At 44.6% G+C, this 288,358-nt stretch overlaps 1 protein-coding gene across 1 annotated transcript; it reads right to left on the bottom strand.

Moving 5' to 3' along the window:
* Positions 1 to 55,746: 55,746 nt before the first annotated feature.
* Positions 55,747 to 284,113, bottom strand: LOC8037246 (glutamate-gated chloride channel). The gene is made up of 8 exons (XM_040504603.1): positions 284,082 to 284,113; positions 283,893 to 283,993; positions 262,662 to 262,729; positions 177,812 to 178,035; positions 133,118 to 133,200; positions 84,111 to 84,245; positions 80,013 to 80,392; positions 55,747 to 55,914 (listed from the first exon to the last, which is right to left on the bottom strand). The coding sequence occupies exons 1-8, from the start codon at positions 284,111 to 284,113 to the stop codon at positions 55,747 to 55,749; spliced, it is 1,191 nt and encodes a 396-aa protein (XP_040360537.1).
* Positions 284,114 to 288,358: the final 4,245 nt, after the last annotated feature.

Raw genomic sequence — 288,358 nt, 5'->3', positions numbered from 1 at the left:
GAATTCACCATCTCAACTTATGCAGGCTAACGGAATACAGACTCTTCAGGCCAGAAGGAAACTAGCGCGGTTGAAATTCTTGTTTCATCTTCAGCAAGGACAGACTCGCATAGACCCATTGCAATATATTTCCCCTTTAGCGTCAAGAGCTACGCGGCACAGACATCAGTTTTCACTAACACCCATTTTTGCGCGTACTAATATGTTTAAGTTTAGCTTTTTCCCTCGCACTATTAGCGACTGGAACGGTTTATCTCTCGAACTATTTATCGACACCAACTTTGTAGAAGGTCTCGAGCGTCTTGATAACTAACATGTTTTGCTTTGTACATTGCTGCACCTTCATCTTTTTCGCATGGACATTAGGATTGTATAAACCTTCATACTACATATGGATAGGTCATTTTGTATTAGTGCATGATGGAATTACATACTGCTTGATGCTTGCTTTCCCCCCCTCCCCTTTTTTAAAATAATATATCCTGTATATTTGCTAGTTAGTTGTAAACCTTTTAATGTCGTGTTATTTGCTTTCGTTGTATGTGTGAATGTATAGGCTGTATCCCACACCTACTTGGGCCTTCAATGGCTTGTAGTATCCTCTAAATAAAAAAAATAAAAAAATATCTGGAAGAAAAAAATATGTACTGTCAAAAACAGGCACCGAGAGTTTATCTTTAGGTTTTGTTGGAATTGCAGCAATGTGCATGGTCAGCGAGATATCCACTGAAGTTCCTCGAAGACGAGAGAAACAATCAGACACTGTTTTTCCAGGTGACAAGTTAATGCAGTTTTGATCTGCCAGTTTAGCAAATTGTTCGCTGGGAATTGGACCCTACGTTCGCACAAAGCTAGGTTGCAGGATGAGACGGATGTCTTAAGGTCGTAAACACAGAGTGAATACTCTACAGATGGAGGAATGACCCGGGCTATTCAGTCCATTTTAACTATAAAAGGGGCGACACTCAAAACGCCTCTTCGAGAAACTGCATTTTTCTGGGAGAACTCTCGGAGTAAGTTGTACCCCGTTTAAAAGAGAAGGTGCTCGTCCTAAGAGAGCTATTAACGAATGCTAGGATTCTACCATTAAGGCCAAAACTATGCAGGTTCGGCAGTAGGCCGCGACTCCATGCAGTCTGGTAGGTTTTTTCAAAGTAAAATGAAGCAGAGAGGCAGTACTGCTTATTTACAAACACCTACCGAATAGTTGTCACCAAACGAACTAAATGACATATTGCCACGCGAGTCGCTGTGGGAGCGCGTACGTGGCCGAGTGGTTACCATGCTTGGCTGTCGCGCGGAAGTTCTGGGTTCGATAGCAGACACCGGAATGTTCCTTTATTTAAACTTTCTACTTGGCGTTCTTGCGAATTAGAGAACTCTCTTCTGTGATGAAGTAACGAGTGTTCTACGCGCCGAACATTCTAGGTCGAATGTTCCACAGGCCCACGCGGCTACAAAAGGTGCTCCCCGCGGCAAGCCGCACTCGGTCTCGCCCCAGCGTTCGATCCTGCTGTTACGCCGCCAACGACGCCCGCGACGCCTTAACGTAATCTTCAGTTTTCTTTTTTGTTTTGGGCGCAAGCTCGCCCCATCAAATGTTTAGTTTGTTTCAGTTTTCGTCGCTTCAATATTTGTCATTCGTGACAATATTGCAGATCGTGAAAATAGAATCCTTCACTGGTATTTGTCGATTATATTTTCTCAAAAAACATAAAGGAGTCATTTGTTAAACTCACTCTCCAGTGCTTTACTAAGATACACGTTTAAGGATATAAGCCAATAACTGGAAGAACGCGATGCATTTTCGGCAGTGTTGTACACGTTCCTCCAAAAATGGAAAAAAAAGATTGATCCTCGTACCGTCTGATATTTAGAACGCGTTCCCGTTACAAGCTCCATATCTAAAAAAGGAACTTGTTCCCGTTGCAGTTAAACAAATGGAATGTACCGGTACATATGCGTTACATCTCTAGATTGCTGATTACCATATTTAGTTAGATCAAGGAAAGCATTTTCTTAATCTATCCCATCAAATAGCACTATACGAATGTGAATTTCGTGAGGGAGGGTACCCCAGCAGAAGAAAACAAGTGGAAGCAGGGTTTCATTTGTTGATCTATTAACCATTGAAAATTTCGGCTTTTAATCATGTCCATTTATTCATTTCATTCTTTCATTTTTTTGTGCTGATGAACAGCTTGACGCCTTGATAATGATGCACAACAAAGTGTTCACAGGTTAGTTACAAAAGTCTTAAAAGCTACAAAATTTCGGTTAAAAACATCAGTATCTGCTCCCCTGAGGATATTGTAGAAGTGTTGAATATGGGTCATGGGACTGGTTGGGATAAGGTAAATAACATTAAAGTAGGAGAAACCCGCAAAAATCGTCTCGGAACGTGATTATTAATAGCAGGTGTGAGATTTGGGCAATCAATTAATCCATGAATATATTTATACAGGGAAACGAAATCGCGCTCACGCCGTCTGGACCTCAAAGTTCGGCACTTGCATCGTTCCAACAGCCTCGCATAAGAATAGTAAACAGTACGACCAATGTTGCGATCGTAAACAATTAAAAAAAAAACGCTTTTGAACATTTTCAATTATCTCTTGGCTCGTAGAACTAATACAATTCCAGACTATCGAGAAAAACTCCAACTTGGTCCGGATTAATGATAAATATAACCGTAGAATAGAGGTTGATGTGGAGAACTGACGCGTGGTTCTAGAAATTACTGCCAGCTTACGCAAAGTGTCATTCATAAGGTTGTTAACATGTACAGTAAAGTATAACGAAGAGTCTATGTATAAACCAAGGTCGCGCATGCACTCGACTCTTCGCACAGGATCACTGCCAATCTGGTAACAGAAGTTTGTTTTTTCTACCTTTCTAGAGAACGACATAATCACGGTTATAGAAGGATTCAGCGTTAGCATGTTCTGACGACGCCAATTGCAGACACGCCTAACATCATAAGTTTTCAGTCTTCAAAATATGTGATCTGCCTAAACAACTTGACATCATCTGCATATTGCAAGATGACTGAATTTCAAACATTTGAGCTAAAAACAATTATAAAAACATTGCAAAAGATCGGCCCAACTATGGATCCTTGTGGCACACCCAAAAAAGAAACATAAGGCTGTGAGTGATGTTCAAGAACACGAACAAAATTGCGTCTATTAGACAAATAATCTGGAAACAGGAAACAAAGTGACGTACTCACGCAGTAGGCTTCTAGTTTGTGTGTAAGGAGCAAATGGTCTACCAGATCAAAATCCTTAGAAATGTCAAATTATACAGCGTCTGCGTGTCCACGTTGACACGCATTAGGAGAAACGAAATTAAAAAAAAGTCACCAGATTTGTCTCAACAGTCCTTCCACGCATAAAGCCGCGTTGTGAGGGACTTTTGTTATGCTTAAAAAAGTTTGAAATGCGCTCAAATAAAACAATTTCATAGATTTTAGCAAAGGGAGATAGCAACGACACCGGTTTGTAATTTTTTAGGCCATCCGTTCTGCCATTCGTATGTACTGGCACAGTAATAGAGTTCTTCCACAGGGAAGGAAATGAAAGGCTCCGCAACGACAAGGTAAAAGTATGCGTTAAAGGGCAACTCCCGCCAAAACTCAAAATGAAGTAAATTACTGGTATCGCGGTAGTGACACAAAATACGACCCCAGCAAAAATATCACGGTCGTGGGACGCCGCATTCTAAACTAATACCGATAATAAAAATGCGACCCGCCGCCAGCCCCTGCTCCTTAGCGGGCGGCCAGCGGGTTGCCGATCGGTAAAGCAACATTGGGCCGTGACGTCAGTATCGTACTTTTTTTTCCTCCGGTTCGGGTGTTGCGCGGAGTGCGCTTTTTTGAGCCGCTACCACCGCTTCTTCAACTTCTGATTGGCGTGTTTAGCTAATGCGTTTATCTGTAGCCCGTGTTGCTTCGGTATAGCCTTTTGGTTTTTTGCTTGCGAGGACTCCAAGACTCCTTTTAGGGAGCAACTCGGTGTGCCCAAGACTGCCCAGCTGTCCCTCAAAAGATGCCAAGAGCAACTTGTAGCGCTGTGGGCTGCTCAAACAAGCCGCTGCGCAACACGGAGGAGCTTTTTCACAAGTTTCCAACGGATCGGAAATTGGAGAAGTTTGGGTGAACGCTGTTCGACGAGTAGACTTTAGACTTCAGCTTTTCGCGCCCGAGGAAAAAAGAACGAAAAAACAAACATGTACAGCCCAGCACACAAAAGTTCGGCCGCCGCGCCCTCGCCGGAGAGCCTCAAAGCTTCGTGTCTGGGACTGACCCGCAACGCGAAAGCGAGAAGGCCCCATTACTGACGTCACTGGCAGCGCGGCATAGAGCAACGCTGCTCCATCCACGGAGCCCCGATGACAATTTAGGCCTAGCGACGAGTACGGAAGATCGCACACACGGCGACAGACGCCGAGTACGGCACCGTACGAGTTCGCGGGTTTTCCAGTCGCTAGCTTTTGGGTACACGCACTAACTCTTGCTACATATACTAGATACTACCACGTATACAGAATTAAAACAAATTTAGCTTACCTCCTATCTTTAGAAGGCTAGCGCAAAAAATGTAGGTGCTGCTCGGCCTGCGTACTCTTTGAACGAGAACGATCCTGACGTCACGTTCACATAGCGGCTGATTTACAGTGTTGCGGGGGCCTCCAGCGGCTAGTTACGGTTTTGTTGGCCGCGCCCCAAACAAAACTTTCAGGCGTCGATATCTTTAAAACTACGCACAATAAATCGAAGAAAAATTACAACTTGCAATTGAGGGGCGCTGACTGCACTAGAAACAGTCTTAATCCCAAAATCGAAAGTATGAACCGGAGTTGCCCTGTAAACAGGCGCAAAGAATAGAGGAGCATCCTTGAACAATGAAGCCTGGAATGCAGTCAAATGCAACTGATAACTTTGGCTTCAGTTTCCTGATAGCAAGTTTAGAGTAAGAAATTTCAAAAGGTAAAATTTACATGTGATCACTAGCATTGTCAATTACGCCATGCACAGGCAGTCCAGTGTGGCTGCAAGAATAAACCGAAGAAAAATAACTCGCGAATTCATTTGTTACATCTTCGGGCTCAGAGAGCATGTTACCAAACGAGTCAGCTATGTTTATTAATGGCGAAGTTGCAGTTGTGCGATCCTTTACATATCGCCAGAAAAGCATTGGGTCGCGATTTAAGCTCAACTGACTCACGGTGTAATATTGTATCACGCTTCAACAATGTACTCGCTAGCACACGCGACTCAGAAAATTTTAGATACCAAATAGAGGAGTTTGCGACCTTGCAATTCCTGTGACAATGCGATTTCTCCTTAGAACTAACCCTAGCTCCTTGGAGTACCAGTGTGGATAACAACATTATATAAATGTTCATAAAGACTAAAGTAATTGGCTCTTGAGAAAGAAAGCGACCCACGGATTTTTTGCTTTACTTTCCCCACAGAAATCATAAACGTTACAGAACAAGGAACCTGCCAAACATCCGGTAAAACAAGGGGGTTGGCCAACTTTCCGACAGGAAAGTTGGCCAAGGCCAGATCCAGCACATGTCCTGCAGAGTTATGAAGACCGTTCATTTATATAAATTCGAGAAGATTAACAGGTGAAAGAAGGGCATTTGCTTTAAATGATTCAGTATGAGCAGACAGTGCAGGATGTACCAAATTTCAGTTTATTTCAGGAATATTTAAATCACCAGGCATGAGCATACGATGTTGATCCACATTAAATTTTTCTTCTAGCACATCTAATTGGTCAGAAAACTTGGATCCGTCGACATTAGGAGGAAAATAAAAAGAGCCTATAAATAAGTTATTGTTATCAAGAAGAGATCCTTCGATCCAAACAGACTCGCACTCGAATTTGAGATCAAACCGGCGAATGGCCCGTAAATGTTTCTTAACTGCAATTAGTACTCCACCACCGAATTAATGGAAAGTTTTTCATAATATCGATCCCGATGAAGCACTGCGTACTCGGGAAGGAAATAATCCAGGGATGCAAATGAGCTATTTAACCACGTTTCACTTAGAGAAATGATATTGTAATCACCTAGAACAACGTTATTAAAAAAAAATAGCAGTCTTCGTACGCAGCCCGTGGACGTTTTGATAAAACACTGAACAATTCAATTGACAAGTTAGTTGGGCGTAGCGTAGCTGTGTCACGAACATCGTTGCGCTTTGCAACATCGAAAAATTGGCCTAAAAAGGGAGCCCATTTGCCAATCGTCTGCATTGCTCACTTTTTCAAACTCATCCTCGTTCACAGCAATGCGAAATGACGAGTAGTTTTTGTGTCTAGTTTTTAACTTGGCGCATGTAAAAGATTTTCCGTCCAAAACTGCATTTAGCACCTCCCCAACGTCCCTACACGTAGTGTCAGGATTGAGACACGAAACAAAAAGCGCCTTGAGCCTTGGCGCTCTAGGGGCGGACGATAGCTTACTGCTTGCGCAGGAACCTGAGGATGGCTTGACTCTTTTTTTTCCCGTTGGCATATGTAGACGCCTTCGGCACGTTCACCGCGGGCGGCAGTATGGAGGACCCAGAAGCCACAGCAGGTGTAGACGTATTACGCAGATGGGCGGAAGTAAAACTGCTTCCTGGGGCCTCCAGAGTGGTGATGCAACGGACTGGCCTGACGAATAGTTCCCAATAGAGCCACTAAATTAGCTGCGCTTAGAGTATCGGCACTCCGTTCCCCGTCATTGCTGTGGGCGCCGCCATTTTGGCTTGTAAGAAGAGCAGACGCAACTGCCGATCGCCATGATTCAAAAGTGCGACTTCCTCAGAATAACATTCGGCGTTAGGAAGGTCATGTAATATTGCTTTGCTCTGTCGCGAACTTTTTAAACATTTTTGGAGGGCGGAAAAGCGTTTCTTCTGATTTCGGATAAAGCTTCAGATAACTGGCAACCATGATTTTAAGCCACAATATGGCTAAGTGTCGTTACTCTGAAGCGTAGCTTATTTAGTGGCACTAGTTCCCAAGAACCTCCGCGACGCTTGCAAACACAGGGCCGGTTTGCGCAGATGGCATTGTAGTTGCGCAGTAAAACGAGGTAGCACTTCCGTGTTCTTTGACAGATGCAGAAGCACAGACGAGTTTCCCACCTTGAGCCAGACAACTTTTTTGACGAGGAAATCGACCTTGTCTTGGAGTGCCACAAACAAGTCTTTCTGACGGCCACGCGTGCTGTAGTTTCCCACAACGGTGGTCACCGATGCCACGTCACAATCATCAGGAGGGCGTTGTTTCGTGATAGCACTTACTTCATCGGAGCCATTGCGCCTCGTGCAGGATTTACACTTGTAAGCGGTGATGCCACTCTGCATGAAGTAATCATAGTCATCTCCCACAACGCCAATGCGCTTACAGTGAAAGCGGGTACCGCAAGGCCCCGAACATCGCAGGAATTGCATCCGGCCGATGAACGATTCGGAGCACACCGAGCACACGTCCTTTGATTAGGGCATGTTGCCAGCAAGGGAGCGCATGAGTATGCGACTCCCCTCATTCAGTGCACAGCGCTGAATGAGGGTGGGTGATTCAGACCAGCCAAATGTAATGTTACCCTACATGGCACGAGCGTTTTACAACAACCTCAAGCGTTTTTGTCTCAACGTGATGAGATAAAACAACGAAAAATGTAGAAAATGAAGAAACAGACCGGATAGGGACAGAGCGCTATGTATTTTACTATTTATTTTTACGGAAAGAGAATAATAATGACAACGCGCATTGTTCCACACGTTCACAAGCACATCTTCTACCGATGATATCTGCGCTTTACTGCATGCGCTGGACCTCCATTGTAAGTTTCAGGAATTTTAGCTGCTTACTTGGCCAAGCCACTGACGCTGAGCTAATACAGTTTTTTTTTTCCGCCGCTGTGAATGTATAATGCGTCAAGCACCTCCCGTGTTACTTTTTCTTTGTGCCTTCCCAAAATCGTGTTGGTAATAAAAGACAGTTGTTCGCTTGTTCTTATAAAGATTGGTTCACAGCTACCAACTGGCACACCTCTCAACTGTATTACAGATTGTTTCAATCTAACAAAGTCCCTTGTTCGAACTTAACAACAGTTGCTTCTCGATGTTGCTATCCCCAAGACGAGCAAGTGAAGAAAATGTTAGCGGTTTTGTGAACATCAGTCTTGAAAACCATAAGTCTTTCTTCGTGAAGGTTGGATTCGTTGGCTAGCTTGAAGGTGGGGAACAAGGGGAGAATGAATAAACGTTAATTTTTGTGTATTTTTTAAGTGACCAATGTTTGGGAAACAAGGGTGTGTTCGATGTCTGCTAACCTGTTCTTTTGTTGTAACTGCAGGTCTCTCTGTGGAAGTTCAGTGATAACTGTAGTCGGCTTTAGATTTCTGGGTGTGTGAGGATTTGTGGAAGCAAAGAAAGTAGCTGAGTTTGCAACTTCCCTCTTTCTGTGCCTTTTCCTTTGACTAAAAGTTTTGCTTTTTATACCGCAGTCTTGGGCACTGAAAACAGAATCGATGTCCACTAACTCTACTGCACCCGATTGTTAGCAAGCGAGGACCACAGAAAACAAACCAGAAGATAAGTAACCAAAACGTTAACGAGATCCTGCCCTTCGTAAAGATATTGTTTTTGTACTTTTAAAATTTCCGTCTTAGCAATAAAATAAAAATTACCCCACTGGACGAAAGGGAACGCCGTTCCTTTTTTCATGTAACGAGTTCCCGTTCCAGTTCCAGCGATGCAAAATGGAATGGCGGCGTTCCTCAGCTCCTCCTAAAAGGAACGTGTTCTAGGAACGCCGTTTCTTGGAACGCCATTCCGTACAACACTGATTTTTGCTCGCTTTAGCAAAGGAATAACGATGACCACGCTGCACAGGAGCTTCAACGTCTAGAAAGGGAGGGCATTATTGTACCAGTGAAGAACTCAGCCTGGAGTGCACCCATTGTTCCTGTTGCCAAGAAGGATGGACGAGTCAGGATTTGTGGCGATTTCAAAGTAACCGTGAATTCAGTGGCCACCCTGGAAAAATACCCGATTCCGAGAATCGAAGACAAGTGGGCCATGCTGTCTGGGGGTAAGAGGTTCACCAAGTTGGATCTGAGAGATGCTTACCAGCAAGTGATTCTTGAGCAGGACTAGAGGAAGTACGTCACCATTTCAACACATGTGGGGTTGTTCCAGTACATCCGCCTTCCTTTCGGAGTGTCGTCCGCTCCAGCTATCTTCCCAACGGGAGATGAAAAACTTGTTCCGAGGGATGCCACACGTCGCAGTGTATTTCGATGACATCCTGGTCATCGGCACAACTGACTCGGATCATCTGCACAACCTTCGTTCCGTTCTCACGCGCCTTTGTGATGTAGGACTGAAGTTGAAGTTCGACAAGTCTCATTTTTTTTGTACCGCAGGTTGAATACCTTGGGCACATTATCAACCGGGAAGGGTTGTCTCCAGACCTGGACAAAGTAGCGGCCATACTTCAAGCTCCTGCTCCTCGCGACGTCAAGCAGCTTCAGAGCTTCCTAGGATTGATTAATTTCTACAGATGTCTCCTTCCTAACCTGTCTGAACACCTGCGGCAACTGCACTTGGTTCTTACTGGCGGGAAGAATTGGGAGTGGGGAAAAGACCAAGAAGAGGCTTTTACCACAACCACGCACTTGATGACGTCCGCTCTGGTTCTAGTTCATTTCAATCCAGAAAAGCCGGTGTGTCTAACTTGTGATGCATCACCGTAGGGGGTCGGTGCAGTTCTGGCGCATTGTGAAACCGATGGCCAAGAGCGACCCATTGCTTTTGCATCAAGGAGTTTGTCCCGAGCAGAACAAAACTACAATCAGCTTAACAAAGAGGCATTATGGTTGGTATACGGGGTGGAACGGAACCACCAGTGCTTGTGGTGGACCCCTTTTCAAACTTTCACAGACCACAAGCCGCTGCTGGGATTGCTGAGTGCTGAAAAGCCAGTTCCTGTCCACGCGTCGCCTCTGCTTGTCAGGTGGGCTCTCAAGCTTCCAGCTTACAAGTACCAGCTGACCTACAAAAAGGAAGGTATATAGGTCATGCTGACGCACTCAGTAGCCTTCCATTACCTGGAAGCAACGTTGAAGAGAACGTCCCGGCTGACGTCTTCATGCTACAGCCCGCATATGCGAATCTTCTGTCACCCACCGCTGTGGCTCAAGCCACAAAGAATGACACCGTTCTGGGACATGTCGCTCTCGCTGTTCTCAGAGGAGAGAACCTTGCACTAGCATCAGAAACAAGCCCTTTTTGTACAAGGAGTTTAGAGCTTAGCCTGCACGAGGGTTGTTTGCTCTGGGGAGCACGCGTGGTGATCCCAAAAGTGCTGCAGGCTCGAGTCCTGGATCTCCTTCATTCCAGCCATCCAGGCATCGAGAAGAGCAAAATGACCGGCAGAAGTCACGTTTGGTGGCCGGGAATCGATAACGACATAACCCACCATGTGACGAGCTGCTCGATTCGCCAAGCTCATCAGCCGGCTCCACAACCAGTTCAACATATAGATGCCCTGGCCGTTCCCCCAGAGGCCTTGGTTCAGGCTTCACATTGATTTTGGAGGGCTATTTATGGGGCATATTTTTTTGGTTTCTCAAAATGGGTCGAAGTGTTTCCTGTCTCGTCCGCCTCTGCAAAGACTACCATAACATCCCTGCGAATGGCCTTCGCTCAGCACGTTCTACCTGATCTGACTGTGTCAGACAATGGGCCTGCATTTGCAAGTGAGCAGTACTTGGACTTTCTAACATGCAACGGGATACACCGCATGCTCGGTCCTCAATATCATCCAGCGTCAAACGGGGCAGTGGAGCGTGTTCTACAAACCGTTAAGAACGAACTAAAAAAAAACGGCTCTGTGGATTTTCAGATTCGGATTTCCAGATTCCCCTTTCATTACAGGACTACTCGGCACGAGGTCACGGGCAGAACACCATGCGAGTTGTTCACAAGAAGGATCTTCAAGACGCCGTTGGATGTCCTGCATCCCAACCTCCAATCATCAGTGCTGCTCAACCAGCTAAAACAGAAACTGTATACTGATAAAGGCTGCCGACAGGGACCGCAGCTCAAACCTAAGAACGTGTTCGCCAGGAACTTCCGCCAGGGTATGCCCTGGATGCCCGCTTGAGTCGTCGGCGCCATATGTCAATCTTCAGCGCAAGTCTGCATTGAAGATGGCACACTGTGGCATCGGCACGGTGATCACCTGCGTTCCAGACCGATTGACGCCTCTACAGCAGCTACGACCGAGGCAGAGACGTGTCAACCTGTTGGTGCTGCAGTTCAGCTGGAACCGCCAGTATTAATAAGAGTCAATCTGCTGGTGCTCCCGGCGCTCTGCTCGAGCCAGGCGAAAGAATCGTGGGTGCAAGCGACAGTGTCGCAAGCACTGGGGTAACTCCTCATCCTACAAGCATCAGTCCACCCCTGCTGCGCCGTAGCACAAGGACTAGGAAGGCCGTGCAGCGGTACTCCCCTTAGCTATTGCTTGTCTTTGTACCTAAGATTGGAGGACTGTTACACTCGTGCCCAGCATGTAGCGCCACAAGGTCCCCTGGTGGGCTAGTGTGAAGATGTCTGGAAGTGCGGCGCTCTATATTAAACAGGGGGCCACACGGCTCCCTCAATTAGCGGTGTGTTGGAACCGTACTACGTGTGTCATGCTTCCGCTTCTTGCCGCTGACGAACGTTGGCTAGTGGCAACGTTACTAAAACACTCAGTTGGGAAACTCCCATAGAGACAGGTTTGAAAAAGTGGCCCCAATCTGTCTCCAAGCACCGAGCTAATGACGAACACAACGCCACCATTTCTCCCGCAGCGGCCTCTTGAAGAACTGCACGTAACTTCTATTTTGGCTGAAGAACAGATACAGCGGCAGAGGTTACAGGGGTGCCACCCCCGTCTCCCCGGCGGACGCGCCGCGTTCAACTACTGACGTTAAAATGCACCTAGGTCAGGACGTGCTACCTGAAAGGCCCGCTGAGGCATGGTTGTATGAAAACAATATTAATTGTTCCGCAACACCTTGCGAACTAAAGATGATAAAAACATCAAGCGCCCATCATTTGGTACTAAACTCCAATAAATTTCATACGAAAAGGGTCTTTTCCGTTTGTTTTTACGCAAAAACAGGCTTTCAAAAAGCTCAAGGTGACCACAGTTCAGACGAACGATAAAGAGTGGCGCTGTTGTCGCATTTAGCTCGGTCTCGGTGGACGCCAGCGGCCCAGGTTTCGACGGTGAGTTTCCCAACTGAGTGTTTTAGTAACGTTGGCTAGTGGGAAGCGATTTCGGTTTACACTTGCAACACTTTGTCGCGTTTTTTTTTTCTATTTGGTTCTAATTTGACGCATCCACTTCCACTACAATGCGGCAGTCTCTGAATCCGCACCGGAGGTACTGAAGGCTTCTCTTCCCATTAGTACCAGTAAGCTTGTTTAAAGTGAAAAAAATTGCAAGCGAACATTGTGCACTATTCGTTCAACTAATTGATTTTGTTTACAACTGCAGTTTGGGCGGATTTTGAGAATGGAATCATTTACAATGCGTTTTCTCACGGATTCCAGACAGGGTTGTCGCAACCTGCGTCCTATTTACCGGTTGGAATTAATATGTAAACATTTTTGGGGTTAAGCTTTTAAACTTGACTTCCTGAAATTTGTGACAGTCTTCTGAGGAACACTCAAAATTTCTGGCAGTCTGTGATAAATTTTAAAATAAAATAAATAAAAACGCCCGTCAAATTTGTGATTCATATAATTGCCCCAATGTTAGTATATATATTTAACTTGGCCTTGTCAACTGGCAAGTTCCCAGATAACATGAAACTCGTGAACGTTTCCGTTTTGCATAAGGGAGGTGATAACAATGTGATTACAAATTATAGGCCAATATCTGTTTTACCCATATTTTCCAAAGGGCTACAAAAATTTATTTTGCGTCGTTTAGATAACTTCTTTGGATTAGAAAGATTGCACTTAGTGCTGTATTAATTTCTACATAACCACCTTTCGTTCTTTGCTTTTACGCATTTGGAGACCAGGAAAAACAAAGATTTTTATAATATTGTGATTTTTGATATTTAAAATACAGTAGATACCATATCACATTTTTTGCGTCGTTAAATTTATAACCCAGCGTGGGATAAAAGAAAAGAACACATGTATGGTTATTAAAAAATATATCTTCAATACTGAGGTATCATTTTTAAAAAAGTTCAGTTCTCCTCCGGCCAGTAAACATTTTTGGGGTTAAGCTTTTAAACTTGACTTCCTGAAATTTGTGACAGTCTTCTGAGGAACACTCAAAATTTCTGGCAGTCTGTGATAAATTTTATATGAAGTATAAAACTATATCCAGTTTCAGCCAGTGGCTGGCCAAAAGTCAGAGGTCAGTGGCGGGCAAAATGTGAATGGCCAGGTGCTGGTCAAAAGTGAATGGCCACTGGCTGGCCAAAAGTCACTAGCCAGTGGCTGGCCAAATTAGAATGGCCAGTGGCTTGTCAACCGTGAATGGGCAGTGACTAACCAAAAGTGAATGGCCAGCGACTGGCTAAAGTAATTTGTCAGTCACCGGACGAAGACCAAAACGCTGCTATTGCGAAGCACTTTGTCCAAACTTGGACCATCGAACATCTGGTTAGCTATAGTACAGTTGCCAGCCATGGCCGATTCACAACATGCTGCTTGGGGCGTTGCTCCCCAAACACCAACTGACGATGGTGGCCCTGCGGGGCACTTCGAATGAAGGCAAGAGTTTCTTAATAACATCCAACGTGACAAAAGAAAGGCAATCGAGTTGTTGAAATATACTACCAGGTGGAGCTTCACTGCTTTTTCAAATAAACTCTTGGGTTTTAAATTTTGAAAGCAAATTCAGTTTTATTCATTTTAAGGACTGAACTATCACATAGTTTTTTTTTGCAAAATATAAAGGCAATATCGTCCCCCATTCTCTGAAACGTTTCTTTTAATCGGGTTGTTTGTTTGAAGGAACTATTTCTTGAACTTCTGTGAAAGTCTCCAGAGTAATGTGCCTCTTAACGTTAATGAAATATATTTTGTTATATATTTTGTTGTGTTCGCCGTTTCTGTATATAATTACTCGCTGGTTTTATTCCCACTTTAATGACAACATTAGGATATCGCTATATTGCTTAGTGAGGTGCCCTTTATTGCCAAATAAAATGTAAAGTTGTCTCAATATATATTTGTGATTATATAGCGCACTTTTATACTTATCGTATACTCGTATCCTCCTAGAGTCCAGTAAGATGCATATGTGAAGCATCTATAGCTTAAAAATGGTTCAGAAAAGGACGTTTTTCGCATTGCTAGATAATTGTTTTCCTGTAATTCATCTGTTTTCCTGGCCCTTACTGACGAGTCAGAAGTGTTTAATGTAATTATGAGACTTAATAATAGCAGAAGTCACGACATTGATGACATACAAAAAACGCCCTTCAAATTTGTGATTCATATAATTGCCCCAATGTTAGTATATATATTTAACTTGGCCTTGTCAACTGGCAAGTTCCCAGATAACATGAAACTCGTGAACGTTTCCGTTTTGCATAAGGGAGGTGATAACAATGTGATTACAAATTATAGGCCAATATCTGTTTTACCCATATTTTCCAAAGGGCTACAAAAATTTATTTTGCGTCGTTTAGATAACTTTTTTCATAAACATTCAGTGCTGACTGACTTCCAGTTTGGCTTCCGTAAGGGGAAGTCTGCGGAATGCGCCTCGTTAACGGAGAAGGAACTAATATTAAAAAATATAGAGTAACGACAGATGACCCTGGGGCTTTTTATTGACTTTAGCAAAGCTTTCGACTCTCTTAACCATGCAACGCTTCTTGATAAACTTTCCTGTTATGGTGCACGGGGCACGCCTTTGGCACTCATTCAGTCATATCTACAAGATCGCAAACAGTGTGTCTCAATAAATCGTTATACCTCATGTTCGCCAGTATTGAAGTCTGGTGTTCCGCAGGGCAGCATACGTTGCCCACTTCTGTTCAATGTGTACATAAATGACATCGTCAACATTTTTGCACACTCACGTTTTATAATGCATGCAGATGATTCTAGTATTTTTATTTCTGCGACGAATATCGATGAACTGAATATTAAAGGTAATGTTATCTTAGAAATGTTTCTCTTATGGTCAGAAAAAAATGGCCTCGAAATAAATACTACCAAAACAAAAGCGATTGTTTTTGGACCTGTAAATAAACATATTGATGCTAGTTATGGGCTCTTAAAATTGGAAACAAGGAAATTGAAACAGTAAGTCATCATAAAACGCTAGGCATACTTTTTTCAGATTTTATGGAATGGGATCATCATATAGAATTTCTAACTCACAAACTGGCAAAGGTAGCTGGCATCATCGGTCACAGTCGCTCTTGTTTGCCTACAAAAGTTAAGATTCAAATTTATCATGCTCTGTTCGGCTTACAAATCAACTACTGCCATTTAGTTTGGGTAACAACGACCAAAAGTAACGTCAACAAACTAATAACTCTTCAGAAAAAAATTATTCGTTTCATTGCTAATGTTCCGTACGACACACATGCTGAACAATTATATTTGCGCTACAATATCATGCATTTTTTGTGTATTTATGACTATCGTTTGACATTTTCTTACGCCTTTTCAACTTTGGAGTTTATTCCTTTTTTGTCACAGCTAGCAAACCTGACTGAGCGTGAATCAGTCTTCGATGTTCGTCATAGAGAATTCTGGAAAGTTCCCCATTTCCGTACAAATTATGCACGGCAGTCTCTTGCTCATAGTCTACTTACATTGCTTAACAACATTGTAATGAACCGCATCGATATTCATTGTACAACTAAGAAAACATTGCGTACTTTTTTTGCTGTTAAATTAAGAAAAAAATATTGCTCTCTAGTGTCGGTGATTTTAAAAATTTATACGAACGTTTTAAATTGTTTGATTTGAATATTGTGAGAAATATTTAGGATTATTTAAATATGATTGTGTTTCCCTGTACATGCAAGGGCACCGGACCCAGTCAAGCTAGCTTTTGTTAGCTTTTTGTCCGGTGTCCTCGGCATAATATTGCTGAAATAAAGTTTAAAGTTTAATTGCAAATACACATTACATCATACTTTTAAAAAAGTTCCTTGATTTCATTACTAGCTGGATTAGAAAGATTGCACTTAGTGCTGTATTAATTTCCACATAACCACCTTTTGTTCTTTGCTTTTACGCATTTGGAGACCAGGAAAAACATAAAGATTTTATAATATTGTGATTTTTGATATTTAAAATACAGTAGATACCATATCACATTTTTTGCGTCGTTAAATTTATAACCCAGCGTGGGATAAAAGAAAAGAACACATGTATGGTTATTAAAAAAATATATCTTCAATACTGAGGTATCATTTTTAAAAAAGCTCAGTTCTCCTCCGGCCAGTATTATGTGCAGGAACTTATTAATATACGGATGAATTGTCCCTTCACACAGTGTGAATCGTAAAACGCTGTGATTCAAATATAGTTGAACGAGCTTTAAAGAGTTCTGTTCTTAATGGCTTCTTTTAGCAACACACAATTAAGAACTTTCTCATAAAATACTAGTCTGTCGTTACTTGATGCTGGCATAAAAAAATACAAGAGTTCAGTTAATGCATTTTTATTCCCACCATGTTTAAGTTTCATTTTTTTTTTGCTTTTGCCTTAGCCTTCGCAACATCGATGCGGCGTATATGCAGGATTTCTCTGCAGTTACCTCTATATTATCCAGTTTCGCTTCATTGCTTAAATAATTATCTTCACCCACCACTGCTTTCTACGTTATTTCTTTGACTCTGCGCCTTCAAAAGACAGTCGAACCTCTATAGTTAGAATGAAACAAAGAGAAACACGTAACCTGCCGTCAATTCTTGTCAGCTTTGACAAAAATTGTGTTTACAATGTTCAGCATTACGATGCGCATGTAAATTGAAATGTTAAGAGCAGTTTAAAGATATGATTTTTGTGTATTGGCTAATACTGTGTTCGTTATTGTCGTTATATCCTTAACGACAAATTTCACCTGGGCGTAGGCTGGCTCGAAATTCATATATTTTCTTTCAAATTTTGTCTAACCTATACAGTGTAAAGAGTTTCTTTTCTAAAGAAGCAACAATGCTGTCACACACATCATTGTGTTCGTCGTCAGTTTTCAATTGCGACACAACTCAACGAAATCAATTATGACACTGCTCAGCTTTAACAAAAGGGGTGAACCTGTCGTTGTTTAAGTTTCTGCGAGTTCCGTTTAAGCTGTATGGAACCACCGTAACTCTTACCATCCTCACTCTAACCTACCACAGATATGTATTAAGGCCTATTTTTAAAGCCGTATCTTTTTGTGCTCCTTTATGGAGAGATTTGGCACTGTTCGAACGCAAAAACCCACGAGATCGCGCGGAAAGCACTGATGACAGCTAGCGACGTTTAAAGAAAAGAGAAAGTGCTCCGCCGTGCTGTGGCACCCTTCCTCTCATCGTCGCCCCTCGCACAATCACGTCATCTTGGACGACACGCTCTCTCGCCTATGTCTGTACAGTCGATTCACGCAGGATTCCTCATATTTGTTTTGTACAGATCCGCTGTTTCGCACGCTTATTTAAAAGCAGGACGTTAACATACCTTACTATATACAAGTTAAGGCAGTTCTAGTTATTTCTAACAGGTACGGCATAACGTTTTCTTCGATTGCTACGAAATCTGTGGGACTCGAGTCTTTTTTATTCAGGCGCACCTTAAACCGGATACAAATGTTAGATATAAATGTTAATTACGGTTATGGTATCGAGTATGTTATACTTCATTTCAGATTAAGGCAGGCTGCAGCCAATCCAACGATCTGATGGGACAAATCGAAAGCGTGAAAAGCGCGTGTGACTGCGCCTTACATGTGCATGAGAGGTTCAGCGATGAGAACACGTGGAGAGAGAAGCCAAATACAATGTGGTTGCTCCCTTAGCAATATGTACTTTATCCTATCAGCTCGTAGCGTCAACTACGGCCGGGCATCAGGTGAAAGAAAATATTAATGCTTTTTATTCAATATTTAACGTACTAGAGTAACAGACAGCTAAAGTTCCGAGTACATTTATATTGCTCAGCAGCCCATGGGATTTCGGCATTTACCTATAAGAACTGCCAAAAAGGTTTCTCATAACAGGATCCGGGACCATACTAAGAGACGCCCAGCTGCTTTGCTCCAGCTTTCTGCAGATATTGATTGTTTATGCAATTGAATGTTGTGCTATTTTAATTAAATTTAGTCCATTTATTTACTCTGTCAAACATGTAGGTGACGGAAACAGGGAAAAACAATTGTAAGTGGTGCTGCTTGTCGCTGCTCCTTAACAGCAGATGGGAAGGCAGCAAAAGCCAACCCAACATTTCAAAGACGGAAAGAAACGGGCAGTGCCATAAAGAGGAATCGTTTAAAAATTATAGATGAACATTCATTTAAGTTTTAGTTGTTTTAAGCGTTCGTTCTTCCCGAGATCCGTTGAGTTGCAGAACAATCTAGAGGGGCGCATCCTTTCTGTATTGCTTACACTAGCTTCATTTCTGGAATTAAGCATGTCGCCTTGCATCGTGTCGTTTCAGTTGCTGTTTTTTGGTATACTTAGATTTTTATTTTGTTCAGTATTGATGTACGTTGTATTTTCACTACTAAAATGTGAAATTCGGCTGCAGTATGTGTCGATATATAAAGGAGTTATACATCCGAGACGCAAGCTACGTCTATCTCACTAGTTCTGCTCAGTGCTACTATGGCGCCTGGAACGAGTCTTCGACTGGTGTGTTCACTGAACCAAACAAAGTATTCCCGCTATTTTTCCCGGACGAAATCATAAAGGTGTCATACTCTCACCGGCTGCTACACTCGGGCTGTCACAGCAGCAATGGTTGATGTGGGGATGTGGGAAGATTCGGCAGCCTAGAGTTCGGACGCCGCGACGAGAGCGAAAATCGCGTTTTGCTCGTGCTTTTAGCAGAAACTTTTATGTCCAGCCACCAGGATCGCGACATCCAACGGCATGACACTCCGGCTTACGTGACGTCATCTGTCGCCACACTGGGACCACTAGCGATACGTGGGCATTATAGAACGCTATACACACCAGTCAGAGGTACTTCGCAGGAACTGTAGCACCACCAAAGTTACAGGGACGAGAGGCTAACCCAGAGAGGTGAAGATGAGTGGGAGAAGAAACTCTCCTCTTTCACAGACTTTATTTTGTGTGCGCAAACGTTGCTTTTCACTCTTTCAAAATATTTTGCGTGCCTCCAACCCTGTGCAAATCGGTTTTCCTGTCTCTCTCTCTTGCCTGCCTTTAAAGTTGGCATCACCATAGCGCAAAACTAGAGATAGAGCAGGTGTGATGAGTGAAATGTAGACAAAATTTTTTAAGCGACAGATTTTGTTTTAATTATTACAAGACAAATTAAGCATGAAAGTTGTCTAGGAAACACCATAAACTCAAGCCCGAGACACGCAGATATAAAATAAGTAACAACACCTTTCTTTTTATTTCGCCGTGTCACAAGGTTTAGAATATGATTTTTACGTCGCCAGTGTTGTAAGTTTCATAATATGAAGTGCAAATCATTTGGAACGATTACTTAGACTTACGAGGACTTATATGATTTTGCTGCAGTCTCTGCTCATTATCAGAGTCACTAGTTGCTGTGGGTCGCAACATTTATCGGTCGACAGGATTTGTACGGGCTGGGCGTAAAAAAAAAGCAAATCTAATAAATAAAAATCTCGGCATCGGTATCTTTGATGAATGGCTCGACCATTACTAGGCATGGCGCAGCGTCACCGGAGACGACAGGGCCGTATGGCGGACTATGAAATGAATCTCACCTCCATAAGTCCACGTCAACGCGGCAAAACGAGCGATGAAACCGTCGCTTCGTCGAGCTCAGGTTGCTGCCACTCTGAACAGCTTTTGCAAGCATCAAAAGGAAGCCATAATATTGGGTTCGAAAGATTGCAGCCTCACATAATAGCCATCCACGCGGTGGTGCTTCTCGCAACCGAGGGGATAAAAAGGACATTAAACTCTCCTCAATAATCATTCGAAGTGTCTAGACATAATACCACAAGTAAAACAAATTCCTTTTCTCTACTCCTCAAAAAAAAACAAAAAAAAAAAACAAGAAAAACATGGAGTAACAGTTACGACGCTCGAGATATTTTAATTCCGATGCGATGGCGAAATGTGCTTCAATTTTGAGATGTCGGACTTGAAAAGGTAGCTGATTCAGAATTGATAAGTTCAACAAACATCTCGCAATGTAAAAGAATGAAACAATTGCGCCAATTTTGTTAGGGCAAAGGTTACTTTTCAGCCATGGGTGTTACCACGACACTTAGAAAATGTTGAATGGATTTAATAGTCCCATTGAGCGTCAGCGCACTTTAATGACACGCCTGCATCCTATTTAACATTCGCTAATCTTTTTACTCTGCAGAGTAAAACAGAGTGCCACAAAAAACCAACCACCTGCTCGGCTTCATCTGGACCCTTTTAGTCTAAATCCCCGATGCGACTGGTCTTAATCTCTTGCGAAACGACTGTCAACCGAACTAAGTTGTTAGTAGCCTTATACCTCTTCGTATATTTTGTTTATTTACTGTGACAAACACCGACCTGGTCTCCAATGAGCGAGCCTGGCAGCGGTTAGTGTGACACGGCGCCCCTGGGATGGTTATTTTGGGCGGTAGTCGTCAAGATTGTTTTACGGGCCCCAGGCTCTTCCAACCGCGAGCTTTCCTGCCCAAAACTCCGCCAGTCTGGCATACAGCTACCAGGGCGAGGTCTTCGGAATTAGGGAATGGTTTTCAGTTAGTGGGTGGGGCGTGTTTTCTTCCTCGTTTTTAATTTGTGGTTTCGAGCGATGTGCTGCTTCCCGGAACTCCTGTGAGGTATTTTTTTCCGGTGGAATGAGTGGGATTTATCTTTGAACTGTATTGTTTTCTGACGGTTTCTGCGCGCCGCTTTGTGTTGAAATAGGGGTTAGTCGATGTGGATAACTGGCAACAAACGGTCGCCAGACCTATGGCCTCTGGGTTTTGCTGGTATGGAATTGAGGCCCCAGACAACACACAATATCCCCGGGATGTCCCAAAAAGCTCCTGGCAGGGCAATGTAGAAACCTGCTGTCCTTCGGATATCCCCGGGACATCCCTCTCTGGATGATCCTAAAAGGCGCCTACTGGGATGTACCGTCGGCATCCCTAATGGGAGGAAAAGCGTAGGATCCCAAAATCTATCCACTAAAACATCCCGGGGATAGCCTGTTCTGGACAATCCTTAAAAACTTTGAAAGAGAAAAAAGGCTCCTCAGAAAATATTATATGGGAAAGAATTCCTACATCTTGACTTTTAAATCTCGCTGCAGCTGTTTCAGAAAAGCGGACGACCAGCGGCTTAAGCTGTGGACGGACCAGAAAAGAAAATACGGCTATATTTGTTTTTTGATGCCCCCTTCCCCCCCCCCCCCCCCCTTTTTGTTTTTGGGTAATTGAAGTTTTTTTTTAGCTTTGAGCAGATCTTTTACAAATAAGTGAAGGAAAAATAAACTGAAGAACCTTCGATTGCCAGAACAATCCGATACATATATTATAGTAATGCAGAATCCAAATCGATCCAGAACCACCAACCTTTTTCTCGCGCGCGCTTGTCAGTTGTCGTTAGTTGTCACGGTCGCTATGCTTTGTTGACACATCATGCAAGGAAATTTTTACGTGTTTAGTAATTTGTTTCGTACTTATAGTTTTTGCTAAGTTTAGCTCTAGTTTTCGGTTTATCCTACTCAGTTTGAGACGTCTCCGACGCCTGTTAGTCCTCACATAAGCGGCGCCATGTAAATCCAGGGTAATGATTCGTTTTAGATGGTTCTTTTGTATTTTGCAGTTTTCATTTGAATCCATGTAGTGTATTGCAGCCTTAGCAGTGCTTTTCTCACAATCATTGTACGCGGAATTTGAATAGGGCGGTAATCATACAGGTCGTTGTCTAATTTCTTATTTCTATCTCCGGTACTCGTGAGGTTTTGGTATTAAGATGCACAAGCGTCCAAAATTCACGTTCTACAAACGCGTTACCAAAGCAGCTTGCCTAGACTTAGATGGCATCTTTTTGGACGATGCGGGCGGGGACGAAAGGCAAAGCGAAGCGACAGGAGGTGATTGGCAAGCGTATCAGCCACCGAGCGATTCCTCCCCGGAGTGGCGCTGCTCGTTGGATGAATGCGCCAGTTTGACGACACCGATACCATATATTGCACCCGGTATTCAAGAACCTCAGACTGTGAACCACGACGGCTCGGACAGTTCCGACTGTGATGCCTCTAGGGGCGAAGGTGCCAGCGCGCCGATCGAGCAAAAATCAAGACATGGTTTATCGAAAAAGCTGCTTCTCATCGCGCTCTACCTGGCCTGCTCAAAATCTTGCTCACACATTCTTGTTTTGCTTCCATTACCGGAAGGGCGAGGTCGTTACTTCACACAACAAGGAAGGCGCATGTAGAGGTCATAGGGGCAGGGAAGTACTGCCACTTTGGCTTGAAGGAAGGCCTGGAAGATAACTTAAAGCTTCTGCAGGTCGTACCAAACAGCATCGGAATCAATATTAACATTGATGGCCTGCCCCTCACAAAAAGTAAGCGTGACCAGTTCTGGTCCATCCTGTGCCAGGTCACAAACTGCGGGGAATGTGATGTCGTTCCAATTGGCGTCTATTATGGCAAGTCAAAAGTAGTGTGTTCAGCGGCTTTTCTTCGGCCTGCTGTGTTGGACATCACCGACGTGCTAAGAGTAGGTGTTGTCCTGAAAGGAAGACACATCAGGGTGAAGCTCGCGGCAGTGGTTCGTGACGCTCCTGCGAAGTCTTATGTCTTTGCGATCAAAGGCCAAAGTGACTATTTCAGCTGCACACGGTGTGAAACAGAAGGCGAGTTTATTAACGGTATCATCTGTTTTCCACAGCTTGATGCGAAGCTCGGAACATATCAGAGTTTTCGGGATTGTACTCAAGAGGAGCACCATGTAAAGGAAACAGAGCTGAAAGAGCTGCCCATTGATTTGGTCATGCAAGTCCCCCTGTACTTTATACATCTTGCGTGCCTTGGTGTCGTTCACGAGCTGCTGAGATTCTGGCTGGAGGGGAACAGCAGGTCACGCCTGGGCACTGCGGTGCGAGACGCCATATTTTTGACTAACCTTGATCATCAGCGCCATATCTGATCAGACTTCGCTCAAAAGCCCAGGAGTCTTGTAGATTTGGATCGCTGGAAGGCGGTTGAATTTCGACTACTTGTGCTGTATACAGGCCCAGTTGTGCTTCATGGAAAGGCTCCTGAACGATTCTTTTTCAACTTCATATTTCTCCACACATCTGTCACAGTTCTCTGCACTCCTAGGAACTGCCATGATTTTGTGGACTATGTTGAGCAGTTGCTAGTCCATTTTGTACAAACATACATACAACTGTACGGAAAAGATGGAGTTTCCCACAACGTTCATAACCTCCTTCACTTGGCGAATGATGTGCGAACTCACGCGCCACTACATTCATTTCGCGCATTTCCATTTGAAAACTTCATGGGATCGCTGAATGCTCTACTGAGGAAGCCAGAGAGGCCGTTGCAGCAGCTGCACAACCATGTCATGAAGCGCCGAAGTGTGTCAACACTGAAGGATTTGAACAATGAAAGGCACTTCTTCCTCAAACATGGTGATGGGCCACTGCCTCTTGACTGCACTGATCCTCAGCATAAAGCTGTAAATCTTCCCCACAAGTTCTGCATGAGGACACGGATGAATGACAACACTTGTATCTTGGCTAACGGTAGCATAATTAGTGTTCAGAACTTCGCTTTCTGTTCTGCGTCTCGTGAGGCACGAGTGATTGGCAAGCAGTTCCTAGAAACATCAGACTTGTACACGTACCGTTGTCCTTCCTCGATGCTCGTCATAGCTCTTGCCACTAACCTCTCCAGCACTAGCTCGTGGTCACTCTCCAGCATTGTCTAAAAATGTCTGCGGATACCTTTCAAAGGAAAACAAGCAGTTTTTCCTTTAGTTCATCTGCATTAATGTTGTCCTCTTTCTCGCTTTTCTTGTACCTAGACAAAGTTGTCTATCAGCTGACTATTATTTTTCTGTTTTCAACTAGATGACGAACAATTTGGTGTAGCTCATTTTCTTGTGAATGACTCAGTGGTGGTTGTCCACGCAAGCTGGGTGGAGGGTATTTTTTGTTTTTGGCCGGACGAGACAAACGGCAAAAAGCTTCAAGCAGTGACTGTGGTAGGCAGACTGCCGGAGCCAGGCTGGAAACGACTGCAGTTTGTTTCTTTCGGATGGTTTGGTAAGTTAAGTGGTCTGGCCAATCTAAATTGCTCGATTCTTTTTTTATTTATTGAACATTATAGGCACCTACGAAAAGCAAGACAGAAGCTTGGCATCGCTGAAAGGTCATCTTACTTGTGTAGTGACCGGGAATTAGGACGTGGAAAGACGAAACAAATTAGGAGGCTATCGCCTAGCGATTCTGAAACCGAGAAAAAGCGATCACTACGTTCCTCCTAAACCGCCAACTTCGCCCTACATCGTACAGGACCAGGGCAAGGAAATAAAAGTAAGTGATTTGAAAACAAAAATTGTGAATAGCCTTACCGCATATTCAAGTTCGCACAATGAATTCCTTGAGGAGCTTTTTATTAATAGTTACGCTAATAAACCAGTAGTTCTTCGAACCAATGCTTTTATTTTACATCTGATTTTGTTGCCATTTTAGTCATAATTTACGTTATTTCATTTTTAACACTCTCTGTTCACATTTTTATCTAGGCGGGCGACCAGCCTTTAAAAAAGACCAATCAACTCGGAGGTATTCAAGATAACGCAAGTGCCTCAGACATTTGACGCAGGGTAACTAACTGCACACTTGTTCTGCTCACTTGCCTTGTGTGATACGTTTCGACAGCATTTAAAATTGCTTATGTGCTTGTAGTAGCATGTGAGTCTTTTATTTTTTATGCAGGCAGCCGTCCTGTTTAACGGAGAGGGGAGTCCTCACAGAAAGGGCAATCCGAATGACCTGACTGGTCAAGTCAAAGGGTGCATGGTAATTCAAATGCCGCTTTTCCTGCTATTCTACCCAACACGATAGTTTGGGGCTGTGTCTGACACTTTTATTGCGTGGTTGCATTGAGCACTCGAGCTAAAATGCAATGCTCGTGAAATGAAAATACCACTTGATTGGTAGGTGGTCTGTCAAATATATATATATTTTTTTTTATAATTTATCAAGTGTCATTTTCTTGTAAGCAGTGAGAGAGTGCAGGCGAGCTGGTAATCAATCGACATCTTGTAAACCCTGAGATGGGGAACTCTGTTTACGTTCGCTGCATGTTATCTGGGGCGCTCCATAAAATGGGCCTATTTTTTTTGCAGGCAGCCGTCCTGCCTCAGAAGCTGTTGAGTGCTCGCTTAGCAGGCAGTTCAGATCGTCCAAGTGGTCCAGCCAACGGGAACATGGTAACTTAGGCATTTTAATGTTAGGCAATGTGTATCGTAGAGTTGTTCCGCGGCACCTATCTAGTATTACGGCTGCAGAAAGAAGCATTGTATGATGTTTCCTAAGTGCAAACGTCCTCTGCAGTTTTATGGTTATACGAAAAAAGTTGCAATACACGTACAGACTTGAGAAGGGCACATCCTATGCACTGTTTGAACGTCTTTCCACACCGTTGTAGCGCATTGGAAGAACCCTTTTTCAGGCATCCATTCGATTCCCTGTGAAAGTGAGCCACTTCCATGGAGGTGTATACGCTCCCCTGAACACTCAAGCCAGCAAGCACATGGTAGTTAGCTGTATCTTATCTTTGTGCTAATATACTTAGAGCTGTGAGGTCGAAGGGCTTTTTTTATTTTTTCAGAGAGGGTACCAAAGAGCGGTAAAACTTTTTCAACCGGGGTCACATTGCTTATGCATCATGCTCAACACAGTCCGCAAGCAAGGTCGGAGTTGCAGTCATCTCTTGTATCCCTCTCCTGTCATACCGCACATGCAAATTGTCTTCAAACATGCTCGACGCGCACATAATTTCTCTGCAGTGAGAAAGGACCGTCGTACAGGTGAATCAGCCTCATACCTCTTTGTCTGCAGACTACTTCCTTAAAAATTCACTTGCTTTCTGTAACGGGCTGCTGCTCTACCCATTTAGGGGGAGAGCCCTCACGCCGGATGTCCACACCTCGGAGCCTCTCACCACGGAGCCTCTCGCCAGGAAGCTTCTCGCCACAGAGCTTCTCTCCACGGAGGACCTCGCCACGGAGGACCTCGCCATGGCCACGGAGGCCTTCAGCAAGTTCGCGCGAGGATATCAGCCAGTCTGTACTTGGTAATTTAATGTACAATGTCATTTCGCTAGTGTAATATTTGTAATACAGTGGTGATGTATTGAAGTTTGAAGTGCACTTGCAGTCCACTTGGACAGAGTATATGGTCACATTTTCTTTCTGTGGCCAAAACACCAAATGCCACGTTGCACGAATCTGGTCTGTGCTCCTAATTGACATTAAAATGGTGAAACAGGTTAAGTGGATGGAAAAGGTTGATTGCCGACTAGAATGTGTTTTTGTTTTGTTCAGGGCTTCACTATTTTGGTGACTGGCAAGATGAAGTGCATGCTACTAATATTACATTGGCATTTGGTTCAGGTTATAGTTCAAAAGTAGTCAGATTTGTTAAAACTCGAGTAATTATCTTAGAAACTCAAGAGAAAGTATTTTGCTTTGCAGATTTCTCAAGATATCTTTGAAGTAAATCTGCAACTGAAGGTGCACTGCACTCACTCATACAATATGTTTCTTTTTTCTTTATTTGGAGGGGGGGGGTGGCGAGGGGCAAAGCAGAGGCGGTGCTCTGACCCATCTAATTGCATTACAGCATAGATGATTTAGCTCGTGGGCACCCTGGCGGCTCCCAAGCCAAGTTGCCCGACTGCGAGGCTCAAGCCGAACTTTTCCCGCGTGGCGGCGACGTCACGCCAGCCACGCGCACATCGGATGCGCCGCCTTGATAAGGCAGATCAGATGAATAACTCGACCCACCTCACGAAGTGGGTCGAGTTATTCCCTTTGCGGTAGCTAGATTCGCAAAAAATCTGGGAGTGTCTACTCGAAACATTCGCTAGGTTTGGCTTTCCTGCACAGCTTGTAAGCGATAATGCCTCCTATCTAACGAGTAAGGTCTTTGTGGACGCCTGCGCGGTACTGGGAATCAAGCACAAAAGAACTTCCCCGTACCACCCGCAAGCAAACATCACGGAAAGGGTAAATCGGAACCTTAAGATGATGCTAGTGGCCTACACCGAGCGCCACAAGGACTGGGACGCGAAACTGCCCGAGCCGGCATTCGCAACCCGTACAACCACCAATCGGTCAACGGGTCTCACTCCTGCTCAATTGAATTTCGGCAAGGAGCTTGCGTTCCCGCTTTTTAACAGTCTCCTTTCTACAGAGTCGGGGGGAAGGCTTCGCCCCTACGTGAAGTTCGCAGAGGACCTGCGAAAGCACTTCTCCGATAACCTTCGAGGGGCCCGAGAAAATCTCGACGTCGCCCGAGTACAGCAGGCAGAACAGTACAACCAGGGGCGACGTGACTTGCAGTTCGAGGTGGGAGATTTTGTACTCCGGCGTGCTCACCCACTGAGTGACGCCGCTCGAGGCTTCGCAACCTCCCTCGCCAACAGGTGGGAAGGTCCGTTTCGCGTGCGTGAAAAGTCCTCACCACTCACTTACAAACTAGTTAACTATGAGTCTAGTGAGGAAACCGGACCTGTTCATGTCACCGACCTTAAACGATTTTTTCAAGCAGAAGACGAAGATTTCTCGCAGGACCGGAACGACACTGACGGCAGTCCCGTTCCGGAAACCCCCTTGTCTCCACCGAGGCGGCTGTATAACCTGCGACGTCGGTGACACCAAAGAGAGAGGAACCTTTTTTTTGTCTCCTTGGCCTCTCTCGCATTTTGGGGTAGTTGTCTACTTCCACGGATCTGCCCCCTTTTCAAGAGAGGGGGGAGAAGATTGTGTGCCCACCTCAGATCCGTTATTTCAAACTTTCTGGAATTGGTGCGAAGATAACGTCAGGCTCAACCCTCAACTGAGCTCCATGTCGTCTGCTTCCTTGTTTTTTTGTGGAGCTGGCTCATGGACACCACCGTCACCACAGCCGCCATCGGAATGACACGGCGGCCGGTCTCATGGTGGACCGGGCCACCAAGGACGTCGGCGCGCCAGGGGCAGCCCAGAGAACCATGGACCACGTGCAGAGCAGCCACCTGCTGGAGGCCTGGTCCAGAACAAGCTCAAGTGACAAGCTGGAGCTGACCGAGCCGCCGCGCTCGTCAGCAGCCGCCGCGCTCGTCAGCAGCCGCCGCGCTCGTCAGCAGCCGCCGCGCTCGTCAGCAGCCGCCGCGCTCGTCCAGCAGGCGCCGGCCGGACTTACAACGTCAGTCCGCCCAACAGCGCCATCCACCCCCTGACGCCCACAACGTCTCCGTCATTGACATGCCGGACGAAGCTTGAGGGGGGGGGGGGGGGGGGAAGTGTGGGCACCCTGGCGGCTCCCAAGCCAAGTTGCCCGACTGCGAGGCTCAAGCCGAACTTTTCCCGCGTGGCGGCGACGTCACGCCAGCCACGCGCACATCGGATGCGCCGCCTTGATAAGGTAGATCAGAGGCGGCGCACGGAGAGTCGCTGCCTGGACTCCGGCAACGCCGGTAGCAATGGTAATCGTCTTGTCCATGTCCAATTAAATGTAGTTCCTTGTTGTTGAAACCGTTGGCTCCGTGTTGTTCCTCCGGGTCGGGTATGCAGCAAGGCAAACCGACCACAAGCTTTGTCACATACATTAGTATTGATTCAAAATTTGCTCATGCTCTTATGCCGGAATCACCCTCTTTACAAATGGCAACATGAGGATCAACCCTTTCCGATGGCATCAACTTGTAGCCAGAAAAACAAAGGTAATAATACGCTTTTCTTTATATAAGACTCCAAAATGTTATTGTTCTAGTGTGCGCCTATTTATTATCAAGGCCAGCCTATATAAAGCATTTGTCTGCACTCATTCTAGGCTTCGTGATGCAAGTGCTGAAGCTCCTGCACGGGGTAAAGTGAAGCCAACAACTGTCTGAACACCTAGCGTGGATCATCAAAGGGCAGCGCCGTGCGGAGGGGTTTGCGACTGAACCTGTTGGCCTTCCTCGCATCAAATACATCAAAGAATTCATGCCCTTCGAGAAGGAGCTGGAAAACTCCACGAAAAAGCTAATTCAGATGGTAAGAACATCTCTCAAAATTATTTTCCTCGCCTACTATTGTAGGGCAAGAGACAACTTTCCTGCGGGTGTGCACGGATTTCAGAGTAAAATTCATATACATGGCTTCTTAGACTAACATTTAAAATTTTCAATCCCGTGGTACATTAAGGCACTCTATGGCTATTAAAAAAATGGCTGAGCAGAAAGTGGGCCATATTCCTCAACCTGACGACTCACTTTGGCATTAGAGAAACATAACTATTCAAGTGGTTTCCACAAAGGAAGAAAGCTCAAGATCACATTAAGAGTATGGTCGACCTTCGTTAATGCGACTTCAAAGGGACTTCTAAATTAGCTTGGATACTCTGAAGGCTAAAACAAATGCAGTAACGGACATGTATCTGTGCCCCAAAACTTTTCAACACAATCAAATTGGCTGAGAAGTTGCATTAACTTTGCTCGAACTACTGAAAGTTTATTGTACAATAATACACAAAAAAACTATGCGATAACTATTACCCAGAATAGAGCACTTAATTGTGCATAATAATAAATGTTCCGCAGTGAGATTTGGTGCTGGAAAAACGTGTTTTTGGTATTTTTCTGTAATTCAATAACGAGCTATTATAGCTATTATTTTTTTTATTCATTTTGTCTTGCTATTCGTGGCTCATAAGGAATGTATTGCACTTGGAAAAATTGTCCAGTCCTGGCTATCACCTGTGAGCAAATGAAAGCGCACTTGTTCATAGTATAAGGCGTCTGTATATGCGGAAACCAGTTTGAGACAAAGTAAGCGCTCATGCTCTTGGTGTGAAGCCTATTTGTTGGTGTTTCTATGCTCGTACCTTGCCTTCCATGAGCATACAAGAGTGCTTTTGAAATTAATGTGTATTTATATCTTCAATTAAACTGTTCATATTGTCCTAACAAGTTCTTTCAGTGCTTCATGGGTTCTCAAAATTGACAAGCCAAGTTTAAGCTGACGTCTGGCATCTCGGATGGCGCTTTATTTCAGAAGTACCTGCAAACAATGAGCGGTGATACCCCCAGGGAGAACACTAGCCGGATTCTCCGCAAGATGCTGTGTCACGTGGTTGGGGCGGCTTTTACGTGGTATGGCACCAAGAACAATAGGGCTTTCTGCACACTACAGTTTTGTCAGGTGATCTACGGTATGTATCGGAGCGACAAATTTTTGATGACACTCCACAACATACGTTTGTCTTAAACCGGCCTTAAGCCAGAAATATTTATAAAACATTACGTTACTTGTGACAGGAAACCTCCATAGGTTGCTTGCATGCACTAAGACACAGTTTTTACGGTTCTAGCTATACATAAAAGTTTGATTAAAGTTCTCACATTTGGGAAGTTCTTGTTCAAAGCAGGAAATTGCCAGTGATCTAATTGGCATGGTTTCTGTGCGCTTTATTTTTATATTTGTGATTAAACATTTGTGCTCGTCCATCCTAGACATTAGTTTTCAGTGAGAAACGAAGTAGAGAGGGTAAGAAAGCGAGAGACAAATAGCTTCAGAGAATATATAGCTTCAAAGAATCCTAATGACTAGCTCAAATTTTATATTTTGTAGCATGGCTTCCTAATGTGCTGAGTAATCAAAAGAATTGTATAGAAATCAGTTATACGTTTGCCTCGCGTATCACAAGCATCAATCGGACTTTGTGAAACCACATGCATACAGATTTGGGAAAGAGCTTTTTGTGGCGGCCTTTCCAATCCTTGTCTGCTTTGCAGCTTGCCTTACAGACACCAAACTAAGCGAAGCGAAGACAGTTACCCTAAAGGACGTCGAAAATACTACACGGTGGTTGTTGCGCCACGCCAAGGAGAGGAGTGATAAAGGGTGCATTGTGTAAGCCTATTTGTTACTGCTCAATTCAGTGGGGCTTAAAACTTATCAAATTATTTCTGTCTGGCTGGAAATGTTACAATGCTTTTGTACCTCCTTATAACTTCTGTTTTTCTTTCATGTTCTTTTCACCACTGCTCTGCCAATGTCAAAAACATAATTGTTCTGTATGCGATTTGAATAATTCAACAAACTGTCCCACCTCACAAAAATAGCATTTCATATTTTAAGCGACAAGTCAAAATAGAACAGTATCTCGGTGCTAAATAAATAGTTCTTTTTTTTTTGCGGCTGCTGTACAACATATACACGTTGGCTGGAGAAAAACTGGAAATGCACAACCGGACTTAAGTAACAGCATCGGGACACTCCACCAGAGTTGCCGGGAGTCACTCTTCCTGGTCGTGAAGGGGAGGGGGGGTGATTCTGCGTAGTCTTCAAATTTTCTATGGAGGAACTCGTTTGTTCTTCATTAGTGGTCACAAAAACCACCTTTCGAACATTCCGCTTTTCTTCATTATAAATATGTGCCTTAGACGGCACACAACAATGTAAATCTTTGGTATGTTGTCTAAGAAAAGTAAGGGCATACCTGACGACCCAATTCTTGTTTGGTGGTTTTTGTGCAGAAATGAGTCCGATTTCCAGACCCGCAAACATTTTTTTCCTTTTAGTTAAACCCTTGTAATTCTGTTTCTGTAGAAATCTTCCGTTGGTAACCCTTTAGGGCAAAATAAATTGAGGTAATTCAGCTAATTCGTTTCCTTGTTTTTAGGGAAACCACAGATCCACACGATGTTTCAAAACCAAAAAAAGGTTTGAAAACAAGCAAGATGTTTGTTTGCACAAGTGCACTGCTTCATGTAAAAGCTAAATTGACCCAATTAAACCGTACAGCCATTTCACAAGGTGCCGCATGCTGAGATTCTTGCCTAATTTTATGAAAGGGCTGTCACGCAAGTAGGGAGCCCTTTGTGGTCTGGCGTGATGCAGGTGTCATTTTTACCTTATTTAGCGGTACTTATTTGTATATTTATTATATGTTCTGAAAACACCTAAAGAAATATTGCCGCCATGTAGCGCTAAGTTTCAGCGATTGCAAATTTTCTTGTTTCCTGTCGGACCTGCAGTTGCAGTCCTAAATAAGCAAGAGACAGCCCCAGTTGCAAAACATGTCCCATGTGGTCATGGACAACTGGGCTTGTAATGAAAACTAGAAATAATTTTAGTCTGTAATGTTTGTACAAATAAAAGCTCATGTGTCTGCTCGAAAATGACGCATCACTTGCCTCACAGTGGAACACAAAATGTACACTACCGATGCAGATGGCTTGTAACACACTTCAGCGCTTTTAAGCAAAGTACCACGTTTCACCTTATGTTGATCTGCAGTATAAAGCTAGGGGCCTTCATATGCAATCAAAAAATGCCTGTTCAGAGGTTGCATTGCACACATGCCCAAAGAGTGTGGTGACATCATTTCTGAACTTGTGCTTGCCTGTGGAGGACGAGCCTTCAACTGTGGTTTAACATACACTCTAAGAAATGTTCGTGGGTCATTTTTCCCCGCCGAACATTGTGAGAGCCAATCACTTCGCACAAAAAAAGCGAGCTCACCAAATGGCAATGCTGATAATATGCTTAGACGCAAAAAAGAAGCCTTAGGTAGGACACTGAGTACAACGTTCCATCGTGCTCAGTGTCCCGCCTCTGGCTTAACTTTTGTGTTTAAGCAAGCTCATTGTTGCCATCTGCTGAGCTCGCTTTTTGTGTGCAGTGATCGGCTCTCACAGTGCTCTGTAGGGAAGCTGACGCACGGACATTTTTAAGCAGATTCATGTGTCCGACACAGATCCCACAGCTGTCCCTTGTGGGACACGGCATCCCAAAAATGTTCCCGCGGGACTGCCCTGGGACCGTCCCTGGGAACCCTTTTGAACTACGCAGGGAGCTTGCAGAGTCTCTTTTGGGACAAAAACAAGGCAAAATGTGGGATGTCCCAGGGATGCCTCGTTTATCCCAAGGGGGATTTTCGTAGGACATCCTGGGGATGTTTTGTGTTGTCTGGGGGCGGGCTCAGTAAGGGTACCAAATTTCTTTGACCTCCCTGCTCCAGCCTTAGGCGGCAGCAGAATTCTGCCCGTTAAATAAAACCTCTAATGGATTACGATTACAAATTACCGAGCCTCACATTTTAGGGATTACTGTTACAAATTCCTTTCACTAAAATGTAACGAATTAGTCTACTCGTTACGTTAATAATTACTTTAAAGTTACTTTTCTTCTACACTTATCAAGATAACAATAGAAACAATGTTGATGCCTTCAAAAACATCTGCAACACTACTTTCCCTTTTTATACGACCGCACATGGTAGTTTATGTAAAATAAAATATCGTGTTTGGGAGAAAGATTGTAGATGCACTCTGTTCACCTGTAAGACGCCAACACAGCGAAAACTACAACCCAACCCGCAATACCGCCAGCTTACGACGACTGGATATGATCCCAGAAATTCTGCAGGCAAAGCTAGCGGTACCTATAATCAGTAGCAGTGTCTACCTCCCTTAGGAGATGATGACAAAGTCTACACGGCGTTGTCTTTTTGGTCTTTGGTTCTCGCAGATTTTTATATTCCTCGCACATTTTTCTACTGCTTCTTGTGATCAATTATACATAAAATCATGCTTTGTCTTCGGTTATGTTCCTCCTTAGGATGCTTTCTATTTTGTCGATTTTGCTATGTTAAGCTCCTGAATGGCCTGCTCATATTGCTCCAGTTTAGCAATCTATTACAATATTTGTAAAACTAATTACAATTACAATTACTTTCTGCAAAAAATACCATGGCAATTAGAAAATTACTTGAAAAAGTAACGAATTTGAAGTAATCAATTACGTCTAACACATGACTTTTGAAGTCTTCGAGACAGTCCTCTCCAAATCGCCGCCGTGGATCGTTCCGTTCGAAGTTCGTCCATCGCAATTGCAAAAGCACCGCATCACGTCGAGGCAAGCTGCCTTGTATTAGGATCAATGGCGGCCCCGACTCCCAGTTTTGCACTGCGGGGGCTTTTCATGCGCGACTAACCCCCTGCGCAGTATTGTGATTATATTTGTTATATCTATATTTGTGTTATTGAAAAATTGCGGCCGACTGAGTTCTTGACTTTGTGGAGCTCTTTGGTGCGAGAAACCAAAAGTGGGCGAAAATGGGCCTCTTTTTCCTATTGAAATTATAGAAAAACAAATCACCTAAAACCTTTGAATAAAGTAATGGTTGGTGCTGACACTTCGGCATCTTTCTCGAATGGCTGGGGCTACGTTTCGAAGGAGTTTGAGCTCTCTGCGACGCCAAGTTTTCTTCTTTTTTTTTTTTTTTTTTTGCGTGCAAGAAAGCAGGTTTTCGTTTTCTAACGGACGGCTGGTATTTGTTTATTAATTTGTCAATTGATTCATAAATAAATAAATTATGAATATATATATATATAGATTGATAGATAGATAGATATATATATAGATAGATCGATACATAGATAGATTGATTGATGAATTGAGATACATTGATTGATTCATGGATTGATAGATAGATTGATGCATAGATTAATTGATTGACGGATTGATGGATAGATTGATGTATAGATTGATTGATTGATTGATGAATTGATGGATAGATTGATGGATAGATGGATGATTAGATGGATAGATAGATGGATGGATAGATGGATGGATAGATGAATAGATGGATAGATGGATAGATGGATAGATGGATAGAGAAAATATAGCGTAGGATGCCAAAGACTATAAAGTAATGAAGTCGCACTTCGAAACGTTGGTGGAGTTTTTAAGCATTTAGTGAGTCAGCGTTTTGGCCTGTCTCAGGCCGAAACGTCCACTTCCTAAATGCTTCAAAACTCCAACAACGTTTGGAAGTGCGACTTCAATACTTGATATATATATATATATATATATATATATATATATATATATATATATATATATATGGGTGATTTCACCTCAACTCAGGCACGGATTTAGAGTCGAATTTTTAATTTTGACGAAAAAAATATATGTTTTGGGGCAATTCCTATAATAAAAGAAGACGCAAACGGTTATTTCGTCGGATTTTTTGTTCTCAAGTTTTGTACCGTTGAAGCGGTCAAGGTGTTTTGATGTTTTTCCAGCCTATCGGAGGTGCCATATTTCACTCCATCCCTTTTCCCTACATTTTACGCTACATCAATATAACTTTTTGGGAACACTCTAGACATAGGCCCCGCAGGGGGCACCTGTGAAAGCAGGTGTTTGGAGAGTGGCGTCTCCACGGACCCCAAGCTCCGCAGGGGGCGCCTGCGCCTTAGGTGCTTGGTGCTTGGTGAGTAGCGTCACCACGAACCCCAGCCACATTGGCTACATAACGCACCCTGAGTAACAAGTGGGTAAGACCCACCCACGCCTGGCTGTGCGTGGCGAGCCCGTGTCCAGGGAAAAAAAGGGCATCCTGGTGGTTGAGCTGAGCCCGGGGTAGGTTTGGACCCTTCGGGGCCCCCCGGGCGAGGCAACACACCACTTTGGCCCCTGCTTCCCGTAGACGGGAGTCCTGGTAAGGCCCGGCCAGGATGATTCGGTCTAGTCGCCTTTTCTTCTACTATCCCCTCTAATCTTTTACCTTTACCTTTCCTGCTTCCTTTATTTCTCTCTCATATCTCTTACTCCTTTTTCACCCCTCTTTGGCGGCAAGGGCTAACCTTGGGTGGCAATAGACCTCTGTCTTGACCCACACTTGGGTATAGTTTCCCGGCAGCACTGTTAGCGTAACGTCTCCAGCCAAGCGCTTCTTGTTATGGTCCGTTACCTAACCCCTTGTTCGGCTCGGTGGTGGGCGGTGCACCGCGGATTCTGAACATTCTTTGTCCCTCTTATGGCACCCCTCCGTTCTAAACCCTCTGATCGGCCCCTGAAAAGGGGTCGGACCGAAGTAAAACTGAATGATAAGTCTTCACCGGTACAGAACACTTTTAGCCGATTCCTTGTTATGCACTCTGAAGAAGAAGAAAAACCTCTTGCGAAGTTGTCATCTTTTCTGATCGCAAAAACCCTAGAAACCCTTGTAGGCGAAAACTTCAAAGCAAAGAAGCTAGTATCTGGTGACTTGCTTGTTGAAGTGGAAAATGGCACACAGAGTGCTGCCCTCTTGGACCTAAACAAGATTTCTGAGTATAGAGTCTCCGTCACTCCACATTGAACACTAAATAATTGCAAAGGAGTAATTTCCGAGGATGATTTGCTAGAGTCAAGTAACGAGGAGATTTTGGAAGGTCTTTCCAGTCAAGGAGTAACGGCAGTACGACGAATCCTGCTTCGTAAAGACGGAAGCGAGCGACCAACAAAACATATAGTACTTACATTCTCTTCCACTGTGCTGCCTCAAAGTATCAAGGCGGGCTACCTCCACTGTATGGTGCGCCCATACGTCCCGAACCCGAGACGCTGCTTCAAGTGTCAACGGTTTGGTCATGGCTTTGCCACCTACCGCGGAAAAACAACCTGCGCGAAGTATGCATGCACAGACCACCCAACAAATACGTGTGGCAGCTCAACCCCTAAGTGCATCAACTGCACTGGTGCCCATCCTGCTTACTCGCGATCGTGTCCAAAGTTTAAAGAGGAGAAAGAAATTTTAACCTTAAAAACAAAAGAAAACTTGAGCTACCATGAAGCACGAAAACGCTTTTCGTTCCTTCAAGGAGGAACGCACGCCGAGGCGGCCTTCAGGGGGACTAGGTCGCTGTCAAAGGCATCAGTGGGTACCCAGTATAGTCTTCGAGACACTGAGTGCCCACCCAGTCCCCTCGCCCCTACAGAGACTTCGGTGGGATCTCAGACGCCTGAGGCCCCACAGAATCTCGCGATGTCCAAGGCGTTTCCGCAACGCCTCGCCCCGAAGGTTCGGGTGGTGCTTGACCCCACCCGTTCCCAAGTCCGAAAGGGATCCCCTCCTTCCTCTACACAGGGGGTGGAGGAGGCCATGGAGGTCAATGTCCCATCCAACGAGGGTAGCATGGAAACTGCCATCCCTGTGCCTTCATGCTCGAAGGCAGGCAATGTTTCCTCTGCGCCCCTAAAAAAATGAGCGCAGGCATCCCAGGTGCGTGCCGGCTCGTCAGGCAGAGGCCGGGCACAGCCCACTCGCCTGACCGACAATCCAAGAAAGCCGGGTCACTCTGACGAGGCAGTCTCGTTGAAGGGCCCAGAGGTATCAACGGAAGAGAAAATGGAAGAGGCCAGTCTAGCTTCAGATGACGACTTGCTTCCTTCGGGAACGGAGTCCTTGTCGTCTTCCGCGGGTGATCCCGCAGAACGACAGAAAGACAACGCTAGAAAGAAAAAAAATATTCCTCGGATTTTAGCTCCGAAAGAAAATTAGCTGAAATATATATAGGTATCTTTTAAACTTTTTTATACGTTTTTAGGGGATTTCACTAAAAGGCAGCCACACCGATATTTTTATGCACTTTTGCCCACGACTTTTTATCGATTTTAAATAATTTTTATGGGTCATCTTTCTTTTATGCAATGGAACTGTCGAGGTCTCCTACGCAACATTGATGACATTAGTTTTTTTCTTAGTGAGCTACGACCGATAGCTCTAGCTTTGCAGGAGACTCACTTGAATTCCAGTCATTCAAATGCTTTACGGTCTCATCACACTTTTCGTAAAGACCGCCCATCATCTCATTCAGCCGATGGTGTGGCAGTTGTGCAGAGAGGGGTGGCATGTGCCAAGGTGCCCCTGGACACTCCGCTCGAGGCAGTGGCTGTGAGGGTTCTGACCGACCGTTTAATCACCATTGTTTCATTGTACCTTCCGCCATAGATCACAGTGCACATGCGTGAACTTCAAAAGCTCATTGCCCAACTATCACAACCCTTTTAATATTAGGGGATTTTAATGCTCATCACACCATGTGGGGCAGTGCACGAGTTGATTCACGTGGAGAACTCATAGAACGACTTTTATTGTCATCGAATCTTTGTCTTTTAAACACGAAATCTCCAACCTTTTTTAGTGATGCTCATAACTCCTTCACCTGCATCGATTTATCTTCATTATCGCCCTCTCTGCTTCCTTGTTTTTCTTGGAAGGTTTTAGAAATCCCATTTGGGAGCGACCACTTCCCGATTGTCATAGAGAGCCTTGCTGCTGTTAGTACGCTTTTAGAATGTACGCCGAGATGGCGCCTTTACAAAGCGGATTGGGAACTCTTTTTCTCATCTGCAACATTTGACATTTCTTTATTATCAGTCTTGTCTCCATATGATGCTACAGCCTATGTTACTAAGAAGATAATGGAGGCTGCAGAACAATCAATTCCTCGTACCTCTGGGAAATTACCAAAAAAGTGCAGGCCCTGGTGGACTGAAGAATGTTCGACGACAATGAAGAAACAAGACAAAGCTTGGAGCATATTTCGACGGTACCCCACCGTAAATAACAAGATTGAATTTAAAAGGCGAAAAGCTCAAGCCCGCTGGACTAGAAGGGAAGCAAAAAAGAAATCGTGGACGAAATATGTCTCCTCACTGAAGAGCTTTGTTCCCGCAAAGGAGGTGTGGGACCGTTATCGCAAAATCAAAGGGGATTACCGCTGTTTTATCCTCCCTCCATTGTTCAAGAATGTTCCCACATCACTGAAAGACTTAGGCAATACTCTTGGCGTTCACTTCCAGAGCGTTTCGGGCTCTGAAAACTACAGTGCCACTTTTAAACAGTTTAAAATGAAAGCAGAATGCGAGCGAATAGTTATGTCGGGGGCAACCTCTACACCATACAACCAGCCCTTTACGCTCCGTGAACTGGAGTTGGCTCTTGACATCAGGAAACAGTCTGCCCCAGGCCCCGATTTCATCCACTATGAGATGCTTCGTAAGCTGCCCCTACAACATCTGCATAGTTTTTTCAACCTTCTCTGGCAAAAGCTTACTTCCCTGAATCCTGGAAAAGAGCACATATTATACCCCTCTTGAAAGCTGGCAAAGACCCCTCTCTTTGCTCGAGCTACCGCCCAATTGCCCTTACGAGCTGTCTTGGTAAGACGTACGAAAGACTTATCAACAAACGGATGGTGTTTTTTCTTGAAGAACAAAACCTATTTGATAACAATCAGTGTGGTTTCCGCCAAGGCCGGTCTACTCTAGATCACCTCGTGCGCCTCGAGACGAGGATCCGGGAGGCTTTTGTAAAGAGGCAGCACTGTGTGTCTGTATTTTTTGACCTGGAGAAGGCGTACGACACGACCCGGAGATATGGAATCATGCGAGACCTTTATGCCTGCGGAGCACGGGGCCGCATGTTGCGTTGTATAAAAGCTTTTCTGACTGGGCGGAACTTTCAGGTTCGACTAGGCACCACATTATCAGACACATTTGTTCAAGAAAATGGGGTTCCTCAGGGGGGCATCCTGAGTGTCACATTATTTGTTTTAAAGATTAACACCCTAGCTCAAATACTGCCCCCTTCTATTGAACACTCATTGTATGTCGACGACTTACAGATATCATTTTCCTCTTGTAATCTGTCCAGCTGTGAACGCCAGCTGCAGCTAGCAATTAATAAGATCAGTAAGTGGGCCGACGAAAAGGGCTTCAGGTTTTCATCCTGAAAAACTGTGTGCGTTCCATTTTCTTTTCGACGAGGGCTGTTCCTTGAGCCAGTGTTGGAATTGAACAGAGCACCTATACCAGTTAAAGCCGAGCATAAGTTTCTGGGAGTCATATTTGATAAGAAATTGAATTTTATCTCTCACTTAAAGGAATTGAAACAAAAGTGCCTGAAATCCCTAAACATCTTGAAAATTTTGTCACATAAAACTTGGGGCTCTGACAGACTATGCCTGCTACGCTTGTATAACACTTTGGTACGATCCCGTCTTGATTATGGTGCCGTCGTGTACAACTCAGCGCGACCATCCTCCCTGGAGATGTTGGACCCAGTACACCACCTTGGCTTACGCCTTGCTACGGGTGCATTTCGGACATCGCCTGTTTTAGGCTTGTACGCGGACTCTCACCAGATGCCCCTTTCCAAGCGACGGCAGTACCTGGGCTTGAGCTATACTTCCAGGATTGTGTCTAATCCTCACCATCCAACCTTTTTTGTTCTCCAGCAATCTCAATTTGCTCACCTTTTTGAAAATAAACCAAGCATTGTGCGGCCATTGAGCTTTCGTGTTCACAGTGATCATTCATCTCTAGGTCTCGACCTTCATGGCATTAACCTTCTCCAAAAGGCCGAGAGTATTCCCCCTTAAAAAATGCTTCCAGTATCATGCGACTGGTCATTCACTCGGTATAGCAAGCATAATGTCTCCCCTCTGCTTATTGAACAAGAATTTCTTGGCTTACAGAATAAATATAACGACTCTACTCAATTTTATACAGATGGCTCCAAGACTTTTCAGCGGTGGGATCGGCTGTTTATTCTGAGGTTTTCACACAGGCCAAGCGGCTCAGCTGCATGGCTAGTAATTTTACTGTGGAGCTATACGGTGTTCTCCTTGCAATCGAGTATATCGCCACCAGCAAAACTATGAAGGCAATTCTTTTTGTAGACTCCCAAAGTGTCATCGTTGCCCTCTGCCCTGTAAGAGATACAAAAAACCTGCTCGCTAAGCTAATACGCTATAAAATCGATCGCTGCTTAGAGCGTGGGTTCGTTATCAAATTCTGCTGGATCCCAAGCCATGTCGGGATCAAAGGCAATGAAAAAGCAGACCAGCTGGCTACCTCCGCAAGCAATCTCCTAGAAATCCCACGGGGCATACCCTTTCAAGATATCAAGCCCCTCCTTAGGAAAGCTCTCCTCGATGCTTGGCAATCTGAGTGGAACCTAGAGAGTGCAAATTAGCTGCATGCTATTAAGCCACTTTTGGGGTTGTGGGAGAATTCATCTCGTAAAAACCGTTTTCATGAGGTTCTCTTGTGCCGTCTTAGAATTGGCCACACCTTTCTGACTCACGGACATCTTCTTTTGTGGAGAAGACGCTCCAAGCTCCGAGCATTGCGGTGAACCTTTGACAATTTTGCATATTTTGTGTGCCTGTCCAGGCTTTGAGCAGAACCGGCTTGCCTGTTTTCCAGAGCTTTTTACATATCAGATCCCTTTCCATCCAACACTTTTGTTAGGCGAGCATCCCATCATTCCATTCAATCGGGTCCTCAAATTTTTGCAATCAAGTGGCCTTCTACACAAAATTTAAGTACTGCATTTTCTGTTCACCATAAATATATAAAACATCAGCTTCATATGTGCTCTCAATTATTATTACTGAGTCGCATCATCCTTGTATCTGGCGCAGATGGCCTTCGTCGCTTTTGAGCCATTAAACCGTTAATCATCATCATCATCATCTAGACATAGGCTTTTTCATGCTAATTAAGCGTGTAGGTCATAACATTCTTAATGATTTTTTTTTATTTGTCAAACCGCCTCTCTGCCACGATATTTGACGAAGTTCAGCAAGCTGTGCTGTGTGACCTAATCAACATCTTTTTATGATCTTTATATCACCGTAAAGCACCAATCATGTTCTTTCTTTTGAGTATAATTTCAATATTTTGCCACAAGTATATAATGCGCTACATGTGCCTGAAAAACGAATATTTCGAAAAACTAGCAAGTTTGGAGTCGATTTTCTAAAAAAAACCACTTTTTTTTTTATTTTTTATTCACAGTTAGTTAATATAGTAGTCTATCAGGAACTACCAACAGAAATTGTAATATATTGTTTCTATGGCCGCTATTAAGACTCGAATCTCGTGCTATGAGCGTTTTGAACGGGACTTCGGACAAACGCTTTGCTGAGCAGAATTTTGGCCAATGTAAAGTTTTCTATTTAATGTTAGTACTTACCACAATATCTGAGCGTAAAAGCAAGTGAAGTAACAATATTTATCCTTACAATATTTATTTACTTGGCACTGGGGTGATTTGAAAGGTGTGAGCTTCGCCTTATGTATTGACGGAGAAGTACGTAACATCTAAACTCACGGACAAACTTAAGTCACGAGGGAAAAGTCTAAGTAACCTGGCATGAATCACTGCAAATAGAAATGAAACCTAAACACATGACTAACGCATTTGAAGCCTTACACGCTACGAAATGCTCGTCCTTACACGCCACGAAATGCTCGTTATTATACGAAAGAGCCCGTATGTGCACAAAATAGAACGTACTTCCTAAGCGTCAGATACTAAATCCCATATATGTATATGCACTGCATCTCTGTTTGACATAAGAAAATATGACAATTACATATAATGTTCGGAATTTTAAACTCAAGATGCGACACGTAACCAGAGAAGGGAAGTAATATTTCATGTTGTAGCCTAAACATGTTCATTTCATAAAATATATCAAAATGTGTTGACCAAATGTCTCATACACTCCTAATTAACATAAAATACACTCAAAGTTAATACAAATATAAACTTTAAAACGAATTGAACACCTCCAAATTCCGTCTGGTTTACGGATAGACGACGCAGTACCTTCTCAATACTACACGGCGCTGCTCACACAAAAACAGTGATAAACACCTGGGATAGGGATAGTCATCTTTCGGCGTAGCACATTTTGAGACAATAGGTTGATGCGATTCTTTTGTCCAAATTGCAGTCAGTTCAGTGTTAAAGTCTATGGCGTGTCGTCTGATCACACAGCGCGCACTCACAGGGGGACAAGGATGAACGCACTGTTGAAACGGTGCGGCCTTTCCACGGTCCCACCATTTATCTCCGTCTATTCTGGGGTTGGGTAAACTCTTTCTAGGACCACATCACCTCCCCCTTCCCCCATTGCTTTGCTCCACACATGAGAAGATTGGATGCCTTTCGATGGGGTTACCTTTTCCCACCCCTTCCTTTTAAGCTCCCGATAACGGGACAGCTCCTCTTGGTCGATGAAGAGAAGCGTTATCCCCTTGATTTTCTGGCCGAGAGCTTCACCGAACGTACCCGCGTTAGTTATGGAGCTCAGCTCAGTTGTTTTCAAGTTATGCAGTGACGCATGATGCTTCAGCACACCACCCACTCCATCGCACGCGCTTTTGCCGTGCCCTGACGCCGAGTATATCCACCTGCTGACAACAAGCTTCTTCTGAAATTCGTGTAATTGGTGCCGATTTTCGAAATGCCTTGGAGCGCCGTCCGAAACATAGATTAGCTCCAAAAAAAAGGGGCAAGAGTTCCTCGAGCCTGTCTTCAATCATTGTGAGGGCAAAGAGCGCGTGTGCAGAATCATGACAGGTATCGTCACTTACGACGCCGAAACTTAGTGCTCCCTTCATGGTCGTCGCAACGCAGGTGAAGATCGTCACCATCTTGGTTTTCCAGTGGTATCCCTGCACTGCACGTTGGAGCACAATACTCCAGTTTTCGGCGAAATCAAAGTGGAGGACTACAACAGGTGGCTTCACATTTGCTTTTTCAAGCCATATTGCTTTCTGTTGTGCGCGCCGAATATAATAGTGGGGTATGTATTTCTTCGTCCACTTGTTGAGTTCGTTAAGAAAAGCAGTGGCCTCCAAATGTTTTTTCACCAACTCGCCACCAGATTCCCACAGTGCCAACTCCAGTTCATCTTCAGCGCTCATCCCTAGCAACTCGAGGGATATGTCCTTCCGGTTCGAACAGGCTTCACACCTCAGCAAGAAGCAGTTTTGGGAAGGATTTTCACAAAGAAAAATTTTCTGGACGCCTTCAAAGGTCATGGTCTTCCCCGGCGCATTTGACAGAGATGTCAGACAGAGTATGAAGTTGGCGCAGCATACACACACACACTGTTCATGTACAGGGTGTTTTTTAACCCACTTGGGCAGAAGAGAATAAAATTTTGTTAGGCCCATTTTTGACTCGGGGTTGGCCGCCTTGAATTCTTTGTAGGTTTCCCTAATAGATCTCGTCATAAATCACTTCGTGACGAAGACTTCCTGACCATCAATAAAAAGCCTTACGACATCCGTCTTGTTCGGGCTTTGTCTTGAGCAGTCTTTCGCATCTGATGTGTAGTAAGTCAACGCAAGAGCGACATCGTTTTCGTTGAGAGCATGTCCATGGTATGGGTCAGGTGACGCCCAGACCCCCTTTTTTTTCAGCTTTCTTTATTGGTCCAAAGCATGCTTCGTCACTTCAGGAATTGCTTTCAGGATATCTTTCTTTTTTAGGTTAGATGGAAAGAGAGTTAAGAGGCGGTAGCGTTCTAGCTGCGACGCGCTCTTGACGTAGGCTGCTCGTAAATTGCTGACCAGTCGGAGCACGAGAAGCATGGATATTCTTTGTCTGTGCCTGTAGGTTCTCCGTACACGTCACTTAGTTTACGACCAATTTTATTTTTGAAGTCCGCGGTTATCTCGGATTTTTTTCGCTTAACATGGCCGGTACGACTTCGTGGGGTCACGCTAGAAGGGAGTTTAAGTGGTGTCACACTTACTTCGGCAGCATCAATTGCTTCAGACACTCCTTGGACCAGGGCTTCCTCGTCAAGGAATGATCTGTCCGCTGGTTTCAGGGATGATGACGATGAGCTTGATGACAACATTTCCTGTCCTTGCTTATGTTCTTCAGTCTGACCCAAGAACATTGTGTAGCAGTTATTGCACAGAACATCTCCAGGGCTTACGCTCTGGGCGTCCTCAGCCGGTAGAACTTGCTTAAGAAAACTTAGGTTTAGCTCCGAGACTTGACGAAAATGGCGTCCGTAAAACACTCTTCTCTTGTGTCTCCTTGAATAGTCGGCGCACACTTTCCGGTCTGAACTGAATAATGTATTAGCCATGGCAGTAACGAACACTTCTGGCTTTCTGAAAGCAGAAGCAGTTTTAAGTTCATCCAGCTCAGACAGCACGGAGGTAGAATGAGTACCAGCTTTCCGCAGTGGCTTAGGAATTGAAGTAAGGTGCCAGAAAGGGACCGAGAAGGCTATTATCAGTTAGACGACGTGCGAAGATTCGGCTTCCTTTGGGTCCCCAATCTTCCCGTCGATCCATACTTAAACATTCGCTCTCCGCCTCGCGCGTAATCTGAGTGTCACGCAGCAGCGGCGTCTCTTTTAGTGCCCGCGGATTAGTGGCACGGTTGTGCTAGAAGGACGAGGAGGGAAGCTTGGAGAGACAGAGGGGGGCTTGCGACGTAAACTCTAACCTCCAAACGCCTGTTCTCCCGACAATCAGGGTTTCCGTGTCGGTCGCATCCAAAGGCATAATCCTTAGAGGCTCCGGGAGCCCGACGAAGATAGAGGCGGTAGCCCCGTGATGTTCAAAATAAAGTATTCTATACACGCCGCCTGACTGGGTTGGCATCTGTATAGTTTCTGAGCCGAAAGCAAAAGGCTTCAGAGGAATTCTCTAACGATCTGCATTCCCCCGTATTGGGTGAAAAAGATGCGCTCGCACTTGTGAATACGGACTTCTAAATAACTTTTTTTTAAGAGCACTACTCAAAAGTTTTTGTAATGTTTATGGTTGGATGTTAGGTAACTGCTAACGATAAATAGAAAACCTTATATAGGCCAAAATTCTGCTCAGCAGAGCGCCTGTGCGAAGTCCCGTTCAAAACGCTCATAGCACGAGATTCGAGTCTTAATAGCGGCCATACAAACAATATATTACAATTTCTGTTTGTAGTTCCTGATAGACTACTATATTAACTAACCGTGAATAAAAAATAAAAAAATAAAAAGTGGGCTTTTTTAGAAAATCGACTCCAAACATGCTAGTTTTTCGAAATATTCGTTTTTCAGGCACATGTAGCGCATTATATACTTGTGGCAAAATATTGAAATTATACTCAAGAGAAAGAGCATAATTGGTGCTTTACGGTGATATAAAGATCATAAAAATATGTTGATTAGGTCACACAGCACAGCTTGCTGAACTTCGTCAAATATTGTCACAGAGAGGCGGTTTGATAAATAAAAAAAAATCATTAAGAATGTTATGACCTAGACGCTTAATTAGCATAAAAAAGCCTATGTCTAGAGTGTTCCCAAAAAGTTATATTGATGTAGCGTAAAAAGTAGGGAAAAGGGATGGAGTGAAATATGGCACCTCTGATAGGCTGGAAAAACATCAATTTCCACCTTGACCTCTTCAACGGTCCATAACTTGAGAACAAACAATCCGACGAAATAACCGTTTGCGTCTTCTTTTATTATAGGAATTGCCCCAAAACATATATTTTTTTCGTCAAAATTAATAATTCGACCCTAAATCCGTGCCTGAGTTGAGATGAAAACACCCATATATATATATCAGGGTGTCGAACCGGAACCGAGCCGAACCGAAAACCGGAACCGAACCGGTATTTTTTCCGGAACTGAACCCGAACCTGAACCGTTATATTGTTATCACGATGAACCCGAACCGGAACTGAACCGGAAAAAAATAACGGTTACCGGCTCATGTCAAAACGGTTGGGCCACGCGCTGTTGACAATGAATGTGCTATCAATGCCATTTGTTCTTTAAGTGCCGTCAACTGACACACACCTCGCTTACATATTTTTCTTCTCCACTCAGTCTTAGGAATATAAACGCTGCATCCATGAATCTTGACAAACGCTGCATCCATGAATCTTGACATAGGAACCAGTATTGCGCTGGTCGCGGCTTGCACGGAAAAAAGAAATGTGGAAGGCTGTGCAAAAAAAAAAAAAAATCGCGTCACGGGATTTCATTTTCCTACAATCTCGTAAATCCTAAATGCTGCTGTGTGCTCATTTCATAACACGTTTCTAGAACGCGCGAGTTCTTGAAGCTTGCTTCCATCCGAATGAGAAAAAAAAAGGCTGTGGAGTTTCATAATGTTTGAGGGAGAAAAAGAAATTTTATTTACAGTTCAAATGAGCATTCATGAATTATATCTGCTCTTCGCTGCCCCAACCACCGGTCAGAGTATATCGAGCTATGGAGTGTCAAGATTTACATGCCGTATTTTTTCGTACCGGAAACTCGATAAATGCGGGGAAAAAGAACAGGGTTGCAAACCCTAGTCGATCGCGGAGAAGCGAAGCTGCGCGCACTTTCGAATTTGACAAAGGATCTGCCGAGCTTCTGTTGCTTCCGTCGCCTGCCCAGCGTAGTCATGGGACTCAAGCGGGCGCGTGCACTCAAACCAACGCTCAGCAGACGCTGGAGTTAGCGCCCGTGACAGACAGCCCTGTCATCAGACAGTCGTTGTTTGCCGCTTGCTTTGGCTACAGGCTTTTATAAACGTTATGCACTACTAATTTCGACTACTTTTCATTTGTTTTCATCGGTTTCCGGCTGATTTCAGATGTTTTATTTGTAAATTATTTTGATGTTGCAATTTGTCATCTTTAATTTCCGAACCGGTTCGTGAACCGGTTCAGCGCCCCGAACCGGTTCGCGGATCGAATTAATCGAACCGGAACTGAACCGGAACAAAATAAATTTACCTGAACCTGAACCGTAGCCGAACCCGTATTTTTTCGGTTCGACACACTGATATATATATATATATATATATATATATATAAAACGAAAGTGGAAAGATCCAGGAATGGCCTTTCTTTACTGCACCGACGTTTCAAGCGGGGACCGCTTTTCTTCAGGGTGAATGGTTGTGAAATGTCCTCTTCTTCTTGTTGATGTCCGTGTGGAAGAGGAAGAGTTACTATGAAGGGTATTAAAATATTCAGAACAGGAGCAAAAAAAATTATCGTAAATTTTATCGTAATTCAAAGTTTATTTACAAGAGTAATGATACACAGAGAGTAAATTCAAATCCGTGCGGGATTTACTAGAAATATAATACAAATACTAATTTTTTTATGATGGATGATTGTGGCCGGCTGTACACATAGGCTTTTGGTCCAAGATATATTCTGGTTAAAGACTGGATAATAAAAATATACCATTTTCACAGAGCAGTATTACCACCACGTCCTGACCTTGAACAGACAGCGTGAATTAAGGAATAACATTACTGCCTTTGCTTTACCAACCTTTAACTCAGAGAAGGATCAGGTAGGCAATGTAAAATTTGTTGCTTTTGTCTCACAAACAACAAATGTACACCGGATTCGACTTACAGGCTTTCAGATAGAAGGTGCTTTATCAGACAACTTCTATTACAGTAACGCAATGAAGAAGAGTCACAAAAAACTCGCGAAAGACTTTGACATCACATTATATAATGACTCAACACCATATGACTAACAGTTTGAAATCGCGTGCAATTATGATGACACGTGACATTCTGATGTCGCCTTCCACACTGATGGCAATTGACACCGTCGAGTCCCATTACGTGCCTCTATGAAAAGGCGTGACAATATGACGTCATGTAACGTCTTTAAGTCACTTCACCCTATCAAATAATGTGACTTCATGACACCGTTTCGTCATGTGACGTTACGATCTTGTGGCCTCGCAACATCTCGTGAGGTCACACGCATATTGGAAGTGGCCAGATCATTCATAACGCCTTCTGTGCTCACCGGTCCCTGTCAGCATGATTAAGCTAGTAGTTTAATGTTGCAATCACTCAAATCCAGCCATACTGCGCTTTTTTTGTTGCCGTCAGTCTTTCGAACATTTTCAAGTTCCGGGAGTAGCACAGAATTAAACTTAAGGTTCAAATATCTTGAGTATCGTGTAAAGCTAATACATTTTTATACATTTTTACACATTAAATATGACTGTATCATATCAGAGATTTAAATTTATAAGAATACTTCTCATGCCGAAGACGTAACAACATATATACCAATATATCACAGTAAAAGCGGGTGCAATGAACCTGTCAGTTTTTCGTCGACAGTTGTCAAGGAGATGATACCAACAAGTGCTATAGAGATTGACTTCCGTAGGAATCCTGACCGCATGAACATAAAATATATTTCTTAGGTTGCCTCGCAGTCGGATATTCACCACCTGTCATTTTATTAGCCACATTCAGTAGATATCGGAAGTTTAACTTAGCTACACATCACCCACATTGAACAATCACCGGAGCGTGCTTAAACCCTACAATTTACAAGTAATATTACAAAGATTTCCAAGATGACGTTGAACATGTTGCGTCAATCATACAACACATGTTTTGTACTATCTACGAAAAAGCAATGGCTGTAGTGGGACTGATTTTTTTCCAACAGGGAAACAAATACCACACCAGAGTGAAATCCACCACAAAAAGCGAGGACATCGCTTGTATTTAGATACAAAATACTGCCGAGTTGTCATGCACTCATAACCTCCAAAATATGAATATGTGATTTCAGCAGTTTGAATTACCTCCAAGCGAGTTCGAGCCAACATTACAAAAATAAAGTTCAGACAGACAATTTGCTTCCACAATTTACAAAGCCCCTTAATATATAAAAGAATGGCACATTCATAAATTTTCGGATCCGCGGTTCAGCCTTTAATGTTACAGTTACCGCAGACAGCAACACCCTGGCAAAATGTGACCATGTCCTTTTCAGTCCTGAGTAAAGCGCGAGACAGATGCCCCACTAAGCTACCCGATCCGGTGCAGGAACCATCGAAAAATTGGGTGCTCCGACTTGCCGGACACGACAGTTCGAGACACATCCTTCCGACGCGTCGTTGGCGGCATTGCGCTCAGCTCCGTCCAGTTCGAGTTGTCCCCCAACCAGATGAATGAATGTGTAAATGGCTAGTTTATAAGGGACAGAAGCTTGCACTACCTAGCATAGAAACCGAACAAATTATTCCTCCCCTCGTTGGTCTAATGTTGCCTTATTGCGCTAATCGTGTTTTTCTGGCGTTAAAACGAAACAAACTATATTACTATATTTCAATATCTTGCACCTGTCTTTGGAATATTTTACGTAAGTATAATATTTGGTTCGATATTCCCCAATCACTATGAACCAAAGCGGACCTTAGGAGCCATCCAAGATACGCGAGCAGCGCGCGGAAATCACGTGACTACGCACCCCGCGCACTGCGGCGTCCCTTCAGAAGGTGAGATGACACTCACACGGCGTAGTAATGGCTCGTTGCGTCCGGCGCTGTCCTTCGTGAGGTGAAACGGAGTATATTTGAGTCTCGACAATCTGGATCGGTCCCAGAAGGCCAGCTTGCTGTGGATGCGAGAAAGCAGCAGCTCTTTTTGTTCGCGTGGGAAAAGGCCATGGCGTCCATTGCCTTCACGACGACGACTCGTGTGACGCACAGCTTACATCCCCTTCCTCTGACAAGCACCTGCTCTCCCGATTGGACAGATCGTCACGTAACAACAGGACGTCCAGGCTATCTGCGCTGCCATAAGCTGTGGCCCTCGGAGTGTCGGACTGCCGTATGTTGAATATCTGGCAAGTTGGTGGTATAAAGGAGCCGTATGCAGTCCGACGCTTTAGTGCGACCGAACCTCTAGTGTACGACCGCCGTTCTGACATTTCTCATATCCAATCGGACTGTGTTTACGCACATCTGTCTCCCGCCTCAAGCGTAAGCATACTTTTTCCTTGCTCCCAGTCTTCGGCGTAGGTTCAGCTAAGATTGTAGGAAGAACTGAGCAGAGACTGAACGTATATATATTACCAAAAAGTGAAAATTTTAAAACTACGAATTAAGAGCAAACCTTAGTACACACGACAAAACACGAAATGTGTTTGATGAAACTTAGGTCCCTGAAGCAGCGCGACATTCTTAATGGTTGCTATGAACGCGCCCTTTGTTCAGCCACGCACAAGAGACGTCCAAAATGACTAGGTCTTGTCCCCTACCACATCCTGGAATTCTCAAAAATACTTTCCGCTTCTTACTTTACTGGAAGCAATAAAAACAAATAGTTTCTACACTACTTTCGAGCTGTAGAAATAATGGTGCACCGTTAGACGATAAGCATAAAAACGACGGCTCCTTGGTTTTGCCACTGAAGATGTCGACCCATAGTAACCTTGGCTTTAGCTTAAGTTACCTCTATATATCTTTTTTTTTTCTTGTGGTGGGCGCCATGTTGAACACTGGAAACCTCCTTTGAGCCAATATAGCAAAACACTTTATTTGCCGATCGGAGGGTGCTAAAGCTCATGTGGTGCATGCCAATACTTTTTCTTGGGAATACTTTCTTATTGTTATGCTTAAGCTATTTAGCTTTAGTGGCCCAACCCAAATACGTCACATTTCAACATGGCAACCGACACGCGAAAACTTTCTCTAAGCTGCGTCAAGTTTGGACGCAATTTCATTGAACATTTCAGAAATTCGTTCATTATTGGAAGAATATATTTCGGGCAATGAATAAACTGGAATCCGCATGGAATCTGGAAGTTGAAGTTAGGCAAATGAAGTATCCTCTCTACATTATTTTGAGATAATTACCTTTTTCCGCTATACTAGATAAAGGTTATTTATAAACAGTGAAATTACCGCTTACGAGAGTGTCATGACTTCAAACTTGTAAAATATGTGGTGGAGTTATTTTGTAATAATTCTAATCAATACTGTAATTTTTTCACAGTAACAAAGCTGGGCCTTGAAATTATTCGGTGACATATCCACTAGCAAATTTTTACTTCTTTAAACATTAAACTCGATATGCATATAGAGACCCCAAATTTGTTTACTTAGCCCACAACGATGCACACATTAAAATTTTTATTGAGAAAAGAAGTACTCCATGACACTCATACAAGTTTACAGGATAAATTAGTGTCAATATTGGGAAGAATGAGCTGTGAGGCTCCTCTTATTTTATTTTCATAAAGGTCAACGCCTATGAGAGTTTGAGCGTCGTTGAGATTTTCCCGAAATGTATAAGTCAGTCCTAGTAATATTCTAGATATACAACGAATACGTTATTGAAAATAAGCTTACTTTGTTTTATAGCTTAAAAATGCCAGGAACGTTTTTATTGTAGTACAATGAAGCCAGCTAGAATTTAGTTCTTGCATGTTGATGGTGCAAAAAATATCAAAGCCAATTGCAAGATATATCGTGGAAATGACCGCACGAGCCCAGTATAAAAACTAGACTCTTTTACGTTAGATAGAGGCCTCTTGCTGAATTGTTATCGTTGTAAATATTGGATAACTTACACAGTCGAATTTTACGTTTGGAGCTTGTTTGACGGTGTTACGAACGCATTTCTATGCAGGAAATTTATTATGACTATAGTAGAGATTTAGAAAAAAAAGGTGAAAAAATTCAAACTGGTGGAAGGGTACTCTAATTGGGGAAAGGCATAGCAAAATTATAAAAATAATGAATTGAAAAAGCTGAAAAAGTGTTCACTTGATGCTAACTGTGGAAACACTGCAGCCTCAAAATGTTCTCGGCGAACGATTATGAGAGTGCCTTAGAATATATCGAAAAACAAGTGAAGTAAAAAGTCAAAGTTATATGAAATTTTAAAAAATACAGCATAGCCAAACGTAGATAAACCGTGACAACCCGCTCATTTGAAAAAAAAAATCTTCGAAAGTACACTTGTGCAACTTTAGAAAAGTTATGAGACATTTTCTTAACGTTGTGACCTAGAAGAGCATCCTGAATACCTAATGCAAATGGTTGCAACAAAATTAGATAAAATATGTAACAAACATCTCGAAAATGCATGTGCTCTATAAAATTATCGAAACATTCAGGAACATCTTTTATTAGTTGCGTGCGTTATCCTTCACGGTTAGTGCGAGAATATGCTGACGAAAGTGGGCCCCTTCCATTGATGACCAAAAATAATCTGCACATCCTACTCACTTTCAGGACCGGCAAGGCCACTATCCAATGTGCGAAGTGGAGCAATGTCATTATGTGCGGTCGTTATCATGCATGTTCTAAGAGGCTGGTCGCAAAAAGACTGTGAAAAACAACTAAACGTGTTGTTGCGTAAGATAAAAGTATCTAACCCTTACCGTGCTTCCCGCTGAATATGGTAACTAAAGTGAATCCCGTTTGATATTCAAATAACGCGAACTAAAACATTGATAGTTTTTTGGCAAGACAGATATCAGAACACTTGAGGCACCGACAAGCATTCAGTTCCCTGCCTTAAACCGTATTCAGTTACATTCACGAGAAATAATAGGACTGCGTCTTATAAAGACTCAATGCGATTTAAATTCAGAACGGAAGAAGATTTATTCGCATTTCCAAACGTCTTACTTTTCTGTTCGCTGCAACTGTAGGGCGCAGTAATAAATGAATACCAGGCATCGACTGGTTTAAGCACATAGACTGAGAGTGGGCTACGCAGTTGTTTGCTTTTACCGAACACAAGTGCCTGTACGAAGAAAGCTTTATATTTGCATCTAAATAGAACTCCTCTGCTCACTCTATAAGTCTAATCTCGGTGTTGGCCCAGTTCGATGCAAGATGGAGCTTGGAGAGAACACGACGGGACAAAATGTCATTACGCGTTGTTCTAGATGAGCTCTTTACGAGATTACTTATCGACCGGGTGTTCCGCACTGAGCACGAGGTAGGAGCTCAATCGACGTCCGTGGACGAGTATGTGCTTTCGAAACGACATGAGAAGTTTCATAACCTATATTTTTTACTTCATTTTTCTTCAGGGGAAGTGGATGCGGTGAGACATTTTACTGAATCGACAACGCAATACCTTGCATTAGAGAAGAATATGGTTGCTGGTCAGATGCACAGGTAATAAACGTGATTCTTACACATGTTTTGGTAGATATTTACTGCTGTAACGTAGAGTAACGTACCAATGAAGATAACTTACTGTGTATTAAGCCTCAACATTGTAAGTGAACCTCTAGTTAATTGCCAAGTATATATAACACAATGTCCACTAAAAGAGGATTCGTTAAGTTGTTATGAGAAACCTGAACACATATTCTCAATTAAAAACCCAAGAAGGAAAATTATTAGTACAGCTGATTAGAAAACTTACTAAATTACCCTGATCGCTCAAAAAAAAGTCACGTTCTAGCACATTTAAATCATCTTTAATCCATATACAATATGTTCAGAGAGATTCCGAGTGGTTGGTTCCGCATAGTTTATTTGCGGAGAAAAAAGTTATTCCCTTCCCACAGTAGGTGCCATCATATTACTTCCTTAAATAATTCATAACATAACGTGATGGAAAAGTAGACAGTTCAATATTTGTCTGACTACACACGCGTCCACCAACAATAACCAGTAAAAATTAAAAACAAAATGTGGAAGTGTGGAACATGCCTTGAAGGTGGTTTTTATGACAATGACTATGCTCACGCTATTTTGGCAAGACGTTATTTGTGTGCCTGGTTCATTAGAAAGGACTCTACAATAAAATTAAAGTCCTGATATTTATTTACATTAATTTCAATTACTGGACAATGTTGAAAAACATAGTTATTAAACAGCACAAACAAAATAAAAGTGTCTTCACAGCACACGCATTTGCAGTCTTAATAGTACTTCGCATCCCTATTGTGCTAGGATTAAGGGTGCACAAAGCAAGGCGCCCATGAACTAAATTAAATAATGTTCTGTTGGTATAGAACATATTTTATAGTTACTCATGATTATTATTAAATCATCACCTTCATTCCTAGCAGTATTGTCGGAAGTTGGAAAACCCAACTTGGCGTTATTACAATGGCCCTTGCACGGATGTTCAAATGTAATTTCCCTTTCATTCGCATGTTTTATGAGGACAGTACAGATATCCGAAGACTTAATGACGTACTCAATACTCTCTAATTTCCTCACTCATTGAATATTTCTAATAGTTTAAGGACACTAGTGTGAGTGATCAAAACATCTTAAATTCTTTACAGGAGGCTGCACATGCGCTGGTGTTAATTTCTTACCAACACTTTGGGATAAGTTGTGTTTGTCAAGTTTCTCATATTGTTTCAATGTAGGTTGTAATCAGCTGTTAGCAACAAAAGTGCCAGTAACTTATAAGTAGAGAAGCCCGAATAAAAATATATTATACATATATCACGGCAATGTTGACTAAAAGTATTAAACTTAAAAGAAATAATGTTTCTTACGAATTTACCAAAAAATTTATCTCCGACCTGAATGCGCAGTTAATGGAGGCACCAACTGCTCTAAGCCCTATAGCTAGAGTTCCACCATTTTATATGCCAAGCATATAACTTCGTGGGGATGAAAATTTAATTAACTGACCATAAAAAAATCATTCTAAACAAAAGACGGAAAACAACAGAAAGAAAAGCAGGGAGGTCATGCGTGCTTTCGGTCGGCATACAGTACAAATGAATTGAAATTCAGATTTCCTACAAACGAACGAGGGGAGAAAGAAATAAAAACGCATAAAAGCCCTGAGTCGGAAACAAATCTTCCCGCAATACGACGTCCCCTAGCGGAACCATCTACGCTGTCTTCTGTGTCGCGGAGAGCGGTCCGCGGCGCGTCCCTTGGGAGCTGCCCCGTGCAAAAGTCCGTACGCGGGACTAGAACATGTAGTAGGGCCAGTAGAGTGCGTTGAAAAGAAAGAAGCCGATTGGGAAGGCGACCCGGCTGATCTGGTCGATCTGCTTGGCGCGGTGCCTGTAGGCGAGCACGACGTGAGTCGATGTCGGCAGGGACGGAGGGCTGGCCCGGGACTTCTCGTTGTTTGCCTTCAAAGACAGAGGGAAAGTAGGGTTTGGAGTTATAATTAGAATGCGGCGCATGCGTGTAATGGGAAAGTGTGTAGACATGATACAATGTAGGAATACGGTAGTGCAGTTACTACCGGTATGATGGACTCATTCTCAAAGGTAAGCAGTGCTAAGCAGTTTTCGACGTGGATAAATTTTAGCATGGTATGTATTTACGAACTGGATGTTATGGAAGTAGGTAACGCTGGAGTGTAAGAAAAAATCGTTTCACTCAGTTGACGACAACATAATGTATTTATAACCCGTTGCACGCCATGCATAACTCTACGAAGCATAGAGATTATTAAATTACTATTAAAAGTTCTTATAACTAAGAGGCAACATTCGAAATCAAGACAGAATCACTAGGGAGCTCAGTGGGAATCGAACTCCGGACCACACAACCCGCACCCTGACACGTTATCTGGGCACCACAAGTATGATGAGAAAGGACAGTACGCACAGTTGTGTTTGAGAACGTTTGAGTGCGTTTCAGTTCGCTGCGTCAAGAAACAAAAGCAACTCACCAGCATATCTGTGCTTCCTATGCATCGTGGAATTCAACTCAAGGAATAGCTTGGCACGTAACATTACAACCAGGAATGTCCTGGTTTTTCGCAGCCACAGCACAGTTAAAAGCACTCCAGTGCTCTTTAACACAACTGTGCGTAGGGGCCTTAAAGAGGTACTGAAACAAAAAGACGGGTGCACGAGCTCTCTTCCTTTCGCTTTAAAGTCGGCCAGCTAGAAGCGTAATGCGTACCGCGCGGGTGCCGTCAATAGTGCCTGCACTGCCAAGGGCACCGTAGTTGCGAGCGTTGCCGCTTGATGGCGTCAACGCGTGACGATCTCGCTTAGTAGTAGTATCCGAGGACTGTACGTTCTAGCTTGCCCATAACGTCGTCCGTGACCACACCAGTATTTTATGTTCCGCGAGCGTTCCGTTCACCGTGTTAGTTTCACACCGCAAAAGTAGTAGCTCGAGGGAACCGGTAAGTAGAGATAACCGTTAGTACCCAGCAATGGCGAGGGGGAGAGTGATCTAACCTCATGAATTATACTGTTTACTGCAATTCTTCTTCTTCATCTACCCTCGTGAATTATACCATTGAGTTCTCAGGGGTAACTTCCTCTTCGTTATGATATTTGGCGGCTAGCGTTCACATGTTCCTGACTAGGTCTCTCACTAGGGGCGCCACCAGAAGATACAGTTTATCTTTCGGAAATAGCGTAATGGAGGCGGCACTCAATAGCACCTCAATAGCCAGAAAATGCAGGATTTTCCTTGCAAGCTGGTTTTTGTGTTTCCGCTGTTTCCGAAAAAAAAAACTGTATCCTCTGGGACGCCCCAAGTGAGAAACCTAGTCAGGAACATGTGAACGCAAGAAATCAAATATTATACCGAAGAAGTTACCCTTGGGAACTCAATGGCATAATTCGTGAGGGTAGATGAAAAAGAAGAATTCCAGTAACTGGTTGATAATCCAGCAGTGTGTGTCTCTTTTTCCCCACTTGGTTTTTTCCCTCTACGTTCAGCTGGAAACCTCCAGAACCAGAAGCGTACGCGCGCCGTGTCGTGGAAAGAGCCGGAACGAGAACGAGCTCACTGTGGACAACTACGCTTTGGCTTTCTTTGCCGAGGCTTTGCAAACGCGTTCAGGCCTAGGCTTTTTCTGCGGGCACGCCGTATTTCCGCTCCTATGCCACAAGTGATGTCACGAGAACTTTCACACAATCCACCGGAAGTGTATTTAAAATCGTTTTATTAGGTTTAAGATTAGTTCTCCTGTGCTATACAGCGCGATATTGATATTTCCGAGGTGCTCCCTGTCCCTAGCCCATATTTATGCAAAAAGATCGGCGCTAAAGTTTTGTTTCCGTAACATTTAAAGGCTGGTTCACACATTTGCAACAGTTGCGTTCGCATGCAACCGAAACGACAGTGGCGACCAAAAGACCGCAAAGATCGCGACTCATAGATTGCTTTGTGAAGGTACCCCTTGCATAGCTTGCCATGCTGTGAACGGTGAACAATTGTCCCGTTGACTTTGTCCTTGCGGTCGTTTTGGTTGCATCCGAAAGCAACCAACGCAGATGTGCAAACCAGCCTTAGGTATGACTGGCCACCGACGGTCGCCTACGGCAGCACGCGACTGTAAGCGGCGAGTGATAGGCTTGGTTCAGAACGATGTGAAATTGTTTGCCTCCGAAGGCTGCGCACGGGCATCACCATGATGCTCAAACGCACGGCCGTTTTCGCGCGTCATATCACGTTAAAATGCCAGGAAGACCCACAAGCCAGGACGAGGGAGGAAGACGACAAATACACTCAGAAGACGAGTTTATGTGGAAGACACGAGGGTATGCAGGCACCGCAAGGTCGCCGCTTCGGAAGATTAGGCCGTCTGAAATTGGGGTAACATATCCGGTGAAGCAGCAACAGATCCTGCAGAAGATTCCCGTAAAGGATTGACCGAAGAGCTTGGCGGAATGGACGTGACTATTTAGATCATCCAATCATCATACAAGAAGGATTTAACTCTAGCTTTTGCTTTATAAATGAAGTGAATCTTCCTGATTTCCCATAATTTTCTTCCTACACTCTGGGTGGTGTATAGAGCCAACTAAAAATGGACTGAGCCCTTACGATAATTAATATATTTCACCAACAACACGTTTGGTTTAGCGTGCTTAGCACGCAGGGAGCTGTCACCTGGAAGTCACACTTATTTCAGCATATTTAGTTCCATAAGTTACAGTTGGCAGCATACTTGGTCTTTTGTATTTGGTCCGCAGACGATCGTCGGCAGCGGGTCGTCCTTATGCGAAGAGCTAGTCGTACTTATGTGGAGAGGTAGTCACCTGCTTCTAGCGCAAGAGCTGCTGTGACGTCAAAAAGACGCCGACCTCTGATGGGCTCTAATTGAAAAATAGTGGGTAGACCTCAAAGCAAGCTGACTTGAGGTCTACCCATTATCCGTCGATCAGAGCCAATCACAGCTCGGCGTTCTGACGTTGCCACAGCCCCTGGAAAAGCAGCAAACGAACTTGGGCTCCGCACAGTATATCGAAGCCGATGATGCCATCTGTGGGTGCGAATCGAGCTGTGTAAAAGAAGGCATCATTACGGCTCTCGTCTCTGGGAGTTTGGTATCCCCGTCTCCAACAGTCACGCAAAGGAAAAAAAAAAAAAAAGCACAAAACAACGGCGTCTGTACTGTCGGCGATGGGTTAAGGCGCCCATTTCAAACGTACAAAGACAACGAGCTCCTTGACGATACACTTTTAGCAATGCCCGATTGGCTTCATTCAATGGTAGCGTTAGCCGCGGTCGGACTTAGAATCACTGATATGAACAAATTGGGATTGGTACTGTATTTATTTAATATTAATATAACAAAAAAAAATACAGTCCGTCAGCGACCGTCGAAGTGGGCAGCTGCTTCCCTGAGACGCGCAGCGCCCTACATAAACTCACGACATCAAGGGATGAATGAAAAAGTAGTACCAGTGGATAACGCAACGGGCGCGTATCGTTCGAGTTTCAAATAAAAATTCGACTGGTGGAATATAGGGCCCGATAAACCTCACTGCTCTCGATTGCTTCAGGTGCCACGAGGGACTCTAAAAAACCGAGAGTACTAAGACCTCAAGACACCACACGCATCGACCAAACACTCTCTACTCCTGAAGAAACTCAAACGTGTCTCCATCATTCTGATGAACCCGGAGATTATAAGTGTGTGTCGCGCGAGCAGCGCATCCGAAACCAACCAGGCATAGTATGTTACGAGCAGGTATATTAAACGCACGGCACATTTTGTGCTCCCCGGTTTATCAGAATGTTTGAGAAAAGTTTATTTTTTTTTGGAAGGAGCAATATACAGAACAAGATATAATATATTTGTTTATACAAAAAAATTTGGGCTCGGCCAAAGGGAACTTAACTCTGACGCGTAAAACTGCCTAGACAAAAATGGATCATCCGAACTTCTTAAAAATTAAAGCACCCATCAATAGGGAGCTTATCGTGCAATCGTTAACGGCCCTGTACTAGCGAAGCGGAGGGAGAGGGGGCGAGTGCGCCTTGCAAACAAAGCGTGATTAGCAGGGAGATTAGGCCCTGAAGCCTAATCTCCCTGCTGGTTGCGTGATAAAGCTTAGGCTTCATCACGCAACCAGGGATTTTAATTTCGCGTGTACGTTTGGGAATTCACGGGTGGATTCACGCCGGTGGCGAGAGGGATTTGGAGCCGGGAAATGAAATCGACTCGACGCTTGCTTTAAATCTGCATCCGCACCGATCCATATTTTCCGCCCACGAAGAGTCGATTTCGCCACCCGGCCTCAAATTCCGCTCACCGCCGGCGCAAATCCTCCGGCAAATTCGAACGTGTAAACACATCATAGGATGCACACTCGGCGAGAAATCCGACGAGATTGCCGACCGCCACGACAGGCCAGAGCCACTCTGCAATCGGCCAGCGCAAAAAGGACGCACCGCGCGGGGGAATCGCGGTGGTCGGTGACTGTCTAGACGAGTATCCAACTTAGTGTCTCAGGATGGAGCCATGGAAGATCGCGTTTTCACCTTGATATTCATCGGGAGTGTACATTGTGGTGAGACACAAAATTGATTAAACAAAAATGTGGTGGTAATTCACAATCGAACATTGCGTCTTCTAGTTTCGTTACATGCAGTGGAATTGTGGTTTGTGGCGGCAATCGATATACAATCTTGAGGCATTCTTTACCTAGCTCTTTCCTAGCTACGGGAAAGGTTGCAAGTCTCAAGCAATTCATGCAACCGCTTTTATTTTCCGAAATAATTTTCGTGTGAAGAAATATGACTTGTCAAAATGTAGCCAATTAGTTGATCCTTAAACAAAAACAAGGGTTCGTATAATGTGGTGAAAACAAACTAAAATTTACCTTCTTGAAAATTAAATGTACGTGCGTTAGATGTATAGACGCCGAAACTTTTACAACTATGTCAAATTAAAATACAAATAAAAAATTTAAATATACAAAGTGTGCACCATACCAACGGTTTCTACTTCTGAAAGTTAGTGTAGTCTAACTAAAGTGTTCTGTTTTTGGTTCGTCGGAGAGTTAGTCTTTGTAGCGCGTGTGGTTTTCAACGAAGGAATGCTTATATCGATGAAGCACAAATTTTACCCCTCACACCCTCAGCAGAATGCTTTCTTTGCCTTCTATCTTGGTTTCGTCATAGACATGATGGCAGTTCCTACATCTTTAGCATATTTGTCTTCCTTGTTGGGTACATGAAAGGTGCACGCGGGCTCAGGAGAGCACTGTAAATTATAGTGATGGTTACCGACAACCGCCTCTTAAGCGACACCTATAACATAATGAGAGAGTGTCGCCAGAACTTTTGAGACCTATAAATATTCCAGAATACAGTTGAATTACATAAATAGTGACTTCTTTTATAAGAAGACTGGTGCAAGCTTTTAGAGGTATTATACAGGTTCAACCCCCGTTCCCAGGACTATTTGTGACAGCCTACCAGCTTGTGATAAAGCTGAAGTCTACGTTGAAATCCAAACTAGAGTTCTTCGGCTATCCACAAGATGGTGGAACACAATTCTCCACACTAAATATAATTTATTGAATTCGCTTGGAAACCATCGGTGGCCCATAGGACCCTTATGATCGATGGCCAATGGGCACGGTCGGGAAGGAGTTTTTGCAAATGCCATGAAATCTCGCTCATCCGTCTGTATATGTTTCTAAATAAAAGAGGTAGATTATTGGTTTAATGTTTTATAACAAATACCATTGCGCATGAACATAAGGCTTTTGCGCAAGGTTCAAAAAGAAGAGTGGGAGAGCTTTCGTCATTGACTGAGTCACAGTTTAGTTTTAGGAAGAATTAATCTAGAGAAACGGTTCTAGTTCGACAAAAAGATTATTATTTATTAGAATCTCTTGACCGTAAATTCTTAATCTAGGAATATCGATAGATTTTCGCAACACATTTGATATAATTTAACATATAATTATCCGGGATAAATAAAAGTGTTTTGAAATTCCATGTAGTGCACAATCGCTCTTGATATTATATATATATATATATATATATATATATATATATATATATATATATATATATATACACTACCAATCCCAACTTGTTTAAATATAAAACCTCTACAAAATGGCTTACACTTGGGTTCCTCAGGGCAGTATCGTTGGACCGCTATTGTTTTTTATATATGTCAATGATATTGAAAGAATTGGACCTTTCGGTGAATTTAATATTAATGCATACCAGTCAAGCATACATTTATTTCTGGTTCTAGAGAAGGGTTGCTTTCTTGTAGAACAAACAAGTTTTGAAATCAATTAAAAGCGAGGATAGATATTAACTCCTTGTAATCAACCCTGGGAAAAACAAGGCAGCTTTGTTTAGATTCCAAGAATCCCGAATTAGATTGTCATGCGAATTCATTTTCGGATCATCCAGGAGATGTTGCATTGATAGTATCAAGACAATGGCTGTCATATTTTTTTTTAAACAGAGCTTTTGGAATTTTTACGTAACATATCTTCGTTAAAAATATCTGCAAAGTTGTGGGAATAATAAATAAATTGAGACATATTTTTCGAGCTAACATTAAAAAAAACTGATATAAAATACAGTTGTTTATTTACTTACATGTATCGCCCATCTAGTTTAGGGAAGGACCACAACTGGTGACTTAGGGAAGTTACGACTACTGCAAAGAAAAACTCATTGAAGAATTGAGAATTCTCTCGTGATCATCAAACTTCGTATTTTGTAAAAACAACACAACAACAACAAAATAAATAATTTCAAAGTGAATAATCCACGGAAGTCTCTCTGGTGTGACAGCAACAATAATAATAAATAAAAATACATACACCAACCAAATCTTTGTTTAAAGGCGGAAACCTACATTTCAACACACTGCTCGGTTTCTTCTTCAGGGCTGACTGCGGCTATGGCCGTTGAGGAGCAGTATTCAGATTTCTTCTTCTTCCACGGTGGTGCCTTGTTTTGGATCAGTGAGGTGGCAAGGTCCGTTCACGTAGGCGGTCGGCAGAGTGCCGAGAAATCTATCTATGTTTTCTGGCGTCGTTTGGACGTTCCAGGGTTCAATGAAAAATCTGTGTCTGGGACTGGTCTCAGCGGCAAGGGTGCTGGTGTTGGTAAAGTCAATCCTGTTGTTCTTGACGTCGCAGTGCTCAGCTACGGCGCTGCGTTCATGGTAGAACCTGCGAACGTCGTTCTTTTGCTGGCGGGTTTTCTCCTGAAAGTTATTTGTTTGCCAATGTATGCGACCGGGCAGTTGGCGCAGGGAATATTTATAAATAAAGCCTTGTGATTTGTTCCTAGGCGGGTGGTCCTGTGGACCGGGCATGAGTCTTCCGAGCGTGGCCATCGGATTTGGGCCACTTGGATACCTTCTTTGGCCAGTAGACGTGCCAGCGCCTTGCTTGTACTTTTTATGTAGGCAAGGTTGATGCGTGTGGTAGGAAGGATACTACGTACTTGCTTGGAGGGTCTTAGGTGTCGGCGATCTCGGGCTTGATGACGGGCAATGCGGTGGATGAGGCTGCTTTTGTAAGCATTACGTCGTGGTTCGGCGAAGATAGGGTGCTCCTCTTTTCGGCGGTCAGCTTCGTATGAGCAGATATTTTTCGACCTGGATAACAGCGTTCTAACAACTGATGCCTTGTGACAGGCTGGGTGATTGGAATCGAAATGGAAATCATCCACCGCATTGACCCTCATCAAGCCCGAGGTCGCCGACACCTGCAACTTTAAGTAAGTACTTCAGAAGGGTTTGGATTTGGGCTAGTTAGTTGAACATGTTTAGGGGTTAAAAGTGCTAAAAACGACGGACGAGTAGGAAAGACACACACGTAAGTACACAGTCCCGTCCTACCCCACGCAGCAGCGTTCTCTACATAATGCGTATAACCTTGGCGCTGGAAGGTGTACTGGCAAAAGAAGGAACCGAAGTTGCACACAAGCCGATTTCCACACTTGGAAGACTCATGCCCCGTCCAAAGGACCACCGGCCTTGGGAGAAAGCACAACGCGTTATTTATAAAATTATATATATATATATGGCATTTTTCGTCATCGTACGGCAGCCTCCGAAGTGGACGTCATCGCAAATATGATGATGTTTGAACCGTACTTGATCGAATGATTCAATGTCTTACGAAACCCCCGAAAGCCCGAAAGGCCAAAATATACGGCGGAGCCAGGATTTGAACCCTGGGCCTCCCAATGTCTGGTTGGGTGTGCTAATCACTACACCACTCCACCCTGGTCTCATGGCGCTTCCTACCTGTCTTGTTAATTTGCAATAAGCAAAATGTATCCAATTAGAGGCCTTTGGGAAGCACACGCTGCCTCGTGGAACGCAGTACCCGCTTTCTCACATGTGGTGCAGGCTCGTTTTGCTCCAAAAAGTCTTACATTGTTTGTCGCGTCCCGTGTACATGTTCCTCTTGCCAGTGCCACTGCAACCTCATAGTTTGGGTGCTGGAACTCGCCAAGCTGCGATTCGGCAGCTTTTTTTTTCCAGCTCCTTTGTCACAAATGTATTGTGTTACAAAATAAATTGATTTCATTTGATTCGATGATTAATTACGCTAGGCTTTGTTAATTGAACTAGCTTTAGAGGTCCTTGTATAACTGCACAAGAGAAACGCTCCTGTATTTATACCGCATATCTTACATCCTTAAATGCATTGAAGGTTCCAACCAAAATCGTTTCGCACAACCGCAGCAAATGATCGGGCATATATTTGCACAAATATTCTTGCCACGTTGTAAGATTCGTGTTGTTCCTTCGTATTTCGCTCTGCTCTGTGAACAGATATTGATAATTAATATCCAGACTTTTCGTAAAATAAAAAAAAATGTTCTTATAAATAAATCTCCATGAGATTGCTAAAAACACGTAGCCTCAACTCAAACTTAGTGCGTTGTGTCTATAAAACTTGTAAACATCAATACGTCCTAATGTTGTCCCTTACCGCCACTAGTGCTGAAAGACATGTCAATGATATGTTCACAGAAGAAAATGTGAACACATACCGTAGTATCTTCCCCCAAACGTCTGTATCAGCAGTGTCATTGCTTAAATATAATATTTGAATAATTGACTCGAATGCTTATTCGATTGCCAATGAACGGTCGCAGCTCTCCATTGTTAAACCAAAAAAGAAGATGCCAAATTTAGGCAGTCACCTAAAATTAAAGAGATGTCGTAAAAAGCTCTCTTGTAATTGCAAGCGCACATTTGAGTCACAAAACCAAGTGAGAAACCTTGGTCGATGCCCAATCGCTTTCAAACAAAAATAAAAAAACAAAACAAACGATAGTGTAGATTACACGAAAGTAGCAGGCATCATACGTTCTGCAGCAACGATAACTTATGCTTGCAACATGCTTTGTTGACACGCGGAATTGCAAAAAAATACATATAGATGTATTTTTTTTACAATTTATAATGCAATTATATATATATATATATATATATATATCACAAGGCGGTTTCAACTCACTCTCAGTCTCGTCGCCAAAAACACGAGACAGTAAAATACAGTACAATTGGGTATAAATGTTCGAAAGTAAAATTCACGGACGAGCGAAGCGTCTGACATTTTATCGATCTCCATAGCTTGATATTTGTTCAGAAACCTAAACGCATAGATTGTAAAGAATAACTAGAAAGGTCTGGTGTCTGATCGGCACCTTTTTCGAAGCTCTTAATTCAACTAATGTGGCGATGCAGGCGAGTTGGTTATGCATGTTGAAAGTAGTGAAAGCGCACAATAAAGACGAATACGAAGACGGAGAGGCAAACAGGACGAGCGCTGACTATCAACTGAATTTTTTATTGGAAAAAAATAGAAACAGCAAAATAAAACCAGGAAAAGCCACAAAATACTACAAGTGTGACTAGTCATCAATGACTCGGCCACCACACGTGTCAATAAAGTCCACTTCCTTTTTGTGAAGGAAAAGTGAGGGTTGACTGATACACTTATCAGGACATTCCTTCTTTATCATATAAGCCTCCAGTACCTCCCTCGCCACCCTTTCTTTACCTCTCCCAACGGCAAACAGGACGAGCAGCGCTCGTCCTGTTTGCCACTCCGTCTTCGTATTCGTCTTTATTGTGCGCTTTCACTACTTTCAACTCTTAATTCAAACATTTGCCAAAACGAATGTGGGGAAGCTTCCGAAGGAATCAATTTGCAGCTTGATAAGAAACGTCTCACGAAACCGTGACATCAGACTGCCTCGGTGAAAGCTCGAGTGAGTGATTATCTGTACTACTAAGATGGATGTGATACAAATCATTGCCTTCCGGAAGGCTTCAGAAGGAGAAATGGTGGGTCAAGCACGAGGCACGCCGCTAGCGTGTCAGTTGCGGCAATGATGAAATATGTTAGACTTGCGCCAACCAGAGCTCTCATGAGGATAACCTCAACACGGTCTATGCCCACTCATATATCTATGGTATGCCGCCTCATAAGGTCAAACACCAAGCCAAAACTAGGAATAATGGTGTATGCGAAAGGGGCGGAAACTAATGAGTATTAACCGAATAAATCAACATGACTCTGGATGTTTCTTTATAGTTAAGGAAATAGGCTCCGATATTTATTTGCTGTATTCAACTATCTGCCGTGCACATATATATATATTTTTTTTTTGTATTTGCGGACTTTGCTGACAAACTATAAGGAACATAAAAATATCAATGATTTACCCGCGAAAATGGTTAGCCTCTTCGTTATTTTTTTTTTATCACATAAACTATTTTACTCAACTTACTAATAAAGTAGGTGATGTAAAATAGTGTATGTGATTGCAAAACATAAAGAAGAGGATAACTATTGTTGCAAGTAAACAATGGTGTTTTTGTGTTCTATATCATTTGTCGTTTTCTCAAAGGTTTATTACATCTAAGAAAACGAAACATGTAGTAAAACATCCAGGCAAAATATTTTCCGACAGGTTTATCCTTTTAACGTCAGTGCTTCTAGTATGTATTATTTACGCGTTTTTAACAATTTTAAATTTACGCGTGATTATTACTGATATGTTGCGTTTGTTGCGCGTCTTCTAGTTGATATACAATTTCGATATAAGCTGTACACACTGAATACCACAACAGACTTCTGAGGTCCGATGGGGCCTGACCGCCCGTGTTAGAAAATGTAAACATAGATTGTCACGGTTAGGTGAGTGCCAGAAAAGCTGAAAATATCGTTTTTGTCAAATGGGCGCCATACTGCGAAAGGTACTCTGTATTGCACTCTTTTTAGATTGAGATTGACAATACTTTAAATAAGGCTTTGTAATTTCAAACGAGTATCACATTTAAGACACGACCGATCGAAAACGAAACGTAATACACTTTAGAGTGTGGCTCGTTTTTGGCAGCTCTCCTTTTCATCCAATAGCGCATCGGTAATCGTTGACGGCGTGTCCCTGCACACTCGTGGCTCCCGTTCTGGTGGCCTCATGTCGTCTCCGGAAGCTCCCTATATACCTCGGTGTACTTGTGACACACACATCACCGCGCTCGTCTTTCGCGTGTTATAATCCTAGTCATGCAGTCTCACCGCTCATCCAACATACAATAGACAATGTATGCGCTGCAGGAACGATTACGAAAACGTTCGGGGCACGCCTCAAGCCCATTGGGAAGCATGCTAGCTTTACGCATGTGCATGTTCTGAGCATGACTGTACACCGTTTCGGTAGAACCCATGGGGTAAGTCAGTCATTGTGCAAGAAAGAAACACACCTCACGCACTCTCTGGAGGCTATATTTTGTAAGATGTATTAGAAGTGTAACCGCAACAGATATTACCAATAAAATACTCGCTGAAGACAGCTAAGACTGCTTACGTGTAGGAATTCGAAAGAATTCCTACACGCAGCGCACTCGTACAAAGCAGTGCGCAACGTCTTGCTTTTGCACACGGCGCTCTGGCGGTGACATGACGCTCCCCCAATACTCAGGGGAGGCGAACCCCGCAGGCATCACGACGGGTTCCGTGACAAAGCATCTGCGTTGCTGTGCTTTTCTTTGCGTGTTATTTCTGAGGCGCGTCAGCTTTGACATTGAAGCGCCTTGCCGGCTACCGCGACAGCGCATCTGTGTGGCTGCGCATTGCTTTGTGCTTTATTTGTGAGGCGAGTGCCTGATGGCGTAGTTTCAAAGCCATCTTTCGGGGACAACGTCGACGGCCTTCCGCGTAATGGGCCAAATAAAGCTTTCGGAAAAAATAGTCAGAGTGCCGGCGAGCTGGTGTAAGTTGAACATGATTGTAAACCTGAGACTGGGGCAGAAAAGAGAACACAACAGAAGGTAGTAAAAGAGGAGGCAACGCAGACGTTGCCTCCTCTTTTACTACCTTCTGTTGTGTTCTCTTTACTGCAACCAGTCTCAGGTTTACAATAATGTTCAAAGCTTCCGGCCTTGAAAAAAAAAAAAAAAAAAAGCTTGTTAGCAATACATCCCCGAAATCCCAAAATAAATAAGGTGCCCCCCCCCCAACCTGATGTCCACGGTGGCACGGTGTAACCAATCAGGCAGCATCGAAAGCGAGCCCTCTGGGTGTTTTTTATGATACTGTAGGTGTTATATCATCGCTTGACCAGTCATAAACAGAAATGGCCTTGTGGTGATACTGACCCTGCGGCGACTATCGCAGCTTAAACGTGGCCACAGTGCCGGACCACTACCCTATCCCCAACATTCAGGACTTCACTACCAACCGGAACGGATTAATTATAGTCCCGAAACTCGACCTACAGAAAATGTACCATCAGATCCCTGTCGCTTCCGAAGATATATAAAAAAACGGAATCGTCACAACGTGTGAACTTGTCGAGTTTACACGGATACATTACGGTTTGCGAGATGCCGCGCAAAGCTTCCAACTCTTCATCGACGTCATTCTGCGCGGACTGCCTTTCGTGTTCGCCTACGTCGATGATGTTCTTTTCGCGAGGAACAGCTACGCCACGTGCACCTGGTTTTAGAGCGTTTCGCTGAACATGGCCTGATCGTCAACCCAGAAAAATATGCGTTTCGCGTTCCTGCCACGGCTTATAGGGAGTTTTCGTAGATTGTATTTGCGGTCGCGCAACGCCCTCCGCAACCCGCTGTGATACCCGGAACTTTACAGCCAAGGCAATCCGCGCGCAAACGCAGTAGCGATTTCTTCGTTTCGTAGGGCTTAGCGTTTGGGGAACGCGGCCTACGAAAACTCGCTATTGACTTCAGCATTTGACATTACCTGATCGGTTCCATTACCTCGCAGCGTCGGCTGTATCTGGACTTGCCCTGAGACAATGAACGAAGCCGATAAAAAAGTAAATAAAATTAAATCTAATTAAAAAAAAACGATTGACCGTACTTTATGATTGTTTTTTTTTATTACACACGATTTGTATCGAGCTTAGAAGGAGACAGGAAAGCTCCAGCTATTCCATGCGCTTTTGTCAACTACGCCTGGTCTTATTACCAAGTAACGTATGTCATATGGGCGATCGTAACTTCTGCCTCGGCTGTCTGACCGTATCTTTAGACTGAACCTTGTCTTTCCACGCTATACTTTTCTGACTTCACGTTCTTGAGAACGCGGTCTTCACGGTAATCCCAGAGTGCAATGGGAACTGAGCTACATAAAACAATTTTCCCCGCCATTGGGTTCAAATCGGAATTGCGGTTCTAATCCAAGAAAAAAATGCCATTACATTTATTTAATAATTTGGGACTCCAAAAGTTGCTTTTATCTCCGCAAGAAGAAAAGCACCGAAGTCGACCTTCTCTTTTAAGAAACCTTGATGTTAGCCACAGCTAGAACTTTATAATCTTTGTCCAGTTGAAGACGAGATTAACGCATATTTGTAAACAACGTAGATTACGTATGTTATTGTTTATGACTTTGATGCGGGGGAATTACTTCCATTACACTTTCACTTGTACATAAAACATTTTCTTCCAAAATCCGTTCCTAGCCTAAATATTGTTTGCTACGCCTAGGCAAACAAAAAACATTTGGCAGGAAAAAAATATCAGGGTATTCAATATATTATTAAGGGTGTTCCTCAAAAGGCTGGTAAAATGATTCACTCGAAAAGTATAAATCACAGCAAAAGGGGGTAATGAAAGATTGATCTTCGTCGAAGCTCCTCTTTCGGAATTTTTTAACTTTTGGTATTGCTGTTTGCTTCATTACTCTTCAGTTCGTACGCTTTTATGTAGTCTTTTAAAGGCAATGCTTCAGTTAGAATATTTTCGAACGTATTTCTTAACCACTTAATCAGCACACTTTACAAAAATATAACACACGGCTAGTATTTTACAGCGTCGCAGAAAAACGATCAAGTTGAACGACATTTTAGGTTTTTGTTCCTTACACGAAGGCGCTTCTGAGACAGCGGCCCTGCTCTTCATGGCCGCAGCATTCAACCACCGCCTTGGACTCCCTCGCGGGTGAATAAAGAAATGAAACTATGCGCACTTCGGAGTCAAATGTTAAAATAAGCTTTAGTTTTTGCGCCCACCCACATCATGCAAAGAATACGTCAAACAAACGGGTTAACTCCGCGCTTTGGACACTGGGAGTGTGACCACTGGAGCAAAGGTGGGCTTCGATAGAAAAACGAATCTTGGACACGCGTCCAAATTGAGTATTTTGTGGAAATGATCTTAGACGATGCACGCGCTTGGTATATTGCTACTGTGATTTTATCTAATAGTTTTTTTGGCGATGCCCTGTAAATGTATTACTGAAACTATATGCCTGGATTTACTAAGTGTTTATTGCACGAACATTTTTATAAAGCTAGTCATACCAAAAGACTGTAATTGCGCAGGCGAGCTCGTCGTAGCGAATCATGTCGTCTAACACCTGAGAGTCTTGAGTGCAAGCTGATGGTAGTTAATCAAGTTTAAATCATTCCATCAACTAAAATATTTTTTTTCTGCTCTGTCCACTTAAACGACATGCTTAGTTATACCAAACGTTATTAGTTATTTTAGCAGGTCTTTATGCCTAATGAAAGCCATATAAGCCATTTTTTTGCGATGCGCTCTTTTCAAAGGACCAATCTTTTAACATTCTTATAAACACGGTGTATGAAATGTGCACATCAATTTCAACTCAATTAAATACTAAGAAATTAGTCAGACGTTTCATTGTCTAATTAAGGCAAAATATCATAAAGACAAGTACAAACGGGGTGCTGAAACGTAATTTTGTTTGTTGAAAAAGGGAACAATATATTTTTATAAAGAAACGTTTAGTTTCGACCTCCTTACTTAAAAAAAAATCTTAGGCATCTACGAAACCCGCCAGTGACGTCGATCCCCTCATTCTCCGGAGGCGTGCGGCAGCGCTGTCTGTTGTCCGTTTACTTTAGGTTTGACATCATGTATTGAGGTGGGATTGTGTCCCACCTAAGTACATTTCGGACTACACGTTTTTTTCAATATTGTCACGGGTGGCAATTGTTAAGCCCACAAATGACAAAAGGAAACCAAACGTTTAAAGAGGGGAACTTCTGTATAAAGGAAAATAGAAATAGGCTAGCGCCACAGGCGTCAATGGCGGCGTAACAGCAGGATCGAGCGTTGGGGCGAGACTCCCTCGGTCTCGCAACGTGGATACCCTTATGAACACGCGCGGGCCTATTACCTATAGGCGTAGAATATCCGGCACTTGGAACATTCGCACCCTGAACAAAATACAGTGTCCTTAAATTTACAAAAACGCAACATGTACAGAAACAAAATGATGCATCCGCGGCTAGGCATCGAACCTCGGCCCTATGAATGGGAGCCAAGCACGATAAACCTTCAACCACTGAGAGTTCTTTTTTTTTTTAAAATAACGGCGCAACTATGGAGTTACACGAAAACACAAGTCACCACTAGTGACAAAAACTTTCACACATTGACACAATCATAACAGAAAAAACATTCACACCGCGTTGCCTGAGTGGCTTGCCTGATGTGATTCTGTTACTATCTGTGATCGTTTTTGTGGCAAGTGTGCATTCTGGCAAGTGTCCTGCAGTATTCGAGGTTACCCGCCGTCACACCGCCATGGCATCCTTGGACGATTATTTCTCGAAGGCTGGAAGGGATAAACAACAGCCACGCACTGTTGCTGTCGTCAACGTTCTCCTTGTACAGCACCTCTTTTCGAATGGCAAAGGTAGGCTGGATTTGTCAGCATGCACGTGGAAACGTAATCCCTTGTCCCTGTAGGAGTTCGAAGAGTGTTCGCAGTTCAGGGTCGTCTTGTTTTAGTGGTGTTATGCTGCTGACATCCAGAGCGCCGAGGAAACAAAGCAGCCGCACCAATTTGCACTTCCTCTCGTGCATTCCCAAAACCTACACAGGCTGGAACCACCTCCCCGCCTCCATCGCTTCAATCACCGACAGCGACCGTTTCAAAAGCGCCATTTGCAACCATTTTTTGTAATCTCCCTGCTGTGTTTATGTTCATGTTGTATTTTTTTTTTTTTTGCTTCACCACTCCTCTCTGTAATGCTTCGGCCTTGAGAGTAAATAAATGAAATGAAATTAAATGAAATCGTCGTCGTCTTCGGTGCAGGCTGCATCGGCCCCGACAGGGGCCATTGACAGGATATCGGCGTCAATGTGTTCCTGGTCGGACTTGTACCCACGGTCATGTCGAACTCCTTCAGTCTTAGGCTACACCGGGCGAGGCGTCCGGAGGGGACCTTTCAATTTCCGAACAAGCATAGCGAGTGGTGGTATGTAGCCAGGGGCAAAGGACTTCCATAAAAATGCAGGAGGAAATTCGTTATGTCGAGACGAGAACCAAGACCTCCTTTGCAGTCGGTGAGTAGTTTTTCTCCGCGTTAGACAGCGTACGACTTAGGTAGAGAATGCCTCCCTTAGTGCCCTCCTGCCTTTGGACTAGTACCGCGCCAAGTCCGGAGTTACTGGTGTGCGTGTGGATCTCTGCTTCTGCGAACTGGTCGAAATGGCCAAGAATCGGGAGCGTCTGGAGTCTTCATTTGAGCTCATCAAATAACCGCTGGTGTTCTCCAGTCCAAGCAACATTTACGGCGTCCTTCGTGTGGTACGCCAGCTGTGCAGACAGCTTCTCGAATACCCGAACAATTCACCTGTAGTAGTCACAGAGTCCGAGAAATCTTCTCACGCTTTTATTCAGATGTCGGCGTAAATGTAGCTTCAGTGCGGGTCTTCTCGGCGTCAGGGAGAATACCCTGCTGATCTCGACGTGGTCAAGGAGGTTTAGTTCACCATAGGTGAACCGACTCTTTGTTAGCTTGAGTGACAGGCCGGCGGTCTTAATAGATTGAAGCACGCTCGAATTCCTCTCAGGTGGTCGTCGAAGTCCAGTGAAAATACTACGACATCGTCCAGGTAGACGAGGCAGCTCTGCCATTTTAGACCTGCCGGCACGGTGTCCGTAACACCCTTGAAGGTGTCTGGTTCGGTACGAAGTCCTATGGCATCACTATAAATTTGTACAGTCCGACTGGAGTAACGAACACAGTTTTCTTGTGGTCGCGTTCCTGGACTTCAGTTTGCCAGTAGCCACTCGTCAGGTCTATCGACGAGAAATATCGCAACTGGCGCAGCCGGTCTAACATATCGTCGATGCGGGTATTGGATAGACCAGGGATGGGCAGTATTTCAAATACAAGTGTTTGAAATGCGTATTTCAAAGACTTTGTGCATTTTGGCATTTGTATTTAATTACAAATTGGGTAATGTACTTGACGTGTGTATTTAGATACTAAAACGAGGGTATTTCAAATACAATTGTAATTAAATACAATTTTGTGGCCGAAAACACATCACTCAAATTATTGTCACGACTCAATTTGCTCATCGTAAGGCGTGTCCAGAAAAGGAAGAAAACTACGTTTTACACCGAATGCAGTGTCTCTCAATCAAGCACAAGCCTTTAGCGACTTTGTGATTACGGTGCTAGTCCAGGACAAGAATAGCGACGAAATCGACGTTCACAGGCAGACTGGCTAAGTAAGTGCCTGTGACAACTTGTGATGCTTTCCAGCCTGATATCCATCCATACTTTTGCCTGGAACATACTAAAGGCGCGGGTTGTACAGAACTTCGTAACTGGTGCGAGTTGCAAGAATACAAAATTCTCTAGTTAGTGCTGCGCGTCTTGGTCGTCTCGGTTCTTTGTTGGTCTATACCAAAATATAATCGACAAAAAAGCTGCTTGCAGCTCTGTACTTTTTTCACCTATTACGACCAAGCTGATTACATTTTTTTGTGATTATATTTCTATTACGTTACGAGAGCCTCGCACACTAACTGCCGAGTGTGCGATGCAAAATTAAAATGTGATGCCCAGAAACCCGTTGCAGGCGCGCTGAATGTATTTGGAAAAGTATTTGGACGGAGACCAAATACATTTGGTTGTATTTGTATCTTGTACTTAAATGCTTTTTTGAAAATGTAATTAGATTTGTAATTAAATACATTTTTGACGAAGTATTTTGTATTTGTATTTCAATACATATTTGCATGTATTTTGCCCATCCCTGGGATAGACGTTCTTCTTAGTCACAACTTTCAGAAGACGCTAGTTCAGGCATACCCTCAGGGCTCCGCTTGTTTCATTTCAAAGGACGACTGAGGACGCCTACGGATTTCTTGAAAGTCGCATGATGCTGTCGTCCAGCATTTACTAGACTTGATATTGAATCACCACCATTTTCTTCAAGGAGACTCGGTACGGTTAGGGGCGCACAGAGAGCGCGTCGTCCTCATTAACGATGGGGTGCATCGATACCGTTGTTAGTCGCACCCTTGATTTTGTGTTAAAACACTTGCCCAATTCGATCAGTTTGTCAAGCTGCCGTCCTCGTCCAGTAGCTAGAAGCTTCAGTTCAATGTCAGGCTCCAAGTGCGGTGTTTTCTCGTGCTGCGATGGAGTCGGCTCTTCCCAGAGTTCAACGCTTCCGGCGGAGATTCGAAGTTCGTCGATATGAAACAAGGTGATACCTTTCGTCAAGTGTTGCCACTCTTGCCGCATATTTGTAATCAGGACCATGGCCCACGCTTCTTGAAGTTTTGATACTCCTCGAATGACACCGATTCGTCTTTCTAGAAGCAACTCGAACCTTCGCTCATGCAGAACTTCGCTACACTAAGCTTCATCGGTCCCGACTGGTATGAAAACACTCGACAGTTTGCTGTACGTTTACGTGGTTAAATGGACTCAGACCGCCAATGACGTCGCTTTAGGATCATCCGGTGGTGGGACAGGGTTTCCTAGCCTCTGACGGTTGGGTCTAAGATCGATTAGTTCGCTGTACTCGCATAGAAAGCCCATTCTGAGGATAATGTTCCTCGCATCGTCTTCCAGATTACCGAACTCAGTGGGGCAGGTCTCACAATGGGTCTCAGTTCGCTTTCAGCCCATACCAGTCGGAATCATTGGGGGCCTCCGTCAATTCGTATTTGCGGGCCATCACACAGCGTCCGTCGTCACTTTTCGAAGACGGCGTGAAAGCCTCCCACTCAAGACGGAGTAGTCTGCTCCGGTGTCCACGAGTACCGACGCGTCGTGGCCGTTGATGATCACGTTGCGTTTGTTGGACGCCATTGCAGAAGCGTCGCTTCGATGCATGGCGTCGGTCGAGCAAGATGTCTCCAGCGTTTTAGAGCGCAGCTCTTAGGGGCCCGTTCCCGGCTTGAGCGGCGTCGCCGTCGCCGTCGCCGTCGCCGTCGCCGTCGCCGTCGGCGTCGCCGTCGGCGTAACCAAGGTCATCCCAAGGTCACGTGACCCCCAAGGTCACGTGACCCCTCCAGGTCATGTGACCCCTCCCAAGGTCATCTCAAGGTCACGTGACCCACGTGATTCCCAAGGTCACGTGACCCCTCGAGGTCACGTGACCCCTCCCAAGGTCATCTCAAGGTCACGTGACCCCAAGACCCCACGTGACCCTTTGAAGGTCACGTGACCCCCAAGTCACGTGACCCCTCTGAGGTCACGTGACCCCCGAGGTCACGTGGTCTCCTCCCCAAGGTCACGTGGTCTCCTCCCCAAGGTCACGTGACCCCCAAGGTCACGTGACCCCTCCCAAGGTCATCTCAAGGTCACGTGACCCCAAGGTGACCCCCACGTGACCCCCAGGTCACGTGACCCCTCTGAGGTCACGTGACCCCCCGAGGTCACGTGACCCCCCTCCCCGAAGTCACGTGACACCCCCCCCCCCCGAGGTCACGTGACCGCCCCCCCCGGAGCATATTAAAGAATGAGGGGAGGAGGAGGGGTCTACCCTCCCCTCAGTACCCTTCACTCCTCCTCCTCAAGAGCTGCGCTCCAATTCGGCGTTACAGGGATTTGTAAACGGCTTTCACTTTTTTTAAGGTTCTTTACGTTCTCGGTCTACGACAACGTCACCTTCAGGGGTTGCCGCGTTTTCTTTTTTCGGCGCGACAAAGGCGACAGGCAATCATGACGGAGTCTGTGCATCGCCGAAGCTCGGCGCCGTGGTGACGGCTACCGGGACCTTCAGCAAGGTCCACGCGGGAGAGACTGAGGTGGTCGGATGTATTCTTTGATCTCCCGTAATAGCTCACTGTAAAATAAACGTGTGTCGTTCGGGCGGAAGCTGCGAAGCCCTATTTGCCGATACAAGCAACGGCGGTAGATATGATCGTATTCCCGGCAGTGGTGTCACGAAGGGCGTCGAACGGCCGTCCTCCACACATCGGTTTTCCTGGGAAAAGGTCGCTCCGCGCTTGTCTCTGCGGAAGTCGAGGATCCGCGGCATCGGAGTGTCTCGTCGGGGTGGCGCTTTGCCTTGGCGGTTAGCTTGCGGTGGTTGTGGGGCCACGCCGGCGTTGCTCGACATTGGTTCCTCCGGCGTCGTCGTCCTCAAGTTGACTTACGTTGGACCGCCCGTTGGACTTCCTCGCGCACGACCTCGGCGATGGCGTGTGTCTATGGACGACTAGCGGCAGGCAGCAACCTTCGGGGTTCCTCCCAAACGACGTCCCAGATAGTTTCGCGGATGTCCGAGTTGACAGGGGCAATTTAGCGGCTAAGCAGGGTGGATTAAGCGATGCCTGGATGTCTTTGGTAGTGGGAACCTCGCGCTTGGTGGGAGCGCTCGATATTTTTTGCCTTAGTTTAGACGGTTGTCTGCGGGTTGCGCACGAGGCCTCAAATATTTCGTTCCTCATTCCGCGCAAAGAGGACCCGCAGCGCCTTATCTTCTGTGGCTTGTAAGTTGGCACGGCAGCTCAGGCGTTGGGACCTCACTTCGCATTCGAAAAGGGTCCTCGGCCCTCTTCCGTGTGTTCAGTAGTGAACGTCCTCACCAAGTCGCACCTGCAGAGATTGCACGATGTTAACTTTTGCTCGTGGTTCTCAAACCGACGTTTAGTGGTTCCCTTTAATGCAAAGTCGTTGTGTCGCGCCGCTCGGTCGTACTCTTTGGTCCATTCTTCATTCTCCTCTTTAATCTCGCCTTGAAACGATGCCACTGCACAATGAGCAAAGGGCAGGTAAACGACGTAACGCCGAGCTGGTGGCTGATGCGACGCGGTCCCCGCCGTCGGCATCTTCGTCTTCCTTGGCTGCTCTGACAGATGACCGAACTCCGCAGGCTGGCCTTGGTTGCGGCGGCTGACTAGGGTCTCGGGTTCGTTGACGATGATCAACTTTTTCAGACTTGAAAAAGAACGAGCATGGCAACTCTTCTGAAGGGTACGTTTTACGTGCATGGAACGCGGTACCACGCACCTCCAACAAATAGCACAAATGACAATTGACGAGTCAAATAATTATAGAAGGAAACAAAACGTTTTATCGGACGAACTTGTTCCAAAAACCAACTAAACGAAGGCTAGCGTCGCAGGCGTCTTTAGAGGCGTAATAGCTGGATAGAGCGCTAGAGGATAGAGGGTGCCACAAAAGAAAATTTACAGGTTTTTTTTAACCGTAAAAATAAACTAGGCATCGCCGAACGGTCATTCTCCATCCAAAGGTAGCGCTACAGGTCACAACCAGATGCCAAAGTTTCCGCCCCAAAAGTTATGAGTGATTTTCTGAAAATGTCAATGAAAAAATGAAACCCATTTTCTCCCGTTTTCGGTTTCTGGTGCCATAGAGCCCCATGTATTTGAAAACTCCGTCGGGCGCCATATTCCCATAAAACTTTTCAGAAAATCACTTATAACCTTTCAATAAGGAGTCGGATCGGGCTGAACCTTTGACATCTGGTTGTGACCTCTAACGCTACGTTTTGGCGGAGAATGAGCGTTCGGCGATGCCTAGTTTATTTTCGCGGTGAAAAAAAACCTGTAAATTTTCTTTTGCGGCAGCCTGTACTTGCGTGTGCTTCTGGAACACTCGGCGTAGAACGCTCGGCGCGTAGAAAATTTTGAATTCGAACAAGCAGCAGGGTTCTCGAATTTATCAAAACGCGACATTTGCAGAAACACAACAGATATTGCATTAGCGCCCAGGAAGAACCTCGGTCTCTTGAGTGAGATGAAAGCACCATAACCATGCGGCCGCGGGTGCGATTGTTCGGAGAGGTGTGTGGTGATATTTCCCGCTCGGTTAAACCGCATTGAGATGGATCATAAGAACTGCAAAGATATTATGGCTTCTAAAATTAAAATAAAACACTGTTTAATTAGCTTTCTCTTCAACGCACTTCAGTACTTTTATAATGTCTGTCATTGACACCCACTTAGCTTTAAGGCTTATGTACCTTAATGCAAGTTTCCTTTCTTACTTATTCTAGACCCACTCTGTGCAGTTAAATGCGATTTAACAAAAGGTATTACTAGAGGTTGCGTAAAATCACGGTGAAACTGGGCCATATAACGTGCCCACGTAAACTATAGCGGCGTCCCGCTATCCTTCTGAACGTAGCAGTACGTCAACGTGCTACATTGAGTGGTACGTCATCCAGCAAAAAATAGAGCAACGTCAAGCTGTTAAGATGTATTCTTGATTTATCAAAACAACGTCTGCTCTCTATGTAATTGCATACCCAATTATAAATTTCATCTTACATCACATCGTGTTTCATTTTGAGACTAATGGGAAAATATGGATGTAGTACCTTATCAGTCAACTTAAATGTTGTCGCAGTTAGGGGCTCCGAACTGATATTGGTAAAGCGGGAGTCAGATGCTACGAGCTAGAAAACGAAATGTATCTCGGACCAGCGTGTCCTCGCCACCATGCAATTCCTTTCCAGTATTAAAACAAAACAAATGTTCTCAATATAGTCAAAGTTCCAGCATCATCAAAGGGGAATAAAATTCTACAACATTGGACGATAAATTACACAAATGACTGGTGCTCTTTTGCATTTAAATAAAGGACATTTGACATTCACCCTTTTAAAACAATGCGCCCGGAAAGTTAGAGAGAGGAGAGGACGAAAGCGCGCGGGGACTTCAGGACGCCGATCTCTGATTTGAAACATTAAAAAGTAGACCTAAAGCTGGCACCATTGTCGATGCTGCACTCGTCGAACGCGTTTGAACGCAAGAGACCAACGCCAGATACCTGCGTTCTCCGACTTAATGAGTTTGACGAGTGCAGTTGAGAAATAGGCTGTTTTTGTCTTGACTGCACTCGTTAAACGCGTTCCAATGCAAAAGTTAAACGCAGGACGCCGGCGGTCCGCATTCTACCGCTTTCAATGAGTGCAGTGGAGAGAAAGGCCAGCTAAAGTTAGGCACACCCACTCATCATTTGAATCAGAGCTCGGCGTTCCGAGGTCTACGCGCGGTCTCGTCTCCTCGTCTCCCTTACTTTCTCGGCGCATACGTTGGACGCATTGTTTCCATTGCAGATAATGAGCGGCAGAGTGAATGCCTTTACGCATTAAGCTGCCTACTTTAACGTCAATTAAATATGGATTTCAAAGCCAAAATAGAGACAAATAGACATCTTCTTAGTTCCGTTCTGGTCTGACTGCTTATAACACGTCTCGCGCAGAGAGACCTGTCCTTGATACTCACCACGACGAGCACGAGGTCTTGGGATGCCTCGACGTCACCAAGGGTGACCGGCACGATGAGTTTCTTCCTGGCTAGGTAGGAGACGAACGTGAACTCCAGGACGGCGGCGAACACGAACATGGTGCACGTCCCCATCCAGACGTCCAGCGCCTTGACGTAAGAGACTGGCGCCAAGTTCGCCTGGTGGTCGGAGCTCTCCGATGAGATGGTCAACAGGGTGGTCACCCCGAGCGTGATGCGCGCCGGAATGGCGTCCACGTCTAGCCAGAAGGACACCCACGAGACGACCACAATGAGGGTGGATGGCAGATACGACTGCACCAGGTGGTGGCCGATGGACCGCTTCAGGTTCAGCTCGGCCCGCAAGCAACTGTACTCGCCTGCAGCGTTTGATATTAAAAACCATCATCGATTCATTAAATTTTTGTTGAACGCTTTAAGGTGCAAGACAACATTTTTCACCTCCGTGTGTTGGCCACGTAGCAACAAAATAGGACTCCCCGAAAAAGACGACAACAATAGTGCAATGCTAAGGACGCGAGCAAAGCTTCACTTTGAGTTAGAAATATTACCGAAACAAGCTTGTACCTAGAAATATCGCCGATGGAAATCAAATTTGCTATAGAATCACCCACATGAATCTCTTGACAGAAGCATTGATTTAAAATTACTTTTATAGGGGCGTGGGGTGGCATTCTTTTACATACGTTTGCTGTCCACGCACGGAAAAATTTTATTTTCTAATGTTTTTTCTGAGACGAACAGGGGTATTGAAAGTTCATAAAACAAGTAATGTTTAGATATTTGCGTTTGGGTATTAATAAGGTACTCTGGTAAATGTGCGAGCCACATTGCCACACCAATTTCTGTACAGGTGCCGCTGGTACGAATAACATTTTCTTTGTCTCGTAAACAATAAGCTCAAATAGCGAAATGCAATAGGGAATTAAGATGTACTATTTTTCACAACATTTCAAACATACTGTAGTTTATTCTCTACATAGTTAACGCATAAACTAAGATAATTATCATGACTTAAAACATGCTCCGAATGCACGCCCGAAAGCAGCTTTCCGCAGGTGTCCTGACTAGTCAGAGACGTCATGTATTCATGAAGTCTGTCAGTCCTCAGGGACGGTTTTCCCCGGCACCCATCATCATTGACATCTGTTCGTCCTCCCCAAAACTTTGCGCAGATTCTTTCATACAGCCTGCCCATTTTTGGCAAATTACGTTATTCTTGACCGGTAATACAAGGCTCTGAACCCAAGGAAAAATCTTTGGGGGGGGGGGGGGGGGGGGGGCATGCGAACGTTTGTGCGACCTTGTGATAAGTGCCTTTATCGGCAAGGCGATTACACGAAAGTGTATCCACGTCATGTATCTAAATTCGTATATAATAAATTTCATTTCATCAATATTGCACCTCTACCCATTTGTTTGCAAATTGAAAAAAAAAGGTTTTACTTCGACTATGCGGAGGCAGGATAGCACAGATGTGGGCTTCAGGAGGGCTAAGTATGGGCATATCGAACTTGAGCTGCACAGGCAATACTCTGTGAGTACCACCTGGGCAATCTGGGGGAAGTGTTAATGACGATACGGGTGAAGTGTGGGTAGACGCGATTTGGGTTTCCCATGTAATATCCTGGTGGGTCCCACGTCGGCCGTCCGAGGCCCAAGGTGCGATGATGTGGGCTTCACAACGGTGAAGAGTGGGCATGTTCTATTTGAGATGCCCATGTAAAACTTTCGTGGAACCCAGCACTGCTCAATGAAGCCAAATGCGATGATATCGGCTCCACAGCGGCTAAGCGCGTGCGTGCCTCAGTTGCGCCGACCATGCAAAACCACGTGGGTCCCAACTCGGCCCTGAGGGGGCCAAGTTGAGATGATAGGAATTCAACGGCGGTGAAGCGTGGGCATGCCCGACTTGGACTGCCCATGTAAACACTCCATGGGACTTCGGGGGACAAACGCGAAATAAGGCCTCCACGGCGGCGAAGCGTGTGCGTGCACGAGTTGGGCTACACATGCAAAATTCCGGTGGGTCCCATCTCGGCACTAGAGGGTCTACGTTTAAGAAGATGGAGGCTCAACGGGGAAAGGCGTTGGCATGCACTACTTAAACAACGTGTGTAGCTCCCAAGTCGATACTTTCTGGACATATTGAGAATATTTACTGCGCATTCTTGGTATAAAGCATAGGAGACCGGTATAATTTCGCATTAAATTTTGGAGGACTGTAACTTTAAACGTGGAAAAAGTGTACACTTGCAATACTTTATCACTAACTCACTACTCTGCGTATAGTTTTAGAAGGCCATTCTACATGGGGTTTATATTTTTACGCAGAGTGTTTAATTTGAGTGTCAATTCCAAACACGCACGTCCGAGTGTCGTATGTTTGTAGCTGCCTCAAGCTGGCCATATGTTCCTATCACCCGTCCAAATGGAGTTTTTGAAAACGCTCACACTTTTTCTTTCATTCTGTACGCTTAGAAACCCAATTTTTCCATGGCCTTGCATATGACGGTTTACTGATATATTCAGAAATGAAGTTCAGTAGTGTTTACGATTGGGCTAGTTGGTCATTCATATTAACGGAAAACAAACAGCGCAAGGACAAGGACAGAGTAGAAGGCGGTAGACACACACAGCGCTGTGTGTGTCTACCGCCTTCTACTCTGTCCTTGTCATTGCGCTGTTTGTTTTCCGTTAATATGAATGATATATTCAAATGGTAATAATATTTCCGGGAGGCACACGGGAAAAGTGAGGCAGATTTAATCGTGGATGCACTGCAATACCTCACACTGTAGAGAAAATTTTAAATTAAGTAGGGCCATTGTGGGCCAAGCAAGGGGGCAGCCCATGCGCGCTGCTCAAATAGGTCCCCTGTGGGTACCCCGGGGCAGCCGGGATGGCCTGCCAGATGGGCCCCACTTGGGCCTTATTTCCAAATCCAACATGAGGCCCTCGTGGGCTGCCCAGATGTTACCAACGTCGGCCCCCTCTCAGTGCCCACTTTGCGCTGTGTGAGCTTCAAATGTATTGAATATAATATTTAATGTAAGAGGTCTGATTATTGCTCAGTCTACTGTACGAATATTCATTACCATACATGGCTTTTAGCGAGACATGAAGCTACCTTGAGAGGTTTTTTTGTTTTTTTGTGTGTGTACTGCGCAATTTGTAAAGATCAAATGATTAAATGCTGTCATACAAAAATTAAATTACGTAACAACCATATACCTATTTTTCTGCGTAAAACAAAGAAAATATTAAATTGTATCTAACATTACTGCGGGAACGAAGAGCAGAAAAGAAACTCGGTTTTACAATTATCAGGCATGAGCAAGACTCTCTTTGTATTTTACATTGACTCTGTGACAACTGATTCCCGCATTTACCAGTTCTTAATTGTAAGAATATATTACCATATTGACTCATTGCGTCAGAGTGCTGCACTTACACAAACAGGAATACAGAAGTGTAGAACGGAAGGACCGCTACAAACTTTGTTATTAAGGTCGTCAAGTAAGGATTAGCATTAACTTAGAAACATAAATGGCTTTTTTTCTTAAAAAGAAATTTATAAACGAACACATGAATTTTTTTTGTTTTTGTTTTTTGGCGCATCAGAAAAAAATAAGATTGATGAATAAAAAAACAAAAAAAATTACTCTTCCATACTTCATTCGTTGGATAATTTTTTTTGATCGAGGAAGATTTCGGAAAAGCCAACAATTAACACTAGGCGAAAAAAAAAAGGACTGTTACTAAGACTATAAAAATACCTGCCGTTTCGCTTATAAAAATGTAAAGAAAAGTAAAATATCGTTAATGGCGCAATTGAATACAAAATATTGGGCGAAAAAAAACCTAGTGCGTTGGTAACATTGAGAAAGCGTGAGTTGAGGACGCGCAATAAATGGCGTGATATCCACTTTTGTTTGGGATAAGATAGAAACAGGCAAATTCAACTTACTTCAATTTACTTGAGTTAAACAGTTACCTGGTAACCAAAGGTCTTGGCATAAAAACAAAGCATTTTGATGTTTTATTTCTCAAACTTGTAGTCAGCGATATTCTTACCGATTTGGAAGGTTCCACTGCACTTGGTAAGGCTGATTTGTTGGAGTTCAAACTGTGCCATCTTGAGTCCGCTGTACATTGTGACAGCTTCTGCGTTCCCCCATTGCAGTTCTACCTCCTTGGTTGTCTTGGAAACTGTTTCGAGCAAGCAATAACAAAACATGTCCAAGTTAAGACAGTACTTCGATGGACAGCGTGGTTAAGATATAATATCAGTAACATATAAAGGAAGTTACCAAGAAAAGAGATCCGTGTTTTCTGGCCAAGGTAAATAAATTATGCATGAAGGAAAGCTTAACCTCCTTTAGAACGTGATGCTAGCGGTTGAGACAGAAAGCGAAAGTTTGAGAAGCTGACATTGTCCAGATCAAGAAATAGTTGAGATGAAGAACATTTCTCTACTAGCCGACGTTCACTAAGGTCTAATGCACTTTAAATAAAATACTTACATTGGACGCCTGTAGCATCTGTATTACTGAAACAAATTGTCAGCAGAAAAGAAAACAATATCCTCTTTTTTGTTGGCACGTGTTTTTCACCGATATAGATCCCACAAGCGCCCACGTGTATGCTTTAGGTTTATAATGTTAATAGGCTTATGTGGTCGTCGGTTCATAGATAAATTTCGTGTTTCTACGTTATCTTTTGATACACCTCCGGTAATCCCTCAAACATTCGCGTTCTACCCCAACCGTTACAGCCACATTCTAACGGAGTTTGAGGTTTCCGCGATCTATTATTTATTTAACTCAGCCGAAAATACAGTTCTCTTGACAATAGTAATCCCTGGAGAAAGAGGACAACGAAACAATAGAAATCTCCAAACACCGCTAAGTGAGTGGTGCGCCACCAATAAAATACGCATTGTCGTTATCGAACCAGCGACCTCTCCCTTTCCAGTGCAGCGCCCTGCCAACTGAGGTAACCAGGAGTTAGACGTTAGTAAAGAAACGGGTTTTATCAGCTGCTACCAGTCTAACACCAATAAGGGTCAAAGTCAATATAATCTTAAAATGCAGGTTGTTCACCCTAGTTGGTGCTAGACTGGTGTTAGCTGATTAAACACGTTTGCTCTATTGACGTCTAGTTAGCTTGGCTAGCTCATTTGGTGGAGAGCACCATTGGAAATGGATAGGTCACTAGTTCGATACCGGGAGCAGGCGGAGTTCTATGGTCGCGCACCAATCTCGTATCTGTGTTATGAGAGTCATGTTTTCCTTTATATTTCTTGTCCTCCTTCTCCAGTTATCATTATCGTCATTATTGACCTGCTCGCTTGCAACTTTGCAATAATTGAACTATCATTACGGTTTTCTTAACTCAGGAACTTCCCCTATATTTGGGCAGTTACATTTTTGTACTTGCATTTCTGTGTGTCCATTGATTATATTCTAATTATAAAGGTGCATCTGTAATCATTCTACCTTTATCAAGTAAGTATTGTAAATTGTTTAGTTGCTTACAGTGTGCGATCATTTGTGCTCTCTATAAAGCAAAGACAATATTTAATTTACAATAATTCTCTGTATATGCTTTGTTGTATTGCAATGTTTTGAAGTAATACCTACGGGAAACTATAGCCTCTGGTAATAAAAGTATAATAACTTTAGTACTCCTATTAAAACAAAAACATCTTTCACAGAACACTAAAACAGTGAAATACTGAATAAAAAAACAAAATCGTCCTTCTTAACATCAATCTCTCCAGGTTCAATAGCGGCCAATAATCGTCGTTAAGAAAAAGAAAAAGAATAGCGATTGCCGAATCAGAGAGAGCACTCCAGCTCGGAAACAGAGTTCGTCCATTTTCGAACCGTTTATGAAATACAAATAATAGTATAATCGCGATGTTTTGTTTATTGAACCATTATTCCCATCAATGCATCTTTTTTTGTTTTATCGATAACTAGTAGAAACAAATAACGTGTCACTAGGAATATCAGCATACTGCGGATTAGCTCGCAGCCGGCGCTACGAGCTAATTGGCTCCATGAAGTAGAGCCAAAAAAACGCAACTCCTTATCGTCTGTTATCTTCTAATTGTGAGATATAATCCCTAAGTGAATCAAAAACAGAGAATACATTGGAAACTTGCGTTCTTGTGTTTGTTCGTCTTTGTACTCTCCTAGCGAGTGCTCCGACCTGAGGTGGAACTAAACATAAAGAACCAGGGCATGAAAGCTCGCCGATATATTTAAAAGTCGTACTTCTTAATGGCGTTAGCAGCGAAAGCATACGCGAATTCCTAATTTGAAAGACAAATGTTCCAGTATAATTTCCGATTTCGAGACGACAAAGAGCAAGCTCATCCGAGTGGGAAATAATAACGCACGAGAAATAAAATAAAGGGAACTATTGCAAAAACAAACCGTTAGAACGGTTTGTAAGCGACGCTATGCGAGCGACAGGAAAAGGTAATGTTTTTTTCTGGGATTATTGTGCTTTCAGGGTTGAGTTGACTTGAAAAAATCTTTATTTGATGCCAGACGTGGCTGCTCTTGCTTTAAAACATCCTCAGTGGCAAAGAAAGATAAAAACATAAAAAATAAGAATAATAATACCTTTGACACAGCCGCCCCCGAGAGCGGCCGATGGCCGTTTCAATATGGGGCGCTGCAAAATGTCGCCAAAATCTCTAAAGCGCGACCGTGCGATGGGATTATTGAAGGGAGTTCGGAGTCACTGACGGGCCATCGGCGCAAGAGCCCCGCTGGTCCGCCGTCGGCGTAGAAAAAGCTGCAGAGCTGATTCCACAGGAGCCGCATTGTAGGCGGCGGCTTGTCTAGTGGGATCACTCAGTCCTCAAAGGTGTTAGGTTGGTCTGCCGCCGGGATGTCAGCCAAGGCCTCGAAGCGAGCCGCAGCGTGCTCGGGGCACTCCCAGATAACGTGCTGCGTCGTCGCAAGGGTGTTGCATGCTGTATAGTAGCCCTGCTGAGGGTCATCTTGATATATGCGGTTGCGCAGGGCCGGCAGCATACGGGTGTTGGTGGCGGTACGGCGGACGAGAGTATGGGCCCTGCGGCTCACTCCTGCTGGCATAGGGGGTATCAATCTGTTGTACCTGTTGAAAAGGGAGGCCGCAGTCCTTTTCAGGTTGCCGAGTATTTTCTTTCGCTCCAGCTTGGCGAGAGCGGCTCTCTCAGTGAGGTCCGGCTGACTTGTCTGGTCGCGAAGAATCGAAATGGGGCCCGCTGTAGATGGTGGGTATGACTGGCGCGGAAGGTTTGCTCAGTGCTGCACGCGCCTATTATGGGCCCATTCGCTTCCCCGAATACCCCAGTGGGCGGGTACCCAGGCGACACGAAGTTGAGTGTGGTGATTGGTATGCAAACGGGAGGCGATGCCGTAGATTTTGTGCACGCGGTCACTGGTCGACTAGGATGCGTGGCGGCACACCGAGTAGGCCACTTGCGAGTTTGTGTAGATGGTTATGTTTGTGGTTGATGCTCCTGAGTGGTTGTGTTCAGTATGAAGGGCAGCTTTACAATAGCTTCTAACTCGGCGCCCTTAATGCCCACTCTTGTGGGGAGCCGGTGGAACCACACATCAGGGTGGGTAATGTTAACCCACGCAGCCGACGTTCGGGTTGCTCCCTGGGCAGAAACGAGGCCGCTAGCAGCCTCCGTTTTGTAAATGACGTGTCGTCTTGGGTCCAGTTCAGCAACGTGCCGCTCGTCCACCCTGGCATGATATGCTGGTCACTCTGGATGGTCGGCGTCCATGCGTCGTGGTAAGGCAGCGTCAGCTGTTAAAGGGGCACTGACACATCAAAATTATATATTTTTATTATCTGAAACGATTGAAAACGATGCCAGAACATTACCCTCAAAATTTGATATTTGGGAATATAGTATTTGTGAATTAAAAAAAAAAAAAAACAATTTCCAAATGCCGAATTCAAAGTTCCCGCGCGATCCGCGCCGGTGCGTTGACGTCAAACATTGCGGAGTCCTGAGAGTTCACTTTCTTTCACGACTCCCTGCTGTTGCCATGGCGAACCCAAAGCGAGGAGGAAAGGAGCAAGCGGCGGCGGACCGGGTTCGAGCGGTGTCGGCTGCTTTCCGAGGGAGGATACAAATCCAGGAGACGGCACCACAACGGACTCCGATTTTTGGTATTTCAAAAAGAAGGGCCGTAGTGCGTTCGCAATTGCGTTAAAAAACATGTTTTACAATTGGCGTTATTAAATGTTATAGAAATGTCGCCTAGGGAGCTTCTAAATTTCATGATTCTTGACGTTAGGAAACAAAGGAAGCGAGGAGGCGAGAGGCGGGAGAATCGACCGCCAAAAATAAAAAGGCACGCGCGCGCGGAGATTTTTTTTTTTCGCGATGCGTTTTTTTTTTGCGTGTCTATGACTGCAACTTGCATCGTTTGAGACGATAAAAAATACGGCCTTTAGGCTGTCAGTGCCCCTTTAAGGTTACCTGCCTTTCCCAGGGTTGTGGCGGCAGCGGCGGATGTTTTGGTGCGGACGATGGAAGTTGCCTGATCTCTTGGAGAACGGCCTGGCCTGCCTTTGTACTTAACAACCGAGTGAGCTGTGCAGGCATGAGTTGTTCAGCTACATCCGCGAGCTTGTTGAGATTTCCATGAGCGTATAGGTCCGGTGGTCAGGTGTGCCGGGAAAGGCATGTGATAAGCCGTATCGCTTCCTTGTTAAGGTTCTCGACAATGTCGCGTTGGCACTGTGTCAGGTAGCATTAGTTGTAGGCATACACCACCTTTGAGGAGAAGAGGGCATGGACGAGCAGTATGGTCTCTTTTTCGCCTGGGCCCCACGTTCGGTTTGTGACTCGTCATTTCGAGCGATGATTTGGGTGCGTTATTTCTTGACTCTAGTTATCCATGTCCCGGCTCTGCCGTCATTGTCTATGAATAGTCCGAAAATGCGCAGAGTTCGCTCTCGCTGATAGTGGTGTTGTTTAGTGTTAAGTTGTAAAGGCAGCGCATTTCGTTGCGAGGTGTTGGGGGCCAGAGAATACCACGACGTATTCAGTCGTCTCCGGCGAAGCGGAAATGCCAATGTATTTTTTTGGAAAGGCTGAACAGCGTCAAGGCCGCATTGTAGTGTATGTCCTTGCTCCCCAACGCTGCCTGTCGTGGAACAGAGTTATGCCATCTGCATAGATGGCAAAACGCAGATTCAGAATGGAGGTGAGCAATAACCACATTAAAAAGGGTCGGGGACAGCACCGCCCCTTGCGGCACTCCGACGTGGTTGATAGTTTCGGTATGACAGTGCTCCAGATCTTCACCTGAAACCGAAACCTTCGATCTTTGAGAAAATTCCTGATAAAGTTGAGAGCACGGCCGTGGATGCCCTTTAGCTTGGCACTCTCAAGGACCCATGAGTGCGGCACGGAATCGAATGCTTTCTGAACATCCACAGCAACAATGGTTTTGGGTTGTATTGAGGAGGGGTCTGGCAGGACGTCATGATGCGGCGCCAGAAAGTTGTCTTGGGTGCTGAGGACTGATCGGAACCCGGTCGGGCAGTGATGCAGGCGGTCCTCCTTGTCGAGGTGCCATTGTATTCTGGCAGGGGCCATCCGCTCTATCAGCTTGCAGATGTTACTGGTCAGCGAGATAGGATGGAGGTTTCGCATCGGTCGTTGATGGCTTGGCTCGCTTTGGCGTGGGGAGGACCTGCGACGTTTTCCAGTTGCCTGGCAATCGGCCGGTTTCCCACACCTCGCTCATCCATTCAAGTATCTTGAGCTTGTACTCCGTTGGTAAATTGCGAAGCTCAGCGTGCATCATTCCGTCCAGACCCGGGGCACTCTTCACATTAGTGTGATCAAGTGCGTCCTGCAGTTCTGTCAGCGTGACCGGAGCGAAAAATTCGGGTGAGTAGCAAGTTGTGTCCGGGGAGAGAGATTGCGGGGAAACAAAAAGCTAGCCACCTCCTGTGCAAACACGGTGTCAGATTTGTTCTAGCGTAGCGCAACTGTCTGCGCCGCCGTCCGACGTTTCGATTTCCCCTGCCAACTTCTGAAGAAATTCCAGACCGTAGATATGTGCATCCGATCGTTGAACTGTTTCAAAGGTCGTGCCATTGATTTTGTGACAGTACCTGGCAGTACTGTTTTGCCTCCGCTGTGGCGGTGTCAAGCTGGGTGCGTAGACGAAGAGTCTTGCCATGCTCGCGGTACCGACTTAGTGCTGTGAGACGAGACTCCCAAAGATTGAAGAGGTGGAGGTCTGGGTGGGGTTTGTCAGGGTCTGTTTGTGCGGTTGTGGTGGCCTGGTCTTTTGCCGCCTTGAGCAGTGCGAGTACTAATTTAGGCGAACTGGTTGTTTTGGGGTCGTCCCACGTATCGGGGTCGTCCCACTCCTTCAATAGCTCCCGGTAGCGAACCCATTTTAGAACCTTGGAAGTGTGTTTAAAAGGGGTGGGCCGCAGTATATTGCTAAGCGTGATAAAGACAGGCAGGTGGCCGCTACCCATGTAGTCGTTGAATAGGGTCCAGTCTAGGGCGGCGTGCCCAGAGTGTATGCCACCCCAGGACAGATCGCGATGATAGAACAAACATACGATCTAAGGAGGCCGAGCCGGCCCGTGGGGTCTGGCGCGCGATGGTCGTGCGTGCCACTGCCCCCTCCTCGTCTTCACGTTCCTAACAATAAATGTATATATATATATATATATATATATATATATATATATATATATATATATATATATATATATATATATATACCGGGTGTTTCTGCGAAGACTTTCAAAAATCCTATAAATTAGGGCGTTTGAAAAAAGAAGAAACTGTCTTCGGGAACAAACTACAAGACACGGCAGACGTCAGGGATTGCCAAAAACATACTAATTAGCCAGCTAATTAATTAAAATTTGTGAATTAACTTTTTATTTAGGGGAATAGACGTATGGTTTCAATTAGAAAGTTGCTGAGCGTTATTGAAAACCACTAAATCAGTCGTTTTCAGAAAGACTTTGAGCGCGTGAGAAGCGTAGTAGCGCACTAAAGTTACCGCTCTTTGAGCAGGTACAAAGCTAACGGTTGCGATAAGGCGCCCGCGCGATTTTTCCGTCTCTTATCTTGCCCCAGCCTTGTACCTGCTCCACGAGTGGTGACTTTAGTACAATACTACGCTTCTCACGCGCCGAAAGTCTTTTTGAAAATGACTGATTTAGTGGTTTTCGATAACGCTCAGCAACTTTCTAATTGAAACCATACGTCTATTCCCCTAAATAAAAAGTTAATTCACAAATTTTAATTAATTAGCTGGCTAATTAGTATGTTTATACCATATATATATATATATATATATATATATATATATATATATATATATATATATATATGGGTGATTTCTATTCAAGTCGGGAAGGCAAAAAGGGTCCATACTTAATTTCCCTGAAAAAAATGTATGTTATTGCGCCGTCTCCAAAAAAGCAGTAGCCACAAACCGCAAGTTCGTCAGAGGTTTTGTTCTCGACTTACGAATTTTAAAACAGGCCGCGGCGGAAAACAGTTTTTCACACCAGTCGTGGGTCTGGTGTTTCGCTCGATCTCCCGCCATGGATTTTCAGTCCCTATTATATACAAGCTTTTTCAAGCACCCTGTGAGTACAGTTAAAAGCATTTAATGCCATGTAATAATTTTAGGCGTTTTGTGGTTTTTTTTTCTGTAAAAATCTGAAAAACGCCCCTCGGTTAATTGTTGATGAAATTTGAAAATTAAATACTAACGATCTACTTGGTTTACGTCAATATTTTTTTTATTTTTATGGAGAGCCCGAAACACGTTTTTTATGGATATTATAAAATCACTCAGTTGTGTGAAATTCTATTTCCAGCCCGTTTGCGTTAATGGTATGCAAAAAAAAAAAAAAATGGTACCGGCTTTGACGTCGATTTTCACAAAAAACACATTTTTTTTTTTATTTTTTTTTTAATTTTTGTTATAATGTAGATTTGATAGTTGTCTGCTGGAAAAGCAAGTCGAGAAAAAGTGTATCCTGTTTTTATGTTCTATTTTTAAGCATCAATATCGTAGAAAAGCGTGTTTTTACGGCTCAAAACGGACTTGTGAATTGCGCGTCTTCACAACTTGGAAATATTCTTGCCTTTTTTCAACGTTCCCACATAAAAATGCAGTAGTTCCACCCTGTTATATTTACTGCTAAATTAAATTTTATTATAGGCTGCAAGCTACATTGGAGGAGTTCAAAAGAGAAAGCAACACTTCTAAACAGACCAGAAGGTATCGTACATTTTGAATGTGTAGAAATCGGCAGACGTCGTGTTGATTCGGGGCCCTCGTCGGCCTACATGAACGACCCGTCCTTTCGGAACCAGCAGATGACCGCGACGTTTCGCGCTCGTTGTGTTAGATAATACGGCCCCCGAAAGTAAAGCGAGCAGCGAACCCTGTGTCACGAGGAGTGAAATGGTACGAATCTGTCGTTGACGCGGCGAACAGTGACGGCCACCTAAGAGGAGTCAGTCAGTCAGAGTATTTCAAAAGCGAAAGCAAAGAAAGTGTTGCTTGGGAGGGTGAGGACACCTTGGCCTTACAAAATCGGCGGTCAAAAACAGTTCTGCCGGCCAAAACAACGCCGCGTGCTCGCTAAAACCGACGGCGCGGTACAACAATCCCGCAGACGCACACACGAAGATGTGCCGGTTCCGTTAGGCATGTGAACAAATTTTGAAACCAGCCGACTGTGAACACGTGAAACGATACCGCGAAATTTGCCCAAGCTTCGAGCGCCCTATCCTTGGAACGTGCTCTATCTCTCTCTGCGGGGACCCAATAGCGCCGAAGGGTTATCTCTTTCGGAAACAGCAAAGCCCGGAGACTACTTGTGTCGAAGTCAGGCTCCTTGTCAGCTATAAACGTTTGTGAAGAGTGGACTTCTCTCGGTATGAAATGTTAGCAACGGCTAACGTGTTCTTCTAAAAAAGGGAAGGGGAAAGAGGAACTTTGAGTAACTACAGTGTAACTACCTCGAAAGCTCCTCTCCCGATGTGAAGCTGCAGGCAAGTTGTGTCTCGGTTACCTTCTCGCACATCGCTGCTCGAATCTATTCTTTACTTTTTTCCGCACAGCCACTGTTCTGCATATCTGTCATTGTATCAGTGTTAGTGCAAGAGTGAAGAATAGATCCGAGCATCATCTGAACGCCGTCATCCTGCCAGGTTTCAGTGTCGTGGGGCTAGACTCGACGTCGGTAAGTTAAGACTTTTTTTATTATTTCGTGTGTGTCTCTTCGACCCGCTGAACTTTTTTTTCTCGGGCGTGGTTCTGCTGAACGTTGTGATGGAATGTTTTATTACTAAATGTTTGTTAGTATTGTACTTGTTGGCTTTATTTTGTCATGACGTAGCGGCCTGACGGTGCTGTTGCGAGCGTGTTCGCACGCATTTGGCTGCGTCCCGTTTAGGGAATGCCCGGAGGACTTGCTTTTTGTTCTCGCCGTGTGCAGCTGAGTTTTTCCGTCTTGATTAATTTTTTTTTCTTTTTTGTTTTACCTTTACGTGTCGCCGACTTTTTTGTCTTACTCTCTACCAGGCGTTGACCTATCAACTTGCCACCGCTCGAACCTAAACCTTTTATATTTCTTTTACGTAATTTTCGTTAAGATCGGAGTTGCGTAATTTTATTTTTATTTATATATTTTTATTCCCTACCCCTCTTTGTGACAAATTCTCCGTGTGTGTCAGGCCGTTTCTGTGTCTTCACTTTTGTGTATTACGGAAGTGAAAGGTCATTCATTCCCTGGTGATCTGTGCGAAGTGCGGTGGACAAACCCTAGCGTTAGGTTTCGGAACGAGCTATATATATTATATAAATGATTTGGTGACTTTCTATGTCTTAGTAATATCACAACCATTAGCTAGTCATGCTAGTTTACTGTGAAAGTTGTATAAGTCTTAACAATACTATGTCTGTGCCTCTTCGAAATTGATGTCTACTGCCTGCTAATTTGATTAGATATGTTGCTCGTGTTTTTCCACTCTTATTAAAACATAAATTAATATTTTTACTACAAATGGCATTTATAATTGTTTAAAAAACGCATACGAAAATTCAAGAAAACGTTTTACAATTCATAAAATTGCACGGGTCTCTCTATCTGACTTAGGTCTTGCAAAACAAAGACGTCCTTTTTCCGATATTTAGGTATATATATAGAAGATACAATCAAAATACACACTTTCTCGACATGCTTTTCGAGTAGACAACTATCATAACTACATTTTATTAAAGAATAAAACTATAAAAAAATGTTTCTTTTTGAGAAATTCGACCTCAAAATCGGTACTTTTTGGTTTTAGAACAACATTACCGTAAACTTACCGCAAAAGGCATTTCATACAACTGAGCGATATTATAATATATATAAAGAGCGTATATTTGGATATCCTTAGACTTAAAATATATCGACGTAACCCAAGCAGATTGCCAGTATTAAATTGTCGAATTTCATCAACAATTACCCGAGAAGGTGTTTTTTTACATTTTTACAAAAAAAAAAAGCAACGAGCCTAAAATTCGTTCATGGCATTAGAGCCTTTTAACTGTAATCACAGAGTGCTTGATAAAAATTTAATATAATGTAAACTGAAAATCCACGGCGGGAGATCGAGTCAAACATCCGACCCACGACGAATGCAAAAAACGCTACTTTTCGCCGCGGCCTCTTTTAAAATTCGTAAGTCGAGAACAAAACATGCGACGAACTTGCGGTTTGTGGCTACTGCGCCATAACCTATATTTTTTTCAGCAAAATTAAAAATTCTACCCTTTTTGCCTGTACGATTCGATACGAAATCACCCATATGCGTATGCAGCGTGATTTTATTTTAAGCTCTCCAGATTTGTTTTAAGGAAGCAATGAAAGTTACACGTAATTGGTTTGTGGAGGTTAGTTATACGGCCAGGGGGACATTATGTGGGTGGCTAATGTTTGCGGTAAGACGGCTAATTATTAAAATTCGTTTTATAACTTTTCTAACTTTTGAATTAGATTTATGGTTCCAATCTGCAACTTATTAAGCGCCATCGAAAACGAATAAATCAAGTCTTTCTAGAACGACTTGAAGCTCGAGGGACACTCAGCGGCGCGCCAAAGATACCACTCGTGAAGCGGGCCAAAACTAGAAGCGCCGGAACGTGGTGCAATCTAATCATCCGCTTTTTGCCACTGCTAGCTTTGCGCCTCATGCACGAACGGTAACTTTGGCTCGCCCCCGAGTTTCCCACGAGCTTCAAGTCTTTGTAAAAAGAGTTGATTTAGGGTTTTTTTGGTGACGCTCACTAAGTATCTAAATGAAACCATATTTCTTTTTTTGCTGATTGAAAGGTTAATTCACAAATATTAAATTATTAGCCGACTTTTCGCAAAGATAAGCCACCCACATAACGTCCCCCTCGCCGTATAACTCTCCTGCACAAACCGCATAAGTATAACTTTCACGGCTTTTTTTAAACGACGCTGTAAAGCTTAAAAAATACACCCTGCATGTATATATGTTTAGTACACATTTCTCTCACACTGAGTCACACATTCGTTAAAGTCGAACTAAAATGCGTATTGAGATTCTTTTTTATGGCACAAACACAATCTATTCACCCTATTGATCATAGAAACTCAAAATTACTATTATGCGTGTCTTTTCACTAATAAATGAGCGACCAAACATTGCGACACACCTTTTTCTGAGGCATCTAAGACACGCGGTGTACATCGAAATGTATTCGCATTTTTGAGGGCACATTGGACCGGTGTGATTGTCTTTCTTTTTTTTTTTCTACTACGCTTAACGCGCGTAGATAGAGTATGTGCTAAAAAAAGCGTTTTTAAAGTCCACATTTACGCACCACCCTGGAATTACGTATATTGGTGTAAAATCTACATTGAGGCGTTCGGCTTGTGACTGCAACGAAGCGATAGTGATAAAATAACGTAGAAATCGATGAATAATATACACGTTTTTCTTTCAGTTTGTGACAAGTGTTACGTGCACCGGGCAACAAGGCACTCCAGTAAATTTAAAGTAGAAAAAATACACCTGTATTAAAAAAAAATTCCAAACCCGCGCCGGTGCTTGAAAGAAAGCTCATCGAAGATGTCCACTGAATTTTGGGAGTTGTTAGGCTCTGCCCTGTGTTGTACTCGTTCCTTAAAAAAAGAAACGTAAGATCGTTCTTCGTTCCTTCTGACTTTTGAAACACGTTCCCGTTACATATTCCATAAGTGAAAAAGGAACACGTTTCCGTTACAGTTAAAAAGGAATGGAACGCATCGTTGCATTTACGTTACATTTGTAGTTTGCTGATTATCATATTTAGTTAAATCGAGGTAAGATTTTTTTTATCTACTCCATCAAAATTAACATACGGAGTTGAATGCCATGATGTAAAAGCACCAGGAGAAGAAAACAAGCAGCAGCAGGGTTTCATTTGTAGATATATCCACTTTTAAAGTTCTAATCTTTTACCTATATTCACGTTTGTGGTGGGCGATTCAGACGAGCCAAATGCGCTCTTATCTCACATGGCGCGAGCATTTTACAGCAACCTCGGACGTTTCAATCGAACAAAGTGCATTGTTCAAACTCAGCAACAGTTGCTTCTCGGTGTTGATGTCCGCAAGACGAGCAAGTAGAGAAGAGGGAAGGGTTTCTGGATGGTCAGACTTGATAACTGCAAGTCCCTTGTGAAGGTTCCATTCGTTGTTCAGTTTGAAGGTGGGGGATATGCGGGCAATCAATAACGATTATTTTATATATATATATATTAAGTCACCAATGTTCGAGATACAAAGGTGTATTCCATGTCTGGCAACCTGCTTTTTTTTTTTTTTTTTTTTTTACTGCAGGTCTTTTTGTGGAAGTTCAGTCATGGCTGTAGGCGGCCTTGGATTTCTGGGTGTATATGGTTTCGTGGAAGCAAAGAAAATAGGTGAGTTCGAAACGTTCCTCTTTCTCTGTCTTTTTCTTCGACTTAAAGTTTTGCTTTTTGTACCGCAATCTCGAGCACTGAAAAAAATGGTCGATGTCCACTAGCTCTCCTGCACCCGACTGTTACCAAGCGAGGACCACACAAAATAAACCCTAAGGTAAATAAGCAAAATTGAACGAGATCCTGCTCTTCGATATTGTCACGGGTGACAAGTGATGAGGCGTCAAATGACTGACTAAACTAAACGTTTAATCGGGCGACCTTGTGCCCAAAATAAAGAAGGAAACAAAAGACAACAGTAGAGCGTCGCGGGTGTCGAAGTCGGCGAAAGAGCAGAGTCGGTCGCTGGGGCAAAACTGACTCGACAAGGTTGCGGGTGGCCTCTTATCTAGAGTGAGTCACTATCTCGAAGTCTCGGCGGAGAAGGTCCGAGCGTAGCGCGCTCGGGGCGAGAATGAACACGTGCTTTCTAGAACAACAAAATCAGGGATGAACGACAAAAGGTATGTCCGCCGCAAGAATAAACAAGAATCTTCTACAAGTCCATGACCCTGCGCGCGGCATTATCCCCCCCTTTGAAAGCGCATCGTCCCGATGCAGCACAAACCGAAAACACAAAATCCACAACAAAAGGACAGTAGAATCGCGAGCCACAGTTCAGGGTTTTACGAGAGTCCGAAGTTCTATCGGTCGTGACATGGCTTGAGGCGCACGACGTGGACTACTTGGGGTCGCGGTTGACGTCGTCTTGATGTTCGAGTTCCGTCGGGAAGCACCTCGTAGTTTAAGTCCCTGAGACGGCGAAGAACCTTGTAGGGTCCAAAGTAGCGCTTGAGAAGCTTCTCGCTGTGACCGTCGCGCCGTATCGGTGTCCACACCCATACCCTGTCTCCGGGCTGGAAGTGGACGCCCCGACGGCGAAGGTTGTAGCGGTCAGTGTCGACACGTTGTTGGGCTTGAATACGAAGTTTGGCGAGCTGACGGACTTCTTCTGCCCGTTGAGAAACCACTTGGCCGTCGCCGCTTCCGTCGACAGCCGGATCGTGGGGTAACATCGCGTCCAGCATCGTCGTTACTTTGCGACCATGAACCAGTTGAAACGGTGTCACTCCGGTGGTATCTTGCACGGCCGTGTTGTAGGCAAATGTGACGTACGGCAATACCTCGTCCCATGTCTTGTGCTCCACGTCGACGTACATGGAGATCATGTCGGCAATGGTCTTGTTGAGTCTCTCCGTCAGCCCATTGGTCTGCGGGTGGTACGCCGTGGTGCGACGATGGCTGGTGTGGCTGAGACCAAGGACTTCTTGCGTCAGTTGGGCCATAAATGATGATCCACGGTCTGAGATCAGGACTTCGGGAGCGCCGTGCCGGAGGACGATGGACTCAATAAAAAACTTGGCGACTTCCACAGCAGTCCCTGAAGGAAGGGCTTTCGTTTCGGCATACCGTGTGAGATAATATGTAGCGACGATAATCCATCGGTTTTCTTGCGTTGATGGTTGGAAAGGACCAAGTAGATTCATTCCGATCTGCTGGAACGGTGCGAGCGGGGCAGCAATCGGCTGCTGGAGACCTGCCGGCTTCGTCGGCGGTTTCTTGCGCAGCTGGCACTCCTGGCACGACCGTGTGTAGAGCTGAACACTCCTCGGCGGCTTGGGCCAGTAATACCTTTCAAGAATTGAGGCCAGCGTACGGCTATAACCAAAGTTTTCCGGACGTCGGGTCGTCGTAGCAGGATCGAAAGATCTCCTTTCTTAGGTAGGTACGGATTACCAGCAGCCATGGCGCGCTGTTGTCTCCGAAGTCTCCTTGTAAAGTACACCTTTTCGGAGAAGGAAAGTCGGCAGGCCTCTCGAGAAGACACGGGGAACAGTACCCCCTCGTCTTTCGAGGTGCTCGATTAGCGCGCGCAACTCAGTATCGTCTCTTTGACGTCGTGCCATGTCGTCGGTGTTCACTGCGCCTAGGAAGCGCTTGTTGTCATTGTCGTTCCTGCTGCCGGAAGGTGTTTCGACGGGGGCTCTGGACTGGCAGTCGGCGTCGCTGTGCTTGCGGCCTGAATTGTAGACCACAGTCATGTTGAACTCTTGTAGTCGGAGACTCCATCGAGCGAGGCATCCTGACGGGTCCTTCAGGTTCGCAAGCCAGCAGAGCGAGTGGTGGTCCGTGACTACACGGAACGGGCTCCCGTAGAACTATGAACGAAACTTAGTGATTACACGAACGAGCGCAAGGTATTCCTTCGTACTCATGGAGTAAATTGTCTCCGCCTCGGACAGCGTCCGACTTGAGTAGGTGATAACTCGCTCGGTGCCTTCTTGCACTTTAACCAGCACCGCGCCAATTCCAGCGTTACTTGCGTCCGTGTGAATTTCGGTTTCCGCGTCCTGATCGAAATGTCAAAGAACAGGAGGAGTCTCCAGTCGTCGCTTCAGTTCGTCAAATGCCTGCTACTGCTCCTGTGCCCATTCGAACTTTTCGGCGTCCTTTGAGTGCTCTGTGAGCGGTGCAAAAATCGTTGCGAAATCTCGAACGAAGCGCCGATAGTAGGCACATACTCCAAGGAACCTTCGCACGGCATTCTTTCCCTCGGCGCTGGAAATGCTGCGACGGCGCGAGTCTTCTCTGGGTCGGGGCGAACGCCTTCGTTACTAACCACGTGACCTAGGAACTTCAGTTCGTCATAGGCGAACCGACACTTTGACGGCTTCAGGGTGAGTCCTTCGGTCCGTATGGTTTGGAGAACAGCTCGGAGTCGTCGCAAGTTCTTGTCAACGTCGCCGGAAAAAACTACGACGTCGTCGAGGTAGACGAGACATCTCTGCCACTTCAGTCCTGCGAGTACGGTGTCCATTACACGCTGAAACGTTGCTGGCGCCGTGCACAGTCCGAAGGGCATCACCTTGAACTCGTACAGTCCATCCGGCGTGACGAAGGCTGTCTTTTCTCGGTCCCGTTCGTCGATCTCGATCTGCCAGTAGCCGCTCTTTAGGTCCATCGATGAAAAGTATCGGGAGTGGCGCAGCCGGTCTAAAGTGTCGTCGATGCGGGGGAGCGGGTAGACGTCTTTCTTCGTTACCGCGTTCAGCTGTCGGTAGTCCACGCAGAACCTAAGCGTTCCGTCCTTCTTCTTAACCAGTACGACTGGAGAGGCCCAGGGAGTGCTTGATGGCTGGATTATGTCGTCGTTCAGCATCTCTCGAACTTGCTCCTGGATTACCTCCCTTTCTTTAACGGACACTCTTTACGGCGATCGATGCACAGGGCGCGCGTCATCCTCGGTAACCATGCGGAGCTTGGCAACCGCTGTTTGGCGCACCTTCGACGACGTCGCAAAGCAGTCACGGTATTCGGTGAGGAGGCTAATCAGCTGCCGTCGTTTCGGGTACGGAAGCTTAGGGTCGATGTCGAGCTGCGCTGGCGACGTATCGTCTTGCTGAGGTGGCAAGGATTCGTCAGTAATGGCGGCGATTTCGGCGGAGTTTCGGAGTTCCGCGACGTGGCCAACGGCTGCACCTTTTGTGAGGTGTTGCGTTTCATTCCGGAAGTTCGTCACGAGGACCACAGTGCGGTTATCCTGAAGTTCAGCTACTCCTCGTGCGACGCCTATTCCTCTTCCTAGAAGCAACTGGAGGTTGCCTTCGAGAACAACTTCGCCGCAGGTAGCTGCATCGGTCACGACTTGTACGACAACACTTGATCGCGGCGGCAAGTTCATGTGGTCGGCAGCGACTCGGACGGTGGCTGAGGCTGTATGGGGTTTCTCGGAAGGCAGAACAGGCTTGCGCAGCGTCAATCTGTTCTCACCAAGGTCGATGACGGCGCCGTAGGCACACACGAAATCGATGCCGAGAATGACGTCTCTGCAACAGTCTTTTAGAACAACGAACTTCACAGGGCACGCCTCTCCGTGGATCTCGACGCGAGCAGTGCATCTCCCGACTGGTGTAATGAGGTGTCCTCCGGCGGGTCGTATTTGAGATTCATCCCACGGCGTCATGACTTTTCGAAGGCGGCGGGAGAGCCTCCCACTCAAAACGGAGTAGTCTGCTCCGATGTCGACGAGTGCCGTCACGTCATGGCCGTCGATGATAACGTTGAGGTTATTCGACACTGATGCAGAAACGTCGTTTAGGGGCGTTGCGGCGTTTGAGTGGGAGAGCTCCGACGATCTTGGAGGATCTTGGCATCATTCGTCATCGGCAACGCCACCTCCCGGCATTGCCGCGCCTAGTTTTCCCGACGGGAAGCGATGGGTGACAGGCTGTCTCGGCGAGACCGGCGGAAGGACGATGGCAAGCGTCGAGGAGATGGTGAACGGAATACCCGGCGGGGAGACAACTCAGGAGATGAAGAGCGCCGGAGGTAGTCCTCGATGTCCCGAGGTCGCTGTCCAAGACGTGGTCGAGGGTCGTTGGGCGCAAACCCTCGTAGGCCCAGCTGGCGGTAGGGGTATCGTCGGTAGATGTGGTCCGCTTCTCCACAGTGGTAGCACATGGGGCGTCGATCGGCCGTCCTCCAAACGTCGGTCTTCCTCGCACCACGCTGCTCTGGGCGTGGAGCATACTGCGGCGCCGGTGCCTCACGTCTGGGAGCTGGCTGGTAGTGTGCTGTGACGGGAGCTTCTCTCTTGGCGGCGGCGGCGTAGGTCAGGACCGGCCGTTCGGGAGCCACTGCGACGGGGACCTCTGGCAAGAGGGCCCGGTGTACCTCCTCGCCAACAGCCTCGGCGATTGAAACAGCGGCAGGTCGTTCTGGAGGAGGGAGCAATCGCTTCAGTCCTTCTCGAACCACATCCCGAATGACCTCCCGAAGGTTCTCGACGCCAACTTCGCCGAGGTCAGGGAGGGGAGATGGAAGGGATGAGGTGGCAGCTCCGCCGGTGACTCTCTGATAATGACTCGCCCTGGCGGACAGCGCTCGTTCAATGTTAGTTGCCTCAGCAACATATTCATCTACGATCGTCGGTGGATTGCGAACGAGGCCGCCAAAAATCTCGCTTTTCACGCCTCTCATGAGGACGCGCAGCTACTTGTCTTCGGCGGCTCCAGGGTCGGCACGGGAGCACAGGCGCAGGACGTCTTCAGTGAAGCTTGTCACGCTCTCGTTCAGATCTTGGCATGTTCATTGAAGGATGTCCTCGGCTCGTTGACGTCGGTGTTGGTTTGTGAAGGTGCGCTTCAGCTCCTCCATGCATGTCTCCCACGTCGTGAGGGAAGCCTCGTGGTTCTCAAACTATTGTCTAGCCGTTCCCTCCAGTGCGAAGGAAACGTTTTGGAGGCGCTGTTCTGCCGTCCATGCGTTGTAGCGAGCCGCACGTTCGTAGTGCTGCAGCCAGTTTTCTACGTAATCGTAGATTTCACCGTGGAATGGCGTCGGCACACGGGGAACCACAGGCAGGAAGACGTAGGACGGTGCTGCTTGGGGGTTTTCCGTCGGCTGGGCCATGGAGTTCATCGTCGGCTTCGGTAGCTTCTTTGTTTTGTCCGGTAGTGGTCCAAACTCAGGGCGTTGTCCTTGCAGACGCTGGCTTGCCCGAGGCCCTGCCTCTTCCACGAGTCGACGACTTGGAGTGGGACTTGCCGAACGGGTCCTCGGAGGGGTACGGTTGAGAAACATAGAGTGTCTACCCAGCACCTCCACCAAAATGTCACGGATGACAAGTGATGAGGCGTCAAATGACTGAGTAAACTAAACGTTTAATCGGGCGAACTTGTGCCCAAAATAAAGAAGGAAACAAAAGATAATAGTAGAGCGTCGCGGGCGTCGAAGTCGGCGAAAGAGGAGAGTCGGACGCTGGGGCGAAACTGACTCGACAAGTTTGCGGGTGGCCTCTTATCTAGAGTGAGCCACTATCTCGAAGATTCGGCGGAAGAAGTTCGAGCTCGCCCCGAGCGCGCTACGCGCTCGGGGCGAGAATTAACACGCACTTTCTAGAAGAACAAAATCAGGGATGAACGATAGAAGGTATGTCCGCAGCAAGAACAAACAAGAATCTTCTACAAGTCCGTGACCCTGCGCGCGACAATATTATACTTCAAAATTTCCGTATTTGAAATAAAATTAAAACAACCCCACTGGACCTAAAAAACGAACGCCGTTCGTTTTTTAGGTCCAGTGAGTCGCACGGTGTTTAGAATTTGTTAGTATTTCAGTGTTCGGCGATTCGTTTGATTTTCATATGGTGAGTAGTTTCATATAAACAGCGCAAATATTGCTGTGTTTTACAATTATGTTTAATTTCTTTATTTATAGTTCTACTTGCAGTACTCTGTTCTATTCCTTTTATTTTGTCAAGAGTTTAGTCTGCCTTGTCCCACTGACAAGCAATCTTCTTTGCTTTTGTGGGCCAGTTATTGTAAGTGTTTTTTCAAAGGAATAAAATACATTATTATTATTATTATTATTATTATTATTATTATTACTATTATTATTATTCTCCGTTCCGGTAAAATGTAACGCGTTCCCGTTCCAGTTCCACCAATGCAAAATGGAACGGCGGCGTTCCTTCGTTCCTCCTAAAAGGAACGCGTTCCAGGAAAGCCTTTCCTTGGAACGCCATTCCGTACAACACTGGCTTTGCCTAACCTAACCACTTTCATTTCAACCCAGGTTTGGGATAGATAGGCTGGAACCGAAGTAGTGCTCCGTGGTCGAGCGTTGGGTTGGGCAGAAATACTCAGAAATGTATTTAGAAATAAAAATACTGGGATACATTAAAATAGTAGCTAAAATACCGATACTAAATATATATCTACAGAAATATATCGCGAAACATATCTGAAATACATTTTAAATTTAGGCAAAAAGTCTTTGGGAATAAAAATACAGGGCTAGAGTTTAGGGAGCGCAGAAATACAAACACAGAAATATTGATACGGCAATATATTTCTTAAATTCGCTTCGAACGCCACCTGAGATGAAGCATAAAGTTTGAAGCGGAAGTTTTTTTATCCTGAAATTATTTTCCTGCAGGCTCGGCACTTTGCCTTGAAGGTAGTGGTTTCGGACGAAGAGGAGTGTTCAAAGGGCTCATAAAAAGTTTCATCATGGATTAACCGCGGTCCCTTCCCTGACATCCTGTCTGTCTAAGGAGTGATGCGAAAAGACTTCGACCTCTAAATAAATTCTGTCACCCTAAATCCAATAAGACGTCACCACGCCCCTGTCCAATAAGGAAGCCACTTTTAAACATTGACTAAATGACATCAGGGTGGAATAAACTAGGTATTCTTTATCTGTAGGTGTGGCCTTGAAAATGAAACTTTACCGTTGCTACTGAATGAAAGGCCGACACGTACTTCCGTTGTAGGTGACCTCATTGGAGATCGTGCAGGGAGTGTGATTTCAAATTTTCTATAATAGGTGACCACCTGAAGCATCCTGGAACAGAAGTCGTATCTTCTGTTATGGTTGAACAAACGATACGGTGGCATCCCTGTTCAGCCGGTCCTTCCTGCCCATCCTCCACCACCGACGAATGGATTGCAGTTCTCAAATTTCGCATAGCATCATCCAAACAAAAACCTCGTGATTTGCTCCCTGACAGTGCCGGCACAGGTGCGAGCTCTGTGAGAAACAGCGCTATCCGGACGAGTCGCCGGTGTACGATGTCTGGGTCGGCACAGCGAGGGCACGTTGACCTCCTTCTTGGATTTCGGAACACCAGAGCAGCGGGTCACTTTCACGTTCACTGATGACGTACTTTTGAGCCGTGGAATATTACGGGCACAGACCCATTCGAATTTATGTTAAACTTAGTATGCTTGAGTCTTCCTACTGTTCCAAGTCAACCACTGCCAGACTTGTGCTGCGACAGACTGTGACTCAGCTTTGCCGGCTGGGTGTACTGTGTACGCTAAGGCAAGAGACACGGTTAGCAGCGGGCATTGGATGCCAGCAAACATTGACTCATGAAATCCCTATATAGGGACGTGCGGCAGAAGATGTTCTGACTCGACTCCAGGCACGCCACCTGGTTCGAGTCCCCGACTACGCAACACTTCTCGGAAGAGAGAAGAGGACGCGTAAAAAAATAGTTGCAAGAATTGGAAGGAACCTTGGTCAGCTCAGTAACGATGCCCCAGCATCGTTACTGAGCCGTGTCGTCAAATATGGATAAAAATATTCCTAGTAGGCGCTACGGGGTCGAGAAATGTCACTTTGTTGAATGGCGTCAAACCTTTTAGTTATAATGTCACTTTGGTGAATGGCGTCAAACCTTTTAGGTAAAGTTATCGCTCCGCCCTTCCGGGCACGCGATTCGTCATTACCGCGGTCGGCTCGCCTTAGCAAGTGGAACCGGCCGTGATAATGACGAATCGCATGCCCGGGAGGGCAGAGCGATAACTCTACCGGCGCTCTTTCCTGTTTAGTTTCGGTTGGCGCCATTTACCAAAGTGACATTTCTCGACCGTGTAGCGCCTACAAATATTTTTTATCCAAACTGAACGGCACGGCTAGACCATGCTGTGGCCGATGTTCAATCCTGTAAATGCATTAAATGCCCCCAAGTGAAAAATTAAAAAGTTAGTTAAAACATTTTAGTTAATTAACAAACTAATTACCTAATTTCACATTTTTTCTAGATGCCTCCATGGCCACTAACACTTCCCCAGGGCTCAAATTACTGTATCTCAAGTTCCTTTTTTTTAAAATTTAGTGCAGCTAAAGAAAATACCCTGTATATAGAAGGCATATACTTTGTAGGAAACCGTCGTACCTTGATAGGGTTGTGCTTGAATTTGCCATACAGCGTATCTGGACAGTTGCGTCATTTCGAAGTCAGTAGCTTCAGCGTTTGTGGTGGGTATAAAGGCGGTGACTGAATAAATTACTGTATAACATTAAACAGTATACTTCGCCCTCAAGAAAAAAAAGAAAAAAAAAACCTTGACATGTGTACGTTGCTTGAAAAGGTCAGCTGTCCAAAAAGCTTTATGTTCGACAAAGAATGCCCCAGGGCGCCGGTGTCTGATCACCGTTAACGTATTTGATGCTTTACGACTACGGATGAATTACACGAACTCATTTCGATACCCGGACCAGGCGAATTTTTTCGGTCGCGCACAAGTCACCTAGCTGTGTTTGGAGATTTGTGTTTGTCCTTTTTCCCTCTGGTTCCCCTTCCGCAGGGGCTTTTTCGTAATTCTTGTCCTGCTCGCTTGCACCTTTGCTTTTAATTGCAGTAAAAACATTTTATTCACTAATACGGAAGTCAATAAAGACTGCGTTTTCAATCCAACACTAATCAAAGAGCAAGAGTGCCTAAAGCTGATGTTAGAGTTAATGCTCGCGTCTATTACAGCAGGACCCTTATTTCTTTTTTGCCTAAGTTTACCACACATCTCTTGAAAAATAGGTTGACGTGCTGCCTTTCAGTTGTTGAGCCATCATTAGCTCACAGAACCGTCTAAAGGCCAACAAGTTCCTGGAAGAACGGGAAGCAAACGAGGGCGAAACGACGGGAGTAATTAAGAGTAGAGTGTTCTATGTCGAGAACTCGATTAAAATAAATAATAAGTCAAGGTAATTTAGAAGACATTCCAGCGAATTTCTTTTACACTTACGCATACTTTACAACTTGAAACCTACATTTTTTTTCAATCACTAAATTAGGAACCTAAGTGCAGTATCCATTTCACATTCCACTTGCTGTTTGCGTATCGACAAAGAGAGGGTTGCTGAAAACCTAAACCGCAGACTGCTTTCGTTGTAGATTGATATAGCCGACTTAAGACAGCCCAGTATCCTGCTCAAGTGAAGAGCCAAACGGGAGAACTTAATTTCCATCTGGAACGTCGCAAGAATGGCAATGTTTCTGCCACACCGGGGTATAAATAGGGCGGGACGTATTCAACTGAGTTATTTTCTAATTTGTACGAGAACTGAGATCCTTGTCGTTTTCGTGAAAACTGGACTAACTTGCATTTCGATTTGTTTAGTGTCATTATCCACCTGGTGTACCATGCCAGTATTTCATCCAGGTCTCTTTGAAGTAGAAGATGGTCTTCAAAAAAACTATCCTTCGATATAGGACGCAGTTGTCAGCGGAAAGGCGGATGTAAGAGGAAATTTTGCCTGGAATGTCATTAATAAAGATAAAAAAATATAGTGAGAACCAGGAACGGAGCCCTGGGGAACTCCAGAGGTAACCTCAGCACGGGCGGACGGGGGACTATTAATTGTGGTGGCTAGAGAAGAGGTAATCCCGGATACAGGAGAAACAAAGAGGGTCGATTCCGAGGCGTGAAAGTTTGGCCAGCAGGCGGCAGTAGGCAACGCGGTCAAAAGCCTTCGAAAGGTCCGAAAAAGGGCATCAGTTTGGTGGTTGGACTCAAAATTAGTGTATAACTCGTGGGTGAATTGTACGAGCTGCGTCTCACAAGACAGTCCCTTACGAAAACCGTGTTGCTTGTTGTAAAAGAAGTTATTACTCTCAAGATGAGATACAACGTTTGAGTAGATATGATGCTCTAGATGTTTTGAGGCTACGCAGGTTAGAGATATAGGGCGGTAATTCGAAGCCGAAGAACCGGAACGACCTTACCCAGTTTCCAGTAAAATGGTAGGCATCCCTGCGATGAGGACTGCGAGAATATTAGGTAGAGAAATCCGCTGGGTATTGCTTTGGTGTAGTGAAGAATTTTGGGGTTGATGTCCTCAGGTCCTTCAGAAGATGTCAATTTCAAGTTGTCACGGAGTTTCGCTATTGCAGAACATGAGATGTCAATAGGTTCCGTAGGCTCGTACGGTAGTGCTCGTAATATAGGGACGTCGGCGTTCTCTAATATAAACACAGACGAAAAATAGTCATTTTATACTGTGGCACAGTCCGTTTCAGATATTGGGGACCCGTCCTCATCGGTTAGCTGGATTGGGGACCCGTCCTCATCGGTTAGCGATAGTTAGGGGATATTATCTTCCAGAATTTTTAGCGTGCTATGCAGGATACTAAAAAGATCCTCAAAAAAGAACTTATGTTTAGCCAGACGTAAGTTCCGAGTGTAGGTCTTAAGGCATAAAACGTATGCATCCAAGGCAGCATCGCGGTCTAGGCGCCTTGCTCTTCTAAATAATCACTTTCTTTATTGTTGAGGAACCTTAAAGAACACATGCAAAGCTAAAAACATTTTTTTTAAACAGCTTAGATGGAAAAAGGATATCATAAAACGATTTTACAACCAAGAAAAAAAGTTTTAGGACTGTATTTACGGCGCTATACGAATTTGTAGTTGGCGCCGGCGGGCGCCGCGGAAAAGTGGCCCTTATTTATCAAGTGACGGGCCCATATTTTTCACGTGGTGCTTGCGCTCTTTTGGAAGCTTCCTATGGCCTCTAAAAGTAACTTATTCATCTTTGTTTGAAGTACAGCAAAAAACTAAGATGAATAAGTAACTTTTCAAATCCAAAGAAAACTCCTGAAAGAGCGGAAGCAGACGTGATAGACCTGTGCGCCGGTCAGACGACGGCGGCGGCGTCCCGAAGCTGACGAAATTGTGCGGCGTTGGCGACGGCGGCGTGGAAAAACGCGTTGAAGCGGCGTTTGCACAACGCTCAGCGTGCGGCGGCGACGCAGCGCGGCGGCGCGCGGGCCTACCACGTAACCAGCGGCGGCTCCCGCGAGCCCCAACTACAAATTCGTATAGCACCGTAAATACAGCTCTAAAAATTTTTTTTTCTTCGTTGTAAAATCGTTTTATGACATCCTTTTTCCATCTAAGCTCTTTAAAAACAATGTTTGTTTTTTTTTCGTTTGCATGTGCCCTTTAATGCTTTGTTATACCATGGGTGTCAATAATCGCCCACTATATTGACAGAGGATACAAACAGGTCAATGAGATTAAGATTATTTACCTTGTTTTTAAAGAGTAACCAGTTCTTTTCTACGGTCCTAGAGTAAAAACTGGTTGTATACGAGGTAGCTATGCAGAAAGATTGCTGTTCATTGCGTCGAAATTGACTTAGGAGTAGTCCTTGATAATTTTTACGATGGGTTTCTATAAGGCATGGGTAAGGATAACTCCACGGTCAGGAAATTGTGGTCGCTAAAACCTTTCGTTTGGCTAATAGATGTCACCAGGTCTGGGGACGTCGTTAGGATAAGATCAAGGATGTTGTCTTCACGTGTAGGTTTCTTGAAGACTTGGGTCAGATTATGGTTTATGCATAGATCGAGAAAATCCCTGGCTTCGCTGGACCCACTAGTTGTTAGATTAAACCAATCTATGTTAGGGAAGTTAAAGTCCCCAAAGACTAAAACATATGATTTCGGGTACCGCTCACTGATTTCAAGCAGCAGAGAATGAAGCTCGTGGCAAAACATGCCGCTATAATTCGGAGGTCGGTAGCAGACACCGATAATAGTTTTTGTGCAGGACGATGTAAAACAAACAAAAGTAGCCTCGATATTGGAGCTGGTAGTAATATGAAAGGAAGAAATGCATTTTTTTACCCCTATTAGCACACCACCTCCCCTCTGTGCGGACCGATCACATCGGTAAATATTAAACATTAAGTTGGGGGGGGAGGGGGGGAATTTCGCTGGTCACTTATCTCAGGCTTTAGCCACGTTCCTGTAACAAAGACAATGTCAGAATTATTGTCTACTGTTATTAGTGAACGTGACTGCATGGTAAGTATAATCTAGAGGATTAAGTAGTGCAGGCGAGTAATCAGCGTTCAATATTTCCAGCGTAATTACAGTAAAGTTCATATGAATGTCTCAAACTCATTTGGAGTGTGTGGGCCAGACAGCCGAGACGACATGTCGCACTGTAACATAGGGCGGAAAGAGTGGGGGAGGGATGGGGAGGGGGTTAATATATATGAGAACAACAGCACAGAGCGATGGTTCTCCACGTTGCAAAGCAGCCCTTTTAGCGACACCCAGCAATTTCCTAAAGAAGTGATCTCGTGCGATTTGCTTTTTGTAACATAGCCGTTTTGCCGGTTCTATTTTGAGATTTGATTTATTTATAGAACTATTTTTGGGTTTGTACCTCGTGCGATTACAATACTTAAAATAATACCACACAGCCAATGCGCGGCAATTTTTTAATAAAGCTAGTAATCCAGCTTACAATTGCTACTACGTCACTCAATTCACTCGAGAAGTATCGGAGTTCAATATTTCTTGAAAAAAATGCCTTTCGTATGGAAGTTTTTTTTTTTTTCTTTGCTTTCCTGACAATTGTTAAAACCAAATTACAAGAAACTACTTGTGTCTTAACAGAATATGAAACGAAACATTTCTCCATTTGAAAGACAGCAGAGTAGTGTCCTATATGTCAAAGCATTAACAGAGTAGAGCTACGTTTGTAGTGGAACTTAATGAACGGCATACATATATCGTGCAGCGCTCGAGGCGTAAAAACAGGACTGTATTGACGCAGGAAACGAAATTGGGTCGATCACGCTTACTCCAACCACATCATTTAAAACTGATAAAATATCCAGAAACCTAAAGAAACGGCATCGCCGCTGGATAGATGAATTGAAACTTACATCTTAAGTTTGTTGAAACCAGTAATAGTCCAGTTCCATTAAATATGGTAACTAAGATGCTTCAGTCGGGTGATTTCCCTGACGAGCTAAAAATAGCCAGGGTTACTCCAGTGTACAAAGAATGTGGTGAGAAAAACATAAATAGCTACAGACTTATTAAGGTTCTCCCAGTTTCTTATAAAATATTTGAGCCTGTGATTGGTGATATATTGCAGCGGGCACAACTGATCAAATAGGCGGCGCGCCCGTGGCATAACGGTTATCGCGCATGTCTTCTACGCAGAAGGCCGGGGTTCTATTCTTGGCCGCGTCTACGCTTTTTTGTTGACGCTGTGATGTTCTGGTAAATTCGAGAATCGTCTTGCTGATTCGAGGTTAAAATGTTCTCCGCATCGAACCTTCTACGCCAAATGTTCCAGAAGCCTACGGGTGCACAAACGGCTCCGCGTGGCAAGCCGCAGTCAGCTTCACCCCAGCGTTCAACTCTGCTGTCACGCCGACTTCGACGCCCGCGACGCTCTGCTTTCTTCTGTTCCTTTTTATTTTCGGGCACAAGTTCGTCCATTAAAAGTTTAGTTTCTTCGGTTATTATTGTATTATCAATTGTCATTCGTGACATTTTGGTGGAGGTGCGGCGTATTTGCATTATGCCAGTGGATCGTACCTCTCCGGAAACACACCGGCCAAGGGTCGTTCTCAGCCTCGGGAGGCTACCCTTCGCAGAAGACCAAACCAAGGCCCGGTAAAGTCGCCGTAACCAAGGCCTACCGCCGGAACTCGTACCCTCGCCGCAGAAATCAAAGAAGAAGACCGCGACGATGTCGTCCTCACGTATTGCCTGAACTTGCTTCTGGATCAATTGCCTTTCTTTCACAGAAACACGGTACGGTACGATGACGAAACCCGCTTTCTTGGCGCAATTAATGCTACCGACATGAGGGCACTGCAACGCGACGACACGGAACTTCGCTCCGTGATTGACCACCTCGAATGTCGAGGAGGCTCTGCCCCACGGGTCTTTTCTCGGGACTTAGCGAGCTTTCATTTGCGATGAGGCGTGCTCTTCAGAAAGAATTTCAGAACCAGCGAAACTTATTAGCTAATAGTTTTCCCTACCAGCCTCCGTGAAGAAATATTTCAAGCGTGATCCCACGACCCAACGGCCGGACATCTCGGCTATAGCAGGACCCTTGCCCGAATTTGTGACAAGTACTACTGGCCTAAACTCCCAAAGACTGTTCATCTGTACACGCGGTCATGTCACGAGCGCCAACAATGTAAGAAGCCTCCGACGAGACCTGTGGGATTCCCGCAACCGATATCGGCCCCTACTACAACTTTCCAACAAATTGGAATGGATTTGCTTGGGCCCTTCCCGCCATCTACTTCGGGCAACCGCTGCATACTGGTTGCCATGGATTACCTTACCCGGTACGCGGAGACGAAAATCCTTCCGTGGAGAACAGCGGTGGAAGTCGCCAAGTTTTTCTCCGAGTCTATTTTTCGACATGGCGCCCCCGAAGTCTTGATAACCGACCGTGGGTCATCGCTCTTAGCCCAGCTCACGCAAGAGACCCTTTGGCTCAACCACACCAGCCATCGTCGTACCACCGCGTACCACGCGCAGACCAACGGGCTAACGGAGCGGCTCAACAAGACGAACGCCGACATGATCGCTATGCACGTCGACGTAGAGCACAAGATATGGGACGAGGTATTACAATACATGACGTTCGCCTACAACACCGCAGCTCAAGATACAACCGGGTTTTCATCACTCGACCTGGTGCATGGCATAAAAGTGACTACCATGCTAAACGCGATGCTGCCCCATGAGCCTGTGGATGACGGATGCGACGATGCCCATGCGGTCAGTCAGAAAGCAGAAGAGGCACGCAAACTAGCCCGCCTTCGAACCCACAATCAACAGCGTTTCGACGCTCGCCGGAACAATCTTCGTCGCCGCGCCGTCCACTTCCATCCCGTAGACAGAGTGTGGGTCTGGACACCGATTCGTCGTCGCGGTCTTACCGCAAAACTGCTGAAGCGGTATTTTGGGCCGACGCCTCAGAGATCTGAACTACGAAGTTCTTCCCGACGGAACACGGCCATCAACAAGACTTCAGCAGCGAACCGAGGTGGTGTACGTCGTCCGGCTGAAGCCGTATTACGAACGATAGCACTTTCCACCAGAGTGTCGAACCGAAATTTTTATCGGTTCGGTTCCGGTTCGGGTTCACGGCTTTAGGTTCGGTTCTGGTTCAGTTCCGGAGAGCAAAAAATATTGGTTCAAACCGGTTCGAACCGGTTCGAACCGCCAAATTGAGAATATATTTTTCGCGTTGTTCTGGCAATATACACGATTTACGCCGTGAAATGATTAACTATACAATTTCTTCGATCGTCCGTTCAACACCGACACCGAGTGGCAATCCAAATGCTTGTTGTTCTAACTAAAGGCTGTCTACACTCAGCACCGCATGCATGCCACTCTACATGCCGCAAGAAGTAATCGCGATTGTTCACTCTAATCTATAAGCACCTTCGCACTCAGATCGAATCTGGCCCAAAATAGCTGTTGTCCAAGTGAAGATTTTCTTATGCAGAATAAGCTGACATAGCCTGGCTGTTGAGGTTTGTTCTTGACAATATGCCGGTCAATTTAATTTGCAAATGAGCATCACCTTTGCTAATTGATGATTTTAACTTGATAGCGTTAAGGAGTTCATGTCGCAGAAAAGCCGATGTCGGTGGCGTGACTGGAAAATCCTGATTGGTCGATAGGTTCATGACGTCAGAGCTACGTGCCCTCGCGCAAAAGTTTCAAGTTACCCACAATGCTCACGTGAAACGTGACATCACGCGTGGAATGAGAGTGATCAAAACATGACATATAATTCGAATTTTTACGTCGTCGTATCTCAAATGATTTCACTTTTAAAAGTAATTGTTTTGTCTTAAAGAAAAAAATTAAGAATTTTAGGGGGGATTCGAACCCACGACTTTTTAGTTGCGAGTCAGACGCTTTTCACTAGGAACGGCGCGAGCGTCTGGCACGAAAAAACGTGCTTTTTGGTGAGAGCGTTTTTGCAAGCAAAGTGGCTTCTGGAGTCACGCTTTTGGTCTGCGCCAAAGATGCAGGGAAAGGAACCTTTACAACAGAGTATGTTTTTAAAACTCCCCCTCGCCTCTCTCTGAGGTCCATAAAATATCCTTTTTTTTTGTATTCCTTCCGTAGAAAACTGTAGTTCTATGTAACGTCGTATTAATAAGTCGCATTTAGTAATTTCAGTGCTTATATTCTCAAGGACATCTTTCGGATGCGGTTCATCAACAACGAAAAAAAATATTTGGGTGCCTCAATAATGTAAAATGGGTCTTGCAACATTTTTTCTTGTACTTTCAATAAATAGTGTTAAAAAATAACAACTAACGTTGATAGCTTGCGGAAACATCCATTAGTTTTTCCCTAATAGCAGATGCAAAAAAAAAATAAATAAAGGAAAGAGACAGTTGTGGATATCTCCTCAACTCGCAATTTAAACGAGCGGACACGTGATCTGATACCGCCAGTATTCATCACAGTCATGCTCTAGGCGGCTAGGGCTTCGAAAGCAAAAACTTGGGCTGAGCTTCAGATATTGTTAAAGTTGGGCTATTATCATATGTAATTATCATGAGCCGTTACCCGAATGTTTGGCGGTGCTAATTGTCATAAACCCGAACACTCGACTAGGGGTTATGAAAATCGCTTACGTCACGATGTCACGTGACTCTCGGTGCGACATCGTGATGTCATATTACGTCATGCTGTCAACAATGTTAATACATCTAGTGACTTCCTCAAATTATATCGAGTTGAGGCATTGAGTCACGTGACGTCACGAGGTCACGGACAGCATGTGTTGACACCATGGCGTCACGTGACAACGTGACATATGGTCTCAGAAGCCTACGCGTGTACAAAAAAAGCTGCGCGTGGCAAGCCGCAGTAAGTTTCGTTCCAGCGTTCGAGTCTGCTGTCACGTCGACTTCTACGCCCGCGACGCTCTGCTTTCTTATGTTCCCTTTTCGTTTTTGGACCAATGTTCCCACCATTAAACGTTTAGTTTCTTCAGTTATTACGGCCCCATCAATTGTCATTCGTGACACCATTAACAAGGTTTTTTTAAAAGCATAATTTTTTTATTTATTTATTTATAAATACCCTTAAGGCATGAAGCATTATAGAGGGGAGTGGTACAGCAAATACAATAAGTAAAATGGAATAATAATTGGGAAAGCATACACGAAAGAAAATAGAAAAAAAACAATGGTTACAAATGATTAATACACTTTGATACTATATAGTCCACTAGCCTGAAACCGGCAAACACAACGTCTTCTACTAATACAGTTAAATAATCAATCAGATATATTTTTAAGGCAGATTGAAACAAATCATAATTAGTAATAGTGGCTATCAGAGAGAGAAGGTGGTTCCAGTCACTAGACGTACGTGGGATGAAGGAATAAAAAAAGGAATTAGTGTTGCATGAAATGACTCCTACTTTATGTGGGTGATCCATCCGTGACGACATGTATGAAGGTGATGTTAACAGTTCACCGCGTAAAGTGGTGTGGTGGAAAATTTTATGGAACAAACAAACTCGTGCGTTTTTGCGTCGTGACGCTAGGGAAGAAAGACCTAGGTTAGATTTCATGGAGGATACGCTAGCAGCTCGTTGGTAGTTAGAATATATAAATCGAACCGAGTTATTTTGAATCATTTCCAACTGATTAACGAGAGTTCCGATGCCAGGATCCCATATCGCTGAAGCATATTCTAGTTGTGAGCGCACAATTGTCTTGTAGAACAGTAATTTAATAGAAGTAGGGGCCGAGTAAAAGTTGCGTTTTAGGTACCCAAGCATACGGTTAGCCTTGTTAGTAATGGAGTCGATGTGAATTTGCCAGCTAAGATTAGAAGTAATATGGACGCCTAAATACTTGTATGATTCGACAATTTCGAGTAGACTACTATCAAGGTGATATGAAGGTAAGTTAGCGGAACAACGAGAGATTCGCATGAATTTGCACTTGTTAACATTTAGTGTCATATGCCATGTTTTGCACCAAGAAGTGATAGCGTCAATATCAGATTGAAGTGCATGCACGTCATTGATAGAGGTTATTTCCCGGTAAAGAACACACTCATCTGCGAATAGATGAATCGAAGATGATACACAGTTTGGTAGATCGTTAATATAGACAAGGAAAAGTAATGGCCCAAGTACAGTACCTTGGGGTACGCCAGATATTACAGGGTGAAGGAGAGAGCTGACTTCATTCGCGGTTACAAATTGCTGACGATGTGTGAGAAAGCATTCAAGCCATTTTAGTATGTTAATATCAATACCTATTTTTTTTAGTGTTAGTAGCAGGAGCTGGTGAGATACCTTATCAAATGCTTTCGCGAAATCCAGATATATACAGTCGGCGGATGATCGGTTATCGAGTATAGATTGCAACTTATGGGTGAATAAAGCCAGTTGTGTCTCGCACGAAAAAGATTTGCGAAAGCCGTGCTGTGCGCGGTGAAAAAAAGAATTTGATTCCAGATAGTTCGCGATATGGGAGAAAAGTATGTGTTCTAGAATTTTGCAAGGAACGCTAGTGATTGATATGGGTCTGTAGTTGTAGGGTGAGTGCTTGTCGATAGATTTGTGCACGGGAACCACCCTCCCTATTTTCCAGTCCTGCGGGAGCTCACCAGAATTGAGGGATTGCTGAAAAATTTTAGCGAGGGCGACAGAGGTATAGGCTTTCGTGTTTTTTAGGAACATGGGAGTAATACAGTCAACACCAGAGGAGGAGAAAGGTTTGAGAGAGTCAGTAATTTTGGCAACACCATCAGTCTCAATCTGCACAGGATACATGGGTAAATACTCAGGGTTACTAAATGAAGGCAAAACGTCAGAAAAAACACACGAAAAAGCGCTGGAAAACACGTTGTTAAGCGTATCTGAACACTGTTTGTCATCAATTGGTTCACCGTCCAAATTCGTTAGTACAATTCGCGAACTATCAGCCAATTCACTACATTCCAAAATTTTCTTGGATTGTTCAGCAACATATTTGGTAATGTGTTGGTTAGAAAATTTTCCTTCGCCGATTTGACTGCAGAATTATATTCATCAGCCGAGGTACGATATAGAGACCATCGATGTTGGTCACTAGACGTTTTTGCACTTCTATACATGCGTTTTTTTCGATTGGAAAGGCACCGGATAAATGAATTATACCATGGTGCTTGCGGATTATAACAGAATACACGAACTGGAATAAAACGGTTAGCAAGCTCTGTCATCTTCGTTTTTAGAAGCTTCCAATTATATTCAACTGAGCGTGCTTCGAACCCGTTTAGAAACGCTTGTAGAAATAAAAACAGTTCATCATTGATTTGGTTAAAGTCAGCATTAGGATAATTACGTATCACTTTAGTTCTACTAGAAAACTTTTTTACAGGAATAGTCACAGAAAAATTTAGTAGCGAGTGATCACTTATTTTCGGCATGTATGTTACTTCTGAGCATAACTCGGGATTAATACCAAATCTAACAGGTTCGCACTTGTCGGTGTAACTCTGGTTGGTTCGGAAATAATCTGTGTAAAGTGAAAGTATGAACATAACTCGATAAATTCCTGGCAAACAGACGAGGACGAATTTATTGAAGGGGGGGACGTTGACCATTTGATTCCTGGATAATTAAAATCACCCAGCAAGAATACAGGGGATGTTGGGTACCGTGTGATAACGATGTTTATGGCATCATAGAGCTCAGTAACAAAGGTAGAGGAATCATTCGGGGGGCAATAGCAAACCCCGACAACCATTCTACAATGAGCTAGTTTTACAGACACCCATATAATCTCTAAGCATGACGCAATATGAAGTGCGAATGACTCAAATTCCTTTTTAATCGCTATTAGTACACCACCACCTTGCCTCGTTTCCCTATCTCGTCTGTAGAAATGAAATTGATTGGAGAAATCGAATATTTCATTTTCACGAATGTTACTGTTAAGCCATGTCTCTGTTAACACGACAATATCGGCAGAGCAAGAATCAATAGCAGAAGAAATTTCGGTGCGGTTTCTGACAACGCTTCTAATATTAGTAAATAAAATAGAGACTTGTGATAAATATGCACGATAACCAAAGCCCCTCGGTAACCCCTACGTGTCTGACGTATCACGTTGCCTGGATGACGCAGCGTGTTGTCCCGAGGGCACAGTTGTTGGTGTATCGGTAGTAGCTGATTGTGAAATCGGAATTCTTGACTCACAAATTTTATCGGAGACAGGGTCGTACGTGTATAATTTTCCATTAACGGACAGTTTGTTGTATTTCAGCTGGAAGGAGGGACTGTTGGGCATCGTTTTGGCAAATTCGGTCAGCTTCCTCCGTACTTCGCGCGTCGCGGGTGAAAAATCCTCAGTTACACTCACGTCGTGTTCTTTCAGTTTAGCTTTGGCCTGAAGTACCTTTTCTTTAGTTTTAAAACTAGAAAATTTTATTATTACGGGGCGGCACCTTGAGCCGGAAAATTTTCCTAAACGGTGAGCGCGTTCGATATCAACCGAGGCTAGCTGAATATTAAGCCAGTTGGACAACAAGTTTGATACCTTTTCTTCTGTTTGTGGCCACGTTTCCTGAATATCTGGAATTCCGTGGAAAATCAAATTGTCACGCCGTGACCTGTCCTCCAGTTCGTTAATACGAGTCTGCAATAATTAGTTTTGTCTTTTAAGACCTTCTACCGTGTTGGAAGTATTCCGCAACTTCAACACTATCTAGCACCTCTAGCTTCTCTTCGACAGCTGTAATCTACCGCTTATATTTGTAAGCGTAGATTCAATGTTTTGTTGACCGTTTCTAATTTCAGTGATGCTTTGTTTTAATTCCTGATTACCTGTTGCTATTTCAGCTGATTGCTTTTGAAGATCGCGATTAATAAAATAACGCAGTTCCAATACGGCTTTCAAAGGCAAAAATCGGCGGAGCTAGCACATTTTGACATAAATAATACATTAGTTGAAAATATTGAGATTATGTTATTGACTCCTTGACTCTTCTTAGATTTAGGTGAAGCCTTTTACACTGTGCAGCACAATGTTTTACTTAGAAAGCTTGAAATTTACGGTGTGCGCGAAATAGCTCTAAACTTATTTCGAGCGCATCTTGTAGATCGGTGCCTATACGCACTAATAAGCGTTGAATCGTTAAATATACTTAAAATACAGCATGGTGTTCCTCCGGCGTCAATTTTAGGTCGACTTATTTTTCTTATATATGCAAAAATAAAACGACTGTATCCGGTTCCCCCGATCTAACAATGTATGCAGACGAAACAAACGTATTTTTTTCTGGAGTGTGGAATAGTAGCTTACAAAACGCTGCAAATGTCTACCCTTTGAAGTTATCCAAATAATTACAAATTGTTTAAAGCTAAATGCACGCAAAACTAAGTATGTATATTTTTTAAACCAGTAAATAAACTCAACTGCAGCCCCATACGCTTAACGTATGCAGACTGTGTGCTTGAGCGAGGGTCGCAACAAAAATGACTCGGTGAATGGTCTACTAAGGATCTGTCATGGAACAGTCACGTGAATAAACTGAAAGGTGAATTATCTCGTGTTCCGGGCAGTATATATGAACTATAAAACTTGCTGCCCACCTGGCTAAAACAGACGTCGTACTGTTTTTTTCTAGTCTAAAATCAGTTAAGGAATTTTAAATTACAAAGGGATGATCAATTCGAACTATGCCGAACTTATCACCTTGCAGAAGAGGATTCTTCAAAGATACGAAAATAATAAAGGAGACATCAGAAACATAAGAACCCAACCCCTATTCGTGAAATATATTATGCTTAGGGCAGACGAAGTATACTAATTTAAGCACTTAAAATGACTTTACAAACACAGAATATACTGCACACCAAAAGCGAGTTGCGGTCCGTACTAACCGCGAGACCCAAAACGAAGGATGCATTCAATAAGAGCCAATTATGGCCGCCAAACTTAGTAATTTCAGACAACCAGGATGCTAGATAGAACAGATATGAGCGTGGATTACAGTAAAATAATTTATGCTTTCAATAAACAGTGCGGAAGCTTTTTGGTGGGCAGTGGTATAAGCTTCTGAGTTGTGTAATAAATGCTAACTTGTTATTTTTGGTATGCACTTATACTTAACTACAAATGTGGCTCTTGACATAAAGTCGATCATTTTTCATTGAAAAACTTAAAGGTGGCGATCAGTCCTATTTATGTTGTATCATTCTCTCTCTCTCTATTTTCGCATACTTTTTTTTCTCGGCTTTTTATGTTCATACTAGCTATATGACGCTTCTGTGTCATACGACGATACATTTGCTATACCCTACGAATCATGCCTGTTGTGCAACATGTAATTTTGCTAGTTGTTTTATTGTGCAATTTTATTTAATTTTACAGTTCACACTGTTGTAAGTTTAACTAGCCGTTTCATTGTGCCTTCTTTTTTATTTTTATTTTTTACTGAGTATGTCATGTTTCTCTTAATGTTTTCATTGCACTGTTGACTGTTGAATTATTGGGAGGCAGATACTTCGTCAGGCTTCACGCCTTTATCTCTTCCCTGTGTGAAAAAAAAAAACGGCAAACAAGTAAATAAAATCGAAATCGCAGCCACGGAACACCTGGTGGTCGCGTCCCAGAGAGTCGCGCACCGCGTGCAGCCCCCGGACTGCGTGCTTGAGACCCAAGGTATAAATGCTTATGTGTATATTTGGCTTCAATTTTGACACAAAGTGTCAAAAATATATAATGGCGGCACCAGTTTTTTTTTTTTATTTGTACATTTATAACAACCAGAGTATTTGGTCCACCTTTAGAAGTATTTATATCACAATTTAGCATTCCAGCATCACCCCCTTGGCAGCATAAGCTGCTGACTTCAGTTAGACGTCGGATTTGACACGGCGGCTTCATTTAGGGGCAACACGGTAGCGTTTCCTTAGAGGGTAGGGATATGGAGAGCGGCATCCGTGTTTGACATGTGACAAAAAGGGTTCTGTGGGATGGAAATTCAAGAAACACCTGCCTTTAACGGGATAGTGAAGTGCGTGAGGTTGAGGGATACGTCGATACGCATCGACACTGCGGTGACTGTGACAGAGAGATCGACTTCATTGAGTAAATAACACTCAACACTGATCATTCAGTGGTCTTCAGCTCTACAACTATCACTTGAACGAGATTCTCAGATTCTGGAGGCCGGGTCACCTAACTCAAACGCTAACTTGGGTAGTATAGTTGTCAATCATTTGCCATAGACGATATCAGCAGCGGTGGGCGTCATGCAGCGGTGTATGCCGGAGTCTGCGGTCTAACTGGCCCAAGCGCAGCATGAAATTCCTCTTGGATAACGTTTTGAGGACTCTGGGCATTAGTGCTAGGTAGGGCTCTGTCAGAAGGTGCAAAAATCTAATAAAAAATGAACACAGCTTTTTTCTATGAGAGTTTTAATCGATGCCGGCAAGTGGACACTAACAAACGATAAAGGAAACACCATACAGACATAGCGTTAATGTGAAATTGGAGAGTTTCTAAGTCATCGTTGCAAGTTGTGTTTTTTTTTCTCGAAAAACTACGCAGTCGTCGGCGAGCACATGAACACAAAGGAGACGCAAGAAGGTAGGTCGTTAATATAGATAACAAAAAGTAGAGGACACAGCACGGTACCTTGCGGAACGCCTGAGTGAACGCAGATTGGCTCAGAGTTTAGAATGTTAGCCGAAACAAACTGTGAACGATTAAAGACAAATATTCAACCCATGTTAAAATTTTAAAATCGATTTTAAGTATATCTAGTTTCTGAAGTAATAGTTTGTGACATCCTTTACCGAACGCTTTGAAAAACATTAGAAAACAGTGCAATCGGTTAATGAAGAATGGTCGAGGATAACAATTAATTTATTTGTGAAGGATACTAAATGCGTTTCGCATAAATAGGCTTTCCGAAAGCCATGTTGTGAAAACGTGAAAAACAAATTAGACTAGAAAATTAACCAAGTTTTACATGGAATGCTGGCGAGAGAAATGGGCCAAAAAATCAGTCTGGAATGCTTGGTGCCTGGTGTTTGCAGTAGAATCACCTAACAAACTTTCCATTCAGCGCAAACAAAGTCATTGTCAAATATGTCTTCTGCAAAAACTTTGATAGTATGATAGAAGAATAAAAACTGGCGCTTTTTTAAGAAAAGTTGGATTAATTAAATCGCAGCCAGGAGTGGAAGGTGTTTGCATAGTTCTAATCACTCTTTCCACACCAGTAGGTGCAATTATTATCGAATACATTCCAATGTTGTCATGCTGGTGCGGAGGTGACACAGGAACGTTTGTGGTTGCGGAAAAGTTATGTTTAAAAACATCATTAAGAGGGGAGGAACATAGGTTAGAGGGAATGAAATGTTTGGCAGTGTCACTGAGGGTCGTATTGTTATCGTCCTTAGGGTTTATGACGCTCCAGAAATCATTCTGATCAATTGATAGCTATATACGGCAATGTATTACGAGGAAAGTGATGTTTAGCTTTTTTGTATTGTTGATACGTATTTAATGAAATAAAGTTTGTGAGCCCTCTGGAGAGCATTGTTAGATAGAGGTTTAAAGATTTATACAGACGTTTCTTTTATTTGGTAGGCGCTTATTGCTATGGTTTTACCACGGAGCGTTTTGCTTAAAGACGATTCTGAGTGTAGGAATGAATTTGTAAAACTACTGACTTTATTCATGAATATGCTTTAGTTCGTTTGTGTACTACGGTCATCAATGTCCTTTAAAAAATTCAAAACTTATGAAGTTCGTTATTAATTGCTTTGAAGTTTGTATTTTTTTAGTTTCGAATAGTTTTTACTTTCTCCTTGACTTTGGGACTCTACAGGGTGTTCGCGACAGATTGCGTTTTTTTTGTGGGTTCTTTGACTAGTTGGGTGAATTAAAAAAGAACACAAATCTATAACATTGCTGACTAGAACGGTGAAGGGTTGCGTACAGGGCGGTTCAGAGCTTCATAATATCTTTGGTAGAATTTAATCTTCAATAAAAAAATAGTAACATGGTATAGCCAGAAGATCCTTTGCTGGTGACATCATTCAGTTCATTCAAAGATTAGATGAGTAATTAGGGGCAGATAACAAACACCAATAATATTTTTTTATAACCTATTTCAACAGAAGCCCAGGTGATTTCAAGGTTACTCTGGATATAACTACCTAAAACCAACCCAAACAAAGGCGTAATATTTGTAAAAAAAGTACCTGGAGGTTTGCGATGCTTACACTCGCCCATCTGTTATCAAACTAACTAAACGAAGTAGTCTGGCAATTATTCTAGAATATCATAAGAAATAGCATCATACATTTTCATTAAAAAGCTTATTTTGTTTAAAACAGAGAAACGCGCATATTTAATCATCATAGTAGTATTCGGCGGAAGGATAGGTTTCTTGTTCAAATATTATTCGGATTCCAAGAAGTATCTTACCTCGTAGACATACCTTCTGAATATTTATTTTTTGCCAAAACCGCAAATAATAATTTTGGTAATATAAATTCTCGTCATTGCCACTTAGGCGGAATTTTGTAGTAGGAAAACTCGGGTGGTTTTTAAAAGCCGAATTTAATAATCATAACCCACCTACAAAATATTGTTAATTAACCTACCACAAAATGTTGGTTTAGAACATTGAAATTTAGCAAGACAACAATTGTAACAAGTACTTAAAATGGTATACAAGCTAAAATAACTATCTAGAAAGCAAAACTTGCGATTAAATAGAGTACTCAGTAGACAAGTTCGAAAAATGTCTGAGTAGGGTATTCCAAATACAAATAGTAGCTCATAGGGTTGCATTCAAAATATTTTTCAGTACCGATATATTTTGAGATTCCCTTGAAGCTGACCGCCATAGCAAAAACAGTTCTATATTGAGACTCTTGTTGCAGTAAGGACCAACATTGCCGTCTCATTTCCTTTTTGCTCTGAAACTTCAACACGGTAAAAACAAAACATAAGGTCACTGACTATTTTATTAGTCATTTGCATGAACCCTCCTTCACTATCGGTGACATGTCCTCCCTTCCTGGTTTGCAGGCACACTACGAATTCATTCGCAAGCTGTTCTGCTTCGGAATCTAGGTCGACAAGCACACGCGCTCTCCTATAAGTAGCCACAAATAAATGACCAGAATACGTTCTTCCGTGTCCAGCCCTGTCAGAACCTCGCGGCCGCTGACTCTAATGTTGCGACATCGGCATCTGTAGAATGCGCCTATCAGGACAAGTACGAATCGCCCCGAAATAGAAGAGAAAATATCCGATAAATAACAGAGCACACAGGCAAATCAATTAGTTTATTTTTTCTTACCTTATCACATTCCGAAGAAATGAGGAATAAGCTGGCGTGTATCAAAGAGGGAGTACAGGTCAGTTCGAAAGCTATTTTGGTTAGTTCACGAAATACTAACTTTCGAAAGTACTTGATAATATTAAGTTGCCCCAAATTTGAAGTAGATTGTCCTGAGTGGCGTAATTACATTACGTATCAAGCTCATTGAGATACATCAAAATTCTTTGCAGTAGCCTCAGCTATATGCCGGTAAGGAAATATTTGAAGCTCAAGCAAGTCTAAACGTAAATATACATGTTTTTGGTATCCTTATACTGTCATCTTTGCTTGTTACCAGCGTTACACAAGGCTGCAATACTATCCATAAAAACAAGCCGTATGTTCCAAACACAAGCAAAATTATAAAAAAAATCAAGTCTAATAAATCTAGCCCTATAGACCATTCCATTTAGCGCTCTCTGGGCGGCACCATTTTGTTCGACCGCAGCGCCCTCTCCACACATCCGGGAAGTTCAGCGGGTTTGGTGGGGTAAAACGAGAGAGAGGGCACGCCGCCGACTTCGCTAGCAGACGACAAACCGGGAGGTTGCCGTTCTCCATGTTTGGGCTGTATCGGCGGGCTCTACCGAACACCGAACTCTCGCTCGTGGCTGCCGTTGTGAAGTGGTTCGCGTTCTTAGAATAGTTTTGGCTACTCCAAAATCAGCCTATAGCTCTCTGTTGTTCTATTTAGCTAAAAGATAAACTAGCATATCTTTTTTTCGTTACTTAAATAGCAGTTGAGTCAGCCGGCAGTACTACCCTCAACTACTGCGTGTATTGCGCCAGGAGAGCACGTTTTTATTTATTATTTCAGACTTCCACTCATGGTCGCTAAAGGCCCACACCAGTACGAACTTTTGTATAGTGAAAAAGGTACAGCAACGGGATTTTCTTTTCGCCAAAGAGACCGGCCAATCTGACACAGTTTTCTCTATTTTTGTTTTTTATTTGCACGCAGGTAACAGTGCAATTGGACCCTGTGAGTCTTTTTATCTAGCATAGTATTACACGATAACTGGCTACCAAAATCTGCGCATCTGCGCATGAAAGTTCCAAAATGACGCGATTTTAAACAGAGTTTGCCCGCCAGCCGGACGCTAGCTACAACTCACTCGGCGGAGCGGGCGGCTTGCGGGGGAGAGGGGGAGTGCATTTTTTTCTCTTTTACCCTCTCTGCTATGACCCTAATGGAACGGTCTATACACGCACCCATCAAGGGAAATATATTGTTTTCTGCCAACTAAAATCACTCCTAAAGATGTGGGCTCGTGGCAGCAGAGCCCTTTCCGAAATAAAAAAGAGGTATAAAATCACTTACCATTTTGAAAAGTAAATATAAAAAGACGCAGAGTAGTAAGCAATGTATTATACGTCAAGCAACCTTGGAAAATAATGTAAATTGCGTTTATGTTTTATTCTTAGAGTTCTTTTAGCAGCCGTATTAACCTAAAACCTCAGCTTGCTACTTCTCATCGTTTCTTTCTTTTGTTTGTTTGCTAGTTTTGCGATGAGGGCCGGTAAAAGGCTCATCACGTAAATACCTCTACACAAAAACGAGGCCTCATTTTATAAATATTTAAATAAAAAAGGAGACACATTCTAACGTATTAGTTTTTTGTTAGGTCCAACAGCTTGTTACATTAAGGGTACTTCATTTCACATTTAATTGCTTTTGTTGAAGAAAGGGTCAGAGTTCGACGAGCGCCATTTTTACACGGTGTCTTCAAGGCTCGGTGGACATTAAATGATGGGATAATTGCCATGGTAAGCTGGCTAATTTTGCTGTATTTGTTAATCAACTTTTTTGAGAGGCAAATGTTATTAAACTCCGGATCAACTGAAATCTTTTTAGCCTGATTTAAGAATTATGCGCAAAACGAGCACTGCGAGCCCCGTCCACACTGCCGCCGAGTAGTGTGACGTGACCGTTTCAGTCGAGTCGTCACTTCTGTCTTCGGTGCATCCACCGAAGACGAGAAGCTGAGATATTGATGACATCAATAAAGCGACTCTGTCACCCTGCGGAGCATCATTGTAGGCAGGGCTTGCGGTGTTTTTTTTTTGGGAGCAATTTATATACATATTGAAATAAAAAAAAAAACATGAACATTTATCAATTAATATACAAAATAAGTTACATATTTGCAGTTATTTTAATTGGTTTGATTACGAATAGTAAGTGCAATCAATACCGCGATTCCCACATCTCCCCTAAAACTAATAACTTGTAGCTTAATGAACAGATTTGAATTAATTAATCAACTTCCCTTAACCTTTATCTCCTCATCTAATGCTGTCAAGCCTGATATATACACAGACTTCTGCTCGTTACTTGAAACATGTAAAGGATTACAATTGAAAATTACCGAGCCTCAAAAGTAAAGAATTACCGTTACGAATTTCTTTTGCTTAAAATTAAAGGATTATATTACTCGCTACGTTACAAATGACGATCACGTTACTTTTTTCCGTAGACTTATCCAGAGAACAATAGAAACGTGTTTGTTATATTTCAAAAATGTTCTTCAACACTACTTCTCATGTCTCATACGATCGCCTTATGGTAGTTCCTGTAAACATAAAAATAAATTATATTTAAGAGAAAGAGAGTAGGGGCACTCAGTTCACTTGTAAGCTAACAAGTCACCGAGAGGTGCCACCAAACCCGCCATCCCACTAGCTTGCGGCCTCCGGAAATGATCTCTGTAATTGTACAGACAAAGCTAGCAGTACGCATGCTCAGTAGCAGCGTCTACCTCTGCTACGAGCTTCGGAGCTATAGAAGCGATCTGCGAAAGCTCATCTTTTACTCGGATGTCTCGCCTGTCATTCAAAAGAAAGGAAAAACTTGGTTCTAACGTTACAATCTATAGCCGATGCAGAATGCAGGTGTCGAAGGTTACCTTGACGTGATTCCGTAGATAAGAGTTTGCTGTTCTTGCTGATGACAATGTGTGTCTTTTTGGCAAGCAAAGTATGCCCTGAAACTCTAGGTTTCCTTTCTCCTTAATGTCCTGAATTTTGAACATCTGAATAAGAGCTGGTCATGGAGACGAAGTGCACTTCATGACCGAAAACTCGAAAAGTCAGAGAAAAAAGGGGAGGTTACGGCTTATCGATCGTTCATCAGTCCTCAGTTTCATACCACTACTCGTAAAGGCCAGGGCAGGGGAGAGCATAGAGAGCGAGAGAAGCAGTAGCTATCGGTCCCACAAAACAATAGAGGATCACACCACATTTACGCGTTCTCTCTCTCTCCCTCTTTGTCAGCACTTCTTAGATGGTCAACCCCCCCCCCCCCTTTTATGTTGACAGTTAACTGTAAAGTGAGGAGTGGACGCGACCACCATGCCCTGACAAGTGTACCAAAAGAAGTATCGTCCATAACCTCAAGACGATGCTCTTAACCTCGCGCATGGAATTCAGTAGTGTACATCAAAAACAAAAATAATTCGACCCCCTCGCACGAGGCTACATCGTGTGTTACGCAAGCAGTGAACCCGCGAATAGAGGGGATACGTAGCTGCGTTTGATGTATTTGCAGGTGGCAGGAGACGTCGAAGAAGTTGGATACGGTGAAACGGTGTAAAAGACAAAAACAAATAAAGTCGAAGAGCTTTCTCCTGCCCAGGAGAAGAAGAAAAACACGATGGAAGGCGATGGAGGGCCTACTCGGCGTATTCTTACTTAACTTTTGTCCTTCAAGTATTTGTACATGCCTTAACCGGTTTTCTAGTGATTCTAGTAACCGTTCATAAAAAAAATCGTGTTTCTTTTCGGCTACTATCCCCTTCCTGGTGGTCTTTATTTTGTTGAACTTGCTCTCTTTGTGCTGCTGAATGTTCTGGCCCTATTACTCCAGTAACTGTATTATGAGCATATTTCTTTCTTAAAAGTAACGAATATTAAAATAATCTGTTACCAATATTTTGTAACGAAATCACATTACAAAGGACTTCCGAAAAAGTAACGTAGCAAATAAAGAATTACTTTAAAAGGTAGCGGATCAAAAGCTATCTGCTACTTGCAACCGAATTACTTCTCAAGTCTGCATATACATGGTGAAGACGGCACATGTCTAACTCCCACCCCCTTTCCAAAAAAAAAGCGTTCGAATGGAAATCGGTCCCCTTGTTAATTAATATCCAACCATTTCCAAAAGAAAATGTTTCTTGGGTAATTCTCTAGTATTATACTATAGACATATTCCACAGAGGTAGGGCAATGTTCAGTCGCGGACCTTTCGGCATGGGGTAAAACATCTGTTTGCTCTCACCACGCCATTCGAAGATTTTCACGCTTTAATTCTGCCTGTCACTCAGTATTTTTGTACCTATTTTATGTTTATTACTCGCTCCAGGTTTTCATTTATATTTGCTTATGTATTCGGCATACATGACACGTAAACTTCGTGGCAGGAGACGAGAAGAAACAAAACTGATCTATAGCACTGTGGTTCCCAAAGATTGTGTTGCCGCATGCTATTGGCGCGTATCCCAGGTGCCTACACAGGCAGCACTACAGCAGGTTGCATGCCTAACTTTGCACACGCTTTGCAATCCTGAGGGGCTACCGTGTACCTAACACGGCTTTTCTCCCGGGTGGTAGTTAGTGAAAGGGTACGTTTTTTGCCGTTATTATGGCTTTTCTTTGGCTCGGCACATAATTGCCTGAGTGCCAGACTTGACCCAAAACTGCAAGATGACATTCCAACTACTAGCAGCGAAGCCTAAATATGGCACCCGTTTGGCAATGCCGATCCCCTCGCCTTCCGCAAGAGAATCTGGTTATTACCGGGCACTCCAAATGAGCAAAGTAGAAATTTGGGCAAGTTGGTTCATGATCAGTATATACAGCGCCAAAAAACGACAGGACGAAGACGAGAGTAAACAGGACGAGGCGCTCCAAATGAATCCACACACGCTAGCGGCAACATCGGCGTGCTCTGAAAGAGGAGTGTTTTGCGGCTGCTGTCTACATTTCCAGCTTGGCTCTCTTGGGCAACATAGCTTCACACGATGGTTTATTAATAACAACGAAATACACCCGTCTCAGCGTTGCCGCAGTAAACTAGATGATGACAATTGACGTTGATTCAAGCTAGTAATGCGAAATTTGTTTTATTTGTAAATTTCAAAAAATGCACTTTGTGACAGATGTTCTGTACGACCCCTGTCGTGATAACTACGAAAACGCATTGAAATCATAAAACAATTGCCACTACATTTACTCATAAAAGATAAATGCAAAGAAATCTTGGAAAACATCTGTTCCTCCCTTGTTCACAAAAAAAAGATCACCCAAATCCTAGGCTATTAGTAAATTATCCAATAGGCCCACTTCAAAAGTCCATCAAGCGACATTCAGATTCGCCATTTTTGGTGGCACAAAGCAAGTGATTGGATCTGACTTTTCGCCGAAAGGTGATGCAACACTCGTGCCCAATGCGCAATAAAAGCACGAGCCCAATTAATGGGGCACTTAGATAATTGGTGCGCTTATAAGAAGTGTTAAATCGAATTTCATAAGATTCACAAACATGATCGCAATGGCTTGATGGCAAGCATGCAGGCCCTTCTCACGGCAAATAAAGGCCAGGACGTAATTTTCTCGAATAATCTACGAATCTCCTACCACTGTTGATGCTATACAAGTCAAAGAAGATGTCAATATTGCGAAACAACCTATCGCGACTTTCCATTTTCTTTAGCATCAATTTAAATGCGGACGAACACGGGTTAATGAGGTCGCACGTGATTCTGTTTATGCGCGATATGAGTATTCGCATTGAAATCATACGCGTCACACGACGACGTCTGCCTAACCGAGAAAAGGATAATCTGCGCTCTGACCAACGTTTTCTGCAGAGGTGTATTTCGGCTTAACGCTCAGGATGCTCCTAGACATAACTGGTAGTATCAAACATACGTTTTCTATCAAACATAAAGGTTTCATTCGTTTGAAAAATCCATGCGGATCCTGCTGGACCAGTAGGTTTGTGGATAATGGCTCTAAGCTATCACAGGCCTAGAGTATTAATGTAAAGACATCGCGGAGAAGCAGACTCCTTAATCTCAAATGAAGTATGAACATTAAGCTGCTTCGTATTTAGTTGTGCTTTATTGGCCTACTGTGACGGCGACGTATAAGTTATTTAAGAATAGAAAAACTTCTGGTTCTGCCGCAGGGGCAGCAAGGATGGTCACATACTTTTTGCACCACAATGTCGCTTGTGCTTGGTTACATATGGGGACGAACTTATCGCCGCAGGCAATTTACATTTTCTTGATAATTGAACCCGCGGACGAAGTTTGAAACGAATCAAAGAAAGTCATCAAGAATTCGAAACAAAAATATCAGCTTCCAAAGGACGGTACATAGTTGGTTGGCAATCGCTTGACGCAATGCAGATGGACATAAGTTTTTTGAATATATTTTTACTTCGGAAGCCGTTCCATTTCACCCTCATATGTATAAAAATTCCGTTAAAACATACTTTGATAATTTTGCCCTTATGCCGTTTCTGACCCTCACCTTGCTGTAAATTTCCCGATACATATTTATGAACACGAGTAGCATTGTTAAAAAAAGTGAATGAGTAATCAAGCAATTCGCGAAGCATGCAAAAACTCCTTCGTGCCGTTCTCAACTTCTCGTTGCCTATTGTGACTGAGTGGGTGTGGAAACACCTCTCATGCCAGCCATGATATCTCTTTTTCTTGGCTACAGAGTTAGGAACGTAATCAGTTAGGCCGCTTTGGTTCCCATTTGGTCTGCGTAAACATCCAGGTTTTTAATGTATTATTCTATCACCATAAATGTGAAAAAAAATATTCACAATGCTGAACGCTGCTATTTATGGACTATAGCCCGTATATTTGACCGCCTCTATACTTAAATTATGCAGACTGTTTCAGAACATCCTCAATTTCGCAGAGTATTTAAAGGATATCTGTACACAGACACCACTATGTTAAGACCCACTCAAGAAAAATTGGGTATACTGCGCCCTGGATTTAGCAATATCGCATACAGAAGACAAGAGCTGCGGATTTCTTGTTCTATCCTCATTTCAATCTTATCTGACAAGGCAAGAAGGACGGAGACGATCTTCGGTTGTCCTGCTCCCAGCGCGAGCTTTCTAACGTCGACAACAGTTGGGCGTATTATAGGTATTAGACATTGTAGCATGACCACATAATCAAGAGCACTCTATCTCAAGTTCGTGAAATCAAAACGTTGCAGATGTTGATATATTCCAAGAAAAGGGACTAAGTCTAGGCGTGAATGCGCGAAAAATAATTACGCTCCTGGCTTTCACGGACAAAAAAGGGTCCCACTTAAGTATGTTTACTCAAATTATTGAAAACTTAGAGTGAGAAAGGTTTGGCCACAACTAGGAGTTGGGCTCCGTTACTCACCGATGCAACATAGAGCGGAACATGTACATATGCGAACATGAGCATTCCTATTAAAATGACGTCGCTTGGTGGTTCAGATGAACGTCAACCGGACATGGTATTTAAAAAAAAAAAAACATTTTACTCTCAAAATTAAAAAAAAAAACGTTTTCTAACTGTTGATACTCTAGGGTGCGTTAAATGCCTGAAATACTTGTTTTTTAGGTATTGTTGACCTATTCATCTTGTGGCGCAAAATTGAGTTAATATATTTTGTCAGTGAGGATAATTTTATTGTTAATGTGAGTAGTTTTGAAAAGAAACAACGAGACAACGTTTAATAGAAGATAATAAATACGAAGGCGGAGTGTAACTATAACCGCACCCTATTTTAGGCTGGAGCAGAACAAGTGAAAGGTTTAGCACGTCTAAGAAAGGAAGCGTGTTCTTTCTAGCCTGTTTTTTTAATCGACGTGAAATGTTTTATATTTACATTACCGTAGCCAGAGACATTGCAGACTGTTTACTTTGTATTAAGGTGGCGATGCAAGCGAGTTGGTTCATGACTTCTGAAATTGGAAAACAGCGCGCAAAAAGAAGAAGAGGACGAGAAAAGAGCACAGGACAAGCGCTGACTATCAACTGAAGTTTTATTAAAAACGGCTCAAACAAGAAAACACCACACAGCCAACCAACGCCGAAACAACCAATGGCGTGTCGCTCGCCAGTCATCTATATAATCTATCTCTTTTTTGTGAAGATAAACAGAAGGTTGGCTGACGCAGTGCCCCGCGCCAGCTTTTTCGATAGCATGCGCCTCCAGCACCTCTCTTTGCACTTTTGTGCGCCCCCTGCCAATGATTAAGGTATTTTGGAAGACGGGGTGACACTGGCAGTCTCTGCAATGTACGTACAAGTGACCTCCGGTCACTTGTACGTATATGCGGACGTATTTACATAGGAAAATCGGGACGCTGCGTCAACGAGAGAATGCGTAAGCATGCAAATTCCCTGCGGTCAATGACCGGAGGTCACTTGTACGTACATTGCAGAGACTGCCAGTGTCACCCCGTCTTCCAAAATACCTTAATCATTGCCAGGGGGCGCACAAAAGTGCAAAGAGAGGTGCTGGAGGCGCATGCTATCGAAAAAGCTGGCGCGGGGCACTGCGTCAGCGAACCTTCTGTTTATCTTCACAAAAAAGAGATAGATTATATAGATGACTGGTGAGCTACACGCCATTGGTTGTTTCGGTGTTTGTTTTCTGTGTGGTGTTTTCTTGTTTGAGCCGTTTTTAATAAAACTTCAGTTGATAGTCAGCGCTTGTCCTGTGCTCTTCTCTCGTCGTCTTCGTCTTTTAGCGCGCTGTTTTCCAATTTCAGAAATGTTTACTTTGACTTTTTCTTTAATCGAATTTGTATATTTGTTAGCATGGTTTGAAAAGAGCAGCCGATAGGTCAATGAATAACTTAAGCTAAGCCCGAATCTACGTTCAGGTTTTCTTTAAAAAAAATGTAAGGATAAGGTGTGATACTCCTGGTACGCTGTTTATGTTTTAGCTTCATTAAGAGTGAGGAGACACCGTGATTGAGTAAACATTAGTGACACAATACTCTGGCATTTGACGCTAATGTTGTAGTCAGTGTCCCTTAAACTGGCAAAAAATGAAATATTGCTTACATGAAGCCAACTCGATACTGCAGACTTGTCGGTCCAGGGGATATTTTTCCATATTCATCATACAGGAGAAGGTCAATTTCAGCCTGCAAATAGAAACGTAGATATTTATTGAAGAAAATGTTAAACAAGCATGCTTTAAACATATGTTCCTTACTCTCAAATGATTATGCATATTTACTGCACAGCTATACCATCTTGGCTTGGTAACGAGGTGTACTGTCTACAAAGCTCTTCGCTACTGCAAACACAGTAAAAACTTAGATATGTAACTATTTTTAGAAATCGTTTTTTAATAGCAGCAAATCCCTACTTTCAGGAATGAATCGTATCATACGTTTTGCTCATTAAAGCCACGAGCATACGAAATCACACTCTAGACACAAAAAATCTGTCCCGTCTTTGCTTCTGCTCTCCCTCTCCCACTCCAGGAATGCAGTACGTTTCCCGAACTAGCAATGCTTATTCATTAAATACAAAAAATAATGTGAAAGCTTAGTATTTGAGTGCATATTTCAAATTAAGTATGCGAATCCAATTTTTATCCCGTTTTTTGCAGGATGCAGGCCAATACATCTACTGTACGTGTTAAATGGTCTGTTTAGCGAAAACAACTTAAACAAATACAAAGTGTAGGGCTGAGAACACAGTAAATATTACAGGGAATCGATGAAAGCACTGCGGATCCTGCGGATCACTGTCACACACTTCTATCTGCAGACACATCAGCAAACGTTAATATATCTACTGTTTACAGAGTACGCTACCCCCTCTTTCATTATCACATAGTTGGTCGTGCACCAACATATGTAGCTTACGACACAATATGGCGCAACTAAATCATTGCTCATTATTATCCTGAAAATCTGTGTGCCTTAAAGTGACTTAAAGATTGCACGCGGCAACAGCTTGTGAATACACGTAGAAGGACAGTACGTATAATGTCGAATTATTGAATAGGCATATTTCTGGAACAATCACTAGCCCGAAACCTTTCGTCAGATTACAAATAATGTCCCAAGCGCGTTCCTTCTCAATACATAAGACTGGGATTCCTTCAGTATTTTCTATCAGTGGCGACATGTGGAGCTTTCGTTAAAAAATGCAAAGTGCTTAAAAAACAGTACGTGTTATATAATCGCCTTCATAATGCTCTTTGTTTTATAAATACGGTTGGTGTATTTGACCACGCAATACTCAAGAATTAACGCTTTTTAGAGTTTCCTTGTTAGTCTACTGAAAAAGTCATGTGCAATCTGGCATTTGTACTTCAAAAAGGTAAAATTTTTTTTTCAAATATGATTTTTTTTATATATCAGATTTTTCATAAGACCCACCTTCAACGCTTATACAAAACCAAACAAAGAAAAACTGCCGGCGTAATTCGTTGCACTGTCGTATGTTTGTCATAACAAGTTTCGTCGTTATTTTTTTGTTTTACCGTATATATTTGATGATTACCCTATTGAAAATTCCGGCAAAAACTTCCAGTGACATTCGGTGGAAACGGGCTAATTTCCACTCACTTTCACCAGAAACCAGCGTAGTTGACCAGTTTTTTGGTGGAAACATTACCGGCCGCCACTTCCAGTGACCAGATTTCGCTGGACCTTTTGCCGGAGCCGCTGACGGTTAAAATCCGGCAAAAACTTCCAGTAACATTCGGCGGGAACGGGTTAATTTCCACTAATTTTCATCAGAAACCAGTGTAGCCACTTTCGCGGGAAGCTTACCAGAACCACTTTCGATTACCCGCCGCTGGAATCCTACCGGAAGCCACTCTCGTTTGCCGGACACCAAGCATCACTGGAAGCCGACGCAAGGGGAACCGCTTAAGTCAAGGAGGCCAAGACGAGCAAGGGGACAGAGTTTGTAATGGCGGCCGCCAATGCAGCGGCATTCTCGTGAGTGCGTGTTTTAGCTCGAAACGACGTTGCAATTCTGCAAGAAGTGCGTGCAGCGAACTGTTTTGACGACCCAAAACGGTGGGCAGCGATCACCGGCAACTTGATATTTGTGACAGGCAAAAGTCTGGGCCGGAGCAGGTACGAGACCACTCGAGCGGCATTCTCGTGAGTGCGAGTTTTAGCTCGGGACGACGTTGCAATCCTCAAAAAGTACGTGCAGTGAACTGATTTGACGATCAAAAAAGTGGGCACTTTCACCCGTTTTCATCCGAAACCAATTTACCATGTCTTTGGTAGATTATTTGCCGGCAAACAGATTTCGCTGGGATGTCCCCGGCAGCCACTTTCATATACCAGACGACCCGGATTTCCTAGAAACTTGCCCTACACGGGAGGCTGCGTCGCCTCCGAAACGGAGAGAACGGCGAGAGAAGGACCGGCGCGGAGGCGGCCAGAAGGCAGCGGCGGCTGCATCCTCTCCGTGCTACGTGCACGTGACGTCCGAGACTCCTTGCGTGCGCCGACCCGCCCATAAAAAAAAAAAAAAAGTCTCCGGTGCGCACACGCAATTAAACCCTCTCCTCCCCTCCCCCTTCCCCCCCCCCCCTCTTTTAGAACACCTACACACACACACACACACACGCACGTCTGTCTCGGCAGTCTCCGTCGGACGTGTTTGTTTTCAGCTTTGGGGGTAGCGGCCGTCGCGATTCCTTGTGGTGTTGCTAAGCCTCGGCTAAAGTTTGTTTCGGCGGACATCGGTGGTGTGGCGCCGGACCCAGAGCTGCGACTTGACGATGGCGTGTGCCCGCGGCAAATACCGTGCCAAAACAAGAGTGACATCCTGCGGGAAGCGGACGCCGGAATCTTGTCTAAGCAAGAAATTGCGAAGAAGCGTGCAATACCGAAAAGCACGCTATGGCGGCAGAAGTTGCCAACGAAAGGAAGAGGATGCGGCCCAGAAAGTATCCCGACCTCGAGAAAACGCTTCTGCTTTGGATTAAGGACATGCGTGCACACGATATTCCACTGGGCGGCCCAGTCATGCTGGCGAGGCAGCGGACTTCGCCCAGCAGCTGGTTTATGACGACTTTGCTGCTTCAGATGGGTGGCTGCACCGATTCCACGAGCGTTACGACTTTGTTTTCCGTGCTGTGTCGGGAGAAGGAAAGGCCGTTACTTCACTTTCGTTTGTTCCAACTTTCGTTAATTCGAACTGAGGCGGCTTCTTCTTGCGGTTCGCATTAACGAGTTTTTACTGTATGTGGGGGGCCTATATCTTCCAAAGCAGCTGGGTGTGCAGATGGAAAGAATATATTTTTCAGTGACCTGCTTCTTACGCCTCTGTCCGTCCACCTTCAGAAGCATCCAGCGAGCGAAAAAGACTGCACAAGATTTCTCAACGTCGGCGGATGTTCGTTTCGCGAATTCGTGGTTTTCGCGAAGCGCGCTACTGATGCCTGGTGCACCCGCGGCGACGGCATCAGGGACGACATCGTGAGTGTGCCCAGGATTTTTCAAGGGAGGCGGATGTTCGCTCCGCGCGGTCGTGGTTTTCGCTAAGCGTGCTACTGATGCCTGGTGCACCAGCGGCGACGGCAGCAGGGACGACATCGTGAGTGTGCCCGGGATTTCTCTACGGCAGCGGATGTTCGTTCCACGCGGTCGTGGTTTTCGCTAAGCGTGCTACTGACGCCTGGCGCACCCGCGGCGACGGCATCAGGGACGACATCGTGAGTGTGCCCGGGAATTCTCTACGGCGGCGGATGTTCGTTCCGCGCGGTCGTGGTTTTCGCTAGGCGTGCTACTGACAGTATACGTGTGTGTGTCCGTGTGGTGCACCTGCGCGGTTTTATTAGTTGAACTACCGTGCGTCTAGGAATTTACCCAGCGGCATTGTGAGTACCTTGAAAGATATCTTTTGCGGCAAAGGACTTGGTTGTTCCTATTTGGTCTGATTGCTTTTGCCTACAGCTCTGCAAATTGTTTCACTGGTATCGACCCTGTTAAATAAATGCATAGAACCCTCAGGTCTATATGGACTAACCACTTTAATTGTTAGCGAATCGTCCAGCATCTGGTAAACATACCCTACCGAAAAATCCGGTATAACTTTTCCCTATCCGGATTATGGAACCGGAAATTTGTTTCTGGAAACCCAAAATCCAGATTGTAGACAAAGGAATAATTTCTGAAAACCTAAACTCCAGATAGAATCCGGATAGAGTCCAGATAGCTTTCCGGTTCCATAATCCGGATAGCGAAAAGTTATACCGGATTTTTAGGTAGGTTACACCAACCACAGTTCACCAGCTTCCTCCTAAGTGCCTTCCGTTGACGTCCGAAAAAAGAAAAAAAAAACACGGTAAATCCCGGCCAATCTGGTGATCTTCTGCTAAATTGTGGCTTTACTGGAAGTGAAAAGAGTCCCATAATCCAGTAAAATATATTTTTACTGGAAATATATTTCCGGTACGAATCCGGTGACATTCTGGTAAAAAATCTGGTACCATTCCGATAAAAATCCGGTGATATTCCTGTAAAACAACCGGTAACATTCCAGTAAAGTACCCGGTGACATTCCGGTAAACTACGGCTTTACTGGAAGTGAAAACAGTCCCATAATCCAGTAAAATAGACTTTTACTGGAAATGACATTCCGGTAAAAAATATTTTTCAATAGGGTATTAACAGAAACCAACGACGAATAGTGTTTTTATAATATTTTATACACAATATCCTAGGAACATTCTTTCTGGTCCATGGTTTCGCATTCATTGTGTGTTTTCGAGTGTGCTGAACATTTGACTTTTTCTTTACACTTTTGGGAGGAATACTGTATTGAGGTAATTTTTCTTCCAGCAGTTATGCGTCGATAAATAGGTATTCGATCAATTAGACCTATCCAACAAAGACTAGAAGCTAGAGCCTCATTAGATAAATTTTGTTCGTGAAACAAAAACGACAATTCTTATTGTTTCTAAGTTGTCACACTCTATCTACTAAACCATTTATTATATATAAACAAATTTTAATTATTTCGCCAACTTATACACGTATATATCCTGATATGTCCTCTGAACATATAGTCTAACAAAAACAAAAAAAAATATGTTGCGTCTGTATTTTAAATGGTCCACATCACACATCCAACCGCCAAATTGCGACACCACATGCATTACAAAGTAGTCCAATTTGGTTATTATCTCAAGCTGGTCACCCTGTGGGCGACTGTTGAAACGTCGACGCCCGGTCGCTCAGCCCCCTTTATATTTTTCTCAGTATTCTATAGCATCAGCTTATACAGTGTCAAATTGTTTTACCATTTTATATCTTCCTTTACGTCCATTTAAATTGTTTTGTTCATTCCGATTTTTAGTGTACCTAGTGTGGTTATATTAAATATACTTTCAGTGTTTTACTCGTTCCCCTTCTTCGTGCTCTGCTTTCCTCCTATTCGCTCACAACTTTCAAATCATCTTTTTTCTAGCCTTCAACCGCTGCGTTTGTGCGCCCCCCCCCTACACACACGCGCGCGCGCGCACACACACACACACGCACACACACAAAAAAAACGCGCGCGCGCGCAGACACACACACCGACACACACACACACACACACAGACATATATATATATATATATATATATATATATATACAGGGTGTTTTTATTTAAGCTTAACAGGTTTGTTTAAAAAAAGCCGTGACAGTTACACTTATGCGGCTTGTGGCGGTGAGTTATGCGGCCAGGCAGAGATATTACAGGGGACTAATCGTAACGATCAGTCGACTAATTATTTAAAATTCGTTAATTAACTTTTTAAGGAATGAAAATAGAATATCGTTCCAATTACTAACTTGCTCAGCGTCATCGAAAATCACTAAATCAGTCATTTTCAGAAAGACTTTGAGAGCGTGAGAACAGTGTGTGGTAACTTTAGTGCACTACGTGCACTAAAGTTACCACTCGTGGAGCAGGTACAAAGCTAGCGGTTGCGATAAGGACACCGCGCGATTTTTCCGTCTCGTATCTAGCCCCAGCCTTGTACCTGCTCCACGAGCGGTACCTTTAGTGCACAACTACGCTTCTCACGCGCCCAAAGTCTTTCTGAAAATGACTGAATTAGTGGTTTTCGATGACGCTGAGCAAGTTTCTAATTGGTCCTATATTGTATTTTCATTCTTTAAAAAGTTAATTAACGAATTTTAATTAATTAGACGACTGATCGTGGCGATTAGCCCCCTATAATATGTCCCCCTGGCCGTATAACTCACCTCCACAAGCGGCATAAGTGTAACTTTCACGGCTTTTTTAAAACAAATCTCTTAAGCTTAAAAAAAACGCCCTGTATATATACGTACAGGGTGTTTTAGAGAGCGCAGGCCAGGTCGCTCCTGCGAAAACTACTCATTGCAACAAAAAAAAAGGCTTGTGGCGTTTTGGTCCTGGGCTAGGGGCCCATTTAGGAAAATTATTAAAGTCCAAGATAATTTAGTTGTTAATTATTTTTGCCTAATTAACTTTTTTTAATATTGTGTTTAAGGGCTTGGTTTAAATTAGAAAATTGCTCAGCATCATCGAAAACCTCTGAATCAACAAACTGCAGAATGATAGAAGGCACGCGAAGCATACGCACAAAATCGAAGGGTTTTTAAGTTTCGGTTTGCTATCGGAGCGCATCTCAGCCCCGGCGGCACCGCGCCCCGTGGAGAGATTGCACAACCAGCCTCTGCTGCGTCACGCGATGACAGCGCAGCAGAGGTTGGTTGCACTATCTCTCCACAGGGCGCGGTGCCGCCTGGGCTGAGGTGCGCTCCGATAGCTAACCGTAACTTAAAAACCCGTCGAATTTGTACGGTTTTTCAGAAAGGCGTAAAGCTTCGCTTGCTTTCTATCATTCTGTAATTTGTTGATTTAGTGTGTTTCGATTAGGCTGTGCTATTTTCTAATTTAAACCATGCACATAAACACAATATTAAAAAAGTTAATTATGCCAACATAATTAACAACTTAATTATCCCGCATTTCAATAATTTTCCTATATGGGGCCCTGGCCCAGGACCAAAACGCCACAAGCCTTTTTTCGTTGCGATGAGTAGTTTTCGCAGGAGCGATTCGGCCTGCGTTCTCTGAAACACCCGGCATATATATATATATATATATATATATATATATATATATATATATATATATATATATATATATATATATATATATATATATATACATATATATATATATATATAGGGTGTTTTTTTTAAGCTTAAAAGATTTGTATTAAGACAGCCGCAAAAGTTACACTCATGCCGCTTGTGGAGGTGAGTTATACGTCCAGGGGGACATATTATAGGAGGTTATCGTAAAGATCAGTCGGCTAATTAAATAAAATTTGTTATTTAACTTTTTAATTAATGATAATAGGCATATGGTTCCAATTAGAAATTAGCTCAGCGTCATCGAAAACCACTAAATCAGTAATTTTCAGAAAGACTTTGAGCGCGTGTGAAGCGTAGCAGTGCACTAAAGTTACCATTTGTGGAGCAGGTACAAAGCTAGCGGTTGCGATAAGGCGCCCGGATGATTTTTCCGTCTCTTATCTAGCCCCAGCCTTGTACCTGTTCCACGAGTGGTAACTTTACTACAATACTACGCTTCTCACGCGCTCAAAGTCTTTCTGAAAATGACTGATTTACTGGTTTTCGATTACGCTGAGCAAGTTTCTAATTGCAACCATATGTCTATTTGTATTAATTATAAAGTTAATTAACGAATTTTAGTTAATTAGCCGACCGATCGCTACGATTAGCCGCCTATAATATGTCCCCCTGGCCGCATAACTCACCTCCACAAGCGGCATAAGCGTAACTTTCACGGCTTTTTTTAAACAAAGCTGTTAAGCTTAAAAAAAACACTTTGTATATATATATATATATAAAGAGGGAACTACTGCTGGTATCTCACTTAAATCTAGCCATCTCAAAAGTTTGATTGCATTTGATATCTCAAAGTTGGGGAGTGGACTTAGCCCGATGAGGGAAATCAAGTGATTCACAGGCAAGAAAGAAAGATATCATAACGAAAAAGGAACAGAAAATTGCTTCCCGAATATTATTCCTTGGTTCTCTTCATTTTTTGTTCTATTGAAATCAACTGGGTTTAAAGAACACCAAAAATATACTCTTCGAACTATGTAAAATGTTATTTTATCATGCTTTGTACTCCGAAGAGAATTCAGCTAGACTAAATAAGTGTCGTCACTGGATTTTGAATTACGTTTTTGCAGATGTTTACGTCGCCATCCAACGCCAAATGGGACTTGACTGCCTGATACGCCACGAAAAAATATTTTGTTCTTATCCGTGTTAATAGCTAGTTAGGTTATATAAGCCTATTGTTCAAACCATTTCGGCCGTGACAGTTCATGCAGTACCAGATTATAGACATATATCAATTTTTTATGGGTGGTTGACCTATATCACCATGCTGATTAGCCAGACTTTCATCTGGAATTCTTCGAAAATCACAGTAGTCTCTCAAAGAAGCCCTGCTGCATTTGTGGAGAGTTGAGTGAAGTTATTAAGGTGTTTTTCCTAGCAAAAGTTCAGGGCTGATAATATATATGAAGATCATTCATTTTTGTAAAAAAACCAAGCAATGCGACGCGTACTCGCAGGAAATCTCCATATATGCTGCGAGTAGTGGAGATTCTTGAACGATAAATATGAAGCCTTGTTTATTGTGACTTTACCGCTCTTTTACCAAACATTAACTTAACTGTCGTATTATCTAGACGTTCAGATGTTTCCGCACGTAAGCTGCGTTGCCCTTGACTTAGCATCAGAGTACAAGTCACTAATTATTTAGTAGAAGTTTCTAGACGTTAGAAAAATATGTTAATGAAATGATAAGACCAAAAAACAACGGCTGCTTAAAAGATACGTATTTCTGAAATAGTGTTTTTCTATATTGATTGTCTGTTAAAATACAGAGAAGGCCAATATACTTAACGAATTATGAACGTGCCAGGACTGCCCAGGCAGCTCAGGTCATTGGGCCAATAATAAGAATATCTTCAAACAAGATGGCCATCATTGGCTCGTTGTGGCCTCTCTGTAACCGATACTAGAAATTTCTTGGAACTAAAAGCCAAGGTTGCCCCTCTTCCTCCTCTATATCACCAATATTTGGGATCCGTTGGAATCCCATCGGATATATTTTCCACCACTGCCATTTTGTGCCAATGAGCTACCATTGTCGCCCAATATTGGGCGGTCATTTGTACCTCATTGGATAAATTGGATACCACTTCCCATAAAGTTCCAACGGGATTCCAATGATTTTTTATACTTGGCAGTGATTGTCACCCAAGGAATAAATTGGATACAACTTCCAATGAAGCTCATCGAGCTTCTAATGCTTCCTTATTTTTTTTTTGCACCCATTGGCACCCTATCGGACAAGATAGACACCATTTCTAATAATATTTCAATGGGCATAAATGTTTTTTTTAATATTACGTGGTCATCGGCGCCCCATTAGATGAATATGATACCACTTCCAATGAAGTGCGAATACCCTTCCAATGTTATCAAATATTTACCTATCGCTGGCATCCCATTGCATAAATTGTTCACCGTTGAAGATTAAGGGCTAATGAACATCCTATGTTGCCAAATATTGGGGAGTCATTGGCACCGTATAGGATAAATTGAATACCACTTACAACAAAGTGCCAACGAGTTTCCAATGTTGTATAATCCTAAGTACTCATTCGCACAGCATTGCATAAATTGGATATTATTTTTAATAAAGCACCTATTGGCTTCCAACGTTATCAACTATTGGTTGGTCATTGTCACCACATTGTATACATTGTATACTCTGTCAAGTTAAGTGCCAATGGGCCTCCAATGTACTCCAATATTCAGCAATCATTGGCACCCCCACTGAATAAATTAGAAAGCAGATCCAATGGATTGTTAACAGGCTTACAAAATGCTGACAAATATTGGATATTCGAGGGCACTTTACTGCATAAAAGAAATACCAATTTCAAAGAAGATCCAATCAGCTTCCAGTGTTGTCAAATTTTGGGCAGTCATTGGCGCCTCATCGGATAAATTGGATACCACACTCCATGGAGTGTCTATCTGCTTCCTATGTTGTAGAATAATGTGGAGTTATCGCTACCCCACTGGATAAATTGGATATCAAGTTATAATATGATTCCGATGTTTCACGCCATTGAAGAATCATAGCATCCCTTTGAATAAATTGGATTCTATTTTCAACACATTTAGTATTTGTTTCTGCTCTTAGTCGCTAGTGGGGAGTGAATTACATAATATTTTATATACTAGATGTCAAATTTAATGATCTGTCAAATAAGATTTTAATTGTTCAAGATTGTTAATTCACCGCATAAACTGCATCACTATTTTATAATTGCCTTAAAAGACTGAACTATACTCAAAGTTGGTTGGGTAACTTTGATGAATTATTGAACGAAATATCTAAGTTTCGACAATATTACAAATTTACGGGACAACCAGAATCTCGTTGTCCCAGCTGCATTTCAATATTTAAGACATCATAAATTGTTTAAATAACTTCAATTTAATACCACAGTGTTAAACTATGAAATAATACCGGGGGCGTTAAATTATTAAAAAATAATTTAACACCCCGCAAATTTTATGTTTTTTTTTTCTTTCTTTTTTTCAATTTCGGGTGCCTTTATTGTGTGTGTGAGTCTGTATGTGTTCTTTGCCATTTTGTCAAGCCATTAAAAATATTGTGTTCCTCTTTCTGTTCCAGGACCCACTACGGCAAAGGGCCGGGCCAACAACATTTCAAATGAAAACGAAAATGTCAGCACAGTCGGTGAACCGCGCTAGAAACACAAGTCCGGCTCCGGCTCCCTGAAGAGCTTTCGCCAAACACGGCCGTGTTAATACCCGAAGCCTTTCGTCAGGCTCGCAGGCGCAAATGGGTCAGTTTTTGACGTCACAAATGCCGCGAAATCCTGACCTCGAACGACGCCGGGCTCCCGTCGGAGATTGGTGGCGGCTTGATCGAAGTTGCCCTACGCATTGAGCGTCCAGGACCCGATGTCAATTTTAGGGCAGCAAAACAAAATTCTAATATAGCAATCCTTTGACTTTCTAAACCCTATATTAAATTGGAAGGAAAGAAGACGACGAAATGGCAAACAACGTTTTTTTTTTTTCAATTATTTTTGCGCAGTCTTTTTTTTTTAGGGTTTACTCGCCTGTACAACTTCAGTTTTAGTAATACACCAAATAAATTCGTAAAAAAACATCCCGTTTCATAAAAACAATAAAAAAATAAGCGAGAGAGGAAAGCCGCAGCGTATGCACCGTGGAAGCAAATGTAGAATGCTTATAGTTAATTGGTTTCAACGTGTACCTACTTGACTTCTTTAATCACTGCAGTGGGTAATGTTTATCATATTTCGTTCAGGACGTGAGTCGTGAAAGTTCTCTTACGTATTTAGACTCACAAGAATTAGTTCCGCAGCCAGGCTATTGCTTGACACTTTTGTCCCGAATGATTATTGACGTACAATTTCAAGCCTGTCATCAACGTGTCCAGCATCAACGGCACATTCACGTTAGGAAGCATGGTCCACCCTAAGCGAGGGCGATATGTCCAACTTTGTCAATATCTAACTAGCAAGCCTCGACTTCGAGCAAATCTCCAGCCCGTGAGGAGCATTCGTTTCGTTAAATAAACTTCCAAGGGAAGTTCCCGTTTCGACACAGTTGTTGAGGGACCGCACCGCTTAGCGCGTGTCAGAGGTGCAGGTAACTTGCCTTTGCCCGGAGGACTTGTATTTGAATGCAAACCGCCCGCTGCAAGTCCTGGGCACTATGGCCGTTAGCACCGCTGAAGCGAAACTTTCGTTCTCGTGGCTCCGATGACTGAAGTCATACCTGACAACTTCAACCACCGAGGAGCGCTTGCTACTCCGTTCCAAGCTGAGACTACACGCTCTGCCTTCAGCGCTAGCTGGCTGGCTTCAGCAGTGCTTTGAATGCGCCTGCCTGCGCGTTGATGCCTGTGTTAGATAGGGCAGAAAGCCCGCGCTGAAGGCGAAGCTTTTAGGTTCAACTGAAGGGTGAACGGAGTATAGGGATTGTGCTTCTGAACATCCACCGTAACCTCCAAGTCAGCCTCGAAATGTTCTCTCGCGTCTTTCTGTCGACCATCGGCGGCTTTCACTGAATGTTCGGACCTGAAAAAATGATAGAACCTCGTACTTTTCTTTGCCACTTTCTCGTAAAACGACAACGAAGAACGGAATAATCCGAAAACATGATTATGGCTTGGCCCTTTCTGACAATTGTGATCCGCTCAGGAACAATGAGTGAGACGATTCACTTTCCCATTGCCTTCGTGCGCATTATAGTCTTCATGTTTAAGCGTGTCCTTAACTTCGGTATTCTCTGGCGCCCTTTAGTAGTTTTCAATCATTTGTTACCCGAGTTTTCCGAAGAGAAGTGGAAGCTCCGGAATATTTTGTGGGTCTGTCTGGACTTTTTGTTCAAAGCCTAATATCATATTTTGCGTGGTTTCGGTGTTCACGCATTAGTTGACCTCCTTAAAGATTGGACGAACGAAATATGGCACAAAAATGTAGAATTTTCGCCTTTTAGCAAGCAGGAAAATAGTAACTAAAATTATATTCGTGTCATTTCTTTTTCTCTCTCTTGATTTTTTTTTTTTTTTAATATCTTGGCTATGCCACAGAAGACTAGTGCTCTCATTAATATTTTGCCAGGCACCCCGGCGCGGCGCGGTTTTTCAGCGGGAGAACCCGCCGCGCTAGCTAAGCCGAGCTGCGATGAGATTTGTCTCTCGGTCCCGGGAGGCCCTCGAGCGGCTGCGCTGGCTTTGCACGTTGCTGTGCTTCGTCTCGCTGGGGGAATGCTGTTACCTTTGCGGCGGCCGTATCTTGTAGTGACAAGATAAGCTTTCGCCCTCCCTGCACTTCGCTCCGTTTTAATATAATCTCCGGCTCACGCGTTCACCGGGTCGGAACCGCAAAGGTTTCGGCATGTTAGTTTTTGCTAGCGCGGGGGGCCCTCCCACAAGAAAACCGCACCCCTCCAGCAGGCCACTCGCATGCTTCTCCCTCCCCTTCCACCTGCAAGCACGGCCAGTAGTCCGGAGACACCCTCTGTGCTTCCAGGTGAACGTCGGGTTGGCGAGCTGGAGCTATTTTCACGGCCTCCACAATCGGGTGGACGTTGACAACTGCCACTTACTTTGTCGTTTTTTATATATATAGAGAGAGAGTCTGTTTGTGGACACTCGAAACTGGCGGAAGATCTTATCAAAATCATTGTCCGTTCTAAACTTTTCTCCTACTTTTATTTTCAGGAAGACACTCGCGGCATGCATTTCCTTTGTTCGGCTGGTTAGACAGGTGTCCACGAGATGGCGCCATACCGTAGTGCACATAGCAAACTTCCGGTCGAGCCGCACTATGTAGTGCATATAGCAGTGCTCCTATTCTTTTCGAAAAGTGAGTAGGGTTTTAGGCGAGGAAAAGAAGTGCAGGCTGATTTCACGGTGCTTCTGTTCCTCACGAATCTCTAAAAGGAAGACAATTGCACAGGTCTTATAATTTATAACGCATATTTTTGTACGTACGGAAGTTTTCGCATCACACGCGTACATGTCTAAGGCTGCGTACTCACGCCTGTGTTCAATCTAATTGATGCTAATTGTGGAGAAGGACCTTTCTAAAAACACCTCCTAGAAAAGAAATCCTAAGTGCTGATTTGTTTTGCGTCACAAACGAAAGCCAGCATAGGCCAGAAGTTGGGCACAAGAGCGGCGTGAGTGTTCGGCTAGGAGACGCGTTCTCATTAATTGGACACGAGTTCCAACCGAACACTGACGCCGCACTCGTCTCCAATCTGTGACCTACGGTCGGCGGCCTCGGTTATTGACGCAGGCATCAGTATCCTCCAAGTACTGACAAGCAGATTTGTTTATATTGTCTTGCCATGCTTTTTTGTTTCACAATCAAGCATCACGTAATTGTGCACTTCTTTACGAATTTGCTATCTTCCGAATTTCGAGGTCATTTGTTCTTTCGTCCAATTTCTATAATGAATGATTGTCCAGATATATGTTATCGTTCAGATGGCATTCTTGTCTGTTTTGAATATATTTCAGGGAACCAAATAAAAAAAATTAATAGCGTAAAATAAGCAGTGTTCGCTAGTATATACGGGCACTAAAAACAGAAACACTGAATGATGTACGTCAGGTTAATTAGGGCTTTTCTTCAAATAAATCCAGATAAATTTCTAACAAAAATGTGCATCAATTGCACGATATCTTCGCTAAATCATGCTAACGGTGTGGTAATTACAAAAATAAAGCTGCGTTTTTCTATTGGCCCAAGTAAACTCATCCACTGTGTAAGGGCGTATGACAGAGAAAAATATATCTGCTTTTATCCAGTCGCTATTCAATTCATTCAGATCATCCTATCCCATGCTTTGGAAAGGCTTGTGTCTTACTTATTTTTCTTACTTTGCTTTATTCGAAGAAGTTTAATAAACGGACACAGTTACTATATCCTAAGCAGTTTATCCTTGTGATGTCTGAAATGTTCTTTCGCCCAAGGGAAGGCAAGCATATTATTGTGTTAATTTATATTTTAATTTTCTGGTGTTTTATTTGTACATAGGACGTAACGCTTGCTGTGCGTTAACCACCTGCGCGATCGGAATTACTAAGAATAACGTATTTGCCGTTTTATCAGGTATTAACATTCTCTAATGTTAATTGTGTTTCGCAACTCTTTTCAGTTCTCGACCTGTGTGCAATCATCAAGGTGGGGATTCTGCTTAAACACCTTCGGCTACGGGAACGAAATTTTATGAAGGCAGCAATGTTTCTAGAATTCAACGTTTATTTTAGGCTACTTGATGTTGATGATTCATTGGGACATTAATTTGTCAAATCTATTACTATAGATGATTTGCAATTTAAAAACAAGTTCAGCAATTTTTTAGTTCTGAAACGGGGGATATCACTAGTGAAATAAATGAGGATCATGAAAACATTTATGTGTTTGTTGTCTACTAGGGTGGGGCAAGCATAGATGACTTTGATGTTATCTGACATCAACTGTAGAAAAACTTACATATAATACGATAAATATTCGTTCACCAGTATAGATAATACCTAAGAATAAAAATTGATTTTGACAATCAATTGTCAAAACCCTGCTGACAAAGGTGGAGATTATTGGCGAAGTTGGAGCTTATTGAGCTTAACGTAATTATAAAAGCTGGGCTAATAATAAATTACACGCTTAGAATGGCTAACTACGAATAACAATAGTAGGTAAACGATATCTAATGTGTTGTCAATATTGGGAAAAACTGGCACGTAACTCTATAACCACATTGGAGAAATTAGCTTGTGATCGGAATAAAATATTGGAAAAGACGAAATAGACTTGGTTAATATTATGGCACTAAGATGGTGTATCATTCACTATAAATATAAGAAATCATGGCATAATATTGGATACCAATATAGAAAATTGCGGCTCATCATTAGAACCCGATATTGGAACTCCCGGAAAATTATTGGAATCTAATATTGGAAATGACAGTCTACTATTGGTTAGAGACATCGGTATTTAATTTGATTATTTGGATTCTCTATTTTGGAATAATATTTGCAGTACCTCTGGATCGTCATTGGCCCAATATCCAAAATGGCTTTGGTCCATCTTTGGAGCAGGGTGTGCCCCAATATGAGGCCCATATTGAAATCCACTCAATTCAATATTGTGCCAACGTTGGACTAACACTGGTGCCTGGGTGAGGTTGCAGAAAAAAAATCGACTTTATAAAAATAACAAAATGTATCAGTTCATTTTAAAAGTACCACAACATCCACTGTTCGTGAGAGAGCCGTCTAAGTTAGAAAGGTTTTCCTCTATATTTTCACATTTCCAAATGTGCTAGCTGTGCTTACTTTCAGGTGTAAGGTGACGATGTTTAAGGCGTTTTTTTTTTCTTGCACAGCTGTATGCAACAATCGTACAAGTGGATGGTTTTTGTTCTTAGTGTGGAAAAAGTTTCACCGAATTAACTCTGTAACTCCTGAAACCGGAAGCTTGAAATACACTTGTGATGATCAATTGCGGTGTTATAATATTCAATGAATTCATATCCGGGTGACTTGGAGAATTCAAACTTTTGGTTGTGTCTGCGTAATATTTTTTTGAAAAAAACAGAGCACTTGCATGTCGGATTGCCAACGTTTAATCAAATACTGAAATACCAAAGTAGCAAACAAGGTGACACACGAATAAAAGAGCTGGCAGATAACAAAGAACAACAACGAATATTCAGCAATTTCTAGACCCTTGAATATACCGGAATCAGCGTGAGTGAACCGACTTCAGAAATTATTTGGCTATAATATGACTGATAACAATTCAATTACGCTAGTTCGTATTGTTTGAAAGTTTCTTAAGTTTAGGCATGCTAATATTTGCCGAGAATAAAAATCAATGTTTTGCAAACACGCTTAAATATATCCTTGAAAAAAGATATTATAATATTTGAGTAAACCTACTTAACAGACTGAGCCGTCTGATGTAAACATGCACGTGATAATACGATAAATCTTGTGTATTCTTCCCCACGCAAGTTCATAATGTTCAAGCATTTTCCGGGCACAATATTTGCAATTTAAAACCATGACCCATCAGAAAGTGCTGCCATAAAAAAAAATCAATAGAAATATGAAAATCTGCATCCCAATTGTGTCCACATGGCAAGCTAGGAGATAGCGTCGTTCTTTACACATTGCACAATTTTACAAAAACAAATAGTATTGGAGATTCAGTCTGAAAGCACATGCACACGGAGATAGTATGAGTGCACATCAATGTCACTGGTACGCTTAATATAAGGGGAAGACAGGTCTTCCTTGAAGTATGGGGAACATAACTTCATAAAAATCTTAATAATGCCTTTCAGTAATACATTCTAACTCGGATGACGATCAGCCCACGATACTCGTAAAGCTCCTCGAGCTCCTTCTTTTGTGCGTTGATGCCGCAGTGAATATTATAACAAATATAGAATCTCAGCTGGTCCACCCATTCGTTTACATGCAATGGACAAAAAATATCGTCAGTTTTTAAACACTTAGACATAAAAAATCAGATTAGATTCGTTAGTGGTTTTACTGCAGTTCTTTTATTTTTTGCTATTTTTACGATGGGGTTAAACATCTTCACAATCGAGTCTCGTTTGACGTTCTGGTGCGTTGAATTTTAGTTGAGGATTCTCCACTGGATGGCGGAACGCGTACAGGGTGGCTCTGGCCGAGCTCTCCGGGCAAGCTCATTTTGCCTGTATATTCAAGCGCAGAGCGCTCTTGGGCGGAGCCTCATGCTCTATGTCGTCATGGCACACTCGCTCTTTTATTTTTTGCTTGTGGACTCGGCGCTCGGTGCTGCCTCTTGCGCTCCCGGTCATTCGGCGCTGGTGCGTGGTCCGAACGCTGCGGCGGGTTTTGCGGGGGCTCTGCGCTGGCTCTGGCTCTCTCGGCCGCTCGGCCGGCATTGCTGCGCGCTCCGGACGCTGCGAAGGCTTGGTAGGTTCCAGGCGCTCGACGCCTGGTGTAGGTTTAGCGTCATCTCTGACTCGCGGTTCTTGCCACATGAGCTCGGGAAGCGCTCTGAATAAGGCCTGTGGCAGGGCCCCTCTCGTTATATATTTTAGCATTTCGTGCTTCGTTTGCATTGTTATTGCAACACATTACTCGGGAATCTGTTCTACATGACTTATCTCATTTTAGGAGATGTTTTTGCGTTACCGATAACGATATGCGATTCTCTGCCGGTACGTTTGCTCATGCGCAGTATCGTTATCGGCTATCGCTATCGAATCGCAAAACCGCGGTGTTATAAAACACACCTATCAGCGGGTTTCAGCAGAGTGTACGCTGTGAATCATGGCCACTGCGGGCACGTGCTCAAGTAGTGCTCCAAAGCCAAGAGTATCAAGTCCTGTAGGCAACTTAACGATGACAGAAACGGTAAATTAAAATGAATTACTTCATAAACAAGTGTGCTGACATCGAGAGGGATTCAGTGGGCCGTGTGCTGTCGATATCATACGACTTATATGCAAGGGAAGCAGGTCCATTAGTATGTAGCAGTACATTGTGTAGATGCCCACATTGCAATGGAAAGCCACATATGCACCGCTCGGTTTTGTACTAGTAAAATTACTGTTCTCTCATTTACATCGCATAGCTGAGCAATGCTTCTTTGCAGCGAGAGTCTTCATGGACAATTTCAATGGGTTCATTAGGTCGAAACAGCGTGACACACACACAGTGCGCGGTATTTTTTACTAGAAAACAAAGCTTCGTCTGAAGAGATTCTCAGAGAAGAAATATTCCAGGAATAGGCACTGAATACTGGGGGGCTTGGGGGTCCGAGCCCTTTCGAGAATTCCCAAAGAGGGGCACAGCCCCCCACAGGAAATGCCGGGCTCCATAGATTTACAGCGCAGGCGATAAACCCCCTAGCAACGCTGCTCACGCCGGATTGACTGCTTGTGGTAGTAAACGCTGTCGCCGTCACGCACAACAACGCGCGGGAGCTTTGAGTTCGGACTCGGACACGCGTGTATCACTGGGCAACTTGCTAAGCCAGCCACGCCGCCTCCGCTCATGCCGCTTCGCGGCGACAGTCTCCGGCTGCTCATCACAGAATTATTCACCCACTTGGCTCTTCACGTACACGCCGTTTCGCTGCGTTCAGCCAACGACTCAAGCCCCGCGGTCCCCCATTGCACCTCCATAAGAGGGAGTCACATTCAATTTAGTTCAGCGAAGTTTCCTCTACAACATTAGTAACTTTTTCAGTGTTATTCGTAAAAACAAAAATCGTCGCAAATGTCGCCAAATGCCTCGACACAATTTCTTCTGGAAAAAAATGAACAAGCCCTCACTGTAAACCGAACCGGGGTCCTGCAGCGTATGAGAAAGACCCCTTACCACTATGCTACGCTACATTCATTTCTGTTTCTCTTCATTGCATTCAACCATAAACAATAAACATAAACCGCTTATTCAAAGTTCACGAGCTTAGTTCAATATCATTTGTTAAGTCCAAATTCTTGGGTATCTAGGAGACTATTAAACAAACGTCACCATTCGGTAACTACTTCTTGCACGTCATGCACACTTTTGATACGGGTTAGAAGGTCAACAATATGTAAGCGTGCAGTCTTGGGGCACAAATCTTTCTTTCCAATGTCAAGACGTGATTTTCACATGCGGTATGACGCTAGAAGCATTTAAAGATCAAAAGAAAAAATATCTATAGATGACACAAAAAAGAAAAGAATCGAGTAAGTTGTAATGTTAATATCTTTTTTTAAAGTGCACTGCAAAGCGTCCCAGAAGGAAACCGCATATCAGCAGGGAATAAATACGTGTTCGACTGTTCTGGAGGCATTTTACATAATGTGCATTTTGCTAACCACGGAACATATATGCCCTTTTCCTGCAGTCACACCTTGATAGGTAATACTCAACAGTACAGTTTGAAAGGAAAATGTTTGCCACCGCGGGATGCATTTTTTTTTTCACCCGGCGTAGTACATCTTGGTCAAGACCATCGGCGTACTTATTTTGTTAAAGTGAAATTGGAAAGAGCGTGCTTACAAGCTCTCTTGTCAGTCAACTTTTTACTTCCAGATAGTCTCTTGAAAACCTTACTAACAAATGTGATAAGCCTCACCTACCTCCCTTCAGGTATCCTACCAAAACTCATGTTTGGTATCCTGTAAAGTTTACAATAAAGTCCGCAAGAAAGCATCTCAGCCCTTTCTGAATGACATCTCGAAGAAAATGACCGTTCCTGCTCTGGTAAGAAAATAAATCGTGAAACCAATTGGTCAATAAAAAAATATGAGATTGGCCTAGTCCCCCTTCTGATACACATCAAAGCAAGTTGTCAAGACGCATATAGTTCCCTCTAGGACTTCCAGAAAAGAACACCAATCACCTTGTGAAACTTTTTTGTACTTATCCTTGCACAGTGCAGTACTTGCAGGATATGCTACAACTTGGGCGCTAAAAAAATATAATGTTGCAGACTGTTGAACGTGCAAAAATAGGCACATTTATTTTGGGACCACTTCTTGTCTCGTTCATCCAAGCCAGTCGCAACTCCGGATTACTAGAACTTGCTATTCTGGAAGTGCCTCAAGCGCACACCTATCTAACTCCACTCAATGCCTTCATATTGCTCTGGAATCATGGTCCAAGCTCCATGGCAGAATCCTCGGCACTTCTCTAGGTTCACTGAGGCTCTGGTGGACTCAGAAAACCTGTGTGCGAGTTCCATAAGTTGGCACACACTTTTCTTCTCTTTGCAGTGGTAAGCGACATCATTTGCATACTCTATCACTTTGACTTCATTGTTGCACCGGATGAAGCCTTGAAGTTCCCCACTTCTCAGTATACTTTAGGATAAGGGCTCAATATATTAAGTGAAAAATAACGACAGCCTTTCGAACTGTGGAACGGACTGGGATGCGTGTACGTCCTTGTTATTTACGGCTGGGTGTGTGCAACAGTTACTTTAAGGCATTTGTACAAATTGAACTATAATATCCCCAACACCATTATGAGACACAATTTTGATAAGAACATCATCACTAACACGGTCCAAAGCTTTCACCAGATCAACTTGAACCTTCCAACCTGATCGCTTTGGTTGGCCACATATTCTATAACACACTTCTTGATATCTGCCCACTTGTTTGCATAGCCCGCCCGTGAATCTCGCAAGCCTGGTTATCTCCAACGAGATCGCAGATGAAACTTTGTAATATATTTGGCGAGAGTTTAGCAAAAATCTTATAATCCACGTCACATGATGCCATGGGCCGCTAGCCGGTCACTTGTAATAGTTTGTGTTTGACATCAGTTTTCGGAATAAGTAGAGTATAAGTTCGCAAAAAAATGAAGAGGAAGTCTTTTCGTTTTCCATGCCTCTCGAAGAATTTTAAGCAGTATGGATCGCAAAGTGAAATTTGTAGTCGATAAAATTCTGCAGTGATGGACTCTGGCCCTGGCGTTTTCTTTCTTGGAAGGTCACTCATCGTTTTTTTCTACTTCATCTAGGGTGAAGGGTGTTTCCAATCCTCTTTTGCATTATTTTGTAATTGAGGCAACAAAGATACTAGTTTTATCTAGATATTCGTTGCCTGTCGAGACAGGACAGTTCCCGAATATATTTTGGTGGTGTCCAAACAAGATATGTGCTATAGTTTCTTTATCTGTAATCACAAGGTTGTACTGTGCTATTTCGTGGATTTCTTTAGATATCGCATACCCTTTCTCCATCTACAGTACCCTTTTTATTGGCTGTTCTCATAAGAAAAATGTTTTAGCTCGGGAGCGCGCCACCGCGGCTTGATAGCGCTTTATTTCGTTTGAAATATATTCCATACCTTGCCCAGGACTGTGGCATTCTTGTTCCACTACAACACGTAAATTACGTAGCAATGCCTTTTCTGTCTCAGCATTCTGAAAATTTTAATAGTACCTCTCTTAATTGCTAGCTGTGCTAGTTCTGGTCAAAGGAGCTCCCATTTAACAAATATATGTTTGGTGGTTTCTCCTACTTGCTTGATTAGATCCCTCGTACAGGCTCCAAATATTTGATATACTAAAAATTTAACATTTAGATTCAATAGTTTTATATTGTTATTTAGGTTCAAAAAAAGAGTCGATTCTTTCTAACTTCACTTGAAAGGAGATTTGAAAGCGCCTAAAGTGCAGATCTGTTTTTTTTCCAGCTGGAAATGGGCAACATCAAAACATTTACGTCAACTATGTCCAGCCCAGGACGGACGCTTTTGCCAAGTTGCGCCTTAGATGAAGTTCTGTCTGCTTCGCGCAAACACAATTGAAATATCTTAGAAGAGCTAATATTCTATCAGAAATTAAATATGGGCGCAGGTGACTAAATAAACACAATTCTGATAATTATTTCATTCGGAGCGTAAAAACATATACCTCTCGAACTTATGTCAGAAACCTGAAAGTCGCACATAATGACGCGGCCACAGACATTTGCGGTGACCCTTAAGTTAGACGGTTGGAAATACTTTTTAATACACAGAAGACAGCCCCCAAACTGACGAACAGCAAGGCTGACACATACTTCATAGTCACGCGGAGAATGTTGCAGGGCACATTCTACTTGATCATCTTTTGAAAGCTTGGTTTCCTGTACGGCAAAAAAGTCAACCTCATTATCTTCAAGTCGGTGTTTCAGGTGATATTATTTTTTTTATTTTTTTTTCTAAAAAAACAAACATTTTCTGACATTCAGTGTTGAAAAGCAAGGGCCATCAACTCGTAGGGGAGGGGAGAGAAAAAGTGGAGGGTGAGATAGACGAGAAAATGAGAGTGTCTATGGTTTTGGGTTTTGACACTAGTATCTGGTTCCCGTTTACTCGAAGTGTTGGTGTCAGGTGGCACATCCCGTTTTCGTTCGGTGTCGTTAGTGAACTAACATTTAGCTCAACGCTCTATCCTGTCTCCTTTGTCTATCCTTCCTCGTCGTATGTGCGCTTTTAATTCAAAATAAAGAGTTGGGAGAACTTCTCCAGTGGTGTCTACGACCTCAGAGTTGTGTATGAACTCCTGGTTGCAATCTGGTCCTGCGCCAGAGCCCCGCATAACGGCCTCATAGCTGGAGTAGCACTCGTCACTTTCGTGTCCGATTTTGTTGCAATGCTAACACTTTGCGATGAGATTCTGCCTGTGTATGTGACCAACTTTCTTGCATCTCAGACAGAAGGGTGGTCGTCCTGGCTTGACCAGAAGGGACTGTATATCGGCAACTCTGAGCAAATGGGGAATATCTTCCGATGTCGCCGTGTCATGAAGGGTCAGGCAGACCATTCTATTCAGCGTTTCCATATTTTCCATCCCTGGCACTCGCCACTTTTCTCTCGCGACGCTCCGCACGGTTCCAAATAGTGATAATGCTTTAGCAATATTTTTTTTTATCTTCTAGGTACGACGGAATCTACAGCAGCTTGAGCTTAAGGTATTTTGAGTTGGGGTCAATAACCATGCACTTTTTACCCTTTACCGTCAGCTATATTGCTGCTTTCAGCGTAGCCACAGCTTCAGAACTCACCAGCGTCACTATCCAAACCTGGCTCATTTGGAACTGCTTAAGGGAAAACACATGCGGAGATTGATGGCGCATTGAGTCCGTCGCGAAGATCAATGGCGCGGTAGGGCTTGCCCGACATGTCGGCATGAAGTGTAACAGAACGGACGCACAAGCTCCCGGAAGGAAACCATTGAAGTAGGATTCGATACTCATCTTGGCTTGTCGCCTGAGTTTGGCTTTTTCCTGCGGCCGCCGGTGCGGCTGCATCGTTGACCCGTTCCATCTTTTGAAAGTCGTTTTTAGCATATGAACTAAAATAAGGGTTTCCTCGGCCGGAAGCCGATTGTTTATTTCCGGCGAAGAACATGAAAACGCGTCCGTTTAAAACAGCGTCATCTTATTTCTGCTAGGCTGCGCTACCGCTTGGGAAACTCATAGTCCTTGCATATGTTGACGGCGGAAGTGCGTTATCTCCACCAGCCAGCCAATCCGGCTTGAGCGCCGTTGCTAAGTGGTCAATCGCCTGCGCCCTAGCAATATGCAGCCGGGCTCCTCCTCCTCCTCGACACACACACACAGTCCCCTTTGGGAGCTCCTCGAAAACGACATCAGAAAAGCCCCCTCCCCTTCCTAAAGAAAAAGAAAGATACAAATACAGATTTGTATTGACCGCAAAAAAACACGAAAAAACTATGCATCACCGAACATTTATTCACCGCCCAAATGTAGCGCTAGAGGCCCGAACCAGGTACTACAGTTTAAGCACCAATGGTTATCTCAAGCAATGGTTATAAGCGTTATTGTGAAACTTTCAATAGAAAAAAAAGGCGGCTGATGGAACCTTTTTACGCGGTGCTCTATGCCGCCAGTTACTAAAAACGTGCGAAAATGGGCAACATTCTTGTATTGAATATTTCCGAAAATCTCTTACACTTTTCAATAAATAAACGGTTAGTTATAAAACTTTGGCATCTGGTTTCGACCGCTATAGTGCTACATCTGGGAGAAAAATGAGCGCTCGCTAATGCAATATATTTTTGCGGTAAAAAGAAAAAAAAGCATATTCGATATCTGTATGCACCCCTCGCGGCGGGTTCATTCGGATATCGACAAGCGTCACTCATTAGTCAGAGCAACCATAGTAACTCTATATGCTCCGATTGAGGATCTGAGACCAACGAGAAGAATTAACTGCAAACACTTAGCAAACCTAACTATACGAGACATTTCTGGAGACTCAATTCCAGGCGAGGAAAGAGCAATCAAAAAGAAAACAAGCCTGTACACGGCAGTAAATACATAGGAATAGATTGCCTCGGCGACGGCAGTCGTTGCGGCTTTATTGCCCAACAAAATGCACGCAGAAAGGCCAAAAAGCAGCTGGGGCACTTCACAATAGACTGTTTTCAAAAACAAATCGAGCAACATTGATGATCGCCACTTCTTGAGGAACAAAGCACGTGACTGGATAAGAGAGCTCGCCGAACGCTGACGTAGCACTCGTGACCAATACGAGCTGAGCTGAGCTCATGCCGAGCGCTGACACAGTCTTCGTGTCCAATACCTGCTGGGAGTACGTGAGCAAGCAATTTCGGACAGGTGATGGCGCGGACGTTTGAAACGGGTCTAATGTGGTGTCGGTAGAAAAAAGAAAGTAGAAGGAAGACTAAGGGGCGGATGAAAAAAGAAAGTGGTCCGCTCACTCGCACAAGCGAAAGCAGCGAAACGCCCGCTTTGACAAAAGCGGGGACAGAGGTGCTTCGAGGCACGCCCGTGGTGGATCATAAGACCATCAGAAAGAAACGCTCGTAGGAGAAAAAAAAAAGCCGAACATAAAATACAACAGGACATGTACGTGTTGGCAGCGATGTGTTGTTGTTCTATGATTGCAACCCTTCATTTAAGTTGGTCCTGATGGTAACAGACGGCTAAATTCAAAGGCGTCACCAGACGCGACCGAGAAGGCGAAGCTTCAGCGACGGAGGACCGCGGAATCAGAGGTGCCTGGCCGCCGGGATACCTAGCGCAAGCCCGGCTTTATGGCAGCTCTGAACTTTATTAGGGAGGAGGTAATTAAAAATGCAAGAGGTATTTCCTACGTCTTTTTTTGTTTTTGTTACGAGATAGCCTAGAAATATAGGGGGAGCTCCTATGTTAATACTGTTCAAGCAATATCACGAACAAAACGATAATAATCGCTTCGTTAGTACTAGGACGGAGCAGCATGCTCAATGTTTGCGATAAAAACTTAGAAGAAGACAGAGCTCAATAAGGCGTACTTGTATAATTATTTGGCTGCTCCTATATTTGAAGCTCGACTTCTCATTTTCGTGGTGCACCTCAAAAGTTGCTATCTCGAATAATTAGTTCCTTGACGAAATCGCATTTGTCGCTAGGTATTGCGTCTTTCCAGAGGAGGGGGGTAATTGGCTGCTGGGATTAGTGAGCCCTCACCCATGGGGAACTGAAACATTTTCGACTGTGATTGCAGCGATTACAATTGGTATCTCCAGCTTGATTTTGAGCGGTATTTCGCTTTAACGAAATTTACGCAAAAAGTGACGAGATCCGAAATGAGGTGCCAGGGTGCTTTTAAGGCAAAGAAAGATAGAAGGTTTCTGAAATATCATCAGAAACAAGGACGAACATCTACAGTTTCACTAAATTGTAAATTTAGTGATTCTTTCTTTCTGAGGAGGCTTGTCAAACAAATACCATCGTGCTGGTATTTGAAGCAGCATACCCATCCAAGTACGTTACCCTCTACCGTGTTCAAACACAAGTATACATTCTTAAATAAAATGAAGGAGTATTTTTTTTTCTTTAAATGAGGACCTCGCGTGTCCTATACGTTTCTCCACCAAGAAAGGAAAGTTCCTCGGACAAAACGGAAAAAACAATTTGCACCCCTAAAAAGAGAGGAAAGTTACCACATAATTTTGTCGTGGAGAAAAAGCTCCTTCCATAAGAACGGAGGAAAATTGCCACCTTTCTTCTCCCAGTGAAGGAAACTTCCTCCACCTGTAATTAATATAGCTTCCAAAAAACAACGCTCAAAACTGCAAAAAACAAAACAAAAAAAGTCTCAGAAGCGAAGTTTTTTTTTTCTTGAATTATAGACGCTACATGGTAGACAGAAACATCACTGAACACGGAATACACGGAGCATATGCAGAAAAAACCCCACACGACTGCAACAACGTAGCGACACCAGACTCCCGACCCCCTCTACGTACGTTAAGTTCACACTACCTCTATATAGGGCCGTCTTATTTTTGAACCCAACTTGGCCGGTGACTGCCATCAGTTATCGCATAAACACGGAGAGGCGGAGAAAATATTACTCGTACTTCATACACTCTTTGAATTGTCCATTGAACGAGCACCCATCTCTTAATTCAACAAACTGAGCAAAGCAAATGTATATCATTAGACTAATAAAATAAAATGGCATATTTATTTTTTTAATAAGTTCGATGACTCGGGTTGACAAGCCAGTGTTGAATGCAACACAGTGGTGCTGAGCATTGCAATCAAAATATTACTTGATTGGAATGTTCAGAGCTAGTATAATCTATTTCAATTTTGGGGGGGAAATAATTAAGTTAAGTTGTTGCACAAAAATCTCAGTGAATTTTTCATCCAAAAATATTACTTGTTTTATCAGGATATGTTTGAAGAGCAGAGAAGAAATCTTAAGCCATGTTTTTTCACCGGTACTACGGAAAGTTAATTTCTTTTCTAATTTGGAGCGTTTTTTTTCTAAAAAAAGGAAGTACATCGAGTAATAAGGACACAAAAGCCATAACTTTGATAGTTCAGTAGACAACTGAAATGACACTTTCTTGAAAACATCACGTTGCGCATGTCAGAAAGTTTAAAAGCCCGTGTTGGGAGTTTTAGTGAATAACTTAGTCTATCCCGCAACTCTACACGCCATCTGTTACGGCCTCCATTATATATACCGCAGCGGAGCCGCGTTTCCAAGTTTTAGTAGAACGTTTGCAACCTGGTACAGGATATAGCGTTACGAAAGCTAACGCAACGCAACTTTTCGGACACTAAAACTACTGTCAAGATTTGCACAGCAATTGTTAGTAAATTTCTATTCATGTCGCTATCTATAAAGAACATTAATTTATTATCGAGAAAGCTTATGTTTTTCTTTGCTTACTTTATAAGTACGTCCCGTATGTTAGCAACGAGTAGACTTGAGATCCACGGTGTTGACGCCGAGTTGGCTTGGTCGTGGATTACAGCCGCGCTCCTTTCGAGACGCGAAAAGAACTGAGCGATAATAAACTTAGTCGGCCGCATATAAAACAAAATCTACATTTTTTTTGTTTTTTTTCTGGTGCGCTATTTTATATGAAGCAGGAGATGCAGGGCAAACTAAAAAAAAAAAGCAGTGGTGAACCGTCGGCTGTGGTGAATAGTCCGTTCCTTCAAAACCGCGGATACGCCCTGCCTTCATCACTTCTTCCCGCAGCCTGAATGGAATGTCTGTACGACCCTTTCTTCCAAGTCGACTCCTCCCGAATGAATAGGTGTCCCCGTTTTCCAGATCCATTGCTTCTTTCCTTCGTCGAAGCGTCCTTTCATAATCATTTGCTTTGCGCCCGAGGCTGTAGTTTTTTTAAAACGTGTGTTTCACACAAGCCGGTCGTGGACTCGATGTTGACGGACTATACAAGGTGTGTCAGACGCAGTCGCTCGTCGCAACGCAGTGCTCTTTCTTTTCGACTTTCGACGCGCGATTTATCTTTCGCTGTACGTACCGGGCAGCGAAAGGTAATTCAAGAGTATACGTTTCTCGAGGAGGTGACGTGGAGAAACGTAGAAACATTCGAGTCCAATAGAGCAGATATCTTGACAGGTACGTAATCACGCAAAAAAACAAAAAAAGCAAGATCCGGACGATTCATTTTTGGTGCACCCTACCTATCATGTAGCAAGGAACGCGACGAAAGTTGTCGTACTTGCCATATCAGTGATAAATCGCCACCTGTACTTATCGCAGCAGCAAGGTTGCATCCAACATAAACAAGCGCGATCTCGTTGCGGGCACATCGGCGTGATTCTCGCGAGACACGCCGCGCTACGCGCATCGCTTTTTTGTTAAAATGGTGTACCTCCGCAGCCTCGCTTTTCCTCCAGTAGCACCGCGCATGGGCAGTAATGGGATCACTCTAGCGTCGCAGAAGAACGAAAACAATCTACCAAAACTCTCGATTGCTATAATGCACTTAATAGACTGTGCATAGTGCAACAGAAATGAACACGATTATTATTAATGCGAAATAATTTCAAGGCACCATTCTAACAGATCTATGTACAAAGCAACAAAAATGAAACACTCAAGTTGCCGTCACTTCCATTGAACATGTACGCGGCGGCAACAACAGGTCAACCGCCGCTGCCGCTGGGAACATGAAGGAGGAAGTTTTCGTCAATTTTGTAAGCTTTTATGTGTATCCGTCAAAGGGAGGGACGGGAGCAATTTCTTCTGTTCCGTTGGCGACAGGGAAGAACATCGATTTTTCCTCTATTTTTTCTTTTTTTTGTGTGTATACACTTACATATCACGTAATATCATCTGCGCACATTGCCTGACTATTAGCCACAAAGCAGAAGTTTACCCATTAAAAAAAAGAAACGCAACGCACCTGCCAAGTCTGCCGCAAGACAGTGCCAACCAACAAAGCGAAGGAACTCCACGATTGCGTCCCATTATGCAAGGAGTGATCGGAAGATCACAGTCCGCTCTACCTGACCTGCCCGGCGAGAACGTAGGCCGGCACGCAGCATGTTAAGACTATTCTACTCCACCAACTGAGGAAGGCCGATAGAAGACGCTAAAAAGCTGCCAGAGAGCACCAACTGACCGTCGACTTTGAAGCCCCTTATGCACCTAAAGGTCACCACCGAAACGAATCCTGGTCAACTCAGGACCGACAAGGGAACAAGTGAAACTCGAGTCGAGGAGACTACCAGGGCGACCGGGACCACCAACGCAGCCGCTCGAGTACCCGATGACTCCAGGGAAATCCGAGAAACTCCGTAGTGGCGAACTCACACCGTAAGGTGAGCGACTCGGGTGATTCCCTGATCTCTCTATCCTTCACAAACTATGCACAACAACACGAAAGAATCCAGTCAAAGTCCAATAAAGCCGGACTCACGCAGGCGAATGCGAAAACCACCCTCCAGGATTCGGCCCGGGCAATAGCTATGCAATACGGAAATAATATGGAAAGAGGAGGGTGCGTGCCAGCGCCCTCCTCTTTCCACCCATCCAAACCCACCTACATGAACCAGCAGACAAGTATGGACACGGAGCCCTCATAACCGGCGACAAGTGATAAACTGCAACAGTGCATACCACCAGAAACAACCCCCCCCCCCCTTCCCCGCATTCTCTCCAAACTTTGCGAAAAATGAGGAAGTCGATAGAGCCAAATGCCAGGAAATTCTGGAAATACGGAAATACTAACCTCCCAAGTAGAGATCATTTGCGAAGGAACCATCGAAGAAAAACTCACCCTCATCAAAGGAAGAATTAACCGTATCTTCAAAACGTAATGTGTATAGATTAACCAACGATTAGTTCAATTATTCAGTTCTCTGATTGCGAAATTATTATGTTAACTGAAACATTGCTGTCGAGTAGAGTTTGGAGCAGTGAAATATTTACGTGAGGTAAGAAATGTAACGTATATTGGCAGGATCGAGGTTAAAGAATGGGTGGTGGAGTACGTATTGCTGTGGCCGATGGTATAGTCTCAAACGTTGTCGATGTTTTAACTGACTTAAAAAGGCTTTGGGTCCGCGTAACTGTTAACTACAAGCAATTAATTTTAGGTATGCGCTATCGGTCACCCAACGCTTCGCCTTCCTTTTGTGAACATTTGCAAAATTCGGTTAATGCGATCGTTAGTCGGTGTGCTACGTCACAAATGGTTCTTTTCGGCGATTTTAATTTTCCTAACATTAAGTGTTCTACTACGGCGCTTACTCTACACCCATTTTCATCAGAAGGGAATGACTTCATTAATTTATGCTTTGAGTTCAATCTTTCTTGACCAGTTGATCGACCAACACGAATTGCTTCTACCTCCGCAAGTATTTTAGATGTTGTGTTGACGACATGTCCAGACTAAGTATCATCTATATTGTACCTGCCTGGTTTGAGCGACCACTGCTTGCTACATATTGATTTAAACATACTTTCGCAAGCTACTTCCAATACTATTAAAACAATTCGGAATTATAGTAAAGCAGACTTCAATGCTATTAATAGTGAAGTGACATTGTTTTTAGACACATTTCTAAGTAGTTTTTTCAGACGTTCTGTTAACAAAAAAAAATATATTCAAACTGAAAGTTTGAATATATGTGCCTCCTTGATTCACACATCCCACTCCAAAGAATTTACTCGAACTCAAAGGCAGCATGGTTTACTAGAATAATCGGGAGAGAACAAGAAAAAGCGCTTTTTCGTGCCGCTAAGCGTGATCCCACATGTCACCGATGGGACGCATACCGTGCCTCTGCTGATTTGTACATGACAGCTGTGTGTGGTGCGAAAAGTACTTACTTTGATTGTACATTAGCGTCAATGCTGATTAACAACCGCCGCCAGTTGTGGAACACCACGAAGGAGAAAAGTAATACAGTTGGTTGCAGAGCTCAGAGCCAAAGGTGGTAGCCCTAGTTCTTGTGAAGAGTGTGACAATGAACGCAATGCTATTTTCGTCAGCTGTTTTTCTGACCTCCCTCTATGTAATAATCAAACATACATGTCCTATGACTACCTCGCCATGTACCCCCTATCAATTAGTCCTGAAGGCATTGTGAACATAATTGATTCCCTTAAACTATCCTCATCATGTGGTATAAACTGTATAAACTCCAAGTTCTTGAAGAATACTAGACTCTACTTCTCCATTCTTCTTGCGAGTATATTTCCTCAATTCTTAGAACAAGTTATTTTGCCAGACAACTGGAGGGCAGCCAAGGTGGTCCCAGTTCACAAAGGCGATGATAAATTCAACCCTGGAAACTTTCGCCCAATTTCATGACCAGTGTCTCAAGCAAAATTTTAGAGCGCATCATTCACTCTAACATAGTCAATTTTCTAGAATCAATTAAGTTTTTTTTGTCCCTTTTAACACGGCTTTCGAAAGACATTCTCATGCGAAACACAACTTGTATCATTCACGCATCATCCCCATTCTATCGTTGACGTTTCCTTCAAAGTAGATTCTGTATTTCTAGAGTTCTCTAACGCCTTTGATAAAGTGCCCCATACCTTACTCTTGTCCAAGCTAATTCAAATAAATATTGATCGAACGGTAATCACGTGGATACATTCATTTCTAACAAATCGTAAACAATTTGTCAACGTGAATAACACTATCTCTGATGTGGTATCAGTAACATCAGGCGTTCCTCAAGGTTCCGTGCTCGGTCCGTTATTATTCCTTATATACATTAACGATCTACCCTCTCATGTATTCTCAAAAATTTCTTTTGTTTGCTCATGGCTGCGTTATTTATCGGGATATTACTTATGATTCTGATTCTAACCTACTGCAAAACGATATTAACTTTGTTTCCAACTGGTCCGACTCGTGGTCCATGGTACTGAATTCTTAGAAATGTAAGGTTATGAGTGTGTCCCGTTGTACTTCATCTCAGCCCGATTATACGCTAAATAACCATTCCCTTTAATGAGTTAGGGCTTATAAGTATTTATGAGTTCATATTACATCTGATTTATCATGGATGACGGACATTAACTACATCATTAACAACGCCAAGCGCATGCTAGTTTTTCTTAAAGTAATTTTTTTAGCACTCCAGTCTTTGAAGCCAATTCTTTATGAAACCCTTGTACGATCAAAGCTTGAATATGCATCTTCTGTTTGGGACCCTGGTCAGTCTGTACTAATTGATTTGATTGAAGCCATCCAAAATCGTTCTGTTAGATTTATATTATCGAATTACCATCGGATAGCCAGCGTAACCACTATGCAGTCTAATCTTTTCCTCCCTGAATTTCCTACTGAAAAAAAACCATTTGAAATTCAAACGGGTGGCAAACTGGTCGCCCGTTTGAATCAAACCTGTCGATCCGTTTGGATCAAACGTGATTATGGGATACGGGTACCCGTTTGGAAACGGTACCCGTTCGAAACGGTACCCCTTTGATACAGGTGCCCGTTTGATACGGGTGCCGTATGGTACGAGTACCTGTTCGACATGGCACGTGACCACACGTTTGAACGTGCCCTTCGAAATGGCAAATTATGCGCTAGCCCTAAATGGGTATCGTCTGGGAGCTTGGTTATCTTAAACATATTTAAGACGTCCCGAAACTCATAAACGTATTTATAACATGGAGAAAACACGTAGAACAAATGCACTCGCGTAGATGCTTGTAAGTGGACAGGAAAACCGACACAAAAGATTGTTTTCAATTCTCCTCGAAGTTTATTACCTCTTCTGTAGACAAGTACAAACGTGCAAGCGATCTGTGAACACTATACAGGTAGACTTTCGGGGAAATTATTCTCTTGGCTGCCGCGCGAATAGGCGCTGCATAATTCTTTAGATAATTTAGAAGAGTACGCGTAGAAGAACGGTCAATCGTTGCCAACACGTAGGTTGCAGTACACTTACCATAACAATAGCGGACTTGAAAGAGGTAATCCGTGATATTTGTCGACACGGTCAAAGCAGGACAACCACACAAACACAAACGAGAGGGAACGGCTCCTTGGAAGTTTCAACACGATGTGGCGCACAAGCTGCCATTTGCCGAACCCAACCAAACCGCGAGAATTTGCGACTTCTTGCGAACCCAACCACACCGCGAGAGACATCCCAATAAGACCGCAGGGTTAGGCGACAGATTGAAGCAGGTAGGACGAGCGAACTTCGAGCAGCAACTGACAACAAGCAGACAAAGAAAAAAGCGGCTGCAAGGCGCGCCCTTCCGGATCTCGATGCTTATCAGCGTGTAGCTCGCGCGCTGCTGTGGGTCACGTGACAGGGGTGACAAGAGAGGAGGGAGGGGGCGAGGTCAAGGCGCTGGGACCACCGGGACAGCCCCTCTCCCTCTCCCCAGGCATTCCAGGGAGATGCGTTTTTGTAGTCCCGAAAAACAAACGCGCGCGCGCGCGCGCGCTTGAACTTTGGAAATGGCGGCGGGGCTGCCAGAAGCTCGGCTTGCGCCCGAGCGAAGAAAGAACTCAGCGCAAGCTCGTAGTTTGAGTGCTGCAACGGCGGGTGTGCTCTCGCAATGCTCGATTTTCTTGCAGCCGCATGTACGCGTGCTACCTTCGCTGCGTCTTGAATTAAAGTGAAACGGAGTCTAGACGTACATTCTTTCACGAGGTCGCGTCTTCTGCGAGAGATTCGAGCTGAATAAGTAAATTGAGGCAACAAAGATGGACAAAGTATTAAAGGTCTGTCAAAAATATCGGCTCACCAACGTCGAGCGTTTACGTAAAACAACAAAAAAAAAAGGTGTTAGTTTTAGTTGCAGTATAATCGAAAATCAGCGCAATTGAAATATAAATATAATTACTTGCATTACGCGGACGATCTGAAATCGATGAACCGGCGCTCCCACCCTTCCGGAAAACATTGGCTGCCACGGCTGAAACGCTAGGCGTGCCCACGCCGCCGATCTGTACGTTCAATATCAAACGGGCTCCGGAGAGCCGTTTGATTAAACCGGTGCAGTTTGCAACATGGTCGCCGGTTTGAGCAAACGTGCGACAACTTTGCCCAAACGAGTCGCCCGTTTGCCCAGACGAGCGACCCATTTGCCAAATAGGTGACCGTTATGGCTCATACGGGGACCCCTTTGAGCCATACGGGCGACCCCTTTGACAAACTGGTGACCAGTATGGTTAAACGGTTACCGGTATGGACCCGTTTATTTTCATATGGGCGCCAAATGTTTTTTTCAGTAGGGTTATCAATTCGTAGAAAACAAGCCCGTCTAAGTTTGTTCCATAAAATTTATTTCACTAATGAGACGCTGCGTAATACGCTAATTATACCTCCTCTTTACGTTTAACCTAGACTTGACCGTCAACACAAAGTTGGAATCCCATATGCTCGCTCCAACGTCTTTCACCATTTCCTCATACCGTCTACATCCTTTCATTGGAACCACCTGGACGCACCCATAGTCTCGATTATAGATGACGTCCTTTTTAAAAAAAGCCTTGGAATGTATTTTTTTTTTCAAATACACACTGTTTGTATTTCCTGTGTGTCTGTGTCTGTGTTTTTTTAATATCTCATGCAACCACTTTCCCGTCTGCAATGCTCACGCACTGAGGGTAACATAAATAAATGAATAAATAAATAAAGTAACTATATAAGAACAGAATTATATCTTGAAAGTGAAATTCACTCGGCGGCTACTCTAAATCGCTGAGCGCCTGGAAGAGAAGATCGATACTTCACTGGTGCGCAAACGCACCAGGGAGGACCATAGCAAACATGCCTCCAAGAAAGCCGCTACTAACGACACTACAACTCAAAATGGCCGGATGCGACAATACGCCGACATCCCCCCTTCCCACTGTCTTTTCGCAGTAGAATTGTCGCGAACTGGGAAAAAAATGACCAAACTCCGACTCTACATCTTCATCATGCTACTCACCCACTTCAGGCCCTCCTCCTACAAGAAGTATGGGGAACTCACTCTTCCGGGCTTCTAGCAATTCTCCAACTCCATCATCAAACCACGCACTCACAAAAGGCGGCAGTTACAACACGCACCCAACGTTGTTACCTACGTACGGGATGGCATACCCGCCATACAGATCGAATCGACTACATAGATCTCCATCACGCAGGAGAAAGTAGCCATTCCTCGCCGACCAAACATCCTGGTCCCCACACTACTGGTCAACTTATACATTAGGCTCAATTCTCCGAGATCTGCTCAATACGCCAACTATGTTTCAAGCACAAGACAACGGGCATACTGATAGGCGGGAACTTTAATAACACTCACGCCGCCTAGGGCTACATAAGCGTCAGCAGAACCGGAAGACAGATATACGAGCTCAACTGCAACAACCTCATGGGGCTCGCCAACGCTACAGAACATCCCACAGGTATTGTCAATATTGTTCAACGAGATACGTATCCACGCCTAACGTGGATGGCATAATCCATAAACGGGACGCGGACAACGACTTTCCACTCCTTAGGCAGCGAACATTTTATTCTAGAAATTGCTGAAAACACGTAAATTACGATCACCGATGGCAGACAAGAGCGATAGTTACCGTCAGCCCATCGTCAAGTGAGAAAATGTGAGGTAAGACATTCAAACTGCCCTCTTTTACTACGCATGCGGAATGGGAGAGCACCATCAGCACGCCCAGTTACACGTACACCTCATAGGTCACCAACTCACCACCAACACCGCAAGTAGATAGGCTCGTCCTCGCGTTAGTAAACAAGAGGCTGTCTATCCTGAATAACTATCGCCTACGCAAAAACGGAAGAACAATACGACATTCTCTAGACGCGGCAACGGCGGAAGACCAAGTGTACTCGTTGGAGCACTCCAGTAGATACTGATGTCGCACATAGAACGACCCAAAGTCGTTCTATGTGTATGACCTGCCAACAAGAGCGTCGACCATCGAAGAGGTTAGTGAGATTTATACCGAAGCCCGTTGCATAATGCATGTTGCGAGAATGAAACTAAAGAGATGCACATATAACTAAAAATCCTAAAGGATATTTTCAGACAAGAAACAGAAGAGGCAGACCTGTGACCGTTGTGTCCTAGAGTTCTCAGAATAATCTGGAGCACCATTGACGACGTTTTTTGTTTTTTTTTAATTTTCACTTGATTCGATTCTAATATTTTGAAAATTAAAATGAAAACAAAACGTTATCTTCTGCAGGTATCCACTGGGATGTTTGATTGTATCTTCTGCACCCTCCATCATAGGTGTCAAGATATTGTTCCAGAATTTGTGGGAAGAACAAATAGGTCGGGATGAAACATTACCAACAAAGATTGGAGGTAAATGGGACATCTGGCGCAATGATGCGCGAGATATATGTAGGAAAAATATAGCACGCTTTATATTACACTCGATTTGCAGTGCGAAGTCTAGTTATGTGGTTTATATATTCACAGATGAAGGTTCACAAGCTTACGGCGCAGCTGTTTATATGCGCTCATTGAAAACTAACGGAAAGGTAGAGACACACTTACTGCTAGCTAAACCGAAGTAGCACCGATTAAACGACTAACACTCCCTCGTGTAGAACTAATGGAGCTCTTATCAGTAGCCGACGAATCCAGTATGTCAAGAAAACCTCTTAAGGCAAGAAGTATAGTTATTATTTGTGGACGGACTTTACGGTTACATTGAAGGGACGGGAAGGGAAGAGAAGGGGAGGTGTCCAAGGGTCAAACAGTTGATGGAACACATTTGTCGCCAATAGAGTAATAAAATGCAACAGAACATTGACATGTCGCGGTGTAACTTCTGCCCTAGAAAAGAGAATCCAGCCGTCTTTGTCTGCGATGCAGATCATTCAACAACAGCCTCAACAATCCACGAACGTGACGAATCATCAATTCGCTCCCTCGAAACAAACGCCACAAAAACATGGTGGCAAACATCCCGCTAAGGTATAACTTATCTAAAGAACAGTTCGTACAACGTACACTTGCACATTTTTCTTTATACAGAAAAAAAAAACAAAAAAAAAAAAACGAGACATTGGAGATTGCCCCGAGCCGCTCGCATCCGTTGCCTTCGAGTCACAAGCGGCTATGGACGCCCAATCTTTGCTGAACGAGCTCAACATTACACTACACGGGAAGAAACGTACCAGCACCCCGGGTCCGGACCACATCACGTACGCAATGTTGATAAATTTATCCACTGCACGAACGGAAGCACTCTTTTTATCAACGAGGCATTGCAAACCTGAGGAACCCCCCCCCCCCCCCCCCCCCCGTAGCAAATCGCAAAGATCATACCGATCTCCACGCAGGGAAAACCACTCGATAACGTCCCCAAACTGAAGTCAATCTCTCTCACCTTATGCGTTGGCACGACAGTAAACAAAATGACGCTCGAGCGGGTCGAGTAGCATCTGGAGTTTCAACGTACTTAAGGTTACAGCGTGTTGGGATTTCGCAATTATGTTCCGACACAGGAAACTTTACTTTGGATTTAAGATGACACACTCACAAACCCTAGCGCAGCGCAAACCAGCACCGTCGTCGGCATCGACGTGCACAAAGCACTTGACTAAATGGTTCAAAACCCCGTCTTTGAGAAGACGCAAGATTCCAATCTACTAGCCTCTCTTGTTGCCTGACTTTCTCATGATACGTTACCTTATTTCCGTCATGAAACAGCACTACTGTATATCCGACTAAAGGTTGACAATCACCCCAGCCCCACCTATCTTACCCCGGCAAAAATCCAGCAAGGACGGTTTCTCTCTCCAAACTCTTTAATTTTGCCTTAAAGGACATTCCGCCTCCTTTCAGGACGATACCCGACCTTAAAGTGATACTACAATAAAATTTCGGCGTTCATTTTTCGGTCTATATGTGTTCAAAGGAGCAGTATCACATTGAACACACCAATATCTTGTTAAAAATGTCACGAAAATGAATTTTAAATCGAATGAACCATTAGCAAAGAGCACCCGGCGGATGTCGCTAGCGCCTCGTTTGTAATGCCCTTCTAGGAACCTTGGCTGCTAGTGACGGTAACTACCTCGCCTCCGGCCACGACGAGAGAAGAGGGAAAGGAGGAACTCCCCTCTTCCCGAGTATTCCTTTTGTTTGTCCCAGAAGTCGCTATTGTCCTCCTACAAGATTATAAAAGATTAACCCGTCACGTAAAATTCGTACAAAAGTACACGCTTCGGTGGCTGGAACGACTAGGCCATCCACTCGACGTCAGCCTCGCCGTAGCTTTGCTCGTCCCGAGACGAACTACGTCACGATTACATTGGATGTCACATAATCTCCACTGGTTGTTCTCCGAGCGCTTGCCAAAGTGGACCGTTTGTAACAAAAAATACAGCCACCAGGCTCAAAATACAAACAAGCGATTGCCACTTACGAATATTGTGGATCATATTCAATCTATTTTTTAACACGACGGGTATGTTTCAAATTTCGTTGAAGTATACCTTTAAATTTTCCTTATTCCCAGACGACTTCACATTGTGGTGTTATCAGAGCTCCCCAAATGAACAAGAAACAACCCTCCAGAAGGGCTTGGACACTATACATGCAAGCTGGGAAACGATTGCACTTAACGGGGCTTCTGAAAAAGCGGAATATATAGTCGTGCTGAATTCTAACACACAGAAAAAGACCTTCGCTCCCAAATTTAACCAATTCCCGCGGGAAAATCTATTGCCCGAAATTTCGAAAAACCGGTGACGACGGTCGACGAAAAAGGGGACAACACACAAAACGTATTTTGAGACGTTTTGTGTGTTGTCTCCTTTTTCGTCATAGGTCGTTTCCAGTTTTTCAAAAATGTGTAACATCCAACCAGCTTGCCTGCTTACTCACTCAATGTTATATTTAACGAAAACGGAAAATCCGAATCCTAAGACTCTACTTAGACCAGATCGGATCAGAACGTACGTGTCTTAGAAAAATATGTAGTTAAAATTTTCTGAACGTTTTTTTTTACATTTTGGGGGGGCTCATATTGAATTGTTTAAACGTTTTTGCCTTATTTTAGATTCTATTTGGCCAGTTTACTTAACGTCTAGTTAAAATTGGCCACGTCATTTTTTTAGGATTTCTTCTGACATAAATTTTGTTGAATTGTTTTTGACGGAACCGCAAATTAAAGTTAGAAAGCACTGGATTTGTTTTGTCGATCGTCACAATATGCATTTTGGACTTTGTTAGGAAATGGTGTCCTTTTAGTACATACACATCCCACGAATAAATATTAAAAACAAGCACAAACACCATGAAGCACTCAGCACCAAAATCGTAGTCCCGTTAACTGCTCCAAAGCCTTATGTAGCCAACATATTGGAAGTAATCATTTGGCCGGTGACCACCTCAACACTTACTAAAGTTCCAAGTGTCCGATATCTTTCTCGGAAGTCTGTCAAAGGGAAGAGAATGTTTCGAAGTTCGTGAACTCTATCTCTTAATAAAAGCATTGGTGCAACTAATAATAATGCGGCGTAGTCGCTAAAACTGCGTCCACAAAAACGGCTTCTGGAATAAATGGTATCGCGTCTCTGCATACCACCTCCCAGGACGAAGTGAGTCAAGGCGGTTGCCCCACTTCAAAAGTTTTTATTTCGCTTTTCTTAATTGGTTGACTAGTTGAATAGGGTTATTAAAGTCACGATAGTCAATTACATACTGAGAGTGACAGGGCCTGTTTTTCAAACGCCTGGACCCCAGCACAGGCCCCATGCCTTCCCTCGTGCTTTGACTGCGCGCTCGCGCTCCAGGGGCGCAAGGCTCCGAAGCGCTGTCAAGTTTAGGAGCTCGCGCTGGAGACGGGAGAACTAAAGAACCTCCCTACGGTTCTCACCTTGTCAGAGCCTATTAAGAAACTTTCTGACCTCTGACATTTCGTCAAGATACACCATTGTTCAATAAAAAGTACACAGAAAGTATTTAGCTTTACTATTCACACTGGCTACAGAAGGTCAACTGACTATATTCAACACGAAGTAAACATAACGTCCGCAGTATTTCTGATCAAATTTTCAACAGGACGTCAGCAAAAAATGATCAACGTAGAGGTGATAGAAAGTCAACAGCTGTTCTTTTGACTCAGACAAAAGAAAATCATCAGAAAAGTTTCAACCCAAGATCAACAAACTTTAAGTTGACCATGTCATCAAGAAGTCAAAATCAAAAGGAAGTAGTAAGAGTGAACAAGAAATCAACACAATATCAACAAAAAGTAAAAAAAAAAAAATTATATGGGTTTGTAGAACCAGACATCAATCGCCGTCATGCCGGACCCTGCACGCGAACGGGGACCATATAAACAAAACAAAAATGCATTTTTTCTCGTTTTATAAAATAACATAAAGGAATGATGTCAATAAATTTTCGTTTTATTTATTTTTAGAAACTGTGCTACAAAAGAAAGTCTTTACAACCTCTTTTTAATTGTTTTTATGAATAAGTCTACAAAAGTACTATTATTTTTTAAAGTTCTTTACAGCAATCAAAACAAACTGCGTTCATAAAGGAATTCAGTAGGATCTCGAAAAGTCAGTAAGAAGTACAAAAAAAAAAGATAAAAAAAAAAGACTGTTGAGACCTGTTTTTGTAATGGGTTGTTCCCCCGCACCGCGGAGCAATACTCGCGCATACTACGCACCCTCGAACGCGAATCGAGAAGGCACTATGATTTCAAAGAACGCACAGGATGACAAGTGACTGAAGCCCTCGTGATCAGCCGGATAATGTGCGGCCTCCCCTACTACACGCTCTGGAAAGGGCAGACCGAAAAAACTTAATGCGCTCCTTTTAAAGGCGGCCCGACTCATCACTGGCCTTCCCAAAACACCCCTAACGAACAACTGCATTCCACGGGGACAATGAACACCCTCGAAGAACGTCTCGACATCGCCAGGGAGGCACAGATCCAGCGCTTTCAGACCTCGAGGAAAGGGCGTGAGATCCTGGAGGACCTCAGCTACGACACTTGCAACCTCCCATTCATACCCCCCTGGACACCGGCGCTACATCTCACATACCTTCCTCTCCCAATACATATGAACGACGGAAAGGGCAAGCAATAAAGAGCCCGTGGAGCTGCTCGCCTCGTCGCGGAACACGACGCCAGCATCATTTACACGAAGGGAGCGTATAAACCCGACACTTAGGAAAGCGTGGTTGCTACTGCGCAGGAGGCCAAAAGCCACACCTTCTACTACCACAACTGTCCGTCGGGCAGAGATCTCGAAATCTAAGCCGTTATGAAGGCTTGGATTTCGAGATATATAGTTGCTTCTACGACCGCGTACAATACGATCAGACAGCTAGGAAGCCATCAGACGAGTTCAGGGGAACACACTTCCCCATCATCTACACCTTAGCCGTACACATTTACTTCCTACCTGGCTACTTACTGATAAGCGCCTCCTTCTCCAATAAGCCCACCGGCTCGCCCCTGATACACTGTCCTCTCCGGAGACCCTCACTCTCATTCCCTCACCGAAAGACTATGACCCCATAAATACATCGGTCCATGCTACAGTCGCAACGCACCCACGAACTACATGATCGCCGCCATGCACGAACCAGACTTCCGTGCCCCAGAAACCTTCTCACAAGCCAAGAATGCACATCTATCAGACAACCCGAAACAGGCACGCTATGCACACCACACATTCGATACTACATACTCAAGCTACCGCGCCAACCTAAGTGCGCGGCATGTGGCAGTTTACCCTCAAACAAACACGTATTGTGGGTCTGCCCCATCCCAAACCGCAGCCATCTTAACATTACGAGCAGACTCTCCCCTCCCCTCCTGAGCTGGGATGAAATCCCCGAGTGAATATTATTCCTACGCTTCTGACTCCTCTTTAAATTACGCTTTGTAACACTGAGAATATTCTTTTTGAGGGAAGCTAGATAAGATATATAGGACTGGGGAAGTAGTGGATGCATTCATATAGAATTTTAAAAAAAGACTCTCTTCTGAAATATTTTGTTACACGCGTTAATGCAAAGCCGACTGCAGAGACGTGAAATATTCAGAGAAAAATATATAATCGCAAAATAGGTGCATGTGCCCACAACATGGGCATAACAATATCTTCCATTGCTCCCCAATGAATATAATTATCTCATCAAAGCTTAATAAATTTATACTGTTACTTCCAGAAATCTTTGCGATATACGGGGGTTGGAACCGGAGCGCGTGGTATGAGATCGTGACTGGACAGTTTTTCAGTGTAAAACCTGGGAAGTTGGTACATTTCTTCGTTTTTCTTGTGTGATGATCCGGGAAACTATAAGGTTTGGAAGAATTTCAAAACTGTCGTCCCGATGCACGTGACAGTTCGAAAGGAGCCATAGGCACGGGCGCCACAATTCACTCATCGATCGAAAGGTGCTTGTTAGACACAGTCTTCAGCAATTAAATGGTGCGGCGGGCAAAATAAAAAAGCGCCACACACCGAGCACTAGTTTGAGCGTCTTTGCACCTGCATATTACCAAATATCAGCTCGTAATAATTCCTACTAGTATTCAGTGTACAATAACACCGTCACTTTCAATCGTGTGTTCCGTTATATCTTGATGGGTCTTGGTCGTCAAGCTAGGTGTCGGAAAAGGCGGCAGATGTGATATGCCGTTAAGGGAAAAATGCAAAGGTACGAAAACCGATTTATAGTGTTCTCGCCAGCTTTCTCGCTATGTCAATATACAAGCCGGTACACATTTAAAAAAAAAATCGCAAAAAGAATGAGAGCAAGCGAAAATCGTTTCAAGGTATTATACAAAAAAGTATTTAATTTACCCAATTGCGAAAATATGGTTGCTTTAGGAACGTATTTAAGATTGTTTCCATAATGGTCATCTACGCGGGTTAGAGTTTGAAAAATATATAGGTTACTACGTGGGTTTTTATTTTTTTATTCTAGTGAGATTTTCGGTTGGTATTTCGCGCATGTGCTTAAACCAGGAGTCTGCATTTTCACGCGGCTTTTTCTTTTCTGCAATATGTTTTGTTGCTTTGGTAGTGAATCCAAAAAATGTACAATAAGAAAATATTTGATGTAGATATGTTCTCAACTATAAGCGCGGAGGGAATACTTTAATTTGGCGGGACTACCACCCAGACATAAACCGAGCCCTCGAAGATCCTATTGATCGAACTCTTAATATACGCCAGTTCTCCCGAGATACTCTCGGAAACCAATGCGTCCTTGGCCGGTCTTCGTTCGGCCCAACTTTCCTAGATCCAATGTTCATCCTTTCTTTCGACTCCCTGACAAGTGCGTATCGAAGAAAACCGGCGGGCTCGCCGTGGTAAACATTAAGTAAGGCCGGTGCACCGGGACATAACAAAGTGAATAAACCGGGCAATATACAGTGTGATTAATCACAATTCAAATCTATTCATAAAAAATACACCTGACAAAGCACTGCAGCGGTTTTGCAGGTTAGTTATAGGGGCATAGGGGCATATCATAAGGGAATAATTCTCAACAAAAAAAGCCAGATAATTGAGTACACCTTGTTAATTATATTTGTAATTCTTGTAACTCAACATATGGTTATAAGTATAGACTTGCTGAGCAACACCTAAAACAACTAAATCAGTTACTTTTGTTAGAGATCTGATGCATGTGGAAATCGCGGAGCCGCGCTGAAAGTTACCCCTTGTGCAGCATGCATACGGCGGGGATCCGAAAACGGGGACGATAATGGAGAGTTTTAACATTGCGTGTAAGAGTAAACGGATACGCTATGAGTTTGCGTTAGCGTTGCGTGCTCCCCACTGCGCAAACGCGTCGTCCCCACGCGCCAGTCCGAGACAGCAGTTTCGGCTCCTCGCACGCACAATGTGGAACAGGCAACGCGAATGCAAACGCAAAGGAACTTGCGTTTCCACGCATACACAATAGTAAAACTCATTTACCTATTCATCTGCGCTTTCGGATGAGTGCGAAGGGCCATTTGTGCGAATGGAAAGTTAATCGCGCCCCTGCGTTTACCACGCACAAACATATTTTTTTGATTTGAATGATTTAGTGGTTCTATATTATGCTCAGCAAGATTCTTATTGAAACTATATGTAATTCTCACTAACTAAAAAGTTAATCAACTAATCTAAGCCCATTATTACACTTATGGTGACTATCGGCGTCTAATATTGTGTATCTTTGGTCGTATAACACACTGGCACAGACCCTTTAAGAAAATATTTTCGAATTAAAATAAACACCAAGTATGCATCGTTTTAACCAATAAATAAGTCTTATGCAGCAAACTATGTCACAAGGCCTCTCAGTTAATACCGAATCTACCGTTACTTTTACAAAAAAATATAAAGCCTTCTACAGAAGAATAGGCTTGTCATTACACATGACGTTCTCGACACTTTAACCTTTCGGAGTTTATTCCTAGCTACAAATTACTTCTGGCCCCTCATCGTTAGTCAATGTTCATTCACTTCAATAAAATGTGGTTAACCTTCTGAGGATTTACCAGAAAGGGTCTACAAAATCAATTACAAATTGCTACGGATAATAATTTTTTTTGGCAGTTTTGTGCTGCCGGCAGATACATCGCAGTCCACAATAGAACACGAAATTTCACTCAAGCTACGATGACTTTCCTTCAATTTTTTCTCAGACGGTTTTTTCAGTTGAGCGTCTCAATGCGTTGCATTTTTCACATGTAGTTAAATCGAGTTTCAATGAACTAAAGGTTAGTACGTCCCTAGATTTGCGCCTCGCTATCGCATCTTATATATCCCCGATGACACCGCAGATTAAGTTGTGTAAACGTACCTGAGCATGTACAAGATGTCACCAGTGGGATAAATCCTGAGAAGAACGTTTGGCACGGTCACAAACTGAAATTCACCATGCTTGGCGTTGGGAAAGTAGACGTCCGGTTTCCAGACTCGTTTTACAAGGTTGGGGTCGTTCAAGTCGAGGGACCTTGTGAGGTTGGCGTTCTTCATCCGAAGGTCAGTCCATGTCTGTCGCAGATACAGATCCACGTCGTAATCCTGAAAAGACGTAGAATGGAACTTAATTAGATATGGTGTGCTTTCTTTGTAAAGCAGCTGTTGAAGAAAAATCAGCCACGATGGCTTCAAATTGTAGTTTCGTTTATGTTTTTATTACTTACAGCCCTTCAGAAGTAAACACAAAATATATATGGTGCTGAATTCAAACCAATATGTGAACTACCGTACCAGTATATTTGTCTATACCAATATAATATTCATACGTATAGGTGTATAGAAGTGCTTTGCTCAATTTAAAAAGCCTTGAGTGTCGCTGGCAATTCAGTAAACAATAAGAGTATATTTCGGCACGATTAATTTATATAAATCTCCTGAAAATTCAAAAATACCGCTTCTCTACGTCTTCATATAGCATCCTGACTTTGTTAGTGTTTGAGATACACGACGCTCCTGAAACGGTTATTTCGTAATACATCTGCTCGAGCAGATACGCAGATTGCTTATAACCCGACAAAAAGAGAATCTTTTTTTTTCTAACTGTTTACCTATTTTTTTTTAAATGTCCAAAAGCATCGGTCCCAAACACTATCCGCCGGTGGCCTACACGTCCATAGAGTAGAGCCAGGGAACAAGCGCCAGCGCGAGGTTCCGCCGCTGGAAGTAAACGAAAACACAGGAAAAGTGGTCGTCTGTCGTTCTTGCCCGTCCCTTTTTCCCTTCATCATATTTAGTGGAGAAAATAAAGCAGAGCAAACGTTCTTAGCTGGTCGCCAGAACAAGTCATTCCGGAATTTTTTTTTTTTTTCGGGTTCGTGCTGTGAATGTTTAGCACAACAACGCGCATGAATTGGTGTAAATCAAAGATCATGATCTTTATAACGCAATGAATGCAAAGGTTACCTAGCTGTGTTCGGCGGTTTCTGTTGGTCGTTCACCAGGAATTATCATCGTTATGCATAATGTGCTTCAAAAAGCTTGAAAAAAGTTGAATAATTTTGCCACCAAAATGATTTGACCAAAATTGAGAATCCGGACATATTTAAAAGTATATCCTTCAAAGCCGGTAAGTTTGCTGTGATCGTGTCAAAGTAGCAGCAAACCGCATTCGCTTGACATGTTCCTTTTTTTCTGTTTATATTAAAAGTATTTTGTATTTGTACTGGTTACGCATCAAAATAAAGCCGGAGGACCTTCGGAAGAAGGTAAAGAACAGTCCCGTCGCTATATTTAAATTTTAGGGCGGAAGTTGAGCTTCTAACTTCTAACTGTTATATTCAAGCGTGCTTTAGTGATGCATATTATAAAGACCCTTCAAAAAACTGGAAAGGGGAAAAAGCTTTTCTTTTTCTTTTTGATAACTCGGAGTTTCGTATAGGAAGTGGAAATGTTTGCATGGCTGCGTTGGCGGAAGAGAGGGCGTCCACTGAAGATATTGTCGGGACAGTGTTTGTTTTTATTTCTAAGCTTGATACGACCGATGGCCGTGGAGCCGTTGGGGCTTCCTATATTTAGGGTCACAGACGGGGCCGAGGAAAATATGGCCAGCAGGGATTCTTGGCTTCAGGCATGTGTGTCTGTTTGCGACGATGGAAACGCAGGAGGAAAAGGGAGACGGATAATAGACTAGCCGCCCTGCCGGCGTTATGGCTTGGGGGTCCGAGGTATTGGGGCTAGCGTTACGGTACGGCTGGAACGGTTTGCAATGGCGGAAATAATAAATAATTTTGGCGCTGTGAGGCAGGAATGGAGATAAATGGCAGCAGGCGTTTAGACTAATATTGTATAAATATAAATATCTTCAACACTCGAGCGGGCAGACTTCACCCTTTCAGCGGTTGCTCTGTGTTCAGGACAATTCCCGCTCCAGGAGACACTTACTTGCGCAACACATTATACATTCACGTAATAATATTGTCACGAATGGCAGTGGATGAGGTGACAAAAACTGCAGGAAACGAAAAGGCTAATGGGGCGAACTTTGGTTTAAAGCAAAAGAGAAAAAGGCTAGCGTCGCAGGCGTCGATGGCGCCGTAACAACAGGAACGAGCGCTGCGGCGAAAATGACTGGCTTGTCACGCGGAGCCCCCTTTGTACATGCCTTGGCTTCTAGAACAATCGGCGTAGACGGGTAGACGCGTAGAACATTCGGTCCTCGTACAAGCAACGGAGTTCTCGACTTTACCTGAACGTGACGTTTACAGATGTAACAAAATGGTACGTCCGCTCCCAGGCGCCGAACCTCGGCCCTTTGCGTCAGAGCCAAACACGATAACGATTCGGCCACGGCGTGTTTGTTCGAATGCGCAAGTGGCATTTCTGCCCCTTTAAAAAAGATCATCTTCCTGTAACGTGCAATATTACAAAACATAGCAAAACAAGCAAAAGAACTAGAAAATATGGAGGTTGGTATAACACTGTCCTATCAAATGTAGCACGGGATCACAATCCACGGTCTTATCGATCGTAGTACAACTTGAGGAGCACGGCCTGGACGACTTTAGGTCGTGGTGGGTAACGCGATGATATTCTTGCTCTGTCGAGCATCACCTTCTGGTTGAGCTCGCCGAGGCGACGAATTATCTTGTATGGTCTAAAGCACCGTTTCGACAGTTTTCCACTGAGGCCGCGGCGAGGGATGGGCGTTCACTCCCATAGAGTGTCTCTGGGTTGGAAGTGGAAGTCCCTGCGACGAAGGTTTTAGCGGTCCGCGTCTACGCGTTGCTGGTCTTGAATCAGGAATCGGGTTACCTGGCAGACTTCTTCAGCGCGTTGAGCAACCACCTGGCCGTCGCCGCTCTCTTCGTCACCTGTCTCATGGGGCAGCATCGCGTCGATCATGATTGTTAATTTCCTATACTGCACCCGCTGGAAAGGTGCTAATCTAGTGGTCTCTTAAACTGCCGTGTTGTAGGCGAAAGTGCCATAGTGCAACACCTAGTTCCACGCATTTTACTCTACGTCGAAGTACATAGAGATTTTGACGGCTATTGTCTTGTTAAATCTCTCCGTCAGCCCATTGATCTGCGGGTGGTACGCAGTGGTACGACGGTGGTTGGTGTGACTGAGCCAAAGAATTTCTTGTGCCAGCTGCGCCATGAACGATGATCCCCGGTCGGTGATCAGCACATCTGGGGTACCATGCCGAAGGTCAACGCAATCGACGATGAGCGTGGCGAGTTCCGTGGCAGTTCCCGCCGGAAGGGCTTTATTCTCGGCACATCGTGGGAGGTAATCGGCTGCCACGACTATTCACTAGTTGCCTTGCGTTGACGGCGGGGATGATCCTAGTAAATTCATTTCGATCTCCTAGAATAGAGTGGTTGGAGACGCTAACGGCTGCAGAAGTACCGCCGAATCAGTCAGCGGTTTCTTGCGTCGTTCATACTCATGGCACGATCGGACGTCAACAAGGGACAGCCTTCCGGAGCTTAGGCCAGTAGTACGTCTCGAAAATCCTGGCGAGTGTCCTGATGTATCCAAGGGGTCCAGCTGTATGATCATCATGTCGTCTTCACGATGACCACCAGAAATAACCAATGACCGCTCCGAGTTGCTAGCGCCGTAGTTTTTTTTGTATAGTACACCCTGTACCTGCCCAAAGGCTGGCTTATTCTGAAAAAGATACTCGAGACTGTGGCTTATCGGCCCTACAAGTGCTCCAACAGTCCGCTGAGTTGAGTGTTGCCAGCTAGAGTGATGCCATATAGCTAATGTTGACGGCACCAATAAAAGCCTCGTCGTATCCGGTAGTACTAGCAGGAATTGACGGGGGCTCTCGATAGAGAGTCGGGCGACTGAACTTCTGGCCGGACATATACACGACACTCATGTAAAATTCTGCCAATCGGAAGTTCCTGGGAGCGAACGGTGGTCTGTGACCGCTCGGAACTTGTTCCCTTGCAGGCACGGGCGGAACAAGGTTACCGCCCAGACGACAGTAATGCATTTCTTCTCGGTCGTTGAGTAATTGCGCCCGCCTATTGAAAGTGTCCGACTGGCAAAGGGAATTTCTAGTTCTCTCCTCCTGCAGTTGGACCAGCACCACTCTGATTCCCGGAATACTTGCGCCCGTGTAAATTTTTTGTGCCCGCAAATTGATAGAAATGTCCGAGAACATTTCGATCACTTCTTTCTGGAGTCACTTCTGGAGTCGTCGGTTGTTGAAGGACCGTTGCCCCTCTTTTCTACACTTCAACTTTACCGCGATTACTCTCCAAGATTACCCTCCAAGGGAAGCCATTGACATTTCGTATTTTGTTATTGTAGAAACCATTGAAACTCTAAAACGTTCCTTTAGCGTAGATGGTACTTCGTAAGCTCTAAAATTCTGAAAAACAAAAACATCATGGGCACAGTGGCTGAATGTTTATCCAACATATTTCAGGAATCATTAATAAGGAAAAAGCTAGAGGATAACCGCAAAGTAGAAACATGTCTTCACATTTACATAAACGGTGACAAAGACCGATTTACAACGAGTGGCCCCATATGAATCACAATTGAAGCTTTCGAGCTTTACAATGTTAAATACTCAAACATAGACACTTAGTCAGAGAACAATAAGTTACTTCCAAATCAATATAGCGTCCTCAAAATCTTCTTTTTTGTGAAACGCTGCTGTTCCATTTTACCTAGGATATATTTTCTAACCCTGGTAATATTGATCAAATGACTTAATATCATTCGGCTTATTAAAAGAATTTAATAGGGTCTATCATGAGCGCCTCATTGCAAAACTAACATCTGGTTATGGCAGAAGGTAATTCGAAGGCCTTGCTTCGTCAAGTTCCTCTGTCAGCCTTTTATCTAATGGCATCCATCATTTCACACATACATAGTATGACGAAGGTAATCCCTGAAGAAGGGGAACAAGAGGGACAAATGAAAAACACAAATATCCAAAGAAAGGTTGGACTGGCCAGTTGTACCCACCTTACAATCAGTATATGGAAAGCGCCTCGAATAACAAGCTTAAACGTTTCCCAACCATCTCCTGAGTTACTGCTAATGATCCTACATGCTCGGTCAGCCACACTCATAGGAATGCGTTCACCAGAGATGGTTCTTCAATGGGTGCCCCATTAAACGTTGCGGAACCCTACACGAGCAATATTAAGGGCGAATTGCATACCCGAAGATGCCACATTGCTGCGTCACACGTGTGACAAAGCAAGGTAAGGAACTCGCTACTAAAACATCGTTAACCTTACCGAACACTTTAGTAAAATATTTTATAGTGATGTTTGATTTTGTGGTGGCGTGCGCACTTTAACAATAGGGCGATTTGTGTGTGCAAATGTCTATAACGCTGAAAAAGGTTACTCTTTTCTTTTCCTATACCATTGACTCAAACGCTTTAGAAGTAGTTAATGAGTATAAGTACCTAGCTGTTACAATCACGTCAAACTTAAGTTGGGCTCATCACATTGGGCAGCTTATTGCAAAAGCGTCCAGGAAATTGTGGTCGTTACGAAGGACTATGACCCTCTGTACTTCTGAGACAAAGCTCGCGGCGTATAAATCTCTAATCCGTTCTCTGCTGGAATATGCCGATATGTTATGGGACCATTATTCACAATCGCATGTTGATCAGTTAGAAAGCAATTAAGAAAAAAATCTCTGAGATTCATTTATAATTCGTACGGCAAACACTCACATGTGACACCGTTGTATGCAGCATTCGGTCTAACCGAGTTATCACGTAGAAGGAAATTAAACGTTTGCAATTTTTGCTTAACACAATACATGATAAAGTTGCTTCGAAGTTTGATAAGTATCTGCAGTATAATGATAGCCGTGATGGAAGGCAGAAACATGAAAAACTACTCCGTCAGTTCCGTCGCAAGAAAGATGTTTTTAAACATTCATTTTTTCCTCGAACCGTGTGCGAGTTGAATGCGTTACCCCAGATCGTGACAACTATTGTTTCTGTTGATTCGTTTGCTAGTGCAATCGATGATATTTTCTTTGTTGCCAATGAATAAGTTACCTGTTTGTTTTATTTCCATGCTGTATGTACGCGAGCTAGCATTCCCTGGCGTTATCTTTCCACCACCATGCCTTGGCCATCGAAAGTTGGCCGGCAGGATTCTCAAATAAAATAAATAAGTAAATGCAATCTGAAAAAGATTGCCTTCTGCTAGGTCCGTTTCCTGAGTACTGACTAGCCTCAAAGCAGGATTTTCGAAAATTCAAAAGTAGAAAAAGAAAGGAAAAATCCGAACCTCGTGACCGAAGGCAGAGGCCGAGTCGTTCTTGTGTATATGCGCCCCCCGAGTCGGCTTTGTTTATTTTCGGAGGAGGGCATATTTAAGGAGGTCGGAAAAGTTGAATACGGAGCGAGAGAGTCGGTGCAAGTTTTAAACAAAAGATATACTTCCATACGAGCGATGAAAAGGAGGAAACAGAGAAGGAGAACAATTCCTACCATCTACGGAAGCTGTAACGGTTGAGGTAAAAGTATTTATTCGGTGAGTTTTTTTTGTTTTTTTTTTGTGCTGTCCAACTTATCCCCTGCAGAGTCTAGCCCTCTGTAATCTCTGAAAAATCGGATTCATCTTTCCAACAAGCACCTCTATCTGTATTTAACGTTTCTATTTATTTAAATACATTAAAAATGTAACTAAGGTATTGGTTACCGTGAGTTAAAAGAAAAAAAAAAAATTAGCGCGTTATGGGAACACGTTAAAGAAAATAAATAGTTACATTATTAGGCATACCAGTAGCGGGATATATTGAAGACCGGTCTGATTCATATATTTCAATGCGTTTTATGAATGTTTTATATCTTACCGACGGCGCTTCATACGAAGTAAACGCTCATTATTAAAAACTGCCATTTTGCGAACATTCACTTTAAAAATTTATTTTTTTGAGGTTCCTCTCGTATTCAAGGGTGTATTATGCTAGGATAACGTTACTCATCGATAAAGATATTGTACTTGGTGAATATGTATTTGATAACGCTTTAATTTGATTAAATATGAAATAATACCAATGCATGAAACAAAAGTTATCATCAACTAAACTATATACATTATCGTCAAAAATATCAGGTTCTGCATATTTTGAAGAAAACAAACGTAATATATTACGCTTTTGGAGCAGTTAGAAGTTAGAAGGGTGGAACATTGGGCTAGTGGGTAGTTATTCATCCTGATCTGAAAGAGCACAAAAGACAAGGACTGAGTAACACAAAACCGGCGAATGACAAGCGCTCACTCGCAAACATTATTTTTATTGAAAGCTCAGGTTTCAATAAAGAAAAGTGCTGCGAGTGGGCGCTTGTCCGTCGCACGTGTTTTCTTACTCTGCCCTCGTTTTTTGTGCGTGTGTAATTCGGGATGAGTAGTTAGAAAGCTTTGCGGATTCCATAATTGTGTGGAAGGTATCTGAACTTGCAAAGCTTTGAAATACGTGCCCAGTGACGACCGCAAAATCACAAAATACGCCTATGTTTCTTTATAAGTCGGTAACTCGATAACTAAAAAGATGACGCAAAACAATGTTCGAATTTATCCTAGTCAATAATTTGCCAGTCGTATTTTTTCGCGAGACTTGAAATGTAATCGCCCGATTTTTACAAACATAAAGGAGAATTCAGTTTTCTTTTTTATTGTTATTTGAGTGTTCAATATATCTAGGCGATTTCATTCCACATTGTTTAGTAAAAACAGGTCATGTCCCAAACACGGTTGGAAAAAATATGTGTGCCGGACTAGAACGAAATCGAACACTGTTTTTCCGTCATACTTTCAGTTGTGTACTTTTTGAGCTCTAAAGAATCAAAGACAGTTTTTGAGAGGGTCCCAGGTCGCGCGTGTGCCCTTCGCCAGAGTCAGATGCCTTCCGTACTACAATTAAACGCCTTATTTGTTGCTTTAAACTACACTAAAAGCGCCAGATGTTCATAAAACTTTGTTGTTGTGGTTTTGTAAAACATCCAGAACCCGTTTATTTAGAAATATGTTTCTTGTTTGGATGATGATAAAGTTTGTTGCATTCAATTTTATGAGTGAGATGGCAAATAAACCTTTAAAAAAACTATACAATATTTACAATAGTGTTATAATAAAACAATTACCTTATCGAAAAACGACTTTGAATGCAAGAGTAAAATAAAAGCACAAATTTTAAAATATGTTTCTCACAAAGGCAGCTTTAAAATATCTGCCTTTTTTCGAATGAAGAATCATCGTAATGGTAAAAAATATTCAATAAAATCAAATGCATGATGTGGATTCGACTTATATATCAGTGCATTCAAAATAACGATACATTTGAAGCTGCATTTTAAGATTCGAAACTTAGCTGAAGTCACTTGCTTCTCCCAGATTGTAAAATGTTTGTTGGGACTTCCTCAGGATTTTGCATGGCTTCAATAATTATTCCATAAAGTATATCAACGTACGAAGGTTTTCGAACACACCTCCTGCTTGTTCACGTAAAGCGAAGAGATCTCAAGTAAAAATCATTTGCATAAATTAAATACGGATAGTCAACAGCTTATAAATATTACCCTCTGCAAGCCTAATCCGGGATACTCTGGTACTGGGTGCAACTACAAAACAAATGTTGTTGAAGATGTCCCTAGAGGACTATTTCGAAATGTATACCTTTTCACACTTTCGCGTTGTTTCCGCTTAGCAACGCTCACTAAGCCTTGGGAGAAGCTAGGTTTGTTTAACCCTTTCTATTTTAGTTTCCTAAAAAAAGGGAGTTCTCATACACCGCAGGGATTATTCTTCCCAAAATTAAAGGGGCGGTGCAACGATTTCCGGGCTTTGGCCAAAAACTCTGGGAGTTGTCATATGTCACATATAAAAAAAATCTTTTTTTGCGCCTTAGTTTTTAGTTAAAAAAGGAAACAAATCGAAGCTCAAATGGCCTTTTAACTCTCATGTCGTCGTTTTCCGAATGGCGTACTCTGGGAAAAAACCTGGTTCCCTTTCGGTTCTCTCTTCAGATCCGCCCGCCGCTTCTTCCGTGATTCTCAACTTTTCAAGGATTAGCATCGCCGAAGGTAGCAGCGAGCGATAGGCAAAAAAGACGGTTCGCCACGGTGCTGACGGCATATGTAGCTGCGGAGCGGGAAAGGTTTTGTTTACTTCCACGTGTCCCCCGGAAGACATTACAGTGTAGTCCCCGCAGCGTCCACACACGGCTTAAAATCGGCAAATAATTCGTTTTTTTCTTCATTTCACGCACCGAATAGCATTTTTGGGGGCCAAGATGCTTAAATACACAAAAACAAAAATACAAACTGCAACTTTTTTTTTTTTTTTTTCAGATCACAATCGTTGCACTATCACCTTAACGATTGGGTGAGACTTTCCTTTCTGTGACCGTCGTATAGCATCTGGAGATACCAGTCACACTACTTGATGTCGTTTTCCTCCCCTATCACAACCCAGCATGGTAGAGACATTTAAGCTGCTGAAGTGACAAATATATCTATATTTTGACCAGCAGGTGGCGGTGTTAAGCTTGAAGAGCACTGTACATACAATTACATAAAACATCTGGTAGTGCATGTTCACAATAACATATATTGTTTTCTCAAAGGGACGTTACAATTTGCAAAATTTTTACTCTCAAGGCTTAGCAAACCGTTTTTAAACCATTTTTGAGGAAACGTATCTATTTTGAGCTTTCTTCCAGAGGTCGCGTACCGAACGGTTTTGGAGGACTAGCCTCTGCTTTTTTTTTGCGTCACAGCAGCCTGTCAGATGTGCTCTATCATATATTGGAATAGTGAGTCGGGCCTTCAGGGACGACTTTTTGAACGAAGTCATCAGCACGTTCACTTGTTTTCAGTTCTGTTGCTCTGCGCAAGTGCAAGGAGGCTTGATACTTGAGTTGTCCCACACGCCGTGATACGCACGTGGCACTCACCGCATGCCATCAGAGCATTAACGGCTCACTACCTCGACGCCACGAAAAAATAACGGAATGTTGTAAATTTTCGTAAACACATTTGTTCATTGCATTTAAGGAACAAAATTTCAAAACAAGGAGCGATTTTTTAATGTTATGTTAAACAAGAACATAAGAAATGAGGGTGATGTTCCAACCCGCGTTAAGTGCGCATTTCGGTCGCGTTATACCTACTGTGAACTTGCGTTACCAGATATGTTATGTGGTTGAATGTATTTCGCCCTGATTAATGCAAGCTTTAGTTTCGTAAAAAAAAAAAGCGAATATCAGCAGATTTAGACAAGCCTAACTTCTATCAAAGATTTTCGTGTGTGGAGAAGCGAGAGTTGAAAAAAACCTGAAATTTCGTGACACATGGAAAAAATTTTGTTTCTCGTGATTACGAAAGCATTCCTCATAAACATTTTGTAAAGATGTATACATAAGCTTTAGATTTTAATGATTCAATTTAGGGAAAACTTTTAATTCTAAGTTCCAATTTTCTTAAAGTAAATTAAGTGGATATTGTAGTAAAATTCTAAGATATTAAATATAACATCCCGTCTACACAACATCATTAAAAAGAAGCCAACGAAAACTCTACAACGTGCCAATAAATGAATTTATAGGAATACAAAACAACGATCAAGTTTCACATTTTTAAAATCTAATTTTGAATATTTTGTCCATTCAAAAGCAAGGACATATATATGTAAACCCTATGTTACATCTAAAGTTTATAGCATGTTTTTTTTAATATATGGGGGGCTCTGGGATTCAAACAAAACAAAGAATCGGAATATGAAATTTATTTTCCGTACTTGATATTGAAAGTTGAAATTAAGAATTGTTCTTTCATTCAAAGGCGTTTTTGTTTTTTCTAAGATACCTTTATTTGACTATAGCGATATTGTCTCGAATAACAAGGGGAAACAAAAATAACTGGGGAAACTGAAAGTTTAGTTCACACTGAAAGAATAAAAACACAGAAAATACACGAGGGACAGACACACACAGTTCTTTCAACGAGCAACTACATTTAAATGATGCCCATTACACTATGATGAACCACCTGTGTGTGTCTGTCCCTCGTGTATTTTCTGTGTTTTTATTCTTTCAGTTTGAACTGTACTCTATCCAACGCGCTCTGCTATGTGTACCTAACTGAAAGTTTATCGGGGTGAACATGTACTCAAAAATAAAAGGAAAAAGGAAGAGAGGAAAGCAGAGCGTCGCGGGCGTCGAAGTCGGCGTGACAGCAGACTCGAACGCTGGGGCGAAAACGAACTGCGGCTCGCCACGCGGAGCCATTTATGTACCCGCGTCGGCTTCTGGAATAACCGGCATAGAAGGTTCGGCGTGTAGAACATTCTGACTCCGAACAAGCAACACGGTTCTCGCATTTACCAGAAAATTACGTTAGAGTCAACAAAAATGCGTCCCCGCGGCCATGAATCGAACCCTGGCTTTCTGTGTGGGAGGCACGCGCGATACCCGTTACGCCACGAGCGCGCTGCCTGCTTGGTCAGCTCCGCTCGCGGCATTAGTCCCTTCTTTAAAAAAAAGTGCATCTTCCCGATGCAGCACAAAACGAAAACACAGATCCGCTGCAAAAGGATAGCAGAGCCGCGAGCCACAGTTCACAGTTCACTCTTTGACGAGAGTCCAAAGTTCTATCGTTCTTAATAGGGCTTGAACCGGACGATGTGCTTCACCTCGGGTCGTGGCTGGAGTCTCGCAGATGGGCGCGTTCCGTCGGGTAGAACTTCGTAGTTCAGAGCGCCGAGGCGTCGAATAATTTTGTAGGGTCAGAAATAGCGTTTGAGAAGCATCTCGCTGAGACCACGGCGCCGTATCGGTGTCCACACCCATACCCGGTCTTCGGGTCGAAAGTGGATGTCCCGACGGCGACGGTTATACCGGCGGGCGTCGACTCGCTGTTGGTCATGACTCTTGATTCTTGCTAGTTGGCGAGCTTCTTCCCCGCGTTGCAAGATCAGTTGACCGTCGTCGTTCCCATCCTCGGCCGGCACGTGAGGCAGCATGGCGGCGAGCATCGTGGCAACCGTCCGGCCGTGAACCAGTTGGTACGGTCTCATTCCCGTGGTTTCTTGAACCGCTGTGTTGTACGCAAACGTGACGTACCGCAACACCTCGTCCCAAGTCTTGTTCTCTGCGTCGCCGTACACGGAGATCATGTCGGCGATTGTTTTGTTGAGCCGCTCCGTTAGCCCGTTGGTCTGTGGAGGATAGGCGGTGGCTCGTCGATGGCTGGTGCGACAAAGACGAAGAACCTTTCGAGTCAGCTGTGCCATGAAAGATGACCCGCGATCTGTGATCAGCACTTCAGGTGCTCCGTGACGAACGAGAACGAACTCGACGAAAAACTTGGCGACTTCAACCGCTGTTCCCAAAGGAAGGGATTTCGCCTCGGCGTACCGTGTGAGATAATCTGTGGCGACGGTTATCTAGCCGTTTCCCGACGTTGACGGCGGGAAGGGGCCAAGTAATCCCATTATAACCTGCTGGAAGGGCGTAGATGGGGCAGGTATCGGCTGCAGAAGCCCTGCTGAATTCGTCAGAGGCTTTTTACGTCGTTGGCACTCATGGCAGGGCCGTGTGTACAGATGAACGGTTTTTGGGAGTCTCGGCCAGTAGTATTTGTCACGAATCCGGGCGAGCGTCCTGCTGTAGCCGAGGTGTCCAGCCGCCGGGTCGTCATGGCATGCTTGAAAGATTTCTTTTCGAAGGCCAGCAGGAGCCACCAGCAGCCAGTCAGGGTTGCTGGTTCCGAAGTTCTTGAAAAGCACACCACGCCGCAGAACGAAGCTTGACATGTCTCGGGCCAAGACTTGCGGAACTGAACTTCCTTGACCCGCAAGTGGTCGATCACCGCGCGAAGTTCCGGGTCGTCTCGTTGAAGTGCTCCCATATCGGTATCTGTAACTGACCCGAGCAAATGATTTATTGTCGTCGTCGGCGCTGTGGGAAGGAGATTCCACTGGGGCCCTAGGCAAACAGTCGGCGTCGTTATGCTTGCCGCCAGGCTTATGCACAATGGTTACATCGAATTCTTGCAGTCGGAGACTCCAGCAAGCGAGGCGTCCTGACGGGTCCTCGAGGTTGACGAGCCAACAGAGAGCGTGGTGGCCCGTGACAACGCGGAACGAGATCCTGTATAGGTACGGCCGGAACTTGGTTAACGCCCAGACGACAGCAAGACATTCCTTGTCGGTCGTTGAGTAATTTTGCTCTGCCCTAGACAGCACCCGGATTGCGTAAGCGGTCACCCTCTCTGCTCCGTCTTGTCTTTGGACGAGTACCGCGCCGAGTCCCGCGTTGCTGGCGTCCGTGTGAACTTCTCTTTCAGCTGATGGATCGAAGTGTCCGAGAATAGGGGTCGATTGGAGTCTTTCCTTCAGTTCGTTGAACGGTTGTTCTTGCTCCTCCACCTACTGGAAGTTCACGTCGTCCTTCGTCAGATGTGTAAGTGATGCAGAAATCTTCGCAAAATGGCGAACGAAACGTCTGTAGTAAGCGCACAGCCCAAGAAATCTTCGTACGACCTTCTTGTCTGATGGTTTCGGAAATCCGGCGACACCGGATGTTTTTGCCGGGTCAGGGCTTACACCCTGAGCACTCACGATATGGCCGAGGAATTTGAGCTTGACGTAAGCGAACTGACACTTTGACGGCTTGAGTGTCAGTCCAGCATTCTGGATAGCCTGTAGCACGGCTCGCAGACGTCTCAGGCGCTCGTCGACATTGTTTGGGAATACTACGACGTCGTCGAGGTAGGCGAGACAGCTTTGCCATTTCAAGCCTGAAAGGACGGTATCTATTACGCGCTAGAAGGTCGCCGGTGCTGTGCACAGTCCAAACGGCATCACTTTAAATTCGTCCAGTCCTCCGGCGTGACGAACGCAGTCTTCTCATGATCCCGTTCGTCAACCTCTATCTGCCATATCCACTCTTAAGGTCCATCGACGAAAAGTTTCGGGCATGGCGCAGCCGGTCCAGAGTGTCGTCAATGCAGAGCAGCGGGTGGATGTCCTTTGTTGTTACGGCGTTCAGTCGACGATAGTCCACGCAGAACCGAAGAGTCCGGTCGTTTTTTTTCACCAAGACTATTGGTGAAGCCCACGGACTGTCTGAGGGCTGGATGATGTCATCGTCGAGCATTTCAGCCATTTGTTTCTGAAAAACTTCTCTCTCTTTCACCAAGACACGGTGCGGCGACCGATGAACGGGAAGTGCGTCGTCATCAGCAACAATTCGATGCATCGCAACCGTCGTTTGGCGTACCTTTGACCAGAGTTGCGGAGTTGCCACTCCGGAGTTGGAATGATTCCGGAACCATTCCACATTTTCGCGACCCCGGAATGGAATGGGAATGGAGTGAAGGCAACGTTCAGGGGAATGGAATGGGAATGGAATTAGATGCATTTTGCGCGGAATGGAATGGGAATGGAATAGGCCAGGTTTTTTATATTTTCTTTTTTTTTTTTTTTTTCATTTTTACGTTTAGCTATACCGAGCCAGTCAGGAAGTCGGTTGTTCAGAAATGAAATGAGCGGGAAACTGCGAACCTGTGTAAGGCCCTAACAAACTTATACGCAAAAAAAAAAAAAAAAATTCAATACAAAAAACAAGCATCAACGCAAAGAACAGAGGGGGGAGAGGGGGGGGGGGGGGCGGCGGTGGCGCCTTTCACCAGTGAAGTTGAACACATATCCGAATGCGTCTGCGCCTCTAATATTGCACGGCTCAAGGGTACATCATCAGCCGACGTGAACGTGACCCGCTGCTCTGGTGGTCCGATACCCAGGAAGGAGGCGATACGTAGCCTCGCTGTGCGGACTCAGACTTCGTACACCTACGACTGGTCTCGAGCGCACTGTTTCTCGGAGAGCTCGCATCTGTGCCGGCCATCTCAGGTCGCAATACACGAGGTGTCTGTTTGAATGATACTAGGCGAAACTTGAAGACTGCCATTCATGCGTTGGAGGCGGAGAGTCGGCAGGAAGGACCGTCACAATGGGGATGCCACCTTATCGATTTTTCAACCGTAACAGAAGATAAGGCATGTGCTTCAGGATGCTTCAGGTGGTCCACTTTTCTCGAATATTCCAAATGCAACTGCCTGCATGGTCTTCAACGAGGTCACCTACAACGAAAGTACGTATTGTCCTTTCATAAAGCAGCGTGGGTAATGTTTCATGTTCAATGCAACACCTACAGATTCAAGAATACTAGTTCATCCCACCGTGACGTCATGTGATCAGTGCTGACAGGGGCGCCCTTATTGGACAGGGAAGTGGTGAAGTTTTGATGGAATTTATTTAGGGGTCGAAGTCTTTTCGCATTACTGGTCAGTCAGACAGGATGCCAGGGAAGGGACCGCGGTCAATCCTTGATGGAACGTTTTTTAAACCCATCGAGGACTCTTCGTCCGGAACCACTACCTTCAAGGCGAAGTGCCAAGCTTGCGGAAAAGTAATTTGGGGACCAAAAAAAGAAAAAAATCCGCTTGAAACTTAAAGCTTCATCTCTGTTGGCATTTTAAAAAATTTGAAAAAATGTATTGCATTATCAGTATTTATATTTCTACCCTACCTTAAATGTATTCTTGTATTAATATTTCCAAAAACGTTTTGATTCTTTTTAAAAAAAGTATTTCCGATACGTATCGCGATACATTTTTATCGATATATTTGAGACTTAAGTATCAGTATCTTAGCAATTTTCATCTATCCCAGTTTTCTCTTTCTAAATACATTTTTTTAAATATTTCTGCCGAACCCTGCAGCGTAATGCAGCTGTCAAGTGACACTTTTAACGTTTAGGAATTAGAGGAATGGAATGGAACGATTCAGCCATTCCAGGAGTGGGAGTGGGCCCAGTGTCCCCATTCCTAAGAGTGGAAAGTAATGGAATTATTGAAAACTCTAATTCCCCGGAATGGAATTGGAGTCGAACGGGGGTGCCCATTCCGCAACACTGCCTTTGACTACCTGGAGAAGCACTAACTGAACTCGGCGAGAAGGTCGCTGAGTTGTCACCGTTTTGGGGTAGGCAGGGTTGGATTGATGTCGAACTGCGAAGGCGGCGTTGTCTCGTCTAACCACGAAGAGAGGTTTTTTGATACTCCGGTGATACCGGCCGAGTAGGGGAGTTCCTCGGCGTGACCCACGGCGGTGCCTTTCGTAAGGTTCTAAGCCCCCTGTCGGAAGATCGTTACGAGTTCCACAGTGCGGCCATGTTGGAGCTCCGCGATGCCTCTTGCGACGCCGTTGACTCTTCCTAGGAGCAGTTGGATGCTACCTTCCAGCAAAGCTTCTCCGCAGATGCCTTTTTTGGTCGCGACAGGCACAAGTACACTCAAAAGTGCTGGCAAGTTCACCTGGTCGGACAGTACCGCATTGTAGCTAATGTGGCTGCCTAGTTTTGTGATCCTCGGGCAATATGACAGGTTTCCGCAGCCTCAATTTGTTGGCTTCCAAATCGATGACGGCGCCGTTGCACAGTCTCGTCGAACGACGAGCTTTACTGGACACGTCTCGCCGTGAATCTCGACGCGAGCTTTGCATCTTCCGACTGGCGTGATGAAATGTCCCCCCGCGGTCTGCATCTTTCGGCCATCCCACGGCGTCGTCACTTTCCGAAGACGTTGGGAGAGCCCCCCACTCATGACGGAGCAGTCTGCTCCGGTGTCGACGAGAGCCGACGCGTCGTGACCCTCAATAACGATGTTTAAGTTATTCTTTAAAATTGCGGGAGCGTCGTTTCGGTCTCTGGTGGCGTTTAAGTGGGGACCCTCCGACGTTCGTGGAAGATCTTGGCGTCGGTCGTCTTCGGCAACACTACCTCCAGGGGTTGCCGCGCCTAGTTTCCACGGCGCGGAGCGAGGGGTGACACGCTTTCATGTCGGGGTCGGTGCATCGGTGAAGCTGGACGTCGTGCCGACGGCGACCGGGACTCTTGGCGGTGCGCAGGCTCGGGGGACTGAGGTCTTGGCAGGTACTAGTCAATCTCCCGAGGGCGTTCACCATGACGGGGGCGCGGGTCGTTCGGGTGGAACCCGCGCAGCCCGAGTCGACGGTATGGGCATCGACGGTAGGTGAGGTCTGCTTCCCCGCAGTGGAAGCACAGAGGGCGTCAGTCGGGCGTTCGCCATACGTCGGGCTTCCGGGGTGCACGGGACTCCTGGCTGGCGTACTGGACCTGGTCGTCGCGGCGTCGGTCGTGCTTCGGTACAGGAAACCTACGTCGAGGCGGCGCGACATAGGCGCGAAAAGGAGGCGGTGGCCGTCAGGCCACTGCTGCGTAAGTTAGCGTGGGTTTTTCTGGGACTGCTACGCTGACGGGAGCCTCTGGTTGAATGGTTCTCTGCACCTTTTTCCGCACGACCTCGGCGATGGAGAGCAAAGCTGTTCTTTCAGCGGCGGGTAGCAGCTTTCGAAGCTCCTACCGGACGACGTCGCGAATGATCTCGCGAATGCCTGGGGTGCTGGAGCCAAGGTCGCCGCTAGACGGCCGCAGGCCAGCGAGGCGGGGTAGTCGCTGATAGTGACCGGATCGGACTTGCAGTTCACGCTGGATGTTCGTTGCCTCGATGACAAAATCTTGGACTGTTGTTGGAGGGCTACGGACCAGGCCGCCGAAGATGTCGTCTCTGAGGCCCCGCATGAGGATTCGCAGGTTCTTTTCTTCTGAGGCGTGAGGGTCAACGCTGGCGCACAGGCGCAGAACGTCCTCCACGAAGCGGGTAATGGTCTCGATAGGGCCCTGGGTTCTGGTTCGGAGCAGATCTTCGGCTCTCTCTCGGTGGTTGTGGTTGATAAATACGCCCTTCAGCTCGCTGTTGAAAATGTCCCATGATGTTAAAGAGTTCAAAAATGTACGAAAGAGTCAGGCGAAGAGGACGGACAGGACAAACATCTTTCGACTTTCAACACATTGAGGTCTTTATTGCTAGGCCGACGAGCAACGAGCTGCCGAAGATTTGGGGGAAGGGTTAGTGGGAATGATTAGACCAGCGAGAGAGGGGAGGTAAGGAGAGAAGAAAAGGGGGAGAGCAAAGAAAAGAGCGAAGGGGGCGGGAAAGGAAGTAAGGGAGGTTGGGGGGCGTTTTGCGTGGACAGGCATCTCGTCCCAAAAACTCTCTGAGTAAACCCCGCCAGTCCGGGCCGTCAAGGTCGCCAACTCCCGCCCCAGAAAGTCATCTCTCTCTCTCCGAGAGGAGGAGTGACGGCGACGACATGTTGCGCGGCGCTCTTTTCATGGCAAAACCCTCCAATATTTCCCGCCCGTAGTGGTTTTTGTGCGCCCCCAGGACGCGGGTGGTGGGGAAATTGGGGGAACACTGGGCGCATGCCCTGAGGTGCACCAGCATCGGGTGTTGTGAGTCCGCCTCATCTTTGGCGATCTCCCGCTGGTGCTCTCGTATTCAGTCATTGACGCAGCGCCCCGTCTGCCCGATGTATTCGGCACCACAGGAAAGGGGCACCGAATACACCCGACCTGTGGCGCAAGGGACAAAGGGCGCAACATGCTCTTGGAGCACTCGGTCTTCGGGGGCGGGACGCTGTTGGTGAGGCGGCGCATCGTTCCCAGCGTGAACGGACATGTGAATCCGACTTCGGTGTCGAACCGTCGGGCGCCTATGACATCACACCTCTGCGGTGGCGTTGTTGTCATTACGGCGCATGCGCACAAGCTTCACCTCACGCGAATATCGGTTTTGCGCTCAAGCCGTGTCCACCCCTGGTCGGGGCCAACTCGGGCTTGTTTGTACATAGTTTGTCGTTCTATACAATAACAAGCATAGAAACATTATTTTGGCCGCATATATTACGATCCCTGAAGAGGAAAAACTTTTGAACTTTGAACAAGTTTTTACTGGTTACTCTTTAACCATACCGGTAACCAGTTCGAACTATAGTCACTGAATGAAGCTACGCTTTTAGAGTACCGATACTCCCCGACTACGAGTCTGAAGCGCGTCAGGCGCTTCAGACTCGTGGGTCCACGCGCAGATGGAGGAGTGACTGTAACAGAGCCAAGCCGAGCTGCAGCCGTCGCCTGCGTCAGCTGCCGCAGCCGCAGCTGTGGCAGCGAATCAAGGTCGTGTTGTTCGTATCTCGACGTAAGAAGGAAAAAATGCATGCTGAGCGACGGACTTCAGCGTGCGCGCGCAGTGAACAGTAAAACAGCAGCAGGCAGCGGAGCGCTGGACCCAACATGGTGGTATTGAAAAAGCGCGATAATGGTGATAGCGACTCACGTGACTGCCGCTGTCCAATGATGCCGCAGTAAACCAGAATATTGTTGAATAGAGCGACTGTATTGTCGGCGAAATGCCAAAGAAAAGGAATGCGGTACTCTGAAAGCGTAGATCATTTAGTGACTCTAGTTCGAACCTTCGTTTAGCACTTTAATCCCAACGCCCACCCCTTCGTTCAAACTGGTCACCGGCCCAGCCAAACTTTACACAGGTTTGAGCGAAGCGGTATTCGAACACATTCACACCGCATAACTTCGTGAATGACTGATTTGGAGGACAGAAAGAAAAAGCGAGAGATTGAACCGGCTCTCGGGATCTTTTGCCTTGCTCTACGGAAGTGGGAACAGGTTCAGCGTCGCCAGATTTTCAAGCCGGGCCGGCTTCGACATTGGGCGCGCAGATAAAATCTTCGGGAAGAGAAAGGCAGTTGTTGAAGGGAGGAAGCCGACAGACGAAGTGCGGGGTCAACACAGGCCGATCGGAGGCCGGACGAGAAGCAGCCGGGAGAAAAAAGGGAGAAAACTAACATGTCCGCAGCGCAATCTATAAAGGGCGATTCTAACACTTGCGTTGAGTCCGACCGTGCGCGGGGGTAGCTATGGCAACAGCTACGTTGGCTTCAATAAAGCTAAATTTTAACCCTTTTTGTTGGAGTTGACGCGGCCGTTGCCATATACAACACCGCACTCGTTTTGACTCAACGCAACTGTGTGAATTGCAATTAAGACATCAGCGGGACTAAGAGTGTTCGTCGGCTGCGTCTTGTATACGCAGCCGCCGAAGCGAAATATATACTTTTCCTCACTTAGCTATGAATATGATTTTCGCTTTGCGCTAGCCGATTCCATTGTTGACATTAGTGGGTATCCGCGCGTACATTTTGTACTTGTGCCCTAATCGTTATGTTGGCTGGTGTCTGTGGGAACTTCGTATCAAAACCAGGACCTCTCCATTTCCAGTGGAGCGCTCTACCAACCGAGCTAACCAGGGGTTAGACGTCAGTACAGAAAACAGGTTTTATCAGAGTTGTGTTTGTCCTTTGTCCCTCTCTTTCCCCTTCTCCAGGGATTATATTCACCATTCTTGTCCAGCTCGCTTGCACGTTTGTATTTAATTGCATTATAATCACAACCTTAAAAGAAATTTAAAATGCAAGCCTTTTACCCTTCATGGTGTTAGACTGGTGGCAGCTGATAAAACTTGTTTGCTATACTGACGTCTAACTCCGGCTTAGCTCGGTTGGTTATATATATATATATATATATATATATATATATATATATATATATATATATATATATATATATATATATATATATATATATATATATATAAGTTACTGAAGGAAACATTCGTATATATGATATAAATCCCGACATCACTAAGCTTTTTTTAATATTGAAATACATAGAAATGACAACTGGAGACGTCAAAAATCTCTTAAGTAATATTTGGAGGAGTGGCCACAGGCTAGAATGTTTACCAACATACAACAGTGCTGATAAACTCAGAGAACAAGAAGGCACTCAAACGCTTACGGCGCTAAACAGATTTTGGCGTTACAATTAGCAATGTAAGCTTGTGGGGATTAATAACGAATCATGGGGGTCATTGCTTTCACTGCCGAAACCCCTATCGGTATTCTTGTCAACATGAAGTTGCCTAGAACAGAAGAGACAGTAGTTAACTCACTTATTCAGAACTGATTTCGATTAAAGAAGTTCGCGGACATTCTCTTCACACGCATACATGGAATTTTCTCACTTCCCCTCTCAGCTATGTGATCCAAGACCAGATGCATCACACCCATGCCAGTTTAGATCCACCGCGCGCTTTTTGCTGCTGGACACATGACTATTTATTTTGACAATACACGGTGCAAAATTATCAAGTCATGAACAAGGTGGGCAATAAAGTTATATGCCGGAATCAACGTAGTGAATAAATTCATATGCAGTGCTTTATGGAAGGTAACAAAGTGACATAATAGCGCCGAACTTTTAGCTTACAAATGGCGCCAGGAATCGGTATTCTGCAAGCCGTAAGCCGGAAGATTAACTACAAAAGCTTTTTTTTTTAATTTTATGCCAGCTAACATCTCTACATCGGTAACCGTGCCACAGGGAATTCGCCAAATCAAAAATCGATGTCTAAGTATTAAAAGAACCATGAGTTCGTCCCTTATGCATCTTAAGCAGATTTGATATTTGTGTGCACATGCCATTCATCAAGGCTCGGAATGTGGACGGTATCGTTTGAGAACACGAAGTTCTTCCAGACACAAAACCTTCCATTGTTGAAATTCTGCTTTTTGCAAGTCAATAAAAGTCATCAAATAAATCATGGAAGATCGAAGTCCTTCTACTGTATAAAACCGGCCTCGGTGGCGTGCGCGAACATATTCGAGCAGGATCACGCTTCGCTGACGCCACCAGACGGGCAAGAGCGATTATGCACATAGGTTCATGTCAAATGTTTAAAAGAATGTATATCTTTTCCGCACTTTGCAAAGAAACATGTCAAGGGAGCTTGTTCGACTAGCTGCTGAACGGGCACTGTCGCCAGTGTCGCATGCAGAGTGAATGGAAAACTCGTCAACCCCGGTAGAAAAAAAAAATATCGGATGCAAAACCTATACATCAAGATTAAGACACTGGACGGGGACGTCCATATGGCAATAAACTTTTGACTAGCAGAATGATCTAGTCTTGTATTCTCAAGCAACCCATCAAAAATCTATATTGAAGCGACTAGTTCATGACGATTCAGGAAACATGTTGGTGACTGATGACAAGCGCCACCTGTGCGCTATTTTATGTGAATGTTTCAAACGCGTAAGGATAGTGCTGGTGTGATAGAGACGAATCTAATCATCGTGTATCCACTCTACTCAATGATAAAAGCCTGCCGCAGAGGAGACATATTATGTGCTTCTTTCCTAGGACTCCCCCGCGAGGAGAAGGCAAACAAAGCGATTTCACCTAGGAGACATCCGTCGTTTCCCATCCTCCGATTATAATATTATGCTGTGTATTGTCAACAGTCCGAACATCTCTTTGTACCTGAGCCCTCGTATCGGTTGTCAAAATATTCCGGTTCCATCTCATGTTATGTACGATGCGAAAGACCTCGGAGTGCTGTCGCCCTAAATAGGACACGAAACTCAATTTTCGGCTGATGGACATCGAGGTGCTTGTGTGACCGAACCTCGGAGACGGTTGGGCTATGGATAGAACAATCATTATGCAGCAAGGGGTCCGGTCTGGTGATCACGAGCGTGTACCAGGCTTGGGGAAAACAGGACCAGTAGGAAAGCAAGAAATAAAGTAGACAACTCTATGAATCCTATAAAACAGTTGCACCGCAGGGGATTTGGTGCCGTAACTGTATCCCATAAATACAAAAATAGATAGCTATTGAATATGATATGTTGAGAATACTAATATTCTTAGTCGCGCAAATACTGAGGTTAAAAAACTATAGATTATGGAATTAACTGTGACAGATAGGAATGCTGGAGTTACACAAAGTTTTGATCAGAATGGGCAGCAGAATCATGAGTTATTAATACTATCTGACACTTACTGGAATGCTTGCCACCTTGGGGCGCTTGAATGCATCTGAAAGAGTTTGCAGGGGTTGTGCTATCGTGTCAGAAGAAACGAAGTCGGTGGTCACGGGGGGGGGGGGGGGGGGGGGGGAGACCTGGTGGAGCACATTGTAACCATAACACAAAGAGACGCGAGGTTCGGAGTTAGGAGAGCCCGGTCAATGTCGTGGACAGTTTCCTTCGTTTATTTTTGGAGCGCAGCTTTTAGGCGCCTGTTTCCAGGTTGAGCAGCGTCGGCGTCGCCATCGGCATAATCGCGTGGTGCATTATGGGAGACGTCGCATAATGCATCGCGGTGACAGGCGCGCTAGATTATGGGACGTTTCCCATTAAATACCGGGCGGGAGGGAGGAGGGGGAGGGAGAGAAGGAGGGAGGAGGAGGAGAAAAGGGGGAGGAGGCGAGGAGCACGGGAGGAGTAGATGCGGAGGGAGGAGTACAGGGTACGGATGAAGAGGAGGGGCATACCGTCCCCTCCGTACCCTCGCCTCCTCCTCCTCCTCAAGGGCTGCGCTCTAATTCAGCATCACAGGGAGTTGCAAACGTCGTTCATATATTTTTCTTAAAGTTACGTATAAAGTTTGTGATTCCCGACAAGTTAGTTCAAAAAGGGCTTTCAGGTTTTTTTTTTTTATTTTTTTTATTTGGTTGAATCATAGCAGAATACACTTTAGATTTAATTGGGAGCCTATATTTTAGTAACTCGTAAATATAAAGCGTAAAGAATGTTCGAATGAAAATAAAGATATATATATATCAGGGTGTCGAACCGGAACCGAACCGAACCGAAAACCGGAACCGAACCGGTATTTTTTCCGGAACTGAACCCGAACCGTTATATTGTTATCGCGATGAACCCGAACCGGAACTGAACCGGAAAAAAAATAACGGTTACCGGCTCATGTCAAAACGGTTCGGCCACGCGCTGTTGACAATGAATGTGCTATCAATGCCATTTGTTTTTTAAGTGCCGTCAACTGACACACACCTCGCTTACATATTTTTCTTCTCCACTCAGTCTTAGGAATATAAACGCTGCATCCATGAATCTTGACAAACGCTGCATCCATGAATCTTGACATAGGAACCAGTATTGCGCTGGTCGCGGCTTGCACGGAAGAAAAAAAAGAATTGGAAGGCTGTGCAAAAAAAAAAAGAAAATCGCGTCACGGGATTTTATTTTCTTACAATCTCGTAAATCCTAAATGCTGCTGTGTGCTCATTTCATAACAGGTTTCTAGAACGCGCGAGTTCTTGAAGCTTGCTTCCATCGGAATGAGAAAAGAAAAGGCTGTGGAGTTTGATAATAATGCATCCGGTTTCGTATAGGCACTTAGAAGCTAACATATTTGTGAGACAGCGAACTCTTCTATTTTAATATTTATCCCATTACGTCCTTCTGGCGTTGCATTCGGTGAAGTGTTTTTCATATTCGGTACCTTGTTTAATGAAAACTTCTTGAAGGGCCTAATTTGAGTTACCGAAGGCTACTTCAAATAAAGAAAGCTGTATTTTCTCCCCACTGTTCCTTCAAGTGCTTACACGCCGAGGTGGCGGGATAGTTAGCAAGTTCTACTTGTAAGTGGGTTTGTAAGGAGGTCGCGGATTTTACAGCTACTGCGTCCGACCCAACCAGATGAAGTCCGAATGCGTAAACGTCGGTGAGGTAACCTTTGAGTGCACATAAAGAAACCATTCCTGGTAGACATCCCTAAGCCTTACACTACGATGTATCCCGTTTCGTATGTGCTGATTTCAAATGTTTTATTTGTAATTTATTTTGATGTTGCAATTTGTCATTTATAGTTTCCGAACCGGTTCAGCACCCCGAACCGGTTCGCGAACCGGTTCGCGGATCGAATTAGTCGAACCGGAACTGAACCGGAACAAAATAAATTTACCTGAACCTGAACCGTGACCGAACCCGTATTTTTTTCGGTTCGACACACTGATATATATATTCTTAATTCTACACAAAGATGTCAGTCACAACTATGTTAGTAGCAGGCCGAAACGACCTTTTTATATGAAATCCTGCTTTTTAATATTTCTCCAGGAGCCGGCTTTTAGCAGAAAGGTATCTAGTTCTTATTATAGGATTTACTACGGGTGTATGCTCTTATTGTTATCACTTCATGTAGTGACTGTGAAAGAAATATTAGAAGCGGATCAATAACGTCTGCAAATTTCTTCAACCAGAATTAGACTATCTCTACAGTCAAATAACTGCATTAGGGCTGCATTTCACCGGCTATGATTAAGACGGTACTCTCATGGCACACCGACATATTGGATGATTTTAGCCACACTCTTTACTAACGCAAAGCGAGTGAATCAATAATTGTAGTTTGTAGATTTCATTCTGAATGACGAAGACCCGTTTTAGTTACTTTGTGAGAACCAGTATCAGTAATGTATAATACTGTACTATGTTACTCTTCGACAAATGTGTATAAGTATTCCAGTTTTATATTTAAATTATATTTTAATTGAAAATATAACTCTGCTCTACTCCCAATATCTTGACGTAGGTCTTGCAGGACTCTGCAGGATCTCAATCAAGCATAAGGAGGAGACGTCACTAGCAATTTCTGATGAAAGTATTGTTGTTTTTTTTTTTTTGTTTTTTGTTTTTTTTTTGTTTACACACGAAAAAAAAAACGATCACCCCGAAATCCGCCAACATCATCGTTAGCGCGATTGGGGTTACAAATCTTCTGAGGTTGCGTTTTGTCTTTATTTATTTATTTTTTTTTTGCAAGGACTGTGATTACGCGCTGGATTGTATGCAACAATTGTAACTCTAAAGTGTGACAAAAAAGCGTTATAGAGAAAGTCTAATGCAACATAATACATACACAGCCCATATAGTCAATGTAAAACCACCCTAAGAGAAGGCAATTTTAGACAACTTTTTATATGTACACTGATTTATGTGCAATCAATTGTGAGAAGTGAGATTTACAAAGCGGCTTTAATGGAACCGCGGATCGTGCGATACGCAGTATGATGGATTTGCTTGACGCACCTAGCTGATTTATTTCGTTATTACAAGAATGTGAGACCCCCATTCAAAACAGGTTTAAAACACTACAAATAGTTTGCAAAGCAGAATGGAAGGCCTCCATTTTAGTGCGCCGTTTTCTAACGTCGAGTCACTCGGCTATGAGATTCCGGTTAAAGAAATGCTTCACTTGCTTAACCCGAATGCAAAAATAAAGCCGCACTATTTTTTCGCACTAGGGCCGGCATGACGAACAGCCATACGGGACTTCGAGATGCTACGCAATCCTAATAACATTAACATGCCGTATGAACCACATTCATCGTTACTTAAACTCAAAAATCATACGCCGGATTGTGTAATCCACAACTGCATCTTTGGCATATGCCCGTCTCTCCAAAAAACGTCCCAGAAAATTATAAATACGGGTTCAATTATCTGGGTTCCTTACAATAAATACACTCAACCAACCTCGGCACATGAATGCACTTAGCTTGAAGCCAAAAATTAACAGACGATGTACTGACGCACCAAGAGTAGCTGGAAGAGAGTGCAAACAGCAGTGCCAACCATGACGCACGGGAGCCGGGCTGAACAGCTGACCCACAGCAGGCGCCGCTGGCTATCGTATGACGAAGCATGATCGCACAACGTCACTGGGCTGATTCTAGCACAAAGAAAAAACAGCATAGCGCAAGTATGACGTCACAAATATGCACAGCAGCCAAAATATAGATTACCGTGCGCGGTGAACTTCCTCCCAATCGTGATTACTTCGCTTACAATCCAAGAGCATTACAGACTCGAGGCGCTGCACTCACCCCTGAAAAAAGCAAAGCCGAAATACATCACCAGCAGAGTGCATTCTACTTCACCCATTAGAGAGGGCGCCATCAGCATAACATATTGTCACGGGTGGTGACCAAAATAACAATAAATAAACAGGAAGAAATAAACGTTTAATGTGGCGAACTCGTGCCAAAAACAAAAAGGGAATAGAAAATAATAACAAAGCGTCGCGAGCGTCGAAGTCGGCGAGACAGCAGAGTCGAGCGCTGGAGCGAAACTGACTCCGGCTTGCCACGCGGAGCCGCTTTAGTACACGTGTTGGCTTCTAGAGCATTCGACATAGAAGGTTCGACGCGTAGAACTTTCTAACCTCGAATCAGCATTGACGGTTCTCGAATTCATCAGAACATCACATTACCGTGTCAACAAAAATGCGTAGCCGCGACCAGGGATCGAACCCTGGCCCTTCGGGTGGGAGGCAAGCGCAATAAGCGTTAGGCTACGGCCGCGCTGCCTATTTGGCGCGCGGCATTACTGCCCCCTTAAAAAGTGCATCGCCCCGATGCAACACAAAACAAAACAAAGCACATAAAAAGAACGGCAAACTAAAGAGTCCTTTGAAACACATAAGATCCACAGTCCTATCCAGCGTAGTACGGCTTCAGGCGCACGACGTGGACGACTTCAGGTCGTGGTGGGCGGCGTGATGATGTTCTTGTTCAGTCGAGCATCCCCTCGTAGTTCAGCTCGCCGAGGCGACGAAGTACTCTGTAGGGTCCGAACTAGCGCTTCAAGAGTTTTTCGCTGAGACCGCGGCGCCGTATTGGTGTCCAAACCCATACCCGGTCTCCGGGTTGAAAGTGGACGTCCCGGCGACGAAGGTTATACCGGCGTGCGTCGACTCGCTGTCGGTCTTGAATCTTGATTCTTGCCAGCTGACGAGCTTCCTTTGCGCGCTGGGAGATCAGTTGAGCGTCGTCGTTGCCCTCATCGGTTGGCACGTGAGGCAGCATGGCGTCGAGCATTGTGGTTACCGCCCAGCCGTGAATCAGTTGGAAAGGCGTCACTCCCGTGGTTTCTTGAACCGCTGTGTTGTACGCAAACGTAACGTACGGCAACACCTCGTCCCATGTCTTGTGCTCCACGTCGACGTACATGGAGGTCATGTCAGCGATCGTCTTGTTGAGCCGCTCCGTCAGTCCGTTGGTCTGCGGATGATAGGCTGTGGTTCGTCGATGGTTGGTGTGACTAAGCCGTAGAACCTCTTGAGTCAGGTGTGCCATGAAAGATGATCCTTGATCTGTGATCAACACTTCGGGTGCGCTGTGCCGAAGGAGGATGGACTCGACGAAAAACTTGGCGACATCCAGCGCTCTTCCCGATGGCAGGGCTTTCGCGTCGGCGTATCGTGTAAGATAATCGGTAGCGACGATGATCCACCGATTTCCTTGCGTCGATGTTGGGAACGGCCCAAGTAAGCCCATTCCGACCTGCTGAAAGGGCGTAGTCGGGGCGGGTATCGGCTGCAGGAGTCCTGTTGGCTTCGTCGGAGGCCTCTTACGTCGTTGGCACTGATGGCACGATCGTGTGTACAGATGGACTGCTTTCGGGAGTCTCGGCCAGCAGTACTTGTCACGAATCCGGGCGAGCGTCCTGCTGTAGCCGAGGTGTGGAGCCGTCGGGTCGTCGTGGAAGGCTTGAAAGATTTCTTCTCGCAGGCTGGCCTGAACAATCAGCAGCCAGGCAAGGTTGCTCGTTCCAAAGTTCTTTTTGAAGAGCACGCCTCGCCGCAGAGTGAAGCTTGACAAGTCTCGGGCCAAGACTCGCGGAAATGAACTTCCTTGACCTTCGAGGTGGTCGATCACAGCGCGAAGTTCCGGGTCGCCTCGTTGAAGTGCTCCCATGTCGGTATCTGGAACTGCGCCGAGAAAACGGGTGTCATCGTCGTCGTCAGTGCTTCCGGTAGGAGATTCGACTGGGGCCCGAGACAAACAGTCGGCGTCGTTGTGCTTGCGGCCAGACTTATGCACAATGATTACGTCGTATTCTTGCAGTCGAAGGCTCCAGCGAGCGAGGCGTCCTGACGGGTCCTTGGGGTTGGCGAGCCAACAGAGAGCGTGGTGGTCCGTGACAACGCGGAACGGGATCCCGTACAGGTACGGGCGGAACTTGGTTAACGCCCAGATGACAGCGAGACATTCCTTGTCAGTCGTTGAGTAATTTTTTTTTGCCTTGGACAGTGCCCTGCTTGCGTAAGCCACCACCCTTTCTGCTCCGTCTTGCCTCTGGACGAGTACCGCGCCGCGTCCGTCGTTGTTGGCGTCCGTGTGAACTTCCGTTTCCGCTGATGGATCGAAGTGTCCAAGGATAGGGGGTGACTGGAGTCTTTCCTTCAGTTCGTTGAACGCTTGTTCTTGCTCCTTCCCCACTGGAAGTTCACGTCGTCCTTCGTCCGATGCGTGAGCGGTGCAGACATCTTAGCAAATCGCGAACGAAACGTCTGTAGTAAGCGCACAGCCCAAGAAATCTTCTGACGGCTTTCTTGTCTGATGGCTGCGGAAATTTAGCAACAGCGGGTGTCTTCGCAGGATCAGGGCTTACACCCTGAGCACTCACGACATGACCGAGGAATTTGAGCTCGCCGTAAGCGAACCGATATTTTGACGGCTTTAGTGTCAGCCCAGCATTCTGGATAGCCTATAGCACGGCTCGCAAACGTCTCAGGTGCTCGTCAAAGTCGCTTGCGAATACGACGACGTTGTCCAGATAGACGAGGCAGCTTTTCCATTTCAGGCCGGAAAGAACGGTGGCCATTACGCGCTGGAACGTCGCCGGTGCTGTGCACACTCCGAAAGGCATCACTTTAACTTCGTACAGTCCGTCCGGCGTGACGAAGGCAGTCTTCTCATGATCCCGTTCGATGACCTCGATCTGTCAGTACCCACTCTTCAGGTCCATCGACGAAAAGAATCGGGTGTGGCGCAGCCGGTCCAGAGTGTCGTCGATACGTGGCAGCGGGGGGACGTCCTTTTTTGTTACGGCGTTTAGTCGACTATAGTCCACGCAGAACCGAGGAGTCCTGTCTTTTTTTCACCAGGACTACCGATGAAGTCCACGGACTGTTTGAGGGCTGGACAATGTCGTCGTCGAGCATTTCTGGCACCTGCTTCTGGATGATTTCTCTCTCTTTCACAGAGACACGATACGGTGACCGATGAGCAGGAGTGCGTCGTCATCAGTAATAATTCAATGTTTCGCAACCGTCGTTTCGCGCACCTTTGACGACGTGGAGAAGCACCCACTGAACTCGGCGAGGAGGTCACTGAGTTGTCGTCGTTGTGGGGTAAGCAGGACTCGGTCGATGTCAAACCGCGAATGCGGCGTCGCCTCGTGTGGCCCCGAAGAGATGTCTTCTGCTATTCCGGCGATTGCGGCTGAGTCCACGAGTTCCTCGGCGTGACCCACGGCGGTGCCTTTCGTAAGGTGCTGAGCCTCCTGTCGGAAGTTTGTTACGAGTGCAACAGTGTGTCCGTCTTGGAGATCCGCGATGCCTCTTGCTACGCCGATCCCTGTTCCAAGAAGCAACTGGAGGCTTCCCTCGAGCAGAACGTCGTCGCAGAAGGCCTCGTCAATCCGATGGGTACGAAAACACTGGACCGCGGCGGTAAGTTCACGTGATTTGCGAGGACTCGGACCGCGGATGACGTCGCTTTGGGTTCCTCCAGCGCTGGAGCAGGTTCTCGTAGCGTCAGCCGGTTTCCTCCGAGGTCGATTACGGCGCCATACTCGCAAAGAAAGTCCATTCCAAGGATAACGTCTCCCGAGCAGTCTTGCAGAACGACGAACTTGACAGGGCACGTCTCACCGTGGATCTCGACGCGAGCAGTGCAAATCCCGACTGGTGTGACTAGGTGCCCACCGGCGGTCCGTATCTGTGGGCCATCCCACGGCGTCGTCACTTTCCGAAGGCGTTGGGAGAGCCTCCCACTCAGGACGGAGTAGTCTGCTCCGGTGTCGACGAGGGCCGACGCATCGTGGCCGTCGATAACGACGTGTAGGTTATTCTTCACCTTTGCAGGAGCGTCGCTTCGGTCTCCGGTGGTGTTTGAGTGGGGGCCCTCCGACGTCCGCGGGGGATCTTGGCGTCGGTCGTCTTCCGCAACTCCACCTCCAGGGGTTGCCGCGCCTAGTTTCACCGGCGAGGAGCAAGAGGCGACAGGCTTTCACGTCGGGGTCGGTGCATCGGCGAAGCTGGACGTCGTGGCGAAGGCGATCGGAACTCTCGGCGAGACGCAGGGTCGGAGGACTGAGGTCGTTGCAGGTACTCGTCGATCTCCCGAGGGCGTTCGCCATACCGGGGGCATGGGTCGTTTGGGTGGAATAAGCGCAGCCCGAGTCGTCGGTATGGGCATCGGCGGTACACATGGTCAGCTTCCCCGCAGTGGTAACACAGCGGGCGTCGGTCGGCCGTCCTCCAGACGTCTGTCTCCCTCGGCGCAGGTCGCTCTGGGTGAACGTGCGCCTCATCTTCATGTCGTCGGGGTTACTTCGGCGTTGGGACGTCTGTTCGGGGTGGCGCCGGGCCTTGGCGGGAAGCTTGCGGCTGTCGTCGGGAGATGGCGGTGTAGCTCAACGTCGGTTCGTCCGACGTTGAGCCGTGGTGACGGGAACCTCTGGTTGGAGCGCCCGATGCACTTCTTCTCGAGCAGCCTCGGCGATGGAAAGGGTTGGCGGACGGCTGGTGGTTGGAAGGAACCTTCGCAGTTCCTCCCGGACGACCTCCCGGATAATTTCGCGGACGTCCGTACCAGGAGAGTTTTCGCCGCTAAGCAGCGCGGTTGCAATGACGCTTGGCTGCCGCTGGTAGTGGGAAGCGCGCGCTTGGAGGTCACGCTCGATGTTTGTCGCCTCAGTGACGAAGGCGTCGACGGTTGTCGGCGGGTTGCGGACGAGGCCTCCGAAGATGTCGTCTCTCACCCCGCGCATGGGGATTCGTAGTTTCTTCTCTTCTGTAGCCCGAGGGTCGGCGCGGGCGCTCAGGCGCAGAACGTCCTCTACGAAGCTGGTGATGCTCTCGTTGGGGCCCTGGGTCCTGGTTCGCAGTAGGTCCTCGGCTCTCTCTTGGCGGTGGTGGGTAAAGAACGTAGCCTACAGATCGGTCTTGAAAATGTCCCACGACGTCAAAGAGGACTTATGCTTCTCGTACCAGAGCTTGGCGGTCCCCTCAAGCGAAAAGTAGACGTTGTGCAGGCGCTGTTCATTGGCCCAGCCATTGTGGCGGGCAACGCGTTCATACTGGTCAATCTAGTCTTCGATGTCTTCGTAGAGTTCACAGTGGAAGGAGGCAGCTGTCCGCGGTGCGACGGGAATGTAGATAACGGGAGAAGCGGCGGGGGCTTGCGAATGGTTGGCCATCGTCGTCTTCTTCGGCTTGGGTTTGTCCAGCAGCAAGCCGTACTCAGGATTGTCTCCCTTGGTGCGGCCGCTGGTCCGAGTTTCAGGTTCCGCGGTGAGTGGTCTTCTCACCGAGCCGGGAATCCGACTTGCACTGCGGGCCCCTGGAGGGGAACGCTGCACGGGCATGCGGTACCCCGCACCTCCACCAAAATGTCACGGGTGGTGACCAAAATAACAATAAATAAACAGGAAGAAATAAACGTTTAATGTGGCGAACTTGTGCCCAAAACAAAAAGGGAATAGAAAATAATAACAAAGTGTCGCGAGCGTCGAAGTCGGCGAGACAGCAGAGTCGAGCGCTGGTGCGAAACTGACTCCGGCTTGCCACGCGGAGCCTATTGTACACGCGTTGGCCTCTAGAGCATTCGACGTAGAAGGTTCGACGCGTAGAAGTTTCTAACCTGGAATCAGCCTAGACGGTTCTCGATTCACCAGAACATCACATTAGAGTGTCAACAATAATGCGTAGCCGCGGCCAGGAATCGAACCCTGCCCCTTCGCGTGGGAGGCAAGCGGGATAACCGTTAGGCTACGGCCGCGCTGCCTACTTTGCGCGGACGCGCTTCATGCTGTCGACGCTCTCGCCCTTTTTCTCTGCGCCGAGGGTGCGGACTGTCGCCGATCAGTGTTGTGCCCGTTACCGAAAAAAAAACTAACGAGAATGCGTTACTCGTTAGTTCGGTAAAAATTAACGCGTTATTGAGCTACGTTACTTTTTCTTACGAACGTAACGATATACCATTACCGTTACTTTTCAAAAATAATGAACGTTACTTTTACGTTACTTTTGTGTTCGAGTACATACGTTTGGCAGCATGTAAACGGGGACTGCTGGAACACAACAAGCCAACCAACACTTCTCATCTTTACGCGGGTTTTAGTAACAGTCCGGTTCTGTTACCAGAGTCTGGTTTACTTCGCTATGTGGAAGAGGACACCGGTTACCAGCACACTTCTTTCAGGTTTAAAACGTTTTTATATAGTTCCTATGACATTAGGGAAGTGAAGACTAACCAAGGGAAACATTCCTCTGCGTACAAAAGTGGGTCAGGAACTTTCAGGCAGCCAGGGGGAGAGCGAGAATAAAAAAATTCCACAAAAGGTTTTTCTTTTTCTTTTTTCTACCTAGAGAAACGAGCAAATCGCTTCGCCACTAGTTGTCCACTGTTTTAAACGGATGTCTCTCTCTCTCGCCCTCCCCCCCCCCCTTGCTGTCCACCTCTGCTGTACAAAGCTGAGGGGGAGAGGATGGAGGGGAGGGGATGGGGGCTGTAACGCAGTCGTTCCTTCAAACCTTGTAAGTGTAGACATCATGAAAAAAAAAATGAAAAAAAGGAGGACGAACGGAATTAGCTGGTAGCCGAAGGTTTCTTTGGCCTTCGAGAAGCGAGATAGTGTCGCCTTTTGAATGGGCACTGACACCCCAAAGGCTGTATTTTTTTATTGTCTAAAACGATGCAGGTTGTTGTCATAAACACGTAAAAAAGGAAAAAACAGCATCGCGAAAAAGAAAAAATTTCCACGCGCGCGCGCCTTTTTATTTTTGGCGTTTTTCTCTCCCGCTTTTCGCCTCCTCGCTTCTCTTGATTCGTGACGTCAAGAATCATGAAATTTAGGAGCTTTGTAGGCGACAATTCTATAAAATTTATTAACAGCAATCGTAAAACATGTTTTTTCTTCTTTTTTTTTTAAACGAAATTCCGAACGCACTACGGCCCTTCTTTTTGAAATACCGCGAATCGGAGTCCGTTGCGATGTCGCCGTCTGGATTTTTATCCTTGCTCGTTAAACATGGCGGCGCTCGACGCATGTAGCAGTGGGTGATCGGTGAATCGGGGAATCGGACGAAGTTGCCTTTTTTAAGGGCCCTACGACCTCTCGAACTTTGAAAAGAAAATCGTCAAACGGTCAGAACAACTGGGTTTGGTGTCTGTGTATCGTAGTTTCGGGTGTGACGCTGCCCGGGGCACCGTCGTCTGCTCGAAGCGATGGCCAGCAGGGCACAAACGCAGGAAACCGGTCACCTGGTACGGTGGTTCCCGCGACGCCGGCGCCCTTCTGCCGCTCTCACCTCCTCGCTTTCGGAGCGGAGGCGCGAAAGAAACTGGACTCTCATGAGCCCTCAACTGTCGACGTCACTCCACTGGCGCGGATCGCCCGGGAACTTCTCCTTTGGAAGTGTTTTTTTTTTGTTTTTTTTTCACAAATATTAAATTCCGAAATTTCGAATTTTAAGGTAATGTTCAGGCGGGAACAGGCCCACTCCTCACAACCAAGTCGTCATAGAAAAACTGGCCATAGGTGAGCTGGTCAAAAAGGGCATTTCGTTCTACGTAAACCCGGAGTAGGGGAAGTGGTCGCACTGGCCTTCTCATTATTGGAAAGTTCGTCACAGAATTTTTTTAGAGGGCGGGAAAGGAGGAGGGAAGAAGGGGGGGGGGGGGGGTTGGGGTTTCAACCTGAAAAGTTGTCGCATCAAACTAATCGTCGCAGTTTCACACTTGACCTCTCCTTTTGTTTGTTTGCAGGGGGCAATTGTGATCGGCTTTTTGGTGCTATCTTTACTTCCGACTTCGCTTTATTGTTGTACCCTTTTTGGAAGCTTCGCTAGGTCGGAACTTACTGCACAGTGAGAAAACGGGTCACCCTGCGGTATGCAGACCTCCACAGCAGATTGTAGGAAGCGTAACAGCTAGGTTTCCTCTTTGGAGCTGTCTTCTTTGTTCTTGATTGTACAAGATCTACCGAAATTCTAGAAAAGAAAACAATTTCGAAAGAGGTTTTTTCTTTGAAGCGGCTTTGAATACGTATATTATATGTAGCGACGAAATGTGTGGAACCTCAGATAGCACGATCGCGTCTCGTAAGATGGGGCTAACTAAAACCCAGCGTGGCGCTCCCATGCTTCTGTACGAAGGGTCTTCGTATACGCGTAGACGAGAAGACCCCCACACTGTGTACTGGGCCGGAACAGATAGTAAGCATTGCAAGGCGAAAATCACCACCAATGGGGAAATCACCGATGTCATCAGGCGGACAGGAGAGCACACCCACGCCGGAGATCCAACGACTGACAACCTTCTGAAAGTGCCGAGTGCGATGAAAGAAAGGCGGGCAAGTCGTCTCGTTTCGGATAACTTCATATCAATCAGTTTTAGAAACATTGCTTTAATATAACTCTTTTCTATTTCCATTTCTCAAGTTGAGGGACCTCAGGAACCCCAACAAATTCTTCTCGATGCGGCGGCGTGTACAAGCGCACACACGACTTCTCAGATGCCAACTACAAGCACATTGCGCCGTACCATACGGAAACAAAAGCTACAAAGTCGTCATCTGTACTCCGTTTCTGCAACACGAGAGGATCTCGTCCGTCGGGATGAATACAAGGTATGAAATGCGAATTAACAATCGCGTAAAAATTGCTAATATTTTGTCGTGTTCTACACTAAGCATTATATAATCTCACATTTGCAGATTTCCTTAAAGAAGGAATCCTTCGTCGTCCAGAACAGCAGAGTTGGCGATCGGAACCGCATTCTAGTCTTCGCCACACAACGCAACCTTGATTTACTCTCAAGGTCTAAGGTGTGGTTCATGGACGGGACGTTTAAAGTCACGCCGTCCATATTTTTCTTAAGTGTAAATGATCCATGTCATGTACAAAGACGCCGTTGTACCCTTGGTGTACGCTCTGCTTCCAAACGAAGCTGAAGGGACCTACCAAAAATAATAATTATATTGAAACTAAGTTTGAATGGTAAACTTGTTAAATTTTGTAAATGACTATGATGGCGGTGCCTTTCCAGGTTCCTCACTGTACTTTCGAACGTCCTCATGCAGCGCTGGAACTGGTGTACTGTGATTTTGAGTCCGCCGCCATCATCGCCAGTGGCAACATCTTCCGCCAAGCGCGGGTTCAAGGGTATGTTTTCCACCTTTGTAAGGTGGTTTATCGCAAGGTCTGCAAGCTTGGATTCCAGGCACGCTACGGGTCAGATGAAAATTTCGCGGTTCTGGTAAGTTCGTGCGTTTGCTTGTGAGTTAAGGATTACGCTAACTCATATAGCACGATGTTTATTCCATTTCAGGTGAGGATGTTGCCTTCCTTGGCATTTTTTCCACCGTAGAGGTACCCGGCGCCTTTGAAGACCTCGTGGCATTGTTTCCACTCGAAGCCACGCCCCTTCCGCTGTACTTCGAGGACACGTACATCGGACGTCGTCGACGGAATGTGTTGTTGTCTGCCATCTTCCCGACGAGAGTGTGGTCCGTCCAAAGATCGGTCATAGAAGGTCTTCCTCCCACGAACAACTCAGCCGAAGCATGCACCGCAGCTTCCAGGTCTGTATCATCTTTATAATAGGCGTATCGCCGTTTTCTTTAGCTGAGTTATATCTGTTGTCCTCTCTGATTATATTCAGACGAACATCAACTGCACCAGACCGAGCATATGGTCTTTTCTTGGAAGCGTACGGAAGGAGTAGCCCTGCAAGAGATGAGGATCACGCAGCTGGGTGCTGGTCAGCAACCGTCTGGCCTAGCAGCCATGTACTGGCTCTCAATCAGCGCATCTGAAGAGTTCTGGGAGACCACGACAGCGACCGACAATTTTCGACGGTCGAAAGCATTGCCCGAAATGTTCGGCTGTAAACCGCGCATTGAATTGAATCTCAACCTCCACATTTACGACATCTTGCGAATAAACAAAAAATTAACGTTCCTTCCATTGATTTCTGCCAAACGTTCAGTTTTGTCCGTTTCATTCCCACACATTCTAGTAAAAGACAACGTGACTAAGCAGGCGAGCTGGTTATTCTAGCATATTCTACAACCCGAGACGGAGGCTTAGAAAGAGGGAAAAATATAAACGTCTCAAGTTGGGACGTTTGTGTTTGTCCCTTGTAAGCCTCCATCTCGGGTTGTAGAATGTCTTACATTGTAGTCGAGCACATTGTATAAAAACACAACGTACTATTTAATGAAGCTTATCGAAGTAATATTTTCATGTTTCACACTAGTTGTTATAGTCGGTCATGGTCCAATGAGTTTGCTTCCCGTCATAGCACGAGCGCGGACGCCCAACCCATGAACTGCGGAAGCGAACGTGCGCGTTCTTTACTTCTTGCCGAAAATACACCATTTTCAGGTACGGCACAGCATGCGATATTTGAAGCCCAGGACGTGCGTGTCTGTTGCTTCGTAAAGCGAGTAAAGCACACGCCATACGCACGAACACTCAAAATGGCAGCCGCGAGAAGCTCTTTTTAGAAAAAAATATATAATCCCATTCCGTCTTTTTTTTTTTACTTTCCAACTATTATTCTTTTTTAGTTATTCAAGTCGAATTGCAAACTCAGGATCGGCGAAAAAGGTGAAATTTTGACGAATTGAACAAGTGCCCAGTTGTCCTCTGCGACGACTTCCCCGTGTACGAGATGCCCCATGAAGACTTGCCCTATTTAACGAGTGTACCTATGGCGAGTTTGCTGTGACGAGTTGGCTTGTGAAGAGTTCTACTAGACCAATTTAGGGTCTAGGAGAACTCGTCACAAGCCAACTCGTCACAGCAAACTCGCCATAGGTAAACTTATCAAATAGGGCAAGTCGCTGGGTAAATAGATGGACTGATAAGTGGAAAACCCACCGTCTTAGGAAATCGAAGTTTCAGAAGTCCTAGCAGCAAGATACGGCATTGCCCGGGCACTGCTTGTTCGAGCGCAAGTAGTTGCCCCTCGAGCAGAGAAGCTAGATCCTCAATTGAGCTTAGTGACCTAAATTTAGTTCCCCTAACGTCTCCAGTTTTATGCGCAAGATTGCTATTCTTAACGTTCGATCAGGCGTCGTGACATTTTCCCAAATACCTAAAGTATTTCACCAGTTTTGGTCAAAACTGACGAGTAACGAGTAACGTAATTTGATAGCCGATATCGTAAAAAAGGTAACGGAAATACTTTACTCGTTAGTGATTCAGAATACTACGAGTACGTTGCTGCGTTAGCGAAAAATTTAACGCGTTACCAGCAACGTCGTTACTAGTAACGCGTTACCTCCAACACTGCCGCCGATGCACCGAGATACCTAATTCGCCATGACAGCCGGAGACGGCTGTTTCCCCTCTCTCCACGGGTTTCCGCTGCAATAATTGGCGGCTGCCACCCTTCCTCTTTAATACAATAGGCTCGTGCAGCAGTGCAAACAACGCTAAACCATTCAGCGCCAAGGCCAAAGCAATTTTGCAGATTAAGTTGTATTTCTTAGTAACGAATTTGCATGAACCTTAAAACTCATGATTGAAACACGCGTCGCACGTTCTATTCCAGAGTACATTGAAACTGGTCTCCATTGTTTTGACAAATCAGACTAGAAAATGTGTGTTGTTTTTGCAACGCATCCAAAACCATCCAAATCTCTTTCTGACCAAGCATAACTACCAATAAAAACGTATAATGCCGGCATGACACATGCTGTGCCCTTCAGGTTTATTAAAGACTTCAATAAAAGTTTTATTTTGTAAGCAGTGAAAGAGTGCAGGCTAGTTGGAAATTAATCGACATTTCGTAGACCCCGAGATGGGGAACAATAAGAAACACGTACGAAGACCACAAAGTCTTGATTTTGTTCGTTAATATTCTATTGCATGTTTTCAAGGTCACCTTTGTCAACGATACATTTACTGCGAGAAGCTTAGTCTGACAATGTTTGAGCACACCACTACAAACTCTCCTTTTTTGATGAGGTGAATTCAAGTGGAGAGCGGAACGGTAGATTAACAAAATGTGGCCGATAAGAAAACCAGCTGCGCACGTTACATTTTATTCCTTTATTATATTGGCACGAATGACAAAAGAAGAGGCGAAGAATAACCGAAGAAACTAAACATTTAAGGAGGCAAACTTGTGCCCAAAACAAAACACAAGGAAGAGAAGAAAACAGCAGAGCGTCGCGGGCGTCGATGTCGGCGAAACCACAGGATCGGGCGCTGGGGCAAGACTGACTGCTGATTGCCACGCGGAGCGCCTTTTGTTCACGCGTGGGATTCTCGAACAATCGGCGTCCAAGGTTTCGCGCATAGAACTTTCTAACCTCGAGCACGCAACAGAGTTTTCGAATTTACCAGAACAGTAAATTGCAAGAATAAATAAAGGACACGCCGCGCCCAGGTATCAAACCCTGGGTCTTCATGTGGGAGGCACGCACGACAACAGTTAGGCCACGGCCGCGCTATACCGACTTGGCCATCTACGCGCTCGGCATTACTTCCCCCTTTAAAAAGTTCTTCGCCCCGATGCAACCCGAAACAAAGCAGATAAAAAGAATGGCAAACAAAAAAGTCATTTAGCACACATAAGGTCCATAGTCCTATCAAGCGTAGTACGGCTTGAGGTGCGCGACGTCGACGACTTCAGGAGTTTTTGTTTTTGATTTTTCTTTGATGATGTTTTTGCTCCGTCGGGAATCCGCTCGCAGTTCAGATCCCCGGGTCGACGAAGCATTTTGTAGGATCCGAACTAGCGCTTCAGGAGTTTCTCGCTGAGACCACGGCGGCGGGTCGGTGTCCACACAAACACCCTGTCTCCGGGCTGGAAGTGGACGTCCCGACGACAAATGTAGCGTCCAGTGTCGACATGTTGTGGGGCTTGAATACAGTGTCGGGCAAGCTGGCGGACTTCTTCAGCCCGTTGGGCAACCACCTAGGCGTCGTCGGTTCCGTCGACAGCCGGTTCGTGGGGTAACATCGCGTCCAGTATTGTCGTTACTTTGCGACCATGAACCAGTTGGAAAGGTGTCACCCCGGTGGTCTCTCGCATGGCCGTGTTGTAGGCAAATGTGACGTATGGCAACACCTCGTCCCATGCCTTGTGCCCCACGTCAACATACATGAAGACGATGTCGGCGATGGTCTTGTTGGGTCTCTTTGTCAGGCCGTTGGTCTGCGTGTGGTACGCCGTGGTGCGCCCATGGCTGGTCTGGCTGAGACGAAGGATTTCTTGCGTTAGCTGGGCCATGTACGATGATCCACGGTGTGACATCAGAACTTTGGGAGCGCCGTGCTGGAGGACGATGGACACGATAAAAAACTTGGCGACTTTTACAGCAGTCCCTGAAGGAAGGGCTTTGGTTTCAGCGTACCGTGTAAGTTAATCTGTGTCGAAAATAATACATCTGTTTCCTTGCGTCGATGGTGGGAAAGAACCAAGTAGATCCATTCCGATCAACTGGAACGGTGCGGGCGGGGCAGCAATCGGCTGCCGGAGACCTGCAAGCTTCGTCGGCGGTTTCTTGCGTAGCTGGTACTCCCGGCACGACCGTGTGTAGAGCTGAACGCCCTTCGGCAGCTTGGGCCAATAATACCTTTCAAGAATTCGGACCAGCGTACGGATATAACCAAATTTTCCCGGACGTCGGGTCGTCGTGGCAGGATCGAAATATCTCCACTTTAAGGTCGGTAGCAATTACCAGCAGCCATGGCATGCTGTTGACTACGAAGTCTCCTTGTAAAGTACACCTTTTCGGAGGAGGAAAGCCGGTAGGCCTCCAGAGAAGACACGGGGGGCATTATCCCCTCGTCCTTCGAGGTGCTCGATTAGCGCGCGCAACTCAGGGTCGTCTCTTAGATGTCGTGCCATGTCGTCGGGGTTCACTGCCCCTAGGAAGCACTCGTTGTCATCGTCGTTGCTGCTGCCGGAAGGTGTTTCGACGGGGGCTCTGGACTGGCAGTCGGCGCCATCTGTGCTTGCGGCCTGACTTGTAGACCACAGTCATGTTGAACTCTTGTAGTCGGAGACTCCATCGAGCGAGGCGTCCTGACGGGTCCTGCTGGTTCGCAAGCCAGCAGAGCGAGTGGTGGTCCGTGACGCGAAGCGGGCTCCCGTAGAACTACGGACAAAACTTAGTGATTACACAGACGACCGCAAGGCATTCTTTCTTAGCCGGAGAGTAATTTGTCTCCGCCTTGGAGAGCGTCCGAATTGCGTAGGCAAAAACTCGCTCGGTGCCTTCTTGCACTTGAACCAGCACTGCGCCAGGTCCAGCGTTTCTTGCATGCGTCCGTGTGAATTTCGGTTTCCGCATCTTGATCGAAATGTCCTAGAACAGGAGGAGTGTGCAGTCGTCGCTTCAGTTCGTCAGATGCCTGCTGCTGCTCCTGCGCCCATTCGAATTTTTCGGCGTCCTTTGTGAGGTTTGTGAGCGGTGCTGAAATCCTTGCGAAATACGGAACGAAGTGCCGGTAGTAGGCACATAGTCCAAGAAACCCTCTCACGGCCTACTTGTTTGTCGGCGCTGGAAATGCTGCGACGGCGCGAGTCTCCACGGGGTCAGGGCAAACGCCATGGTTACTAACCACTTGACCTATGAACTTCAGTTCGTTGTAAACGAACCGACACTTTGACGGCTTCAGGGTGAGTCCGGCGGTCCGTATGGCTTGGAGAACGTCTCGGAGTCGTCGCAGGTGCACGTCGAAGTCGCTGGAAAGCACTACGACGTCGTCGACGTAGACGAGGCAGCTCTTCCACTTCAGTGCTGCCATTGCGGTGTCCATGACACGCTAAAAAGTTGCTGGCGCCGTCCACGGTCCAAAGGGCATCATTTTGAACTCGTACAGTCCATCCGGCGTGAAGAAAGCTGTCTTCTCTCGCACTCTAAGAAAAAATGGAGGAAACAAGTAGCAACGGCGCGTCTTCCTCCCTTCTACTGTCGCGCCCCCAAGCGGACACCAGAAAAGGGGAGAAACAAACCGTTTTTCTCCTTCTCCAGGCAGACGGGAGCAAGCTTTCGCCCTCCCGACTCAACTCCTTTCGGTTTCGTTTTTCGAGCAGGTCGCGCACGTTGTTTAATAAATAGCTTTTGACTTGATTGAGCTTCAGCGACAGGGACGGCGGCATGTAATTTCGTCTTCTAGTTTAAACGTGCAGAACATTTCGGTTGCATTGACGTTTTTATCACTAATTTTATCAAATGAGCAAACGAAGCCGCTAGAAACAGCGAAGTTCCGGAGCAGTGCCAGCAGCACCACGTACACTGGGTAAGGTGGCCGTCTCCGGATTGCGGGATTCACGCGGTACGGAACTACATTAGCTACAGTAGCGAAACCACGCGGAACAGTGTCGACGTTTTCGACGTTATGGAAACCGCAGAACTGCGTCCAAGACAAGCAGAGACAGGCAGGTTTTGCTGCTGGCTGCCTGGGTGCCTTCCGTGCTGAGTTCGGTTCTGTTTTCCGATGCCGAGTGTTACCGGCGTTCAACGTGGTTCTGTATTTGTGCGTGTCAGCAACATAGCAGCAACATCGTGATGGCAGTGATGTGGGTTGTGAACAGAAGACTGGAATTATCGCCGATGTGACCGTGTGCTCGCATATCAGTGGTGTAGCAACGAGATGAGATCGTAAACCTTTGGGCATTGATGCCGCTGGTCGGGCCGTGATCGGAGGGGGCGGGGTGTCGCAGGTTGACATTGCGCTTTACATTAAAAAAATTTAATACCACTTGAGGGATTAGGTGCAATCGATCGACGTGCGGAGGGTCATATTGGAACGCTGGTCTGTACAGTAAGTTCCTATCGTACAGTGGCCGATGTGACTGTCCGTTGTATCGTCCCCGAGAGCGATTTCGCTCTGGGGAAAGGACAACAGTACGAAATCGTCACTGAAAGTACGTATATTTACGTTTTGGAATTTTAGCATTAAAAAGAATAGTAGGTAAAATTGAACAAAAAAGCTACCCTTTATTTTGCTGTTTAAATATACTACGTTCCCGGAGAAACTGCCCTCCAAGTGGCGCGCTGGGATGAGCGCTACAAGTTTTCGAGCTCGCCAAGGCGTACGTAGCTCCGTACACTTAACACCTGCCGGAAGTCGGGGCTTTGACTGCATTCAAGTTGATCAAAAGCGATTTCACAGCCCGTGAAGCATCACTTCCAGCTGAGTGAATATCCGCGCTACAGAGATTAATTCAAGACGGCCATTGCAGCTTTGCGCAAACAGCACAAGTAGAAAAACAAACACTACAATAGAAGTACAGACTACGATGTGCCGTGTAGGGAAACAAACTCATGGCTTCGAACCGCATTGGAGCGGCTTGATTTATTGGCTTTCAAATAATTACGGCGTGATCGAGCGTTTGCTTTTTGATGAGAGATTTATTCGCTGAGCCATACCAAATACTCTCACAGGTATGACATTGCTGGGAAAAAATCAATATGCTGGTAATATTGTTTAATGCTTATTCAGTCACCGAAAAATTCTGTACGTTCAAAACGATCAGCATAAAAGACGGAAACGCAGAGCACGGGTGTAGTGTTCGGGCTAGTGTGGTGTGCTGCTGTATCGATGTTTGTATGTGCCATGTATGTGTATGTGCTCAATATATGTTCACCTGATGCTTGTACTATACGTAATGTGTGTATAGTAGAGGATTCCCATGCGGAAAAGTAGCCTGAGTAATTAAAATGTAAAACATGAATTGCGCGGTACCTAGCGCCACCTAGCTTAGCAGCTTGCAATTACTCTGCTTCTGGTGGCAAGCGATTTAACCTTCTTTCACAGCGGCTTCGAGTTTGTTCTTTCAAGAGCGGCTTTCGTTTCGCGGATTGGTTTCCCATTTCTCCGTGATGTGCGGTTGGCGAAAGAATTGTGACTCGAGGAATACCAAAGGTAAGACGCAAAGTGGGCGAATTAACTGGGTATCGGTTGTCTCCGTTTAACATCGCAGTGCTGTCGACGAGAAGACCGAGTAACTGCTTTCGAAACGCAAGTTTCTGTACTTGTGGCGGGGAATCTGTCTTCGGAAATAAACACAGTTCGCGGAAAGCTCGTGTTACGCTTTTATTTGCTGCTGCTCTCGTCCCGTACACGAGACGTAGCGTCCTCGTGAAGCCTCACTGAGCTCGATTCAGGGCCGCCATAATGAGATTCAGGCGACGGAGGAACTATTTGGTCCCCCTGCTTCAGGGGCGAAAGTTTCTGTCTTTCTAAAGGAACATAGTTTACAAGACCGTTCCTCGCCTAAGGGAGGACTATCCATACCCTTTTTTTCTAAGAGTGCGGTCCCGTTCGTCGAATTCGATCTGCCAGTAGCCGCTCTTCAGGCGCATTGATGAAAAGTATCGAAAGTGCTCCAGCCAGTCTAAGGTGTTGTCGATGCGGGGGAGTGGATAGACGTTTTTTTTTAGAGCGCAGCTCTTAGGGGCCCGTTTCCGGCTTGAGCGGCGTCGCCGTCGCCGTCGGCGTAACCGTGCGGTCCATTATGGGATTGTCTCATAATGCACCGCGAGCCCCCCCCCCCCCCCCGGGGGTCACGTGATCCCCCGAGGTCACGTGACCCCTTCCAGTGGTCACGTGACCCCCCAGGTTACGTGCCCCCGAGGTCACGTGACCCCGCCCCCGATGACGTCATCGTCATTGATGACGTCACCGAAATCCGCATCGTCATCGTTATCATCACTGATGACGTCATCAGTGACGTCACTGATGACGTCAACGGCATCCGCATCGTCATCAAAGATGTCACTGATGACGTCATCGGTATCCGCATCGTCATGTCACTGATGACGTCATCGTCACGTGACCCCCTGGTCACATGACCCCCAGGTCACATGACCCCCCAAGGTCACGTGCCCCCCCCCACCCCCCCCCCCCGAGGTCACTTGACCCAGCCCCCCAGTACCCTTCCCTCCTCCTCCTCAAAAGCTGCGCTCTAATTCGGCGGTCACAGGGAGTTGTAAACGGCTTTCATTTTCTTCACCGCGTTCAGCTGCCGGTAGTCCACGCAGAACCTAAGCGTTCCGTGGCCCACGAATTGCTTGAAGGGTGGATTATGTCGTCATTTAGCAACTCTTGAACTTGCTCCTGGATCACCTCCCCTTCTTTAAAGGAGACTCTGTACGGCGATCGATGCACAGGGCGCGCGTCGTCCTCGGTAATGGTTCATTGCTTTGCAACGGCGCTTTGGCGCACCTTCGACGACGTCGTAAAGGAGACGCGGTATTCGGTGAGGAGATTAATCAGCTGCCGTCGTTTTAGGGCCCGGAAGCTTACGGTCGATGTCGAGCTGTGCTGGCGACGTACAGTCTTGCTGAGGTTGCGAAGATGCGTGAGTAATGATGGCGATTTTTGCGGTGTTTCGGATTTCCACAACTTTGCCGACGGCTGCACCTTGCGTGAGGTATTGCGTTTTATTTTGGAAGTTTGTCACGAGGACCACAGTGTGACTATTTTGAAGTTCAGATTCTCCTCTTGCGACGCTTATTCCTTTTCCGAGAAACAACTGGAAGCTTTTCTCGAACAGAACGTCGCCACAGAAAGCTTTGGTGACATCGACAAGCACGAAAATACATGACCGCGGTGGTAAATTCACGAGGCTTGCGAGGACTGGGACCGCGGAGAATGTCGCTTTGGGTTCCTCCTTGTGGTGAAAAAGGTTTTCGTTTCGTCAACCGGTTCGCTCCGAGGTTGATGACGGCGCCATACTCGCAGATAAAGTTCATTCCGAGCATAACGTCCCTCGAAGAGTGTTGCAGAACGACGAACTTGAGAGGGCACATCTCACAGTGGATCTCGACGCGAGCAGTGCATCTCCCGACTGGTGTGATGAGGTGCCCACCGGCGGTTCGAATTTGAAAGCCTTCCCACGGCGTTGTCACTTTTCGCAGGCGGCGAGACAGCCTCCCCCTCAAGACTGGGTAGTCTGCTCCGGTGTCCACGAGTGCCGATGCGTCGTGGCCGTCAATAATAACTAGGGATGGCCAATTGATCGATTAACCTTCCGATTAATCGATGAAGACTTTAATCGCGATCAAATGTTTTAACCGGTTAATCGATTTTTAATCGGTACTCAAAAAGAAGTCGAGTGGACGCACGCAAGTCTCTATCCTGGACGACCTGCCCGAAGTAGGTGCGACTATACACCCCCCCTCCCCCCCGTTTAAGGAGAACGCCGCGGGGCGTGTTTCCGATCTTTCTGCCTCGAGTAGTTTTTCGTTCTTAGCCAGGTGCTATGAGCAAGGTTCAATTCACGCGCTCGCGAAGCGTCACGTGTTCGAGGATATGCCTCACAGCTCTGGCGAGCCCAGAAGAACAAGCCGGGCCCGCAAGTGATCCCCGCGCGACCGCGGAACTTCACGTGTTTAGGATCTATTACACATCCTGCCCACGCAATACAAACAAGCAAAAAAACAAGCTGGGAAGCTTAAAACACCATGGTTAGTTGTTCCATTATTGAGCCCGTAAAAATGGACGAGTTCACGAGTATGAAAGGCAATCTCGCTTGAAAGTTTGGGTTTAAAGTAAACTCGAGGGGTGAAGCTTTTAACTCGAAGAAAGTCCACTGAATCATCTGCAAAAAGTCATTTTTGTACAGTGGAAGCGTAAATTCTCGTCAGTATCACCTACGAGCGAAGTACCGATGTACGCGGCTGCACCAAGGACCATCCGCCAGACAGCAAACAACAATCAACGCTTTCTCATCGAGGCCCTTTTCTGTGAAAAAAGAAGAAAGCATCGTCCAAGCCCTGACTTCTTGTCTTCCTGTCAAAGATTGTCGACAAACTTCTATGTCTTCGGAGCTGGAGCAAAATTATGTGAGTCATTGAATCCTCAAACTATTTGTATCATCAATTCTAAATCTCTTTTGCGCCGTGTAACAGAGAGTAAAATAAGTCTTCAAAGGAAAGACGAATTGTTGCAATCTTTTTAATATGTTATTGATTAAAATCAACGCAATCGTTAATCAAATAATTAATCATTAAAGGGTGGCGAATAATTGGTTTAAAATTTTTAATCGACGCCCAGCCTTAATAATAGCGTTTAGGTTGTTGGACACCGATGCACGTGTCGTCGTTGTGGTCCGTGGCGTCGGGAGTGGGAGCAATCTGTTGTTCTTTCAGGCTCTTTACTTCGATCGTCTTCAGTAACGCCACCTCCTGGCGTTGCCGCACTTAGTTTTCCCGGCGACGCAGAGGAAACATGCTCTCTCGGCGGGATCGTGGCGGTGAAGACGCTGAACGTCTGGGCGAGGGTGAGAGGCGGAGAAGCGGCGTTGAAGATGGCGAACGTCGGAGGCAGTCCTCGATGTCACGAGGGCGTTCGTCGTTCCTTGGGCGCGGGTCGTTCGGGTTGAACCCGCGCAGCCCCACTTGTCTATAGTGGCATCGACGGTAAATGCGACCCGCTTCCTCGCAACGGTAGCACAACGGGTGTCGATCGGCCGTCCTCCACATGTCGACCTTTCTTGGCGCAGCTCGTTCTGCGCGGACGTGAGCCCGATCTTCCTGGCGTCGGGAATACTGCGGTGCTGGAGGTTCACGTCGGGGAGTCGGCACGTACGGACGTGGAGTTGGTGGTGCGTGTCGGACCATTGCGGCGGAGCTTAAAACGGGATCCTCCGGTGCTGCTACGGTGGCAGGAGCCTCCGGTTGGATTGCCCGCCGAACTTCTTCTCGGACAGCTTGTGGAAGCCGAGGGTGAAAGACATGGCAGATGGCGCGTGACAGGCGGTCGGCGGAGAAGTCACGAGCTGGCTCGAGACTGTGCGAGCTGAGCGAGGCTGGTAGCTGAGCAAGAACTTCGGAGCCGGGCTGCCTGGCCTGGCACATGGCGAACCCCGGAGCGGTTCACTAGCGAGTTTCGAAGTCCGGGCCGGTTGAAACGGAGAGCCATGGCTATATGACTTGGTCTACGACGATCCTAGGGTCCTTCGGCAGCGAGACTCGGGCAGTGATAGTCCGGGACAGCCAGCCTACGCAGCGCTGGCGTGGAAAGGACAATTCGCAGGCTTGGACACGGACTCCGACTGCAAGCTCTGAACGACGGGCGACAACAAGGGTCGGTGTGCCTGGACTTCTGGCTCTCGAGGACGGGCAACCGAGAGGTACAGTAAACCTATTCGCTGTCTTCTCGTACTGTTATGTCACTCCCTGGGGGACGGGCGAAGCGCATACTGATCGGGCGGCGATTATAAGTAGAGCTACCTCCGTAAAAAACACCACACGCTTCGGCTATTGACAGCGAAGCCGGTTGGTTGACAGCAGGCAAGAGCTTCCTGAGCTCTTCTCGGAGGACGTCGTGAATTATCTCCCAAATTTCGATCGGGCTGGAGCTGCGGTCGAATCCCGATGGCGAGGGGGCAGCTACGCCGGGATGCCGCTGGTAGTAGGTTGCCCTTGCAAGTATGGTACGCTCCATGTTCGTTGCCTCGGTGACAAATTCTTGAACGGTCGTTGGTGGGTTGCGTACGAGTCCACCGAATATGTCGCCCTTCACGCCACGCATCAGAATACGCAGCTTCTTTTCCTCGGTAGCCTGAGGGTCGGTGCGGGAGCTCAGGCGCAGGACGACTTCTACGAAACTCGTGACACTCTCATTGGGGCCCTGGATCCTGGACTGCAGCACATATTCGGCCCTCTCTCTTGGGTGTTGATTGGCGAACTTACGCGTCAGCTCGTTCTTGCAAAGCTCCCATAAAGTCAAGGAAGCTTCGTCGTTTTCGAGCCAGCGCCTTGGAGTTCCTTCAAGCGAGAAATAGAGGATTTGCAGGCGCTGTTCGTCACTCCACTCGTTGTGGCTAGCCACGTGCTCGTACTGCTTGATCCACTCTTCGACATATTCGTAGATCTCGCCGAGGAAAGGAGCAGGCGTCCGCGGAGCGACGGGCAGGACGACGAGGGTCATCGTAGGGATCTCCTAGCTTCGGCTTCTGCGGCAGGGTTCCGGATTCCGGAAGTTGGTTTTCGGTACGGCGGCTTGCTCGGGGGTCGGCGTCTTCTGCGAAGGGTAGCCTTCCGGGGCTGAGCACCTCACTTGGCCGGGATGTCTTCGGAGGGGTACGCTCCACGAGCATGGAATGCGATACCCCACACTCCACCAAAATGTCACGAATGACAAAAGAAGAGACGAAGAATAACTGAAGAAACTAAACGTTTAAATAGGCGAACTTGTGCCCAAAACAAAAAGGGAAGTGAAGAAAACAGCAGAGCGTCGCGGGCGTCGACGTCGGCGAAACCACAGGATCGGGCACCCGGGCGAGACTGACTGCAGCTTACCACGCGAAGCCCCTCTTGTACACGCGTGGGCTTCTCAAACAATCAACGTAGAAGCTTGCACATAGAACATTCTAACCTCGAAGATGCGACAGAGTTCTCGAAAATACCAGAACACTAAATTGCAAAAATAAATATAAGACGCGTCGCGCCCAGCAATGGAACCCTCGCTCTTCGCGTGGGAGGCAAGCACGATAACCCTTAGGCCACGCCCGCGCTGCCCACTTGGCCAGCTACGCGAGCGGCAATAATTCGTCCATGCTACAAAACATGTATGAAGAAGTACAATTTACGATGTGTTGAGCAAAACCAAAAAAGAAGTATAAACACAATCCGAAGTCATCACAATTTTCTTCTCTAACACCAGACCTTAATTCTTGTACACGGAGATTCATTCACGTTACGCGGAAGCACACAGAGTAGTCATGTTGTTATGTTTAACTAAAGCGAAACAAACACACCACACACCAACGCTCGTCATTATTTACCTTGCTTGAATAATCAACGGCAGCTTCGTTGCCTTCAACAATGCCGTCGTTGTGGAACCAGAGTCACCACATTCCGCAGGTATTCAATTTGCTTCGTTGACTACATAGCCTAAATTGACCATACGAAAAAACATTCCTCTGAGCTTGAAGTACAAGCTTTTCTCATTTGGGCGGCTGTTATATTTGGTTACGCGACTCGGATGAGCAACTACGAGAGCCACCTAAAGGGCGGTGCTTAAATAACTGAGGCGTGCCTAGCTAAGCTCCGGTCTCCCCCTTCTCTTTCGCTTCCCCCGTAAATCAGGTGATTTGACGCCCATGAAAACGCACCAATCAAAGTGCGGAAATTCGCCTGTTGACTTACTTCACAGCTTTTCCGAAAAAAACACCCGTGACACATGCAACGGCGCGTGCGCGGTGGAGCGCCGCTTCATTTCTTCCTTCCGTCGCGTCTTAAGCTAGAGCGCGCTTGCCTGGGCCGCCATGCCTGGGGTAACATTTTGGAATTTCACTATACTTCACTCCGCAAGCGGAGCACATACGTGTACTGCAGCGGCGAGTACATAATTCCCTTTCGAGTGAGTTCTGGAACGTGCTATAATGCGCAGTAAAAGTAGAAAAAAGAAAATTAGGATCGAGGAAAATAATGACATTGGAGCGCACTCAGCTGCGTGTCTGGGTTGAGCTTGTGCAAACTGCAGTGGTCTGTTCGGCCCAGCCGGTGTCTATGGCGAGCTTTGAGTGCTGCGGTTCCGAGGAGCTTCATATACGTCGGTTTCATATGGGTGCTTGACACAAGTCGGTTGTCACGGTCCTCGATGGTGGTCTTCTTGTTCCCCCGGCGCAGTATCATAGGTGGCCATCGCACGGGCGCTGACGAGGGCGCTGTACGGCGTAATGTCCCAAAACACATCTGAGCATGGTTCTGGGCCTGTCCTCACCTGCGCGGCTCGTGCCGCCGGCTGACGGATAATGATAGCACGAAGTTCTTGCCTGATTAAACATTCCACTATCTTTAATAGAGGATAGAAGTGCCTGATTACTGACTAGATGGCCAGCAGTTTGCGCTCAACTCTGCTGCTCTACCATTCATTGGGCGCCAGTTTCCTGGTAATGTTGATCGCGATATTCCGTTGCAGAGCTGCTACAGAAGGGCACCCAAGGCTGTGTACGAGGCGTTAACCATGACGAATAGCGGGATGCTCGGCTTTGGGTATGCGAAGAGTTTGGCATTAGTAAAAAAAGTCCTTGATTCATCGAAAAGCCGCTGCCTCTTCATCTGTTCAGTGAAGTGCGCCCCGGAATCTGCGGGGCTCTCATAACAGGCCGTCAAGGGGGCGCCAGATGACTGCGCACTGAGGAACAAAATGCCTGTAGATGTTGACCAGCCCGAGAAACTCGCAGAGATGACGCTTGGTGCTTGGTTGAGAAAACCTCCTCAAGGCCTTGACCTTTTCTGGAAGTTGCTGAATTCCTTATTTTGATATAAGGTGTCCGAGAAACGGTGGCTCGTGTACTTCCAGTTTGGCTTTAATTTTTCAGTCTGGATAGGCAAGTGTTAGGCGCCTGGCGGATAATACATCGCCGAGATCAGCCTAACAAAGTTCCTGCAAATGGTGGGACTCGTAATCAGTCACCCGGCGAAAGAGCATCCGCCTCAGCATGCTGCAAAAATCCTCCGCAGGTGGAGAAAACAGCCGATCGCTGTGCACTTTAGCCGAAGCAGGTTACAGGCTGCTCGCCACGTGGGGTATGTCATGCCCTGAACTGGGACTCCACTTAAAGAAACCAGTTTGAGATCCGCGGTTCAAAATAGGGCCACATGACGGTGAAGGCGGAAGCTGTCGGAACATCGGAGTTCGGTTAAGCATCATTGTTCAGTTAAGGTTGTGGGACACCGATGTTGGGACACAGTATAAAACCAAAACATTGATTCACATTTGCGCGTCAATTTCAAGAACCTTTTCTTGCATCACTACTCCACTCACTCCGATGTCCGGCCTCCTTTTGATCTCATTTCATTTCTCCGTCTATTTGTTTTTCCAAGTGTCAGGAGAATATTTCCCGGAAGGGAAGGAAAATCCGGTTAGGTCAGTTCGGGCGTCACTTTAATCGATCGCGTGTGCGTGGCCTAGATTAATTTGTCGTCACTACACTCGCTTGGTTGAGCAGATATATATACAACAGCCGGAACTACTGCTCACATGTTTCGTCAGTACTAGTGGCTTATTTTTGCGAGTTTGCTGATTCGCCCTGACTGAGACAGTGGCCAACTCGTAGAAGTATCACAGTTTCCTTCGATTAGTTTCTCTGGGGCAACACGAACATGCTTAGTTTTGGGGGCACCTGCACTGCCTGAGACAGTGGCGTGGCGCCATCACCGTCCTTTGCAACCACGATGTGTTCGCTTCAATGCTGGCATTAGTAAACAAATTTTTTCCAGATATGAAGCTTTAAAAAAGTATTTACAATTATTCTAAAACATGGCGCCATTGCAAAGTGTTTTGCTTGTGATCGGCTGTAATGTAATCCAGGTAAGCAATGACTGTCTCCTCCAACCACTGTCACGTTAGAACGCGTCATCTGTTGAAGCTATATTTCTGCCCTACAGTTAACCTTGACGACACGAGGTAGAATATATCGCGGTCCTTTTCACTGCAACCGTGTATTCTTTTGCGGCGACATCGTCCAGCTCTAGGAGAACTGAACTTCGCTCATTCCACTCACTCTGAAGCCGATCTCGGCGAGGTCACCATGTGGCACAGCTGACAAAGCAATTGTTTTCTTGATCGCAAAGCGGACAAATTACGCTTGTGGGTAATTCATTTGCTCGCTTTTTAATTCGTCCCTGACTATATACTCACATCGCCCAAAAACGGGGTAGTAAAGAAAAAAAAAAGTGGCGGGGGAGCTGGAACACATTTGTATTGAGAGGCACCATACACTCAGGAAAAAACGGAAAAATAAAACTAGCAAGGGTGCGCTTTTCTTCCTTCTACTAACGAGCCCCCCCCCCCCCCCCCCCCTTAATCACGAACACGAAAAGAAGAGAGGAAGGCGCCGTGCTTCGTCTTCTCCAGGGTGACGGAAGGAAGGTTGCGCGCTCCAGACTCGTTTTCGTTTAGTTTAGTTTTTCGGGCCTGTTACATGGATTGTTTAATAAGCGCTGCTTAGCTGACTCAGTGTTAGCGGCTGCAACAACCGCATGAAATTACGTATCCATGTCCAAACGCGAAGAGCACCTAGGTTGCACTGACGTGTGTACCACTAATTTCGTAAAACGAGCAAACGAAGCCGTTAGAAAAAGCGAAGTTACGGAGTAGTGACAGCAGTCCTACGTACACTGAGTATAAATGGCCGCCTCCGCAACTCTGCAAAACGAGTGCAAACGGTGCCAACGACGGTCGCTGTGGTTTTGTATATCTGCGTGTCACCCACATCATTATGGAAGTGTCGCTTGCTGTTAACAAGTATTGCAATTGTCGGCTCAACGATGTCACCATGTGCTTCGCGTACCAGTGGTGTAACAGCAATATGAGTTGATGCAAGCCGTCGCAGTTTGATGCTCTACTTAATATTATAATTTTTAGAAAAAGCGCTTGAGCGATTTCTTGCAATCGATTGACCTGTGGGTCATGTTGATGCGCTGGCCGGAGCCGTATCTGCCAAAGTACGGGCCAAAGTAACGGTTGCCTGCCATGCCATGTTGTCCCTTCCTCCAGAGTGATTGTACTCCCGAGGAAGAGATGGACGGGCTTGAAATATGATGAAAAACACTATATTTAAAGTTTGGTATTTTGTCGTTGGACGCAATCAAATAGAAAGAGCAGGAAGGGATGAACAGGCTTCAATTACGACGGAAAATATTCTATTCAAAGTTTGGTGTATTGTTATTAAACGAAATCAAGCAGGAAGACCAATGTGGTGCTAGAAAAATTCCCTTTGTGTTATAGTTTGATAGTTTTTGTCAACAGTCGGCTTCTGGTTGTGAAGCTCGTCTTCAACCTTACAATGATGTAGCTAGCCGTACACACCTGCCGGAAATCGCGCCTTTGACCGTATTTATGTTGGCCGAAATACCATTTCACTGCCCGTGAAGCACCACTTGTGGCTGTACGAATACCTCCTTCACTGAGATTAATTAAAGACGACCATTGCTGCAGCACACGAACAGTGCAAAAACAAAGCAAACGCTAAAATAGAAAAACTAGCCTCAATCGCTCCTTTCTACGTCGTGTTTTGCGGGAAAGCGAACACATGAAAGCTGGCAGCGCAGTTGAGTGATTTGTGTTATTGGTTGTGGCAAAAATATGACGGCATGGACGTTTACTTTTTTATTAAGAGAGCTTTCCCGTTGGCTGCTGCATGTACCTTCTAAAAAAAGACATTTTTGAGAAGAAATTAACCTACTGAAAACGTTATGTATTCCTTAGGTCATCATCGAAAAAATCCGTACCTTCAATACCAGTATAACAGCTGGAAACTGAGTTTGCGGAATTACTATTGGTGTAGTGTAGAGTCGCGTTGATGTTTGTATGTGCCGTGCCTGTACATGTTCTCGTTATACACGTTTAGCTGTAGGTTGCGGCACGCGTAAAGAATGTGGTTGTGTATACTATAAAGGTGTCCTTAGCGTACCGGTGACGCAAGCATGCAAGGGTATTTTTGGTGCCCAGACTTGTACATAATTTGAAATCGAATAATCCTACCCCTTCTCCTACCTCCCCTCTCACTCCCTCTCCCCCTCCCCCTCCTCTTTCTCCCACCTCCTTACCCCCTCCTCCTCCCACCCCTTTTCCTCCACCCTCCACCCCAAAATGGTGGTTATTTCGGCAAACTTGACCGCACTCACGATGCCACGCGCACTGACAAACGCAATACCGCAAAACGAGACATGGCGTTATGCTGTTGCACCCAAAGCCTTTCTTTAAAATACCTAGCCGGTTTTCTGCTTTTATTTTATTCTGTACAACTTGACAACAAACCTGGAGGGTCCAAATTAATCTATAGATATATTTTTAATCATATATGTTTAAAGTGCGGGCAAGCAAGGTAGCGTATCCTCGTATATCCGTTTTCTTCTTCGGCAAGATTTAATTTGCGATCGAAGACGGAAAGAGGAGGACACCAAGTTATTAGTTGTTTCTTCGAGAAGCGCGATGCAGTAAGTGTTTGAGAATAAAAACAAACAATGCCCCTCTTGGGTTTCTTGAATAGGACTATTTTTGTAATGTCACAGAGGAGGGGCGCACTGAAAACGATGTGGTAATACCTGTGGGTGTTATATTGGCAAACGCCCTCTTGCGTTTTTGCTCAAATGATCTTGGAACACTTATCATCTCTTCAAAAAGAGAACGTCTTTTTTTTCGTGCTGCTTTATGTCTTACTTTACCAGGACACAGTAGATTTTTTTAGAGTTGTTAGCATTTTTCTGGACGCTCATCTTGGACTGGCCTGACGTTATTTGCATGGCTATCGTAGCCCTTTTTGTGTGTCAGTATTTAGTGAGCTCTTTAAAAATGATGATTACCTTCTATTTTCTTTTTAACCGAGAAAATTATTTTTCGAACCCAATCCTTTTATAATAAGTACAATTATATGAAAGGTCAGATATTACAGATTTCAGGAGGAAGTAAAACCCGTAAGTGGCGCTTAAGGCTCTGTTATACTCCGACGTAACGCGCGCGCAGGCGAACGCTGGCCGAAGTCGGCTACGTCACGTCGGTCACGCCGCGCGCGTCAAAAATTCGACCTCTCTATACTCCGGCGGCCCTGGCGACTCCCGCGGCGCGCGTCGGTGGGTCGCCAGCGCGGCGCATGCGCACAATCTGGCTACGAGGGTGCGCTTCCTGCGAGAGTGCGCCATTTCCGGTTCCTTTTCATTTTGAATAGCAGACGAGAATTCTCGCGCTTCTTGAGCGCCAAGTTCGAGCGATGGCGTGGACGTATCTTGCCCGACGAAAACTCGCGCTTGCACTGTTGGTGCACCGCCTGCGCCGCAAGCGTAGGCGGTCAATGTACATACGGCAAATCTTTGACAAGCGTACGGTCTACGGGGAATACCACCGCCTCGTCCAGGAGCTGCGAGAGAGGGACCCCGAATACCACTTCAAGTATTTCAGGTAACTGAATGCACGCTCAAAAGGCATATTGAACTTACGGCAATTTCGGTGTCATAAAAGTATTAAAAAATGATCGAGCTTGCGGCGTACTGTTTGGGAGCGCAAGCTTCCCGACGCGAAAAATACTGCGCGTTGTTTGCAGTATTATTTTTGTAAAGCTGATGAAGGCAAGGTGGGACGGAACGTCTAGCTCTAGCTGATGAAGCTAGACGTTCCGTTCAAAGCTCATGAGGGCAAGCCGAGACGGAGCATATAGCTGATGAAGCCAAGCTCCATAAGCTAGACGTTCCGTTGGCAAATCCGGGCTGATATCGGTTGTTCCCCCTTATATGGCAGCAGCCAACAATTGCGTTCAAGGGACAGTGTCGAGAGCTGTTTCGTTGTAGTGAAGTGGCTTACAAGAGTGCCTTCACCAGTGTCACGAGCTTGCAACTTTGAAATTCAGCAGAATGGGCAGGTTTGTTTCTTGTAAAAATATATTAGGGTTGTTTATAGTAGCAGTGTAAGCTGCCAAGCTCAATCAAACAGCCATCCTGGGAACTTCCCGTCGCTTCCATATAAAACATAACAATAGGAGGAAACTCCATTATGACGTGCTTAGGCTGGTATGATGCCTAAAGCTTTATTTCAAAGTGTAGATTTTGAAAACTTCTGCTGAGGAATACCTGTTCATGTTGGGTCACTGTGTCATTGTGTTCATGCAGGATGACCAAGGCATCAATTGATCGACTGTTGAGCTTTGTGTATCACCGAATCCTCCACGCACCAACCCACAGGAGGCCAATCTCCCCTGGAGAAAGGCTCGCAGTTACGTTGAGGTAAATAGGATCTGTTCGTCTTTCTAACAAAATTATTATGTTTGCAATCCTTTATATATATATTGTGTAATACTGTACACTGATCACTGTTCATTCCCTTGCGAATAAACCTGAGGGGATACCAAAAGTCCTCCCACAAGCCCTTCTCCGGCTGTTAATGTATCACCTTCACATTCAACAGTATGGTAGAAAAATATTTTACAGCTTCACTGGCTTCATAACAATAACAAATCTGTTTTCAACACAGTTTTATAGAACATACCACACTTCTATCACAAAATCCTGTATCGCAAAAGCACGTCAGGTTGAGGTTAATATGTGAATATAATTTTTTCTAGATTCCTGGCTACCGGAGGATCAATGCAGGATTTGGCCATGAGCTACAGAATGCACGCCTCGACAGTCTCTGGGATTCTGAGAGAAACCTTGCCGGCCATCTGGGACTGTCTGTCTCCTGTGGTACTGGAAAAGCCTACCACGTTGAAGTGGGAAAGAATACGGCAGGAGTTTTGTGCGAAGTGGAATTTCCCGAATGCCATCGGTAGCATTGACGGGAAGCACTTTTCTATTAAGTGCCCAGACAACAGTGGGTCAGATTGTTATAATTATAAAGGGTTTTATTCCTTGCTCCTGCTCGCTGTCGCAGACGCCAACTACAGGTTTACTCTAGTAGATGTAGGGGCACAGGGACGCATGTCAGATGGCTCTTTCTTCAGGGCAAGTGCCATCAGACGTCACTTTGAAGCCAACACTCTCGGGCTGCCCTCGGGTGTGTCTAGGTGGCCCGTCTGTTTACTCGGCGACGCTGCTTTTCCATTGAGCACGTACTTAATGCGCCCGTACCCAGGAAGGAGTCTCGATGACAACAAAAAGGTTTTCAATTACCGTCTTTCCAGGGCGCGCCGATGTGTCGAAAACGCTTTTGGCATTTTAGTCTCCAGGTGGCGTGTGTTCCTTGGAACTGTCGAAGGTGACGTCGAGCTTGTCACTGATATGATAAAGGCAGCAGTATGTTTGCATAACTTTCTTATGTCTGATAGCGCATACTGTCCAAATGATTATGGCGACAGGCCACAGGGGCGGGCGGTGCAGGAAGGTCAGTGGAGACAGACAGTGTCGCAAATTGGCACTTGCACTGCAGCGGCCGGCAAGCGCCCTGCTCAAGCAGCTGTAGACATGAGAGATGAGATCTCAGATTATTTCATGTCTGAAGAAGGCTCCCTGCCATGGCAGCTGGAACTTGTTAGGCGCAGCTAATACGTGAACCTGTGTTAGCACTTTTCTTCGCAAACAGAATATAACACAATTTTCCACTTGCCTGCTCTAGACTGCTCTATCTGGGCATATGCCCAGATAGAGCAGTCTAGAGCAGGCAAGTGGAAAATTGTGTTATATTTTGCATCTGCCAGTCTTGTTAACAATTTGAGAGCGGCTTGTGCGCGTCCACATTTTTTTTGCTTGGCTACTTGTGTCAGCCTTATTTGTTTGTGCTGGATGTGTTCATTCTTGAACCTGATTTGTTTATTGTTTTCGCATGCATTTTTCCTGCTGCAGTGGTTAAATGGTAAAAGACATTCTATGTCAGCCAGTTCTCTTCTAGCCTAAAATGAAGGCGCTGCATGACTTCTATATAACGTTCTTCCTTTCCTTAAAAAACAATAAATTTATAAAACACAATTTTTACTGCCTGGATACTACAGGCATGTCTCAAAATAAATAGTCGTTGAAAAAAATGTTCTTTGCCACATATGTATGCCGCAAGACGCATTTTTTCCTCTATCTCTACAGAAACTATTCCCTTACAATGATGATTAGGAGTGTACTCTATATACGCCATTACTCCGAAGAGTTTCTTTTTTCCCCGCGCTCCGGGAAGACGTGAGACGAGGGAGCAGAGTCGGAAATAGAGCACCATCTTAATCATCATCATTGTAATACGGTATAGTTTTACCATCGCCGCCATCAAAACAAGAATTACACATCGCCACGTAAATAGTGGGCGCGATTATTTTTTTTCTATTTATTGTTTCGACGAGAATTTATTTTAAGACATGCCGGGCCTATCCGGGCAATAAACATGTTTCCTTGTAAGTTTAGTAACCCAGAATCAATTATTTTAGCTAGCCATTGCTTCGATGCCAGCCATTTAAAACACAAGTCTGTGAGATGTTGCCGGCTTTTGGTGCTGTTTGTGGGTCAGTCTGCAGAAGCAATTGATCATCTGTATTACCTTTGATAGACATCACGAGACTGTGCGAACTTATTACATATAAAAAAATTACCTTGCCTTTCACTCTGTGCTATCTGTGTTGCTTTTTTAAAGAATTATTTCGCATCGGATTGTGTGTTGCTTTATTCACTGTTCTGAGGCATTTGTGGCAAAAAGTTGCCTTCCCACCTAAGTTTTCGTGCTTAGGCAGACATTTTATTAAGTCTAGTAGGACTAAAAGTCAATGACTCGTGTTTTTACTTTTTATAGTGGTGTTTCGACTTGTGTGTCACAAGGTGTCGGGCGCTAAAAGTATTACGCACGGATCTTTTTTTTTTAATACTTTGTTCATAAAATTATTTTATTGGAGTTTGAGTCACGTCACTCCAAGTAGAAGCATAAAAAATAAAAAAAAAACAGCAGCAGCCTCTTGCTTTGTTATAAAAACATACAGTAACGGAAGTAATTGCAGCATTTGTCAACTAATTAGTTGTCATATTCTGCAATGATGTCCATTATTCGTGCCTTGCACTTTGCTGCGTCAGGCCTAAACAACCTGTTCAGGCTCATACCAATGGACATGCCAAAAGCCTCATTTTCCGTCATTTTCTTGTCCAGCTGGTAGAGCAGCTGCTGCTCAAATTCGCCACTTTTTTTACGCTTTTTCGGAGCGTCTGACGACACCCCCGTCGTTGCACGCAGAGCGGGCTCATCACCATCATTATTTAGCTGTGATTGGCCCACTTCCATCTGCTCCAAATCAGTGCAGTTGTCCTCAGAAGGCGACGGTGCGCCACTCTGGATCAAATGAAAAAGGTCTTCTGCCGCGACATCCCCGTCGGCGTCCATTGCTAGTGGTCTTGTGTCCAGGTTGCACGCCGTTCTACAGGAACAGAAACATAATCCACTTAGCAAGCAAAACCATTATCACATGAGCAAAATGCTTCACATATATTTGATATTTCGAAAGGAATAAAAAATGTCTTAATATGTTTATCAGGTTAGTAATCCCCGTGTCAGACGACGTTCTAAAGGTCCTTTTAAACTAAGCTCCTTTATAAAATCGGCCAATCTGCTCACGATGTTGAGTGCGCCCGTACCCTACGGCGTGCGCTGGTTTTCCGATTTTATACAGGAGCTTAGTGAAAAGGATCTTTAGAACGCCGTCTGACACTGGTATAAGACGTTCTCTTCCCCTGTCTTTCCTCTTCGACACCGTTTCCCTGCTTTTACAACAGTCTCAGGTTTTTCTACATTATGATCAACATCCACCAGCTTGCCTGCGCACTCACTGCTTTTTCACTGGTATAAGTTTTATTTCTGAATCACTGTAAAATTAGAGCTACGCTGTATCGCCCTAAATAAAGCAAGCACAATAAACAAAAATATTGCGCCTATCGACGCCATTTTATTTGTTTGTTTTTGTGTGTGAGGGAAGGGAAGAAACAAACGCATATAAACATTTTCATGACGGTGGTCTGTCCGCATTTTAAAGTACAAGTGAAGTATTTCTGCAGAACATCCGACCATATCCCTCAATTGGGAGATACGAGGTTTCACATGTGTAAATTACCAGGAAGGTTGACTTCTGACCAATTAATCGGGGATAAATACTAACCAGCATTAAACGTGTTCATCAATTAACGCACAATGCTATGCATTCTTCTGCACAGCGTGCCAAGCTTGCTTGAAGCCATGGGAAGTATTTTCACCTAATTGTTTTGTTCGCTATTTTGGTTGTGTGGCGATACCGGCGAACATATGAAGAAGGCAATGAAGGCGGACCGTTTCTTTTATTTATCTTCTTTACACACTCGAAAAAAACTCTCAGCAGTGCGGGGGGCTCGCTCAATGCAAAGCCTGCCTGTCTCAGCCGCGTTGTACACAGACGCGGCTGCGTCCAACGTGATTAAAGAATTCCATCCACTATTCCATCCAAGAGGTCATTGGTGTCGGACGTTCGCTACGGCTGCTATGCCCCAAGTGTTCGATCGAAAGAAATAAAGCGGCATTCTAGTACGTTTTTGCGATTTCACTGACGGTTCCGTAACTCTCGTCAGGCCTGTATCTATAATTCCCGAGAACAGGATTGTGACCAAAATGTGTAACTCAATCTACGACACGAGTCTGTTTCAACGCTTAAATTCCTCATACCACGCTCGACAATGGTTCAAAATCTCACTTTTTAGGACGGCCACAGTTTTTATAAAATTCCATGGCCTGCATGAATTCCCAGGTGTGCCTGGCGACGAACCCGCTGCCGCTTCGCTTCGTGAGTTCTAGGGCCCTGGTTTCACGCGTGAAGCGGTCACGCAGCCTCTTCCACAGTTTTTGGCAGTCTCCAACTGAAAATAAAAACAAATTCTCTGGTTTTGGGCAATCTGTCAAAAGCTCCACTAAGGTGCGAAAGCACAGTTGGCGCACGTCCAAGCCGGGCCCGCTCGCCGTTCACCAGCCGCCTCATACGCGCACGCTTCTCTTCATCTCTACACCTTTTCTTTAAAGCACATTGCATTGTTTTTTCTTTTTTTTTTACAATCTATATAAGCACAAGTGGATCGTGCAAAGCCGCTGCTCGCTCTCCCCCACCCCTCAACTACCACGACGGATTATCCCTAGCCAATAAGAAACTCCGTTGCGTATCCGCTCTCTCTTTTTATCCGACCGCGACCGCTACGTTCACCACGAAAGGTCAGTGAAGGGTTTTTATATAAAGTTTCACCTTTCAAGCAAATTACAAAACATGATCGCGTCTGCTGCAGCAGCGGAACACAGCACTGCGATAAGCACAGACGCGATGTGCGGAGCAACGAAATAGCTTACCTGTGGGGAGACCGCACAGCTCCCGGATGGCCTCCCAAGCATTGTCTTTCCTGGCCGTGTCGCGGTATTCGAGCTTCTTCGTGTCGTAAACACATGGGTGAAGACGAACTCCCTCGATGAGCTTCTCCACGACCGAGTCGGATTCTTCGAACATGGCGCCACATGAACTGCTCCCGTCGTCTGCTATTGCTCGTATTCGCCGCGCTGCCCGCGCGAGGGCTGCCGGGAGCCAGCGCGTGATGCATCCTGGTCCGGCGTCGCCGGCGCGTCCGGCGCGGAATACGGCATGCTCCATTTTGGCGTCGAGGCGGTCAGGCTGCGTCGAACGCCGCCGGTCGCGTCGGTTACGCCACGACGCCGGAGTATAGAGCGTCGGGTTTTCGCCGACGTGACGTCGCAGTGACGCGCTCGCACGCGCGCACGCGTTACGTCGGAGTATAACAGGGCCTTTAGTTCTCTGCCGCTCGCGCCACCATTGCTTCAGCGGACGCCTATCTGAACAAGCCCGTGCTATGTGCGTTTCTGAACGGCTTCAAAGAGCGGTACGTAGGGAAAGTGCGTATACATTAGTAAGTTTTGGCTGGTCGTTTGTTTCCACACGAACGGTTCGTCCTCGAACGCATCATCGACGCCATTGCGCATGCGCACACAAGTAGTTCGGGGCGTCGGGAGGCTCTTCTCCTTCGTTTCTCCCATTCCGGCCGCTAGAGTCGTTACCGCAACGCAGCCAGCACCGGTCTCAACTCGAGGAAAAAAAAATGTCGGTCGGTTTGGCGACTGACTTCGCCGACCCAGCCGAGCGTTAGGCTTAGGAAAGCGGGAGGTTACTTGCCATCCGGTTAGTCTGCTTCATTTGAGAGGTTGAATCAAATCATTTCGAGGACAGCTCACAATGTTAAGCGATCATGAATACTGGAAATTGCGCAGGCTAGTAAATGTTTGCGATCTACGGGCAGACTAGTTGCCGTGGCGACCGCGAGCAGACAAAATGATTTGGTTCAACGGCATACAACGTGAACGATCATTCGCGTTCAAGATGAAGGAGACACGCCGCACACCTTTACGGTCGTTCAGACGCTTCTTACTCTATCTAGTTTAGCAGTTCTAGAAATTGCGCCCGGCAAATGTTACATCGGCCGTCTTGTTTACATCAGTCGTACGCCGGAAACAGAAGCCACCATGGTTTCGCATGCTGCAGAATGTTTCACTAGTCTACGAGGAGATGGCGCCACCGGACCAATACAATCACCATCACCATTTATATGGTTACGCCAGTTTCACGATTCGTTAAAATATGTAAAATTTTACGTACGCTCAAAAGACGACTCGCTAAAACTCCCTATTGTCTTGCTTTAACCGACGACCTAACGGTATTTTAGTGGCGTCCTGGTGTTTTTTTTTAAATTTTTATACGTTATATTTACGTCTAAAATTTGTACCCTATTGTTCACCAACGTTTTAACCGAGGCTCGACCTTTTCAGAGACAAGGGAATATGAATACATAAACCGAATTCATTATTTATGGCTACGTGTAGCTATCGCGTCTTACGAACTCCGTATACCATCGGATAAAATATACGACAAGATGTTTCCATGGCGCCTTCTTACGGTTCCTACCCCTGACGTCACTACCAAAACTATTGGTAATGACTGCAGAAAGCGACAAGTGCGATAGCGCCTTAAAAGCGCCGAGGAGCCTGGTCGTTACGTTCTTAAATGTACAATACTTGAGAGTAGAAAACAGCGAGGACGAGGATGGGAACAGGACGTCTTTCATTTAGCAACAACATAGAATGGCACAACAATAACACCGCCCCCGAAAGGTTTTAACGTTCTCAAAGAAGGAAAGGAGATAAATGTTATAAAGGAAAGGAATATTACTGTAAATATAACAATTTAAAAAGCGCTGGCGCCGCGACGAGGTATCACTAATCTAGTTATCTGCGTTTACTTATAATCCGACCCTTGTCATTGGCAATGATAATGAAGGTGCACAAATGTTGTTGTTTACAGTCCCAAAGGAAAATGTGTTCTAAATATAAAAGTTTAAAAAGCTCTAGCGTCACGGAAGGTGTCAGTAATCTAGTCATTTCTGGTTTTAGGAATTCGACCTCTGTCTTTGTCAATGATACAGGTGCAGAAATATTGTTGTTGACAGTCCCCATGGCAAATGATTCAATGATTTCTCTCCCAAATACGTTGTTGTGCCCGCCCAGTATTCTAGTATCAGAGAAATAAGGAGTACAGTCAGCATAGTCAACGCACGTGCGGCTGTGAGCGACAATTGGGTGATAAGACTCATTTGAAGCCTTTGATGCTCCCAAGTTGTGTTCTCTGAGTTGATGGTTGACGCATCTCCCAGTCTGTCCAATGTACTGACTGCCACAGCTTAGTGGAATTGAATAAACATTTCTTTCTTCGCATTCCAACAAGTTGTTGACGTGCTTTACATTGCACCCTCCGGGACCGTCGTGCCCATTGACCTTCTTACACATCTGTTTTAGGCGGATACGACAGGAAAAAACAACACTCGTGTCGAACTTGGATGCGATGGATTTTAAATGGTGCGCGGAATCGTGCGTGTAGGGAATCACAGTGAAACGACGTTTCTTTTCGGAAACAGCTTGCGGAAGTTTTTGTTTCACAATGAACCTCTCAAGGGTGGAACGAAGTAGGTCCGCAATAAAGCCTGCTTTCTCCAACCTCTGCTGCTGCAACTTCATGCTACTTTTAGAGAAATGCGTGCACGACTTGGAGTATGAAGGCTTGAAAAGTGGCCTTTCTATGCCAGGCTTAACTGACTTGGAGTGAGCACTGCTGAAAGGGAGGACTGGCTTGTCCGACCTCTGCTGGAAGGCTCATTTAAGACCTGAGGAATGAGGATGTAATCGTAAATCGTAATCCAGCAGAGTATTACGATTTACGTAATCCTCTGCTGGAGGCAGCAACAAACACTTCAATGATCGATCTCCTTGCTGGTGTTTTCTTCCTCAAGAACACCAGTGCCTGAAGGAACACCGCAAAAGTAATGAATTACTTTTTTTAAGTAATGGTCAATTACTTTATGAAAGGGTATTTGTAACGATAATTATATTTTTGTCCTCGGGTAATTATGAATATATTTCCTTGCATTTATGAGTAACGCGCACAAGTCTGTGGTGGCTTATGGATTAGTCTGGACTTAGCATCGCCTAGCCTAGCTACTTGTAATTATCATGCTTGACACTGCCATCTGGTGGCTAGCAAATTAATCTTCCTTTACACTTCGCGATATGTATTTTCAGGTTACCGTATGGCAACGAGCCAATTAGGCTGCTTCGAATTATATTTTCTTAGAACAGCCACTGGTTTGGCGAATGGTTTACCACTGTACGGGTAAAACAGCGCGAACAAGGACACAGGACAGAGAAGAAGTACACAGACAGAGCGCTGGGTACACAGGCAACGCTCCGTCTGCGTACTTCTTTTCTGTCCTGTGTCCTTGTTCGCGCTATTTTACCCTTAAACATGCTTCATCAACTAGCCCAAATTTCAACAGGTTTACCGCTCCTTCATGACGTGCGGTACTAACCCAAGCAGCACCAGAAAGTGAATTTCGATCGGCCGACGGTTGGCCAGTGTCTGGACAGCTTGGCCACTTTAAGTGCTTGGCCACCGGAGACATAAACAAGGCCGGCAAGGGTCCGGCCACAAACTAGCTGTTTTTAGCTTGTCCGCCGGAGACATAAACACTGCCGGCAAGCGCCTGGCCAGAGGTGCTCATTTTCAGCTTGGACGCCGGAGACATAAACACGGCCGGCAAGTGTTCGGCCAGCAGTGATGATTTTCAGCTTGGCCGCCGGGGACATAAACACGGTCGGCAAGTGTTTGGCCAGCAGTGGTGATTTTGAGCTTGGCCGCCGGGGACATAAACACGCCCGGCAAGTGTTTGGCCACAAGTGCTGATATTCAGCTTGGCCGCCGGAGACATAAACACGGCCGGCAAGTGTTTGGCCAGTAGTGCTGATTATCAGCTTGGCCGCCGGAAACATAAACACGGCCGGCGAGTGTTTGGCCAGCAGTGCTGATTTCCACCTTGGCCGCCGGAAACATAAACACGGCCGGCGAGTGTTTGGCCAGAAGTGCTGATTCCCAGCTTGGCCGCCGTGGACAGAAACATGGCCGACAAGTGTTCGGCCAAAAGTGCTGATTTTCAGTTTCGCCGCAGGGACACCCATAATCTAAACTTTCATCGCGTTGACGAAACTTTGGCATAACGACGGGCAGCGAGAGAAGCATCACGAGCGAGTGGTTGGCAGAATATTAGTGCGTGCATCGCGCGAACACTGTTAGCGCAAGCAAACGATCACCGTTTCATTCAGTTTTTTTTTTTTTCGTTAGACTTGAAAGGCTATTGTCTTAGCTAGCACTGTCGTGTGATATGTTCATTTGGAACATTATACTAGAAGTGGGAAAATATTGTGCCCGTCGTTGTTCTATGAAAATAAAATACGAAAGCAGCGCCGACGTCATCTTCGCGTTAACTATACCGCTCTGTCGCCGCGCGGCACTCTTATGGCGCGTTCACACTGGAAGCGGATCCGCGTTCGCGAAGCGGATCCGCGCGTTCTCAACCGCAAAGCGGCTAGGATCGAGCGGTTGGAGCGCGTTTTTGCCAACCGCTTCGGGACCGATTTCTCCCAACCGCGTTCACGAACCGCAAAGCGGCAACCAATCACAACGCGACACTGACGTGACGTCAGTGACTTTCAAAACAAGATGGCACCTGTCGCTGGTGGAGGCATCCAAGGCGCTGTAGTCCTAGCGCCGTAGTCTTAGGTTTCGACATAATAACAGAGAAACTTGATGCTCACGTCCGTCACTTGAATCCGCCGCGAAAAGAATTGACTTGTAATTTTAACGGACTTCGCACCGGTGATTTGGTTCGGGTAAGAGTTAGTTTATTATTCCGGGTGCCACAGGCCCAAGCTTGCTGTCTTGTTAATCCCTGCCTGTAGAACATCGGAACCCGCCCCTGATCGACCGAAATGTCAGCTTTTCTACCCACTAAGATAGTCGCGTGAACTATTGAAAGCTTTCGACTCCGTGCATGATCACCACGAAGGCCGATAGAGACGTCGTGAGCTTGATTGCGTAGCTAACGCACTATTGCGGAGGGGGCAGGGTACCTGCGCTAGCTCGACCTGTATCGTTTACTACTAATAAAATAAATAAATGGAACCTACTCAAGGAATAAAGTGTACGTACTAGACAGTGCTTAGGTAATCCATACGGCGTTTATTTGAGCTTAATGTCAAACAAACAGTAGACTCGATCGACGGGCGAGTGACGAGAGGAGAGTCCGCCACCAACGAAGCCACGACCGGCTAGCACCGAACACATTTCCCCGCACCACGGTCCACCCCACCGCTCACAACTTCGAAAATGATAAGAGCGAACAACAACCAGGGGGAAAACTGGCCCTCTATCCCGAAAACAAGGTCAGCTATTCATGCGGGAAGGGTCCACTTCGAAGAAAAGGTCGGGGGCATCCTGTTCTGAGTCAGCAAGGCGCGCCTAGCTGGGCTTTGCTTGTGGGCGAAGTCGAAGGAATCACAGGCGAGTTTGGCGGGTCCATGCTTCTTTTTTCGCTGCCTCAACTTGTGATGCGTGCGAACATCCCGGAGAAAAATATTCCGAGTGCCAAAATAGCAAAACTTTGGCTTTGGATCTTGAATTAAAGTGGATTTTGGATTGTAAAACAGGGTTGCCAAACGCAAGTCTCAAAAGATCACGCGTGATCGCCGAGAAACCGCCAACCGCCTCTCGGTGTGTCTGAACGGGGTCGCTCGCGAACCGCATCCGCGACCGCTTCGCGAACGCGGATCCGCTTCCAGTGTGAATGCGCCATTAGCGCGAATGCCACATCCGCGATTTTTCGGTTACTGCTCCACATATTTACTTCCCAACTGCACTCGAAGAAAAAAAAGTTGTAGTCGGGTGCATCGGGCGCAGATGCTCCCCTTTCCTGGAAGATGCACCCACCGTTACCCAGCCAGTGTACCTGTATAGCGACCATAAGCCCCCTTTTCTACCTTAAAAACCTATAAGTGTATCAATACACTCAGCTTAGTAAACCGCCACGCTAGCCATGCACCCCGATCAGCTTGTGCTTGAATCGGATAAGATTGGATATTTCAGACTTTGTGTTTTGGAAGAGCCTAAACAAGACGTCTCTCATATATTGATTAAACTTAAGCTAGTCTCAGTAATGTTTTAATTAGGTGCTAGGATACTGATTTTCTGAGCCAAGGAAAGCTAACAGCTCCGGTTAAAACCGCAACGGAAACGTTTAAAATCGAGCCACACGTAAAAGAAAAAGAAAATGAACATCTCGACCTAGATGTGCAGAACGCTGGTTTTGTTGTTAATAACGTGATTGTTGGCGGGTGGTGGGCAACGCCGTGACGCTATTGACGCTATCGTGGTGATTGACGCTAGTGGTGCTCGGCCGTACTACACAGTAAAATTTATTACACCTTTAAGGGCGTAAAAGGGGTGTTGTAGCAACTTACACCCTCGGCTACACCTTTTTAACTGCCTAAAACTAGGAATACAACCTCATAATTTTACCGAAAAAGGTGCTGTTTCGTGTTACACCTTACATTTAGTGAAGAATGTGAGAAGGGTGTAGAAGAGGGTGCTAAATAAATAATATGAAATGGTCTTGGAAAGCTTATATATGGCTCTGTACATAATGTACAGGTAAGATTTCTGCTTGAAAAGCAACAGTTGTTAGCAGTCTAGTTTCTTATAATGTCAGTTGTAATTCATGCAAATAGCTGATAAATAAGTGCCTCTTTTGCATACAATTTTTATGTTTGAAAACAAAATTTTATATATGAGTTCATATTTAATTTTCTTACAAATCACTCCATGCTCAGAAATCGGGAAGTAGGGTGAAATGCTCTATACTAGCATTTTTTACAAATATTGATTGATGGAAGTGTACAGTAAGAAAATCCGTTAGTCTCGAGTTTATATCTGGCAACATGAAATCAAAATATTGTGAAAATGTTTGACAAATAGTCATGACATGCTGCTAGAACCTGTCTCATGACCATGTCAACCCGAGTAAAATATTCATTTGAGAATATGGCGACGTGCTCAAAAACACACACATAAAGAGGCAAATCCCATAATAAACCAGTCCGATACATCCCATAAAAAATGGCCTACAGTCGTCTATGGGAAATTCAATGGGAGGCTATCACCCCCTGTAGCTTCGCACGGTCGGCCTTAAAATTTTATAGATACAGCTAAAGCCAGCTATAGAAAAGTTTAGGGCCCTGTGTCTAAAATCTCAGGGCTATGTTTCAATAACAACAACAACAACAATAATAATAATAATAATAATATTAATAATCAATAAGTTAGTGTTTTAACAGTGTCCAGGGACATCCAATTGTTCTTCTTGAGGGCGCAGTGCAATAGAACGAACAAACAGACGCTTGCGCGCTCGCAGTCGCACACATACACGCGCGCACGCACGTACACACGCATGCACACGCGCAAACCCACGGCCGCGCGCAGACGCACACGCACGCACAACCAGAAACGCACACGCGCATGCATGCGGACGCATCCACACGCGTGCGCACAAACACACGCACGCGCATGCACACACGCACACGCAAACAATTACGACGAAGGAAACGTTGCTTGAGTTAGTTTCGGTTTCGGTTTACACAAAAAAGAAACAACCTAAAGTTTAAATAAAACCTAAGATTTACTCACTTTTTGTAATGTTTTACATTATTATTTTAGTGAAATTCTTAATGTTACTAATATAATTTATTTTGCTTAGTATAGTTCTAAAAAAAATAACAATAAATAAAAAGGAAAAGAGACTCTTGAAGACTGCGCAAGACCATCGCTATCGGAATTAAGCTTCCGTTGGGCTCGTTTGAATGGTCGTTGGAGTTCCAGAAGCTTCGGAAATCTCCTTTTTTTACGTTTGAGCCGTTTTAGTGGATATTTTAAATATCTTCCTTACGAATACCGTGTTCAAGAATAACAATCGATGACTGAGAGCTGGGAGACGCTGCGTCTTGGCAACGCCCGTAAGTTCAGAACCGCCCATGCACGACTCGTGCAAACGCCGGTTAGCAACTTTCTTTTGTTTCTGCGAAGTCGGCTGCTGTTTCAAACTTTGTCGCGTTCCGTGTGCTTGCTAAGCTATGCTTGATTCTAACTATGCTTCTGCCCTGTGTTATTTCGTTATTTGAAAAGAGCGTATCTTCAAAACCTGTGGCTCGCTCCGCAGTGTCAGAAAGATTCGCGCGCAGCGGAACCTTGGGCATGTTATTTTGCGCCGTTGTGCGGCGCTCGTCCGACGACGCTTGTGCGGAGCGTTCAAGTGCCGTCTGACGGCAGTTCAAGCATTCAGTCGCCGTCCCAAAGTGTTAATCACAGGTCATGCTAGTTCTGACATCTTGTCCTAACAGCCGCTCGCCACCGATTTCTTTCATAAAGCGGGAGCGAGAAAAACGTTAGAAGAGCGAGCATGCAGCATGATTTTTTGCATAAGCTAATGCCTGTGCGTAGAGACGCGCGGTCGCTTCGTCATTATTCCGAGGGTAAAAGCGCTGAAAACAACAGACAAACAACGCCCTGTGTTGTTTGTTTCTTTTAGTTGTCCGTTGTTTTTAGAGGTTTCACCCTCGGAAATTAGGTCTCTTCGCGTTTACCGAACCGGCACACTTTTTAAGTTTACGATTGTGTGATTCAAAAAATAAAACGAGTTTAGATGTCACGTTTTTTAGTAGTGGGGAAAGCCCTTACAAAAATTAGAGCAGCTAGAAAAAACAAAAACATGAAAAAAGGCGGAAAAAATTAAAGGGGCCCTCCGGAGCTTTCTGCGATCGTCTGTTTATGTTGTTATATTGCATAGTAGGTGCAAGTTAATATGTATGCAAAGTTTTAGATTACAAAACCGTTTATTAAGCAGATGGCAGAAGAAATATATCGGGACTATTTTCTCTTGGAAGACGATCCCCCATTCTCTGCCCATCGCTAAAACTTGACCACTGGAATTGCTGCATCTCGCGGTGAATGCGAACGTTATTACTGCAACACTTTTTAAGCTTGTTGTAAATTAGAGTTTGAGAAAAACGTAAACTGATTGTGGTACGGGAAACATGGTCCGCAATTATCGCTCCAATACCAGCGAACTATGTTTTCTCCTCGCAAGCTTGTTGCTATAGTGGGCGATGCGTCGGCGCATCGGCTCGTCTGCTTCCCGGGGCGTCTGCAGGCGTGCGTTTGCGGGACACATGTTCCTCCTTCCCGTGGATCCCGACTCCGAAGCCAGCTTTGCGATCCTTCCACGTCAACGAGTCAAACATTTCCTTGTCATCTGTGGAATGCGACTGCGTATTGCAGTAGCAGCGCGACGGTGCGGTGCGACGAACGACGACTGCCGAGCACAAAGTCCGGGTTCCTTGACGACGGTCCGCGCGTGTTCAAGAGATTCCTCCGCGGGTCGGCGGTCGGCCGCGTTGGTGACGCGCAGTGACGCCGGAATCCTCCGCTTGCTATTGGCTGACGCGTAAAGAGATGCCCCTCCCTTTTTCCGGGCTCATCTCAGAAAGGGGGGCGTGCCGGGGACTTTGATAGCAATTTTAGTAGGGAAATCCGCCGCGCATGACCGTAATTTTATGATTTTTAGGATCCTTAGGGCCTGTAGATTGAGTTACCGCCATAAATAAATCATCGCACAACGATCCGGACGGCCCCTTTAACTAATGTCAAACCTGAATATTTGATGGAGTTCAAAGACTACCACCGTACCAACTCGCTCGGTTATTCCTTCTGTCAAAGAATAATAGCTAATAGTAATAAACAAATAAATGCCAACTATTAATTGGTTACAAATACGTAATTGGTGCAGTGCAGCCCTAGGCTACTCTAATCTTTTAATGATATCAGGTAATGTGTAAATGTATAGGGCAGTTCATAGCAACCATTTATGTGCGACCCATTATATTGAGTTTTTTCTTTATATAAAAGTTATATGAAAAAAAGTGCTCTTCCTAAATTAAGCCGCACCACTGAATGTACAATAGCGTGTAACGTTTATGTATCTTCTCAGCGAAAGAAAAGGATGCATTAAAAAAAGCCCAATCATTTTGTTTCCTCTCTGTTAGAGCTTCTTTCACGTACACGCAAAATGTGGGTGTCTACGTCTAAAAGAGTGGAATTGACATTTCCTGCAGGGCTGGAAGGCCTGACTCAGTTTGGCTAGCAGCTTGAAACCTATGGGAACCTGGGGAACTGAACCGCAAGAGTGAGAGTGACACCCGCCTTGCACTTCCTGAGCGATGGCACCATGAGGAAGGGGGAGCTGCCTTAAAGTGAATGTAATAGCAGATGGGTTGTTCCAGTGAACCCCTATACAGATGATACCAAGCAGAAAATTATTAATAAATGTGTTATTAAAAACGTGGAATGTGAATGGCACGGACAAGAAGGAGGAGATCAACACAGCGCTGCGTTGTGTTCAGGTCCTCTGTTCCCATATTCTTCATGATTTCTTTTCAATAATTGGCTACTAACTACTCCAATCATCACCACTAGTCAATAAAAGTATGCTGCTATTTATTAGTATGCATTAACACCGTGCTTGCAGTTGAATCCTACAGTCATTTATTAATGGTCAAAAACAAAAAGGAGGGTGCAAGCTAGCTAAACAGGCTAAACACATAATTTGTTAAAGACGGGTTCTCTGAAGCATGACACAAACGCAGAGAAGTATCAAACACAGCTGAGTATTAATGGGCAAAGAATGAATAGGCGACCCAAAAAAGAAAACGCAGGAGAAGACATGAAGTCAGTCTTTACAAATCCTCTTCTGCTTACCACCACTTTACAAAGGGAATTCCTTCCTGGGCCTTACAGCGTTTTACTGTTCACAACCCCTGACATACCCAAGGACAGTAAACATAAAAAAGCAACCTACTAACATTTGGGTAAATGTGGTTGAACAAACAACAGGGAATGCCTTGAGCTTTCAACCTAGGAAATAAAAAAATATGCACAACATCAAGATTAAAAAAAAAAACAGACGGACGGACGCATCACACCTGTTTCTAACAAAAATATAGGCCAAGAAACTTCTTCCACTCAAAGGCAAAACACAGGGAAGGCACTAATAGATTTCTAGGTTTCATCATTGCTAGTGATTCTTTCAGTATACCCTTGTGGTCACTCTCTTTAGTCAAAATTGTTTCATCATCATCATTCATTAAATCATCATCACAGTTGTGTTTTTAAAGGGGTACGGAAACAAAAATCGAAATATTCAAGTTTCGTTTGGAAGTGAATCAAGTATGAGGGATAATAACCGTAAATGATAATCGCACGTTTGTATTTTGAACGGCTGGCTATATTTTGCGTTCCAAACGGTGCACTCCAGCAAGCGCTCGAAGAGAAGCGAACGGAGAGCGCGATGCGTCAGGGGATATCCGGCGCAAACAAAAGCAGAAAGAAAAGATTCCCCGCGTTCGTGGAGTAGCAAGGCAGGCGTGGTTATCAGCTTTGCCCTTGGTGGCGCGGGCAGCGTTTTGGTGGTGTCAATAGCGTCAGCGCGTTACAACCGAGCCGTTCGAAGTACCTGTGGCGTGACGAGCGTGTGGCTGGCCCACGTGGGCTGGCCCAAGGAGCACGTAGCTTCCACACAACTGTCAGCTTAGGGCTGAACGGGGTGGGGAAAGCAACTTTTGTTCAAGTTTTAAGCGACGGGCTAATCTTCTAGGGGGAGAATGACTGTTTGCGGTTGCACGAACGAGGGTCCGAGAATGAGGGGAGTCCTTCCTTTCCGTCTTCTTGGACCGTTTGGTACAATGCGCGATTTGTGAGTTGAGCCAGATGCGCGTAGGAGACAAGTGATAAGCGAAGCGTGGGTTGCCTGCAATCCCCTGAGACAAACAAAACATGTCACCTGATCTCCAAACATGCTTCGTGCTTACATGCTTTACATGCTTCGTTTGTGGCAGACCATGATGTTCACAATGGTTCAGCCGTGCAGTGCGATGCTTGGCGCCACTGCTTGCTCACTTAGAGTTCGAGAAAGGGGGGTGCCGTAGCACTTCCCAATTGCCCACGGGGTTATGATGTGGCTTGCAAGGAGCTCTTTTGTGTTACTTCATGAAGTGAGTTGTGTTTAGTGTGACTCATTATTTCTTTATCACATGCCTCGTATGTGGTGATGTGGCAATCCCTCTAAGTGAAAAAAGTGTAAATGTGTTCAGTAAACATGATAAGCTGTAAATCATGTAATAATAATATAAGAATATGCAATACCATATATGATTTTTGTACAATTTACAAGTTCTGTTATGTGTATTGGATACATTCCAATGAAATGTTCACTGGGGTCTATACTTCATTTCACCCTTCGTCCGAGCGCGGCGGACGCTTCCAGCCAATCCAGCGTCGGGAGAGCGTCATGTGGCCTTGTACTCCACATAACCAAAACGTCGCATTATACTCTCCCGGCGCCAGATTGGCTGGGGTGGCCCAGCATCCATTGGGCCACCCCAGCAGGTGCCCATTTCATGCCAAGCACCCTTTACCAAGGGTGTTAGCAAGCACCGTTTATGAAGGGTGGTTGCCTGAACGCCATAAGGGTGTTAGCCCAGGGACAAACTGATTTACACCCTTAAGTGTGTAAAAACTTTTACTGTGTACTCAAAGCTTCTCTTTCCCATTAGTGCCAGTAAGCTTGTGTAAACTGAAAAAATATTGTAACTGAAGAGTAGAGAGTTTTAGTAGATCGCTCCCATGACTCCGATAACGATACCCGATACTCCGCCACCGCCTCCCTTGCGCATGCATAGTGTCGTTATCGGGGCTATCGGAGGTATCGGAACGATCTACTAAAACTCTATTGTTGCACTGTCCCTTCACCTAAAGTTACTTCTTTTTATTTTTATTTTTTTACTGCTGCACTACCGGGGGATCTTAATGGTGGGACAACATACCATCCCTGAACCCACGACGACTGGAATGGTGGTCGCAACCAGCGTCGTAAGACTTAGTACTCAAAAAGGTCCAATAAATATTGAGCAGAAATGCAGCAGCTTCGCGTGTCATTACTATGTAAAAGTTTCTGGGGTTGAGTTCTCAAACATGACCTCCCGAAACTCTTGACAGTCTTCTGAGGAACACCCAAATTTTCTTACAGTCTGTGATAAATTAGGTATTAAGTGTATAACTACAGCCACTTTCGGCCAGTGACTGGCCGGAAGTCAATGGCTAGTGGCTGGCCAAACGTGAATGGCCAGTGGCTGGCCGAAAGTGACTGGCTAAAGCTGAATGGCCATTCTCTGGCCTAAAGTGAATGGCCAGCCACTGGACAAAGGTGAATGGCCAGTCACTGGCCTAAAGTGAATGGCCAGTCACTGGCCGAATGTGAATGGTCAGCGACTGGCATAAAGTGAATGGCAAGTCCCCAGACGAGGACGAAAACACTGCTATTGCCGAGCACTTTGGCCAAGCTTGGGCCATCGAAAATCTGGTTGGCCATAGTACACTTGCCAGCGATGGCCCATTCACAACGTGCTGCTTGGGGGGAATCACAGCGAAACGACGTTTCTTTTCGAAAACAGCTTGCGGAAGTTTTTGTTTTACAATGAACCTCTCAAGGATGGAACGAAGTAGGTCAGCAATAAAGCCTGCTTTCTCCAACCTCTGCTGCTGCAACTTCAGGCTACTTTTAGAGAAATGCGTGCACGACTTGGAGTATGAAGGCTTGAAAAGTGGCCTTTCTATGCCATGCTTAACTGACTTGGAGTGAGCACTGCTGAAAGGGAGGACTGCCTTGTCCGACCTCTGCTGGAAGGCTCATTTAAGACCTGAGGAATGAGGATGTAATCGTAAATCGTAATCCAGCAGAGGATTACGATTTACGTAATCCTCTGCTGGAGGCAGCAACAAACACTTCAATGATCGATCTCCTTGCCGGTGTTTTCTTCCTCAGGAACACCAGTGCCTGAAGGAACACCGCAAAAGTAATGAATTACTTTTTTGAAGTAATGGTCAACTACTTTATGAAAGGGTATTTGTAACGATAATTATATTTTTGTCCTCGGGTAATTATGAATATATTTCCTTGCATTTATGAGTAACGCGCACAAGTCTGTGGTGGCTTATGGATTAGTCTGGACTTAGCATCGCCTAGCCTAGCTACTTGTAATTATCATGCTTGACACTGCCATCTGGTGGCTAGCAAATTAATCTTCCTTTACACTTCGCGATATGTATTTTCTGGTTACCGTATGGCAACGAGCCAATTAGGCTGCTTCGAATTATATTTTCTTAGAACAGCCACTGGTTTGGCGAATGGTTTACCACTGTACGGGTAAAACAGCGCGAACAAGGACACAGGACAGAGAAGAAGTACACAGACAGAGCGCTGGGTACACAGGCAACGCTCTGTCTGCGTACTTCTTTTCAGTCCTGTGTCCTTGTTCGCGCTATTTTACCCTTAAACATGCTTCATCAACTAGCCCAAATTTCAACAGGTTTACCACTCCTTCATGACGTGCGGTACTAAGGGTTTGTGACTTGAAAAATAGGAAAGGTAAGTGCACGAAGTGACCGGGTTTCGGTTGTCTCCGTTTAAGATTCCCTTGTTGACAACAAGATTCCCTTGTTGACAACGCCTTATTTGTCTACCTTCTTGTTCTTGTCCGTGTCCTTGCGCTGTTTTAATCTTTAATCATGAAATACCAACTAGCCCAAACTTCTACTTTGATCAACTTGTTGACAACGATAAGATAAGACTGAGCGACTGCGTTTGAAACACAAGTTCACTTACCAACGCAAAACGCTGACTTCGGCAATCAACGCAGTTCATAAAAAACTCGTGTTATGTATTTTTGTTTATTTGTTTTTCATTTAATGTTTATCTTGCCTCGAAAGCAGTAGCTTGTTTAGAGGGGTGCGAAGCAGCTGACTATTTCTCGCTATAGCGGCTTGCAGCAACTGGGGTACCTCAATTATCAACAAGGTATGTGCCTCTACGAAACCTGGGCCAAGTATTTCAGTTTGAATCGTCGCAGCGTTTCATGTGAACGACGACGATATATGTAGGTTCATCGTAAAGTCTTATGGAGCTCGATGCGCTCTATTCGGTGCCGCCATAACGAGATGCGTACGAAGGAGAAAATTTGCCCCCCGCCATTAGGGGCGAAATTTCCTTCTTTTCTGAAGGAACATAGGTTCTCCCTTATGGAGCAATATATAGACCGCTTTTTTCTAAGTGTGTATGCTCACTACGAAAAAGTAGTAAAAACAGACGAAAAGCAATGTATCCAACCTTCTTCAGGATGTTATCTTCTATGCATTAGAACGTAGATAGAGCACTTGCCAACTCATTATCCCAAGAAAAAAAATGGACGCTAACGAACCAGAAGGATATGTTGCAAATACTCAGCGTGTGAGGCAATGAAAAACGACGTTTGGCTAAAACAAAACAACTGTATTGAGGATGGTTACAAGAACGGTCCGTTCGTTTTAACCGTTCTGTCGGCGTCTGCCCCCCGTCCCGATCCCCTCCTTCTTTCCCGGTCTTTTTCTCCTTCCTGCTTCTCCGAATTCCTCGCCCTCGTTCTCCAGTCTCGATTCTTCGCGCTTCCGTCGCTTTCCTCCTCCCGTCTTGCCCTCACCCCAGCCCCCATCGCCGCGCTCGGGCTGCTGGAGATGTCGGCTCGGACATCACCCGGCGCGTGCTTCGGAGGACGACAGCTGGGGCGGCAATGGCGTTCTGGAATCCGCAACATCCTCCCCCCTCCCCCAGCGACGAGCAGAATTCGTTCACTGGGATAGTTCAAGGGGGAAGAGGAGCTGGACGGTGCGCCGAAATGTAACCCCACCAGGCAGGCGCACCAAACACAAACGCACGTGGTTGTCCCGACCCCGCTGAACTTGTTCTATCCGCCCCATCCTCCACATGAGCCGTGGCGTTTTGTTTTCATGGACGAGGACGAGATCTCCGTCCCGCAGGTCGTTCGTGCGTGTCTCTGTTGCCCGGTGTGCTGAGCGGAGCTGGAGGAGGTACTCATTTTGCAACCTCCCCCAGAACTGGTCCAGTAGTCTTTGTCGGTGCCGCCACCGTCTGGTGATGTCCCCCCTTGTCGAAACTGGCACGTTCTCCACGCTGGTCGATGAGAGCGCCGTCAGCCGCCCCCTCCCCCCCCCCCCCCCCGACAAAAAGTGCGCAGGCGTCAACGCCTCCTGCTCGTGTGGAGCGTCGTGAACGGGAGCCAGGGGTCCAGAATTTACGACGGCTTCAACTTCTTGTAGGATGGTCGTCATTTCTTCGAATCCAAACTTGTTCTTTCCGAGTATCAGTCGTAGGCTCCGCTTCACTGTTTGTACCATCCTCTCCCAGAAACCGCCCCGCCACGCTGCTCTTTCGGCAATAAACCTCCACTTGATACGATTTTGTGAGCAGTGGTCCAGGAAGTGTGGGTTCCTTAGCACGTCCCACATGCCGCACAAGTCCTTTGCTGCCTTTTTAAAGGTGAGGGCGTTGTCCGTGTACACGACGCTCGGTAGTCCCCGACGTGCAGTGAACCGCTGAAAGGCCATAATGAAGGCCTCAGTCGTCAGGTTGGAAACGAGTTCCAAGTGCACGGCTCGTGTAACGGCGCAGGTAAACAGAGCGATGCAGGATTTTTGGTCCGACGGTGAAGCCTTCACCAGTAGTGGTCCAGCAAAGTCAATTCCCACCACCTCGAAGGGGGCGGCCCGGTCGACGTGCTCTTCCGGCAGCGGAGCGGTCGGTGCGGAGAATGGCCTCAGTCTTGCTCACCGGCAGGCGTTGCAACGGTTTATTACTTTCCTGGCGAGCTGACGCACACGTGGTACCCAGTACCATTCACGTTCTTCGTTTAAGGTATCTTGGACACCACCGTGCATCGTCCTTCGGTACGCGTCGTTCACAATAAGTTAAGTGAGGGGGTGAGATGGCGGTAATAACAGCGGATGTCTGACTGTCACATCGGTGTGTGCATTTTGAAGCCTCCCACCGACCCTCACTCGTCCATCCGCATCCACAATGCGCTTCAGTAACGCGGTTTCGCTGTTCGTGCTTCGGGTTCCACCCTGGGTGCCCATTTTCGCTCTGTATGCTTCTTGAGCCTTCACAATCCAGTAATTCTCGGCTTGCTCAACCTCCTCTGCAGTAAGTGGACCCCCAGCCCGTTCTTGCTTGTTTTGACTATTCTTGATGAAGCGAAACACCCAGGCGGTAACCCTGACAGGTCTCATTATGCGACTGTAACTGCTCAGATTTAGGAGCTTCGGCCCCTTCACCTCCGCAGTGTGCAGCACGTGGTGTTCTTTCTTTCGTTCCTCTTGCACCTCTGGGATGCTGTCATAGAATACGTGAGGCCGGATTCTCAAAGCGAACTTACGACGAAAAAAAAATGCGTACGACAAATTTGAGAGAAAATCCGTATTCTCGAAACGAAATTGTCGTAACTTTTGCGCAGGTTACGACAAAATCCTACGACAGCTCCGAAGCTGTCTTACGCACTTTCTACGATCAAATTAACATGGCCGACAACGTCGCTCAGTTGTTCGGTCGCGACGACCCAACGGACATTTATTTTTCTACCTGCTCTTCTTGCGCGTCCCGACTTCAAGCAGCAAGAAAAAAATGAAGAAGTACTTGAAACCGACCACGACGAACATGAACGCTGGATCCACAGACACCCGGAAAAGGCAACAAAGGCGACGATCCAACCGACCAAGCGAGCTCGGCAGAATATATAGGCCTAGCAGGCACTCCGACCCGTTCCGCCGCAGCATTGCTCAGACGGTCCTTGGCCAAGACCGTCTGCCCACGACCGGCTGGCTTGCTGAATGAAATATGCCTGCGCGACCCTTGTGGCCCTCCCCGTATGAATAATTTGATAGCTGAACTAAATTTCAGAGGTCAACCGATTCCCCTTATCATCTCGATCACTTTGTTTTCCGAGGCAGCGGTGACGAACGCTGTCGTCGAGAAGGGACTCCTCGATTCTATCTCCTTGTTTTTTGTGATATAGAGCTCAAATAAACGCCGTATGGATTACCTTCGCAACACGGTATGTACACTTTGTTATTAGTATGCCATTTTTAACTGTCGAGCTGTATCAGTTTGTGGGAGCTACGTGCATGATGCCGGTCCAACCTCTCTTTGCCGAGTGTCACGTCAGTATCGAGTTGCAATCGTAGAAGATCGGTCCCGAAGCGCTTACCGAAACGCAGTCTGAATCCAGCACTTCGATCAAACGCACGCGTCCGCTCCGAGTGTGAACAGGTATTTGCGTGACTTTTGCTGACACTCTCGTAGTTCAAACGTATCGTTTTTAACGTCGGCTCACTCCTGCATTTCCGAGGCCGCGAGAAACGCCGCGGCGGTTTGTTTCCTTCTACGTCGCCTTGCAAACGACTGGCACGGGGCTTTTACCAACGATGACAGTTGTGTTGACTTCGTAGCGATCGAGTTTGTAGCAGTCAACGAAGCGTTTAAATCGTGTTAGCGTCGATATACCACTGCACGGACACGAACCCTAGACAAGCGGTGGTGGAAAGGTCGCCCGTGTTTATGAGAATCAGCTTGAACACTACACATTTCCACACAGACAGGACAGGACATACACAGAGCTGTCCATCAACGAGTGGTTAGCCTGTGTTTGTTATTAAAAATCCACGTGCTCCGAACTATGCCTAGCTCTCTAATTTTGAGAGAGTGCAGGCGAGCTGGTAATGAATCGACATCGTGTAAACCCTGAGATGGGAAACGATAAAAAAAAAAAAACGGACGAACACAACACAGTTTTAAACTTTGTTGTATTCGTCCGTTTTTTTTATCGTTCCCCATCTCAGGGTTTACAAGATGTCTCTAATTGGTTGTTCGTTTTGCCGAAGACGCCGTTGCCATAGCGACAGCACCGGAAGTCATCGTTTCTCCGTAAGAGGTCGTAACTTTCCTCCTCTCACTTAAGAACGCGTTTGTGAATACCTTTCTCGACTCATCTTACGATGATCGTAACTTTACGAACTTCGTAGCTAAGTTGTCGTAGGTAAGAGGTTTTTTATGAATGTGGCCTCTGATCCTTAGGCCAGTTGCAAGGTTCCGTTGAAAGCCACTCAGTCGGCTCTTCGCGCGTCCGGTACTTTCCTCCTCCCGTCTTGCCCTCACCAAAGCCCCCATCGCCGCGCTCGGGCTGCTGGAGATGTCGGCTCGGGTTTCTCCCGGCGCTTACCTCGGAGGACGACAGCTGGGGCGGCAATGGCATTCTGGAGTCCGCAACAGGATATGTGCCTTACGGCTGACTGTAATATATCAACTTCGTTGCTCCTGCGCGAGTCAAAAGGACCGTTGTTCCATTGAAGCGAGCGCGGTGGTGACCAACTAAGATTTATTATGTGTGATTTGCCCAAGACTTTACACGACGAATGTCACTAAATATCATCGTCATTTGTTACTATCTACACAAGAAAGATAATAGTTTGAAACATTAATACTTAACCCTCTCATGCATGAATTATAATCACTATGTCAGGAAAAATTTATACTGTGTTGTGGCATTCGTGTGAACTGCCAATGATGTAAAATAATGTCTAAACAAATTCAACCTTATTTACAATAGCAGAACTGACATGTCCTCATTTGAGGACAACGTGCATTCCAGTGGTCAAGCGATTCAATTTCTGGTATTTGTGGATTGGTCATTTTAATCAAAATAATGAGTATATTCGGGCTAGAACACGTTAGTACTGTTTCATTTCTGGTCCCCAATGCTAAAGAAGCAGCTCACAGCTAAAAAGGCGAAAGTGAACATCTCACGAGGCTTCAAAAATTTTCAAAGCACTAGGGTGTGAGGAACATCGACAGTTCTTACTGCGACAGCGCTGCGACTGCGACAGTTCTTACTGCAACTGCGACAGTTCTTACTGCGACAGCGCTGCGCATTCTTCAAAGTCATTTTTCTGGGGTAATGTGCACCACCGTCAAGCCTCCTTTCAAGTGGCACGTCATGCTTGACCCGTTTTTTTACAGGCTGCGGAGGAGAGGACTTCTGCCGAGATCTTTTCATGCAGCTAAAAACACTGAAGAGTTAATAAGAAAAGATATGAAAGCATAACTCAAAGTTTTTCGCGCGCAAATGCCGGAAAGACCGCGAAGCGGAGGGGGAGCAAAGCAGTGTTCCTGCATGGTGTCCCTATTTGAGGACAGGTACAGCGGGCATCAAAAGGAAAAATTGGGAGAAGCTATCTCAAAACTCTCATTGCTAATACATAAAGTGTGTCTAGAACAATCTGAAAAAAATTTTCCCTGCAATTTTGATACAAAGTTTTGCTAGTAAAAAATAATTACTTTTACGAATTGTTGCATATGGCTTCTCCATGAATGAAGACGAGGTACAATGCCCTCTGTGCGAGATCCTTCAAGTGCTGCCATCTGTCGGCCGTCTAGGAAAGCTTTTTCTGTCCTCATTTGAGGACACCATGCGGGAAGGCAAGGCATGAAAAGATATTCTGTTGAGAAAAAAAACAACTAAAAACGTCTGTCCTCATGTGTGGGCGTGATGCATGAGAAGGTTAAAATGCACAATTGGTGGTCCCCTAGGTACGGTATCGCAGAACAATGCAAGATGGTTCATAACCCGGGTACAAAATCGCAGCTGATACGTTAAGAAAGCGATTTACCAGGTTTTTCCAAAAGTCCCGCAATCACTTTAACTGACGCGGTATGACTAGGGTTTTGTGTTTTCGGATAAATTATAAAAGCTCCAAAAAATGCCCGCAGTTAAACTTTTGGCCAAATTTAATTCATTCGATAAACTCCTAAGTTCAATGTGCAAATCACATAAAAAAATGGCATGGAAGAAATACGGCATTTAGCAATTAAGTTTCATCAGCAGACATAGTCAATTATAGTCCTGGAAAAATGCCATCACTGTTATCTTACAAATGTCTGGCCATTTTCAAAAGGGGTCTTACCGCTGTGCTCGTCAAGGTTCATTCAGTGAACCAGATCATTGCGCTTTCGGATCACGACCAAAGCCACTGATTTAGTTTCCAGCTTGGGCATACTATTTGTGGTTTACAGGAAGAGCTTCTTTGTAACAGCTAAAGCTATGAACATTAGAGATTGCATAAATTGGAAGGAGGGGCTGTTTAAACTTCTTCACTTTTTACCGCTCTACCTTGCGCAGCCGCGTTGTAGGTTGATGGAACGGGCTAGGATCGATACGAGCTTCCACGAGACTACTTCTAGGAGTTTACTGATTTTCAGGTGTCGACGTTTATCGAAGCAACACTAGTCGGCTACTTCTGCCATGTGACAAATTAGTATTGCCAATGGCAAAGGCACCAATGAAAAATCCGTCTGAAGAAATATTGATTGGTATAAGAGCATTTTATTTATTTTTTATCTAGCTTACGTTTACACGTGGATATTTTTTTTTTGTATTTACTTTGATTAGGAAGCATCGCGAAAATAAACTTCGAATTTCGGTGAAATGATAATCAAGCAAAAATAAACTCCGGATTTCCGGCAAAACTAAACTCCGAAGAAAATCCAAATTTGTCCAAACATTAACGCAAAAATGGAATCATAGGTATAACTATACGTACCGTTCTTTAAACCGAGAAAAAGTAATCATATTTATTCAGTGCGGAATGCTCAATTAAAAGCCAAGACAATTGTTCCACATATATTTATGCACCATGTCAGCCCTCGTCGGTTTTTGTGGGTGGAAGATTCACGTTAAACATAATCCAAGAGCACAATTTTAAAGTCAAGTTTCGCGAAATTTAATCTAGGCGTATACTATACTCTCAAGAAGTTCACAATATTTAATCTGAGTTACCCTGAATCTAATCTAAGCTGTCGCCCATTCAAACCCAACGTCACTTGTTTTAATCCATGTGTCAATAAATTTAAAGTTTTGTGTGCTCTTAACACACAATGGTTGCTGCTAAGCTATTAAGATTATGGATACGAGCGAGATTTATGCAATCATTAACGAAGTTCGGCTGTGTATGCCCATTTGACGAATGATTTTCTCATGAGTTTCAATTTAATGCTTACACAATATTGTGAAAAGAACGATACTGATGAAGGTTACATTTTGTTACTTTCCGAAACAATAAAACCATTATATATTTATTCTGAGTATTTCACCTAATTATGGCGGGTTGTGGGGTTCTTAACAGGTTCATTCAACCTTGGTGACTCCAATGAAATTCGAACGCTTTGGCTCATTTGGCGGCAAAAGTTGTGGCTACGCAGCTACGTTACCGACATGTTGGTGGCAGGAAGAGTGCCCTCCCAAATCATGTCGATTCAATTCCAACCAAACAACCATGATAATCAAGTCGGCTCAGCTTTTCCACTATATTCTTCTACAGCTTATTTACAGGGCGTAGCCGACTTTACGAGGTAACGGCATCGATCTATCAGCGGGAAACGCGCAAGTCACTAAGTTTTTTTTTTTTGTTTATCACTGGTTCAGCACTAATATATTAATAACACGAACATGGGTATTACCATTATGGTGCGCTTTTGTCACTGTTCAATCCGTCGCATGTGCTCTTAACGTTGGCTGCATCTGGATTTCATGTGAAACTAATCATAGTAAAAGTCTTTTAGGCTTTAGAGTATTAGAGAATGACGTAATTAAGCTATCGCCTTTTCACAGTGACGGCGTTATTATTTCTGCTTTGCGTGCATATCGCGATTATAAATAGTTTGATACTAATAAGTGTTTGCAAACTCTAATATTTATGTTTATGCCAGATTTTGTATTAAAAACAGGTTCGCCTGGGGTGTTACCCAAAGACTAACGCTAAATGTTCGTGTATTATATCTAAACGAGAAAGTATCATGCAGTTTGTTTTACCATAATATAATGACTTGACGGTTTGACGTATGACGATTTGAGGGTTGACGGTTTGCCGGTAGTAAGGTGACAAGCAATTAAGGATTATTTTTTTTTTATAAAAGTGTTAATAATAAAAGTGTTATGGAAAACAATTTACGAGATACGTGACTGTCTCTTACCATTGTGGCTGGATTTACGGCTCCGAAACTCCTCAGGTAGATTTCGCACTTCACTATCGTTGGTGCATCTGAATAAGACAAGAAAAAACAGAATTCATCAAATCAAGGATTTGTGGCTGCATTTTTTTGACTATGCGGTTAAAAAGCCCGTGTCGCATAAACCTTTGAAGATATTAAGGGCGGAAAAATGCATGTTTACACAAAAAGGTTGTACAATCCTACACCAATACAATGTCGTCTTGTTTCACTCTTTTTTAACATAAATTAAACATATAACCATCTTCGTAGTTACCACACAGAAGAATATCTATCTGGTTCGTCAATTTTAATTTCAATTTATTCTGCGTAATAAACCCACACACAGTTCGATGCCGTAATGGTGTGCACATACTACAACCAATGAAAGAACATAAAGAAACAAACACACGAACAAGCAGGTCGTGGTTTTGGGAAGGTAGAAGTAAATAAACAAAATTACATATAATCCACAGAGCACGGCTGTTTGTCGAACGGCCATCAAGGGTCGTTTAGAAGGTATGAGGGTGAAAATAAGTATTAAATCACTCTCATAGTTATTGGAAATAATCTGTAGGCGTGTCATACGGGTCCAGACCCCAACTTTATGCTGGTAAAAGGTACTGAAGATCTTACACGCCTCTGAGGGGCATACAATGAAATCGCCCTTAAACGCAATGGTGCATCAAGCGTAGTGCTCACTATCGTATACAAAAGTACGAAGTCTCGTGTTAATCTTCTTTCGTGCAAGGGTACAAAATAATGCAGATTAAGTATGGATTCAAATTAACTTATTCATTTATTCATTTATTTTCCTTGCTCATGAACGGCGAGTAGCCTAAGTATGATGAACGCAGTCAAAAGGAGAACACACGAGAAACCTACGGCACCTCCACTAAATAATATATATTATGGAAGAGCAGAAAATGAGTAACAGTTAAAACTCAGCCATTGAACGTCTAAACGCATGAACACTTGAGCAAAAATGTCAATGGTGGTTGCACTGAACGTGTCATAAAAATTTTGAACAAGGTACATGTTACTGGAAAGGTTGATTTTGTTTAATTAAGAAACTGGGATTTACCCTGAGAAGCACTCGCGGTACATATATAAGAATAGGTGATGTAAGGGTTGAACAATTAATGCGACAATGAACGCATTCTTACAAAAAAATATTAGATCGAACTCCAGTCATCTCGAGATCAATGTAGTACAACCGCATCGTCGTAAAAGCCAGTTATACTCTCAATAAACTGCGGCCAGCGTACAAATCATAAATATTAGAAAAGAAACGTCTCTGCACGCTTTTGATTTTTGCCTGGTTTGCACTACCAATACAATTCTAAACAACCGAACTAAATTCAAGCTTGGTGTATACGAATAAAAAAGGAAAACAATTAATACGCAAGCTGACGAAGGAAATTCACGCGTGATTTTCGAAATAACTCCTAACGTCCGAAAGGCAGCATTTGTGATCTAGGAAACGTGTTTTTTGAATGACCCTAGGTTCTCAAGACTGTAACAAAAGACGTATGATTTCCAATTTCTTAGAAAAGAACATAATTACAGTGTTTTTTTAGGTTTTAGTGATTAAAAGATTGTTGCAACACCAATGGCGCAAAGATTTAATACCCTTCAGTAGTATTTTACAGTGATAGATGGGTTACACCTGCCTAGACGTGTTGGTGTCGTCAGCATATTACAAAATATGTGAAAGGCGGACACAAGAACCCGGATCATTTATAAAAACTTTGAATAATACTGGCCCTAGTATGGAACCCTGTGGTGCACCAGAATAAGACACAAGGATTATAATGATGTCCTAATATTCGAACGATTTTTTTTTCTTTCCATCATTTGGCTTGAAAGAAATATTGGAAAACTGGTTATTTACTCCGTATTTCGCCAATTTATGCACGGCAATTGAATGATTCACCAAGTCAAATATCTTCGACAGATCGAAGTATACGGCATCCACCTGCCCACGCTGATCGACAATTTGCAAAACAAAGTGTAAAAAATGACACTAGATTGTTCTCTACAGACCTGCCAGAGAAGAAACCATGTTGAGAAATGCTAATTGCACATTAAAAAGATTCTGACAAAGTTTAAAACAAAACGATTTCAAGAACTCTAAAAAAAAACCACACGGGAAGGATAACAGTCTGTAATTCTTTACGTCAACGGTCTGCCCAACTTTGTAAAGAGGCGCATTCACAAATTTCTTCAAAAGTTCGGGAAAAGCAAAACTTGATAGAGAAAAGTTGAAAATATGCGTTTATACTGTCGTAAAAGGTTAGGAACAACCTTTAACAATTAAGCTTAGAATGCCATAAAAAAACGGCAATACCTTGGGTTTTAGTCTTTTTATTGCAATCTCGTTTTCAGCGTTCTGAAAAGACGCAATCAAGAGGTTATATTATACTTGTTACTATAATCTGCCGTGCATGACGATGCTTGTTTTGAAGAGTAAACAGATTCAAAATAATCAACGAATGCGTTTGACACACATTCAGGTTCATTCAGCATTTTACCAGAGGTGTGACATATGCGTATGGCAGAAGAAAACGTGGTCATGCGATCATTGATACTTGCGGTTGCGGTTTAAGCTGCGTTCAAATGACTATCGATAATATTGCTTGTCCTGCTTGATTAATACGTTAGCTAACGCTAAGGTATTGATAATTTATTGAAATAGATGCTTCTCCAAACCCATCTGTCATAAGCAACACGTACAAAACAAGGCTGTATTATCTCCAAAAATACATAATTGCACCATTCTGATGGCGTTCCATACGACTGAGCGAAACTAGTTTGGAATAAACAAGGACGCGAAATATATCAGGCATACTAGCGTCGGTTGGAAAATTTCTCGTCATTCAAGAAATAATGCTTATCACCTGATAAGAGTAACTTACAATCTTCGAAATATGCTGAGAAACGAGAGCCGGGAAAACAGCACTCCCGGGTCACGAATAGTTTCCAACCCCACGATAGCTGAACCTAACATGGCATGCGGTTAACACGAAGGTTCGGGCGAGCTGGTTGACCATGATGTACTGGGCGAAGAGCGCACCCGCAAAATAGTCACTCAAGTCTATATACTTAAAACAAAGAGACACGCAGCACTGACTAACAAACCTCTTGTATATTTACACCTTTTTTCTTCGTCTTTTTGTATCATGGACTAGGTCTTTAGAGTATAATGTATTTTTCCTTAAAAGGACAGCTTAACCTTAAATTAACTAAAATTGAAATTGATCTAAGGTTAGGTAGTCTAATTCTTTTTATGATAGAATAAAAGACGGAGAACAGACACCTCTATCGTTATATGTTGCTATATTCTCTACCTGAAGGATTTTTCGTGTTAACTGGTTGCGGTGCTTGCCTAGCACGGCGCAGTTACTCAGCAGCATCAAGCAGGCACAGTCTCGACCGTGAATGCATAATTGTCCGGAGCGTTTGTTAGTGAAAGTGTTTTTATGTTCACGAAGGCCATCGTTCAGACACGTTCCGGTGTCACCTATGTGTAGTTTTCCAGAAGCGAGGGGAAAGGAGTACACCACCTTCTCCGTACAAGGAACTAAGGTGCTCTTATGCTGCTTTTCGTAGGCGACAGTTGTAATTAGGTGGTTATTTATTTCTTGCACATGGCTGCAGGGTTTGTTATGAGCTGAAAAGATGACTTCTAAGTTTACTCGGTTAGCTATTTCTTTTGGAGTCCGTTACAAATATTGTGAGTATATGGCGAAATGATAGATTTCTTTGATCTGTCTCTTTTTTGTTGAGTGCAGACGTCTTGACTGATTTTCCTGATGAGCTTTTCGGCCACTAATGTTAATAGGGAGATTGGATATTCTGCGCGTTTTATTCTAGAGACTTGACCGACCACCAAACTCGTTCGGATGGAAAGCGAGCAAGATTTTGTAAGTGAGTTTTTGAGGCATAACCGCGCCATGCTCCTCTTAACTAGTTTTGAATGCGCTGAGCTGAATGGTAATAATGCTTTTTTTCCTGGGCTCGTAGAAACAGCATTAGCAATGTGGTATTATAAATGTCGAAGATCCAGGAATCTTAAAGGGCGTTTGTTTGGAAGTTTTTGAGTGATGTCCAGAGGTCATATGCAGACTTTGATACTGTCGAGGACGTCGGCCACCATGGGGGTAAAGTTGCGATAAGTTGAAGCTAAAACGATTAGATAATCGTCGACATACCGGAGCACTCTATTAACTTTGAAGGTATTTAAAGTTTCCTTTAAATTCCTATTGTGGTGCACTAGATAGGGGTTGCTGATGATAGGGGTAATGAACGATCCTATGCAGACTTCCAAACGAACGCTCTTTAGGATTCCAAAATCTTCGACTCTTTATGTTACCCTAGCATTTATGCTCACCCTATGAGCCCAGGGGGAAACGCAGCTAATGCAATTAAACTTAGTGGATTCAAAAATCATTAAGAGGGTCATAGTGCAGCTACGCCTCAAAAACTCACTCCCAAAGTCCTACTCGCATCCCTATTCTAACCAGCTTTGACGGGTAAGTCTCTCAACTAAAACGTGCAGGATAGACAATCTTATTAACATCACTGTCCGAAAAGCCCATCCACAAAATCAAACAAGACGTCTCCACTCATCAAAAGCAAAGATACAAAAAAAAAACACTTGACCACATATTCATGTGGTCAAAGCTAGTCTTGCCCAATGCTATACATTTTTGCAGAGAACAATATACAATATATATTGTCAAAGTCTTTAGTGCAATTGCAATAAACAGTGCCAAATTGTCCACGGGAAGTCAATTTATGTAATAATGATAATTATTTTTCTTCTTCGTGCCCCAGAAGAAGCTTGCGGTTGTTATTTTGTAGCAAAGTATATAATACTAAAATACAATTCATTGACTTTCACAGACGATAAAAATTGACACAGATCGGCCTCATGGGAAAGTGATAAATAAATCGCGCAAAGCGATTACAGTGGGGAAACGTTCACGCGTTTCCGAAAATTTAAGATGAAAAAATCACTTCATGAAGAATCTTTTTTAACATTATATTTAACAAAAAGGTGGCTATCATTAAATAGTTTCAAACATAGAGTACCCATGCCAGTTTACGCGGAAAGAGTTCATTTCACCAGAAATGTTGAAACCTGAAGACCTTAAATCGTTAAATGAGAGTCTCATTCGAAAAAATGGAAATACATTTTTGAAGCCCTATTCAAAAATCTTATTTTTATGAGAAATTTCTGCTCGAATAAACACATATGAATTTTAAAACATATATAAGAACACATAAGAGTCACATAAGTACCATAAATAAACTATATAGGAACTATATAAGATATATAAGGACATATGGGAACCATATAAAACACTTCTCACAAGTTTTTATAAGTTGTTATATGGTTTTTATACGTTCTTATATATCTTATATAGTTTTTGTAGTGTACTTTACGTTCTTATATATCTTGTATAATTGATATGTGTTTATTAAACAGAAAAAATTCTGGTACAAATGGTTTTTAATAGGGAGATAAAAGTACCAGATAAAATAAAGAGTGGTGTCTAAAAAAGCCAGCAGGTGTATGAAAATTTACAAAGCCTAAGAGGTCAGCATCAAAGTAACCATGGATTACTTTGAGCAGAAAGAGACTTTCATGGGTGTGTCGGCGAGTGGAAAGGTTTTGCAAATTGAGACTTCTGAGTAGGTAGTCCCAGTCATAATAACATCTTCTGTTGAAATACCTATCATATAGAATACAATAAAAACGTATATGTATCTTCTCAATTCGCGACACATCAAAGGCCGGTAATGAGTTCCATACTACAATAGCGAGCTCAAGTTTTGTTTGTCTAAGGCAGGAAAATAGTCGTACAATGCAAAAATAATTCCCAAAGTCGCATGAGAGGAAATAAAGTAAAGTGTGTTCCAAAAATGATACAAGGTTAGTTTTCACTGAACGCCCTTGACAGACACCGTGCTGGTTAAGGTAAAGAGATGATTTAAAATGAATGTCAATATGCTTATATACTGCGTATCAAATACGTTAGAAAAAAATGCAAAGAAGGTAAGAAGCAAAGGAGATAAATTTGTCTTAAAAAAACACAGTCAATGTGACCAGATTTAAGCATAGGTACAACTACATCATTATTGCACTCTTAGGAAAATACGTTGACTTCTAGAGATATGCTAAACTATAAGGGGCAACACTGGGACGAAAAATGCCCTACATTCCTATAAAATAAAAGAGGATTTTGTCCTCACCGGATGACTTTTTAGGAGCGAGCTCATTAGTTGCATAAAATACATTTTCTAGCGCTATCTTTGGCATCGCTAAGTGGCAGGTAGATTAAAAAAGCGCATTCGTTTTAACGATGCACAGAGTAGTCGAATTACCGACGGAATAAAATAACGTAACAGAAAGATCACATACATCGGGGGCTCAGATATATGCTCAGAAGCATCTTGTAATTCAATTCTTTTGATCAACTACGTGTCCTCATATGCCTAGCGTAATTCTAGTGAACGTTAGGATCGCGTTTTAACTCACGTAATTCAGCTAAACTTCGCCGGTTCTCCCGATGACGCGGAATCAACTTTTAAACAGACCACGTTATTTCTTTACGCAGGTGTCCTTGTACACTTTACAATACCTCGCATTCTTACGCGACGCATGACCTAGTTATGAAGAAAACCGAAATGGTCTTTGCTAGCGTAAGCACTGCTTTTACATGGTATGCAAACAGGTGCGGAACCATTTGTGACAACCGCAGCGCTTCTTAAACAATCGGAAGGAATAAACACAAATTCGGAACGGAAACAGACGCATACAACTTTTTCATTTTACTCTCAACGACATTTATTTCGTCTTTGTTCAAACGACGGCCACCGAACAGGTTCGGGGGGGGGGGGGGGGGGGGGGGAGCAGAGAAGGGGAAAAAAAAGGGGGGGGGGGTCTGAAAGAGGAGGGGGGAAAAAGCGGGTTAATCAAGCCTTCCCTCAAGGCCTCTGGTCCCATCCGCCCAGTTCCGAACGGAGGAATTTCATCTCCCTGTCGGAAAGGGCCAGAGAAGCCGAAGCAACGTTAGTGACCGAGCTCATAATGGCGTACGATTCGGCGACTTCCCTGCCTAATCTCTGGCGGTGTCCTCCCAATACGCGCGTACCTTCGCACCTGGGCGAACAACCGTCGCACGTCATACGGTGTCCGACTATTCGATGCATGGAGTCGTCGTGGGGTTCGCTCACCTCCCGCGAGTGTTCCCTCAGGCGGTCAGTTAGGCACCTACCGATCTGCCCTATATACTTCCCCCGCACGAAAAAGGGATGGTATAAACCACCACCTTCCTGCACTTAACAAACTGCTGTCCGTGCTTTTTGTTGCATTGGGTCGCGGAGGGCGGGGTATTTACCATTCTGCACATTTGTTGAAGCTTTTGCTTGCAGCTAAACACTACCCTACCTCGAAGCGAGAGGCGCGTCCCTTAAGGCGATGTGCGGTGTTGTGCGAGTAGGGGATAACTGCAAAACGTTTTATTGCGAGGAACAGGAGCGGCTGGCGGTGCCGGGGAGGCCGTGATCAGCCTCTTTAGTGTATTTGCCACTAAGTCTTCAGGGTACCCCGCCCTTCTTAGCCTCTCTGTCTGTAGAAGCACGCTGTGCGCGGTGAGATGGGGGCACGACCTGGTTCCAGAGAATTTTAGGAGTGATATCTGGAGACCCCGTTTTACAGCTTTGGAGTGGGCACTCGTGAAGGGTAGGACCGACTTTTGTGTGCGCTGTCTGAATTCCCTGCATATCCCATCGGGGCGCATCTTCAGGTGCAGGTCCAAGTATTGAAGACCGTCTTCAGACGGGGCTTCTCTCTTGAAGGAGAGTCCGGTGGACTCGAAGCGAAGGCCTCAATGACAGACTCGGGAGGGGTCTGCTTTGGGTGCACGATCAGATAATCATCTACATAACGGAACACCCGGCTCTCCGGTGCGGTCTCCTCCATTCGGCTCCTAATAGCGCGGTCCACATACATCAGAAAAATCTCGCACAACACAGGGGCCAGACAGGAGCCTATGCATACGCCGGTCCTCTGAATGTAAACGTTTCCCTCGTACTCCACCAGTGCCGAGCGAAGGTATAACTCAAGGAGAGAAATGAAACCGGTAACAGGTATTCCCGGCGAATTCTGAAATTTGCAGGCTCCATGTTCGTGAATGGCGTTGTTCACGGACTCGAGTAGAAACTTGTTGTCTAGACTGTAGAACATCTCCTCTATGTCCAAAGAAAACATTGCTAGTGGTGTAGGAGAGTAATGCAGGGTCTCAAGATGGGTTATCGACTCAGTTGACTTACTAACACGGAGAGGCTGGGAGAGTGTCAGGGTCGACAAGTTTCCAAGGAGGAAAGTGGCCAAGTTCTTCTGCCAGCATCCGTTTTCGGAAATAATTCTGCGAGGCAGGACACAGCGTTTTTTGTGTCTTGGCCGAGAAGAGCGCAGTGAGATACTGTTTAGCTGGCGAGACAATCGCGTTCCTCAGGGAGGGCAGGTTTAAACTCATGCAAAGGTCTTTAGCTTCGGACCTGAGGGACCCCTGGGGGTCCGTCCCTCAGGACCGAAGCTTTTTTTTTTTTTTTTGTAATTCAGAACTACATTTAACTTGATCATGGATTTAAAGACAACAGCAACTACTTGAGCATGAAATTCAAGCATCTTGTTGACGACTTCACCGATATTCTCTTAGGGGTGAGAAACATTCGTTGTGGTAAATGCAGAAGATAGAAAAATAATCTGTTTTACACATTTCATTTTAGAACTTTCAGTATTTTAATTCCCTCTGGATCTGACGAAAAGCCCAACACTCTAGTCTATAGTTTTGTCGAACTGAATTCCGGTACCTCAATGACAATCAATTATTTAAGGGAACTCTTCATTAAAATAAAACTGATAAATTTTACATCCCAGTTTCACTCGGAGAACTATGTATTAAAAAAGTTATAAACTTTTTTTAAAAATATAAGAGCATTGCACAAATCGCATGCCTTGAATAATTTTTCTTTTGTGTATCCGATACATACCCCCAACGGCCTTCAAGAAGGCGTTGCCTTCTTTGGATAACTTAGCACAACATTTCAAGGTTTTAATGAGTCAATCAGATATAATCCAATGCAAGCCACGTATCTCTACAAAACGCTCTGCATATAGGTGTCACAGATCCCTGAGTATTTTCTTGATTCCTAAGATCGCCCTTCCTCGATGGCTGTGATTACAGCTGCGGGTTTGAGCGCTCGGCCTCCATCGCCGTGAGCTCCGACCTGTCCGTGAAGCGGAGGGTCCCCTATCTTGAATTGCCCAACCCTTCACTTTCTCCCGGGCGGAACCTCTTTCCGCTTCCCCGGTCGGGTGCCGATCACTGATAGCAAGCGAGGAAGTTTCGCTATTACTTTTTTCCGCTTTCGGGAGGCACACTCGTCCGGTGACCGCAAGAGATAAGAGTGGTGTCGGCGACGTATCCGATTCTTTCCTCCTCTTGGCTCTCCGGAAACCCGCGTCTGGCAGGTAAGGACCTCTTCTTGCCGACCGGCACGGGGTGCATTTTGGATGAAGACATAGTACCTCGTATAGGAGAATGTTTTAATAAATGCTCTTGAACTCTGTCGTTACTCTGGTATGTGTGTCTTCTCTTCCTCTATATTCGAGAGAATCGGAGAAGGTGGTCGATCATTGGCACCGAGAAAATTATCGATCCTACCAACCCGTGGTAAAGTACCCCTAAACATCGTCTACATTGCGCGGAGAGGCAAGGACAGCGCTTTTAGGTTTGACATCTCCTTTGAGATCGCTACCGTTGTTGGGATAACCCTCTTGTTACTCCTCTGTACCTCTGTTAGTATCCAGATAATCCCACATTGCTGAGAGAGTTCGGCGGACGTTTGAGACCACCGACATTGCGACAGCGCCCTTTAGGAAGCCTGGCGACTGCGCCGCCACTTCGCGACTCCTTGCGATTGTCGATGGTGTGTCTTCATTGCCCTAGCCAGAGAACAGTGCTTGGGGCAAATAACGCGAGTAATATTTTATACTTAGCTCTCTGATGCTAGGCTTTCCTAGTGCTGAGAGGAAGAGGAGCGACAAAAATACTCCCTCTATACGTCGCACGGGAGTCGCAATAGCTGGTGCAGAGTGCATCAGAGGCAAACTGACTTTTCATCTGCATTCTCGGGTGAGCCAATGACTGCGCTAATTTGTTGAATCCGCATGACGATTCCATCAGGATCCCGGAAGAAGCTATTTCCTGCAGGCATCTCCAGAACATATGGGTAATTATCCACAAGCCACTTCTTATCTGTTCAAACACCTGATGATAGAATGGCAACTTGCAGTTCGTTACTGCAATCTTGTAATTTTATACTTTTATTTCCCAAAACTGTCCTGTACTTTTACTTTCCAAAAGGGCCTGCCTGGCTGAACTGCAGCTGAATATTTCATCAATCAAAAACTGAATCATGATGATAACCTTTTTGGAGTAAGAAACGCTTTTTAACAAAAGCACGAATCTCAAAATTGTGTCCGTCCGGGCGTCCATATATCCGGTCGGGCGTTTCCCACTAATAGTATTTAACTGGGGAACAGAGGTCACGTAACCTGACGTCACGTGACCTATACACCAATTGAAGAAATTCTGTATTACGTGACCTATACGTTAATTAAGTTTGCTAGATGAATTGAGCTGAAAACCTGACGTCACGTGACCTATACACGAAGTGAAGAAATTCGGTATTACGTGACCTATACGTTAATTAAGTTTGCTAGATGAATTGAACTGCAAACCTGACGTCACGTGACCTATACGCAAAGTGAAGAAATTATGTATTACGTGACCTATACGTAAATTAAGTTTGCGAGATGAATTGAGCTGAAAACCTGACGTCACGTGACCTATACACAAAGTGGAGAAATTCTGTATTAGGTGACTTATACGTTAATTAAGTTTGCTAGATGATTTGAGCTGAAAACCTGACGTCACGTGACCTATACACAAATTGAAGAAATTATGTATTACGTGACCTATACGTTAATTAAGTTTGCGAGATAAATTGAGCTGAAAACCTGACGTCACGTGACCTATACACAAAGTGAAAAAATTCTGTATTACGTGACCTATACATTAATTAAGTTTGCTAGATGAATTGAACTGCAAACCTGACGTCACGTGACCTATACACAAAGTGAAGAAATTCTGTATTACGTGACCTATACGTAAATTAAGTTTGCGAGATGAATTGAGCTGAAAACCTGACGTCACGTGACCTATACACAAAGTGGAGAAATTCTGTATTAGGTGACTTATACGTTAATTACGTTTGCTAGATGAATTGAGCTGAAAACCTGACGTCACGTGACCTATACACAAATTGAAGAAATTATGTATTACGTAACCTATACGTTAATTAAGATTGCGAGATGAATTGAGCTGAAAACCTGACGTCACGTGACCTATACACAAAGTGAAGAAAATCTGTATTACGTGACCTATACGTTAATTAAGTTTGCTAGATGAATTGAACTGAAAACCTGACGTCACGTGACCTATACACAAAATGAAGAAATTCTGTATTACGTGACCTCTACGTTAAATAAGTTTGCTAAATGAATTGAGCTGAAAACCTGACGTCACGTGACCTATACACAAAGTGAAGAAATTCTGTATTACGTGACCTATACGTAAATTAAGTTTGCGAGATGAATTGAGCTGAAAACCTGACGTCACGTGACGTATACACAAAGTGAAGAAATTCTGTATTACGTGACCTATACGTAAATTGAGTTTGCGAGATGAATTGAGCTGAAAACCTGACGTCACGTGACCTATACACAAAGTGGAGAAATTCTGTATTACGTGACTTATACGTTAATTAAGTTTGCTACATGAATTGAGCTGAAAACCTGACGTCACGTGACCTATACACAAAGTGAAGAAATTCTGTATTACGTGACTTATACGTTAATTAAGTTTGCTAGAAGAATTGAGCTGAAAACCTGACGTCACGTGACCTATACACAAAGTGAAGAAATTCTGTATTACGTGACCTATACGTTAATTACGTTTGCGAGATGAATTGAGCTGAAAACCTGACGTCACGTGACCTATACACAAAGTGAAGATATTCTGTATTACGTGACCTATACGTTAATTAAGTTTGCTAGATGAATTGAGCTGAAAACCTGACGTCACGTGACCTATACACAAAGTGAAGAAAATCTGTATTACGTGACCTATACGTTAATTAAGTTTGCTAGATGAATTGAACTGAAAACCTGACGTCACGTGACCTATACACAAAATGAAGAAATTCTGTATTACGTGACCTCTACGTTAAATAAGTTTGCGAAATGAATTGAGCTGAAAACCTGACGTCACGTGACCTATACACAAAGTGAAGAAATTCTGTATTACGTGACCTATACGTAAATTAAGTTTGCGAGATGAATTGAGCTGAAAACCTGACGTCACGTGACCTATACACAAAGTGAAGAAATTCTGTATTGCGTGACCTATACGTAAATTAAGTTTGCGAGATGAATTGAGCTGAAAACCTGACGTCACGTGACCTATACACAAAGTGGAGAAATTCTGTATTACGTGACTTATACGTTAATTATGTTTGCTACATGAATTGAGCTGAAAACCTGACGTCACGTGACCTATACACAAAGTGAAGAAATTCTGTATTACGTGACTTATACGTTAATTAAGTTTGCTAGAAGAATTGAGCTGAAAACCTTACGTCACGTGACCTATACACAAAGTGAAGATATTCTGTATTACGTGACCTATACGTTAATTAAGTTTGCTAGATGAATTGAGCTGAAAACCTGACGTCATGTGACCTATACACAAAGTGAAGAAATTCTGTATTACGTGACGTATACGTTAATTAATTTTGCTAGAAGAATTGAGCTGAAAACCTGACGTCACGTGACCTATACACAAATTGAAGAAATTCGGTATTACGTGACCTTTACGTTAATTAAGTTTGCGAGATGAATTGAACTGAAAACCTGACGTCACGTGACCTATACAGAAAGTGAAGAAATTCTGTATTAAGTGACCTATACGTTAATTAAGTTTGCTAGATGAATTGAGCTGAAAACCTCACGTCACGTGACCTATACATAAAGTGAAGAAATACTGTATTACGTGACCTATACGTTAATTAAGTTTGCGAGATGAATTGAGCTGAAAACCTGACGTCACGTGACCTATACACAAAGTGAAGAAATTCTGTATTATGTGACCTATACGTAAATTAAGTTTGCGAGATGAATTGAGCTGAAAACCTGACGTCACGTGACCTTTACACAAAGTGAAGAAATTCTGTATTACGTGACTTATACGTTAATTAAATTTGCTAAATGAATTGAGCTGAAAACCTGACGTCACGTGACCTATACACAAATTGAAGAAATTCTGTGTTACGTGACCTATACGTTAATTAAGTTTGCGAGATGAATTGAGCTGAAAACCTGACGTCACGTGACCTATACACAAAGTGAAGAAATTCTGTATTACGTGACCTATACGTTAATTAAGTTTGCTAGATGAACTGAGCTGAAAACCTGACGTCACGTGACCCCATACACAAAGTGAAGAAATTCTGTATTACGTGACCTATACGTAAATTAATTTTGCTAGATGAATTGAGCTGAAAACCTGACATCTTCTGATTTAAAAAAAAGACAATTAAGTTTTCCGCTGGATCTACCGGTGAAATTTACAAACAGAGACCTATACACCAATTCAGTTTTTCGATAATCATACCGGGAAAAATTGGTGTCACGTGACCTCGATAACAATTTAATTACATATCTTTATTTAGGAGAGAAATATACGTGACATGAGACGCCCATTACTTTTCTTCATTCTTCCCCTTCCTTTCCTTTCTTATACCAACCCGTAATAAGGAGGAATGTCCTCTCCACCGACATCCCTTCCCCTCACTCTCTCTGCATGATGATATGGAGCACGGATTTGGTCTCTTGCGAAATCTAGAAGATAAATATACGTCACGTGACATATGCATTCCCTCTCTTCGTCCCTCTCTCCAAACTTCATCTCTCCCTTCCTCTTCCAGTTCATCTACTCACCCTTCTACCATGCCCCCCCCCAATCCGTATCCTCCTCCCTTCTCCCTTCTTCCTTTCTTGTATCCCCTCCTTGATCGTACAGCATGCTCTCCCTTCCCTTCCTGCTTCCTCTCTCTCATTGTAAACGGGTGATAGGACCACGTCAGGCAGAGATAATCTGCCTTTTGTCCGGTTACCCTTAACCTAGTGTCTAAATAAAACCAATTCAATTCAATTCAATTCAATTGTTCACTAAACAACAAATTCAATTCAGCCAGAATTGATACAATTATACGTTCTTCATTCCCGGAAAAGCTGTTTAATTTCTCCCAAACAATTAAAAGAATCTTCCATAGCAGTGGCGAACCAGAAAACATTTTCGGGTTGTTTTAAGGTGCTGGTGCTCTCACGCACAATATAAAAAATAAGTATATATAAAGTAATGAAGTCGTACTTCGAAATGTTGTTGGAGTTTTAGAGCATTTAGTGAGTCGACGTTTCGGCCTGAGACAGGTCTTCTTCAAGACTGGTTGCCATTGTCGGTTACAGCGTTTTTTTACTTGGTTTCTTTTACTTGGGCATTTTTACACGTGATCTGGCAGGTGACGTGGCCCGGGTGTGAAAACCGAAAACAACTTTGTAAAACGTGAAAACAGCGCAAAAAATTGAACAAAGGACAAGTGAAAGAAGCGCACGGACAAAGTGCTGACTGTCAACTGAAGTTTAATTTTCAGGCGAACCAGAAAAATAACCACAGAGCATAGGAAAGAGCCAATAAAGACACAAAAAATTATACAACCCAACCAACAGGATTTCTTCCACGTCATCAACCTCACAGATGCCTGCCATTCTGCCATTTTGCGCTGTTTTCACGTTTGACGATTTTAAAGCAACTAGCCCAACTTACCTCCTTGTTACAACTCTGCAACCGACTCTGACAACCACTCTCGAAGAAGGCCTGTCTCAGGCTAAAACGTCGACTCACTAAATGCTTTATAACTCCAACAACATTTCGAAGTGTGACTTTATTACTTCATACTCTTCGGAATCCTACGCTATATTTTCTTTATCTGTCTCTCTCCCTCTCTCTCTCTATATATATATATGTATATGTATATATATATATTTATATATATATATATATAATGAACAAAAAGGGGAGAAGGTGATTATTGAATTTATTGCCTTAAAGTTAGGCCCTTTTGGAAAGTAACTTTCCCTAACTTTAATGCAATGAATTCAATAATCACCTTCTCCCTTCTTCGTTCACAATATTACCACGGCTGCACTTCTCGATCTTAACTCATTCCCATTATTTATACGGTGCAGCCTGTCCCTATGGGGAGGAGTGGTTTCCTAGACATCTTGGAAGACGGGCCCCTTCCGACATTTGCAAGCTGAGATGACGTGCCACGTCACCGCCGCATGTCGGAAATAGCGCGGACCTTAAATCAGCAACGGTTGTCGTCTACCAAGTTAAGCGAATTCGAAACTAAACAGTACACAGAGAGCTGGTCAGAAATTGAGTCCGCCGAAACCAGTGGCCGGGATGGTCTAATAGGTTAAGGCGTTGCCTCGGGCAGGCGAAGGTTGTGGGTTCAATCCTGGCTCCTGGCCCAATGTTTCGCCAGCTCCCTTTCCCTTTCTCTAACTTTAATGCAATAAATTCAATAATCACCTTCTCCCCTTTTCGTTCACAATATTACGGCGGCTGCACTTGTCAATCTTCACTCATTCCTCATTCCCATTATATATATATATATATATATATAATTTAATGATCCGTACTTTCAGAGTGGCTATGCTAGGAGTTTATTGCATGAATTACGAAAGTTTCACCGAGATGCTCGGCTTCGTAAGTTGACAAAAGTAAAGTAAAATATCAGGGGATGTCTTTACACCTGAACCCTGGCTACGCGCCTCGCTTCAAAACTATGCACTTTTATTTAACAAAACTTGAAGTCTGGCTGAATTTTAAGCCAGTGCTTTTCCGGCAAAAACAGGGTCTAGATAACTATAACTTTTTTGTGGTATGATGGAATAATTCAATAAATGCGGAGTTAGCCCGTTTGCTGGCCGTGATTGGGAACACGTAATGAATTTATCTGATATGACTGCCATTTAAATGATTGCAACAAAATAAATACGCCATGAATTTAGCTTAAATGACTGATTCCTTAAAATAACACGGGGGTTTGTGACCGATAAAGGCAGCGCAAACTAGATCGATGCTCGTGGATTCATAGCAAGCACCCCAGGGCCCAGGAAGTTTTGTTCAATCTCCACCCTTGCCCGCTTTGATTTGGATGCGCATCGTAGTCTTGTGGTCGTGTATCACTACTGTGTGGTGCACGTTAAATACCCCAAGTAGGTGGTTGTACTGCACTGGCTAAATATTTTGTCTACAGCTGAAACACTAGACGCCTATTGAACCTTACTTTCGGCTGTATTAGCATGCCTGGAACATTATTATTATTTAGAGTGTGTAAATTATGGTGATCTAGCGTCAGGAAGGTTTAGAACGCAGCTTATAAGACCAAATCGTACATTACTATTATAAGTTATAAATAGATATGCTATACAGCAATGACGGAGCATTTTGGAAACAGGCAAGGATTGGGAAATCGAAGGGTTATTAGCTTTCTTCTCGATTGTTTTTTTTTTCTTCAGCACTCTTAAATTATTTATATTGCTTAAACCAGTATATCTCCATAGTTCAAGACCATAGCATTTGTTTGTATAGAATTGTGATTTATAACGGCGATCTTTGTTGCGAATATTAAAAATATTGCGCCTGCTAAAGTACTTATTACGCATTCCATTTCTGAACGTTTAGTCCGGACGTGTCCGATGTGATCAATCTAAGAAGTGCTTTCAGAAGAAAATACTACAGCAGTTTCAATGAACACAAATCATAATATTATATTAGCATATTTAGAGAAAGGATATGCTTAATTTAGCTCCTGGACTTGTGTACGTGCTCACAGAGCCACCATATGTTTATAGAGGGACGGGATTTTCAGGCTACACTTCCCCTGCTTTGTATCCAGCTTTCTTCTACACCACCATGAAGTCGAAAAAAATAATTCAATTAAATAGTTTAAAAACTCTTGCTTTAGCCTTGCTGGAATTCGCAACAATGGAAAGTGCTATATTAACCAAATTGTTATTCGGGAGATATAATTTCTGTTTTTATAACAAACTTTTTGACTGTATGTACAGAAATAATCAAACCTAAATAACTGTATTCCACTTATATCGCACATAAATCATAATTTTACACCGTGGTGTGTGGTGAACATGTCTTATAATAAACAAAACATACAAAAATGGACCTCGCGTTGTCTACTAAAGAACTCTTTGATTCCTATTAAAGGGGCTGTGCAATCCTATTTAAGCGTCCACCTTTTTTTCGGATACCACACCTCTTGTGATTCGGACAACACAGCGGACACGGAGAAAATAACTAAATATAAGTTCGTCATTTTTTAAGCGGACGACGCGAAAGCCTCCTCTGCCTACGGGGGCGCCCCGTGGTGCCGAACGCGCACAGCATGGGACGACATTGTGACATTGTTGTGCCTGGCTTACGACTGGTCAGAGCCGCTAAAATATTTTTTTAGTCAAAATGCAAAATATAAGTGCCGCGAACCGTTTGCTTTAATTGTGAAAGTAGTTTTTGTTAAATATTTTAGAGCAGAAAAGAAAGAAATGCAGTTTAGAATTTACGGAAACAAGAATTGTCCGGTCAACATACCCGCCACCAAGAGGTGGAAAAGGCGGCGCAAACTAGAAAGGATAGTGGGATCAGGCGCCGACGCGGAAATGACCCGGATGTACGCGGCGGCACTGTAGTCGTATGGGCTGGAGGATCCGACCGGTTATGTGCGTTTTGAAGGCCATCGGCGAGCAAGTTTGGCTTGCGGTTTGGCCGTTTGGCGGTTTGGCAGCGCGAAGTGGCTCCTGTTCTGAACTGATCTTTACACCGTGCTTGATGTCGTTTGTGGCCAAGGATGTGCCATGCCGAGGTAATGTTTAGTCCCGGAGAAAATTCAGGACCACAAGAGGAAAAACGTAATAATTTAAAAGCTTTATAAAATATTTTTGTCTTAAAGATACAGTAGTTAACAAGTCCAACGTTTCCTAAAGTCTGCAAAGATAGTTCACTACTTTCAAGATTTTCTAGAACTAGGCAGAGGTCTGTCCGTTACGGCCGGTAGATTATCCAAGGTAAAAGCGCAAGAACTTCCCAGTGCTGAGCCTCCCATTAGAGCTCTGCTGGCAATGCGTTTAAGGTATTCGACAAAAAAGATGCCAGAAGAACGAATCACAAACAAATGAGCGTCAACATATTAAGCCATCCATTGATTTTTTTAGAGTAACTGCAACGAAAAAAAAAACGTTTTTTTTTAAACAGCTTAACCGATACAAACATGTCACAAAACAAATCTACCGCCAGAAAAACTTTTTTTTTTGCAATATTTACTCCACTGGACGTAATTTAGTCAGAGTCGCAACCTCTCCCCATTTGAAACTCCTGTTCTTTCGACCTGCGGGTAGAAGTACGGCCTGACCCTCGCTCTTACATTTGCTCTTGGATTGACTTGACTTTGGAGTTCAACGACGTACGCAGCAGTCTCAAGTCCCGATGCGTCTTGTGCGCGTGCCAGAGCCTTTTGTAACTTCTGCGTTGTGTGCGAACTGCGCGCCAATTGGACCCTGAATTGAAGCGTCAGCTTCTTGGCCGCAGTGAGCCAACTGGGTCTTCGCCCATACGAAAATACGCAGTGGTGCACGGCTGCCAGCAACGAAGACGGCGCATGAGCTAAGCCTCCCGAGGCTGCAGCGCACTTGGTAGGAAAAGCGTCGGGACCGCCCATGTTCTCATTCGCGGACATTCGGTGCACCCGGTGCGAATCTCGAACTCCTCAGGAGCAAAATGACGAGCACACACCTCGACACGTTTTTAGCTACGCAAACGCCCGATTGCGTACAAACAAATAACATTCAGCTTGCCATCTTTCAGGGCGACATAGAAGGCTTGAAGACTCGCTGTCGCTACCACAAATTGGGCAGCACTTCACAGAGCAACGGCACCGCTTAACAGGAGCTTACATCTCCAAAAAGTCGGCGATTCCAAGCGCCAGCAAAAAAAAACAAAAAAACAAAAAAAAAGAACAACACACGCTGAGAAATTAAAGAAATTGCGCTACGAAAGAAAAGATAACACCTTAAAAAAACGGAAGTAACATACTGCGATCTGAAAGCCCCTGCGTCGCTTGTTATCACTAACACCTAAGATAGCTGCTAAACAAACACTACATCACTTCATAAATTCTTACTCGAGCATCTGGGTGAACCGGAAACACTATCACTTAGGCGACACGACTAGTCGAGGTAGGCAAGACAGGCTGCAGCAGACAGCGGAGGCCATTCTTTTCTTTAGTTATGGTATTGATCCAAATGGAAGTGCCCGTCTTGTACACCTTTTGTAAAGAATTATAACTCTCATTACATGGGTCATTCTTTAAACGTAAAAATATGCTGCTCGAAACAAAAATACACGCTACCACATAGGTTTAACAACCCAGATCTAAACTGTTCGTAAATCGTTGCTATCGCAAGTCACTCCGTGAAGTATAATACCAACTTTGCGGCGCGCGACTTAAGACGGACGGATTAGGCGAAAACTAAAATCAGACTCCCGCAATAAATATTGATATAAAAATTATATTTTTTTCCACAGAAAAATTGTCTTGCAACAAGCATGTATTATTTAGGCTGTTTAAAAAAAAACATTTTTCTTCTTTGCAGTAACTCTTTAAGTTGTAATTTACTATATTTTTGGAACTTGTTTGCCTAAATATGAACGCTAATCGGGATTTACTCCTCACGTTGATCAACAGGACATTTAATTACAGCACTTTATGCAATTTCTGTGTTTTTAGGCACGGGCTTGTTGTCAAAATATACTAGATACTGGCACTCATAAAAATTAGTTGAGCATATTTAAGTTACGTTTTTATGAACTATACAGCATCGCGATTAAGATCGCAACCATCTGTATAGAGTGTTCATTTTGTTATGTTACGCATTTAAATACTGTGGTGAATAGATGACGGTCCCTTAAACTAGTATTATTTTAGAAAAACGACTTTTTATTTAAAAAAAGAAAAGGGCGTGGGGGTAAGAATTTATACAAAAAAGTAAATGAAGTGTACCGAATTTATGATATTTTTATTTACCTAAAGGTATATTCCTAACTTTGATTTTTACACTTCTCTCATTGGCGTTGATAGCTTGTAAAGGTAAGGTAGGAAGATGATTAATAACGATTTAGCAGTTCGGAAGTAAAACTTGATTAATCGGTCAGTTCTAATATTGTCTTATATTTGCAAATATAATATTACCATCAAACACAACATCTGAAATATGATACAAATGCCGCAAAAATAAGATGTATGTCGAAAATTGTTCGCCCCGCATATCATACACACTGTAGATAGGTCAAATTGGACCTTACTATTATCATTTAAATTCTGGTTACTTCCTTTCTATATTGTCAAATATTTATTTATACAATTAAGTATATTGCAATTAATAAGTTAATTTCTTAATGTCTGTATTCCGCTACACCTTATTTTTAAACATTTATTTGATTTGACAACAACCTGACACACCATAGTTATACAGTCATGTCTCGTTATTATGGGCAGCTCTGTTCCCGTAAAAAAAATTGTCCATAATGTGAGTTGTCCATACTAACGAGACAAAAATGCATTATTTTTCCCTGTTTGTACCAAAATATGGTGTACATATAGGGGGTATACATATTAATGGGATACATCTTAACGAGACATGACTGCAGAAACCAAAGTCATAGGGCACAAGCCATTTTTTTTTCTTATCTACGAGAGACACATGTCTATGTTTTGCCAAATGTCTATTTTATGTTATTATTAAACTGTAAATAAACGAGACTTTCTCACCTTTTCCGATTCTATATACCGGGTCTAACATTCACTTTCTTTACAAATGTTAGTTTCGAGTGAATCAAAGTATTATCGACTGGCACTCGAAGGAAAGCTTTCGCAGCTTACTTAGATGATGGCTTGGTGTAATCCTACGGTCGTAGCTCCAGAGTATATTGTCCAATATTTGAAGGTCGACGTCGTCAAAGATTCCAGGCGCCGGGTAGCTTCTGCAAATAAGTAAACAAAATTAAAACTTTACACTGTACTTCTAAGCGGTGTCAATTACTCCAGCATACATGAAATCGACTAAATCACGCTGAAGTTTTGTACAAAGAGTAAATTTTCATAGCAAAGTAATTAAAACAATAGTGCCAAATAGACGCCTAAAAGTCGAATGTCGAATAAAACAAAAATGATAAAAAATTAAATGTTTACAACACCCTCTAACGCCGGATTCGAGCGCAGCTCTTGACGAGGAAAGGGAAGGGTATTGAGGGGAGGGTATGCCCCTCCTTGCTCCTCCTCCTCATCCTCCCTGCTACTCCTTCTCCCACCTCTACCTCCGCCTTTTTCTCCCCCTCGTCCTCCTGCTCCCCTCCTCCTACCTCCTCGTCCTTCCGTCTTCCCCCTCCTCCTCCCACTCTTTTCCCCTTCCCTTTTTCGGCCTTTCTCTCCTCCTCCCCTCCCCCTCCCCCTCCCCGCGCAGTGCTTTATTGGACATTTCCCATAATGCAGCGCGCGGCGATGAGTAGAGGGAGGAGCAAGGGGAGGGTACTCCCTGCGCGGTGCATTATGGTAGATATCCCATAATGCACCGCGCGGGACCCTCGTGACGTCACAAGGGTCCCGCGTGGTGCATTATGGAACATTTCCCACAATTCCCTCCGTGGTTACGCCGACGCCGACGGCGACGTCGACGCCGACGCCGCTCAAGCCGGAAACGGGCGCCTAAGAGCTGCACTCTAAAAACACTATTGGTAACATTAGATAAGGACTCTTAGCATACCAGCGTTTATATTAGAGCATACATGTGCACAGTTTATTATCATATAGGGCACCAAAAACAAAAAGGTCACCACGGATAAAAAACGTCACCACAAAAAGGGTCGAACTAAAGCTTCATCCAGCGAGTGTGCCACTCATCCACGCGTGGATGCACGGTGTGCTATATAAATGGATGGATGTGGCTGAAGCTCTTAAACTGGGCGACATCTTCCGCCACCTGGCAACCCTAACATTACGCTCGACGCCACCGATGGCTTAGCGAAGAGAACGGTTAATTAATGAGGCTATTGGTATTTCTATAATAATTTGCCACAACGAACGTAACAACCGATAATAGGTTTATATTGTATAAAGCTAGATACAAGTAACACGAAACGCTTGATTTCAAATTGGCGGCTTGCGGGGTTCGCGGCTGTTTTCCTAGCGCATCCGAGCTCAAAACCTGATCGCTTCATGCGAGGAACACAAAAGACTGACAGAAATTTTAAAACGCAACCTAAGTTTAATTAAAACGAAATGTTCCGAAGTGTCGAGACCAGTTCGGTCCATGGGTCCCTGTTGACTTTAGGTTTGACGCAGGAGGGAGCCGCTTATGTAGGCCGGTTGTGATTGCTGCGACTGTGTTTTTCCAGGAAGCCCAAAAACCCTGACAGATAGGCGCTTCGGAAAGTGCCGGACGACCTGTTGGTGTTATATTTTGTTGTCTGGATGCACCAGGATTCTATGTTCGAGCGTTTGAGCCAGATTCGTTGCATGTCGAGGATCTCGCTTTTGTCAAAGGACATGCTGTGACCAAATTTTGCTGCGTGTTCAGCGAGGGCACAGGCTTAGATGTCGTTCGTAATCAAGCCGTATTTCTGGCAGCGGAAGCGTTCTGGGAAGTTCACAGTCACCAGTGTCCAAAGGAGCGAGCTGGTCCCGACAAGTCAGGAAATTTCGGTCTTATCAGACATTGGTTTAAGTTTAAATTTTCAGCCACTTCAATATTTTCATAACCAAAAATATTTCTGTCTTATACGTTTACGTTCAAATCTTTATACGGTGATTATGGTTCGGACGCTTCTCAGCTCGCTAAAAGGTTGATATAACCAAGGCGTACCACGGCCAATTTCAAGACCCACTCCACCTTCAACAAGACCCAGAAGGAACTCGGCCTGATCTCGGAAAGCTTACGCCTAAAACTGCTGGTGCAATAGCCCGAGGGAAACAAGTTCATCGACCAGGCTGAACGTCGCCTACTCAACACCGGCCTCCACGAATGCAGGGAAACTCTATGGCAGAAGGAACTTTACCTGTTCTTCGCGCGCAGATAATTGAAATTCAATATAGTTGAGGTATTTCAGGCACTTTAAAATTTTGCCATATCCACACTGGCTACTGCCACGGTACATATGGCAAACCCTGGACACCAGCGGAAGAGCACGTCTCTTAACCACAGGGCATCGTCATCCGTCTTTCAGTACTACTAGTGCTTCGCACGCAAACATTCTCGGAGGGCGCTCTCGTCGACAAATTCTTCCTTGCTGGCCAAGTGACATGGTTCCAACACCACTACAACCAAGCCCCCAATCCCCATGATGGCGGCCGCTATGGCATTTGTCAACTGAAGCCTGCCCTCCGAGAAGTACGTCTAAAACAATTGACATCATCGCGCGAGGTCGTCGGCGAGAAGAGGACATATTATCCATTGAACACAACGCCTTGCGAACTCCGAAAGAGGACGACTACATTCTGGTTTTTCCGGCAGACAAGGGAAGTCCACACTTTTTTTCGACAAATGTGAGTACAAAAAGAAAGTGATGGCACTTCGTTTCACCCATACTTACACGCCCGTGGGAAAGGGCCGGACTGAAAAGCTGTAGGTGACTGTCAACAATACACTCTCCATCATTTTCTAGACACAACCAGACACACCTGGTCGCCACCTCAAGCTGATATGCCGAAATGGGCTTGCCCCATCCCTTTACGGCATTCCCAAGATGCACAAGCCCGGTTTGTCCCTCCGCCCATTCTTGATTTCACCATAATTACTTTTCGATTTGTGTCGACGTACCTGCACCAGCTGATGTACCCGCTCACCGGTCATAATCCCACTTACGTACGTAATGAACTTAACTAATTTCGTCGCCTCGTCAAGAGACTTGAAATTCACGCCGACAATCGAGGCTCTTGTTTCGTTCGACGTTGTGTCGGTTTTTACCAGCGTTTGTGTGCCGCTGTTGGACACGAGTCCAGCAGACCGAACCTGTTTCTCCGTTGACGAGATTAGCCGCCTATTGGATCTGTATCTCACAAGCACCTACTTCTCGTTCGATAGGCTTCCCTTCAAGCCGACAAGCGACACAGCTACGGGAGCAGCGATCTCGGTCACCATGGTCAACCTCATCACGGAACATATTGAGTAGCAAGCCCTTGCTAGGTTTGTGCCGAAGCCTAAAACCTTTTTTTTTTTTTGTGGACGACTGCCTTTCTGTCATTAAGACACTTAAGTCCAGTCTTTGTCAAAACTTAAAACTCGTCGAACCTGCTCTTCAGTGCGCGGTGCAACGCGAGAAAAACGATGTAGTTCCGTTTTGGACATCAGTGTGAAGTCTCCTGACAAGTTTACCTTGTCGGCGTACAGGAAGCCTACGCATACCGAAAGCTACTTGAACTTATACTCTTATCAACCCACAAGCCACAAGATGTCGTTTGTCACTACACTGTTTAGACGTGCCATGTATCTGTGCTCGACGGACCAGTCTCTAACAGAGGAGGCCATCAAGATCAAGGCCCATCTTAAAAAAAATGTCTACACCAATAGATTCATTAACCGAGTCTACAGGAAGCTGCGCCGTCGCCGTCTCTTTTCCGGTCGGGGTTTCTTCAAAACGTCTGTGCCTGCCATACGTGAGAAATGTCATCGAGACCAGCGGACGTGTCTTTCGAAAACATGGCATGGCGGTCACTCACAAAACAATCGGAAACCATCCGTCACCGACTTCCCCTCTCTAAGGAAAGACCGGGTAATGAGAAGTCCAAGGGCTTCATATATCGCATCCCGTGCGTGGACTGCCCTGCCGTCTACGTGGGGGAAACAAAGAAGTTCCCGGAACGCTTCCGCCGCCACAAATGCGACGTGAAGAAGAAAGACGTCCAAGACCGTGCCCCTGCTGAACATGCAGCAAAACTGGGTCACAGCGTGTCCTTCCACAAAAGCGAGATCCTGGACACGGATCGACACTGTCGTAAACATCTGCACCTAGAATCCTGGTACATTCAGACAACGAAAGATAACATAAACTGGTCGCCGGGCACTCTCTCAAGCGTCTACGTTTATCTGAGGGCTCCGTCGCTTCGTGGAAAAACCCGAACGCAGCAATCAAATCCATCCTACAAAAGCGACTTCCTCCTCCGTCCAAAGCACAGTCACCCGTGGCCAAGGGTTCAAAATGGTTCCAAAACGGCGGGAAGTTTTGTTTATTAAAGTTTGAATAGAGTTTCGAATTTCTGTCACGCTATTACCCTCTTAACCAGACATATTTCTTTCAAAGATGTTTAAGAGGAACGCAATGAACAAATGTTATTTTTTCGAAATGCAAGGTTTA

The sequence above is a fragment of the Ixodes scapularis genome, unplaced genomic scaffold (genome assembly GCF_016920785.2).
Source record: "Ixodes scapularis isolate PalLabHiFi unplaced genomic scaffold, ASM1692078v2 PGA_scaffold0__279_contigs__length_252992795, whole genome shotgun sequence".
Classification (NCBI taxonomy): Eukaryota; Metazoa; Arthropoda; class Arachnida; order Ixodida; family Ixodidae; genus Ixodes; species Ixodes scapularis.
The sequence above is the reverse complement of the archived record's forward strand: the minus strand, read 5'-3'. Positions and strand labels throughout refer to the sequence as shown.

What these genes read in the sequence shown, in the direction of transcription:
- LOC8037246 (XM_040504603.1), bottom strand. Translation starts at nt 284,113, where the DNA reads ATGAAAATTTACTCTTTGTACAAAACTTCAGC. An exon ending in CCGTAAATCCAGCCACAATG is followed by an intron (nt 178,036 to 262,661) that starts GTAAGAGACAGT and finishes ACGTCTTTTCAG; the next exon opens with GATTACGACGTGGATCTGTA. An exon ending in CAGTGGAACCTTCCAAATCG is followed by an intron (nt 80,393 to 84,110) that starts GTAAGAATATCG and finishes CAAACGCTGCAG; the next exon opens with GCGAGTACAGTTGCTTGCGG.